The 288,358-nt window shown below is 45.3% G+C and overlaps 4 protein-coding genes and 1 non-coding gene across 11 annotated transcripts in view; all 5 read left to right on the forward strand.

The window, feature by feature from the left end:
- Nucleotides 1–47,364: 47,364 nt before the first annotated feature.
- Nucleotides 47,365–60,619, forward strand: LOC116988636 (C-reactive protein-like). Of its 3 annotated transcripts, none has more exons than XM_033045521.1 (4): nucleotides 47,365–47,458; nucleotides 47,578–47,653; nucleotides 49,454–49,846; nucleotides 60,340–60,619. In XM_033045521.1, the coding sequence occupies exons 2-4, from the start codon at nucleotides 47,590–47,592 to the stop codon at nucleotides 60,561–60,563; spliced, it is 681 nt and encodes a 226-aa protein (XP_032901412.1). In that variant the 5' UTR covers nucleotides 47,365–47,458; nucleotides 47,578–47,589; the 3' UTR covers nucleotides 60,564–60,619. The 3 variants fall into 3 exon arrangements, with proteins under 3 accessions (XP_032901412.1, XP_032901413.1, XP_032901411.1); XM_033045522.1 differs by having other exon boundaries at nucleotides 49,454–49,797; nucleotides 60,291–60,619; XM_033045520.1 differs by lacking the exon at nucleotides 60,340–60,619 and having other exon boundaries at nucleotides 49,454–50,877.
- A 27,433-nt stretch (nucleotides 60,620–88,052) lies between these two features.
- Nucleotides 88,053–212,786, forward strand: LOC116988637 (C-reactive protein-like). 2 transcript variants are annotated; one of them, XM_033045524.1, is made up of 3 exons: nucleotides 88,053–88,074; nucleotides 208,680–208,755; nucleotides 212,114–212,786. In XM_033045524.1, exons 2-3 carry the CDS (start codon nucleotides 208,692–208,694, stop codon nucleotides 212,728–212,730), a joined length of 681 nt encoding a protein of 226 aa, XP_032901415.1. In that variant the 5' UTR covers nucleotides 88,053–88,074; nucleotides 208,680–208,691; the 3' UTR covers nucleotides 212,731–212,786. The 2 variants fall into 2 exon arrangements, with proteins under 2 accessions (XP_032901415.1, XP_032901414.1); XM_033045523.1 differs by lacking the exon at nucleotides 88,053–88,074 and adding an exon at nucleotides 208,462–208,560.
- Nucleotides 212,787–218,107: 5,321 nt separating this feature from the next.
- LOC116988665 lies at nucleotides 218,108–218,304 on the forward strand. Its single transcript, XR_004416019.1, has one exon. It is a non-coding gene; the product is annotated as a U2 spliceosomal RNA (small nuclear RNA).
- A 10,140-nt stretch (nucleotides 218,305–228,444) lies between these two features.
- LOC116988635 (C-reactive protein-like) lies at nucleotides 228,445–243,443 on the forward strand. 3 transcript variants are annotated; one of them, XM_033045519.1, is made up of 4 exons: nucleotides 228,445–228,579; nucleotides 228,699–228,774; nucleotides 241,723–241,984; nucleotides 243,033–243,443. In XM_033045519.1, the coding sequence occupies exons 2-4, from the start codon at nucleotides 228,711–228,713 to the stop codon at nucleotides 243,265–243,267; spliced, it is 561 nt and encodes a 186-aa protein (XP_032901410.1). In that variant the 5' UTR covers nucleotides 228,445–228,579; nucleotides 228,699–228,710; the 3' UTR covers nucleotides 243,268–243,443. The 3 variants fall into 3 exon arrangements, with proteins under 3 accessions (XP_032901410.1, XP_032901409.1, XP_032901408.1); XM_033045518.1 differs by lacking the exon at nucleotides 241,723–241,984 and adding an exon at nucleotides 233,055–233,398 and having other exon boundaries at nucleotides 228,447–228,579; nucleotides 243,115–243,443; XM_033045517.1 differs by lacking the exons at nucleotides 241,723–241,984; nucleotides 243,033–243,443 and adding an exon at nucleotides 233,055–233,727 and having other exon boundaries at nucleotides 228,447–228,579.
- A 12,237-nt stretch (nucleotides 243,444–255,680) lies between these two features.
- The window catches only part of LOC116988639 (C-reactive protein-like), a 321,348-nt gene continuing 288,670 nt past the window's right edge, over nucleotides 255,681–288,358 (forward strand). Inside the window, exons 1-2 of one of the 2 annotated variants that reach the window (XM_033045525.1) lie at nucleotides 255,681–255,685; nucleotides 273,325–273,393. In XM_033045525.1, coding sequence (XP_032901416.1) covers nucleotides 273,330–273,393 — 64 coding nt within the window. In that variant the 5' untranslated portion in view covers nucleotides 255,681–255,685; nucleotides 273,325–273,329. Of the gene's footprint in view, nucleotides 255,686–273,188; nucleotides 273,202–273,317; nucleotides 273,394–288,358 lie in introns of those variants that run through there. The other variant, XM_033045526.1, reaches the window with a different exon arrangement.

The following is a 288,358-nucleotide window of genomic DNA, read 5'->3' on the forward strand; positions in this document are numbered from 1 at the left end:
TAACTGGTTTAGAGACATGTAGTCTATACTGGCAGCAAGCTTTGGCTCCAGATTTTGTCCAGTCTGTTCCGGCTGTATAAAATTGGCCACCATGTCCAGTAAGTTCTCTTTTTCCCGCACCCCATGCACACTTGTCTTTTCTTCTGCGGACCCCTCTTCCAGGTCAGCCCAGAACTGACCCGCAGTGCTCCCCCCCCGATGAGGTAGAAGCACTGTGCAGCCCTTGAAAAGGTACTGCTGTGGGTTTATCATAGGGCCCACAGTGAACCGACTCCATCTCCCGGAGTCTGTCACGTTGGAGCAAATGCTCCACACACCGCTCCATCCGGCTCCAGCGCTCTCGGTCGCTGGCCGCCCGCGGTGGTTCAAAGTCGGACTCCTCTGAGTCCTAGACCTTGTTCGTTTTGTGTCTAGCCTTGCTGCCCGGCCGCGTTGATTTGGCCGGTGCGGAGGCGACATCGGGCACAGCTGATCCCACTACGGATGATCCAAGTGCCGTCGGCTGCTGTTGCTGGCTGCCCGCTACTCCGCGGTCCTCCCTCACCAGCTTTGTCGCAGCCCTTGTCTTCTTTGTTTTCTCCATTTTCCTACCTGTAGTTGGAAATGGAAACAAAAAAGACCGCAGAGTAAACGCTTACCTGCAATTAGCGGCTTTTAAACTGCCGCCGCGGGGGAACGTCCTTCCACCGCGTCTGACGTTTCGTAATGCGTGTAGCGATATGACACGCATGCGTCCTGGCGGGGTTCTTCATGTAGTCACTCACGTGATTCCGAAGTAAAATTTTAAACGATAAAAACAAACCTGCCTTCACCATTTCCACTGGAAGCTCATTCCACACAGCTACCACAGTCATGGTCCAGGGGTAAGTAGGAGGAGGTGTCGAGAGTTGGCGTGTGGCCTCAGCTTTGTAGAGCTCGATGCGCCAGACTACCACGGCACCTCCCTTATCGGCGGGTTTGATACCCCAATCTAGGTTATCACATCGACTCACTCCGCAGCCTTCGCGACATCAACCGCTTCAACTTCTCCACTCCCCTGTCTCATAACTTCGCCACTCCCCCGAACGTACTGCCATCGACACACTCCGCAACAACCCAGATTAGGTTATCAACAAGGCGTAGCTATGGGCACACGCATGGCTCCCAGCTACGCCTGCCTCTTTGTCGGGTACGTCGAACAATCCTTGTTCGATACGTACCAGGGTCCCATCCCCGACCTCTACCTCCGCTACATCGATGACTGCTTTGGTGCCACATCCTGTACCCACACACAACTGACTGACTTCATCCACTTCACCACTAACTTCCATCCTGCACACAAATACACCTGGACCATTTCCGACACTTCCCTACCATTCCTTGACCTCACTATCTCCATCGCAGGTGATAGACTTCTGACCGACATCCACTATAAACCCACTAACTCCCATGGCTATCTGGATTACACTTCCTCCCACCCTGCTTCCTGTAAGGACTCCATCCCCTACTCCCAATTCATCTGGCTACGCCACATCTGATCCCAGGATGAGGCGTTCCACACCAGGGCATCTGAAATGTCCTCATTCTTCGGGGAATGGGGGTTCCCCTCTTCCACCATAGATGAGGCTCGCACCCGGGTCTCTTCCATACCCCGCAACACTGTTCTCTCTCCCCATCCCCCCACTCGCAACAAGGGCAGAGTCCACTTAGTCCTCACCTTTCACCCCACCAGCCGTCACATACAACAAGTAATCCTCCGTCAGTTTTGCCACCTCCAACGTGGCCCCACCACTCGCCACATCTTCCCATCTCCCCCCATGTCTGCCTTCCGCATAGACCTCTCCCTCCGTAACTCCCTTGTCAATTCTTCCCTTCCCTTCCCTCCCGTACCACCCCCACCCCGGGCACTTTCCCTTGCAATCGCAAGAGATGCAACACTTGTCCCTTTACCTCACCCCTCGACTCCATTCAAGGACCCAAGCAGTCTTTCCAGGTGCGACAAGGACCTGCATCTCCTCCAAACTCATCTATTGCATCTGCTGCTGTAGATGTCAGCTGATCTTCATCGGTGAGACATTGGCTATCGTTTCGCCGAACACCTCCGCTCGGTGCGCAATAACCAACCTGGTGGCTCAGCACTTCAACTCCCCCTCCCATTCCGTATCAGACCTCTCTGTTCAGGATCTCCTCCATGGCCAGAGCGAGCAGCACCGGAAATTGGAGGAACAGCACCTCATATTCCGCTTGGGGAGTCTGCATCCTGGGGGCATGAACATTGAATTCTCCCAATTTCGTTAGCCCTTGCTGTCTCCTCCCCTTCCTCAGCCCTTGGGCTGTCTCCTCCCATCCCTCAGCCCTCGGGCTCCTCCTCCTCCTTTTTCCTTTCTTCTCCCCCCACCCTCCCCATACCCCATCAGTCTGAAGAAGGGTTCGGCCCGAAACATTGTCTATTTCCTTCGCTCCATAGACGCTGCTGCACCCGCTGAGTTTCTCCAGCATTTTTGTGTACCTTTGATTTTCCAGCATCTGCAGTTCCTTCTTAAACACTTGGTTTTTTGAAGGTGGGCCTTATTATGAATTTATCCGGCCGACAAGTGACATTGACAGGGGAGACCACTTGGTTAGCGTCTGTTTGATCTGCTTTAACAAAATAATAAAATTCTCTTTGAAAAGATCCTTGTATTTACTCGTAACTGAAATGCCCAAGAATGAGAGCTTGTTTTTTTCAATTTTGAATGGTAAGTTGGTAAGATCCGAGGGTTGTACTTCACAGTTAATAGGAAACAGTTCACTTTTTCCAAGATTTATCTTATAACCTGAAAATTGACCAAAATTATTGAGGAGTGACATAGCAGAATGCAGAGAGGTGCCTGGGTTTGAGACAAAAAGCAAAAGGTCGTCAGCATATAGTGAGACCTTATGCTGTGTACTGCCCCTCCAAATACCGGCTATGTCCTCACAGCTGCGAAAGGCCATGGCAAGTGGTTCGATGGCCAAGTCAAAAAGCATGGGGCTCGGAGGACACCCCTGGCGGGTTCCACGATGCAAGTCGAATGGCTTGGACAACTGGGAATTAGTCCAAACTGAGGCTGTGGGATGAGAGTATTGTAACCTGATCCATGAAATAAAGTTTGTTCCAAAACCAAATTTGTGCAGAACAGCCCATAGATAGACCCAAAGATCTTATAGCAGAGCAAGATGGCCTACTCCTACGCAAAACATGTAGTATGGTCATGGGCAGATTCATGGGCGAATATGGGACCCAATTTAGCAACCAGCCTCCGCCATCTTGTTCCGCCATCTTGCTCCCCCATCTTGTCCCACCATCTTGCTTCCGGCCAAAGATCGGATCTTTGCTTCCGCCTCCTCTCCCATATCTTCACTTTGGTCTTTGACTTGGGTGGGGAGAGGGGGTGCGCGGCCCGGGGCAGCGGGGAGAAGGGGTCCGGGGCAGCCGGGAGAAGGGGTGCGCGGCCCGTGGTGAGGGGGTGTGCAGCCCGGGGCAGTGGGGAGCGGGAGGTGCACGGCCCGGGGCAGCGGGGAGAGAGGAGGGGAGTAGTGCAAGTCGGGTACTGGTGGCGCAGGAGGGTTGGGTAGGGCCGGAAGAGGGAGAGAGCAAAGATCTTATAGCGGTATGCTCCGGTTACAAAAATGGGCGCTGAAAAATTCCCAGGATCCCCTCCATAGCGTACTACACGTCAGCCCATTGCATTTCGTGGGAGTAGCCTATCTTGCTCCGCTATAGGATCTTTGGATAGACCCACTCAACGCGGTCAAATGCTTTTTCTGCGTCAATAAATACGACACACTCAGGGACATCCTCAGAAGCAGAGTAGACAATATCTAATAATCGACGTATGTTAAAGAATGAATGTCTGCTCTTAACAAAGCCAGTTTGGTCCTCAGTAGGGAGGACATTAAACGAGCTAGAACCTTAGCTAAAATTTTAGCATCCGTGTTTAGAAGGGAGACGGGTCTGTAGGAGGCGCATTTGGTTGGATCTTTACCTTTTTTGGCGATAAGAGTAGTATAGGCTTGGGCAAAAGATGGAGGGAGAGAACCTTGTCTGTAGGATTCAGATAGAATGGAACACAACTGTGGGGAGAGGAGTAGAGAGAACTTTTTAAAAGCTCTGCCGGGAAGCCGTCAGGGCCCAGACATTTGCCTGATTGCATTGAGGAAATGGCTGAAGCTATTTTTGCCTGTGATATGGGTTCATCCAATCTTTCCCTAAAATCTAATGAGAGTTTGGGAATATTTAGACTGCTCAGAAAGTTATGCATTACCTTATGATCCGGTTGAGATTCTGAAGTATAAAGCTGGGAATAAAAGTCTCTTAAAGCGTCATTAATTTGCAAGTGATCCGAAGTGAACTGGCCATTAAGCATGCAAATTTTAGAAATATTCTGTCTCGCTTTAGCACCTTTAAGTTGATTTGCAAGTAATTTTTCAGTTTTATCTCCATATGTATAAAACATGGCTTTATTTTTTTAAAGTATGTGTTCAATTGAGCGAGTAGTGAGTGAGTAGTGAGTGAGTAGTGAGTGAGTAGTGAGTGAGTAGTGAGCGAGTAGTGAGCGAGTAGTGAGTGAATAGTGAGCGAGTAGTGAGCGAGTAGTGAGTGAGTAGTGAGTGAGTAGTGAGCGAGTAGTGAGTGAGTAGTGAGCGAGTAGTGAGCGAGTAGTGAGTGAGTAGTGAGCGAGTAGTGAGCGAGTAGTGAGTGAGTAGTGAGTGAATAGTGAGCGAGTAGTGAGTGAATAGTGAGCGAGTAGTGAGCGAGTAGTGAGCGAGTAGTGAGTGAGTAGTGAGCGAGTAGTGAGCGAGTAGTGAGTGAGTAGTGAGCGAGTGAGTCGGTCACATTGGGTTTTCAGTTCCAATCGTCTTTTATAAAGAGTTGGATTTTGAGTTTGCGCATATTGCTTGTCAATTTCTCCAATTTGATGAGCCAGATCTAAACGCTCTTTATTGGATTTCCGCTTCATTTGAGCAGTGTAAGATATCATCTGCCCCCTAAGGTAAGCCTTAAGGGCATCCCATACGATCAGGCTAGAGATTTCAGGGGATATATTAGGGAAAGAAAAAAGGCTATCTCTCTTTCCATAAACTCTGCAAACTTATCATCTGAGAGCAAAGTTGAATTGAATCGCCACTGCCTGCTCTTTTGAGGGAGATCTGGAAGGGACAAGGCCAGAGCAATAGGGGCATGGTCAGAAATGACAATACTCTCACAGTCACAGGAATGAACCAGGGGTACAAGTTGGTTATCAAGAAAGAAATGGTCAATTCTAGAATACGTATGATGGACATGTGAGAAAAATTAGTATTCCTTATCTTGTGGATGTAAAGAGCACCACACATCACAGATACCATAATGGGAGAGAATGGCTTGGATGAAACAAGCTGATTTACTTACTGTACTGGGGTTAGTACAGGATCGGTCTAAAAGCGGATCTAACCAACAATTAAAATCACCACCGAGTATAAGGGAGTATGTGTTCAGATCTGGAAGTAATGAAAATAACCGCTCGAAAAAACCTACATCGTCTACATTAGGGGCATATACATTGACAAATACTAGCAGTGTATTGTATAATTTTCCAGTCACAATTACATACCGACCAAACTTGTCAGAGATCACATTATGTGGCTCAAAGGAAATGTTCTGACTGATCAGGATTGAAACTCCTCTGGCTTTAGCCTGAAAGGAAGAGAAAGGAAAAGGAACCCCTGCCCCACCCAACCTGACAAGAGACGGCCATTGTCTGAGCAACGGATATGAGTTTCTTGCAAGTAGGCTATTTATGTTTTCAGTTGTTTAAGATGCGAAAAAACCTTTCTTCTTTAACAGGATGGTTTAAACCTTTGACATTCCAGCTCACTAGCTTTATGTGTCTAGCCATGCATAATAAAGAAAAACGTTAAGTTGTAATGTAAATACAATGAACCAAATTGCAGGCTGAAAACGAGGCAACGGGTCAGTGCAGGTTGAAAATGACTAGTGTGTAATGATGTGTTTATATAAATCGCTAAAATGTTACCGGCAGTGACAGAACCCCCCTCCCCACCCAAGAAAGCTGCTATAGAAAGAAGCAGCAAGCTCTTCCAAACAAACATTTTACAAATCGAATCTTCCTATCTAACGCTAAACTATTTTCCCAGTATTATGTACTAGAAAATACATTTAAGCACCTCTATAATAACATTTTGGCTTATTCAAATAGCCCCCCCAAAAAAATATGGCTATGAAGACTGAATATCAACTTTGGAATAACTGAACAGTGCAAAAACTTAACTGTGTCAACAGTGAACTAAATGGTTATATGTAACCGAAAACTCACATGTGTGACAAAAATGCTGGAGAAACTCACCGGTGAGGCAGCATCTATGGAGCGAAGGAAATAGGCAACGTTTCGGGTCGAACCCCTTCTTCAGGGTTTTGTATACTTGTTTTGTATAAATACAGAAAAAATGTAGTACTTTCTGTCGTGTAGTGAAAATATTATTTAGCCTGCCCGATCTCTCCCTATAGCTCAGATAGTCGAGTCGTTGCCAGGACTCGACTATCTGAGCTCTCAAGTGCGAGAGATGGGGCAGGATAAATAACCTAATTTCTTTCAGCCTCTCACACAAATTCAGCTAAACATCTAGACCAAAGATCGTAGAAGGGACTATGATCTTTGATCTAGACTCAGATGCACTTGTGCAGCTCCCATATCCAAGGGAACAACAACATGCCACGAGGAGCACACATTAATGCCTAATTTCCTTCCTAATGTATGATGACTGTAACCAAAGACATATAACATATAACCTTATGCAATTCTAGTCTTATGATCCCAACAATGTATTATCTTATGTAACATCATTTTTTAATGTTTATATTAATACCTCTGCTTCCTATTTGCTTTATGAATTGTTCTGTCAACCTGCCGCATCTCCTACAAGGATTTATGCACCTGCTGTACATTTTTCGGTTTGTTCTTGTTGTAAGGCATGCATGCTAGTGTAAGAAGATTTTAATCTCTTCTACATTTAAAATGAATTGACATATTAGAGGAAAAATGCATCTTCAATATACATGTCTTTCCCCACCTCTGAAAACATTTTTTTGCATTTAATTGATATGTCATCCATTCTGCAGATATGTAGTTATAATCAAATTAGTTCTTATAAGTTAATCCTATGAGATATTCTTATGTTAATCCTATATGATATTTTCTGTAATTTCAGATGTCGACAGTGGGTCCAGAATACTCGTCGCCAAGATTTCCTACAGCGAAATACAGAGTACTTGTCAAAGAACTGCCGTCATTGGTTAGTTGATATTTGAAACACTGCAACCCTGTATATCTCGCACACAAAACAATGTCTACTATGTAAATCTTACCATGAATGACAGAAATAAAAAGTCAAAATGTGCCTATGTTCCTTCCACAGCACATGGGGAATCAGGCCTGGGTCAGCATGGCTGGGCCACCCAGGAGTAAAGTTACGGGGAGGGCAGGAGTGTTGAGAAGGTGGGGGTCGGGGGATCAGTGCAAAAATTGACAATTTTGGCAGTTTTTAACATATAAGAACGTACGTGTTTCATGTGTTATTACGCCGGAAGCTGCCTTGTACTCCCGAAGGACTAAGCTGCTCCGTGAGTCATGCCCTTTGACCTTACGACCTTACGTGCAACCTCCCTATTACACTTCCGTTTGTTTCTGGAGAAAATTATTTACTGATTTCTCTTATTTTGCATCAAGCTCTTGGAAACCTATCACCCGCTCTCAGGAATCCGGTCATCGTGCAGATGTGTAAAGTTATTTCTACATCCCTGTGGTGAAAGATTGTATATTGAGGGGTGACCACACTAAATACAGGTCTGACTGAGTTACAGCACATTACAAATGTCATTCACTGACTTATCTCAGGGAGCAGATCCCAGGGGTTTCTCCTCTGTGTTTCCCTGAATTGGATGATCTCTGTCTGCCGTTGCTGACAGCTTCTCACTATGATTCTAAGAGACTTGACCCACGTCCACCTATAACCATATAACAATTACAGCATGGAAACAGGCCATCTCGGCCCTTCTAGTCCGTGCTGAACACATACTCTCACCTAGTCCCATCTACCTGCACTCAGACAATAACCTTCCATTCCTTTTCTGTCCATATGCCTATCCGATTTATTTTTAAATGATAAAAATGAACCTGCCTTCACCACTTTCACTGGAAGCTCATCCCACACATTCTCTGAATAAAGAAGTTCCCCCTCATGTTGCCCCTAAAGTTTTGTCCCTTAATTCTCAAATCATGTCCTCTTGTTTGCATCTCTCAATGGAAAAAGCTTATCCACGTCTACTCTGTCTATCCCTCATAATTTTAAAGACCTCTATCAAGTCCCCCCCTTAACCTTCTGCGTTCCAAAGAATAAAGACTTATCTTGTTCAACCTTTCTCTGTTACGTAGTTGCTGAAACCCAGGCAACATTCCAGTAAATCTCCTCTGTACTCTCTCTATCTTGTTGACATCTTTCCTATAATTTGGCGACCAGAATTGTACACCATATTCCAGAATTGGCCTCACCAATGCCTTGTACAATTTTAACATTACATCCCAACTTCTATACTCAATGCTCTGATTTATAAAGTCCAGCACACCAAAAGCTTTCTTTGCCACCCTATCTACATGAGATTCCACCTTCAGGGAACTATGCACAGTTATTCCTAGATCCCTCTGTTCAACTGCATTCCTCAATTCGCTACTATTTACCATGTACGTCCTATTTTGATTTGTCCTGCCAAGATATAGCACTTCACACTTATCAGCATTAAACTCCATCTGCCATCTTTCAGTCCAAATGGCCTAAATCTCTCTGTAGACTTTGAAAATCTACTTCATTATCCACAACACCACCTATCTTAGTATCATCTTCATATTTGCTAATCCAATTTACCACACCTTCATCCAGATCATTGTTGTATATGACAAACAACAGTGGACCCGACACAGATCCCTGAGGCACCCCACTAGTCACCGGCCTCCAACCTTACAAACTGTTATCCACCATTACTCTCTGGTATCTCTCATTCAGCCACTGTTGAATCCATCTTGCTACTCCACCATTAATACCCAACAATTGAACCTTCTTAACCAACCTTCCATGTGGAACCTTGTCAAAGGCCTTACGGAAGTCCATATAGACAACATCCACTGCTTTTCCCTCATCAATTTCCCTAGTAACCTCTTCAAAAAATTCAAGATTAGTCAAACATGACCTTCCAGGCACAAATCCATGTTGACTGTTCCTAATCAGACCCTGTTTATCCAAATAATTATATATATTATCTCTAAGTATCCTTTCCATTAATTTTCTCACCACTGACGTCAAACTAACAGGTCTATAATTGCTAGGTTTACTCTTAGAACCCTTTTTAAACAATGAAACAACATGCGCAGTACGCCAATCCTCCGGTACCATTCTCGTTTCTAATGGGAATTGGAAAGCACTGGATTTCTATCACTGGACCTCGACTACGTTGAGGTGTGGGTTGGTGAGTGACCAGTAACATTGGCACCACAGAAGTGGGAGACAATGGGCAAGTTCAACAAGAGAGAGTCCAGACACACATGGTGCCATCACTGACATTACCGCTGTCGAGTCCTCCACCATCAATGACTCCACAGTCAGTGAGTCTGCCCACTTACACTGTGGCCACAGGTTCAGAGCAGCCCGCTCAATTGACAGGCTATCTGTAAACCTAAACATTAATTCGCTCCACCACAGACACACAGTGGCTGCAGTGTGTACCTCTGCACAACGCACTGCAGATGCTCACTCAGGCCAATGTGTCTGCACTTCCCAAACCCATGAACTCCACCACCAAATCACGGTGGCGCAGCGGTAGAGTTGCTGCCTTACAGCGAATGCAGCGCTGGAGACCCGGGTTCGAATCCCACGACAGAGTTTGTACGTTCTCCCCATGACCTCCTACACTCCAAAGTCCTACAGGTTTGTAGGTTAATTGGTTTGGTGTAAATGTAAAATTGTTCCTAGTGGGTGTAGGGTAATGTGCGGGGATTGCTGGTTGGCTGTATCTTTAAATTAAATTAAACCAAGGAGGACAAGAATATAGCAGGCACATGGGAACACCCACCATGCTCATCTGGAAATATATCACTGTGTCCGCTTGCAGCAAAACTGTGCCTCATCCCATCCTTCCATTTTCAACATTTTCAACCAGTTTCAATGCATTTGCAGTTTGCAATGTTCAGAGAAGGCCAAGTTTCCAGTGTCATTCCTCCAACAAATCTTCGCTCCTCCCTAGCCGTAAGACAGAGGGACCTGTAAATCATGAATATAAAGAAAAGTTGGATATAAGAAAATATGATCAGAGAGGCTACTCAGCCCCTCAAACCTGACCCACCACTCAATATGATCATGTATGATGTGCACCGGGACTCATCGCTCTGTACCCATCCCGTTATCCTCAATTCCCCGATCCCTCCTTTCCGACCTCCATTGATGCAGCCTTCACAACCCTCTGAGGCAGAGACTCCCAGAATTTCACTAGACCCTGAGTGAGCAAATTCCTGCACATCTTAGTTTTAAATGACTGTTCCCATATGTTGTGACTACGTCTCTCATTTAGACTCTCCCATTCATGGAAACATCTCAACATCTACCTCACGTTCCCATTGAATCCCCACAGGTCTCCCCTCATTCTTCTGACGTCCAGAGAATACGGATCAAAATACTCCAGCCACACCTGGTAGGACCAGTCTCCCTTCCCTACATTCATCCCAGTCAATCTCCTTTACCACTGTAACAATACTTCCCTTTTCCAAACTTCAATCCTTTTGTAATTAAGGCCAACAGGACAATTGCTTTCCCAGCACCTGCTGCTAATGCTGGATAACTTCTTGTGATTTGTGTTCAAGAACCCCAAGAATTGCTTGTGTTTCGGTCACCAGTGGTCTTTCTCCATTGAGAAAATAGTCCGCATTTAGTTTCCCCTGAACGATGTGCATGATCTTGCACTTGCTCACGTTTGTGGGTTATCAGAAAACATGGAGGCTTTACACTCTGCCCCACCCTCGCCAAGTCGTGGATAGAAATTGTGAGTAATTGAGGTTTAAGAACTGATCTGTGGGCCTCTACACGTTACATCCTTCTATCCTGAGAAAGACACATTTATCCACCTATTGCTGTTCCAGGTGCAATCACTCTTCTTTCCGTCCTAATTCACCTCCCGACACTGTGAGCTCTCACCTTGTGCACCGGCCAGTGATGTGACACCTTGACAGACACCACCTGACCATTCCTAACCCTGTGCACTCTGCTGGTTACCTCCTTGAACATCCCCTCAGGCAAAAGACACAAATGTTTGAAAGCACATTCCAGCATATTCAAGAACAGCTTCTTAGCCGCTGATATCAGACTGTTGATCGAACTTCTCACGTGCCAATCCTGATCTTCCTATCTACCTCGTAACACCCTTGTACTTTTTTTCTTTGCACTTTTTCTGTAACTGTAACACTATGTTCTACAACCCTGTTTCCGTATATCAGAAGGTCCTTAAAGAGGGTGAACTCTCAGAAAACATCCCAACCTAATGGTATAGTATTCTCAAAACCTGCATGGACCAACTAGCTGGAGTTTTTGCAGACCTCGTCAGCCTCTCATTATTGAGGTTTGAGGTTCCCACCTGCTTGAAAAGAGTATCAATAATACCAGTGCTCAAAAAGAGTAAAGGGTCTGTCCCACGGGCATGCGACCTGCATGCGGCAAGCGTGACCTAAAGGGCCGGTCCCACCAGCATGCGCCTGCATGCGGCAAGCGCGACCAAACCAGAAGCGGGAGTCGCGCGGAGGTCGAGTGAGTGACATGACGTCGAGGTGGCTGCGGGCCAGCAGGCCGTTGCCGTGCAGAATTTTTAAACACGGTCAGTTTTTTGGAGCCCCGCTCGATGTCGGGACCAGCTCCGCACAACTACATACGGCTCCGGCGATCGAAGTGGGACCGGCCCCGCGAGGCCGTATGGCTCAAGAGACCATGTTATGCTGGTGGGACAGGCCCTTAAGGTGTCATACCTTAATGACTATTGACCGCTGGCATCAATGATGAAATGTTTTGAAAGGTTGGTTGTGGCACATATCAAGTCCGATCTTGGCAAGAGCTTGGACCCACTACAACTTGCCTTCCGCCACAATAAATCAATGGTCCATGTGATTTTGCTGACTCTCCACCCTGCACCAAACTGCTTGGACAATAAAAAAACATAGGCCAGGCCATTGTTCATCGAATACAGCTCAGCGTTCAACAGCATAATCTGCTGCAAACCTGTCACCAACTGCAGGAAATGGGTTGCGTAGCGTTCCAATCCAACTGGATCCTCAACTTCCTCATCAAACAGAACACAAGCTGCAAGAATTGGCAGCAACATCAATAACTCTTTGATAACCATCAGCAAAGGAGCACCCCAAAGCTATGTTCTCAACCCTCTGATCTATTCACTCTATACCCATAACTGTGGAGCTGGAAGGTACATAAAAATGCTGGAGAAACTCAGCGGGTGCAGCACCATCTATGGAGCGAAGGAGATAAAGGAGATTACTGCTGCACCCGCTGAGTTTCTCCAGCATTTTTGTGTACCTTTGAATTTCCAGCATCTGCAGTTCCTTCTTAAACACTGTGTAGATGGACATAGTTCCAACTCCATCTTTAAATTCACCGGTGACACCACCATTGTTGGACGAATTACAGGTAATGATGAGTCAGAGTATAGGAGGGAGATCAATCGTCTGTTTGAATGGTGCCAGAACAACAACCTTGCCCTCAATGTCAGTAAGACCAAGGAGCTAATTGTTGTCTTCAGAAGAGGATGGCCAAGGCTCTACAAATCTGTCTTCATCAACGTGTCAGTGGTGGAGAGAGTCAACAACTTAATCTTTTTAGGCATGCATATCTCTGACGTTCTGTCCTTAACATATCACATTGATACAATCATATAGAAAGTCCATCAACATCTCTTCTTCCTTAGAAGATTGAGGAGATTCTGTACACTGACAAATTCTCTCTTGAAATTCTACTAGTATGCGGTAGAGAGCATATTTCCGTTGCATCACAGCCTGTGTCGTGGCAACTCGAACCAGGAATGAAGGAGATTACACAAAGTGGTGAACACTGCCTGGTGCATCACAGGTACTGACCTCCCCGTCATCGAAGGAATCTACAGGGGCCGCTGCTTTTAAAAGTCAGCCAACAACATCAAGGATCCCTGGCCATGCTCTCATTTCACTCCTGCCATCAGTAAGAAGGAGTCAGAAAATCATGACCTCCAAGTACAGGAACAGCTTCCTCCCAACAACCATCAGGCTATTGAATATCAAAAGCACCAACTAAATTTTGAACTGTGAACTGTCTTAGTTGCCCGAGGGACTTTGGGATTTTGTTTTGCACAAATATTGGGGTTTTTATTTCTTGAACTTCTTTCTTTGTTTATTATGTGATCTATTCAATACTGTGTGTGATGTCTGGGCGCGAAATGTAATTTATGTAATATAAATATATATGTAATCTAAAGTAGAAGCTTGTGAAACTTGTGCCTGATCCTCGTGATGGAGGCCAAATAATTAGATTGTGTAATCTAAAGTAGAAACTCGTGCCTGAGCCTCAAGACTGAGGCCAGGTGACCTTTAATTATAAAAAGCAGTGATTGCTGAATAAAGATGCTCTTTAACTCGGTGGTGGACGTGTCTTCTTGTGCTAGTCACAACAGAGCCTTGCCTCCGACAAAAACCTTCACACTGTGTTTACAGAAAAGTTATGCTGCTGCAAGTCAGAATTTTGTTGTTCCGTTTCAGTAATATGACAAGTAAACAATCTTGACTCTTGATGTCTTGATTATGTTCATGGGGAAGTTGTGTCCACTGAATGAGAGGGGATAAGCTCCCCATTAATGTCATTGTTCCCAGGACCACATGCAGAATGTCTGTAACAGGAGCTTTGTTTTTCAGCCGTGGCTGTGGGTATGTTAGGTTGGGTGGAGTACTGAGCTGTGTGTCACATCAGGGATGGGGTGGAACTTTATCACAAAACCGGCTCGTTGACATTCTCTGTTGCAACATTAACAAGGCAGGTAGTCAGTGTCACATCAATTAGTTCCATTAAGACAGAAATTATGTCTGAAGCCAGAGGAATGCTCACACACACAGAACCTGGAACTGCAGATGTGGTTTACACTGAAGAACAGTGACTGGCAGCATCTCTGACTGGAGTCTGAAAAAGGGTCTTGACGTGAAACATCATCCATTCCTTCTGTCCAGAGATGCTGCCTGTTCCATTGAGTTACTCTAGCATTTTGTGTCTCTTTTCATTGGAACAGTACAGCACAGGAATAGGCCCTGCAGCCCTTCAACTTCATCAATAATTTCCAACCTGCACTCACATTCACTTGGACCATCACCGACATCTCCATACCGTTTCTAGATCTCACCGCCTCCATCACAGGAAACAGACTATTGACCAACATCTACTACAAACCTACTGACTATCTTGACTACACTTGTTCCCACCCTGCTTCCTGTAAAGATTCTATCCCCTACTCCCAATTCCTCCGTTTACGCCTCATCTGCACCCAGGATGAAGTGTTCCATACTAAGGCATCGGATATGCCCTCGTTTTTTAGAGAAAGGGGGTTCCCTTCTTCCATTATGGATGAGACTCTCACTACGGTCTCCTCGATATCCCGCAGCTCTGCTCTTACTCCCCCTCCCCCCATTCATTACAAGAACAGAGTCCCCCCTTGTCCTCACCTTCTACCCCATCAGCCGTCGCATACAGCATATAATCCTCCAACATTTTCGCCACCTCCAACGGGATCCCACTACTGGCCACATCTTCACATCTCCACCTGTTTATGATTTCCACAGAGACCATTCCCTCCGAAACCCCCTAGTCATCTCGTACCTTCCCACCCAAACCACCCCCTCCCCATGTACTTTCCCCGCCCCATGTACTGTCCCTTTACTTCCAGGTATCACCTTCTCTACTTCGGCGAAACCAAGCGCAGGCTCGGCGATCATTTCACTGAACACCTCAGCTCAGTCTGTCTTAACCTTCCTGATCTCCCAATTGCCCAGCACTTCAACTCCCCCTCCCATTCCCAATCTGACTTTTCTGTCCTGGGCCTCCTCCATTGTCAGAGTGAGGCCCAGCGCAAATTGGAGAAACAGCACCTCATATTTCGCTTGGGTAGTTTACACCGCAGCCGTATGAAAATACCCTTTGCTTTCTCTCTCCATCCCCTTCCCCTTCCCAGTTCTCCCACTAGTCTTACTATCTCCGCCTACATTCTATATTTGTCCCGCCCCCTCGCCTGACATTAGTCTGAAGAAGGGTCTCGACCCGAAACATCGCCCATTCCTTTTCTCCAGAGATGTTGCCTCACCTGCTGAGTTACTCTAGCATGTTGTGCCTAGCTACAGGCCACAATGTCTTTGCCGACTATGCTGCCAAGATAAACTAATGGCATCTCCCATGATCCACATCTCTGCACCTCGTGCCACTTCACATCTAAATATCTTTTAAACATTGCTGTTGTATCTATTTCCACCAATTGCTTGGCTGCAAACCCCTCTGGGGTAAATGTTGAACTGGTGGCAATTTTTCTAGTATGAATTGTATTTTGTATCCACTAAAGCCATTGAGTATATACTGATCTCTTGTGATAGACTCCCGTGCTTCTTAAAACAGGTGTAATCTCCCCCCTGTTAGTATTAAGCCCCTATTTTCTATACGTTGGTAGGAACCAGACCCACCTACCTCCATGGTTATGGGTATTCTTCTGTTTCCTGCCGGTCCAACGAGTCTTGCACGTTGTCTGATGTGGCGGTGATGTTGCGGGGTGGCGCATTTTCCATGGGGCCTGCTCTGGGCCCTGGCCTGAAAGGCTTACGGGATTGGCATGCAGGCCCCGAGCTTTCACCAGTACCATGAGGTAGACCCTCCTGGTGGACGTGTTAGAGGTACTGCTGTCTGGTTTACGTGTGGTGCTCATTCCAGACCCTGCCCTCTTGCGCCGATATTTTGGACACTTCGTCCAGTTTTTTAGGCTTGATTTGATAACTTAGCCAGACAGCAGGATCTGTGGTTGTGAAGTCGGCGTTCTCACAGTCCTGTAAATTTTTTGAGTTGAGGGCAGGTTTTATAACTTCCTGAGAAGTTGCGGAGCACTGCGAACAGTAGGGTCAGGTGTTTTGCCATACTACCCTGACCCTCTGGAAAGAGCATGCGTAAATGATAACCGACGTCAGGGATATCAAATTCATTTTAAGATATTTGGGTTTTTAAAAGCGATGCTCAATGTACCCCCCAATAACGGTGGGCACTTTGAGTAAATGCTATTTAGGGGAGGCGTGATGAAATCTAACACCTCATGACTACCTGAAAAGAACAGCGTGGTGGAGCCACATAGCGGCCACACCCAGCAGCTCTTCCTGATCCTGTACCTCAAGCATACTCCCGATGTTGTTCAGCCAGTGACCCCTCTTCTTGACCAGCCCAGCTCTGGTTCCCATCAATCCCTCGACAAGGGAGATGGCCAGTGCTGTTAGGCACTGGAGTGGGAGTGTTAGCTCCCTTGGCGGACTTGCCCCTGCTCCTGAGGCAAGTCTCGCTGGAGTTTTTAAGCTCCATGACCTTCCTCTGGCTTGGAGAAACAGACACTCTTGTTTCTTGTTTGAAGTGCTGATCCCATCTTCCGTGTCTGTCTCCAGCCTGAGGTTGGTCCTGACCTCGCTGTTAGAGGCTGTCTGCCGTTTTCGGGCGGCATTTCAGCGGTTCTCGGGCGGCGAGTCTCCTTGTCGGGAGTCTGCAGGGGTGCCGGCCGGTTTTTGAATTTCCCTCCAGTCCGCTGCTGTTGGTCAGACAGCTGTTTAGCGGACTGGGCATCAGCGCAGCACCCGTGTCTGTGGACCACAGCGTGTGCGGTCCCGTTGCCGCCTCTCCCCCCTCCACTGTCAGCTCCTTCCCTGGAGTCGAACGGGGGCCGCTTCCCTCTGCTGCTTTGCTCCCCCTGGAGCAAAAACAAACGCAAAGATCGATTTTACTCTGAAGGTAAGTACTTACCTAACGTTCCTTTCCTTCAGGCTCATAGCGGGAGCGCCTGAATCCCGCCTGCGGCTGTTGCACTGCTGGCGTTAATGCCGCGCATGCATGCTGAGCGGGTTCTTCACGGAATCACTCACGTGAATCCAAAGTAAAATTGCGAGCACGAGGGCTCAGGACAAAGGAGTGTGAACTCCAAAAGAACAATGGAGATAAAACTAGCATCTTTAAATGTGTGAGGTGTGAAGAGCACTGTGCGATGTGACAATGCCTTGCAGTACATGGCCAAGGTCAAGGCAGACGTGACTTTTCTGCAGGAGTGTGGGCTGCCACACTCAGTGTCACAATGGTGGTCGCGATGGTGGCCTCACGGACTGTTGGCTTGGTCAGGGGGCAATGTCAGCTGCGATTCCGGCCTGGGGATCTTGCTGTGGGGAGGGAACTTTGCCATCACTGAAGTCAGGGAGGTGGTTGGGAGTCATCTGCTCATGGTGGATGTAATGTACCATAACTGTCCACTCTGGCTGTTCAATGTGTACACCCCTCGCCCGTGCATAGTGAGCAGCTGCCCGTTCTCCACCACCTCCCACCACTGCTGGTGATGTGCTGGATGGTCGGTGCATCAACTGCAGCAGCGATGCAGCAGGACATTCCAACAGTGCAGACAGCAGACTGGACAGCACCTCCAAACTCCTGATGGAGACTGTCAAAGATGCATAGGTATGTGGCGCTTTCAGCAACACTGCAGGCACATGTCAGCCACTGTTCACCCAGTCGAGACCAGACTGCTGAGCTCGGTCTTCGATAGACTTTCTCTTCATGACCCCAGAGAATATTGAGCAGCTAAAGAGGGACTATGCAGGTTGTGGAATCGTGAAGCCCCTTTATGAATCCCTGGCACACTGAAGAAACCAAGGAGAACTTTATTGAACTTTTTCTTTGTTTATTATGTGATCGATTCAATACTGTGTTTACAGAAAGATTAGACTGCAGCAAGTCACAAACTTGTTTTTCCATTTTGATACTTTTGATAAACACTGTTGACAGTTGAATCTTGACTTTTGATGTCTTGATTGGGCAATTGGGAAGGGTGTTGGGGCTTTACCGCAAAACCGGCTCTTTGACATTCTCCCTCTCTCGCAATGATGAAGGGAGGATCAGTATCTGTTGGTTCCAAAACATTGACATAGACACAGGACAGAAACATAGTTTGAGGTCAGAGGAACATCCACGCATAAAGATACAACCTGGAACAGAACAGCACAGGAAACATAGAAACATAGAAACATAGAAACATAGAAACATAGAAACATAGAAATGTAGAAATACAAACGTAGAAACATAGAAAGATAGAAACATAGAAAATAAGTGCAGGAGTAGGCCATTCAGCTCTTCAAGCCAGCACCACCATTCAACATGATGATGGCTGATCATCCAAAATCAGTACCATATTCCTGCTTTCTCCCCATATCCGTTGATTCTATTAGCCCCAAGAGCTGTATCTAACTTTCTCTTAAAAATATCCAGTGAATTGGCCTTCTGTGGACATTCTACAGAGTATTCTGGCCTTCATAGCAAGAGGATTTGAGTATAGGAGCAAGGAAGTCCTACTGCAGTTGTACAGGACCCTTGTGAGACCACACCTGGTGTATTGTGTGCAGTTTTGGTCATCCAATTTGAGGAAGGGAGTGCAGTGTAAGTTTACAAGGTTAATTCCTGGGATGGAGGGACTGTCATATGGTGAGAGATTCCCTCTTTAACCTGACAACATTCACTGCCAGTCCCGGGTCCAATGATATGGGCTCCACCACGGTTGGGCGTCTCTCCCTGCTGCAGCCTTCTACCACCTTCTCAGCCGCCGGTCAAACACCATCCTCGGCCTGTTCCACTGATGTCATCTTCTTGGGCCGCGCTTTGTCAGGGACCTCCCCCTCGACCTTCCTGCCATGAGGCCAGCTTACAGGATCTAAAGCACACGCATATATCTCCACTTCAAGGTGGCGACCCTCAGAGATGTCCCAGAATCACAAACAACTCAACACAATAAATAATGTAAAGCAGCCTGGGGCAAGATGGTTTGCCCATGATTTAAATTTTAAACGTCATCCCGTCACCCATTCCTTCTCTCCAGAGATGCTGCCTGCCCGCTGAGTGACCATACTGAGGGAATTCCCATGTATATGAAGCAGAGAGAAACGTGAGTTCCACACGGCTCTGCCCGACATTTGAGAATGGATTCGGTGGTTTGTACCCACTCACCCTCCCTGCTCACCCACCCACCCACCAAGCCAGCCAGCCGGACCCCTCCCTGTTACAGCGGTGGAAGCGACATTTCCGAGAGAATGGGGCAGAGAGCTGGGGCAGTGCTGGGATGGGAGCAGGGCAGAGGAGGCGCACCAAAGGAACAAACAAGCTGATGGCTGCAAGGGGCAGGCGGCAGAGGTCTTGTGCCCCAGCGAGTTAGACCGCTCTTCCCCCTTCAAATGCACACACAGAAAGAGAGAGATGAGAGCAGAGAATGATCCCAGCCTAGCTTTGGCACTGGACGGTGCGCATTTTCCCTTTGTAGGTCACTAGACCAAGTGCAGACCCGTTGGGTCTGTTTCCCCAACGGCGTTTGTGGGGGGGGGTGGGAGGCTGCGGCATCACACTCACATTAACCACCCCCCAAACACATCGGTGGGGGGAGAGGGGGTGAGAAGAAGGGAGGGAGGGGAGAGGAGGAGGAAACGGGACAGATTTGGGAGGGAAAGGAGAGCGGGGTAGGGGGTGAGAGAGGGGGATGGGGAGAGAGATATGGGGAGTGAGGGGAGGAGGGAGGGAGGGGGAGAGGGTGGGGGGGGGGAGAGGGGAAGGAGTGGGGAGGGAGAATGGAGGGGAAGGGGAGAGAGAAGAGGAAGAGTGGGGAGGGAGGAAGAGAGGGGTAGGGAGAGTGATGGAAGAGGGACAGAGGGGTAGGAGGGAGGGGGCGGGTTGAGAGAGGGAAGGGGGTGGGGTAGAGAGGGAAGGGGGGTGGGGGAGAGAGGGATGGGTGGGAGAGGGAGAGGGGTGATAAGAGGGAAACATAGAAACATATAAATTAAGTGCAGGAGTAGGCCATTCGGCCCTTCGAGCCTGCACCACCATTCAATATGATCATGGCTGATCATCCAACTCAGTATCCTGTACCTGCCTTCTCTCCATACACCCTGATCCCTTTAGCCACATCTAACTCCTTCTTAAATATAGCCAATGAACTGGCCTCAACTACCTTCTGTTGCAGAGAATTCCAGAGATTCACCACTCTCTGTGTGAAAAATGTTTTTCTCATCTCTGTTCTAAAGGATTTCCCCTTATCTTTAAACTGTGACCCCTTGTTCTGGACTTCCCCAACATCTGGAACAATATTTCTGCATCTAGCCTGACCAACCCGGAGGGAGGGGTAAGAGTGTGGAGGGAGGGGGAGAGAGGTGGGGGGAGAGGGGGGGAAGAGTGGGGAGGGATAGTGGGAGGGGGGGAGAGGTTGAAGAGTGGGGAGGGTCAGAGGGGTAGGGGGAAGGGGTGGGGGGAGAGAGGGGAGGGAGAGGGAAGGGAGGGGGAGAGAGAGGGGTGGGGGAGGGAAAGGGGTGGTGTGAGGGAGAGAAGTGGTAGAGTGGGGAGGGAGGGGTAGGGGGAGTGGTGGAAGAGGGACAGAGGGGTAGGGGGAAGGGGGCGGGGGGAGAGAGGGATGGGTGGGAGAGGGAGAGGGGTGATAAGAGGGAAACTTAGAAACATAGAAATTAGGTGCAGGAGTAGGCCATTCGGCCCTTCGAGCCTGCACCTCCAGTCAATATGATCATGGCTGATCATCCAACTCATTATCCTGTACCTGCCTTCTCTCCACACCCCCTGATCCCTTTAGTCACAAGGGCCACATCTAACTCCCTCTTAAATATAGCCAATGAACAGGCCTCAACTACCTTCTGTGGCAGTGAATTCCAGAGATTCACCACTCTCTGTGTGAAAAATGTTTTTCTCATCTCGGTCCTAAAAGATTTACCCCTTATCCTTAAACTGTGACCCCTTGTTCTGGACTTCCCCAACATCTGGAACAATCTTCCTGCATCTAGCCTGTCCAACCCCTTAAGAATTTTGTAAGTTTCTATAAGATACCCCCTCAATCTTCTAAAATCTAGCGAGTACAAGCCGAGTCTATCCAGTCTTTCTTCATATGAAAGTCCTGACATCCCAGGAATTAGTCTGGTGAACCTTCTCTGCACTCCCTCTATGGCAACAATGTCTTTGAGCATTGGGCATTGTGACATCACACAATGGATCGTTCACCAGGGGCTGGGGCTGGGGCTGGGGCTGATTCTATGGGTGAGAAGCCAGTATTTTTTGAAATATTGGGGGGGGGGGGGGGGGGGGCCTGCGGCATCACACTCACATTAACCACCCCCCAAACACACAGGTGGGGGAGAAGAGGGGAGGGAGGGGAGAGGAGGAGGTGGAAACGGGACAGATTTGGGAGAGAAAGGAGAGCGGGGTAGGGGGTGAAAGAGGGGGATGGAGAGAGAGATGTGGGGGAGGGGGGGATGGGGAGGGAGGGGAAGAGGGAGGGAGGGGGAGAGGGGTGGGGGGAGAGAGGGGAAAGAGTGGGGAGGGAGAGTGGAGAGGTTGGGGGGAGAGTAGTGGAAGAGGGGAGGGAGGAGGAGAAGGGTAGGGGGAGTGATGGAAGATGGACAGAGGGATAGGGGGAAGGGGACGGGTGGAGAGAGGGATGGGGGTGGGGGAGAGAGGGATGGGAGAGGGAGAGGGGTGAGGAGAGGGAGGGGGGAGGAGAGAAGGGGGAGAGAAGTGGAAGAGTGGGGAGGGAGGGGTAGAGGGGTAGCGGGAGTTGTGGAAGAGGGATGGGGGAGTGGTGGAAGAGGAACAGAGGGGTAAGAGGAAGGGGTGGGGGAGAGAGGGAAAGGGAGGGGAAGAGAGAGGGGTGGGGGAGGGAGAGGGGTGGGGTAAGGGGAGAGGTGGAAGTGTGGGGAGGGAGGGGTAGGGGTAGTGGTGGAAGTGGGACAGAGGGGTAGGGGAAGGGGCGGGGGAGAGAGGGAAGGGGGTGGGGTAGAGAGGGAAGGAGTGTGGGGGAGAGAGGGATGGGTGGGAGAGGGAGAGGGGTGAAGAGAGGGAAACATAGAAACATAGAAATTAAGTGCAGGAGTAGGCCATTCGGCCCTTTGAGCCTGCACCACCATTCAATATGATCATGGCTGATCATCCAACTCAGTATCCTGTACCTGCCTTCTCTCCATATCCCCTGATCCCTTTAGCCACAAGGGCCACATCTAACTCCCTCTTAAGTTCCGATTGGACATATGTGAACATTGGGCATTGTGACATCACACAATGGAACGTTCACCATTGGCTGGGGCTCCTGCAAAGGCATATGTAAATGGATCCATTCCGATTGGACATCTGTGAGCATTGGGCATTGTGACATCACACGATGGAACGTTCACCAGGGGCTGGTGCTGCTTCTATGGGTGAGAAGCCAGTTTATTTTTTAAATATTGGGGGGGGGAAGGATTTGATTAAAAACGTGTACTTAAATACGACGAAATGTAATGAGGAGCGGATACTTAGAAAGAAAAGTGAAATCTCTACCGAAATGGAAAAGATGTCGGCGATTCTGCGTCTGGTTTCGGAGTTGCAGTGAATCAAAGGAAGAAATGCAGCCGGCAGCCGTCCATGTAAATGGATCCATTCCGATTGGACATCTGCGAGCATTGGGCATTGTGATTGGACATCTACGAGCATTGGGCATTGTGACATCACACGATGGAAACGAATCAAAAGGCAGAAAGGCAGCCGGACGGACGGCATGCGACAGGCCCACAGTTTTATATAATAATAGAAGATAGATACCAATAGATGCAGCCGCGCTGTATTCTACCTTTAAAAAGCTGCAGGATGGAGCTGTCTTCTTTAACACTGTTGTTTTGCCGCCACCGCCTCCTTGTTGCACAATGGCAGCGAGTGCGGGGCCGAGATCCTGCCTAGTTTTTTTAAGTTCTGAAATTGAATAACATTCAATACTGAATCAGAATATACTTACTGTCTGAGATGCTGTCCAGCTCCTCTATTTGATACTTAAAACAGGCATTCATTCACGGTTAGCTCATGAGTAACTTGGGAGTGGAACTTGGTAACTCGGGAGGGGAACTTGGAACATCGCAGAAATGAGAAGTAAACGGCAAACTTAGACATACCCGTGGGAACTCGGTTAAACTCTTGATCATAAAGTTGAAGTCTCGTACACAACCACGAGTCTTTCACTCAGGGTCACTCGTGGGTCAACTCGCACCGTGAGACAGGGCTATTAGAAGGCTATGAAGTCTGGCATGTCCCCCATGACACTCATCAACATCTACAGATGCACCATAGAAAGGATTTTACCAGGATGCATCCTGATAACTAAGCTTGGAACTGGTTAATCCAAGACCGCAAGAAATTGCTGCGAATTTTGGACGCAGCCCAGACCATCACACAAACTAACCTCCCTTCTACAGTATTGACTGCATTTAAACCTCACGCCAAGTCCAGCAGCATAATCCAGGATGAGTCGCACCCTGCCCACTTCCTCTTCCCCCCTCTCCCATCAGGCAAAAGGTATGGAAGTGTGAAAATACACACCTCCAGATTCAGGGACAGTTTCTTCCCGGTTGTTATCAGGCAACTGAATCATCCTACCACAACTAGAGAGCAGTGCTGAACTACTATCTACCTCATTGGTGACCCTCGGACTTTCCATGATCGGACTTTGCTGACTTTCCCTTGCACTAAATGTTATTCCCTTATCGTGTATCTATAAACTGTAAATGGCTCGATTGTAATCATGTTTTGACATTTTGCTGACTGGTTAGTACGCAACAAAAGCTTTTCACTGTACCTTGTTACACATGTCAATAAACTAAACTAAACTAAAACTAAATCAAACAGAGGGAATTGTGCCAATGGACAGATTTACAGCTACTTCTTCTGCAGTTGAACGGGGTGCATATGAGCGGTGAACTCCGAGAGGTGAAGAACCGGCAAGTTTTTCCAAACGGTTCACAGCGGGAGGTCTGTGATGAACAACCTTCAGGAAGAGGATGGCTTGGTAACTCCCAGATGGACATATTGAGGATCTGCAGTTCCTTCTACGTTCTATATAACGGAAAGGCCACAGACAGCACAGCCTCCGTGTACCTCCTGTCCTCTATCACGGAGGTCTTATAGGACGGCAAGTGGGAGAGTCTGGGCCAATCACTCACACTCGGGGAGCTGACATGATCCATCCATTGCTTTGATTTGAATAAAACCCCTGGACGCAATGGCTTACCGTCTGAGAGTACTCGGCACTGTGGGACTGGTGGGCACAGTCCTGCTGAAAGTGAGCAATGCTTCCCTTCCACCGAGCAGCATGTCAGATTCCATGAAGGTGGGCAGCATCTCCCTCATCTACAAGCAGAAGGGGGGAAATGAATGATATTAGGAATTGTGCACCCATCTCATTGCTAAATACGGTTTATAAGATACACAAAAAAGCTGGAGAAACTCAGCGGGTGCATCAGCATCTATGGAGCGAAGGAAAAAGGCAACATTTCGGGCCGAAACGTTGCCTTTTTCCTTCGCTCCATAGATGCTGCTGCACCCGCTGAGTTTCTCCTGCTTTTTTGTGTACCTTCGATTTTCAAGCATCTGCAGTTCCTTCTTAAACAACATTGATTATAAGATGCTGTCCAAGGCCATCGTTAAACGTGTACTGTTCCTGGCAGGGAAATCTCAGGCAGCCTGGCGCTGCTCAGGGATGCCATTGCCTACATGCAGGTCAGAGGGACCTGAAGGCCTTCGACAGAATATCGTAGATGTACACGATCCATGTGGGCTTTGAGGAGAGAATCAGGAACTGGATCCAACTGTTCTACACTGTAATCTGTAGTGCTGTCCAAATCAACAGGTGGGAATCGGATAGCTTCCTCATCAGGTCTGGAGTCAGGCAGGGTTGCTCACTATTCCCTGCCGTGTTTGTGTGCTGCATGGAACCATTTGTCAAATCCATGAGGAAGGACGAGAGCCTAAGAGCATAAGAGGGGTGACATTGCCAGACATTGGGGGCACCCAGATCCTTGTATATGGACGATGTCTCCACCTTCTATTAGGACCCATGGTCGGGCTGCAGATTGATCAGCATTTGTGACCAGTTTGAGTCGTGTTGTGAGGCAAATTAACCTTCACACTACTCGTAATTTACTTAACTTTATTTAAGCTTTAAGCAACTTATTTCTTTAATACATAAACTCAGAAACGTCTGGCAAACATGGCTGATTCCGCCGGCCTTTCCCGCCCGAAATCTCTGCACATGTGCACACTCTGGAAAAGCCCCGCACATGCGCACATGCGGCCACTTCATTCACCCCTCCTATTTATAAGCTAAGATGGTCAGAAGGTTTAGTACATCTTGATGACCGTTGCAGCACTGGAGCTTCAGGAGATAATGATGTTTCAATAGCTGGTGGTACATATATTGCTTGGTCACCAACTTCACTCATATTGTTATTTAGATTTACAATTTTAGAATTTCTAATAGAAATTTCCATAGGAGGAAGTTCTCGATTAGTGTTATCAAGGAGTGACGGAGCTGATGGAGAAGTGGGACATGGTGCAAGGTCACGAAGTGAGACAGGTGACTGACGTCCATCCTGATACTTGATAATTGCATAAGAAGGGTTAACATCAGTCAGTTCAACTTCATCAACAAAAGGCTCATCCTTATTTGATCGGACATAACGATGAAGCAACACAGGCCCAAGGCTCGTTAACCATGATGGAAGTGAAGTACCACTAGAAGAACGCCGTTTGACGTTAAAGAACCGCTCATGTGGTGTAGTATTGGTAGCAATTGACAGTAGAGGTCTGATGGAATGTAATGCCTCTGGTAGAACACATTCCCACTGCTGGTATGTCATCTTCCTTCTTCAGGACGGAAGAACCTTGGTTTTAATTCAGCACAGATTCTACATGAAGCACACGTCATCTTCACAACTTCTGTAGAGAAAGGTAAGTTTTTGGAACGAACATAGTGTAACAAACGAGTGACTCCAGGATGACACAGCCCATTGTGAAGATCAGTGAGTGCAGAAGAATGAAGAGAGGCACAAAATGCTCGAGTTAATGTATCCGGAGCAACATTATCCTTACCAGGGCGGTACTCAATTGAATAACTATATGCAGATAATTCAATCCTCCATTCATGATTTTTACTGTTTTTAATCTTTGTTTGTTTCCGATTATCCAGCATAAAAGCTACTGAACACTGATCTGTTATCAATGTGAAGTGCTGGCGAGCAAGGAAATGACTCAATTTTCTCACTGCTTCAATAATTGCTGTAGCTTCCTTTTCGACGGGTGGGTAGTGCAATTCACTACCTTGGAGAGTACGAGACATGAACGCCACTGGTTGTCCTCCTTGGTTTAATGTTGCTGATACTGCTAAATCAGAGGCATCACATTCAACAACAAAGGGGAGATCCTCATCTATGGCGTGTAATGTCGCAGATTCTAATTGTTTCTTTAAAGAAGTAAAGGCACCAATTGCTGTAGAGTCAAGAGGGAAAGATTTTGCTCTAATCAAAGGTTGAATTTTGTCAGAAGAAATAGTAAGATTAAACGAGAACTTACCAGTTTGAAGTTTGATCTGTATTTTATGAGGAGTTACGATGAGGGATTACGTGAAGAACCCGTTCAGCACGCATGCGCGGCATACTTCAAAGCAGCTATTGAAGTAAACATAGTAAAGATAAGGAGACATCAGTTTATGAATTTGACCCATATTATTGAGGGTGGGAGCGGAGGATACGTAATCCCTCATCGTAACCAGTATATAGAGCATACTAACACATGGGAGTCTATCACGAGTGATCAGTATATACTCAATGGCATTAGTGAATACAATTCATACTAGAACAATTGCCACCAGGTCAACATTCACCCCAGAGGGTATTTTTCCTCTCACCGTTAAAGAAACAAGAGGGACAAGCTGAACTGGTGAGCATAATTACAAAGGGTGTTATGGGGAAACCTGAACCCTTTCAATTCGTATCAAATATATTCACTAAACCCTAAAAAGATGGTGGATGTCCCATCATCATTGACTTAACTTCACTAAATATGTTTGTTAAGTATATACATTTCAAAATGGAACCGGTTGTTACTGCCAAACAACTAAATTCCAAAAGATACTTCATGGCAAGCATTCATCTTTAAGATGTTTACCATTTAGTACCACTCACAAGGATCATCGCAGATACCTGAAATTTACCTGGATGGGGCAGCTATAGCATTTTAAAGCGTTACCCAATTGTCATGGCATATCTTGATGATATCCTAAATGGTAGGCAAGACCATGAATTTGACTATGTTAGCTGTTCAGCTACCAAACAGTTATTCGAAACCCTGGGGTTGTCTTACATCCAGATAAATCTAAGTGGAAGCCATCCTCTATCAGGACTACTTGGGCTTCACAATTAATTCAGTCTACGTGACTGTAACATTGCAAAGAGACAACATAGTTGAATTGGCACAATCGTACAACAATTTAATGGTCAGCAAACTACCAACTACTCGACAAGTAACAGAGTAATTGGGATAATGGTAGCAGCATTTCCAGCTACATAATTTGGACCTTTCTACCAAAAACGACATACAGGTCATTATGATCGTTTCATGAAGTTACCCACTGAAGTAATATCAGAACTACAGTGGTGGGCAAAAAACGTTTGACATAGTTTCAGCCTATTATCATCACTAACCCTACGTCAGTTATCCAAACAGTTGCCAGTGTTCAAGACTGGGGAGCAACTAACCTATTATCATAACTAACAAGCAGTAAATGGACTAACCCAGAATCATCTTTACCACTTACACTGGGCATTAATTATCTAGAAATGTTTGGGTGACTTTTCATGGTTTAACAGCATATGTATAAATATGCATCACTTGCATGTACGGTCATAAATAGATAATACTACGGTGGTGGCCTACATTAACCATATGGACGGCATAAAATTGGTATCATGCGACAAGTTGGTCAATACAATTTGGCAATGGTGTGTCCAAAGACATATTTGGCTATCAGTAACTTATCTGCCAGGTAAGCTAAATACTGTGGCAGACACCAGATCACCTAAATTTAATGACAACATCGAATGGATGTTAAAAACCCAAAAATATATTTTTCACAAAAGTTATCAAGCAATATGGCACGCCAGATATCGATTTATTTGCATCTAGACTAAATCACCAGGTACCTATGTATGTCGCTTGGGAACCAGACCCTGAGGCAGCAGCGGTAGATGCGTTCGCGCTGGATTGGGGAAATTTTTCTTCTATTCATTTCCTCCCTTCTGCCTCATCAGTCGGGGGCTACGCACAGTACAAATGGACTCTGCTTCAGGTATTTTGATAGTACCCGACTGGCCTACACAGCCATGGTTCCCAAATACCCCATGACATGGTTGTTGGAACTCCGATGGTATTCCCCAGTGACCCAGAGTTATTAACACCCAGTGTTGGGCACAAGCCACCCGTGCCATGAGAAAATCAAACTCCTGGGTTGCAGATGCTGCACAAACCACTTCTGGGACTGGGATTATCATAACAAACCGTCGACACCATGTCAGCATCCCTCTGAACATCCACTAAAAAACAGCACTTGTCCAGCATCAAAAAATGGGAGAATTACTGCTTGGATACAGGGACCATCAACTCAACCGCTACAGTTACCAACGTACTGGAATTCCTGGCGAACCTTCACCACGATGAAGGACTTCAGCTACAGAGCCATCAACACAGCTAGAATTGCCCTGCCTGTCTATTTAAAACCAGCTCCAAGACAACAGGCCATGGGCCCACCAGCTGGTGGTCAAACTACAACTCTAACCCCTAGACCAAGGTACACCCATATATGGGATGTCAGTGTGGTACTGACATACCTCAGGGGATGCCCACCAGCCAGATCCCTCAACCTGAAACCATCTATGCTCAAAACACTCATGTTGATGGCACTTGTAGCTGCACAGAGGGTCCAGTCACTACACCTATTGCGACTGGACACCATGCTCACAGCTCCAGACCAGATCTCTGTCGTTATCCAGGGAATGATCAAACGGAGCAGACCAGGAACACCTAATCCAGTCGTGGAATTCCGGGCTTACCAAGCAATATGGCACGCCAGATATTAACACCTACACTGACACTGTTACATCGTATATTCATTTCTGTGAGAGTGTATGCATTCCAACTAAAACTGTGACTGTTTATAATAACAACAAGCCCTGGTTTAATAATGATGTGAGGTTACTATGTAGGAAGAAGCATGATGCATTTAAACATGGAGACATGGTTCAATACAAACTGCTGAAATATGAATTTCAGCGAGCTGTGATCAAAGCTAAAGCTTCCTACAGAGTAAAGCTAGAAAACAAATTACAAGCTAATGACATCAAAGGGGTGTGGCAAGGTCTGCAGGCTATCACAGACTATAAAACCAAGCACCATGTTCTAGACAGCGACCCCTCCCTCCCTGAGAGGCTCAATGACTTTTACTGTCGTTTTGACAAGGGCAACCATCAGTCCCCCTCTTTAACCACAGAGCTGGGCGACACTACTCCTACTGTCTCAGAACATGACGTCAGAACCCTGCTCCGCAAGCTTAACACCAGGAAGGCAGCAGGGCCTGACGGTGTGGCGCCTGCTACATTAAGACACTGCTCTAATGAACTGACACCCGCCCTCACCTCCATTTTCAACTGGTCACTTCAACTCTCAATTGTGCCTGCTTGTTTCAAGTCAGCTGTGATCGTACCAGTCCCCAAGAAAAATAACATCACTTGTCTTAACGACTATAGGCCTGTTGCCTTAACTTCAGTCATCATGAAGGTTCTTGAGAGACTGGTATGCAAACATCTTTCCAGCATTAAACTTGATCCCTATCAATTCGCCTACAGAGCCAACAGAAGTGTAGACGATGCAGTGTCCCTCTGTATGCACTCCATCCTCCAACACCTGGAATCCAGATCCACATATGCTCGCATTCTTTTTGTGGATTTTAGCTCCGCATTCAATACCATCATTCCTGTAAAGTTGATACACACTTTACAGGAACTGGGGGTCAACTCATCTCTATGTAAATGGATCTATAGCTTTCTATGTGACAGAAAACAGATGGTAAAAATTGGTAACCATGTCTCACTGGCTAGGTTCCTGAACATCGGCGCCCCCCAAGGTTGCGTTTTATCACCTCTTCTGTACTCTGTATACACACATTTTTGCTGTTCACACTCTGACTCTGTCTTGTTATTTAAGTTTGCAGATGACACATCTGTGGCAGGTCTTATTACCAATAACATCGAAACCGTTTACCGTAGTGAAGTAGAGGAGCTAGTAAGGTGGTGTGAGAACAACAACCTCATACTTAACATCTCAAAAACTAAGGAGCTGGTTGTTGATTTCAGAAAGAAGGCCACCCCCCTTCTCCCTCTCTTCATCAATGGAGAGGTGGTTGAGAGGGTCACCTCCTTTAAGTTCCTCGGGACCACCATACATCAATCCCTATCATGGGAGCTCAACACCAGTCTCATAATCAGTAAGTGCCACCAGCGACTCTACTTCCTGCGGCAGCTCAAAAATTCAGGGTCAGTCGACCAGCCATGACCCACTTCTATAGGTCAACCATAGAAAGCATACTCACATTCTCCATGCTTGTCTGGTATGGTCACACAACCTCGCAGGATAAGATTCGGCTGGAGAGAATAGTGCGCCGAGCTTCTAAGATCATCGGTTGCAGCAGACTTCCCTCAGTGACATCACTTTACTCAACAAGACTCACCAGAAAGGCCAAAAAAATCATAGCAGACCACTTTCACCCGGCACATTACCTCTTTAATCTCCTCCCATCAGGAAGGAGATATAGAAGCATTAAAAATAAAACATCTCGCTTCAGAGACAGCACCTACCTCCAAGCCATCAGATATTTGAATTTGCATTAATCACTTTGCACTTTCTTTTGCACTTGCACTTACGCTTAACATGACGCTGCTGGGTACTGTCCTTCATGTATATATTGTCCTTCGTACGGTATTGTCTGTATTATTTATTGTGGTGTATGTGGTGGTTGTATTGTACTGTATTGTATCTGTCTGAGAGCGAACCAAGACACATTCCTATCAACTTGTTGACATGGCAATAAACTTCTTGAATCTTGAATCTTGAATCTTGAATCTTACCCGCCAGAAACACGGTTATGTGCCATGACCCTATTATCCTACATAGACACAACCAAAATATTCGAGGGAGATGAAAAGCCTTGTGGGTCAGTCATAAAAAACCTTATGGTCGGGTGACGAGCCATTTCGAGATGGCTCAAGCAGGTGCTAAAATCTGCTGGGATAAAAACTAACATGTACAAAGTTTATTCCACCAGGGCAGCATCCACGTCGACGGCTAAAATAATGGTCGTGCCTGTAAACCACATCCTGGCTACAGCAGGATGGTGGGGGGAAAGACCGTTCAGAAATTTTATAATAAACCGTTGGCAAAACCTGTTTTATTTGCAGGAAAGATTTTACAGACTGCAAATATTTAATTTAAGCCCAGGGGAACAATTTAATTTCTTTGTTGTTATTGTTAAAAAAAACCATTGTGTTTTTCTACAAACAGATTCATTGGTTGATTACGATAACACACTTCCTCCCTCAAAGACTTCGGCAGTGATGTAGTAATAACTGTTACATGGTTTGAAATCACAGAGCTTTGAAATCTTCACGGAATCACTCACGTGACTCCGAAGTAAAATAGTAAGATTAAACGAGAATTTACCAGTTTGAAGTTTGATCTGTATTTTATGAGGAGTTACGATGAGGGATCACGTCCCCTCCGCTCCCACCCTCAATAATATGGGTCAAATTCATAAACTGATGTCTCCTTATCTTTACTATGTTTACTTCAATAACTGTGTCTATCTGTGATTCCACACCGCTGCTTTGAAGTATGCCGCGCATGCGTGCTGAACGGGTTCTTCACGTAATCTCTCATCGTAACTCCTCATAAAATACAGATCAAACTTCAAACTGGTAAGTTCTCGTTTAATTTTACTATTTTATGCCGCCCATATGGTTAATGTAGGCCACCACCGTAGTATTATCTATTTATGACCGTACATGCAAGTGATGCATATTTATACATATGCTGTTAAACCATAAAAAATCACCCAAATATTTCTAGATAATTAATGCCCAGTGTAAGTGGTAACGATGATTCTGGGTTAGTCCATCTACGACTTGTGCTGGATATAGAGTTAGTTGCTCCCCAGTCTTGAGTTTGGATAACTGACGTAGGGTTAGTGATGATAATAGGCTGAAACTATGTCAAACGTTTTTTGCCCACCACTGTAGTTCTGATATTACTTCAGTGGGTAACTTCATGAAACGATCATGATGACCTGTATGTCGTTTTTGGTACAAAGGTTCGAATTATGTAACTGGAAATGCTGCTACCATTATCCCAATTACTCTGTTACTTGTCGAGTAGTTGATAGTTTGTTGACCATTAAATTGTTGTACGATTGTGCCAATTCAACTATGTTGTCTCTTGGCAATGTTACAGTCACATAGACTGAAGTAATTGTGAAGCCCAAGTAGTCCATGATAGAGGATGGCTTCAACTTAGATTTATCTGGATGTAAGACAACCCCAGGGTTTCGAATAACTGTTTGGTAGCTGAACAGCTTACATAGTCAAATTCATGGTCTTGCCTACCATTTAGGTTATCATCAAGATATGCCATGACAATATGTTTTTGTCTTCTGAATATTGCCAGAGCTGATTTTAGTGTCTGGGTGACACTCTTGGGCTGATGTGAGCCCATTGGGTAACGCTTTAAACTGCTATAGCTGCCCCATCCAGGTAAATTTCAGGTATCTGCGATGACCCTTGTGAGTGGTACTAAATGGTAAACATCTTTAAGATGAATGCTTGCCATGAAGTATCCTTTGGAATTTAGTTGTTTGGCAGTAACAACCGGTTCCATTTTGAAATGTATATACTTAACTATATACTTATACTAAACTTTTTTTTTTTTTTATGATTTAGTGAATATATTTGATACAAATTGCAAGGGTTCAGGTTTCCCCATGACACCCTTTGTAATTATTCTCACCAGTTCAGCTTGTCCCTCTTGTTTCTTTAACGGAGAGAGAAAACATACCCTCTGAGGTGAATGTTGACCTGGTGGCAATTTTTCTAGTATGAATTGTATTCACTAATGCCATTGAGTATATACTGATCACTCGTGATAGACTCCCATGTGTTAGTATGCTCTATATACTGGTAGGAACCAGACCCACTTACCTCCATGGTTATGGGTATTCTTCTGTTTCCTGCCGGTCCAACGAGTGTTGCACGTCGTCTGACGTGGTGGTGACGTTGGGGATGGCACATTTTCCATGGGGTCCGCTCTGGGCCCTGGTCTAAATAAGACTTTCGGTGATAGATGCGGACCCCGAGCTTTCATCAGTCCGATATGGTAGACGTTGACTGATGGATGCGATGGGGTGCTGCTGCGTAGGAATTACTGTTTTTGGTTACTCGTCCTGGCCCAGGCCTCATGAGCCGAAAGTTTTGTAAAACCTCTTGCATGTCCTTCATATGGTTTGTGAGGTTTTTGCCACAGAGCAGTGGGTCTGACTCAGTGGCTGGGGTCTTATGACTTGTTTACGAAGGTTGTGGTCATCTCCGTATTTGTCCATGGAACGAGGAAAAAACGATGTGATGGCTGTCGTCAGGCTTGACGGCCTCCTGCACGTGGGGTTCCACGTAGCTGTCCACCACACCTAGCAGCTCTTCCTGTTCCTGCACCCCTTGCATACTCCCGAGATCTTCAGCCATTGCCCCTGTTCTTGACCAGCCCAGTCCTGGTCACCAAAGCTATCCTCTGGAAAGGAGGAAGCAATGGGCAGTGCACAAGGCACTGTGCAGGGAGTGCCTGACCCCCCTCTGCGAGGGCGCCCCTCCTGGGGTGCACCTCGCTGGAGCTCCTGCTCCAAGAGCCGCTCCATGCGGCTCATGCGGCTGTCTTTCCCCCCACTGGTGGAGAGACTTCCCCGTCCGATAAGTCGGAGCCACCAGCCGGATGCCTCTTCCTTGGCTTTTACATCCAGCCCGCTGCTCAGGCGCTAGCGGGGCTGGGCTCGGTCGCGGTGTCGGGATAGCGGAGCGCCGGGTAAGCGATCCTACCGCCTTGTTGCTGCCCCCGCGATGGAAACGCTCCTCCGTGGAGTCGAGCGGGGACAGGTCTGTTCCGTTGCTGCCCCCCCGAAGGAAAGCTCCTCCGTGGAGTCAAGCGGGGGACAGGTCTGCTCCGTTGCTGCCCCCCCCTGAAGGAAGGCTCCTCCGTGGAGTCGAGCGGGGGACAGGTTTGTTGCAGAGCCTTTCTTCTCTGCCGGACAGCAGAAGGCTCCCTGTGAAGGAAACCGACGTCAGCTTACCTGACGGTCCGTTCTTTCACCTCCATAGCGGGAGAGCCCGACTCCCGCTGTGCCGCTGTTGCTCTGCTGGACGTAATGCCGCGCATGCGTGCTGAACGGCTTCTTCACGGAATCACTCACGTGACTCCGAAGTAAAATTGGTATCCATTTAGCATAATGTGCAAACGTCCCAAGAACCCTTCGTAGAGAGTTTAATATGGCTGGAGCAGGTATCTCTTTGAGTGGACGGAGTCTTTCTGGATCAGGTTTGATTTCCAACCCAATAACCAAGAATATTAATTGATGACACTGATATTATTGACTTAGTCTCATTTAATGTTAGATTTTTTCTAAAAACCGTTGTACATTTTCATCATGTTCAGCTTGGCCTTTTCCTGCAATAGTTATATTATCAAAATAAGGGAAAGTATCTTGAAGGTTTTTCTGTTCAACAAGTTTGTCCATCTCTCTCTGAAGAACAACCATGCCATTAGTTACACCAAAATGAACTCTGCAGTAGTGGTATAATTTCCCATTTGCTTCAAACTCAGTGTATTTCTTCTCTGATTCCTTCAAAGGAATTTAGCAGTAAGCACTTTTTAAGTCAAAAGTAGAGAAAATCTTATACTTAGCTAATGTATTGATAATCTCTTCTATACGAGGTAATGGATATGCATCAAGCTCCGTGAACTGGTTTATAGTTTGATAGCACAATAACTTGTGCCCTCCAAGGGGAAGAGCTGGGTTCTATGATACCTATTTGTAAAAGATTAGTTACTTCTGTGTTGATAAAGTTCCTATCATCTTTACTATAATGTCTTGATTTTGTAGCAATTGGCTTGCACTTAGAGGATAAATTAGTGAATAATGAAAGACATTCAACAGATGCAGCAGAAAAAACACACAATACTGGTGGCTTTGACAATACAAGATCAGGCATAGTCCCTTCATACATTATTTGAAGTAATCTGTGCAGTTTCTGAAAATCCTGACCTAGAATTATATCGCTGCACAAATTTTTCAAAATAGCATGACATACAGATTTATAGCTAGTTTTGTTCAGAATAAAGTCTACTATACAAGATCCAATAATTTGAGTATTGAGAGTTGTCAGAGCCATCGAGATTTCTCTATTTGAAGGAATTGTAGTTAGATTTAGTCAAGACATGAGACTCCTTCTTGCAGGCAAATCAGACCACTTCCAAAAGACATGGTCTGCATTTATTGACTTACTACAAGTATAAGGTGCAACAGTAATTTAAAAAATAAATGGTGCCAGGATCTGGTAATCGGGATGAAAAATATGAAGTTGGTATATCCCTTTTTGCGCGGTTTTTCACAATAGAGCAATTGTTTCTCTTTCTTTCTTTCTTTCTTTTCTAGGGTCTATTTCTTAACTTTCTTCCCTAACTCTTTCTTTAAGGGGCTTTTTTTTTCAACACTCTCTCGCACTATCATGACTCTCTCTCACTTTCTTTACTTTGTTTATTTCTATCTTTCTCAAAGCCCAAAAAATGAAGGGATACAACAAATGTAATAAGATATATGTGGCTTGTACTACTGTAATTTATTGTTCTTCTAATAAATAAAATAAACAAATAAATAAATAAAAAAGATCAAGCCACTTGCTCACTTATAAAACTTTCTGAACTGCCAGAATCAAGTAGTACATTAAGTGTATGGCCATTGATGGATACATTGTAGCTGAATGAGACAACTCTGAGGAAATGCAGCTGTAATTGCACATAAAGAAGGCTTACACATGGCAGCAGTCACAATTTTAGTAGTTGCTTTGGACTTGCATAATGCCCCTTCTTGCCACAACTATTACAAGTTGCCTCGAGCAGGGCATCTCTCTCTCTCTCTTATGAATATTACCCCTGCAAAAGTAACACTTCCTTTTTGAATAATTATATGCTGCAGCAAGGGCACCTTTATCAGTAGAAATTGTTTCAGCTTGCTCCATATTAGTACATGGGTGAGATTCTTTTGTAGTAGTTGCAGCAGAATACACATTAGATGAGCCATAAGCATCTGAATTTTTCTGAGCCAAGTCTAATGAGTAAGCTTGATTGTTAGCTGACTGTAAATCCAAGGTTTTGTTTTCTAATAGTCTCTGTCGCATTAAAGGCAATGCCAAACCATTGATATAAGAGTATCAAATAAGTTCCTGTCGATATTGATCAGCCGTAACTGCTTTGAAGGCAGTCTTTACTAAGTCTTTGAAGTTCTTGTAAAAACTCATCAAGTGACTCACCAGGTTTTGTTTCCGAGTAGCAAGGAGGTGTCGAGCGAATGTCAGGTTGGGTGTCTTAATGAGCTTAGTACATCAATAGCACAGTCATAATTTGTACATTCCTCTATGTAATCGTATACATTAGAAGAGACAGAGCTTATTAATGTCTTGAGTCTGTCTGATGCATCATTGCCACACTCATCAAATAAGTTATTTAGTATAGAAACCAGTGCTTCCAATTCTTTGCAGCAGCAGGCGAGTTGAGATCCAGATCCAAGCATTGTGGTTTCAATAGTTTCTGCATCCCAATGTCGGACGACTTGACCTCTTAAAATTAAGTCGCTTAAGTTGTGAGGCAAATGAAACTTTACACTACTCGTAATTTACTTAACTTTATTTAAGCTTTAAGCAACTTATTTCTTTAATATATAACACAGAAATGATTGGCAAACATGGCTGATTCTTTCCCGCCCGAAATCTCCGCACATGCGCATACTTTGGAAAAGCCCCGCACATGCACACACTCTAGAAGAGCCCCGCACATGCGCACATGCGCCCACTTCAAGTCGGCAACAGGATCCAAAGTTAACTGCAGGAAAAGCGAGGTCTTGTTCCTCGGCAACTGGCCTGACTGATCTACCATCTCCTTCACCATCAAGTCTTCCTTGTTGAAGGTGCCGAGGATGTGATTCTGGAGGGACCGAGGCATGTGACAAGAATTGGCTGGAGCTAATAGCTAAGATCTGAAAAAAATTGGGGCGGTGGAAGCAGCGTTCCCTCTCAATAACGGGAATGAATTTGGCCATCAAGCGTGTGTCGCTGTTGGGTCTTTTGTACTGGGCACAAGTGCAGCCCATTCCCTGCCCGTCTGCCTCAGCAATCACCCAGGCCACTGTCCAGTTCATCTGGGGTTCATAGATGGATTGAGTCTGACAATCGGAATCTTACTGCCAGTGCCGTTCGCAGAGTGTGGATTTGTGAAGAGAGTCTGGATAATGATGAAAGGGTCCTTGACATTGTTTATTCCGAACAGCTCTGTACTCAGTTTTACGTGCTGTTCCCAGTGACACATTCGGAGATGGACATCAAATGTTGCTGGAAGGTCATCAACTCGGTTAAAGACGCCCTTTGGTCTACCCTGAACTTGTTGACCTCCCAGTACAGCATGGTGTCTGTCTAGACTGCAGGAGAGACTCACTCAAGTTTGGTGCAGCCAACCATCTTGCGGAGAACCACGGTCCAGGATCCTTCCATTGCTGGTCATTGATACCCCTTAACCAAGGGAAGGGATATCACCCCAGGGGGACAGATGGGAGGCAAGGGTCCTTGATATAAGGATACTTTGTGAACAGAACCGAACATAACACTAACAAATTAATGTATAGACACTGAGAAGACTTTTTGCACAGCCCTTGGTGTGTATATATTCTTTATTATTCTGAATATTGTTTATTATTGGAAAAAAATATTTTAAATGCTATTGTAGTATCCGCATCAACTACAATGAATGAATGAATTAATACTTTATTGTCACCTGTGACAAGTCACCGTGAAATTCTTTGTTTTGCATTCTCAAGGTATGGGTATGTAAAATACATATTATCAGGTAATAGGTTAACGTGGATGTCAATTGATAGTCTGTCTCCCGAGACAGAAAGATCAAGATGGGATAGAGAAAACGGGGAATTATAGACCAGTTAGCCTGACATCGGTGGTGGGAAAGATGCTGGAGTCAATTATAAAAGATGAGATAGCCCCACATTTGGATAGCAGTAACAGGATCTGTCCGAGTCAGCATGGATTTACAAAGGGGAAATCATGCTTGACTAATCTTCTGCAATATTTTGAAGATGTAACTCAGAAAATGGACAAGGGAGAGCCAGTGGATGCAGTGTACCTGGACTTTCAGAAAGCATTTGATAAGGTCCCACATAGGAGATTAGTGAGCAAAGTTAGGGCACATGGTATTGGGGGTAGAGTGCTGACATGGATAGAGAAGTGGTTGGCAGGCAGGAAATAAAGAGTACGGAGTAACGGGTCCCTTTCAGAATGGCAGGCAGTGACTAGTGGGGTACCGCAAGGCTGGGTGCTGGGACCGCAGCTATTTACAAAATACATCAATGATTTGGATGAAGGAATTCAAAGTAACATTAGCAAATTTCAGATGACACAAAGCTGGGTGGAAGTGTGAACTGTGAGGAGGATGCTATGAGAATGCAGGGTGACTTGGACAGGTTGGGGGAGTGGGCAGATGCATGGCAGATGAAGTTTAATGCGGATAAATGTGAGGTTATCCACTTTGGTAGAAAAAACAGGAAGGCAGATTACTATCTAAATGACGCCCAGTTGGGAAAAGGGGAAGTACAACAGGATCTAGGGGTCCTTGTACACCAGTCTATGAAAGTAAGCATGCAGGTACAGCAGGCAGTGACGAAAGTGAATGGCATGTTGGCCTTTATAACAAGAGGAATCGAATATAGGAGCAAAGAGGTCCTTCTGCAGTTGTACAGAGCCCTAGTGAGACCACACCTGGAGTATTGTGTGCAATTTTGGTCCCCTAATTTGAGGAAGGACATTCTTGCTATTGAGGGAGTGCAGCGTAGGTTTACAAGGTTAATTCCCGGGATGGCGGGACTGTCATATGCTGAGAGAATGCAGCAGCTGGGCTTGTACACTCTGGAGTTTAGAAGGATGAGAGGTAATCTCATTGAAACATATAAGATTGTTAAGGGCTTGGACACACTAGTGGCAGGAAACATGTTCCCGATGTTGGGGGAGTCCAGAACCAGGGGCCACATTTTAAGAATAAGGAGCAAGCCATTTAGAACGGAGACGGGGTTTATACCTAAAAGATACTCATTTAATAATCTGAGACGTCTGTTTAATATAATGTACTCGCATAAAGTAGAGGAAGAAGATATATCAATTATTTCTTTGGATGCAGAGAAAGCATTTGATCAGATAGAGTGGCAATACTTATATAAAGTACTACAAAAATTTAACATGGGAGAGAATTTTATAACATGGGTAAAATTATTATATGATAAACCGATGGCAAGAATTTAAACTAATAACATGTTATCTCAAAAATTTCAACTATCAAGGGGTAATAGGCATGGATGTGCATTATCACCCCTGCTATTTGCCCTTATGATAGAACCCCTGGCTGAAAGTATAAGAACTCATCCGAATATTCAGGGCTATAATACCAGGGACTCAAAGAATAAAATCTCATTATATGCAGACGATATACTTTAATATATTACAAAGTCACAAACGAGCATACCAAATTTATAAAATTTAATAGAGGTATTTGGGTCTTTTTCTGGATATAGTATAAACTGGAATAAAAGTGAAATCATGACATTAAAACCTCAAGAACCTACACACTTATTGAAGTTCCCCTTTAAAATCGCAACAGAAAATTTTAAATATTTGGGTATTCCGATTACTAGAAAATATAAAGCATTATTCAACGCTAATTTCATACCTTTATTAAATAAACTTAATACGCTGATTACATTTTGGAAAACACTTCCCTTATCATTATTAGGTAGAATAAATGCAATAAAAATGATCTTCCTACCACAATTACTATACCTATTTCAGTCAATGCCGGTATATATACCAAAATATTAAAAAAAAAAATTATACTCTAATATTACTAATTATATTTGGGACTATAGATCACATAGAATAAAAAAAAAACACTTATGTAAACCAAAAGCGGTCGGGGGACTTTTACTTCCGAATTTTATGTATTATTACTGGGCAGTGCATATTAAGAATATGATTTATTGGTTGGATAGTTCTACCCAACAGACAGAATGGATAAAAATGGAGAAGGAGGATTGCCATCCTTGTAATATAGGAACGATCCTCTTCTCCCCAAAAAAACTGAATAACACAATATATAAGAATAACCCAATTATATATGGTACAATAAGAATTTGGAAACAAATAAAATTATCTTTAAAATGAAGAAATCTATCATTGTTAATGCCAATAGCGAATAACCCTTTATTTAAACCATCTCTTATTGATAAGACATATAACCAATGGGAAAGTCTCGGAATTAGAAGGATCGGGGATATGTACGAAATGGGAAACCTACTATCATTCCAACAATTACAATTTAAATTTAAATTGAAAAACAACCAATATTTTAAATATATTCAGATTTGCGATTTCATGAAAAAATATATACAAGGATATCAAAAAATAACCTCGGAAGTATTGGAAGAAGCAATGAATATTGAAGCTGACTCACAAAAATTAATATCATATTTATATAATAGTATTCTAAATATAGACCTACCATCAACAGAGGTACTTAGAGAAGAGTGGGAATGGGAACTAATGATAAAAATTACGAAGGTTACATGGGAAAAATACTTGATATATATTCACAAATGTTCAATTAATGTAAGACATAATCTAATTCAATTTTAAATTGTACAAAGATTATATTATTTATTTATCCAAATATATCCGCCACTTGTGATAAATGTCTAGCCCAAAATGCAACTATAACACACTCCTAAGTTTCCTGCATAAAACTTTATAGATTTTGGAATGATATTTTTGAAATATTTACAAAATTAATTCAAGACAAGAATGGAACCTAATACTGAAATGATTATATTTGGCGTAAAGGAAGATGGGAATAAATTGAACACATCTCAAAATCTATTCTTTAACTATGGTTTAATAATAGCAAAAAAATTAATACTTAAATTTTGGAAGGGTACATCAATACCAACGCTTAAAATGTGGATTGCAAGTATGTTGGACACCGCTCATCTTGAGGAAATGCGATTCCTCCTAATGGATAAATCAGACCAATTCATAACTCCATTCGTCGTTTTTTTGGAATCATATGGTGCAACACAATTGTAAAAAATAATTGTTTCAGGACTGGACGAGGGTTGGTCAAGATTATAAATAATGATCTCCTTTTTATATTTTCTTTTCTTTTCTCTATTTTCTCTTTCTCAACTTTCTTCATTTACTCGTTTTCTTTCTTCACACACTATATATTTCACATCTTTCTATCCTTTACTATCTAACTTCTTTTTCTTATTCAATGTAACAAAAAAAAAGAAGTTGTACATAAAATGTATTATGAAAATATATATTAGACACTTTGGTGCCATATGATTGTACTTACTTCTAATAAAATAAAAAATAATAAAAAAAAAAAAAAAGAACGGAGATGAAGAAACATTTTTTCTCACAGAGCGTGGTGAGTCTGTGGAATTCTCTGCCTCAGAGGGCGGTGGAGGCAGGTTCTCTGGATGCTTTCAAGAGAGAGCTAGATAGGGCTCTGAAAAATAGAGGAGTCAGGGGATATGGGGAGAAGGCAGGAATGGGGTACTGACTGGGGATGATCAGCCATGATCACATTGAATGGCGGTGCTGGCCCGAAGGACCAAATGGCCTGCTCCTGCACCTATTGCCTATTGTCTATTGTCTAAAGAGGAGAATGGTTTCAGAGATAGTCCAAGTGAATTTGAGGGCAGGGTGGAAGTTATTTGTCAATGTAGCGGAGAAAGAGTTGGGAATGGTGCCAGTGAATGATTGGAACAAGGACTGTTAAACGTAATCAACAAACAGGCAGGAATAAGCAGAGGCCCATGTGTGTGCCCATGGCTACACCTCTGATTTGAAGAAAGTGAGAGGAGTTGAACAAGAAGCTGAGGGTGAGGACAAATTACATCAGATGAAGAAGAGTGTTTGTAGATGGAAATTGATTGAGTCTCTGTTCTAGGAAGAACCGGAGGTCTCTGAGACCTTCCTGGTGGGGGATGGAGGTGTGAAAGGACTGCACTTCCATGGTGAAGGTGAGGCCATGCGGGTCTAGAAAGTTTATCTAGAGTTGAAGAGCATGTGAGGTAGGTCAGATGGGACTGGACAAGGGGGATAGGATGGAATCAACGTATTTGTAGATGAGTTCTATGAGGCAGGATTTGATAGAAACAATGGGTCTGCTAGGGCAATCCTGTTTATGGATATTGGGAAGTATTGAGCAGAGCAGGGCTGGTAAACAACGGGTTGGAGGCTATGGAGGGGAGATGAAGTCAGAAACAGTCTCGTGTTTGACTCTGGGGTAATGGTTAAGTGCAGGTATGATTAGGTGTCCAAGACCTGGTACCTGGCCTCAGCACAGTAAAGACACTACCTCTTCCTGAACTTCTTCTATCAACTTGTTCCATTAATCCACCACCATCTGAGTGAAAATGTTGGTCCTTTTATAATATTTAATAGGAACCTCCTCAAATATTCCCTCTCACATTTGACCTATATCATAGAGTCATAGAGTGATGCAGTGTGGAAACAGGTCCATCGGCCCAATTCGCCCACACCGGCCAACACGGTCCCAGCTACCCTAGTCCCACTGCCTGCACTGGGTCCATAACCCTCCAAACCAGTCCTATCCATGTACCTGTCCAAGTGTTTCTTAACGATGCTCTACAATAATATCCAGTGGACAACCATTTACTGTTTAGGCCCTGCCCTTGTTTGACATCCCAAAATGCAACAACTCACATTTCTCTGCATTAAATTCCATCAACCATTCCTCAGCCCACCTGGCCAATCGATCCAGATCTTGTTGCAATCGTTCACAACCATCTTTACTATCTGCAAAACCATTAACTTTTGTATCATCGGCAAACTTGCTAATCTTGCACTGTATGTTCTCATCCAAATCATTGATGTAGATGACAAACAGTAATGGGCCCAGCACCGAGCCTTGTGGCACACCACTAGTCACAGGCCTCCATTCTGAGAAGCAGCCTTCCACCATCACCCTCTGCTTCCTTTCATAGAGCCAATTAGCTATCCATTCAGCTATCTCTCCTTGGATCCCATGAGATCTCACCTTCCAGAACAGCCTACCATGCGGAACCTTGTTGAATGCCTTACTCGGGTCCATATCGTCTGGTTCTTGGTTCCCTTACCCTGAGTAAAAGATAGTGCATTCACCTGACCTATTCCACTCATGATCTTATACCATTCTAAAGATCACCCCTCAGCCTCAGGGAATAAAGTCCTAGCCTGTCGAACTTCCCCTATAGCTGAGGCCCTCATGGCCTGGCAATATCCTCAAGAATTTTCTGTGCATTATTTCCAGCCTAATGCCATTCTTCTATAGCAGGGTGATCAAAACAGAAAACAAAAAATGGCCTCACCAATGCCTTGTCCAACTCTGATATAACATTCCAACTTGCATACTCAATCCCCTGACTGAAGGCCAATGTACCAAAAGCCTTTTCTACCCTATCGGCCTATGATGCCACTTTAAGGGAACTTTGCACTGGCTCAACTCAAGGAAGGACATTATTGGACCTAGTATTGGGAAACAAGCCTGGTCCGGTGCTGGTGTTTCAGTGGAAGAACGTTTGGGGGGGATAGTGGTCACATCTCTACATGTTTTAACAAAGTTTATTAAAAAACCTCACTAAGTACTGGGGTGACTCAACGGGAAAGCCAGCATCTTTGGAGGACTGGTTCATAAGTTTTAAGATGGTTTTGAACAGGTGTAAGTCTGCACCTTGGAAGGAGGTACTAAATTCGATTAAGGTAAATGAATAAACAGGAGGTAGAATGAGTACATTGGGAGCAGTTGTCATTGGGTAAGTCCACATCTGACACGTGGGAGATGTTTAAAGGTTAATGATGAAAGTTGATTAAAGTTCAAGACCCAATGGGATCTATCCCAAGTTATAAAGAGAGGCAAGAGAAGAAGTTGTCATGACCTTGAGAAATATCTTCGCCACTTGTGTAGCCAGAGGTGAGGTCTGGGAGGACTGAAGAGTTGCCAATGTTGGTCCTTTATTTAAGAAGGGGAAGTAGAGGCAACCCAAGGAATTCTAGGGCAGTGAGCCTCACGTCGGTGGTCGTGATAGGATTTGCTTGCACTGGAATGAGAATAGGCTAAGTAGGGAAAGTCAGCATGACTTTCTTGGCAGCATGTCATATCTTGATATAGTTTTTTGTCAAAGGCAATTAATGAAGGTTGGACAGTGGAACTTGTTTACATGGAATTTGATGAGGCACATGATAAAGTTTCTCATTCATACGCTGCGGCAACACGGAGAACAGCCTGGGGACTCATTCCCTATATCAAGCCAACGATGCAAGAGTTACTTTTGCGTCAGTGGGGTACTGATTGGGGATGATCAGCCATGATTACATTGAATGGCAGTGCTGGCTCGAAGGGCTGAATGGCCTACTCCTGCACATATTGTCTATTGTCTAGTATCTAAAAGTCACCTGTCACAGGAGGGGTATGAGATTTGAGGATCTAATCAAAGTCCATGTGAGGGGATGAAGCAGATGGAAGGTCTCCTGGACTATCCTTGCTGATTAACCCTGGGAGTGATTCAGTGGGACTGAGGGCCAAACAAAGAGGGAAAAGCTGAGAACAGGAGTGGGCATCAACCATGGGATGGGTTCCAAGTCGGAGTGAGTGTAGCGGGGAAAATGCTCGTGATCAGAGTTGAACTTATTTATCTCCCATGGCTCACTCCACACTTTCACTCTCATTATCTGATGCTGACTGATGTCGACACACAGATCAATGACAGCTCCCTCTCTTTGGGAGAAGGGAGGTCGATTGACCGACCAATGGTGCCAACTTAACAACCTGGCTCTCAATGTCAGTAAGATCAAAGAACTGAATGTGGACTTTGGAAGAGGAAGGATGAGGATCCACAAACCTGCCTATGTCGACGGGACGATGGTGGAGTCAAAAGCTTCAAATTCCTGTGCGTGCATATTTCTGTAGATCTTTCCTGGACCCAAGATGGACGCAAAAAGCTGGAGTAACTCAGCGGGACAGGCAGCGTCTCTGGAGAGAAAGAATGGGTGATGTTTCGAGGTTAAGTCCACACTAATGTAATTATAAAGAAAACCCATCAATGCCTCTACTTCCTGAGGAGATTCGGGAGATTTGGTATGTCAGAGAGGATTCTCTTGAATTTCTACAGATTAGATTAGATTAGATTAGATTCCTTTATTTGTCATTCAGACCTTTTGGTCTGAACGAAATTTCGTTGCCTGCAGTCATACATATAATAATAAACAACAAAAAACACAATAAACACAAATTAACATCCACCACGGTGTGTTCACCAGGCACCTCCTCACTGTGATGGAGGCAAAAGTCTTAAAGTCACTGTCTCTTCCCCTCCTTATTCTCCCTTTGCGCTGAGGCGATCCAGGTCTCCTATGTTGTTACCCCACCGGGCGATGGTAAGTCAGTCCCGTGGCTCAACCGAGCTCCGCGGCCCGGGGTGGTTGAAGCTGCCGAGATGTCGCCCTCCAGTCCAGCGGACGTAGCTGTTGCTCCGGAAAAACAGGCACCAACCTGTGACCTGCGAGCTCCCGACGATGTCGTCCACTGGCCCGCGGCCGAGCCCCGGATTCAGGTCGCCGCCGCCGGAACGCCACCTCAGCCACCGGAGCACCGTCTCAGCCTCGAGTCGGGCCGCCCTCACCGGAGCACCGTCTCAGCCCCGAGTCGTGCCGCTGCCACCGGAACGCCGGAACGCCGCCACAGCCCCAAACTTGGCCAGCCTCACATTGTATGTCCTGGCTGGCTCTGCCTCTGGAGCCTCGACGTCGGTCGCAGTTGGAGGCCACCAGCTCCGACATTAGGCCTCAGCGCAGACGGAGGCAGAGAAGGGTGGATACGACAGAAAGAGAAGCATTCCCCCGAAGGGAGAGATAGAAAACCATGTTTCACCTCCCCCCCCCCCCCCCCGACACACATAACACAACCTAATAACTACAATTTGACTAAAACAAGACAAAAAAACAACAACAAAAAAAAGTAAAAACACAGACGGACTGCTGGCGAGCTGCAGCCGTACAACAGCGCCGCCACTCCCGGACAGGTGTACAGTAGAGAGCATCACGGCCTGGTTCGGCAATTTGAATGCCCAGGAACGTAGAAGACTGCAAAAAGTTGTGAACACTGCCCATTCTATCACATGTTCTGACCACCCCAACATCAAAAAGATTTACAGGTGTCGCTGCCTCAAAAAGGCAGCCAGCATCATCAGGGACCAACATCACTGTGGCCACACACTCATTTCATCCGGGAAGAAGATAAAGGAGCCTGAAAACTGTAACGTCCAAGTTCAGGAACAGTTCCATCAGGCTATTAAACAGTACAACCGCCATTAAGCTCTGAATTACAATTATTGAATTACTATCATTGTCAGTACTGCACTGCTGTTGTTTGTTTTTTATGTGTACATATGTGTGGTGTGTGAGTATATATATATATGTATGTATATACATTTGTGTGTATGTGTGAATAAGTGTATATATATATACACACTGAACTTGTCTTTCTCATTTATTATATTGCTTACAGTGCACTGTTGTTTACATATACTTTGTGCTGCTGCAAGTAAAAATGTCATTGATCTATCTGGGACATATGACAAGAAAACATTCTTGATAATCTCCTGCTCCAGAGTATTGGGCGGCAGTAGAGTTTGCTCCACCCCCTCAGTTTCTTCCTGCGATTGGCAGTGACTAGCTTCAGCAGGATATAAATTGCAGCAGCTTGTGCCCAGGGTATTGGACCCACCTGAGGTGAAACCGGCTTGTTGGAGACGGACACAGTGAGTACCAGAGGGGTTGTTTGTGTGTTGCTGACACACGGGACTGGCTGCTGGTTCTCAGTTTCAATGGATTGACACCAAATGAAATGAAATGAATGGGGGATTCTTTGTGTCAACAGGTCAGAGACAGGATGAAGCCCTTTGTTACAATTGTGCTTGTGCTGTGCATTTACGTGTCAGAATCGGACAGTGCAGGTTAGTACTTGTTCTGCTGTGAGGGGTTCCTGAGGGCAAACATCAGACATGGTGCATGTTAGGACAGGTACTGAATCATTCTAGCTTACTCTGGTCTGAAAATTGTACCTTTAGTAAATGGAGCATGTTCTGGTGAAGGTAGTGGAGGGATAGAACTTGGTACAGCACAGGAATGGGCCCTTCAGCCCACCATGCTGTGCTGACCATTATATTGGTCTGAACTAATCCCATCTCTCTGCACATGGTCTATACCCTTCTCTTCCTGCATGTTCGTGTGTCTGTGTAAATGCCTCTTCTACACTGCTAATGTAAAAGCTTCCACCACCAACCTGGCAGTGTGCTCCAGGCACCTGTAAGCAAACACTTGCCTTTCACATAATCATATACTTATTAAAACTCTGATCTTGTTACTGTTTACATGTGTGTGTATATGTGGTTATCTTTACATCTTCCCCAATACATTATGCGGTAATGATTACATTTTTACATATACCGGTTGACATTTTGCCCGTCGAGGCCGGGATCGCCTTATCTGAACAATTCATGCTTTATTTCTCGATTTATTCTCGACTCATTACTGATTAAAAGTCTAAAAATGTCAAAAATCTCTAAAATTAAAACCACCAGCTTCAAATGATGATGTCACAATCGCTCAGCTAGCAGAGACCTGCCTCACTGAAGATTTCATCGGATAGTTACACGTTATCCGCGATTAAACTTTAAAAATGCCAACTTTCACAAGATTGTTACGTATTCTGATTCACATTTTTCCTCTCGAGGCAGAGACCACTTTTACTAAACATTTTATGCTTTATTTCTTGACGTATTACTTATTAAAGTTTAATAAAATCAAAATACCTTAATCTCAAACCGAATAGCTTCAACTGATTACGTCACAATGGCCAGACTAGCAGGGGGAGGGCGAATTACTATTGCAACACACAGGGCAGGTGCAATTGCAATTTTGTTGATAGATCACTGTTGAGGAAGGCAAGAGGAGGGCTGGAATCTTACATTCGGGAACGGTTTGAGTTGGAGGACCACCCCTTCCGTGGGGGTTATGGGTAGGGAACGGGTGCGTTGGGAGAGTATGCACTTGGTCTAGTCTCCTTTAAACTTTCTCCGTCCCACTTTAAACCTGTGCCCTCTGGTACTTGTCATTTCCAAGTAAAGACATTCTACCCTAACTATGCTCCCCGTCATTTTGTGCTTCTATCAGTTTGTCACTTGACCTTCAATGCTCCAGTGAAAACAACCCCAGTTCGTCCAATTTCTCCTTGTACCTAACGCACAACATTGTGGCTAAAAGTCATTGAGGTTTTTACTGGTAGTGCTTGCAATGTGCATTTATCTGCACTGTAGGATACTGCATGGATAGTGGCCATTTAGCACATGATGTCCATACCTGCTCTCTCTGACCTTTCCCAGAATTTGCATTTCATTTCCTGAACTACTCTCCTCTGGGGGAGTAACAACAACCTCCATTTCTATGCAATGATCTGCATCCTGTTAACCCTTGGGATGCAGTAATCTCTGCTTCCAAGGTGTTCCGTGACTTGCTCTAACAGTTCTGGCTAATTTACCAGAACAATTTCAGCAATGCTGCCTTCCTTGTAAACTAGAAACGGGCTGAAGAGCAGGTTCTGCAGAATGCACTTCTGAAACTCCTGCCCTATCTCTCAGAATTCAAGAAAAAATCATTTTGCAGAAATCTGCTCTCTAGTTATCCTGTGCTCCATCGCCAATGACAAAGGTGCAATTTCAAACAGAGATTTAACATTCAAACTTCATATTTTACAGGATTGATGCAGAAATCAGTGATATTCCCAACCAAAACAGCCACCAGCTTCGTCAAGTTGAATGCAGCTGGTTTCTCTGATTTGACTGCCTTTACTGTCTGCCTCAGAGCAGCCTCTGAAGAGAACCGTAATTACACTTTGTTCTCCTACGCAGTAACCGGATCCAACAATGAGCTGCTGATTTGGCAAAAGACTAATGCACAACTTGACCTGTATTTAGGATCTGTTATAACGGGATTTTCCCTCCCAAAAATGGATGCCTGGTTGAGACACATCTGTGTGAGCTGGGAGTCTCAAAATGGTGAGATAACAGCCTGGGTCAATGGGAGACGTAGTCTAAGGAAGGTTAGTAGTAAGGGTGGAGTTGTGAAAAATGGTGGCCAGTTTTTTCTTGGTCAGGAGCAAGACTCAGTCGGTGGTAAATTTGACATCGAACAATCCTTTGTCGGAGAGATAACTGATGTTAATATGTGGGATCGTGTTCTAAAACCCAATGAGATTGAGTTGATCAGTCAGGGGTGTTACAGTGATAGAGGGAACATCATTGACTGGGGATCTACAACATTTACAACTGGAGGGAACGTCATAATTAAAGACAATAATGATTGTACACTTTAAATGTTTTGGATCCAAAAAGCGTTTAAATGTGTAGAGGGGAACACAATCTCCTCAAACTACACTAGCTGAATATGACCTTGCTTTGCGATCTTTCCTCTCTAAACCAGATTAATAGTAGAAGTAATGTTGAATCTAGAATAAAGGGATGTTTACGTCGGGGTAAGGGACAACTCACTGAGTCCTTCCAGTTTCTCATCCCCCTCACTGACAGGGTAATGGCTTCAAACTCAATACATAAGAGTCTCGGCCATTCTCCGTCACACATTGAGAGAGGGATGGGAGCGGGGAACCATGGTGATGTCTACAGGGATCAGCAGGGTATAAACCCCAGGGCACTGCCCCACACACTGACCATTGACTGAAGCCCAGGGACTGCTCAAAACAGACAAATCCGCACTCTTTAACCAGACTCCCCTCCTCGTCCATTCTGCTGGAGCCCTTCCGCAAATCCCACTGGGAATAGTTGGGCATCCCAGTTAAAAGATGCAGCAGTACAGAGCAGTGTCCAGGGCATTTGGTGCCATCTCTCTGACACACACATGTAGACAAGAAAGTGTCAGGGGCACGGGGTGGTGGTGATGGGCAGACACGGACTGTGGGAAAGTCCCTGTGGTGGAGGCTGATCCTGTCTTGATTTAGATTGTGCTGATTGGAATTATTACTGTCTCTCTCTGTATTTAACCTCTTGATTTCACATTGTTTGTTACACCAAGGTTTGGAAAGCTCACAATGTGTTCTGTGCTTCCAGTGATTGTGATTAAACTGTAACATTGCAGTTTCATCAGCTTAATAAACAAGCATCAAAACAAAAAGAATCTTGTGTGTGAATGACTGTGTTTGTGTATCCAGGTTCCATGTAATGTTCACTGCACTCAGTGTCCATTACTAAGTCTTAAAAACATCTCTAAATACACCTATCAAATTCTGCACCGTCTAAGCCTTTTGCACAATGTTCAGTAGAATCTTGATCAGCAAAGCAAGTAGGCAATGGAATGGTTAATGGAGTTGAATGCAGATAAGTGTGAGGTGTTGCATTTTTAGAAGTTGAACCAGGATAGCATCTTCACCATAAATGGAAGAGCCTTTGGGAGTGTTGTCGAGCAGAGGGATCTAGGAGTGCAGGTACATAATTCCCCTAAAGAGGCATAGTGTAACAGGTAGATGGGGTAGAGAATAAGACTTTTGGTACATTGGCATTCATCAATCTGTGTATCGAGTGTACAAGTTGGTATGTTATAGCAGGGTGGGACAAGGCATTAGTGAACCCACATTTGGATTTTTGTGTTCTGTTTTAGTCACCCTGCTACAGAAGAATGTCATTAAGCTGTAAACTGTGCAGAGAAGATTTACGAGGATGTTTCCGGGACATGTTTAATTTATTGTCACATGTATCAAGGTGCTTTGGCGCTATTCAGTCAGTGAAAAGACTATACATGTTTATACATGTTCACAATCAAGCTGCCCACACCTCGGGTGAATGCACACAGTCTTTACCCAGAGTAAGGGTATCAAGACCCATTGGGCTTAGGGCAAATGTGAGAGAGGGAATATCTAATAGGAACCAGAGGAGCAACTTTTTCACTCGGAGGGTGTTGGATGCACTGAACAAGCTGCCAGAGGAAGTGTCTCTATCATGCTGAGGACAGGCACCAGCTTTCAGACACCTCCTCATACCTACCCTTTGACCAGGACCCCACAGTTGAAGACTAGGCCATCACCTTCTCGACTGTTTCTGATTGCATCACCCTGGTTATCTCCCTTACACAGCCTCCAATCTTATTGATCCCCAGCCCTGCATTTCTATCTCTATCCCAATGTCCATAAACAGGACTGCCCTAGCAGACCCATTGTCTCTGCTTGCTCCTACCCCACAGAACTTTCTCCCAAATAACTTGATTCCATCCTATTCCCCCTTGTCCAGACTATCTGACCTACATCTGCGACAGCCCACATGCCTTTTAACTCATGACAAACTTTCAATTTCCAAGCCCCCTTTGCCTCATCTCTATCACAGATGCCCAGTCCCTTTACACCTCCATCCCTCACCAGGAAGGTGCCCACGCCCTCCGGTGCTTCCTTGAACAGAGGCGCAATCAATTTCCATCTACAAACACTCTTCTCCACCTGACGGAATTTGTTCTCACCCTCAATTTCTTGTTCAACTCCTTTCACTATCTCCACGTTAAAGATGTAGCCATGGGCACTCACATCGGCCCCAGCTATGCCTGCCTTTTTGTGGGTTACGTTGAATAGTCCTTGTTCAAACATGCCCTGGCACCATCCTCCAACTCTTTCTCCGCTACATTGGGGTTACCTCTTCCACCCATGTGGAATTTGTTGATTTCATTAAGTCACATCTCTATACGTTTTAACAAGTACTGGGGTGACTCAATGGGAAAGACAGCATCTTTGGAGAACTGGTTCATAAGTTTTAAGATGTTTTTGAGCAGGGGTAAGTCTGCACCTTGGAAGGAGGTACTAAATTAGATTAAGGTAAATGATTAAACAGGAGGTAGAATAAGCATTTAAGAAGGAACTGCAGATGCTGGAAAATCGAAGGTACACAAAAATGCTGGAGAAACTCAGCAGGTGCAGCAGCAACTATTGAGCAAAGGAAATAGGCAACGTTTCGGACCAAAACCCTTCTTCAGACTGAAGGGGAGAAGAAAGGAAAGGGGAGGAGGAGGAGCCCGAGGGCTGAGGGAGAGATAGGAAGGGGAGGGGATAGCAAGGGCTAACAAAATTTGGAGAATTCAATGTTCATGCCACCAGGATGCAGACTCCCCAAGCGGAATATGAGGTGCTGTTCCTCCAATTTCCGGTGGTGCTCGCTCTGGCCATGGAGGAGACCCAGGACAGAGAGGTCAGATACGGAATGGGAGGGGGAGTTGAAGGGCTGAGCCACCGGAAGGTCAGGTTGGTTAATGCGGACCGAGATGAGGTGTTGGTCTCACCGATGTAGATCAGCTGACATCTAGAGCAGCGGTTGCAATAGATGAGGTTGGAGGAGATGCAGGTGAACCTCTGTTGCACCTGGAACGACTGCTTGGGTCCTTGAATGGAGTCAAGGGGGGAGGTAAAGCGACAAGTGTAGCATCTCTTGCGGTTGCAAGGGAAAGTGCCCGGGGAGGGGGTGGTACGGGAGGGAAGGGAAGAATTGACAAGGGAGTTACAGAGGGAGCGGTCTTTGCGGAAAGCAGACATGGGGTGAGATGGGAAGATGTGGGGAGTGGTGGGGTCACGTTGGAGTTGGCGAAACTGACGGAGGTTTACTTGTTATATGTCGGCTAGTGGGGTGAAAGGTGAGGACTAGGGGGACTCTGCCTTTGTTGCGAGTGGGGGGATGGGGAGAGAGAGCAGTGTTACGGGGTATTGAAGAGACCCTGGTGTGAGACTCATCTATGGTGGACGAGGGGAACCCCCGTTCCCTGAAGAATGAGGACATTTCAGATGCCCTGGTGTGGAACGCATCATCCTGGGAGCAGATGCGGCGTAGATGGAGGAATTGGGAGTAGGGGGTGGAGTCTTTACTGGAAGCAGGGTGGGAAGAAGTGTAGTCCAGATAGTCATGGGAGTCAGTGGGTTTATAGTGGATGTCGGTTAGAGGTCTATCACCTGCGATGGAGATAGTGAGGTCAAGGAATGGTAGGGAAGTGTCGGAAATGGTCCAGGTGTATTTGAGTGCCGGATGGAAGTTGGTGGTGAAGCGGATGAAGTTAGTCAGTTGTGTGTGGGTGCCGGAGGTGGCACGAAAACAGTCATCGATGTAGCGGAGGTAGAGGTCGGAATGGGGCCCTGGTACGTCTCGAACAAGGATTGTTCGACGTACCCGACATAGAGGCAGGCATAGCTGGGGCCCATGCGCGTGCCCAAAGCTACGCCTTGTATTTGGAGGAAATGGGAGGAGTCAAATGAGAAGTTATTGAGGTTAAGGACCAACTCCGCTAGGCGGAGGAGAGTGTCGGTGGCCGGGTATAGGTTGCTTCTCCGGTCAAGGAAGGACCGGAGGGCTTTGAGACCATCCTGGTGGGGGATGGAGGTGTAGAGTGACTGGAAGTCCATGGTGAAGATGAGAGGATGAGGGTCTAGAGAATGGAATGCGCGGAGACTACGGAGAGTGTCTGAGGTGTCTTGAACATAGGTAGGGAGGAATTTAACCAAGGGGGATAGGATGGAGTCAAGGTATGTGGAAATGAGTTCGGTGGGGCACGAAAAGGCAGAGACAATGGGTCTACCGGGACAGCCAGGTGTGTGGATTTTGGGGAGAAGGTAAAATCGGGCCGTGCGGGGCTGTGGAACGATGAGGATGGAGGCTCGGGCGGGCAGGGCGTGAAAGTTGATGAAGTCGGTGATGGTGTTAGAGATGGTGGCCTGGTGCTCGTCAGTGGGGTCATGGTCCAGGGGTAAGTAGGAGGAGGTGTCCGAGAGCTGGCGCGTGGCCACAGCTTTGTAGAGATCGGCGCGCCAGACTACCACGGCACCTCCCTTGTCGGCGGGTTTGATAACCCAGTCTGGGTTGTTGCGGAGTGAGTCGATGGCAGTACATTCAGGGGGGGAGAGATTGGAGTGAGACAGGGGAGTGGAGAAGTTGAGGCAGTTGATGTCGCAACGGCAGTTTTGGATAAAAAGTTTTAAAGTCGGAAGGCCACGAGGGGGGGGTCCACGAGAAGGGCTTTGGGAGCAGTTGTCATTTGGTAAGTCCACATCTGACATGTGGGAGATGTTTAAAGGTTAAAGATGAAAGTTGATTAAAGTTCAGGACCTGATGGGATCTATCCCAAGTTATAAAGAGAAGAAGTTGTCAAAGCCTTGAGAAATATCTTTGCAACTTGTGTAGCCACAGGTGAGGTCTGGGAGGACTGGAGAGTACCCAATGTTGGTCCTTTATTTAAGAAAGGGAAGAGATAACCCTTTCAATCCAGACAATCAGATTATCTGATGCTGACTGATGTCGACACACAGATCAATGATAGCTTTCTATCTTTGGGAGAAGGGAGATCGAATGACTGACCAAATGGTGCCAGCGCAACAACCTGGCTCTCATTGTCAGTAAGATCAAGGAACTGATTGTGGGCTTTGGAAGAGGAAGTACGAGGATCTATGATGACGGAATTGTATTGTATTGTATTCAAATTTATTGTCATTGTCTCAGAGACAACAAAATGAATTTCCCTTACAGGCAGTATCATAAAAATAAATAAATAATAATAAATAATAAAACATATTAAAAATAAAATAGAATTTAAAAAAAAGCACAAACACTGAAAGTCCACAACACAACATAACACAGTGGCACCAAGGTGAGGAAGGCACCCTAGTCCAGCCAGCCTCCCCTCCGTTCTTCCCAGTTGTTCACTTGTGGTCGAGGCCTTCCCAGCACCCGCAGTCGCCGCCCCGGGTGGCCCGATGTTCAGGCCCTCACGCCGGGCTGGTGGAACGCCGACACCGATCCCCGACGGTGAACATCCTCCTCAGCGGCCCGGACCTCCAGATCAGCCGCCTTCCGCAGCCGGAGTCCGCAGCTCCGGAGTCCGCAGGCCGAGCTGGGCGGAGTCGCAGGACCCCGCATTGTCCATCAGCGCCGCCCGCGTTGGGAGCCCGCAAACCGCAGCTCCAGGATGTCAGTGCAGCAGGTCCTGCACTCCGGGCTCCAGACGGCGACCCCCGGTAAGGCATCGCCAGCCCCGCGATGATTCAGCGCTGTCCCGCCGCTGCTGGAGCTCTGGTCGATCCCGGCAGGAAAGGCCGCACCAATCCAGGTAGGCCGCTGGGGGGGGGTGGAGAGGACGTGACTCGAATAATAATCCAGGAAGCGACTGAAGGACGGTATCCCCCTTACCGTGCCCGCTTCCCCCACATAAAGACATTAAAAAAAACATCCAAAACACACTTTAACAAAAACAAAAAGAAAAAAAAAAAAAAAGATACCGGGCTACAGGTGGAGGCTCCTGGCACCAGTGCCACCGGAAGTACAATTATGGAACGATGGTGGAGAGAGTCAAAAGCTTCAAATTCCTGTGCATGCATATTTCTGAAGATCTTTTCTGGATCCAAGATAGACACAAAAAGCTGGAGTAACTCAGCGGGACAGGCAGCATCTCTGGAGAAAAGGAATGGGTGACGTTTCGAGTTGAGTCTACACTAATGCAATTATAAAGAAAACCCATCAATACCTCTACTTCCTGAGGTGATCAGGGAGATTTGGTATGTCAGAGAGGATTCTCTTGAAATTCTATAGGTGTACAGTAGAGAGCATCACGGCCTGGTTCGGCAATTTGAATTCCCAGGAACGTAGAAGACTGCAAAATGTTGTGAACACTGCCCATTCTATCACAGGTTCTGACCACCCCAACATCAAAAAGATTTACAGGTGTCGCTGCCTCAAAAAGGCAGCCAGCATCGTCAGAGACCAACACCACCCTGGCCACACACTCATTTCATCCATATCACAGGGAAGAAGATAAAATAGCCTGAATACTGTAACGTCCAAGTTCAGGAACAGATCCATCAGGCTAGTAAACATGACAATTGTACTATATAAATGGCGTCAAGTTGGGAAAAGGGGAAGTACAATGGGATCTAGGGGTCCTTGTACATCAGTCTATAAAAGTAAGCATGCAGGTACAGCGGGCAGTGAAGAAAGAGAATGGCATGTTGGACTTTATAATAAGAGGAATCAAATATAGGAGCAAATAGGTCCCTGTGCAGTTGTACAGAGCCCTAGTGAGACCACACCTGGAGTATTGTGTGCAGTTTTGGTCCCCTAATTTGAGGAAGGACATTCTTGCTATTGAGGGAGTGCAGCTTAGGTTTACAAGGTTATTTCCCGGGATGGCGGGACTGTCATATGCTGAGAGAATTGAGCAGCTGGGCTTGTACACTCTGGAGTTTAGAAGGATGAGAGGGTATCTCATTGAAACATATAAGATTGTTAAGGGTTTAGACACGCTAGAGGCAGGAAACATGTTCCTGATGTTGGGGGTGTCCAGAACCAGGGGCCGCAGTTTAAGAATAAGGAGTAAGCCATTTAGAACAGAGACGAGGAAACACTTTTTCTCACAGAGAGTGGTGAGTCTGTGGAATTCTCTGCCTCAGAGGGCAGTGGAAGCAGGTTCTCTGGATGCTTTCAAGAGAGAGCTAGATAGGGCTCTTAAAAGTCAGGGGATATGGGGGGAAGGCAGGAACGGGGTACTGATTGGGGATGATCAGCCATGATCACATTGAATGGCGGTGCTGGCTCGAAGGGCCAAATGGCCTACTCCTGCACCTATTGTCTATTGTCTATTGACAACCTCCATTAAGCTCTGAATTACATAGACTATCATTGTTAGTATTGCATTACTGTTGTTTGTTTTTTATGTGTACGTATGTGTGGTGTGAGTGTATATATATAATGTATATACATTTGTGTGTATGTGCGAATAAGTGTATATATACACACACTGAACTTGTCCTTCTCATTTATTATATTGCTTACAGTGCACTTCTTATATATTCTTTGTGCTGCTGCAAGTAAAAATGTCATTGATCTATCTGGGACATATGACAAGAAAACATTCTTGATAATTTCCTGCTCTAGACTATTGGGCGGCAGCAGAGTTTGCTCCATCCCCTTAGATTAAAAGTCAAAAAAAGTCAAAGGACTTTGAAATTAAAACGACCAGCTTCAAATGATGACGTCAGAATGTCTCAGCTAGTAGAGTCCTGCCTCAGTGAAGATATCGTCCTATATTTGACACATTATTCATGATTAAAGCTTTAAAAATGGCAACTTTCACAAGATTGTTACACATTCTGATTCACATTTTCCCCCTCGAGGCAGAGATCACTTTCACTAAACACGTTATGCTTTATTTCTTGACTTATTACTGATTAAAGTTTAATAAAATCAAAGTACCTTTAATTTCAAACCGAACAGCTTCAACTGATGACGTCACAATGGCCAGACTAGCAGGGGGAGGGCGAATTACTATTGCAACACACAGGGCAGGTGCAATTGGAATTTTGTTTAAAGATCACTGTTGAGGAAGGCAAGGGGAGGGCTGGAATCTTCCATTCGGGAACGGTTTGAGTTGGAGGACCACCCCACCCGTGGGGGTTATGGGTAGGGAACGGGTGCGTTGGGGGAGTCCGCACTTGATCTAGTCTCCTTTAAATTTTCTCCGTCCCACTTTAAACCTGTGCCCTCTGGTACTTGCCATTTCCAAGTAAAGACATTCTACCCTAACTATGCTCCCCGTCATTTTGTGCTTCTATCAGTTTGTCACTTGACCTTCAATGCTCCAGTGAAAACAACCCCAGTTAGTCCAATTTCTCCTTGTACCTAACGCTCAACATTGTGGCTAAAAGTCATTGAGGTTTTTACTGGTAGTGCTTGCAATGTGCATTTATCTGCACTGTAGGATACTACATGGATAGTGAGTGGCCATTTAGCCCATGATGTCCATACCTGCTCTCTCTGACCTTTCCCAGAATTTGCCTTTCATTTCCTGACCTACTCTCCTCTGGGGGAGTAGCAACAACGTCCATTTCTATGCACGGATCTGCATCCTGTAAACCCTTGGGATGCAGTAATCTCTGCTTCTAAGGTGGTACTCCAATGACATGCTCAACCAGTTGTGGCTAATTTACCAGAACAATTTCAGCAATGCTGTCTTCCTTGTAAACTAGAAACAGCTGAAGAGCAGGTTCTGCAGATGAACTTCTGATATTCCTACCCTGTCTCTCAGATTTCAAGAAAAAAATAATTTTGCAGAAATCTGCTCTCTAGGTATCCTGTGCTCCATCTCAGATGGTAAAGGTGCAATTTCAAACAGAGATTTAACATTCTAACTTCATATTTTACAGGATTGATGCAGAAATCAGTGATGTTCCCAACCAAAACAGACACCAGCTTCGTCAAGTTGAATGCAGCTGATTTCTCTGATTTGACTGTCTTTACTGTCTGCCTCAGAGCAGCGTCTGAAGAGAACCGTAATTACACTTTGTTCTCCTACGCAACAAGCAGATCCAACAATGAGCTGCTGATTTGGCAAAAGACTAATGCACAACTCGACCTGTATTTAGGACCTGTTGTAGGGAGATTTTACCTCTCAAAAATGGATGCCTGGTTTAGCAATGTTACAACATTTTGAGATTAAAAAAATCAAGTCTGCAATTTATCCCATCAGTTAAAGCATAAAAAGAAGTTTAAATTGACACCAATTTCACTTTCATATCTTCAGTATTAAAAAGGTTATGGCCATTTTCATACTCTAAAATTAGCATATTTTTCCCTATTGCTTTTCCATTGACTTAACTCAAAAGCTGTGATCGAGGACAGTAAAAAGCCCATAACTTACTTAAAAATTAAGAGAACTGATTGAAATTTTCAGTTATTATAGATTGAAGCATTCTGAAACAAATATGAAACAATCTTACTTGGATGACCTGAAATTAAAGCATATAATTAGTCAGTTACCTAATTGAAGCTAATTACAAAATTCAATTACTAGATCTAAACATCTATCCATTTCTTAAGAAAAGGTTAATCTTTTTAAATAGCCTAAGTGTCCAAATAACATTCACACAAGAACTCACAAATTAACATGATTTTAAAATCTCATTGTCATGAATTTAGAGGCCAAATGGAAGGAATTTAATGTTTAATTCCTGCAAATTAATGGCCATTTAAATCATCTTGGGAGTGAGATTTTGTGGAACGTGATCGTTTGGAACATTGCGGTTGCGGTGAATTTAAACCCCATATCGGCAGGAAAAACACTGCCGGTTCGTATGGGGCCTTAATCTCATTTTCGTCGATGAAATTTTGATTAAAGTAATCCGAAGAAGCAAGTTTATACGTAAAATACTCGACTTACCTTATGTTTTGCCCCCTACGTGAGATCCGTCCCGTAGTCGGCGTTAGAAGTAGATTTTTATTTTACTCCAACAATTCAATTGTCCCGCGGTTCAAATTTTTTTTTCCAGGAATAGCAGTCGGAACGATTTTTCAGCATCAGGTAGTAGCCCGAGAAAATATATCTCGGACAGGCAGGAGAAAATGGCATTTTAATCCCGCCCCCCCTCCCCCCCCCTCAAAGGCGCCAAAGTTGGGCGCACGGCCAGTGACAGAACTGCAGCGCCGCTGAAGATAAGTTTTGTAACATAACTACCTGGTTGAGACACATCTGAAAGGTGAGATAACAGTCTGGGTCAATGTGAGACGTAGTATGAGGAAGATTGGTGGATTGGGTGGAGTTGTGAAGAACAGTGGCCAGTTTTTTCATGGTCAGGAGCAAGACTCAGTCGGTGGAGGTTTTGACATCAAACAATCCTTTGTCGGAGAGATAACTGATGTTAATATGTGGGATCGTGTTCTAAAACCCAATGAGATTGAGTTGATCAGTCAGGGGTGTTACAGTGATGGAGGGAACATCATTGACTGGGGATCTACAACATTCGCACCAGGAGGGAACGTCATAATTAAACACAATAATGATTGTACACTTTAAATATTTTGGATCCAAAAAGCATTTAAATGTGCAGAGGGGAACACAATCTCCTCAAACTACTCTTTCTGAATATGACCTTGCTTTGCGATCTTTCCTCTCTAAATCAGTCAGTAGTAGAAGTACTGATGTTGATTCGAGAATAAAGGGGGTTTTACATCAGGGTAAGGAACAACTCACTGAGTCCTTCCAGTTTCTCATCACCCTCACTGACAGAGTAATGGCTTCAAACTCAGTACACTAGAGTGTCGGCCATTCTCCGTCACACATTGAGAGAGGGATGGGGAGCGGGGAACCATGGTGGATGTCTACATGGATCAGCAGGGTGTAAACCCCAGGGCACTGCCCCACACGCTGACCCTTGACTGAAGGCCAGGGACTGCCCACAACAGACAAGTCCGCCCTCTTTAACCAGACTCCCCTCCTCTGCTGGAGCCCTTCCTCAATACCCACCGGGAACAGTTGGGCATCCCAGTTAAAAGGTGCAGCAGTACAGAGCAGTGTCCAGGGCATTTGGTGCCATCTCCCTGACACACACATGTAGACAAGAAAGCGTCAGGGGCACGGGGGTGGTGGTGATGGGCAGACACGGACTGTGGGAAAGTCCCTGTGGTGGAGGCTGATCCTGTCTTGATTTAGATTGTACTGATTGGAATTATTACTGTCTCTCTCTGTATTACCCTCTTGATTTCACATTGTTTGTTACACCAAGGTTTGGAAAGCTCACAATGTGTTCTGTGCTTCCAGTGATTGTGATTGAACTGTAACATTGCAGTTTCATCAGCTTAATAAACGAGCATCAAAACCAAAAATATCTTGTCTAAGAAATTACTCTGTGTGTGTGCGCGCGTGCGTGTGTGTCTGGTCTGCAGTTAACACAGTGCATTCTCAGTGTCCATCAATAAATTGATTCCAGACAGCCCAGTATGGAGCTGATCTGTTGGCAATAAGATCACTTTAGGCTGAGAGACGATGAAACAAACAGGGTGAATGTGAATCCGTGGGGAACAGGGGAGAACTCCACTGGCTAGTATCAGTTGTTGCACCATGCTTGCCAATGGAGGCCATTATCACCCAGTAATTGCTGCCCCAAGACCCATTCTGACATCCTGTGGTACCACCATTGCCGAGATCTGCAAATCCACATCCCAGGGTCCACACTGACCAAAGCGCTATTGCAACTGGCTTCATAAATCAAGAGAGTGTCTCCTCCAGCAGCCACGTGTTGCAGTGGGCCCCTGCTTGGCTGATCACAACTTACAGATCGCACACAAAGATGGAGCTATCAGCAACTGCTCTGTTTCACCCTGTCCACCACATGGAACGTACACTCTGCACTCACAAAGGTCAGACCCATCCCACCTTGAAGGTTGTTGTCGAAAATTGCATCAAGATCTTGATCATTTCGCCAGGTGGGCTGAGGAATGGTTGATGGAATCTAATGCAAGAAATGTGAGCTGTTGCATTTTTGGACCAACACGGTGAAGGGTAGGGCTTGGGCGAGTGTTGTAGAACAGAGGAATCTAGGAGTGCAGGTACATACCTCCTTGAAAATGGCGTTTCAGGTAGATCGGTTGGTCAAAAAGGCTTTCGGCACTTTAGCCTTCATCAGAGAGGGTATTGAGTAAAGAAGTTGGGAAGTCATGTTGCAGTTATATAAGGTGTTGGTGAGGCCACATTTAGAGTATTGTGTTCAGTTCTGGGCACTGTGTAATAGGAAAGATGTTGTCAAGCTGGAAAGCGTGCAGAGAAGATTTACAAGGATGATGCCAGGAGTGGAGGGCCTGAGCTATGGGGAGCAGTAGAACAGGCTACGACTCTATACCTTGGAGCATATGAGAATGAGGGTGATCTTATAGAAGTGTCTAAAATCGTGAGAGGAATAGATTGAGTAGACGCACAGTCTCTTACCCAGAGTTGGGGAATCGGTAACCAGAAGACATAGGTTTAAGGTGAGTGGGGGGAAAGATCTAATGGAAACAGCGGGTAAATCTTTTACACAATGGGTGGTGGGTATATGGAATGAGCTGCTGGAGGATATAGTTAAAGCAAGTACTATCGCAACGTTTAAGAAACATTTAGACAGGCACATGGAGGGATATAGTGGCGGCGCGGCTCTGGCTGCAGCGGCTCTCCGGCAGTCCTGTTTGTTTTGTGTTTTTTGGGTTGTTTATTTTCGTTTTGGTTAGTCTAGTTTTGGTTTTTAGTTTCTGTTTTGGGGGGGGGGGGTTGAAACGGGGCTTGCTGTCTCTCCCCGCGGGGGAATGCGACTTTTTTGTCATATTCCCCTTCTCTGCCTCCGTCTGCGCTGAGGCCTAATGGCAGAGCTGGCGACCTCGAGGCTCAGGAGGCAGAGCCCGCCAGGACTCGCACTGAGCTCGCTCCCGTGAGGACGGCCCGGCTCGGGGCTGGAACAGGGCTTCCGTGAGGGGCTGTGACGCTCCCGTGAGGACGGCCGGCCCGAGGAAGGAACGGTGCTCCCGTCGGAGTGGCCGAGTTCGGGGATGTACGGCGTTCCCAGCCCGAGGGAGGAGCGGCGCCCAGTCGGGGCGGCCCAGCCCGAGGGAGGAGCGGCGCCCAGTCGGGGCGGCCCAGCCCGAGGGAGGAGCGGCGCCCAGTCGGGGCGGCCCAGCCCGAGGGAGAAGCGGTGCCCAGTCGGGGCGGTCCAGTCCGAGGGAGGAGCGGCGCCCAGTCGGGGCGGCCCAGCCCGAGGGAGAAGCGGTGCCCAGTCGGGGCGGCCCAGCCCGAGGGAGGAGCGGCGCCCAGTCGGGGCGGCCCAGCCCGAGGGAGGAGCGGTGCCTAGTCGGGGCGGCCCAGCCCGAGGGAGGCGCGATGCCCAGTCGGGGCGGCCCAGCCCGAGGGAGGAGCGGTGCCCATGTCGGGGCGGCCTGGCGCGAGGCTGAGACGGTAACGGCACTCACGTGAGGGCGATCTGGCTCGGGGCTGGAACGGTGCTCCGGTGGCTGGGACGGTGTTCTGGCGGCGGTGGCCTGAGTCCTGGGTTCGGCCGCGGGCCAGCGGCTGCGTCAGCAGGACCGGTGGGCGGCAGCTTCGACCACCCCGGGCCGCGGTGTTTGAGCCGCGGGACAGTTGTAACATCGCCCGGGGGGTATCGCCTCAGCGCAGAGGGAGAAGAGGAGGGAAGAGACTGGAGACCTAAGACTTTTGCCTCCATCACAGTGAGGAGATGCTGGGTGGACTCACTGTGGTGGATGTTAATATGTGTTTATTGTTGGTTTTTATTGTATTGTATTGTATGTATGACTGCTTCAATTTCGTTCAGACTTCGGTCTGAATGACAATAAAGGCTATCTAATCTAATCTAATCTAATCTAAATAGAGGGTTTAGAGGGATATGGGCCTAACACAGGAAGGTGGGACTAGTGTTGGTTGGTGTGGGCAAGTTGGGCCGAAGGGCCTGCTTCCACGCTGTATGTCTCTGTGAAACAGAAGTGGAATATTATTGGTGTGACTTCAGCTGGAGGTACATCAACAGGATTGGTGTCTCACCACGGTAGTGTCTGAAATATAATGATGCAGCCCCAGAGTTATCAGACTGAGGACAAACATGGGATGTGAAATAACGCACGCTATGTTATTGGCTCCAGTGTTGGGAACAGGACCAGCAAGGTTACACGGGGAAACAGCTCCCTCTAGTGTTGTAAAATGACAATGTTGTCTAAGTGAGCTGAGCGGCAACTTGAAAACAAGCTGATCAGCCAGATACTCGTGAAAGACCAACACGAGGAACTGCTTTAGATTCACAGTCACACAGCACTGAAATAGGCCCTTCAGCCCACCTTACCCATGTCAACCAAGATGGCACATCTATGCAAATCCCAGCTGGCCACATTTGGTCCATATTCCTTCGAAACCTTTCCTATCCATGTACATGTTCAAATTTCTTTTAAATCTATATATAACTAAAACTCTCATCTTGTTATCTTCCGGTTTGCGATGTTTTTACATTTTCGCAAAAACAGTACGCAAAACCATTAACATTAACAGCATTAATGTACAGAGGGGCCTGTTTCAAGGCAGGGATATACACGCCATGTTAACCATTGGGATGCAGTGATCTCTGTGCATTGCTGCATGACTTGCTCCACCATTTCTGGCCAATTTACCTGATCATTTGCTGCAATGCTGCCTTCCATGTTAACTAGAACAGGTTCTGCAGAGTGTGTTTCTGGAACTTCTCCCATTCTGTCTTTTGTGTTTAAATAAAACAGCCTTTCACAGAAACCTGTTCACACTAGCTGAAAGGTACAACTTTACACTGAGATCTAGCAATCTCACTCTTCACATTTTACAGGATTGGATGGGAAATCAGTGATATTCCCAACCAAAACAGACACCAGCTTTGTCAGGTTGGATGCATCTGATTTGACCGATTTGACCAACATTACTGTTGTCCTCTGAAGAGAACCGTAATTATACTTTGTTCTCCTACGCCACATGCAGATCCAATAATGAGCTGCTGATTTGGCAAAAGCATAATGCATAACTTGACCTGTATTTAAGAAATGTAGGGGGTGGGTTTACTCCCAAAATTGGATGCCTTGTTGAGATGCATCAGTGTGATCTGTACAGAGGGATTGTGGAGTCCAGGTGCATAACTTCCTGAAAGTGGCAATTCAAGATGATAAGAAGGTGTGCGGTATGCTTGCTTTCTTTGGTCAGGAAATTGTGCACAAGAGTCAGGAATCATGGAATGGAATACTTTATTGTCGCAGTGTGACACGGCACAGTGAAATTCTTTGCTTGCATACTCAAAGTATGTAAATAGTCATCATATAAATGCCGCTGACAAAGTTACTATGTGCCCCCTCTGTTACCTACACCCCCCCATGCCCCCCTCCGGCTGGTCCCCACACCGGGTCCTCTATTGTTCATTGTTCTCCCACCCTCAAGGATGCAGCTCAATAAGACCTTGGTTGGTTCACTTTTGAAGCATTGTGTGCAGATCTGGTACCACAATATGGGAAGAACGTTGAGGCTTTGGAGGGTACATAGAAACATAGAAACATAGAAAATAGGTGCAGGAGTAGGCCATTCGGCCCTTCGAGCCTGTACCGCCATTCAATATGATCATGGCTGATCATCCAACTCAGTATCCTTTACCTGCCTTCTCTCCATACCCCCTGATAACTTTAGCCACAAGGGCCACATCTAACTCCCTCTTAAATATAGCCAATGAACTGGCCTCAACTACCTTCTGTGGCAGAGAATTCCAGAGATTCACCACTCTGTGTGTGAAAAATGTTTTTCTTATCTCGGTCCTAAAAGATTTCCCCCTTATCCTTAAACTGTGACCCCTTGTTCTGGAAGAGACAAAAGAGGTTTACAAGCATCCTGCCTAGATTAAGGAGTATTAGCCACAAAGAGAGGTTGGACAAACTTGTGGATTGTTTTTTCTGGAACAACGGAGTTGTGAGGAGACCTAATAGATGCATATAAAATGGTGAGAGGCATAGATAGGGCAGACAGTCACAGAACCTTATTCCCAAACTGAAAATGTCAAAGACTAGAGGGCATAGCTTTAAGGTGAGAACACCAAAGTTTAAAGGAGATGTGTGAGACACGTTTTTTTACACAGACTAGGGTGCGTGCCAAGAATTCGCTGCCAGTGGTGGTGGAAGTAGATACAACCGTGGCGTTTATTCGGCTTTTAAATAAACACATGGATTTGACTGTCATATGTTGATTGAATGGAGTACTGGGCTTGGCCTTGGTCTTGGTTTCTTGATCCTCCAAAATATTCCAAATGGAATTTAAACTGGAGATGGGCTTGTATTTAGAAGGATGAGAGGATATCTTATTGAAACATACAAGATTATTAAGGGTTTGGACATGCTAGAGGCAGGAAATGTTCCCAATGTCCAGAACCAGGTGCCACAGTTTAAGAATAAGAGGTAAGCCATTTAGAACTGGGATGAGGAAACACTTTTGCACCCATAGAGTTGTGAATCTGTGGAATTCTCTGCCTCAGAAGGCAGTGGAGGCCAATTCTCTGGATGTTTCCAGGAGAGAGTTAGATAGAGCTCTTAAAGATGGCGGAGTCAGGGGATATGGCGAGAAGGCAGGAACTAGGTACTGATTGTGGATGATCAGCCACGATCACAGTGGCCTACTCCTTCACCTAATGTCTATTGTCAAGGAATGGAGTTATTTGGATCATACACAGGAGATGTTATTAGATTATGTTGAAATTATGTTGGCACAGAGATTGGGGCCAAAGGGCCTGATCCTGTGCTGTACTGATCCATGCTCTGTGTTGTATGTAATATAGTGACAGAAGCACATGCTTTTGAGTAAAGTTTTATTTCTTACTCGAGATGGTTCAGGAAGGGAACATAAAGGTTTTATGCTCTAATGAACCAGAAAACAGTGTGGCGTGGGGTCACTAACTGTTGTATCAAAATGTAGAGCTGGGGGTAAGATCAATGAGTGACGTACACTCTGGGCGTTCAATGAGTGGTTGTCGTATCCCAGACAGAGACTGGATGGGCTGTTTCTGAAGACTAATGATGTATCGATTACAGACCTATCAGGCCTTAACATGATGGTGGGAGACCACTGGGTGAATGTGTCGAGAGACAAGAATATTTTATTGAGAAACGTCCCGAAACAGAACAATGAAATGTTCATACTTACAGCAGCAAAAGGCCAATTCTTAGTCACGTGTGTGACCAGAAAAAAAAGAGAAGATTCTCTTCTAATTCTGAAAGCATTACAGGTATATTGTTTTGTACTGCATATATGATTCATATTTTTTTTCAAAGTTCATCAAGTGAAATATTTATGTTATGCTGACAATGTTTGTTTAGGGTCAGAGGTCAAATATGATTGGTCACGTGTGAGACATCACATGGAAGGATTTATTTCATAACTCTGTTTTATCTCACAAACTCTTGTGAATTTTGAAATCTAGAATGTTCTTATCTTTAGCAGGCATGCATTATAGTTATTTTGGTAGGAAAATAGCAATGAATAAGAATAATCTCTTACAATAATTTTTTTATGTAATACTTTATGTGATGCCATTTGGTAACGTGTGTGACATTTTGGTTCACTTTCCAAAGAATGGCCCAAAACATTATTTAGAGGATGTATAACAGTATCCAGCTATAAACTCAGCAGATATCATAATACACAACAAAAAGAAGTAGCATAAATTTGTAAAGAGGTTCAATAACGCACTGTTGTCTTTACTACTTTTATTAGTAACTCACAAACAATACTGCACTAGCTGTACGTGGTCCGTCACACGAGCTAGAGAGAGATCAAGGGGTGGGGAGGTTACATTTATACTTGTGATATAGGGAGTGGTTAGTAGTGGTGAGGTCACTATGTTAAAGGCACATCTACATCCTTTCCCTTGGAAACAAACAATACAGTAGTGACATAGCGACCACGTCTCATGCGCTACGAGCAGGTAGGCAAACAGTTAAACAAGCAGAGGAGCATACAGCTAAGCAAAATCACCATAACGGACAGGCGGCTTAACCAGTCGGCCGGACCGGGTCCGCAGCTCGCCATCTCCTCCCTCTGCAGGAAGAGCAGCAACCGGAGCGGTGGAAGGAGCCGGGGAACCCGGAGGAGAAAGAGGCAGAGGCGGGGACATAGTGGTGGAATCGGGTGGACGGGCAGGCGAGCCAGGGGAAGCAGGCGGCGAGTGAGGCTGAGAGAGCTTGGAAGGCAGGGAACGAGGCATTCGCGGGGCGGCAGGCAGAGTTTCGTTCAGGGGAGGGGAGAAAGGGACGGCAGGCGGCGGAGGAGGCTCGTTGACAGGCCGAAGATGTTGGCGGGTCCGCCGGTAAATGGTGCCGTCGTGGTTGACCAGGTAGGAGCGCGGCGATCCAGCATCACCGACAACGGTGGCAAGCTTAGAGGGACCTGAGGGGGACTGCATCCGGACGACTTGGCCGGGGAACAGACGCGGAAGGGGGCGGCAGGACTGGTCGTGGGAGCGCTTCTGCACTTCGTGCTTGTGAGCAATGCGCTCCTGGACAGCAGCAGGCTGGAGGGGAGAGGGCACGAGGGACCGCTGGGTCACAGGGAGTGGAGGTCTCGTAGTGCGAGACATCAGCCGCTGTGCTGGCGAGCCTAGGGCAGCGTCGCGGGAGATGTTACGGATATTAAGAAGGGCTAAGTAAAAATCGGATTCGGACAGTCTACAATGTTCCAGCAAGTCCTTGGCACTGCGGACAGCGCGCTCCGCCAGGCCGTTACTCTGCGGGTACTCTGGACTGCTGGTGAAATGACGAAAGTTCCAGCTGGCAGCGAATCCCCGGAACTCGGCACTGGTGAACTGGCTGCCGTTGTCAGATTGGAGGGTCGCCGGGGAGCCGAAGGTTGCGAAGTGGCGGCGCAGCTTGCCAATGACGGCCGAAGAGGAGAGGGAGTGCAGCTGATCAACTTCGAACCAGCTGGAATAAGAATCAACAAGGACCAGAAAGTGCTTGCCACGCCACTCGAAAATGTCAGTGGCGAGGGCCATCCATGGAAGTTCAGGGGCAGGCTGTTGCAGAAGTGGCTGGCGTTGCGGACGGGGAGCGAGGCTATTGCAGGTAGCGCAGGCGGAGACCTTGTCCCGGATGTATTCGGCCATGCCGGGCCAGTAGAATTGACTCTGGGCGTGTGACAGAGTGGCTTCGGCCCCAGGATGACCGCGGTGGGCGGATTCGAAATAGTGAGCGTGCAGCGCAGCGGGCACGACCACCTTGTGTCCCTTCACCACCACGCCGGCGTGCAGGACGAGCTCATCGCGGACCAGGAAGTACGGATCAGCACCGGCAGGTAGAGATGAACGACGGTCTGGCCAGCCCTGCCTGATGACGTCGGCAAGCTGCTGCAGGGCAGGATCCAGGGCAGTGTGCTTGACCAGGGATTGCATCTGCTGAGAAGGCACAATGTTAAGGTTAAGCACCATCAGGTCGGACGACTCGTACGGGTGTTGGGCAGTGGATAGCAGGGGTGCACGGGACAGCGTATCGGCCACAAACATGTCATTGCCTTTTCGGTACACAATTTGAAAGGTGAAGCGTTGAAGCTGCAGCATCATACGCTGCAGGCGGGATGAGGCGGCGTGTATCGGCTTGTTCAGGATGGTGACCAGCGGCTGGTGGTCAGTCTCGATAACGAAGTTGTTGCCTAGGATGTAATCCTTGAACTTCGAGCAGGCAAACACCACGGCAAGGAGCTCCTTCTCGATCTGAGCATAACGCTGCTCAGCAGAGGTCATGGTGCGGGAAGCATAGGAGACAGGTAGCTGCAGCTTGTCGTAGAGCTGCAGGCAGGCGGCACCGAGGCCGAACTTCAAGGCATCGCAAGTGAGGACGATGGGGCGCTTCAGGTCGAAAAATTTGAGAGTAGGTGCTCAGACCAACTGGGACTTCAGGGCTTCGAAAGCCGACTGATGGTGCGGGAACCAAACCCAGGCGACGTCCTTCTTGGGCAGTTCCCTCAAAGGCGCGCTCATTTCGCTGAGGTCGGGGATGAACTTCCCCAGGTAATTAACCATGCCCAGGAAACGCTGCAGGCTTGGCACGTCGGTGGGCGAAGACATACTGGAGACGGCAGCCGTTTTCTGCGGGTCGGGCTTCAGACCCGAGGCAGTGAAAACGTGCCCCACGTACGTGACCTCCGGGACGCGGAAACGGCACTTCTTGGGGTTGAGCTTGAGGTTTATATCGCGAGCCCGGTCGAGGACCTGGCGGAGGTGGAGGTCATGCTCGGCTACGTCCTTCCCGTAGACCAGGATGTCGTCCACGATTATGGCACACGGCAGACCGGCAAACAGCTGCTCCATGGTCCGCTGGAACACCTCGCTGGCAGAGTTGATCCCGAATGGCATGCGGAGGAAACGGAAACGTCCAAAAGGCGTGTTGAAGGTGGTCAGGTAGGAGGATCGCTCGTCCAGCGGTATCTGCCAGAACGAGCTCTTGGCGTCGAGGACAGAAAAGACAGTGGCCGGACCGACCTGTGCAGCGACGTCCTCTACAGTTCGCATAGGGTAGTGCGGTCGTTTGATCGCCAGGTTCAGGTCCTTGGGGTTGATACAAATGCGAATTTCACTTTGGTCCTTTTTCGCGGCAACGACCATGGTGGAGACCCACCGGGTGGGATCGCTCACCTCTTTGAGGATGCCCCAGGTGACCATGTCGCGCAGCGTTGATTCCACCTTGTCCTTCATGGCGAAGGAGACGCGGTGTGGCGGGCAGATCACAGGTTCGACTTCGGGGTCGACGACAATCTTGTAGCAGCTGGGCAGCTTGCCCAGCTTGTCGTCGAAACGGTCGGGGTATTCCCGCAGGGGGTCCATGAGGGTCCGCACCTGGCGGATGTCACGGTGGAAGGAGACCAGGCCGAGGTCTTGACACGCCTGGGCACCCAGCAAGGTAACGTTGTCAGAGTCTAGCAGATAGAAAGTGAGGGGCCGAGAGGCCTGCAGGATCTTGCAGTGCAGGGTTGCCTTTCCCACGGGAACGAGAACCCCTCCCCCGTAGGCATGTAGGCGGGAGTTGTCAACAGTAACTTTCTCATCGGTTCTTATCTTTTTGAAAAGGCTTGTTGACATTACATTTGTAACTGCCCCCGTGTCTAGTTTCGCAGTGAAGGTCGAGCCATTAACAGTAACTCTGACCGAAGGGTCTGCTATCAGGGCATGTGCATCTAAGAGCGAAAAGATGCCTGCCTCTCCCTGGGAGGAACTGGTATCAGACAAAGGGAGTTCTTCAGGCTGGTGCTGGGAACCAAACTCGCTATCAGCCTGTGCAATGATGTTTAACATTCTCCGTGGAGCGGGTACTGGCTTGCCCTTGGAGCGGCAAGCTGCAGAGAAATGGTTTAATTTCCTGCAAAAATTACATGTCTTTCCCAAAGCTGGGCACACATTAAACTGGTGGGAGGAAAAGTTGCAGTTGGGGCAACGCCGTGGGCTGCCGACGCCGGGTGCAGGGAAGACCTGTTGCCGTGGCGGGCCAGTGTACCGCCGGCGGGCAGCAGCACTGGCAAAGTTAATGTCCTGACCGGCAGGCGACGAAGCCGAGGCGACGAAGCCGAGGCGACAGCCTCAGCCATGCGTGCGGCGTGTAGAGCCTCGTCTAAGGACAGGTCGGGCTTCCGCAGAAGTTCAGCCCTAAGCTTATAGTCTAAAAGGCCATATACAAGAATATCCCTGGTCACTTGGTCTGGTGTGAGAGCGTCCAGGCGACAACGTCTGGCCATGTGTCGCAACGCGGCGATGTAGTTATCAACGGACTCGTCAATGATCTGACGCCGATTGAACAGTTTGAACCGCTCTAGAATACAGTTAGTGGGGATGTCGCACATCGCGGTGAACTTAGCCATAAGACATACCGGGTCTCGCGCATCTTCACCTGCAGCATAGACAAACGACTCGGATCGTTCCAGGGCAGCGGGGCCGGCTATGTTGAGGAGGAGAGACGCCCGCATCTCGGCGGTGGCTGCGGGATGGGCAATCGTCACGTAGTGCTGAAAGTCGCGTCTAAAGACATCCCAACGGTGGGCAATGTCCGAGTCGAAGACAAGAGGATCTGGTTTGCGGCACGAGGTAGCCATGGCACGGGAGATGGAAAAGGATAGGGAACTGGGTCAAATAAAAAAACAGGAAAACAGGAGGCGCAAAGCCACGATTGTGACACCATGTAAAGAGGTTCAATAACGCACTGTTGTCTTTACTACTTTTATTAGTAACTCACAAACAATACTGCACTAGCTGTACGTGGTCCGTCACACGAGCTAGAGAGAGATCAAGGGGTGGGGAGGTTACATTTATACTTGTGATATAGGGAGTGGTTAGTAGTGGTGAGGTCACTATGTTAAAGGCACATCTACAGAAAAAAAATAAAAAATATGAAGAGCAAAGCTATTCCTGGTGTTGCTCTTTCACGGGTATCTGACTGATCAACTTGTTCACCAGCTGCCAGGCAACACTGAGAGCGTTATCAGTTTACAACACCAGAGGGAGCTCTTTCCCCGTGTTACCTTGCTTGTCCTGTTCCATCCACTGGAGCCAAAAACATAGCGTGTGTTATTTCACATCCCATGTTTGTCCTCAGTCTGATAACTCTGGGGCTGCATCATTATATTTCAGACACTGCCATGGTGAGACACCAATCCTGTTGGTGTACCTCCACTTTGGTGGCAAGAACAGGAAGGCAGATTATTATCTGAATGGTGTCTGATTAGGAGAAGGGGAGGTGCAACGAGACCTGGGTCTGCTTGTACATCAGTCACTGAAAGTAAGCATGCAGGTACAGCAGGCAGTTAAGAAAGCTAATGGCATGTTAGCCTTCATTGCGAGAGGATTTGCGTTTAGGAGCAAGGAGGTCCTACTGCATTTGTACAGGGCCCTGGTGAGACCGCACCTCGAGTATGGTGTGCAATTTTGGTCTCCTAATTTCAGGAAGGACATTCTTGCTTTTGAGGGAGTTAATTTCCGGGATGGCGGGGCTGGCGTATGATGAAAGAATTGGTCGACTGGGCTTGTATAAGCTGGAATTTAGAAAGGAGAGGGAATCTTATAGAACCATATAAAATTCATAAGGGATTGGACAGGCTAGATGCATTAAAAAAGTTCCCCATGTTGGGGGGGAGTCCAGACAAGGGGTCACAGTTTAAGCATAAGAGGTAGGCCATTTAGGACTGAGATGAAGAAAAACATTGTCACCCAGAGAGTTGTGAATCTGTGGAATTCTCTGCCACAGATGGCAGTGGAAGCCACTTCTCTGGATGTTTTCAAGAGAGTTAGATTTAGGGAATCGAGGGATACGGGGGGAAATCTAAAACAGTCTACTGTTTTTGGATGATCAGCCATGATGATATTGAATGGTGGTGCTAGCTTGAAGGGCTAAATGGCCTATTCCTGCACCAGTTTTCTCTGTTTATATGTTTCTATATTTCCAGCTAAAGTCACACCAACAGTATTACACTTACGAAGATAGCACAAATTGCTGGAGTAACTCAGCGGGACAGGCAGCATCTTTAGAAAGAAGGAATCGGTGCTTTTTCTGGTGAAAAATGTTCTTGACCTGAAACGTCACCCATTCCTTCTCTCCAGACATGCTGCCTGTCCCATTCAGTTACACCAGCAATTTGTGTCTCCGTGGGAACTCCTGCGAACGGTGAACCCGGAAGCTGGACAGAGGGGACAGAAGGTGAGTAAAAATTATCTTCTGTGGGATTGAATTTAAAAAATAAATAAAAATAAAGATTTGCATCCGCATATGGACATCAACTTATTCATGAGTTATGTTAATGAGATTCAAGAAAATAACTATAATCTTTAAAAGGGACTTTAAAGGGGACTTTACTGAAAGGTTACGCGTTTTTATGGTCCGTGAGAAATTTTTCACATGTACTTCTTTGAGAGATACAGGTCGGAGTCCTCGCCGACTAGCGATCGATGCCTTTCCGAAGCAGGGTCCGGAACGCTACCAATCAATGTTGTACAGAGACCCGTGTAAGGAGTGAACTGCACATGCTGGTTTAAACCAAAGACAGACACAAAAAGCTGGAGTAACTCAGCGAGTCAAGCAGCATCTCTGGAGAAAAATAGCTGATGTTTCGGGACGAGACACATCTTCAGACTCAATTCCAATTAGGCTGTCTGAAGAAGGGTTCCGATTCGAATCGCCACCTATTCTTTTTCTCCAGAGATGCTGCCTGACCCGCTGACTTACTCCAGCTTTTTATGTTTTTCTTCCCAGATCTGACTTACCTGCTGAGTTACACCAACATTTTGTGTCCTTCTGTGCGTATTAACCAGCATTAACCAGCGTCTGCAGTTCCTTTAGGCATTACCTAACTTCAGATTTTAGAGATATAGCGCGTGGGAACTCCTGCGAACGGTAAACCCGGAAGCTGGACAGAGGGGACAGAAGGTGAGTAAAAAAGGTGGTCTCAATATCGACAAGGGAACATGTGTCCTTCGAGGACGTCCCACCTAATTGTCATTGTTGGATAATCTTTTTAACAGGAACACTTGCAGAGATGGCTCCCAGAAAATCTCAAAGAAAGGGGGTAAAGCGTGTCAGAGATGTTTTTGCCATGTTGCTCTATTCAGTTTCTATATTGTTTCAGTTTCTATATCTATATTGTTGCTCTATTCAGTTTCCCAGGGGGTCGGGACGGGACTGGAGTTGGGAGGGAAAGGTGGGGGAGTCGAGGGAGAGGAGGGGGAGACAGATGGGGGTGTCTTCATTTACTGGCGGCGGGTGTCTGTCACTGAAACAGGCAAGTGAGATTTCACATCCACCTTGCGTGTGCCTCTCTCTCTCTCTCTCCCTCCCTCTTACACAGGCTGAGAGACTCTGCCTCTGTGAGTGTACGTCTCTTTCTCCCCCTCTCCCACACACAGTAAGACCGAGGTACTGTGCTCAGTCCATCTGTGTCTCCCACATACACAGTAAAATATGTCTCCAAATGAGCCAATTCAACCAAGGGAGGATATTTGTAGTGTGTGAAAAAAAAAGTTACATCATTTGTGTCACGTGTAGTTCACGATGTTCATTCAAGATTTAACGCGAAAGCTCGGGAGACGGACAAGTCACTCGCACAAATAACAGAAATGCCGAGTACCGTGGGAACTCTTTATCTACCCCCCGTTATATCGTGCGAGACTCGTGCTGGACCACGACCACTTCACTCTGGTGACATCTTGCGTCAACTCGCCCCGTGAAAAAGCCCCATTAGATGATCTCTGCCTGCCGTTGCTGGCAGCTTCTCACTGTGATTCTAAGAGTCTTGACCCATGTCCACCTATCACTGTACCTCGACTACATTGAGGTGTGGGTTGGTGAGTGACCAGTAATGTTGGCACCACAGAAGTGGCAGACAATGGGCAAGTTCAACAAGAGAGAGTCCCGACACACATGGTGCCATCACTGACATTACCGCTGTCGAGTCCTTCACCATCAATGACTCCACAGCCAGTGGGTCTGCCCACTTCCACTGTGGCCACAGGGTCAGAGGATGCATGTCCTGTGGTGGGTCAAGAAGCTCAACACCACCAGTCAAAGCAAACCGCTCGATCGATAGGCTATCTGTAAACCTAAACATTAATTCCCTCCACCACCGCACACAGTGGCTGCAGTGTGTACCTCTACACAATACAAGGCAGATGCTCAGTCAGGCCAATATGACCGCACTTCCCAAACCCATGAACTCCACCACCAAGGAGATGTTCTTGAGCTCACTGATACCAGGAACCACAGACATCTTGCCCAGAGGACAATGTAGCAATAGTGAAAAGATACAGTATGCTAAATCTTCACATAGTCTTTGAGATTTAGCAGTCGGCACGTACACACAGAGACAGAAAGATTGGCTGCTTGCTCCATGTCATTTTAAAGATGCCGCCATCTTGCTATTTCCAGACCGCTTTCGATCTGGTGCCAGGTCTTCATTCAGTGCGTGGACCAGATGACCAGGGAGAAGGTGCATAGACTGGGTAGGAGATTATGCATGACATTACTTCCTACAAGGTGAAACCAAGTGGCAGTTCAAGCGACGGCATGGCATCACACCCAGATCAGCTCAATGTGTTCTACGCTTGGTTTGATAGGGGGAACACTGATGTGCCTTCTCAGACTCCCGTCACCTGTGCTGGTATTGATATCTCAGGTTGATGGTATCTCAGGTTGACGCCAGAAGATACTCTTAATGACTCCCGATCTAGGGCACTAATGTCCCTGGTGTCTAAGTGCTTTGAGAGGTTGGTTAGTTTGAAGGCAGCAGAACATCCACACACATAGAATGTTGTACAGTGCAGTGCAGGAACAGGCCCTTCCTACCTCAGCAAGAAGCTGGACCCACTACAATTTGCCTAGCGCCATGATAGATCAACACGAGATGCGATCTCTCTGACTTTCTACTCTACATTGGAACACTTGGGCAATAAAAACACATACATAACGTCACACTGTTGTTCATAGACTATAGCTCGGCATTCGACACCAGCATCCCCTCCAAACTGAGTCTCTGCGAATCCCTTTGCCACTGGATCCTCAACTTCCTCATCAACGGAACACAATCAGCACAAAGTGGCAACACCACTTCTTCGCTGATAGCCATCAATACTGGGGCACCTCAAGGCCACGTGCTCAGCTTTCCGCTCGATTCTTTTAGACTTCAGTGTTTAGCTTTCGATATACAGCTCTTCAGCCCACCGAGTCCGTGCTGACCTGCGATCAACCCGTGCATTAACACTATCGTACACACTAGGGACAATTAACAAATTACCAGGCAATTAACCTACAAACCTGCATGTCTTTGGAATGTGGAAGGAAATCAGAGCCACCAGAGAAAATCCTTGCGACCACATGTGAGAATGTACAAAAACCATAAAGACTCCGTACTCACTCTATGCTCATGATTGTGTAGCCATTGCAGTTTCTACACCATATTTCAATATCCTGACAACACCACCATTGTTGGACGCATTACAGGTAATGATGAGTTAGAGGAGGGAAGTCGATCATCTGACTGAATGATGCAAGAACAGCAACCTTGCTCCCAACATCAGTAAGACCAAGGAGCTGTTTGTTGACTTTAGAATAGGAAGGTCGAGGATCCACTAACCTGTCTTCATCAATGGGTTGGTGATGAGTCAACAACCTCAAATCCCTGGCCATGCATATCTCTGAAGATCTGAACTGGACCCAGCAAAATTGATACAATGATATAGAAAGCCCTTCAACGTTCCACTTCCTCAGAAGACTGAGAAGATTCAGTATGTCGACAAATACTCTCTTGAAATTCTACAGATGTAGAGAGTATATTGACTGGTTACATCACAGCCTGGTTCGGCAACTCACACTACCAGGAATGAAGGAGATTACACAAAGTGGTGAACACTGTCCGGTCCATCACAGGTACTGACCTCCCCACCAGTGAAGTAATCTACAGGGGGCGCTGCTTTAAATTGGCAGCAGCGTCTTCAAGGATCCCTGGCCACGCTCTCATTTCACTCCTGCCATCAGTAAGAAGGTGCAGGAGTCAGAAAACCATGACCTACAAGTTCAGGAACAGCTTCTTCCCAACAACCATCAGGCTATTCAATACTAAAAGCACCAACTAACCTTTGAACTGTGAACTGTCAGTTGCCCAAGGGACTTTGTACTTTTGTTTTGCACAAATATTGGGGTTTTTATTTATTGAACTTCCTACTTTGTTTATTATGTGATCTATTCAAATCTGTGTTTACATAAAAGTTATGCTGCTGAAAGTCAGAACTTTGTTGTTCCGTTTTGGTAATATGATGATTAAACACTCTTGACTGTTGAATCTTGACTCTTGATGTCTTGATCATGTTACTGGGGACGTTGTGTCCACTGAATGAGAGGGGATAAGCTCCCCATTAATGTCATTGTTCCCAGGACCAAATGCAGAATGTCTGTAACAGGAGCTGTGGGTATGTCAGGCTGGGTGAAGTACTGAGCTGTGTGACTCATCAGGGATGGGGCGGAACAAAGCCATCTTGTTGTCATTCTCTGTTGCAACAGGAACGAGGAAAGTATTCAGTGTCACATCAATTACTTCCAAAAACTTGACAAGACAGACATGATTGGGTCACACCAGGTCACAGTTTAAGGATAAGGGGGAAATCTTTTAGGACCGAGATGAGGAAAACTTTTTTCACACAGAGAGTGGTGAATCTGTGGAATTCTCTCCCGCAGAAGGTAGTTGAGGCCAGTTCATTGGCTATATTTAAGAGGGAGTTAGATGTGGCCCTTGTGGCTAAAGGGATCAGGGGGTATGGAGAGAAGGCAGGTACAGGATACTGAGTTGGATGATCAGCCATGATCATATTGAATGGCGGTGCAGGCTCAAAGGGCTGAATGGCCTACTCCTGCACCTATTTTCTATGTTTCTATGTTTCTATGATGTCTGGAACCAGAGAAATGCTCACACACACAGAATCTGGAACAGTACGGTGTGGAGAAAGAAACTGCATATGCTGGTTTACACTGAAGATGGACACAAAATGCCGGAGTAACTCAGTGGGACAGGCAGCATCTCTGACTGGAGTCTGAAGAAGGGTCTCGGCATGAAATGTCACCCATTCCCCCTATCCAGAGATGCTGCCTTTCGTGAGTTACTCCAATCATGATGCCAAGATAAACTAATGCCATCTCCCTGCACATGATCCACATCTCTGCATTTCTTGCCACTTCATGTCTAAATGTCTTTTAAACATTGCTGTTGTATCTGTTTCCACCAATTGCTTGCCTGCACATTCCATGTACCACCATATATTGTGTAAAATAACTTGCCCTACACATCTCCTTTAAAATTTTCCCTTCTCATCTTAAATCTTCGACTTCTGGTATTGGACATTTCCACTGTGGGAAAAATACTTTTTCTATCCTGGTTTTCCAAACAACTTAGAACTTTCCATCACTTCCAACTTGCATTTCAAAAGGTAGTACAGTATTAGGAGCAAGAGAAGTTGTAAATCATGGAATATTCCACATGGAAAACAATGTTGGTCTTGAAGTCAGCTCCACACCCAGCCCCCCTCCCCCCCCACCCCCGCACCCAAAGTCCATTCCAGGGATCCACCACTTTCTGTGAAGAACATGCCCTGCACATCTCCTTTAAACTGGTACCCTCTCAACTCAAAGCTTGGATCTCAAGACCTGTCTGTGCGCCAATGCTGTTAAGGGTCCTACCATTAATGGTATTCTTTCCCTTTACTTTACAACTAGGACCTGCAGAGCCTGCTTTACAAAAAAGACACAAATTTACTGGATATCCCCGAAGAACATTCAGATTCTGATTCAGATTCAGATTCAATCTTTATTGTCATTGTGCAGTGTACAGTACAGAGACAACGAAATGCAGTTAGCATCTCACCCAGAAGAGCTAACATAGAATAATGAGCAGTAAAATATATATATGTACAAACAGTAGGAGTGCAATTTTTCTGGGGGAAGGAGTGTCCGGGGGGTGAGGGGGTGACTGGCAATCACCAGGGTGCAGAGTTAAGTAGTGTAACAGCCGCAGGGAAGAAGCTGTTCCTGAACCTGTTAGTCCGCAAATGGAGGGACCTGTAGCGCCTCCCGGATGGGAGGAGGGTAAACAGTCTGTGGTTGGGGTGAGAGCAGTCCTTGACGATGCTGCGCGCCCTTCGCAGACATCGCTTGCTTTGGACAGACTCAATGGAGGGGAGTGAGGAACCGGTGATGCGTTGGACAGTTTTCACCACCCTCTGCAGTGCTTTCGGGTCGGAGACAGAGCAGTTGCCATACCATACTGTGATACAGTTGGTAAGGATGCTCTCGATGGTGCAGCGGTAGAAGTTCACCAGAATCTGAGGAGACAGATGGACCTTCTTTAGTCTCCTCAGGAAGATGAGACGCTGGTGAGCTTCTTGACCAGTGTTGAGGTATTGTGGGTCCAAGAGAGGTCATCGGAGATGTTGACCCCCAGAAACCTGAAGCTGGAAACACGTTCCACCTCCGTCCCGTTAATATGGATGGGGGTGTGCGTGCCGCCCCTAGACCTTCTGAAGTCCACAATGAGCTCCTTGGTCTTCTTGGAGTTAAGGGCCAGGTTGTTGTCAGCGCACCATGCTGTTAGGAGCTGGACCTCCTCCCTATAGGTCGACTCATCGTTGTTGCTGATGAGGCCAATCACCGTTGTATCATCTGCATACTTGATGATGGTGTTAGTACCATATACAGGTGTGCAATCGTAGGTGAAGAGGGTGAAGAGGGAGTAGAGGAGGGGGCTCAGCATGCAGCCCTGTGGAACGCCGGTGTTCAGGGTGAGGGTTGAAGAGGTGTGGTTGTCTGACCTAACAGACTGGGGTCTGTTAGTTAGTAAGTCCAGTATCCAGTTGCAGAGGGAAACATAGATATAAACATAGGTGACGTTTTCGATTGGGACCCCTTTTCAGCCTGGCTCCAGAATTAAACGCCATCTATCTATGTTCTCCAGTGATGCTGCCTGGCCTGCTGAGTTACTTCAACACTTTGAACACCTTTCCATAATATTTGACCTGTCAGATGCAACCCCTCACACTTGACAGGATTAAACTCCATCTGCCATTTCTCTGCTCATATATGTAACTGATCTATATCTGGAGGGTTCCTTCATCGAGGCAATATGGGTAGAATTTAAAAATAGGTGAGGTGCAATCAGTCTAATAGCATTGTATTGTAGGCTCCTAATAGGAAGTGGGAGATACGTAGATTACCAAAAGATACAAAAGTAACAGATTTGTCGTAGTGGGTGACTTTAACATCCCCAATAATGAATGGGACTTACTAAGTCAGACTTTCGTTCCCCTCCCCTCCCCAAAATCAGCTTGAAGGAGGGACCCGACCTAAAATGTCACTTACCCATGTTCACCAGGAATGCTGCCTGACCTGTGAGTGGCAGTTCCTTGCTTCTGCTTCCATCTTTCCTCACTGCTTTCCTTTCTTTATTCTTTCTTCCTTAATTCCTTCCTTCCATTTTTCATTCCTTCCTTTCAAACTTATTTGGTGAACAAAATGTGGAATGGCACATTTATTTTCTTTTGCATCTGAGAAGATTCAGGTATTTGGAGATGTGACAGAAGTATATAAAACTCTGAGAGGCCTGAGAGAGGTATACTAATAGGGACCTGAGGGGCAATGTTTTACACAGCAGGTGTATGATTAAATCACAACATTTAAAAGATATTTAGACAGGTACATGGACAGCAAAGACTTGGAGTGATACGGGCCAAACATGGGCAAATTACATACGTCAGTTGATGTGGTCAAGTTGGGTCACAGCATCTGCCTCCATGCTGTATGGTTCTGAGACCATTATTCCTCTAAACAACCCACCCCCAGCGTGTCTGCTGCTGAAAGTTGCCTTATTATCTCTTCCAGTTTTGATTGATGGACTTGAAGGTGCAGCTTGGAGTCTGCACCGACCAGCGATCACCTGTTGACACTGGTTCAATGTTATAATGCTTTCTCATCCATTCCCGATCCAGGTAATTTACTGAGGCCAATTAACCTTAAAACCCGCCTGTCTTTGTGATGTGGGACGAAACCGAACCCCCTGGAGGAAACCCACACGGTCACAGGGAGAACATGCAAACACCACACAGACAGCACCCACGGTCAGGATCGAACCCGGGTCTTTGCACCTCTCCCAGCTCGACCACTGCGCAGTTCTGAAACTTTAACTGTTTAACTTTCCACGTTTGCCACCTGACTTGTGACCGGTTTTATTTCAGATGCCCAGAATCTGCAGGTTTTATTGTTGATTTTATTTTCTCCATTTCTATAAACTCAGGGACAATGGCAGACTTTCCGGGTGAGATAAAGATTTACGTGCACCTCCCCTAAGCTCAACCCCTCTATCCGGTGTTCCCAGTGTGGCCTCCCTTACACCTGAGAGACCAAACATACTCTTTTACCCCATGGAACATTAAGCTGCTGATAGTCACAGACTGTGAGCCCAGAAGTTTAACAGTCAGCTCCAGTGATAGCTTCACTCTCCTTCATCTCCATTTTGACAGCTCTGTTGTCTGGACAATCAGCTTCTGTTGTCCCCTTCTTTACACCTCACTGCCAGATGTTGCTCATTTCATCGCCATGATGCATGTTAACGAGGGCTGCTGCCTGGAGCAGGAACAGACTGACCTCACCTGTGGTCAACTCGATTTGCCCACTTACTTGGAAGTTGCTGGTGTATGCAAATCCCAGATACTGGTGACATGGTCAACTGATTTGCCTTGTCAATTAGTTAAGCAGATTTCTAATATCCCTCCAACGACACCCCACCCCCTCGCACCCGCTGTGAATTTTCAAGGATCAAAACGTGGAGAAGGTAGAATCACTCAAGGATAAAGGAAGGAATATATGCTTGGGGTCAGAGGATGTAGGTGAGATGCTAAATGAGCACATTGCATCTGGGACCTCTGTTGGGAACCTATTTCCGCAGGGTGGCAATGTAAAAGATTAGAGGGGATAGCTTCAAAGCGAGTGGAACAAAGTTTAAAGGAGATGTGCAGAACAGGTTTTTACACAAAGAGTCATGGGTGTCTGGAATGCCCTGCTAGGAGTGTAGGTGGAGTCCGGTTCACAAGGAGCATGTATGAAGCTTTTAGATAAGCACATGGTTATGCAGGGAATGGAGGGACAGATCACGTACAGGCAGTTGAATTTAGATTAACTTGGCATCATGTTTGGCCACCTTAATTCCCCTACTAAAATAGAAGCAAGGTTATGGCCTTTGGCATTATTTGCGTTAATTTAGGAAATTACCAATATGATTTATTTGCAGACAGAAAAGATTAGTTTAACTTGGCATCATGCTCAGCACAGACATTGTGGGCCGAAGAGCCTTTTCCTATGCTGTACTGTTGTCCAAAGACCCCTCTTTTGTAATATGGATATGTTTCAAGATGTTCTTGTTCCTTAATTCCCTACCTTCATGACCTTCGCCACAGTAAATACTGATGAGGAATATTCATTTAACACCTTGCCCATCCACCAAGATCCAACACAGGGACAATGATGTTGATCCTTCAGGGCAACAATATCCTCTCCACAGCTACTCTTTTACTCCCTGTATACTTTTTGGAGTCCCTGATGGGCCTGTCCCACTTAGGCGACTTTTCAGCGGACTGCTGGCGACTGTCAAGTTGCCGGCAGTTGCCTGAAAAACTGGCAACTGGAATGGCAACTGTCAGAGTGGAACACACACAAACACGTCGCTTCCTTCACCAGCCCGTTATGCGGGTGGGGGACAGGGCAAGCGAGGGGAGTGCTGTCTAAAAAATTCACACGTTGCAAAGCCAAGGTGAAACAGACGCACACCGCGATGAACAGGAAGATTGACGCTCTAAAAAGATGACTAAAGCACAGTGCACGGTAAATCCTTTAAAAGAGAGGGGAGAGAGGGGGGGGAGAAGGGGAGAGAAGGAGTGGAGACAACTTTTAAGAAGCTAGAAATACACGGCTGTGAAGCTCGGCGGACATTTAACATTACTGGTTGGTTCTAAAAACTACTGCTTACCTTTTTCTTTCCCAATGAGCCAATGAAATTCACCGGTCAGCACCGGCTACAACCAACAAGAACCTCCGTGAACCTTCCAGAACCTTCAACCTCCTGGCAACCCATTAGGACCTCCTCGCGACCCACCTACGGCTTGAGAATTCTCGCTACTGTCCAAGGCGGCTTCATTCTAGTCCATTCTAGTCTAGTCCTTCATTCTAGTCTAAATTGGACCATAATGTCCCAATTTACTATTGTGTGGTGTCTTTTTAAATTGCTGTTTCTTTTTTTACCCCCCACAATTATGTAATTCTGATTCTGTTCCATTCTGTTTTGTAGTTTTTTGCACAATCCGCAAGCATTGCCACTTTTCATTTCACTGCACATCTCATATGCGTATGTGGTGAATAAACTTGACTTGACTTGACTTGACTTGACTAATGAGGCCAGGACTAGTTTCCAGAATGCGGGTGCTCATCATGACCGTGAAGGCGACTCCCTGGCAATCACCCGCGAACATGTGGCGACCATGTGGCATAGTCTCCTACAGTTGCCTAAAAAGTCACCTAAGTGGGACAGGCCCATTAGAATTCACATTTACCTTGTTGGCCAAAGATACTAAATGTCCTCTTTCAGCCTTCCTGATATTTACACACAGAGTAATCCACCATTGCTTATTCCACTCTAAGGTTTTGTTTGATCGCAGCTGCTTACACTTGATGCATGCCTCCTATTTTCTGACCAGTGCCTCATTATCCCTCATCTGCCAGGATTCCCCAATCAGAACATAAACCAACACAGCACAGGTAAAGGCCCTTCGGCCCATAATGTTCATCCTGAACACGGTGTTAGGATAAACTAATCTTATCTGCCTGCATGTAGTGCCTATCCCTCCATTTCCTACAGATCCATGTGCCTATCTAAAAGCCTGTTAAACAACACTATCTCATCTGCCTCCATCACCACCTCTGACAACACCAACAATCACCCTCCACTCACAGTGTAAAATACTTTCAACTTTGCCCCTCTCCTTAAAACTGATAGTATTAGTTCCCCCACTTACATATCAGTGACTTGCCCAGCACTTTTCCCACTGAGGTCCTGTGATGTCCTCTGATGAGTATGGCCATCTACATATTGGTTGAGAAAACATTCCTGGATGCAGTTAACTGGATTGGGGAACATAGGCCAATTAATGGTGATGTCTTGAGGACAGTCCGTACCAGGGTTGAGAAGTTGCTGGACGTCCTAAGGCATATGATGGTACATAAATCTCCCGATCTTAATTAGATATAGACAAGGACAATGTGGGAAGCAAGAGAAGAAATGGCAGGAAAACTTGATTGAGAGATATGAATCAACATTAGACATGGGTGAAGTGCCAGAAGCTGGAGGGGGAGGGGGGGGGGGGGGGTTGGGGGGGGGGGGGGGGGGGGGGGGGGGGGGGGGAGAGGGGGGGGGGGGGGGGGGGAGGGGGGGGGGGCTAATGTTTTCCTCTATTTAAGGGGCTGGAAAATCCTGAGAAATATAGATTAGTGAGCCTAACATCTGTGGAAAACAAGTTACTGGTGAGGATTCTGAGGGATTAGATACATATGGCTTTGGATAGACAAAGGTTGATTAGGGATAATCAGCATGGTTTTGTAGGTGGAAGAAAGTATCTTATGAATCCTTTTTGAAGAAGTTACCAAAAATGTTGACAAGGGCAAAGACATATACGTTGTCTATACGGACATCAGCAGGGCATTTGATAAGGTGACTCTGGAAGGTTAAATGTCAGGGGACCCAAGGTGAGCTAGTCAAATTGATTGAGAAAAAGCGAGTTCAGTATCTCGATAAACGCAAGGAATTATGGGATTTGTCAAAGGTCATCGAGATTTAAAAGAAGCGAATGCAGCGCTGTATAAACTGTGAGTACATTTTCGGTCTGTTTTGTTCTTCTTTGAATCTTATATTGGTTATGGCTGACCCAAATTACGATGATGTTTCACTGGATGATTTTCTGCAATGGAAAGTCGAAGCTTTGAAGCATTTTTTAGCAGACAGGCGGTTGAAAAATAACTTGCTTCTCTTGCTTACGCCGCATCGTACACGAAGAAGCCCGTGCTACCGACCGCTGACCTCCCACATCCATCGTCGAGCTGTCAAGTCATCTTGCCAGTTATGATGAGGCTAACCAGCCAGCCACTTCACTGAAGTCTCGCCTGCTTAGCGACTACAAAGAAGGCAAGGCCTATAGCCATTTTGATTCAAGATGGCTGAAAGAAATCTTCTTTCACAACTTTACCCACACATGTACATGCAGAACTCATTCAGAAGTCAACAAACAAGTCAACAATAAAAAATGGTTGTTATTCATCGACACAATCTCACTCACTTACCGAAGCATATAGCAATAAAACCACCAAAATCATTGTGGTTTTGTATAAATTAACCATAAATACTCCTAGTTAATAGTTTTGAAAGCAGTATTTTCTTACCTCGAAGAAGTAAAACTGGAAAATACATATGAAACGCAGGTCCATACAAACACAGTAGCTCCGTTGGCGAGAATGTTTATCCCGGATGACCCATGACCTGGGCATGTGCAGTTGTAATATCGAACTCGCTTTTTCACTTAGTTTAAGGAAGCAGAGGATGATGGAACAGTTTTGTTTCTCGGACTGAAGACCTGTGACTAGTAGTGTGCCTCAACGATTGGTGCTGAGCCCATAGCTGTATGTGGTTTACATCAACAATTTTCAATTGGATTGCGTAAAGTAAGTTTACAGGTGACACTAAAGTGGGTGGTATTATAGATAGTGAAGATGGTTATTAAAAATTACGCTTAAAATGTGGATTGCAAGTATGTTGGACACCGCTCATCTTGAGGAAATGCGATTCCTCCTAATGGATAAATCAGACCAATTCATAACGAGTTGGTCTCCATTCATCGTTTTTTTGGAATCATATGGTGCAACACAATTGTAAAAAATAACTGTTTCAGGACTGGACGAGGGTTGGTCAAGACTATAAATAATGATCTCCTCTTTTTTTCTTTTCTTTTCTTTTCTCTATTCTCTCTCTCAACTTTCTTCATTTACTCGTTTTCTTTTTTCACACACTATATATTTCACATCTTTCTATCCTTTACTATCTAACTTCTTTTTCTTATTCTAATCTTTTTTCAGTGTAACAAAAAAAAAAAAAGAAGTTGTACATAAAATGTATTATGAAAATATATATTAGGCACTTTGGTGCCATATGACTGTACTTACTTCTAATAAAATAAAATATTAAAAAAAAAAAAAAAAAAAAAAAAAAAATTACAGCAGGGTCGTGATCAGCTAAGTGGACTGAGGAATGTTTAGTGGAGTTCAACGTAGATAAGAGCAAGGTGTTGCTTTTTATGAAGTCAAATCAGGGCAGGACCTTGAAAGTGAATGGCAGGCCCAGGGAGTGTTGTTGAGCAGTGGGATTTAGGAGTGAAGGTACATAGTTCCCTGAAATTGTTATCACAGGTGTATAACATGGTCAAGAAGGCTTTCGGTACAACACCCTTCAGATGTACTACACATGTGTGAGGTCACATTTGGTGCATTGTCTTTGTCACCCAGTTATAGGAAGGTTGTCATTAAGCTTGGAAAAGTGCAGAGAAGATATGAGGAGGATGAGCAGGCCAGGACTTTATGCCTTGGTGTGCAGAATGCTGAGGGCTGATTTTATAAAAGTGTATAATGTCATGAATGGAATAGATAGGGCAAATGTACAGTCTTTTAGACACAGTAGGGTAATCAAGAACCAGGGGACATAGGTTTAAGGTGAGAGGGTAGGATGAAAAGAAACCTGAGGGGCAACGTATTCTCACTGAGGGTGGTGGGAATTTTGGATAGAAAGATGGATAGGGAAGATGGATATGGAAGGTATAATGGGATATGGGCCAAATGCAGGCAGGTGGGACTAGTGTAGACAGGGCATCTTGGTTAGCATTGACAAGTTGGACTGAAGGGTATGTTTCTGTGCTGTATGATGCGATGACTCATGACTCCAAGTTGTGCCCACTCATTCACTCATTGGACACTTTCCCATGGGATGAATCGAGGAAGTAACCAAACTTCTTTACATGTATTCCAGGAATCAGCTGTCAGCGGTCCTGACCACAACCTCATGGCAAGCATCCAATACATGTACGTGCACTTCTCCCTCTCAACATGAAGTTGTGTCACAGATCAGAGCCACAGTGGGGTAGGGAAGATAGCTCTGATCGGGCGGGGGAGGTGAACTTCATCACCTCCCCCGCTCACTCCACTCCCTCTCCCTCATCACCTGATGCTGACTGATGTCAGCACACAGATCAATGGCAGCTCTCTGAGTATTGGATGGCAGCAGAGTTTGCTCCACCCCCTCAGTTCCATCCTACGATTGGCAGTGACTGGGTTCAGCAGAATATAAATTGCAGCATCTTGTGCCCAGGGTATTGGACCCCCCCTGTGGTGAAACCGGCTTGTTGGAGACGGACACAGTGAGTACCAGAGGGACTGTTTGTGTGTTGCTGACACACGGACTGGCTGCTGGTTCTCAGTTTCAATGGATCGACAAGTGAAATGAAATGAATTGGGAATTCTTTGTTTTAACAGGTTGGAGACAGGATGAAGCCCTTCGCAACAATTGTGCTTGTGATGTGCATTTACCTGTCAGGATCGGACAGTGCAGGTTTGTATGAGATTTACGTGTAGGTTTGGAGAGTGTGTGTCTGTACTGACCATGATGTCAGTCTGAACTAATCCCATCTCCCAGCACAGTTTGAACTAATCCCATCTCCCATCTATTCCTCGATGTGCATGTGTCTGTCTAAATGCCCCTTAAACACTGCTATTGTATCTGTTTCTACCATCACCCCTGGCAGTGTGTTCCAGGCACCCACCACTGTGGAAACAGGAACTTGCCTTTCACATCTCCTTTTAACTTGATCCCTCTCACTATCAATCTGTGCCTTCTGCTACTTGTCATTTCCACCCTGGGGGATAAAACAGACTCTGACTATCTACACTAACTATGCTGCCTGTCATTTTGTACTTCTACAGTTTGCCCCTCAGCCTCCAACACTCCAGACAAAATAATCCATGTTTGTCCCACCTCTCCTTGTACCGAAGGTGCTCCAATCCAGGTAAACTCTTCAACACTCTCTCCAAACCTGCCAGTCTTCAGATGCCACTCTGTCTCTCACATTAAAATAAAACATCATTTTGCAAATCACTGCTCACTAGCGACCTTGTGTTCCATCTCAGATGGCAAAGTGAGATTTAAAATGTTTACTCTTCAATTTTACAGGATTGTATGGAAAATCAGTGAAATTCCAAACCGAGACAGACAACAGCTTCGTCAGGTTGAATGCACATGATTTCACCGGATTGACCGCCTTTACTGTCTGTTTCAGGGCAGGCACTGAAAATACTTACCAAAGTTTGTTCTCCTACGCTACAAGCTCTTCCGCCAACGAACTACTGATTTGGCAAGAAACTAAAACACAACTCTGGCTGTATTTAGGAAGTTATGAATATAAGTTTTACATCCCAGAAATGAATTATTTACCGAGACACATCTGTGTGACCTGGGAGTCTAAAGGGGGTGAGATAATAATCTGGGTCAATGGGAGATGCCATGTACGGGAGGTTCATGTAAAGGGTCAGGTTGTGAAAGGGTCTGGTGAATTTATTCTAGGTCAGGACCAAGACTCAGTTGGTGGAGGTTTTGACGCCAGTCAGTCATATGTCGGAGAGATAACTGATGTTAATATGTGGGATCGTGTTCTAAAACCCAATGAGATTACGTTGATCAGTCAGGTTTGTTTCAATGCTGGAGGGAACATCATTGATTGGGGATCAACAACATTTACAACAGGAGGGAACGTCATATTTAACACCAATAATAATTGTACACTTTAAATGTTTTGGCTCCAAAAGGCATTTAAATGTGCAGAGGAGAACACAATGTCCTCAAACTACTCTTGCTGAACATGACCTCGCTTTGCGATCTTTCCTCTCTAAACCAGATCAGTGGTAGAAGCACTGATGTTGATTCCTGATTAAAGAGCTGTTTATGTCGGGGTAAGGGACAACTCACTGTCCTTCCAGTTTCTCATCACCGACAGGGTAATGGCTTCCAACTCAGTACACAAGAGTCTCGGCCATTCTCCGTCACACATTGAGAGAGGGATGGGGAGTGGGGAACCATGGTGATGTCTACAGGGATCAGCAGGGTGTAAACCCCAGGGCACTGCCCCACACACTGACCCTTGACTGAAGTCCAGGGACTGCCCAGAACAGACAAGTCCATCCTCTTTAACCAGACTCCCCTCCTCGTCCATTCTGCTGGAGCCCTTCCTCAAATCCCACTGGGAACAAGAAAGCACCAGGGGCACGGGGGTGGTGGTGATGGGCAGACACGGACTGTGGGAAAGTCCCTGTGGTGGAGGCTGATCCTGCCTTGATTTAGATTGTGCTGATTGGAATTATTACTGTCTCTCTCTGTATTACCCTCTGGATTTCACATTGTTTGTTACACCAAGGGTTGGAAAGCTCACAATGTGTTCTGTGCTTCTAGTAATTATGATTGAACTGTAACATTACAGTTTCATCAGCTTAATAAACGAGCATCAAAACAACAAAGATCTTGTCTAAGAAATGACTCTGTGTGTGTGTGTGTGTGCGTGTGTGTGTGTGCGCGCGCGCGTGTGTGTGTCTGGTCTACAGTTAACACAGTGCATTCTCAGTGTCCATCACTAAATTGATTCAAGCCAGCCCAGTGTGGAGCTGATCTGTTGACAATAAAATCGCTTTAGGCTGAGGGACGATGAAACAAACAGGGTGAATGTGAATCCGTGGGGAACAGGGGAGAACTTCACTGGCTAGTATCAGTTGTTGCACCATGCTGGCTAACGGAGGCCATTATCGCCCAATAATTGCTGCCCCCAAGACATTCTGACATCCTGTGATACCACCATTGCCGAGATCTCCAAATCCACATCCCAGGGTCCACACTGACCAAAGCACTATTGCAACTGGCCTCATAAATCAAGAGAGTGTCTCCTCCAGCAGCCACGTGTTGCAGTGGGCCCTGGCTGGCTGATCACAACTTACAGATCATACACAAAGATGGAGCTATCAGCAACTGCTTGGTTTCACAATGTCCACCACATGCAACGTACACTCTGCACTCACAAAGGTCAAACCCATCCCACCTTGAAGAAGGTTGTCAAAAATTGCAGCAAGATCTTGATAATTTCGCCAGGTGGGCTGAGGAATGGTTGATGGAATCTAATGCAAGAAATGTGAGCTGTTGCATTTTTGGACCAACACTGTGAAGGGTAGGGCTTGGGCGAGTGTTGTAGAGCAGAGGGATCTAGGAGTGCAGGTACATACCTCCTTGAAAATGGCGTTTCAGGTAGATTGGTTGGTCAAAAAGGCTTTCGGCACTTCATCAGTGAGGGTATTGAGTATAGAAGTTGGGAAGTCATGTTGCAGTTATATAAGGTGTTGGTGAGGCCACATTTCTAGAGTATTGTGTTCAGTTCCGGGCACTGTGTAATAGGAAAGATGTTGTCAAGCTGGAAAGCGTGCAGAGAAGATTTACAAGGATGATGCCAGGAGTGGAGGGCCTGAGCTATAGGGAGCAATTGAACAGGCTACGACTCGATTCCTTTCAGCATGTGAGAATGAGGGTGATCTTATAGAAGTGTACAAAATTGTGTGTGGAATAGATTGGGTCCACTCACAGAGTCTCTTACCCAGAGGAGGGGAATCGATAACCAGAAGACATAGGTTGAAGGTGATTGGGGGGTTTGGCAGGGGGAAGATCTAATGGAAACTTGAGGGGTAACTCTTTTACACAATGGGTGGTGGGTATATGGAATGAGCTGCCGGAGGAGATAGTTAAAGCAAGTACTATCGCAACGTTTAAGAAACATTTAGACCGGCATATGGATAGGATAGGTTTAGAGGGATATGGGCCTAACACAGGTAGGTGGGACTAGTGTTGGTCGGTGTGGGCAAGTTGGGCCAAAGGGCCTGCTTCCATGCTATATTTCTCTGTGAAACAGAAGTGGAACATTATTGGTGTGACTTCAGCTGGAGGTACACCAACAGGATTGGTATCCCACCACGGCAGTGTCTGAAATATAATGATGCAGCCCCAGAGTTATCAGACTGAGGACATACATGGGATGTGAAATAACACACGCTATGTTTTTGGCTCCAGTGGTGGAAACAGGACCAGCAAGGTTACACGGGGAAACAGCTCCCTCTATTGTCATAAGATGACAATGTTCTCTAAGTGAGCTGAGCGGCAACTTGAAAACAAGCTGATCAGCCAGATACTCATGAAAGACCAACACGAGGAACTGCTTCAGATTCACAGTCACACAGCACTGAAACAGGCCATTCAGCCCACCTTACCCATGTCAACCAAGATGGCACATCTATGCAAATCCCAGCTGGCCACGTTTGACCCATATCCCTCTAAACCTTTCCTATCCATGTACATGTGCAAATGTCTTTTAATTCTACAATAAAACTCTCATCTTGTTATCTTCCGGTTTGAGATGTTTTTACATTTGCGCAAAAACAGTACGCAATACGCTACAATTTTTTGCCACCTTACTCACCGTTGTTCTGTGCTGCAAATGCACCAAGTTTTATTCCGATTGGTGGTATATTTTTAAAGTTATTATGCCACTTTCAGGAAATGATGTACCTGCACTCTGCTCCACACCATTCTCCAGGGTGTTCCCATTCACTGTGGAGTTTGTCAAAGTTCACAATGGGATATAGATCAGCCACAGAAATGGGAAGAATAATGGCACATGGAGTTTAATTTGACTAACTGTGAGAAGTTGTGTTTTGGGAGGTCAAATGTGATGAGAAAGTATACAGTTGATGACAAAACCCTTAGCAGCATTGATTTACAGAGGGTCTTGGGGTCCAAGTTCTTAACTCATTGAAAGTGGCAACACAAGTACATAGTGTGGTAAAGAAGGCAAATGGTATGCTTGCCTTCATTTGTTGGGGCATTGAGTAGAAGGCTCAATCGTATTCAATGCAATAGAATTTTATTTCTCACTTGGACCAAGGAACAGTGAAATTAATTTTTATATACAGTTCAATACAAGTATCACTACATGTAAGCTCTCAAATACATCTTAGATAATCATCTCAAATAAAGTACACGTATAGTAGTAATACACTGAGACAGTACACAGAGTTGCCAGATTTGGTCCCCATTTTCAAGTCCAGGTTGTTATAGATGTAGCTCAGGATGTAATGATGGAGCTGTAGGACTTTGTTTGCTGCATTGGGAGTAACCAAATCCATTTTACAAGAGGGTAACCAGGAAGAAGGTAGGATCGCTCAATGATAAAAGAGGAAATACGTGCTTGGATCAGAGGATGTTGGTGCTGAGAGGGTTTAAGGGATGGGAACTGTAAATAAGCAAACTGTACAATCTGGAGTTCAAGATCATCTTTAATCGGTACCCATAGTATAGCAGTACAGCAGGTTGTTAGTTCATCGTTACCGCTTCCAAGAATGACCAGTATAGGAAGTAGGTGTTAGTATGAATCATACAGTACGGTGGGGTTAGTGATGCTATTTCTACTATGATTGGTTCACATGCAATAACCAATCTACATCCTTCCCCGTAAAGAGCGAATATAGTTAAACACACATGCAGTTAGAATTCAAACATACTCTCCATATCTGTCTGGACGTCTACTAATACGGCCCAAACGCGTACGGACCAACCCCTCTCCCTCTTCGCCAGAAAAGTTAGAGGGAGGCGGTGAACCCAGAAGTGAGAAAGCAGCGGGGGACACGTGATGACGACAGGGAGAACAAGCGGGAGAGGTAGTTTTGTTGTTAGTCATAGCCACCAGACGTGGTGGAGTAAGGGACATGCTGGAACTAGTGGTGGCCGGGTGTATATCCCTGCCTTGAAACAGAACCCTCTGTAAATTAATCCTGTTAATAGTTTTGCTATTAAACATGTTTTTTTATATTTTCCCCTCACATTCAAGGTCAACCCGTGGAAAGCAGTTGGTCCCGACAACATCCCAGGACGGGTGCTCAAGGAATGTGCGGATGAGTTAGCAGATGTGCTAACAGACATCTTCAACATCTCACTTAGTCAAGCCATTGTCCCCACATGCCTCAAAACTTCCACAATAATCCCAATAGCAAAGAAATCAGTTGTGGCCTGCCTAAATGATTACCGCCCTGTCGCCCTGACCCCCATAGTAATGAAGTGCTTTGAACGCCTGGTTAAACCTCACATTACTGCCAGCCTCCCCTCATCGTTAGACCCCCTCCAGTTCGCCTATCGCCCCAAACGTTCTACAGAAGATGCCATCTCTACTACGCTGCACACAGTACTCACTCATCTGGAAAACAAAAACACCTACGCCAGAATCCTGTACATTGACTCCAGCTCAGCCTTTAACACCATCATCCCACAGAGACTTGTGGAGAAACTAACCCTGCTGGGCCTCAACACCACCCTGTGTCACTGGATCCTGGACTTTCTGACCGCAGAGAGACCATAGTCAGTCCGTGTTGGCAAGAACACCTCAGGCTCGATCACGCTGAGCACCGGCTCCCCTCATGGCTGTGTGCTCAGCCCGCTGTTGTTCACACTGCTCACACATGACTGTGCTGCTAGATTCAGGGACAACAGGATTATAAAATTCGCAGATGACACCACAGTGGTGGGACTCATCAGTGGAGAGGATGAAACAATGTACAGGGAGGAAGTGAAACAACTAGTGGACTGGTGCGGCAACAACAATTTAGAATTAAATGTAGACAAAACAAAGGAGATGATTGTCGACTTCAGGAGGTCGCAGCCCAAACACATACCCCTCAATATCAGTGGCACCACGGTGGAGAGAGTGGAGAGCATAAAGTTCCTCTGAGTGCAAATCACAGACAGTCTCACCTGGTCCAGGAACATCACTGGGATTGTCAAACGGGCCCATCAGCGACTGCACTACCTGAGGAAACTCAAACAGGTCTCACTTCCCACCAACATCCTCAGGACTTTTTACAGGGGCACGGTGGAGTCTGTACTCACGTACTGCATGAACACGTGGTACTCCAACTGTAACTGCTCAGACAGGAAGTCTCTGCAGAGGGTAGTGAGGGGAGCAGAGAGGATCATTGGTGTCTCGCTACCCTCGGTACAAGAACTGTTCCAGAGCCGCTGCCTGAAAAAAGCTCTGAGAATAGCTCAGGACAAACTGCACCCACTCCACACACATCTAGATCTCCTGCCATCAGGAAAGAGATACAGCAGCATCAAAGCCCGGACAACCAGACTGCTAAACAGCTTCCTTCCACACGCTGTGAGACTGCTAAACAGTCACTCCACCTGATTCTGCTACTTTTGCACTGACAATTTAATAACTGGCACTGAGTAATAACTCTGGCACTGGCTCAGGCCACTTAAATCAGCTGCCCTGGACATTTTATGACTGTTTTTTTATTTGTATTTTTTTACTTGTATTTTAATGTTGCTTTTTTTACCTGCACTTTTTAAAAAACTATTCGTACTGTTTTTATCAGGAACTGGATTGTTTTTTATTTATGCGTGAAATGTTTAAGTTTTTATGTGCGATGCTCCGGTATTCCCTGGGAAACGTCTTCTCATTTTGCACTGTACAATTGTTACTTTGCATGATGACAATAAAAGGATGATAATGATTAAAGTCCAACAGCTCACACTTGCTTAAATTAACCTTCATCTGCCATTTATCTCCCCTTTTCTGTAGTTGGTTTGTATACTGCTGTCTACTTCCTCACAGTATACCACTCCAACAATCTTGGTGTTGGCTGCAAACTTATTAACAAACTCATCCACAATTATGTCCATGTCATATACATCACATACAACACAGGATCCAACATAGTCTCTACAAACTTCAGTGGCCACAAACCACGCCAGATAACGCCCTTTCACCACAACGCTTTGACTTCTATGAGTGATTTAGTACTGAATCCATATGAGCAATTCATCGTGAATCATGTGTATCTTAATCTTCTGGATCAGTCAACCGGGCGATACTTTATTAAATGCCTTTCTGGTCCACGTTGACACCATGTACTGCACTACCCTCATTCATCACCTTTATGATTTTCTCAAAACGCTTGATCAAGTTACTAAGATATGACCTGCTGTGTACAAAGCCAGTGTACAAAGACTGTCCACAATTAGCCATTGCCTACGCTAAATTATGTCCAATAGCTTCCCTGCCACTGACATGAGGCTAACTCACCTATAATTCATCTGATTATCTCTACTTTATTTCTTAAACAAAGGTACAACATTGATAATGCCTCATTCATCCAGGACCTCACCTGTGATTAGAAAAGATGCAAAAACCTTCACCAAGGCCCCTGTAATCAGTTCATTTTAAAATCTCCATCTCCATCTTGATCACCAACAGCCCTTGTATATTAGCGTTGCCCACATTGATTTTACAATCCTTCATGTCCTTTCCCTCAGTGGATAAAGATGCAAAGTACTTGTTTATTACCTCGCTTACATCTGGCTCAGATACAAATGTCTTCCTTTATCCTTGAGTGGTTCTACCTTCTCCCTGGTAACTCTCTTATTTTAAGGCATGTATAAAAACCCCTTTGATTTTTATTAATCTGACTCGATGAAGAGATATTTCATGGTCCCTTCTGGCCCTTCTACCTCGATGGAGATGCGATTTTTCTTTGTGTCGCATCCCCGCGGCCTAACAACGGGAGTGGTGCAGCCTTTCCTGAAGACTGGCCAGGTGCTTCAAGCCGCAGGTGCGGCATGGACTTACCATCCTTTGCTGAGGATCACCAGGGAAAGTGCCCTGAACACGGGGCCTGTGGACTTTAACACTGTGAAGCAGCAGTCTCCAGTAAAAAGAGGCCGACTCAGGAGCTCCATGCCACCGAGTGTTCCGATCCATCCCGACGCTGGAGTTTCCATCATACCGACGCGAGGGCTTGAACATCGGACCGTCGACAACGGCAAGTGCTGAGCGATCAAAGGTCCTGACCACAGGTGAACAAAGGAGAAAGATGACTGAACTTTATTGCCTTCCATCACAGTGAGGAATGTTGATCTCACTGTGGTGGATGTTTATGTTAAATTTTATTTTATGTGACTGTGTGTATTGCTTTTCACTTAGTATGGCTGCATGGTAACTCAAATATCACTGGTGCATATAATTGATGCATGTGACAATAAACGCAAACTTGAACTTATAAACAGTTCTTTGAACTCTTTCCGCCTTGCTGTATATTCCTCGAAGACCTTGTCTGACTTCATTTAATTAATCCTGACATTTACTTCCTTTTTCTTTTTGATTAAATTTACAACCTATTTGGTCATCCAAGGTTCCCTTACCTTGCCATCTTTATCCCTCCTTTCTGGAACATGGCAGTTCTGAATTCTGATTAGTCGACTTCAAATGCCTCTCACATGTCAGATATGGACTTACCCAATAACAACTGTTCCCAATTTACTCTCCCCACCTTCAGCGTGATAACATCGTGATCTACCTTACACCAGTTTAGTGCCTTCCCACAAGATCCAGATTTGCTTCTATTCAAAGCAATCAGATGGAGTTGTGATCACTATCTCCAGCGCGCTACACCTGATACCAGCCAGTGGAGTTCTCCCCAGTTCCCGACGGATCCACATTTACCTGGGCTGTTTCATCATCTCTCATTCTAAAGTGATCTTACTGTCAGCAGATCAGCTCCACACTGGGCTGTGCCATAAATTGCTATTTTAATATAGCATACTATTTTACTTAGGAGTCACATGAGTGATTCCGTGAAGAACCCCGCCAGTCCGCATACGCGTCATTCGTCTGACGCATGGCGCAGCAACCAATGGGAGGTGCATCGCTCCTCCAGCGGTAAGTTTTAAAAGCCTCAGGTAAGTGTCAAATGTAGTCAGAGGTTGTATTCTGCGCTTGATAATTCTTGTGTTCAGGAGGCAAGTCCAAGCATGGAGAAATCGTTGAGAGCAAGGCGAGCCGTTGCGAAATTAGCTAAAGAACGCGAGAGTGCGGGTAGCTGCCTAGTTCATCTACTGAGTCGCTAACGGTAAGACCAACGACTGCAGACTTGGTGTCTGAGAGCACCATGACTGCCCCTGTGGGGCGCAAAGCCACTAGAAAGTCTGCACGGCCGATAGACTCGGACGAGTCGGGCCGGGAGGGTTCCCCTCTGGGAATGGATACCGTGTTTGGTCGGTTATCCAGGATGGAGCTCCTAATGGAGAGGATGCTCCACCATGATACACTCCAGCAGGAGGAGATGTGTCATCGCCACCTCTCCAAGAGCCCGCGCCAGCGGCACCTTCTACAGGGCTGCTTAATGTCTCCCTCTTGAAGGAGGAGAGCATAACGGGTCAGTATGATTCTGACGCCGAGTCTGTGGGTTCAGCAGTGGAGGCTACCCCAAGGGATGAAGGGCACCAGTCACAGGTACCATTCCTGGCAACAAGATTTGCCATCCCAACAGACTCAGGAGAGCCGCTGGGTGAAGAGTTGGCTGCGAGTATTAATTTCTTGGCCTCACACCACCTTCAGGAGCTGACCATGGATGAAACGGCCAAAAAGTATGACACCCCGGTTAATTGTATCCTGCTTAAAGTGCCGGCAGTAAACCACGCCATCTGGGGCCATATGGGCGTAGGCATCAGTACGCAGGAAATTAGGCTGCAAAGGGTGCTGAAGCTGCTCGCTTCCGGCATTACGTCGTTCGGCAGGTCGGTGGATGGTGGGCACCTGACTGATGTTCAGCAGGATGCCCTGGCTCTCATGTGCAATGCGCACTTTGAGATAAACTGCCTGAGAAAGAGCACCATCTGCCCAACCATCAACCCGAAGTTCGCTGCTCTGTGTAAGCCTAGCAACATCCAGCCACCAAATCTGCTGTTTGGGGAAGACCTCGCAAAACAGGTGAAGGAGTTGGATGACGAGGCAAAAACCATCGGGCTCATTAAGGAGCCAATGACCAGCAGAACCCTTCGGAGGCAGTACCCCTACAAGCGGTTTGCTGAAACCGGGTCCGGTCAAGGACTAAGCCGGCCATTCAATGTGCGCAGCTGACGCACTCGAGCAGGAGCACGGGCAAACATGCCTTTTCCCACCAGAACCAGAGGACAGAGAATTCCACCAGTAACCATGGAGGTAGGTGGGTCTGGTTCTTGTCGAAACATATTGAGTGAGATTCACCTACCAGTTGGGGGGAGATTACACTGGTTTCTGAAAGAATGGTATGGGATAACATCAGGTTTATTTATACTGCACAGTATACAAGGGTTTCGAATTGAATTATTTCCCAATTTGTGTCCACCCACACAGCATACATTGAGGCGGGCATTCATTTTCTCACAAAAAGAGAATTTGGAAGTTCAAGCTGAAATTGAAAAATTATATATAAAAGGGGTGATTGAGAGTTTATCAACCTCACCAATTTGTGTCAAATATTGTTCCTAGGCCAAAGAAGGGTGGTGGGAGTCGAATTATCCTGGACCTGACAAGCCTTAATCCTTTTGTGCAGTATAAACATTTAAAAATGGAAACATTTGCTAATGCCAAACAATTGGTTTCCAGAGGATGTCATATGGCATGTATAGATCTAAAGGATGCATATTACTCAGTGCCTGTTCATACGGATCATCGGAGGTATTTGAAATTTAGCTGGATGAGGCAATAATGGCAATTTAAAGCACTGCCTAATGGGTTAACCTCAGCTCCTAGATTATTTACAAAGCTGCTAAAACTAGTACTGGGGCTACTCCAGGTTCATGGTCATATTGTAATGGCTTATTTGGATGATATCTTAATAATTGGAAAGACCCGGGAGGCAGCTGAATTATCTGAATTATCTCATGGTTGAGAGATTGGGGTTTCTCATTCATCCAGCTAAATCAAAATTGATACCAGTTAAAGTTATTGATTATTTGGGATTCACTGTTAATTCAACTCACATGTCAGTGATTCTGCCCAAGGGCAAGAGATTAGATTTAAGTGAAGGCTGTAACAAGCTCATGAGGGAGCAACAACCTTCAATTAGACATGTGGCCAGCTTGATTGGCAAATTAGTGGCTGCCTTTCCAGCTGCACAGTATGGACCTTTGCATTACCAAAATTTAAAACGGGCAAAGGTACAGGCACTCAGGATACATGCAGGTCATTTCGACAGGCCATTGCCATTACCAGCTGAAGCTATTGCTGAAGTACAGTGGTGGATTAGGAACATTTCAAATTGCTCCAGCAAAATTCTGATTGAAGAACCTTCAGTTGTTTTACAGACTGATGTTAGTGCCCTAGGTTGGGGTGCTACTGATACCATCTCTAGCTGTGGAGGCAGATGGAATATGCATGAGGCATGTATTCTCCAATCACATGGAATTCATTATTTAGAGCTATTGGGAGCATTTTATGGACTTGAGGCTTATTGTACCACCATGCATCACTTACATGTTCAGCTTCAGATTGATAACACCACGGCAGTGGCGTATGTTAATCACATGGGTGGAATCAAGTCGGAATCTTGTGATAGATTGGCTAACCTTATTTGGCACTGGTGCATTCAAAGAAACATTTGGGTTTCAGCTGTCTACTTGCCAGGCAGATTCAAATTGGTGGCAGACACCAGGTCATGAAAATTCAATGACAACACGGAATGGATTTTGAAACATGATGTATTTAATGATATTGTTGTTCGGTAAGAGATGCCAGATATCGATTTGTTTGCATACAGACTCAATCACCAGTTACCGAAGTATGTTTCATGGGAACCAGACCCAGGGGCAGTAGCGGTTGATGCGTTCTTGCTACACTGGGGCAGAGTGTTTTTATATGCATTCCCCCCATCTGCCTGATCAGTCGGTGCTTGCTCAAGATCAAGCAGGACTCCGCCTCAGGAGTTTTGGTGGTACCCTCATTTCGGAGATAATAACACAGCCTATTATGGCGGTCCCAAAACGTAATGACCTATTAGTGCACCCTGTGACTGGGGATCAACACCCGTTGTATGATCGTATTAATCTGTTAATTTGCAGATTCTGAGTAGGCCATACCTGGGTCAGGCACTATCCAATCGTATCGTGGATGCCATCACATCGTCCTGGAGGGATAGTACCTAAAAGCAGTACATCTCTCATGTCAGGAAATGGGAGGAGTTTTGTTTACGTGGGAACATTAGATATCACACAGCATGCATCTCAGATGTGCTAGAATTTCTGTTCACGCTGTATTTTGATGAAGGGTTGAGCTATAGTGCCATCAATAGTGCCAGGAGTGCCCTGTCATCTAACTTATGGTTGTGGTCAGAACTACAGTCTGTAGGATCTCATCCGTTAATATCCCGGTTTATGAAGGGTGTTTTTAATTCCAATCCCCCCAGGCCCAGATACTCTGAAATCTGGGATGTGAGTGTGGTACTCACGCTGCTTCAACAGTGGGGTCCAGGACTTCCGGTGGCGCTATGGAGTAGGTGAGACTCGCGCCAGCTAGCTCCGTGAAAAAAAACGAAAAAACGGGGGGAAAAGACAGATCCTACATGCCGAGAACGGCACCGATTGTTTTGCAGTAGGCCCGTGACGTCATCAGGCGCCCGACACCGGCAGTATGTCGACTCAGCATACTCCCCCCAGGACAAAAACCGGCAAGACTAAAGAGGTAGGCCCAACTGAAGCCTCGGCCTCAGGTTTAACAGCATCCCGAGAAGACATCTCAAAGAAGAAGAAAAAGACTGAGATCGAAGAATTAAAAACGTTTCTTACGGAGGAACTTAAAAATCTTAGACAGAGCATTAAAGAAGAGCTGACATCTTTTAAAAAAGAAATTAAAGAACAAATTAAAGAAGATGTTACAGAGATTGTACACAAAGACCTTGAAGACTGGAAATTAGATATGGAAAGAAATATGACTCAAAATGTTGAAGAAGTAAATGAAAAACTGAATATGATGGAATCCAGATTTTATTCTAAACTTGAACCTATCTTCCAGACATTAAACCAACACCACAAGATTGTAAAAGAACTTGAGGAACTTGCTGAGACAAGCACCGCAACTACAAAACAACTCATCACTGAGAACCAACGCCTATCAAAGTTATTGCGTCAAATAACCGAAAAATGTACAGACTTGGAGGGACGACAGAGGCGTCAGAACTTAAGAATCGTGGGCATCCAGGAAGGCAGAGAGGGGACTCGTGACCCCCGTGAATTTGCTGCAGATGTACTGAAAACAATTTTGAACCTGGACCAGGCGCCATTACTTGCCCGAGCGCACAGAGTGCCGAGACGTCCCCCAAAGGTGGGCGACCCTCCAAGAATAATGATAGTAAAGGTCCAATATGACCATGTATTGGATGACATGATGAGGAAAATTGGCAAAAGCAGGAATCTTGTATATGAAGGAGACAAGATTAGCGTATTCAGAGATTATCCTGTGGAAGTTGCTAAGAAAAGAGCATTGTTCACAGAAACAAGAAGAATACTGAAGAACATAAAGAATCTGATATATGGACTGTTATACCCCGCAACACTAAGAGTTAGTTACGAGAAGAACGTACATGGTAAATTGTAGGGAATTGAAGAATGTAGGTGAACAGAGGGATCTGGGAATAACTGTGCACAGTTCCCTGAAAGTGGAATCTCATGTAGATAGGGTGGTAAAGAAAGCTTTTGGTGTGCTGGCCTTTATAAATCAGAGCATTGAGTATAGAAGTTGGGATGTAATGTTAAAATTGTACAAGGCATTGGTGAGGCCAATTCTGGAGTATGGTGTACAATTTTGGTCGCCTAAATATAGGAAGGATGTCAACAAAATAGAGAGAGTACAGAGGAGATTTACTAGAATGTTGCCTGGGTTTCAGCAACTAAGTTACAGAGAAAGGTTGAACAAGTTAGGGCTTTATTCTTTGGAGCGCAGAAGGTTAAGGGGGGACTTGATAGAGGTTTTTAAAATGATGAGAGGGATAGACAGAGTTGACGTGGAAAAGCTTTTCCCACTGAGAGTAGGGAAGATTCAAACAAGGGGACATGACTTGAGAATGAAGGGACTGAAGTTTAGGGGTAACATGAGGGGGAACTTCTTTACTCAGAGAGTGGTAGCTGTGTGGAATGAGCTTCCAGTGAAGGTGGTGGAGGCAGGTTCGTTTTTATCATTTAAAAATAAATTGGATAGTTATATGGATGGGAAAGGAATGGAGGGTTATGGTCTGAGCGCAGGTATATGGGACTAGGGGAGATTATGTGTTCGGCACGGACTAGAAGGGTCAAGATGGCCTGTTTCCGTGCTGTAATTGTTATATGGTTATATATGGTAAGAAGGAATACTTCTTCATCAAATACACGGAAGCATTTGAATTTGCCAAGAACATCGAGGACAAGATCGAAGTTTGAAAAATATTCAACACTTAACACCTACCTGGATACTGCTATCTCGCAGAGAAGATATGGAACTCTAAACTTTAAACTATTATATTTAAGAGTTGCCTAAAATTCGCAATAAGAATTGGGTAAATATCCTGCAACGGATATATAATACTTACATTTTAGTACTAACTTCTAACAACTATTAATAATCAAGAATACTAACTAACACTAACTATTGATAATAAGATTATTTAGATTATTTAAGAATTAACTAAAAGTATGAAATATAAGTAAAGTGTGATTCAGGTATTTTATAATGAAAAATGTATGATGGCTCTCTCTGTGATGTTTTTGTTTTTGATTATTCTTTGATAAATGTTTATATTATACAAAACTAAAATTTCAATTTGAGACTACTAATTATACCATTAATGGAATATAATCATTATTTCTTTCCCCCCCACAAATTGTTTGCATCGAATTGGAAACTTTCCTTTCAAGGAAAGTACGGAGCTAGTATTTTTATTAACCAATAGCTACGGAAGTCCATAGATGCTTAGCCACATTAGGGTGGCTATCACTAACTGCACTAATTGTAGTTGTAGTTGCTTTTCTTTTTTACTTTCCACACTTTACTAACCCAATTTGCTATCACTTTTTTAAATCTTATATCATATTATATTTTGTATTTGGAATGGAATTGCATATTTTATTTAAGGAGATATGTTCGGATGGAAAACAGACGTGACCTAAAATTCATCTACCTGATGTTCAAGTATAAGGTAGGGTTGAGTGTGCTGAATCAGCTGCTCGACCACTTAATCACAAGATGCAAGACATGAATATAAAAATTGGGGGTGAGGGAATTAAATTCTGTAGTTGGAATGTTAAGGGAATTAATGAACCTATCAAGAGAGGCAAAGTGTTAGCTCATTTAAAATCATTGAAAACAGATATAATATTTCTCCAGGAGACACATCTTAAAAAGGAAGCACAACACAGATTGAAAGCAAAATGGATTGCTAAAGCGTACCACTCTTCATTCTCACATAAATCTAGAGGTGTTGCAATATTAATTTGTAAAGGTATACCCTTTAAACATATATCAACGATAGAAGACATTGAAGGCAGATATATTGTAATAATAGGGGAGTTATACTTAAAAAAGGTGACTCTCCTCAATGTGTATGGACCAAATTTTGATAGCCCTCTGTTTTTTAAGAGAATTCTTAACAATATCCCAGAATGTACACAACAAAACTTAATAATCGCTGGAGATTTAAATTGTACATTGGATGCTTGTTTGGATAGATCATCAACTCAAAGAAAACTAAAATCTCGATCAAGTGAATTTTTAAATTCATACATTAATACTACTAATATTAAGGACGTTTGGAGAATTGAAAATCCATCGGGCCGAGAATATTCATTTTACTCACCAGTACATAAAACTTACTCAAGGATAGACTATTTTTTAGTAGATTCAAAACTTATCCCATTTACCTATAACTCGCAATATCATAACATCATAATCTCAGACCACGCTCCATTAACATTTATGATCAAACTAAACGGAATGGTGGAGACACAGTCACAATGGAGATTTAATCCCCAAATCTTAAAAGTTAAGTTATGTAATGAATACCTAGTAAAACAGATTTAAATGTTTTTTGAGGCTAACGATAGCCCTGAAATCTCTGCTTCCCTTCTTTGGGAAACATTTAAAGCATTTATACGAGGAGCATTAATTTCTTCCCAATCATTTTTTAATAAAGAGAATAGGGCCAAACAACAGAAACTGGAAATGGAAATAAAGCAATTAGACACAGAAAATGCAGCAGCACCATCCACGATAAAACACAATAAAATTGCAGTATTGAACTATAAATTAAACAAGATATATTCAGACCAAGTTTTAAAACTTTATCAACATACAAAACAATTAAATTTTGAATTTGGTGACAAACCACAAAAACTATTAGTGCGTCAACTTCGCAAATTGGATGGGGAAAAAACAATATACAAAATTAGAACAGACAAGGGAGAAACATTAACACTGCCTAAAGATATTAATGATAGATTTCTACAATACTACCAAAAATTGTATTCATCTAAAATAACAGAACAATCAACAGGAATGGAAACATTTTTACAGAATTGTAAGCTTGCCGGTCTAGATCAGAAAGAGAGAGAATTGCTAGGGGCTGAAATTACGATAAAAGACATCGAAGAGTCAATCAAATCTTTAAAAAACGGAAAGTCTGCAGGACCCGATGGTCTAAATTCTGAATTTTATAAAAAAAATTATGATTTGCTTTCCCCACGCCTACAGACAATGTACAAATACGCATATACTCAACAGAAACTCCCAGAAACTCTAAATGAATCTACAATCATACTCATACCAAAAATGGACAAGGATCTTGAAGACCCAGGTTCATACACAGCTATAGCCCTCTTAAATACTGATCAGAAAATATTAACTAAAATTCTATCTAATAGATTGAGCTTAGTGATCAGCAAATTAATACATCCCGACCAAACAGGGTTTATCCCCAAACGGTATTCATTTTATAATCTGAGAAGATTATTTAATATTATATATTCCAATAGAATCTCTAATGCAGATCTAGCAATTATCTCGTTAGATGCTGAAAAAGCTTTTGACCAGGTAGAATGACCATATTTATTTTCGGTGATGGAAAAATTTCAACTGGGAGAGAAGTACTGTACATGGGTTAAATTGTTATATTCTAATCCAACAGCTAGAATATTAACAAACAAAATGTTATCAACTAAATTTAATCTCTCTAGAGGCTGTAGACAAGGATGCTCACTATCCCCACTATTATTTGCTCTTGCAATCGAACCCCTAGCAGAAAACGTTAGAAACCATCCAGGAATATTTGGATACAATACTAGAGACACAAGGAATAAAATCTCCTTATATGCAGATGATGTACTAATATATATTACAAAGTTAGAAACTAGTATTCCAAACCTATTAAATCTAATAACTCAATTTGGTCAGTTTTCGGGATATAGAATTAATTGGAATAAAAGCGAAATCATGCCAATAACAAAATTCAATCTACATACATTACAACAATCCCCTTTTAAAATAGTTAAAGATAAATTTAAATACTTAGGAATCTATGTAACTAAGACATATACCTCTTTATTTAAACTAAATTTCCCACCCTTACTGAATAAACTACATAAGAATATTCAATACTGGAAAACACTCCCCATTTCTATGCTTGGGAGAATTAATGCTATAAAAATGATTTTTTTACCGCAACTGCTGTACCTACTTCAATTAATTCCGATATATATACCAAAAACTTTTTTCAAAAAAGTCGACTCCATTGTTACAAGTTTTGTCTGGGATTATAAGAATCATAGAATAAGTAAAAAACATTTATGTAAGTCAAAGATAAATGGAGGTTTGGCTTTGCCAAATTTCTTATTTTATTTTTGGGCAGTCCATATTAAAAACATGAATTTCTGGCTGGAAGAAATGGATCAACAACCAGATTGGTTAATGATGGAAAAGGAAGACTGTCTACCTTTTGAAATTGGACCGATCACATTTGCCCCCACAAAACTGCACAAAAAAACCTATAAAGAAAACCCCATAATACATAGTGGAATACGAATTTGGAAACAAATAAAAAAATATTTAAAATTGAATAATATACCACTCTGCCTTCCCATTGTAAATAATCCTTTATTCAAATCATCCTTTATGGACAAAGGTTTCACACAATGGAAAAATTATGGAATCAAAAATATAGGACATCTTTATGGGAAAGGTACTTTTCTTTCATTTCAAGCGTTACAACAGAATTATGGACTGCACTCAAATAATTTCTTCAGATATCTACAAATTAGAGATTATGTTAAATCTAATACACAAGTCTACAGGAATAGGGAATCAGAAATTCTTGATGAATGTTTGAACAAGCATCCTAATACTGAAAAACTAATAGCTTATATTTATAACACCCTACTAAACAACGAGGTACCACCGACCGAACCATATAGATACAAATGGGAAAATGAAATAGGTCACCCTATAACGAAAGATATGTGGGACGAAAGTTTACAACAAATACATCAATGTTCATTAAATGCCAGACACACTTTAATACAATTCAAGGTCTTACATAGACTACACTACTCTAAAATAAAACTAAATAGAATCTTCCCACAAATCTCTCCTATTTGTGATAAATGTCTACATCTAGAGGCTAATTTAACACATATGTTTGCAAACTGTATAAAACTTAAACATTTCTGGACTGATATTTTTGAAATAACTTCAGAAGTTATTAATACAAAACTGGACCCAGACACAAAATTAAATAATACTTGGAATATCAGAACAAAGCTTAACACTCACAACAAACCAAAGAAATTTCCTTGACTACAGTAAATAACCGGGAAAAAATTAATATTAAAATTTTGGAAAGACCCTACAACCCCCACAATTAAAATGTGGATTACGGAAATGTCGGAGACCCTATACTTAGAAAGAATTAGACTTGTCTTAATGGACAAACAAGATCTTTTCCATAAAATTTGGGCTCCATTCATTAACTATCTGAAGGGATAGATTGGCACAGCACGAGGACCCAACTGAAACTTGAACTCAGGACCAGATGAAAAGCTATACTTTATAACCTACGAACCTATCTCCATTGACGTATTACAGGTAATCCATTCCACCTCCCTTGTTTTTCTGTTGTTTTTTTTTTCTTTTTTATTTGTAACTTTCTACCCTCTCTTTCTCTCTCTTTCTATAAAAAATAAAAACACTAGAAGCAGAAGTAATTGATAATGGAAAATTTTAATAATGTATGACTGATATATATGAAAAGTTTTTTACTATAATATGTAACTATATTTTATAATATGTCTACTTCTAATAAAAATATTTTTTAAAAAAACAAAAAAAAACAACAAAAAAAAACAGTGGGGTCCAGCCACATCCCTGTCTTTGGTCAAAATTACCCATAAGTTTGTCATGCTCATGGTGCTGGTTTCAGCACAACGGGTTCAGACTTTGCAGAAGCTGCGACTGGACAGGATGGTGTCATCTGGGAATGACGTTATGATTTACATCTATGATTTAATTAAACAGAACAGACCAGGGGTGTCAGGATTCAAGCTTGTACTGTCAGCATATCCCATGGATTTACGACTGTGTGTAGTGGAGCACTTGCAATATTATATGGAGGTCACCAAGAGCCACAGAGGTTCGGAAGTAGCATTATTTATTAGTCACAAAAAGCCACATATGAAAGTGTCAATTCAGACCATTTCTAGATGGCTGAAACAAGTGTTGGTTTGTGCAGCAGTTAATACTGATAATTTTTAATCTCACTCCACCAGGGCGGTATCAACGTCAGCAGTGAGTGCAATGGACGTCCCTCTAGACCATTTCCTCGTGGCTGCAGGATGGTCAAATGAACTGACTTTTCAGAGGTTTTATAACAAACCACTTATCAAACCCGGGGTATTCACCCATCCCATTTAAAATTCTGTTTTATAGCTTCCACCTGGGAGAGAGGGGTCGCTATTGTGTTTTCTTTCTTTTTGTGAATTAAAAGCCCTGTCTCACGGTAGCTGACCCACGAGGTACCCCGAGTGAAAGACTCGTGGATGTGTACGAGATCCCAAGTGTATGATCAAGAGTTTAACCGAGTTCCCACGGGTATGACAAGTTTGCCGTTTACTTGTCATTTCTGCGATGTTCCAAGTTCGTCTCCCAAGTTACTCTTGAGCCAATCCTGATTGAAGGTCTAATAAGCAACAGTGTTAAAGAAGACATCTCCATCCTGCGGCTTTGATTTAAAGATAGAATTCAGCGCGGCTGCATCTATTGATGTGACCTACAAAGGGAAAAAGCGCACCGTCCAGTGCCAGAGCAGTTATACACAGGTTTGATATATTTTAATTAAATTTACTGCCATGTCTACACACTGCGGGGAGACGGGAGATGAAATCTTTGAATATGGACGGATGTGCACATCAGATTGTTGGGAGACGGAGCTCAGGGTTCGCCTCCTGAGCTGCTTTGGTGCCCAGGCGTGAGTTGAGGTGGAGAGAGGTTGGGGGGGGGGGGGGGGATGGGGGGGGGGAGGATGCGGGGGCGTCATTAATCTGTCTGGGGTGACATGGCTCTTGGGTTAGGCTGGGATCATTCGCCCCGGGGCAGGTGCTCGGCGGCTCTCTCCCAGACTGGCCCCAGACCGGGGGGTGGGGGTGGGAGTCAGCAGGCATGCCGGCTCTGCCACACCATGGGCCGCCGCCAACCAAGCCACCCATCCACGTCCACACGCTCGGTGGAACAGGAGCTGAGACTTGGAACTGTACCACCCTTGCCCCCTCCCTCTGCAACTGCAAACAACCCCACTCTCCTGCTCACCTAACCCACCCATCCCACCACCAGTCCCGTCCCGACCCCCGGGGAAACTGAAGGGAGCAACAAACAATGGGGGGGGGGGGGGTCAGGTTAAGCAGCTGTGCATGGAGCCTGCCACCAGAGTCGTGTATGACTGCCTGGGCAGCCTGAGGGTGGCAGATGCACCCTGCCTGTGGAGTGGCCGCAGAGAGACTGCGGGGGGAGTACCTCACTCTGACTGTGATAGGGAGAGACAGAGGCGAGCACGCACACACACACACACACACACACAGTGTGGAGTTCCTCTGACTGACTGACTGACTGACTGTCTGTGTGTGGGTGTGGGGAGTGGGACAGAGAGAGAGAGAGAGAGACACACACACACACAAACAGGCAGCGTGGAATACCTTTAACTGTGTGTGTGGGAGACAGAGGCAGACACACACACACAATGGGCAGTGTGTACCTCTGTAGGTGTGTGTGTGTAGGGGAGAGAGAGACACAGAGACAGTGTGGACCTCTGACTGTGTAGGAAGGAGAGAGGGGGAGAGAGACAGAGAGAGGCACAGAGGCAGTGTGATGTACTTCGGCGTGACTAGCGGAAGAGAAAGAGCGCACAGGACCTAGGTCTATCTGTGTGTGTGGGAGGGAAGAGAGACTAAGCAGAATACATCGGTCTTATTGTGTGTGGGGGGAGAAAGAGAGAGGTGGGGGGGAGAAAAAGAGAAATGGGGGGAGACGTATATACACACACAAAGCAGAGTTTTACTGTGTATGTGGGAGACACAGATGGACTGAGCACAGTACCTCAGTCTTACTGTGTGTGGGAGAGGGTGAGAAAGAGACGTGCACTCACAGAGGCAGAGTCTCAGCCTGTGTGAGAGGGAGGGAGAGAGAGAGAGACACGCACACACAAGGTGGATGTGAAATCTCACCTGCCTGTTTCAGTGACAGGCACCGGCCGACAGTGAATGAAGACACCCCCATCTGTCTCCCTCTCCTCTCCCTCGACTCTCCACCCCCCACCTTCCCTCCCAACTCCAGTCCTGTCCCGACCCTCTGGGAAACTGAAGGGAGTGACAATCAACTGCTGCCTGCCCGCTGAGTTAAAGAGTTCCCACGGTAGACTCACGATGCACTAAGGTAAACGCACGGGCCACTACGTTCTTACAACGAGTTAAAATGTTTCAATTCTTAACCACAAGAGTAAATTTGAATTGTGGAAAACTTTAAACATGTTGATTTTTTTCAAGAGTTGACAAGTTTCACGGGTACCTGCCATTAGCGCCACAAGTCTCTAAGTTGCGTCCACAAGTTCCGACGTTACAGTACGTTATTACCACGAGTTTTAACTTGGAGTACCTCGTGTGTCAACTCGCACCGTGAGACAGGGGTTTAAAGCATCAACATGTTAATCTGTATCATGTTTCAATGCATTGCTCATTATTCACTCATCCTGAGTCAACTGATGACGCCTGAATTCGTATCTACGGCATGAAATCACAGAGCTTTGAAATCTTTACGGAATCACTCACGTGAGTCTGAAGTAAAATAGTAAGATTAAACGAGAATTTACCAGTTTGAAGTTTGATCCTTATTTTATGAGGAGTTACGATGAGCGATTACGTGCCCACCGCTCCCGGCCCTCATATCATAAAGGTCATCTGGTATGTCTGGGTTATAATCTTACTATGTTACTTCAGTTACTGTTATCTGTGATTTCACACCGCTGCTTTGAAGATTGACGCGCATGCGGACTGGTGGGGTTCTACACGTATTCGCTCATCGTAAGCCGAATCGTCAGCCGAAAATTGTGCCCCTGTTTGGTCCAGGTCATCCCACACACACCATGTGAACACCCAATTGAACAAACAGGAACAATCCGCTCAACACCACTCCCCTGGCTCCCTGTCCTATCCAACATAGCCCCTCCACACATCCGGCGAGTAGTCCTCACTCAAAGGATGCTCCAAAATACCAAAAACTCCCCTCACCTGCCAATTCACATGGACATCTTCAACCCACCCACTGCTCGACTTCCATCTAGACGACCAATTTGGCAGAACCCACCACCAGCTGATTTCACCATCCAATCAGCTTGGAAAAAGGTATGGGTGTCCAAGGACGTCCCAAATAAACATCTGGTGTCAGACCCCACCCTACCGGTCCCTGGCACCAATCTCCCAAGGAAGCAGTGGACGACGCTGAATAGATTCAGGACTGGACATGGCCCCTGCTTGGCCAGCCTTCACAAATGGGGCAGCAGCCCAACCCCATGGTGTGCTTGTGGAGATCAGCAAACAATGCAACACATCATTGAAGCATGCCCTCTACAAAGACTCAAAGGAGGACTTGTCACCCTTCATACAGCAGATCAAGAGGCAACTGCTTGGCTAAAGGACTCTGCATTCGCTAAATAAAAATCTTACTATTTGCCTTGTTTACCACACTATGTACTTATGTTACCACTTTCACTGAGTTAAGAACTTGGACCCCAAGAACCCTCTGTAAATCAATGCTGCTAAGGGTTTTGTCATTAACTGTATACTTTCTCATCACATTTGACCTCCCAAAACACAACTTCGCACAGTTAGTCAAATTAAACTCCATGTGCCATTTCTCTGTGCATTTCTGTGGCTGATCTATATCCCATTGTGAACTTTGACAAACTCCACAGTGAATGGGAACACCCTGGAGAGTGGTGTGGAGCAGAGTGCAGGTACATCATTTCCTGAAAGTGGCATAATAACTTTTAAAATATACCACCAATCGGGATAAAACTTGGTGCATTTGCAGCACAGAACAACGGTGAGTAAGGTGGCAAAAAATTGTTGCGTATCGTGTACTGTTTTTGCGCAAATGTTAAAACGTCCCAAACCGGAAGATAACAAAATTAGAGTTTTAGTTATGTGTGGAATTAAAAGACATTTGGGCATGTACATGGATAGGAAAGGTTTAGAGGGATATGGGCCAAACGTGGCCAGTTGGGATTTGCATAGATGTGCCATCTTGGTTGACATGTGTAAGGTTGGCTGAAGGGCCGGTTTCAGTGCTGTGTGACTGTGAATCTAAAGCAGTTCCTCGTGTTGGTCTTTCACAAGTATCTGGCTGATCAGCTTGTTTTCAAGTTGCCGTTCAGCTCACTTAGAGAACATTGTCATCTTACGACACTAGAGGGAGCTTTTTCCCCTGTGTTACCTTGCTGGTCCTGTTCCCAACACTGGAGCCAAAAACATAGCATGTGTTATTTCACATCCCATGTTTGTCCTCAGTCTGATAACTCTGGGGCTGCATTATTATATTTCAGACACTGCCGTGGTGAGACACCAATCCTGTTGGTGTACCTCGAGCTGAAGTCACACCAATAATATTCCACTTCTGTTTCACAGAGAAATATAGCATGGAAGCAGACCCTTCGGCCCAACTTTCCCACACCGACCAACATTAGTCCCACCTACCTGTGTTAGGCCCATATCCCTCTAAACCTATCCTATCCATGTGCCTGTCTAAATGTTTCTTAGTACTTAATAGTACGATAGTACTTAAAGAACTTAAAGAAAGGTGACTTTGATGGTATGAGACGTGAATTGGTCAAGATAGACTGGCAATTGATTATTAAAGGGTTGACGGTGGATATGCAATGGAAGGCATTTAAAAACTGCATGGATGAACTACAACAATTGTTCATCCCAGTTTGGCAAAAGAATAAACCAGGGAAGGTAGTGCATCCGTGGATATCAAGGGAAATCAGGGATAGTATCAAAACAAAATATGAAGCGTACAAATTAGCCAGAAAAAGCAGCCTACCAGAGAACTGGGAGAAATTCAGTCCAGCAGAGGAGGACAAAAGGCTTAATTAGGAAAGGGAAAATAGATTATGAAAGAAAACTGGCAGGGAACATAAAAACTGACTGCAAAAGTTTTTATAGATATGTGAAGAGGAAAAGATTAGTTAAAACAAATGTAGGTTCCTTGCAGTCAGAAACAGGCGAATTGATCATGGGGAACAAGGACATGGCAGACCAATTGAATAACTACTTTGGTTCTGTCTTCACTAAGGAAGACATAAATAATCTGCCGGAAATAGCAAGGGACCGGGGGTTAAATGAGATGGAGGAACTGAGTGAAATCCAGGTTAGCCGGGAAGTGGTGTTAGGTAAATTGAATGGATTAAAGGCCGATAAATCCCCAGGGCCCGATAAGTTGCATCCCAGAGTACTTAAGGAAGTAGATGCAGAAATAGTGGATGCTGTAGCGGCAGATTTTTCAAATCTTTCAGGAAATTAACTCCCTAGCCACTAATTGGTTGAGACGGGATAAGGGGAATATCTTCGGTACGCATGCAAGCTGCCTCAGAGACCTTCAGAGCTTCTCCTTTCATAAAGCTTCAGCACACAGTCTTTTAATGAATATTTTCTTTATTGTAGATATAAAACAGTAAGATACATCCAAGGTTTCTCCGACTTGTTCCGGCAATCTTCTTCGAACTCCAGCTCATTACTTCAGATACTAGAAAACTCCTCGTGTCTCCATGCTTCACATGATCTTGACATGTGCCTCGACATGCTCAACATGTGGCTTGACATGGTCGAAGGATTAACCTTCTCCCTCTTCACTCCAAAACGAATCTAACCAACTAAACTACCACGCAAGCAGTTAAGCTGCATAAACACGCCCAAAGACACGTCATAAATCCCACCCACATTATAACGGGCAGTCTAAAATTTAAAGGAACATGCCATCCACAATGACATGCAAAACAGGCCAAATGGCCACTTCATACCGGCCCCTAATTGTTCCGAATACATAATGAGGCAATTACCAATAAACATCAAAAAAGTGGCCATAAAGGCTTAACATACATCAAAATCAAAATCAAAAGATCAGGGAATAGAACCCTGTAGCTCCTCGTCGGGAAATCAAACCGCGATCTCCCACGTGCTAGGCGTGGATACTAACCACTATACTAATGAGGAAAAAATAGCATGCACTATATATCTGCAATCGCAATTCTTTATCGACTCTTCCATCTTCGCTTTCGCCTTCTAGAAGCAAGCACAACTTAGTTATTGGTCTTATTAAAACATTGTTTTTTGTTTTCAGTCGCACCATACGCACCAAACCCTGAACATCAGGCATGATTTCTAGTATTCTTTCCATTAACCAAGAACCTCGAGATGCTGTAGAGTCAGCCACCAACACAATGTCGCCTGGAACAAAGTTCCTTTTAATCCTTAGCCATCGTTGTCGTTCTTGGATTAAAGGCAAATACTCTTGTATCCATCTCCTCCAAAAAAGATTTGCCATATATTGTACTTGCTTCCATCTACGTTTCATATACAAATCCTCTTTTACAAAAAGCCCAGGTGGAAGTGTTGGATTGGTTTTCAGCAGAAGAATATGATTTGGTGTGAGTACTTCCAGGTCATTAGGATCATCAGAACTTTTCGTAATGGGTCGATCGTTTAAAATCGCCTCAATTTCACAAAACAGAGTTTGTAACCCTTCATCATCCAAAATTTGTTGTCTAAGAACGGAGCGCAGCACATTTCGTACTATACGAATTAATCGTTCCCAAATTCCGCCATGTTGGGAACCCATTGGAGGATTAAAGTTCCATTTTATGCCTTGTTGAAGCATAGTATGTTGGATTGTATCCTGATTTAAGTCTTTGAGTGCCTTTTTTAGTTCCCTATCCGCTCCAACGAAATTTGAACCATTATCCGATCTTAACGAAGTAACTTGACCCCGTCGACAAATAAATCTCCTTAATGCTTGAATACATGAGTCCGTGTCGAGTGTAGATGCAACTTCAAGATGTACCGCTCTATTTGCCATACAAGTGAAGATCACACCATATCTTTTCACAAGGCTACGTCCTCTCTTAACCTCCATAGGACCAAAATAATCCACCCCCACATCCGTGAATGGAGGTTTGTCTGGAGTGATCCTCTCCACAGGCAAGTCTGCCATCTTCTGTATACCAAGTTTCCCACGCTCTCGCGTGCATATGATGCAATTTTTTATTATCTTTCTTGCTGCTGAATTAGCCTTGGTAACCCAATATTTTTTACGAAGTTGGGATAGCATGTAATTTCTTCCTCCATGCCCAATTTGTTCATGAATATGCCGTAATAATAATGTCGTTATGTAAAAGCCCTTAGCGAGAATGATAGGACGTTTCATTTCTTCAGGCATTGCCAATCTGTTTAGGCGCCCACCCATCCGCAGGAGATCTCCTTCCCAGATTGGGTCGAGCTTATACAATTGACTACTTCTTTTTACCCCCTCTCCTCCAGCTTGTAATGTTTTTTTTATTTTTTAAAAAAAATTATTTTTCTATTTTTTAATTTATTTATTAGAAGTAGACATATTATAAAATGTAGTTAGATATTATAGTAAAAAAATTTTTCATATACATCAGTCATACATTATTAAAATTTTCCATTATCAATTACTTCTGCTTCTAGTGTTTTTATTTTTTATAGAAAGAGGGAAAAAGAGAGGGTAGAAAGTTACAAATAAAAAAGAAAGCAAAAAAAAAAAAAAAAACACAACAGAAAAACAAGGGAGGTGGAATGGGTTACCTGTAATACGTCAATGGAGATAGGTTCATAGGTTATAAAGTATAGCTTTTCATCTGTTCCTGAGTTCAAGTTTCAGTTGGGTCCTTGTGCTGTGCCAATCTATCCCTTCAGATAGTTAATGAATGGAGCCCAAATTTTATGGAAAAGATCTTGTTTGTCCATTAAGACAAGTCTAATTCTTTCTAAGTATAGGGTCTCCGACATTTCCGTAATCCACATTTTAATTGTGGGGGTTGTAGGGCCTTTCCAAAATTTTAATATTAATTTTTTTCCGGTTATTATACTGTAGTTGAGGAAATTTCTTTGGTTTGTTGTGAGTGTTAAGCTTTGTTCTGATATTCCAAGTATTATTAATTTTGTGTCTGGGTCCAGTTTTGTATTAATAACTTCTGAAGTTATTTCAAAAATATCAGTCCAAAAATGTTTAAGTTTTATACAGTTTGCAAACGTATGTGTTAAATTAGCCTCTAGATGTAGACATTTATCACAAATTGGAGAGATTTGTGGGAAGATTCTATTTAGTTTTATTTTAGAGTAGTGTAGTCTATGTAAGACCTTGAATTGTATTAAAGTATGTCTGGCATTTAATGAACATTGATGTATTTGTTGTAAACTTTCGTCCCACATATCTTTCGTGATAGGATGACCTATTTCATTTTCCCATTTGTATCTATATGGTTCGGTCGGTGGTACCTCGTTGTTTAGTAGGGTGTTATAAATATAAGCTATTAGTTTTTCAGTATTAGGATGCTTGTTCAGACATTCATCAAGAATTTCTGATTCCCTATTCCTGTAGACTTGTGTATTAGATTTAACATAATCTCTAATTTGTAGATATCTGAAGAAATTATTTGAGTGCAGTCCATAATTCTGTTGTAACTCTTGAAATGAAAGAAAAGTACCTTTCCCATAAAGATGTCCTATATTTTTGATTCCATAATTTTTCCATTGTGTGAAACCTTTGTCCATAAAGGATGATTTGAATAAAGGATTATTTACAATGGGAAGGCAGAGTGGTATATTATTCAATTTTAAATCTTTTTTTATTTGTTTCCAAATTCGTAATCCACTATGTATTATGGGGTTTTCTTTATAGGTTTTTTTGTGCAGTTTTGTGGGGGCAAATATGATCGGTCCAATTTCAAAAGGTAGACAGTCTTCCTTTTCCATCATTAGCCAATCTGGTTGTTGATCCATTTCTTCCAGCCAGAAATTCATGTTTTTAATATGGACTGCCCAAAAATAAAATAAGAAATTTGGCAAAGCCAAACCTCCATTTATCTTTGATTTACTTAAATGTTTTTTACTTATTCTATGATTCTTATAATCCCAGACAAAACTTGTACCAATGGAATCGACTTTTTTGAAAAAAGTTTTTGGGATATATATCGGAATTAATTGAAGTAGGTACAGCAGTTGCGGTAAAAAAATCATTTTTATAGCATTAATTCTCCCAAGCATAGAAATGGGGAGTGTTTTCCAGTATTGAATATTCTTATGTAGTTTATTCAGTAAGGGTGGGAAATTTAGTTTAAATAAAGAGGTATATGTCTTAGTTACATAAATTCCTAAGTATTTAAATTTATCTTGAACTATTTTAAAAGGGGATTGTTGTATTGTATGTAAATTGAATTTTGTTATTGGCATGATTTCGCTTTTATTCCAATTAATTCTATATCCTGAAAACTGACCAAATTGAGTTATTAGATTTAATAGGTTTGGAATACTAGTTTCTAATTTTGTAATATATATTAGTATATCATCTGCATATAAGGAGATTTTATTCCTTGTGTCTCTAGTATTGTATCCAAATATTCCTGGATGGTTTCTAACGCTTTCTGCTATGGGTTCGATTGCAAGAGCAAATAATAGAGGGGATAGTGAGCATCCTTGTCTACAGCCTCTAGAGAGATTAAATTTAGTTGATAACATTTTGTTTGTTAATATTCTAGCTGTTGGATTAGAATATAACAATTTAACCCCTGTACAGTACTTCTCTCCTAGTTGAAATTTTTCCATCACCGAAAATAAATATGGCCATTCTACCTGGTCAAATGCGTTTTCAGCATCTAACGAGATAATTGCTAGCTCTGCGTTAGGGATTCTATTGGAGTATATAATATTAAATAATCTTCTCAGATTATAAAATGAATACCGTTTGGGGATAAACCCTGTTTGGTCGGGATGTATTAATTTGCTGATCACTAAGCTCAATCTATTAGATAGAATTTTAGTTAATATTTTCTGATCAGTATTTAAGAGGGCTATAGCTCTGTATGAACCTGGGTCTTCAAGATCCTTGTCCATTTTTGGTATGAGCATGATTGTAGATTCATTTAGAGTTTCTGGGAGTTTCTGTTGAGTATATGCGTATTTGTACATTGTCTGTAGGCGTGGGGAAAGCAAATCATAATTTCTTTTATAAAATTCAGAATTTAGACCATCGGGTCCTGCAGACTTTCGTTTTTTTAAGGATTTTATTGATTCTTCAATGTCTTTTATCGTAATTTCAGCCCCTAGCAATTCTCTCTCTTTCTGATCTAGACCCGCAAACTTACAATTCTGTAAAAATGTTTCCATTCCCGTTGATTGTTCTGTTAATTTAGATGAATACAATTTTTGGTAGTATTGTAGAAATCTATCATTAATATCTTTAGGCAGTGTTAATGTTTCTCCCTTGTCTGTTCTAATTTTGTATATAGTTTTTTCCCCATCCAATTTGCGAAGTTGACGCGCTAATAGTTTTTGTGGTTTGTCACCAAATTCAAAATTTAATTGTTTTGTATGTTGATAAAGTTTTATAACTTTGTCTGAATAAATCTTGTTTAATTTATATTTCAATTCTGCAATTTTATTGTGTTTTATCGTGGATGGTGCTGCTGCATTTTCTGTGTCTAATTGCTTTATTTCCATTTCCAGTTTCTGTTGTTTGGCCCTATTCTCTTTATTAAAAAATGATTGGGAAGAAATTAATGCTCCTCGTACAAATGCTTTAAATGTTTCCCAAAGAAGGGAAGCAGAGATTTCAGGGCTATCGTTAGCCTCAAAAAACATTTTAATCTGTTTTACTAGGTATTCATTACATGACTTATCTTTTAAGATTTGGGGATTAAATCTCCATTGTGACTGTGTCTCTGCCATTCCGTTTACTTTGATCATAAATGTTAATGGAGCGTGGTCTGAGATTATGATGTTATGATATTGCGAGTTATAGGTAAATGGGATAAGTTTTGAATCTACTAAAAAATAGTCTATCCTTGAGTAAGTTTTATGTACTGGTGAGTAAAATGAATATTCTCGGCCCGATGGATTTTCAATTCTCCAAACGTCCTTAATATTAGTAGTATTAATGTATGAATTTAAAAATTCACTTGATCGAGATTTTAGTTTTCTTTGAGTTGATGATCTATCCAAACAAGCATCCAAAGTGCAATTTAAATCTCCACCGATTATTAAGTTTTGTTGTGTACCTTCCGGGATATTGTTAAGAATTCTCTTAAAAAACAGAGGGCTATCAAAATTTGGTCCATACACATTGAGGAGAGTCACCTTTTTTAAGTATAACTCCCCTATTATTACAATATATCTGCCTTCAATGTCTTCTATCGTTGATATATGTTTAAAGGGTATACCTTTACGAATTAATATTGCAACACCTCTTGATTTATGTGAGAATGAAGAGTGGTACGCTTTAGCAATCCATTTTGCTTTCAATCTGTGTTGTGCTTCCTTTTTAAGATGTGTCTCCTGGAGAAATATTATATCTGTTTTCAATGATTTTAAATGAGCTAACACTTTGCCTCTCTTGATAGGTTCATTAATTCCCTTAACATTCCAACTACAGAATTTAATTCCCTCACCCCCAATTTTTATATTCATGTCTTGCATCTTGTGATTAAGTGGTAGAGCAGATGATTCAGCACACTCAACCCTACCTTGAACTTCAGGTAGATGAATTTTAGGTCACGTCTGTTTTCCATCCGAACGTATCTCCTTAAATAAAATATGCAATTCCATTCCAAATACAAAATATAATGTGATATAAGATAAAAAAGGTGATAGCTAATAGGGTTAGTAAAGTGTGGAAAGTAAAAAAGAAAACAACTACAACTACAATTAGTGCAGTTAGCGATAGCCACCCTAATGTGGCTAAGCATCTATGGACTTCCGTAGCTTTTGGTTTATAAAAATACTAGCTCCGTGCTTTCCTTGAAAGGAAAGTTTCCAATTCGATGCATACAATTTGTGGGGGGGAAAGAAATATTGATTATATTCCATTAATGGTATAATTAGTAATCTCAAATTGAAATGTTAGTTTTGTATAATATAAACATTTATCAAAGAATAATCAAAAACGAAAACATCAGAGAGAGAGCCACCAAACATTTCTCATTATAAAATACCTGAATCACACTTTACTTATATTTCATACTTTTAGTTAATTCTTAAATAATCTAAATAATCTTATTATCATTAGTTAGTGTTAGTTAATATTCTTGATTATTAATAGTTGTTAGAGGTTAGTACTAGAATGTTAGTATTATATATCCGTTGCAGGAAATATACCCAATTCTTATTGTGAATTTTAGGCAACTCTTAAATATAATAGTTTAAAGTTTAGAGTTCCATATCTTCTCTGTGAGATAGCAGTATCCAGGTAGGTGTTAAGAGTTGAATATTTTTCAATCTTCGACCTTGTCCTCGATGTTCTTGGCAAATTCAAATGCTTCCGTGTGCTTGATGAAGAAGTATTCCTTCTTCTCGTAACTGACTCTTAGTGTTGCGGGGTATAACAGTCCATATCTCAGATTCTTTATGTTCTTCAGTATTCTTCTTGTTTCTGTGAACAACGCTCTTTTCTTAGCAACTTCCACAGGGTAATCTCTGAATACGCTAATCTTGTCTCCTTCATATACAAGATTTCTGCTTTTGCCAATTTTCCTCATCATGTCATCCAATACATGGTCATATTGGACCTTTACTATCATTATTCTTGGTCGGTCGCCCACCTTTGGGGGACGTCTCGGCACTCTGTGCGCTCGGGCAAGTAATGGCGCCTGGTCCAGGTTCAAAATTGTTTTCAGTACTTCTGCAGCAAATTCACGGGGGTCACGAGTCCCCTCTCTGCCTTCCTGGATGCCCACGATTCTTAAGTTCTGACGCCTCTGTCGTCCCTCCAAGTCTGTACATTTTTCAGTTATTCGATGCAATAACTTTGATAGGCGTTGGTTCTCAGTAATGAGTTGTTTTGTAGTTGCGGTGCTTGTCTCAGCAAGTTCCTCAAGTTCTTTTACAATCTTGTGGTGTTGGTTTAATGTCAGGAGAATAGGTTCAAGTTTAGAATCAAATCTGGATTCCATCTTATTCAGTTTTTCATTTACTTCTTCAACATTTTGAGTCATATTTCTTTCCATATCTAATTTCCAGTCTTCAAGGACTTTGTGTACAATCTCTGCAACATCTTCTTTAATTTGTTCTTTAATTTCTTTTTTAAAAGATGTCAGCTCCTCTTTAACCTCTTGAAAGTTCTGTCTAAGATTTTTAAGTTCCTCCTTAAGGAACGTTTTTAATTCTTCCATCTCAGTCTTTTTCTTCATCTTTGAGATGTCTTCTCGGGATGCTGTTAAACCTGAGGCCGAGACTTCAGTTGGGCCTACCTCTTTAGTCTAGCCGTTTTTTGTCTTGCGGGGGGGAGTATGTTGAGTCGACATACAGCCGGTGTCGCTCGTCTGATGACGTCACGGGCTTACTGCAAAACAATCGGTGCCGTTTTCTGCAGGTAGGATCTGTCTTTTCCCCCCGTTTTTCCGTTTTTTTAACGGAGCTAGTTGGCGCGAGTCTCTCCTACTCCATAGCGCCACCGGAAGCTTGAAATGTTAATATCTCTTCTTTGTATTTCTGTCTTTGACAGAAAGAAATGATCGCATTTTCTGCTTTGATCTGCTCCGAAAAGATGTACTTTCATTCGGTAATCAACAAGGTCTTGTTGCACATCCCCTTCAGGCCACCATAAGAATCGCAGATAATCAATATGTTTACCAGTTACTTTCACTTGATGAAACATTGATCTGATACCAGCCATCAAAGCTATCGGTTCTTGCCTAAATTTGATGAGAACTCCAATGAGCGAGTTAGTAAGGTCTGGACCTTGCAGTAGTTCACTGTTAAGCGATGTCCCTTTAAAGACTGCCGCGCAGTCAAAGACCACCCTCAATGTCCCTTTCTTCGAGTGGTACACCCCATGGTGCGGAATATACCAGATCTCTCCATCATCTCGATATAGTTGATTCGTTGGTATCCTTTCGGCATAATCATTATTAATCATATTCTGTAAGAAGGATGTATATTCCTCTTGAAATTTTGTGTTCTTAACAAACTTATGTTTCAAACCTTGAATACGCTGTTCAGCCATATAACGATTATTCGGTAAATTAACACTTTCTTGCTTGAAAGGTAAAACCAAACAATAATGTCCATTTTTCATCTTAACTGAATGGTTCATAATATCTAAGAATTTTAATTCTTCTCTAGACATTTCTTCATGTTCCTGGCTGGTACTTTCATTGAAGTCATGGTTATATTGCTTCATTAACAGCTTTTCCAATTTACCTGTAGATATTTGGTTAACAGCAACAGCACGGCAATTCATTTTGCTGGTGCTTTCCTTATTCTTACACAAGGAGCCATAGATAACCCATCCTAGTAGGATCTTCATAGCATACGGTCCATCCCCTTGGCTCCTAATTATCTGTACAGGTTCTAATGCTCTCAGAGCATTCGTTCCAATAAGTAAGTCAATATCAGAATTTATCTTTGATATTTTGACATCTTTCAGGTAAGGCCATTGCTGCAAGTCTTCACATCTGGGTACATTTTGACGACCAACAGGCATTGTTTCATGTGTGAAAACCTCTGAAATTGGAATAAAATTAACTTCATCCAAACTGGATATCTCCATATTTGTTATATAATAACTATGGTAATCCTTTTCTTTATTCATGGTACGAATTTGAATTTTAACTTTCTCTCCAGTAATGTCCAACCTTCTCATCAAATTCTCTGTGCAAAAAGTAGCTGAACTTCCATGATCCAGGGGGGGGGGGGGATATATTGTTATAGATACTCACTACTGGGGAGGCAATCTCAAATCCACCTTGATCACCCTCTCCCTGCTCCAAGGAGCCCACAGGCAGTGGTATCTCTGGCATCTCCTCTTGCCTCTCCACCTGTCCCTCTTGCTGAGTTTCTTCCTCATTTACCTGCATGGCTAAAAACTTTCTGACTTTCTTTGACCTCTTTCTTTGCGCTTTTCTGAGAGGCATCTCTGCAAGTCTTTTTACTGTGAAAAAGATTCTCAAACAATGACAATTAGGTGGGACGTCCTCAATGGACACATGGTCCAATGGCGATATTGAGACTACCTTTTTTACTCACCATATGTCCCCCCTGTCAAGCTTCCGGGTTTACCATTCGCAGGAGTTCCCACGGTACCCACAAAAGTCATTACGGATATCGCACGGATATCGCACTGGCATCTGCGTTCATACAATGTTGCAACGCTGCTCAAGTCACTCTTGGAGAAATTCAAAAATGTTTGAATTTTCTCCCGACCTTACAAAGTTACACGACTACCTGCCGTTAGCGCCACGGAGGTCCTCGGTGGTCCACGAATGCCGTACTACTATCGCAGAAGGTTCCCACGATGTTAAACTCTTGTTAAGTCTTGCTTCAGGTCGCACCGTGAGAAAGCCCCATTACTGTGCTGAATCCCTCAAGAAATGAGTGGCCCATGGCAATCATCTCAAAGACTTTTCCAAGTCAGGATGGGAAGGTTCGGTGTGGAAATCTGAATCTTCAAGTATGGAGGCCAGAAGCTCTACGTCCGCCCAATCACTGAAGTGGTTCTCCTCCTGTCTCTCGAGGACTTTGGGGGTTAAATGGGAGATTTGCATGGGGTCTGGGAGACCACTTTCTGTTTACATGTATTAATGCCACCTGCTGGATATTCAGGTTCCTACAGCTTTGAGCTACCTTTCCTGTTAGGCAGTAAGTTATCATAAACCAGGAAGTCCAGCTCAGGGAGAGTACCGCATGGTGTAGACAGTGTAATTCCAGTGTGTAATCTACCGCCATCCTACCCCACCAGTTTGTTAGACGCAATGTCTGTGAGTAATTACGCTTGTTAACAGCATCTTTATATGTTATAAACGTTATTGTGCAGGATTGCTGTTATTAACAAAGAGTGTTTCATGTACCCTGGTTGGTTTCTCACATAATAGCACTGTATTTAGTGGTGGCATCATAGTTTATGTGCCTATACCAAGTGTATAACGTAACTAAATATGCTGTTTCCTTTTTCTGCTTGTATGTTACAGTTTCACAGTTGAATACAGTAAAAGATCAACGACATCTCGTGTATTCGGGCCTTTATTGGATTAATTGTTTAACTTGCTAGATAGCTGGATAGGGACATCCAGCGAGTCCAGTATAGCTATGAATTATGGCCATCTTAGAGTCCCCTCCGCTGTGCAGGGCAAGTGGATTTTTCCCATCCATAAAAAATAAAAGAGTAATTAGTGTTTAATAAATGTTGAGATTCTCTCTCCTGAAGGTCACGCCCCTTCCAGAGGGACTATAAAACCCAGAAGTGTTGAGTGCCTCAGTCGATCTCTGTGAGATGCGGGAGCGAGAGGGTCATGTCTCTCAGTCTGAGCTGTGAATAACACTGAACACATGTCTACTAAACTGTGGGTGTGGTTTTATTGACCTTGAGTGCCCTTAATGTGGTTTGAAAATGAAAATGTGGTTTGAAAATGAAAATGTGGTTTGTTTGAAGTGAATCACAGCAAATGGCTGTAGGTGGTGGTTGGTTTGAAGTGAAGCATTGCCAAATGCTGTTGGTGGTGGTTGGTCTAAAGTGAAGCACTGCAAATGCCCGGTGGTGGTGGTTGGTTTAAAGTGAAGCACACCAAATGGGTGTTGGTGGTGGAAACTTGAAAACTTCCTGTTTGCACTGTATATTGATTTTAGATAAAACGCTACCACTTACGGCTCTGATTTTTGGCCATCTTACTCAATCCTTCTCTGCTCATCAGGTGCAGAGGATTCTTCCCATCAATGAAAAATAAAAGTGTTATTAGTGTTAAAAAAATGTTGAGAATCTCTCTCCTGTCAATCATGCCATGAAGGCCACACCTCTTCTGGTGGGAGGGGAGGGATTATAAAACCCGGAAGTGTGGGTGTGGCTCAGTCTCTGCAAGATGTGGAAGGTTACGACCCCGTCTCAGCTGTGTATCAACTGAACGCTCTGAATGTCTACTGAACTGTGTGTGGTGTTTATGTGGTGTTTTGTGTGGTTTTATGGTGGTTTCACCCTGCTTGAAATGGCATGAAACTGCATTTGAATGTGGTGGCGTTGCACCCTGCTTGAAATAACATGAAATTGAACTTGAATTTGGTTGCCTTACACCCTGCTTGAAATGGGATGAAACTTCACTTGAATTTGGTGGCCTTGCACCCTGCTTGAAGTGCTATGAAACTGCACTTGAATTTGGTGGCCTTACACCCTGCCTGTGGTGGTATGAAACTGCACTTGAATTTGGTGGCCTTGCACCCTGCATGAAGTGGTATGAAACTGCACTTGAATTTGGTGGCCTTGCACCGTGCTTGTAGTGGTACTAAACTGCACTTGAATTTGATGGCCTTGGATCCTGCTTGATGTGGTACGAAACTTGACTTAAATTTGGTGGCCTTGCACCCTGCTTGAAATGGTCAGAAACTGCTCATGAATTTGGTGGCCTTGCACCCAGCTTGAAATGTTATGAAACTGCACTTGAATTTGGTTGTCTTGCACCCAGCTTGAAATGGCATGAAACTGCACTTGAATTTGGTGGCCTTGCACTCTGCTTGAAATGGCATGAAACTGCACTTGCATTTGGTGGCCTTGCACCCTGCTTGAAGTGGCATGACACTGCACTTGCATTTGGTGGCCCTGCACCCTGCTTGAAGTGGTAGGAAACTGCACTTGAATTCGGTGGCGTTGCACCATGCTTGAAGTGGTAGGAAACTGCACTTGAATTTGGTAGCCTTGCACCCTGCTTGAAATAACATGAAATTGCACTTGAATTTGGTTGCCTTGCACCCTGCTTGAAATGGAATGAAACTTCACTTGAATTTGGTGGCCTTGCACCCTGCTTGAAGTGGTATGAAACTGCACTTGAATTTGGTGGCCTTACATCCTGCCTGTGGTGGTATGAAACTGCACTTGAATTTGGTGGCCTTGCACCCTGCATGAAGTGGCATGAAACTGCACTTGAATTTGGTGGCCTTGCACCGTGCTTGTAGTGGTACTAAACTGCACTTGAACTTGATGGCCTTGCACCCTGCTTAATGTGGTACGAAACTTGACTTGAATTTGGTGGCCTTGCACCCTGCTTGAAATGGTCAGAAACTGCTCATGAATTTGGTGGCCTTGCACCCAGCTTGAAATGGTATGAAACTGCACTTGAATTTGGTGGTCTTGCACCCAGCTTGAAATGGCATGAAACTGCACTTGAATTTGGTGGCCTTGCACTCTGCTTGAAATGGCATGAAACTGCACTTGCATTTGGTGGCCTTGCACCCTGCTTGAAGTGGAACGAAACTGCACTTGCATATGGTGGCCCTGCACCCTGCTTGAAGTGGTAAGAAACTGCACTTGAATTCGGTGGCCTTGCACCCTGCTTGAAATGGTAGGAAACTGCATTAAAATTTGGTGGCCTTGCACCCTGCTTGAAATGGAATTTCAAGGAATAGCTGCGAGTCAACTGCCAGCCCACCAGCCACGAGTGAGCAGCCAGAACATCAGGCTTGAGTGACTGAGCTGCCACTCCAATAATCCATTTGGCCCACAATGTCCATACTAGCCCTCTGGAAACCAGTCCCTTCAGCCCACAACACCCATACTAGCGCTCCAGAAAGCCCCCCCACTGGCCACTAATATTGGAACTGGTGGAGAGGTGGAATATTGAGTAGGGGGAGCAGACCCCCATGTGAATATGGGTCCAACGGGTCCCACTTAGTCTATACCTGAGTAATCTGAGACACCCTTCCTCGATATACTGCACCACCAATTTTCATGTCATCCACTAGTTTACTAATCATAACCAATGCTGCTTGGATTTAAACGTGAGTGGCAGAGAGGTGGGAACCAGAGTAGTAAAACAGCAATTGGAAGGGCTGATCGGAAGTTGGAAGTTACGTTCAGTAATTCTTAAAATGAAGGACAGACAGAGAAAAGTTAAGGAATGTCACAAAATTGATGGGCTGAAGTTTTTTTCAATGCAAGGGGTAATGTGGCAAAAGCAATTGAACAGAGTCTGGATCTGTACTCAGGACTAAGAAGTTGTAGCCATCGGGAAACGTGATTGCAAGGGGAATGTTTCAGGTTGCGCAACGTTCCAGGGTTTCAATGTTTCAGATGTAATAGAGAGGGAGGGAAAAGAGGTGGAGCAGTTTCTTTATTAATCAGGGAGAATGTCATGGCAGCACGCAGAGACGACATACTGGAGTATTCGTCCGCTGAGGCGATATGGGTAGATCCTAAACAAAAGGAAGATGCAAACACTCTAATGGGATTGTGTTTGACCTACCCAATCTTTGGGGCCCCCAATAGCCAGCGGGAAGATAGAGATATGTAGATATGTAGTTAGATTACAAAATATGCAAGGCAACAAGCCTGCCTTAGTGGGTGACTTTCACTTCCCCAATATTGACTAGCACTTGTTCAGTGCCAAAAGCAGAGACGGGGCAGAATTTGTGAGGTTTATCTGAGAGGATTTCTTGAAAGAGTTTGTGGATATAGCAATCCGTGAAGGGACCTTGTGTTGGCAAACAAGCCTGGTCAGGTGACAGGTGGAAGAACATTTTGAAGACAGTGACTTGAACTCCATAGGTTTTAAGGTTAGTTTGAATAGGGATAAGTCTGAACATTGCAGAAAGGTATTAAATTGGAGTAAGGCAAATTACATTTTGGCAGGAACTCAGGAGCGTACATTAGGGTCAGTTATTGGGTACGATGTGGGAATTAGTTAAAAGCCAGTTGATCTAAGTTCAGGACTGGCATTTCCCAATAAGAAAGAAGGATATGAATGGTAAAGTAAGAGAACATTGGATGACCAAAGAGATTGGATATTTACCCAAACAAAAAAGTGGATGCAAAGTTTCAGAAGATAAAGTTAGATAGGGGCTTTGAGGAATATAAATCAAGGAAGAAAGAACTCAAGCAGGCGATTAGAAGAGAAAAGAAGAGCCATCCAATGGCTTTGGTGAGTCGGTTTAAAGTAAATTCCAAGACTTTTTTAATACATATATCAGAAACTGGAAAGTAATCAGGGATAAGGTAGGACCGTTCCTGGATAAAGGAAGGAAATTGTGCTTAGAGTACTTTTCATCTGTATTCACTAAAGAGAAGGATATGCAGGACAGTTAGACATGGAGGATAGTATGGAGAATACTAACAAGGGCAGTTTAAGATGAAGGAGGAGGTGTTGGGACTAAAGCGTGTGTTTAGCGAAATGGTTGTTGCGTCTACACTTGCTCCAGCCGATGTACAGCAGGCCAAATTGAGAACACATGCAGTAGATGAGGTTATAGAAGGCGCATGTGAACCTCTGTCACATCTGGAAGGACTGCTGAGGCCCGTGGATGGATATGAGTGAAGAGTTGTAGGGGAAAGTACCTGTGGAAGAGGTGTATTGGGTGGGGAGGAATGAGTGAACTGAAGAGTTGCTGAAGAAGGCGGAAATATGCTGGAGATGGGAAAATGTGACTGGTGGTGGGATCACGTTGGAGGTGACAGAAATGTTGGACAATGATGTGTTGGGTGTAGAGGGTGGTGGGCTGAAAAGAGTGGCCCAGGAAAACACTATCTTCATTCTATGTGGGAGAAGAAGAAGCAAGAGTAGATAAACAGCTCATGGAGGAGATGTAGGTGAGAGATCCATCTATGACAAGTGGTAAGAAACCTTGTTTACCAAACAAGAGGACAACTCAGGCAGTGCAGAGGCGCATCAGTAGAGATGCCACCTTAAACGCCAGAGACTCGGGTTCAATCCTGACTACTGGTGCTGTTTTTACAGAGTTTGTAATTGTAAGTTCTCCCTGGGACTGCATGTTACAACATTTTGAGATTTTAAAATTCAAGTCTGCAATTTATCCCATCAGATAAAGCATAAAAAGAAGTTTAATTTGACACCTAATTCACTTTCATATCTTCAGTATAAAAAAAGTTATGGCCATTTTCATACTCGGAAATTAGCATCTTGTTCCCTATTGATTTTCCATTGACTTAACACAAAAGCTGTGATCAAGAACAGTCAAAAGCCCATAACTTTATTAAAAATTAAGAGAACTGAAATAAATTTTCAGTTATTATAGATTAAAGCATTCTGAAACAAATATTAAACAATCTTACTTGGATGACCTGAAATTAAAGCATATAATTAGTTAGTTACCCAATTGTAGCTAATTCCAAAATTAAATTACTAGATCTAAACATCTATCCACTTCTTAAGAAAAGATTAACATTTTTTAATAGCCTAAGTGTCCAAAGAACATTCACACAGGAATTCACAATAAAACATGATTTTTAAATCTCATTGTCATTAATTTATAGGCCAAATGGAAGGAATTTAGTGTTCAATTGCTGTAAATTAATGGCCATTTAAATCAGCTTGCGAGTAGGTTTTTCTGGAACGCGATGGTTTGGAACGTTGCCATTGCGGTGGATTTGAAGCCCATATCCGGCATGAAAGATACTGTGGGTTTGAATGGGCCCCCAAGTCACGTACTCGCAACTTAAAAATTTGAATAAAGGGATCTTAAGAAGCATTTTTTAATGTAAAAATAAACAACCTACCTTGCATTGTCCCCTACATAAGATCCGTTCCATTGTCGGGGTTCGCGGCTTTAGAGGATGATTTTTAATCTACTATAACAATTAAATAACCCAATTTAGTTTAAAAATAGCTGCAGCAAACTAATGTCGCAGCGCTTTCTCATCAGCAACTAGGCAGGCTGAACAACCTCGATTTTAATAGCCTAGAGAAAATCGCGTTTTAAACCCGCCCCCCTCTCAAAGGCGCCAAAGTCACGCACATGGGCAGCGACAGAACTGCAGCGCTGCTGAAGGTAAGTTTTGCAACATACCTATTGTATGGGTTTATTCTGGGTGCTCTGGTTTCATCCGGCATTCCGAAGACGTACTGCTATGCAGATTAATTGGCTTTAATTAATTGTAAATTGTCCCTAGTGTGTAGGATAGTGCTAGAGTACGGGCTGATCGCTGGGGTCGGTGCGGTCTCGGTGGGCCAAAAGGCCTGATTCTGAGCTGTATCCCGAAAGTCTAAAATCTAAAGGTAATCCTGCATCAGCATTAGGTTGGGGCCAAGCAGCTTCTGATTCCATTTCCTATGTTTCAACTGTCTAGGTTGCTTCTTAGGTCCCTGTGCTTGCAAAGTGACTCTGCAATGGTAATGTCAGTGATGGCAATATGTGAGGGGCGAGGTATTGCTCATGGAGGAATGGCACTGGAAGCTTGGCCTTCTCTGAACATTGCAAACTGTAACAGCATTGAAACTGGTTGAAGAAAGGAGGAAGGTTGACAATGGAAGGAAGGGAGCGGTTTCATTTTGTTGCAAGTGAAGTGTTGATTTTTGCCTAGAGTTGCAGACATCTTGTTAACATTGAAACCATTGTGTAGCGAAGGAATTCTCATTCACCAATCACCTGGAACATATTCTTTAAAAAAAGTCTTTATTAATGTTTCAATCCCTGAGGATCAATGGCATAACCAGCATTTATTGCACATCACTCATTGCCCTTGGAGAGATGGTGGTGAACTGGCTGGAACCACTACAGTCCTTCTGGTGAAGTTATTAAATGTGCCTTAACTCATTCAGATCTGTATTTAGTGTAGTCACCCCTCAATATGCAACCTTTCACCTCAGGGCATGTAGAAATAAATGTACACATCTGCACGACGACTGGATTCCTAACAGCCTCTGAGAGGTTTCCAAAAGCGCGACAAAATAGGAGAAATCTAAAATTTGGCTTCTCCAGAAACAAAGGGAGGTGTAATATTTAGGAAGGAAGGAACTGCAGATGGTGGTTTAAACCGGAGACACAAAATGCTGGAGTAACTCAACGGGACAGGCAGCATCTCTGAAGAGAAGGAATGGGTGACGTTTCGGGTCCAAAGAAGGATCTCGACCCGAAACATCACCCGTTCTTTCTCTCCAGAGATGCTGCCTGTCCCGCTGAGTTACTCCAGCATGTTGTGTCTATCTTCGGAAGTGTAATACTGTTGGTGTGATTTCTGCTGGAGGTACACCAACAGGATTGGTGTCTCACCACGGCAGTGTCTGAAATATAATGATGCAGCCCCAGAGTTATCAGACTGAGGACATGTAAGGCACAACAGAGGATGCACTTCCTGCGGTAGCTGAGGATGCACAATCTGCCGCAGGCAATGATGGTCCAATTCTATATGGTCATCGTAGAGTCTGTCCTCACCTTCTCCATCATGGTCTGGTTTGGCTCAACCACCAAGCACGACATCTGGAGGCTGCAGTGAATCGTTCGATTAGCTGTGAAGGTTATTGGCTGCAACCTTCCCTCCATTGTCGAACTGTACACTGCAAGGGCCAGGAAGCGAGCCAGTAAGATCATCTCTGACCCCTCTCACCCTGGTCACAAACTCTTTGAATCACTTCCCTCTGGAAGGCGACTCTGGACGGTCAAAGCTGCCACAGCCAGACATAATTCAGCTTTTTTTCCACGAGTAGTAGCTCTACTGAATAACCAAATACCTGGAGCCTCCTTTTGCTCTGATATATTATTTAATTCACATGTTTAATCGATATTTTATTATTAGTGTTTTATGTGTCATTCCTAACTGTCATTATATGTCATGTTATCAGTTGCGGGCAGAGCACCAAGGCAAATTCCTTGTATGTGCATACTTGGCTAATTAACTCATTCAATCATTCATTCATTCATTCATTCATTCATTCATTCATTCATTCATTCATTCATTCATATGGAATAACACATGCAAAGTTTTTGGCTCAGGTGGTGGGAACAGGACAAGCAAGGTAACTGATTGGGGATGATCAGCCACGATCACATTAAATGGGAGTTTGTAAAGTGCCTCCGCAATAAAACTAAAAGAGAAGACGTATAACATTGCAAAGATGAGTGGGAAGCCAGAGGATTAGGAAACTTTTAAAGAATAACAGAAGGTAACTAAAAAGGCAATACAGGGAGAAAGGATGAATTACGAAGGTAAGCTAGCCAAGAGTATAATGGAGCTTGGTGTTTTTTGGTGGCTCAATGAATAGAACACAATCATAATAGAGTCCAACTTTATTACATCGAGTATACTTGAGTGTTATCAACAGTCAGTGTTGCATGCGTCTCGCTTACAACTAGTCCTGAGAGAGAGAGAGTGACTTGGTGTGATTACCGTAGTGCTCTTAAAAGGCGGTATCTAATATTGTAATGCATGTGAGAGCACATAAACTAAACAGGTCATGCACAGTTCAGGTGTAGCCAGTAAATTTCCCAATTAGCGGGTTTGGCTTGCAGACATGACCTGCACGTGTACGATAATAACCTCCGGCAGACACCTCCTTCTTCGCTGGGGAAGCAAGTTCCATGTCAGGGGAACGTAGAGGAGAAGACATCGGTGGAGTTTGGGACACCGGGGAAGCAGGGATGACGCTGCCACCGGCAGATGAATCGCTGGAGCAGCAGTCGCAGAGAGGGAGGGAAGACCGACAGACTGGTGTGTTCTTACCCCGCATCTGACACCATGTTTAGTGTTGGCTCAATGAATAAAACACAATCATAATAGAGTCCAACTTTATTACATCAAGTATACTTGAGCATTGTTAACAGTCAGTGTTGCATGCGTCTCGCTTATCAACTGGTCCTGAGAGAGAGGGAGAGAGAGTGTGTCTTTGTGTGATTACCGTAGTGGTCTTAAAAGGATGGCATGCACATTTGTGTAGTGAAGGTTATAAAGGGCATGGATTAATAAGGGTTAATCTACAGATGATAAAAGCTTCTTTAGGTATGTGAAAAGGAAAAGATTAGTTAAGAAAATGTGGGTCCCTTGAAGACAGGAACTGGTGAATTTATTATGGAGAACAAGGAAATTGCAGATGAGTTGAACAGGTACTTTGGTTCTGTCTTCATTGAAGAAAACACAAACACTCTCCCAGATGTAATAGGGGACAGAGGATCTAGGGTGACGGAGGAACTGAATGAATTTCGCATTATTCAGGAAATTATGTTGGGTAGACGCGTTCGGTGAGTCCGTTGGACTGTGGATGTTCTGGGGTGCTGGTGACATGTTGAAAGTTCCATCGTTTGGCAAAGACTTTGAACTTTTGGCTGGTGAATTGGGTCCCGTTATGAGTCTGGAGACGAGCTGGAATGCCATGTACAGAGAAGTGTTGTCGGAGCTTCTGAACGACCATCTCTGAGGAGGTGGTTGGCAGGAAGTCAATTTCAAACCAGTTCGAGTACGAGTCCACTAACACGAGATAGTGCTTCCCGTGCCAGTCGAAGATATCGGCAGCCACTGAAGACCATGGTAGAGAGGTTGAGACAGCAAAGGTTGAACATCTGTAGGAGCAGGGCTAGGATGCCAGCCAGCTTGTACAGATGTTCAACCTTTGTCGGCTTCAGGCATCCTGTGGTTTTCCTGCAGGCAGTGTTCAATGCAGAGTCCACCTTGCGTGCATGTTTAGAGCGGCTCCAGACGGGGCTTGAATATTCTGCCACTGAGAAACAGAGTATCAGGGTTGCAGTGCGGATTGTTGTTGGGTCACTTCCAAATGAGCTGTTTGCCAATGTTTCGATGACATTGTTCCGAGTGTTGACCTTTGCCTTGGTGTTCTCAACATGTTGGCGATACGATAACATGCGATCGAGGACCACACCTAGATACTTTGGGGATTGCAGTGTTCCAGTGGTGAGACGGTTGGACATGAACAACCCCACCCTCTCGGCCGCAGGAGCTGGATTCCATTGGCACATTAGTCGTTATGGCTGGAAACTCCCTTAGCTGCAGTGGATGGCCATGACCAAAGATCCTATAGCAGAGCAAAGATCGATCTTTGCTCCACAGTACGCTGCTGAGCCGCTTTCCTGGCCGTAGAAATGTCCAGCGGATTTCTTCCGTCAAATCTGCCGGAAGAGACTTTGCACCAGACTGAGCAAGTCCCTAAACTCACGGAGGGTTCGAAACTCGGCGGCTACCCTCGCCCGATTTAGCTCGCCAATTGAAGCAGTTTTCCATAGTGTATCACCTTACTGGGTGAACCAGTAGTGAAATGTTCCGCACACATGATGGATGATATCTCCTTCAGCAATGCCCGAGTTGAGGCAGCACCCCGAGCAGCAGCCACCTTACTCTCAGAAATAAAACAGTAACACCTGTGTCTACAAAATTGTAATTCCCAGGGCCCTCTATTAATGAAATAATAGAGATACACGCTGCTGGCGATGTTTCTGAGCACCAATTGTGGATCAATGCCAAATGGTTTTAATTACCTAATGATCATTAGGTCTCCTGTGACGGCCGGCCGCAGAGTTGCCCCTAATCAACTCCTACCCTGGTTGGCACATGTGTGTCATCACTTTACACATGCTGCAAAAGGAGGAATAGTATTAGTTTTGCTGCTTTTACTGATAAAGTTACTGCTAAGTGTATGACATATCAAAAGTATAACAAGAGAAAATCTCCCAATGTACAGCCTGCTTCACAACCCCATCCACGGGGACCTTTTGTATGCAAATTTATATGCAAATACATTTATACAAATGCCTGAATGTATGAGTTATAAGTATGTGTTGTTAAATGTAGATTTCCTTGTTTTCCAGATGCCTAAAAGCCTTTCCCACCCACCGCAGTGATGCCACAACAGTAGCCAAGGTGCTACTGAAAGAAGTAATACCGAGATTTGGCATTGCAGAGGTTATATCAAGTGACAATGGACCTACTTTACTGGTTTACTTGTAAAGGGACAAATGAAGGGACTCCAATGCAACAACATTTATTCTGCTTCATATCACCCACAATCATCAGGGGCAGTTGAAAGACAAAACGGAATACTCTAGACTAAATTATATCATGAGACAGGTTTAAAGTGGCCTGAAGCCTTGCCAATAACCCTAATGATAAGGAGATCCAGCCCTAATCGGTGTATACGGCTAGTGTCCACTCAACTAACCTGTCCATATCCATTTCCAGGCTCCTTGTGCCCTCCTCACAACTTGTTCATCCACGAGTCTTTGTTCACCATAAATCTGTCTACAGTTCACTCAGTCGCTTAATCCATCATTAATGTGAATGTAAACAGTTGAGGCCCAACATCCTCATGACTTTCCCACGAGTTAAGGGACTGATCCACATATGCGCGCATGGTGCGTGGTGACATAGGCAGTGACGCGGGGTCGTGGGCTGTGTCCCAGGATTTTGGGTTGTACAAAATCTTCGTGCGCCATCTGCGTGACGCGCAAATGACGCCCAAGTGGGACAGGCCCTTTACTGATTGACCCATCTATTGTTGCTCTGTTTCCTGTTAGTTACTCCACTCTCCGTGCCTGTGTGTCACTCCAACCCCGTCTGCCCTTTGTGCTTTTCATGTGGTCTGGTGGATTAGTTTAGGTAATTAACTCATCACAACCAATGCCCCACCAACGATGTTAGGCTCACTGGCCTGTAGTTCCCAGGCTTGTCTTTGCAGCCTTCTGAAGTAAAGTCACAAATTTATCCACCCCCCCAGTCTCTGCTCTGTCCCCTGTGGCTGAAGATGATCGTGTCTTTCTGCCGGGACCCCTGTAAAATCTCCCCTCACTTCCCACAATGTCCCACGATGCACTTGACCAGACGCCAGGGATTTACCCACCTTCCAAGAGGGTGACCAGGGATAAGTTAGGACTACTCAAGGATAAAGAAGGGAATTTGTGATTGGTCAGAGAATGTAGGCGAGATACTAAAGGTGTTCTTTGCATTTGGGACCTCTGTTGTTTGTGATGTATACAAATGACATGGACATAAAAGCAGATGCGTCGATAGTAAGTATGAAATTGGTGGAGTTGCGGACTGTGAGGCAGGCAGTCAGACTACACAGTGGGATATAAATCAGCTATAGAAATGGCCGGAGAAATGGCAGATGTTTTATAATCCCAACAAAGGTGAGGTGTTGTACTTAGTGAGGTTGGATGTAAGTGGAAACTATACAGTTAACAGAAAGACACTTAACAGCGTTGATCTACGGAGGGATCTTGAGAAACAAATCCATTGCTCCTGAAAGTGTCAAAACAAGCAAATAGAGTGGTAAAGAGGCGTATGGAATGCTTGCCTGCATTAGTCGGGGCATTAAGTATAACATTTGCAGCTTCTATCCATAGCTCACGTCTTTTTTCTTCCATCTTTGGCCTTTGACCAACCATCTGCCTAACAGAAACCTCCCCTCACCTGAATCCACCCATCACTCGCCAGAGTTTGTCCTGCATTAGAGACTGAAGGGTGATCTTATATAGGTGTATAAAATCAGGAGGGGAATGTGTAAGGAGAATGCACAGAGTCTTTTAGCCAGAGTAGGGTAATCAATCATGGGTTTTATTTGAGAGAGGAAGGATTTAAGAGAAGCTAATGGGCAACTCTTTCCACACAGCGTTGAGCGGGACTTTGGCCAGGAACATGGATAAGAAAGTTTCAGTGGGATATGTGCCAAATCATGTCAGCTGGGACTAATGTAGATGGGGCATTTTGGTCGGCATAGACAAGTTGAGTCTAAATGCCTGTTCCTGTGCTATATGGCTCCGAGTCTAAGTTGTACCCACTCATTCCCTGATCGGACACATTCCCAGGGGTGAATCCAGGCAGTACCCAAACGTTTAGCATGTATTCCAGGAATCAGCTGTCAGAGGTCCTGACCACAACCTCATGGCAAGAATCCAATACATGAATGTGTGCCTCTCCCTCTCCGACCATCACGGATTTGAGTATTGGATGGCAGCTAGTTTGCTCCACCTCCACAGTTCCTTCCTGCGATTGCCTGTGACTGGGTTCAGCAGAATATAAATTGCAGCAGCTTGTGCCCAGGGAAATGGACCCACCTGAGGTGAGGCCGGCTTGTTAGAGATTGACACAGTGAGTATTGAAGCTTGGTAGCCAACTGCAAGGCTCTGTGGGGGTGGACCACAGTCTAGGGTCCTACCGCTGCTGCTCATTTGGGGCAGGGTGTGGTGGAGACGCCCCTCAAATGTAGGAAAGGATATTTCCCCAGAAGGCCACATGAATGGCAAGGATGCTGGGTAAAATATTTGTGAAAACTACGATATTGCACAAATGAATGTATGTATAGACTGAGAATGTCAGAAGAACTTTAGCAAAGTTCTTGTTTTGTATGAATGTTTTATTCTGGATAAAGTTCAATTTGATTTAAAAAAAAGACTCAGTGCCTACCAGGGGGACTATTTATGTGGTATCTGTTCCTGCCACCACCTCTGGCAGGCCCCAACATAATGATGGAGCGACCACTGGGAGAAGGTGTCTCATCCTCAGAGTTGATGAAGAACAAAGCGGCTCCAGGTGTCGCTCTGACATAAGTATCTGACTGATCAGTTTGTCCTCAAGTTTCCGCACAGCTCACCGAGAGCGTTACCGGCTTACAACACCAGAGGGAGCTCTTTACCCTTGCTTATCCTGTTCCCACCACTGGCTGGATTATTATATTACCACTGCCGTGGTGAGACACCAATCCTGTTGGTGTACCTCCAACTGAATTCACACCCAAAGATTTTAGAGCGAAGCAAGATGGACCACTCCGTGAAAAAGCCGTAGTAGCGACATTCCCGTAACCAGCTTCTGTCGTGGCAGTGTCCACATCTCCGTACTGCTCCGCTATAATTTGCTCCACGCCAATGTAGCTGACCCGAGCTGTTTTCAGGTTCCCACGAAAAACGAAAGGTGAGAAACCATTTTTAAGAAGGAACTGCAGATGCTGGAAAATCGAAGGTAGACATAAATGCTGGAGAAACTCATCGGGTGAGGCAGCATCTATGGAGCGAAGTAAATAGGCAACGTTTCGGGTCGAAACCCTTCTTCAGGGTTTTGTATACATGTTTTGTTTAAATACAGAGAAAAAATTTAGTACTTTCTGTCGTGTAGTGAAAATATTATTTAGCCTGCCCGATCTCTCCCTATAGCTCAGATAGTCGAGTCGTTGCCAGAACACGACTATCTGAGCTATCAAGTGGGAGAGATGGGGCAGGATAAATAATCTAATTTCTTTCAGCCTCTCATACAAATTCAGCTGAATATCTAGACCAAAGATCGTAGAAGGGACTACGATCTTTGATCTAGACTCTGTTGCACTTGTGCAGCTCTCATATCCAAGGGAACAACAACATGCCACGAGGTGCGCACATTAATGCCTAATTTCCTTCCTAATATATGAGGACTGTAACCAAATACATATAACATATAACCTTATGCAATTCTAGTCTTATGATCCCAACAATGTATTATCATATAACATCATTTTTTAATTTTTATATTAATATCTCTGCATCCTATTTACTTTGTTAATTGGATCCTTTTTGATTTATGATTGTTCTGTCAACCTGCCGCATCTCCAACAAGGATTTATGCACCTGCTGTACATTTTTGGTTTGTTCCTGTTATAAGGCATGCATGCTAGTGTAAGAAGATTTTAATCTCTTCTACATTTAAGATGAATTGACATATTAGAGGAAAATGCGTCTTCAATATACATGTCGTTCCCCACCCCTGAAAACATTTTTTGCATTTAAGTGATATGTCATCCATTCTGCAGGTATGTAGTTATAATCAAATTAGTTCTTATAGGTTAATCCTATAAGATATTCTTATGTTAATCCTATATGATATTTTCTGTATTTTCAGATGTCGACAGTGGGTCCAGAATACTCGTCGACAAGATCTCCTACAGTGAAATACGGAGTACTTGTCAAAGAACTGCCGTCATTGGTTAGCTGATATTCGAAACACTGCAACCCTGTATATCTCGCACACAAAACAATGTCTACTATGTAAATCTTAATATGAATGACAGAAATAAAAAGTCAAAATGTGCCTATGTTCCTTCCACAGCACATGGGGAATCAGGCCCGGGTCAGCATGGCTGGGCCGCCAGGAGTTAAGTTACGGCGAGGGCAGGAGTGTTGAGAAGGAGGGGGTCGGGGGATCAGCGCAAAAATTGACAATTTTGGCAGTTTTTAACACATAAGAACGTACATGTTTCATGTGTTATTAGTGTAAGCCTGAAGCTGCCTTGTACTCCAGAAGGATTAAGCTACTCCGTGAGTCACACCCTTTGACCTTTCGACCTTACGTGCAACCTCCCTATTACCCTTCCGTTTGGTTCTGGAGAAAATGAATTACTGATTTCTCTTATTTTGCATCAAGCTCTTGGAAACGTATCAGATGCTCTCAGGAATCCGGTCGTCGTGCAGATGTGTAAATTTATTTCTACATGCCCTGTGGTGAAAGGTTGCATATTGAGGGGTGACCACACTAAATACAGACCTGACTGAGTTACAGCACATTACAACTGTCATTCACTGACTTATCTCAGGGAGCAGATCCCAGGGGCTTCTCCTCTGTGTTTCCCTGAATTGGATGATCTCAGTCTGCCGTAGCTGACAGCTTCTCACTGTGATTCTAAGAGACTTGACCCACGTCCACCTATAACCATATTACCATATAACAATTACAGCATGGAAACAGGCCATCTCGTCCGTGCCGAACACATACTCTCACCTAGTCCCATCTACCTGCACTCAGACCATAACCCTCCATTCCTTTCCCGTACATATACCTATCCAATTTATTTTTAAATTATAAAAATGAACCTACCTTCACCACTTCCACTGAAAGCTCATTCCACACAGCTACCACAGTCATGGTCCAGGGGTAAGTAAGAGGAGGTGTCGAGAGTTGGCGTGTGCCCTCAGCTTTGTAGAGATCAATGCGCCAGACTACCACGGCACCTCGCTTATCGGCGCGTTTGATAACTTCTCCACTCCCCTGTCTCACTCCAATCTCTCTCCCCCGAACGTACTGCCATCGACTTACTCCACAACAACCCAGACTGGGTTATCAAACCCGCCGACAAGGGAGGCGCCGTGGTAGTCTGATGCGTCGATCCCTACAAAGCTGAGGCCACGCGCCAACTCTCGGACACCTCCTCCTACTTACCCCTGGACCATGACCCCACTGACGAGCACCAGGCCACCATCTCTAGCACCATCACCGACTTCATCAACTCCCACGCCCTGCCCGCCCGAGCCTCCAACCTCATTGTTCCACAGCCCCGCACGGCCCGATTTTACCTTCTCCCCAAAATCCACACACCTGACTGTCCCGGTAGACCCATTGTCTCTGCCTGTTCTTGCCCTACCAAACTCATTTCCACATTCCTTGACTCCATCCTATCTCCCTTGGTTAAATCCCTCCCTACCTATGTTCAAGATGCCTCAGACATTCTCCGTCGTCTCCGCACATTCCATTCTCTAGGGCCTCACCCACTCATCTTCACCATGGACGTCCAGTCACTCTACACCTCCATCCCCCACCAGGATGGTCTCAAAGCCCTCTGGTTCTTCCTCGACCAGAGAAGTAACCTATACCCGGCCACTGACACTCTCCTCTGCCTAGCGGAGCTGGTCCTTACCCTCATTAACTTCTCGTTTGACGCCTCCCATTTCCTCCAAATACAATGCATAGCTATGGACACACGCATGGGCCCCAGCTACACCTGCCTCTTTGTCGGGTACGTCGAACAATCCTTGTTCAATACGTACCAGGGCCCCATCCCCGACCTCTACCTCCGCTACATCGATGACTGCTTTGGTGCCACATCCTGCACCCACACACAACTGACTGACTTCATCCACTTCACCACTAACTTCCATCCGGCACTCAAATACACATGGACCATTTCCGACACTTCCCTACCATTCCTTGACCTCACTATTTCCATCGCAGGCGATAGACTTCTGACCGACATCCACTATAAACCCACTGACTCCCATGGCTGTCTGGACTACGCTTCTTCCCACCCTGCTTCCAGTAAGGACTCCACCCCTTACTCCGAATTCATCCGTCTACGCCGCATCTGCTCCCAGGATGAGGCGTTCCACACCAGGGTATCTGAAATGTCCTCATTCTTCAGGGAACGGGGGTTCCCCTCCTCCACCATAGATGAGGCTCACATCAGGGTCTCTTCCATACCCCGCAACACTGCTCTCTCTCCCCATCCCTCCACTTGCAACGAGGGCAGAGTCCCCCTAGTCCTCACCTTTCACCCCACCAGCCGTCACATACAAGTAATCCTCCATCAGTTTCGCCACCTGCAACGTGACCCCACCACTCGCCACATCTTCCCATCTCTCCCCATGTCTGCCTTCCACAAAGACCGTTCCCTCCGTAATTCCCTTGTCAATTCTTCCCTTCCATCCCGTACCACCCCCTCCCTGGGAACTTTCCCTTGCAACCGCAAGAGATGCAACACTTGTCCCTTTACCTCCCCCCTCGACTCCGTTCAAGGACCCAAGCAGTCGTTCCATGTGCGACAGAGGTTTACCTGCATCTCCTCCAACCTCATCTATTGCATCTGCTGCTCTAGATGTCAGCTGATCTACATCGGTGAGACCAAGCGGAGGCTTGGCGATCGTTTCGCCGAACACCTCCGCTCGGTCCGCAATAACCAACCTGACCTCCCGGTGGCTCAGCACTTCAACTCCCCCTCCCATTCCGTATCAGACTTCTCTGTTCTGGATCTCCTCCATGGCCAGAGCGAGCAACACTGGAAATTGGAGGAACAGCACTTCATATTCCGCTTGGGGAGTCTGCATCCTGGGGCCATGAACATTGAATTCTCCCAATTTTGTTAGCCCTTGCTGTCTCCTCCCCTTCCTCAGCCCTTGGGCTGTCTCCTCCCATCCCTCAGCCCTTGGGCTCCTCCTCCTCCCTTTTACTTTCTTCTCCCCTCTCCCCCCCACCCCCCATCAGTCTGAAGAAGGGTTTCGGCCCCAAAAGTTGTCGATTTCCTTCGCTCCATAGACGCTGCTGCACCCGCTGAGTTTCTCCAGCATTTTTGTGTGCCTTCGATTTTCTAGCATCTGCAGTTCCTTCTTAAACACTTGGTTTTTTGAAGGTGGGCCTTATTAAGACGAGGCCACTTACCTCTCCATATATAGGAGGAAATAACTGAGTCAAGATGGTCAAAGAAGGACCTGGCGATAAAAACGGGTAAGGCCTGAAAAAGGTACAAATATTTTGGTAAATGGTCATTTTGATTGAATTTATCCGGCCGACAAGTGACATTGAAAGGAGTGACCACTGTGTTAGCGTCTGTTTGATCTGGTTTAACAGAATAATAAAATTCTCTTTGAAAAGATCCTTGTATTTACTCGTAACTGAAATGCCCAAGTATGAGAGCTTGTTTTTTTCAATTTTTAATGGTAAGTTGGTAAGATCCGAGGGTTGTACTTCACAGTTAATAGGAAACAGTTCGCTTTTTCCAAGGTTTATCATAACCTGAAAATTGACCAAAATTATTGAGCAGTGACATAGCAGAATGCAGAGAGGTGCCTGGGTTTGAGACAAAAAGCAAAAGGTCGGCAGCATATAGTGAGACCTTACGCTGTGTACTGCCCCTCCAAATACCGGCTATGTCCTCACAGCTGCGAAAGGTCATGGCAAGTGGTTCGATGGCCAAGTCAAAAAGCATGGGGCTCGGAGGACACCCCTGGCGGGTTCCACGATGCAAGTCGAACGGCTTGGACAACTGGGAATTAGTCCGAACTGAGGCTGTGGGATGAGAGTATAGTGACCTGTTCCATGAAATAAAGTTCGTTCCAAAACCAAATTTGCCCAGAACAGCCCATAGATAGACCCACTCAACACGGTCAAATGCTTTTTCTGCATCAATAGATACGACACACTCAGGGACATCCTCAGAAGCAGAGTAGACAATATCTAATAATCGACGTATGTTAAGGAAGGAATGTCTGCTCTTAACAAAGCCGGTTTGGTCTTCAGTAGGGAGGACATTCTCTAGTCTACGAGCTAGAACCTTAGCTAAAATTATAGCATCCGTGTTTAGAAGGGAGACGGGTCTGTAGGAGGTGCATTTGGTTGGATCGTAGTATAGGCTTCGGCAAAAGATGGAGGGAGAGAACCTTGTCTGTAGGATTCAGATAGAATGGAACACAACTGTGGGGAGGGGAGTAGAGAGAACTTTTTAAAAAACTCTGCCGGGAAGCCGTCAGGGCCCGGACATTTGCCTGATTGCATTGAGGAAATGGCTGAAGCTATTTCTGCCTGTGATATGGGTTCATCCAATCTTTCCCTAAAATCTAATGAGTGTTTGGGAATATTTAGACTGCTCAGAAAGTTATGCATTACCTTATGATCCGGTTGAGATTCTGAAGTATAAAGCTGGGAATAAAAGTCTCTTAAAGCGTCATTAATTTGCAAGTGATCCGAAGTGAACTGGCCATTAAGCATGCAAATTTTAGAAATATTCTGTCTCACTTTAGCACCTTTAAGTTGATTTGCAAGTAATTTTTCAGTTTTATCTCCATATGTATAAAACAAAACATGGCTTTATTTTTTAAAGTATGTGTTCAATTGAGCGAGTAGTGAGTGAGTAGTGAGCGAGTAGTGAGCGAGTAGTGAGCGAGTAGTGAGCGAGTAGTGAGCGAGTGAGTCGGTCACATTCGGTTTTCAGTTCCAATCGTCTTTTATAAATAGTTGGATTTTGAGTTTGCGCATATTGCTTGTCAATTTCTCCAATTTGATGAGCGAGATCTAACCGCTCTTTATTGGATTTCCGCTTCATTTGAGCAGTGTAAGATATGCCCCCTAAGGTAAGCCTTAAGGGCATCCCATATGATCAGGCTAGAGATTTCAGGGGATATATTTGTGGAAAGAAAAAAGGCTATCTCTCTTTCCATAAACTCTACAAACTTATCATTCGAGAGCAAAGTTGAATTGAATCGCCACTGCCTGCTCTTTTCAGGGAGATCTGGAAGGAACAAGGCCAGAGCAATAGGGGCATGGTCAGAAATGACAATACTCTCATAGTCACAGGAATGAACCAGGGGTACAAGTTGGTTATCAAGAATGAAATAGTTAATTCTAGAATAGGTATAATGGACATGTGAGAAAAATTAGTATTCCTTATCTTGTGGGTGTAAAGAGCACCACACATCGCAGACACCGTAATGGGAGAGAAAGGCTTGGATGAAACAAGCTGATTTACTTACTGTATTGGGGTTAGTAGAGGATCGGTCTAAAAGAGGATCTAATCAACAATTGAAATCACCACCGAGTACCTGTATAAGGGAGTATGTGTTCAGATCTGGAAGTAATGAAAATAACCGCTCGAAAAAACCTACATCGTCTACATTAGGGGCATACACATTGACAAATACTACCAGTGTATTGTATAATTTTCCAATCACAATTTCTTACCGACCAAACTTGTCAGAGATCACATTATGTGGCTCAAAGGAAATGTTCTGACTGATAAGGATTGAAACTCCTCTGGCTTTAGCCTGAAAGGAAGAGTGGAACCCGTGCCCCACCCAACCTGACAAGGGACGGTCATTGTCTGAGCAACGGATATGAGTTTCTTGCATGAAGGCTACTTCTGTTTTGAGTTGTTTAAGATGCGAAAAAAAGTTTCTTCTTCTAACAGGATGGTTTAAACCTTTGACATTCCAGCTCACTAGCTTTATGTGTCTATACATGAATAATAAAGAAAAACGTTAAGTTGTAATGTAAATACAATGAACCAAATTGCAGGCTGAAAACGAAGCAATGGGTCAGTGCAGGTTGAACATGACTAGTGTGTAATGATGTGTTTATATAAATTGCTAAAATGTTACTGGCAGTGACATAACCCCCCTCCCCACCCAAGAAAGCTGCTATAGAAAGAAGCAGCAAGCTCTTCCAAACAAACATTTTACAAATCGAATTTTCCTGTCTAACGCTAAACTATTTCTCCAGTATTATCTTCTAGAAAATACATTTAAGCACCTCTATAATAACATTTTGGCTTATCCAAATAGCCCCCCCAAAAAAATATGGCTATGAAGACTGATTATCAACTTTGGAATAACTGAACAGTGCAAACACCGAACTGTGTCAACAGTGAACTAAATGGTTATATGTAATCGAAAACTCACATGGGTGACAAAAATGCTGGAGAAACTCAGCGGGTGAGGCGGCATCTATGGAGCAAAGGAAATAGGCAACGTTTCGGGTCAAACCCCTTCTTCAGGGTTTTGTATACATGTTTTGTATAAATACAGAGAAAAAATTTAGTACTTTCTGTCGTGTAGTGAAAATATTATTTAGCCTGCCCGATCTCTCCCTATAGCTCAGATAGTTGAGTCGTTGCCAGGACTCGACTATCTGAGCTATCAAGTGGGAGAGATGGGGCAGGATAAATAATCTAATTTCTTTCAGCCTCTCATACAAATTCAGCTAAACATCTAGACCAAAGATCGTAGAAGGGACTATGATCTTTGATCTAGACTATGTTGCACTAGTGCAGCTCCCATATCCAAGGGAACAACAACATGCCACGAGGAGCACACATTAATGCCTTATTTCCTTCCTAATGTATGATGACTGTAACCATATACATATAACATATAACCTTTTGCAATTCTAGTCTTATGATCCCAACATGTATTACCTTATGTAACATCATTTTTTAATTTTCATCTTAATATCTCTGCATCCTATTTGCTTTATTAATTGCATCCTATTTGCTTTATGAATTGTTCTGTCAACCTGCCGCATCTCCTACAAGGATTTATGCACCTGCTGTACATTTTTGGTTTGTTCTTGTTGTAAGGCATGCATGCTAGATGAATTGACATATTAGAGGAAAAATGCGTCTTCAATATACATGTCTTTCCCCACCCCTGAAAGCATTTTTTGCGTTTATGTGATATAATAATAATAATAATAAATTTTATTTAATGGGCGCCTTTCATACATCTCAAGGACACCTTACATAGTAATAGGAATAAAAACATATAATCGGAATAAAACAAGTAATTAAAGACATCACAGTGACACAAATTAAAAACAGAATTCAATCCAAAAACAGAAAATCAAAAACACAGTGTGAAAAGAGAGCAGCGGCAGCCAAAGCGCGCCAGCGTCCACTCTCTCTTCACGGCAGCCATCTTGGACACAGACCTACAGGACTACAATTAGACAAAAAAAATCATCCCCCCACAGTGGATAGCACTGTGGAGGAAGGCACAATGTCCAGTCCCCACCCCATGATCACCCCAAAGTCAGGCCTATTGAGGCCACCGCAATTGCCTGTACGGAGGCCCGATGTCCCTGGCCGTTCTCACCGGGTGGTCTTGCCCCGGCGTCGGGAGAGTCCTTTCGGCGGCTGGGCCACTTGGAACGGCCGCTTCTTGGTTGGAGCCCGCGGCTGCCGAAGCCGACAAGGCCGCGCCGGTTTGGCGCTCCCAGGCTCCAGATGAAAAAGTCGGCGCCCGCTCTCCGCACTGCCGCCTTGCCGCCTCTCCGCATGCCGCCTCTCCGCTCCGCAAACCCGCAGCCCGGAGATGTTGCTCACGGCGGTCCAGCTCGCCAGAGCTCCAGCACGGCGACCCAGGCAAGGCATTGCCCGCTCCGCCCCGCTCCGCTCCGCTCCGCTCCAGCGCTCCAATGCTGTGCCGCCACCCAGGCCGAGGTGCTGGGTGGTTCCCGCCAAGAAACGGCGCTTCAAGCCCGCTGGTAGGCCACGAGGACGGGTCGACGGGCAGCCCGGAAAAAAGGCTGCCACACCGACCAGGTAGGGACCTATAAATAAAGTAACACCTACCCCCCCACATTAAAAGACCATATCCCCTACAAACAAAAAAACAGGACTCACTAAAAACTATTAAAAAAAACGAATTTAAGACGGACGGCTGCTGGCTAGCAGCCGTTCACCAAGATGGCTCCTCCTCCTCGATATGTCATCCATTGTCTAACTCAACAGTCTATTGGGACTACGGTCCGGTTAAGAACAATGGCTATGTATGCAAGTTAGCATAATGATATTAATAACTCATGTTTTTTTCTACCATTAATGGTTTATCTGTTTAAGTGTTTCACACACAGATTGTGTCACTGCATGAAACCACCGAGCTTTGAAGTCTTCATTTAGTCACTCACGTGACTTCGAAATAAAATAGAAAAATTAAACGAGAACCTACCGTTTGAAGTTTGATCTTTATTTTATGAGAAGTTAAAGTGAGGGATTACGTGCCCTCTACTCCCAACCCTACTTCTCACAAAGATCATTCGGTAGTTCTAAGATCGTTAATCTTCCTATAAGTTAGGTCAACAACTATTCTGTGGTTTTATACAGCTGCTTTGAAGATCGACACGCATGCGGGCTGGCAGGCTCTTATCGTAATCCCTCACTTTAGCTTCTCATAAAATGAAGATCAAACTTCAAATGGTAAGTTCTCGTTTAATCTTTCTATCATCTTATATACCATAATTTAATTGTTTTAATATTAATATCTCTGCATCTTATTTGCTTTATTAATTGCATCCTTTTTGCTTTATGAATTGTTCTGTCAACCTGCCGCACCTCCTACAAGGATTTATGCACCTGCTGTACATTTTTGGTTTGTTCTTCTTGTAAGGCATGCATGCGAGTGTAAGAAGATTTTAATCTCTTCTACATTTAAGATGAATAGACATATTAGAGGAAAAATGCGTCTTCAAGGGGGCGCTGTCTTGTGCACGGTTGCCCAGCCAGCAGTTGTCCTGTCCTTTCATCTTTTGTTCCTTATTTTTAGTTAGTTTAGTGTTTTGTTTTAGGAGTTCTAGCTTTTTTTATGTGTGGGGGAGGGGGGGGGGGGGGGGAAGGGGGAAACAAATTTTCAGGGTCGCTACCTGGTCGGAGATGCAGCTTTTCTCCGGGCTGCACTCTCGACCCGTCCTCGCGGCCTAACAGCGGGCCTGGAGCGGCGTTTCCTGAGGGGATCGCCCAGAACCTCGGCATCGGCATCGGCGGTGGCAGCATCGGCGGGACCGGCTCCGGCGGCGGCGGCATCGGCGGCACCGGCACCGGCGGCGGCGGCGGCATCGGCACCAGCGGCTGCGGCATCGGCGGCATCGGCACCGGCGGCGGCAGCATCGGCGGGACCGGCATCGGCATCGGCGGAGCTGCGGGTCTGAGGATGGCGGTGCTGCGCTGGAGCGCCATTGCGGGGCGGGCGGTGCCTTGCCTGGGTCGCTGAGCTGGAACTCCGGTGAGCTGGATCCGTTGTGGAGCTGCGGGGCTGTGGAGCGGCTGTGGGCGGCGGCGCTGAACTTTCCATCGGGAGCCTGGGATTTCCAGTTGAGCTCCATTCGGCGCGGCCTTGTCGGCTCCGGAAGCCACGGTCTCGAGTAAGGAGGCAGCCGTTTCCAGGGTTCCCAGGCCGCTGAGAGGACTCTCCCGACGCCGGAACAACATCACCCGGCAAGAACGGCCAGGAACATCGGGCCTCCGTAGAGGCAACTGTGGAGGCCTCAATAGGCCCGACTATGGGGGAACTGGGGTTGGGGACTGGACTTTGCGCCTTCCCTCATAAAGTTCTTTAGTATTGTCATGTTTGTATTCTTTTTTATGTGCTGCATTGGCATAACAAATTCCTCCAGCCTAGCTGTGTGGTCATTAAAATAATCAATCAATCAATCAATCAATCAATCAATCAATATACATGTCTTCCCCTACCCCGAAAACATTTTTTGCATTTAAGTGATATGTCATCCATTCTGCAGGTATGTAGTTATAATCAAATTAGTTCTTATGTCAATCCTATAAGTTATTCTTATGAGTTAATCTTATAATAAGATTGTTCTTATAAATTAATCCTATTTGATATTTTCTGTAATTTCAGATGTCGACAGTGGGTCCAGAATACTCGTTGACAAGATCTCCTACAGCGAAATACGGAGTACTTGTCAAAGAACTGCCGTCATTGGTTAGCTGATATTTGAAACACTGCAATCCTGTATATCTCGCACACAAAACAATGTCAACTATGTAAATCTTACCATGAATGACAGAAATAAAAAGCCAAAATGTGCCTATGTTCCTTCCACAGCACATGGAGAATCAGGCCCGGGTCAGCATGGCTGGGCGGCCAGGGGTAAAGTTCCGGGGAGGGCAGGAGTGTTGAGAAGGAGGGAGTCAGGGGAACAGCGCAAAAATTGACAATTTTGGTAGTTTTTTACACATAAGAACGTACGTGTTTCATGTGTTATCAGTGTAAGCCTGAAGCTGCCTTGTACTCCAGAAGGATTAAACTAATCCGTGAGTCATGCCCTTTGACCTTACAACCTTATGTGTAACCTCCCTATTACACTTCTGTTTGTTTCTGGAGAAAATGAATTACTGATTTTTCTTATTTTGCATCAAGCTCTTCGAAACCTATCAGACCCTCTCAGGAAACCGGTCGTCGTGCAGATGTGAAAATTTATTTCTACATGCCTTGTGGTGAAAGGTTGCATATTGAGGGGTGTCCACACTAAATACAGATCTGACTGAGTTACAGCACATTACAACTGTCATTCACTGACTTATCTCAGGGAGCAGATCCCAGGGGCTTCTCCTCTGTGTTTCCCTAAATTGGATGATCTCTGTCTGCCATTGCTGACAGCTTCTCACTTCTCACTTGACCCACGTCCACCTATAACCATATAACCATATAACAATTACAGCACGGAAACAGGCCATCTCAGCCCTTCTAGTCCGTGCCGAACACATACTCTCACCTAGTCCCATCTACCTGCACTCAGACCATAACCCTCCATTCCTTTCCCGTCCATATACCTATCCACTGTATTTTTAAATGATAAAAACAAACCTGCCTTCACCACTTCCACTGGAAGCTCATTCCACACAGCTACCACTCTCTGAGTAAAGAAGTTCCCCCTCATGTTGACCCTAAACTTTTGTCCCTTAATTCTCAAATCATGTCCTCTTGTTTGAATCTTCTCTACTCTCAATGGAAAAAGCTTATCCACGTCAACTCTGTCTATCCCTCTCATAATTTTAAAGACCTCTATCAAGTCCCCCCTTAACCTTCTGCGCTCCAAAGACCTATCTTGTTCAACCTTTCTCTGTAACGTAGGTGCTGAAACCCAGGCAACATTCTAATAAATCTCCTCTGTACACTTTGGCCTCCAGAATTGTACACCATATTCCAGAATTGGCCTCACCAATGCCTTGTACATTTTTTTTTTAATCAAAATCTTTTTAATTTAGTTTTCAGGACATAACAAAGTGCAAAGTTGTCTATTTGTTACAGAGTGTATGGAAGAATAAATAAAGAATAAATAAAAAAAAGAACTTATGCCAACGTATAACAAGACAACAACAATAAAAGAAAAACGAGATACCAAAAATAATCCCTCCCTAGTCACTGCCAGTGAGCATATGCAAATATCAGCCTGTCACAACAATAATCCACGATAAATGAATGGATAGACTGTTAAACTGTACTTGATGATCAAGCATTTACAAAGCCTGGAATACATTTAAAAAAGGTTCCCACGCTTTCTGAAACCTTCCATTTGAATGTTGAAGTGAGTAACTTATTTTCTCAAGCTTTAGGCAGGACATAATATCTGTCAGCCATTGTGTTTGAGTGGGCGGGGTAGGTTCCGTCCACCTGAGCAGGATTGTTCGCCGAGCCAGAAGAGAAGCACAAGATATAGTGCGGCGTTTATCTGCAGTTAATCCAACCTCCTCACCAGTGACCCCCAAAAAGAGCGATTAGAGGCTTTGGTTCCAATTTGATGTTTAACACCTGGGATAATGTATGAAATATCTCTAGCCAGAACCTGTTAAGGCTGGGGCATGTCCAATACATATGTGTAAGAGAGGCTTCAGAAATTTTACATTTAACACAGAATAGACTAACCTCAGGGTAAATTGTAGATAATTTGGCTTTTGAGATATGAGCCCTATGCACCACTTTGAATTGGATCAGGCAGTGATGAGCACATAGAGAGGTGGAATTAACCAGTTTAAGAATGGAACTCCATGTATCTTCCGAGAGAGAAAAGCCCAAGTCTTCCTCCCAGGCTGCCTTGAGCTTGTCTTAGATCCAACATCCTGCCATATAAAGCTGAGACAAGTCTATTCTGAGGGGTTTAAAGTAAGAACTGTATCAACAAGGGTTGTGTCTGTTGGTATAGAAGAGCTGGGCAGTTTATAGAACACATAATGTCTTGTTTGCAGGTATCGGAAAAAATCTGACTTTGGAAGATTGAATTTGTTGCTTAATTGTTCAAATGATGCTACAGTGTTACCCATAAACAGGTCCTTAAACGCACAATACCCTTCCTATGCCGTTTTTTAAAGACAGGTTCCTGAGTTGATGGTTTAAAAAGGTGGTTTGATGCAATAGGGCTCAGTAGAAAAAAGTTATGCAACCCAAAACATTTCCTGAATTGAACCCATATCCTCAAAGAATGTTTAACCACTGGATTTTTTACAGATTTAATTGAGGGGAGTGGAAGTGAGGAACCAAGTTGTGCAGGTATGGACATATTATCATCTGTGTGTAATTCTATGGCTACCCAGTCAGGGCATTTGGGCTGGCTGTGAAAGAAAGACCAAAATGCAAGGCAGCGCAGGTTAGCAGCCCAATAATAAAAGCAAACGTTTGGGAGAGTCAGGCCACCAGCTTCCTTGGTTTTTTGGAGGTGGGCCTTATTAAGACGAGGCCGCTTACCTCTCCATATATAGGAGGAAATAACTGAGTCAAGATGGTCAAAGAAGGACCAGGCGATAAAAACCGGTAAGGCCTGAAAAAGGTACAAACATTTTGGTTAAATGGTCATTTTGATTGAATTTATCCGGCCGACAAGTGACATTGACAGGAGTGACCACTGTGTTAGTGTCTGTTTGATCTGGTTTAACAGAATAATAAAATTCTCTTTGAAAAGATCCTTGTATTTACTCGTAACTGAAATGCACGTATGAGAGCTTGTTTTTTTCAATTTTGAATGGTAAGTTGGTAAGATTCGAGGGTTGTACTTTATAGGTAATAGGAAACAGTTCGCTTTTTTCCAAGATTTATTTTATAACCTGAAAATTGACCAAAATTATTGAGGAGTGACATAACAGAATGCAGAGAGGTGCCTGGGTTTGAGACAAAAAGCAAAAGGTCGTCAGCATGTAGTGAGACCTTACGCTGTGTACTGCCCCTCCAAATACCGGCTATATCCTCACAGCTGCGAAAGGCCATGGCAAGTGGTTCGATGGCCAAGTCAAAAAGCATGGGGCTCAGAGGACACTCCTGGCGGGTTCCACGATGCAAGTCGCATGGCTTGGACAACTGGGAATTAGTCCGAACTGAGGCTGTGGGATCATCATCATCATCATCATCATCATTCTTTATTGTCATCATGCAAAGCAACAAATTGTACAGTGCAAAATGAGAAAACGTTTCTCAGGGAATACCGGAGCATCGCACATAAAAACTTAAACATTTCACACATAAATAAAAACAATCCAGTTCCTGATAGAAACAGTACGAATAGTTTAAAAAAAGTGCAGGTAAAAAAGCAACATTAAAATACAATTTAAAAAAAAGTCGTAAAATGTCCAGGGCAGCTGATTTAAGTGACCTGAGCCAGTGCCAGAGTTATTACTCAGTGCCAGTTATTCAATTGTCAGTGCAAAAGCAGCAGAATCAGGTGGAATGACTGTTTAGCAGCCTCACAGCCTGTGGAAGGAAGCTGTTTAGCAGTCTGGTTGTCTGGGCTTTGAGGCTGCGGTATCTCTTTCCTGATGGCAGGAGATCTAGATGTGTGTGGAGGGGGTGCAATCTTTGCTATGCTCAGTGCTTTTTTCAGGCAGCGGCTTTGGAACAGTTCTTGTACCGAGGGTAGCGAGACACCAATGATCCTCTCTGCTCCCCTCACTACCCTCTGCAGAGACTTCCTGTCTGAGCAGTTACAGTTGGAGTACCACGTGTTCATGCAGTACGTGAGTACAGACTCCACCGTGCCCCTGTAAAAAGTCCTGAGGATGTTGGTGGGAAGTGAGACCTGTTTGAGTTTCCTCAGGTAGTGCAGTCGCTGATGGGCCCGTTTGACAATCCCAGTGATGTTCCTGGACCAGGTGACACTATCTGTTATTTGCAGTTGAGATGAGAATATAGTAACCTGTTCCATGAAATAAAGTTCTTCCAAACCCAAATTTGTCCAGAACAGCCCATAGATAGACCCACTCAACGCGGTCAAATGCTTTTTCTGCATCAATAGATATGACACATTCAGGGACATCCTCAGAAGCAGAGTAGACAATATCTAATAATCGACATATGTTAAGGAAGGAATGTCTGCTCTTAACAAAGCCGGTTTGGTCTTCAGTAGGGAGGACATTCTCTAGTCTACGAGCTAGAACCTTAGCTAACATTTTAGCATCCGTGTTTAGAAGGGAGATGGGTCTGTAGCAGGCGCATTTGGTTGGATCTTTACCTTTTTTGGTGATAAGAGTAATACAGGCTTCGACAAAAGATGGAGGGAGAGAACCTTGTCTGTAGGATTCAGATAGAATGGAACACAACTGTGGGGAGAGGAGTAGAGAGAACTTTAAAAACAACTCTGCCGGGAAGCCGTCAGGGCCCGGACATTTGCCTGATTGCATTGAGGAAATGGCTGAAGCTATTTCTGCCTGTGATATGGGTTCATCCAATCTTTCCCTAAAATCTAATGAGTGTTTGGGAATATTTAGACTGCTCAGAAAGTTATGCATTACCTTATGATCCGGTTGAGATTCTGAAGTATAAAGCTGGGAATAAAAGTCTCTTAAAGCGTCATTAATTTGCAAGTGATCCGAAGTGAACTGGCCATTAAGCATGCAAATTTTAGAAATATTCTGTCTCGCTTTAACACCTTTAAGTTGATTTGCAAGTAATTTTTTCAGTTTTATCTCCATATGTATAAAACATGGCTTTATTTTTTAAAAGTATGTGTTCAATTGAGCGAGTAGTGAGTGAGTAGTGAGCGAGTAGTGAGTGAGTAGTGAGTGAGTAGTGAGCGAGTAGTGAGTGAGTAGTGAGCGAGTAGTGAGTGAGTAGTGAGCGAGTAGTGAGTGAGTAGTGAGCGAGTAGTGAGCGAGTAGTGAGTGAGTAGTGAGCGAGTAGTGAGTGAGTAGTGAGCGAGTAGTGAGCGAGTAGTGAGCGAGTAGTGAGTGAGTAGTGAGCGAGTAGTGAGTGAGTAGTGAGTGAGTAGTGAGTGAGTAGTGAGTGAGTAGTGAGAGAGTAGTGAGCGAGTAGTGAGCGAGTAGTGAGCGAGTAGTGAGCGAGTAGTGAGCGAGTAGTGAGCGAGTAGTGAGCGAGTAGTGAGCGAGTGAGTCGGTCAAATTCGGTTTTCAGTTCCAATCGTCTTTTATAAAGAGTTGGATTTTGAGTTTGCGCATATTGCTTGTCAATTTCTCCAATTTGATGAGCCAGATCTAAACGCTCATTATTGGATTTCCGCTTCATTTGAGCAGTGTAAGATATGATCTGCCCCCTAAGGTAAGCCTTAAGGGCATCCCATACGATCAGGCTAGAGATTTCAGGGGATATATTAGTGGGAAGAAAAAAGGCTATCTCTCTTTCCATAAACTCTACAAACTTATCATCCGAGAGCAAGGTTGAATTGAATCGCCACTGCCTGCTCTTTTGAGCAAGATCTGGAAGGGACAAGGCCAGAGCAATAGGGGCATGGTCAGAAATGACAATACTCTAATAGTCACAGGAATGAACCAGGGGTACAAGTTGGTTATCAAGAATGAAATAGTCAATTCTATAGTCAAAAATTAGTATTCCTTATCTTGTGGATGTAAAGAGCACCACACATCACAGATACCATAATGGGAGAGAATGGCTTGGATGAAACAAGCTGATTTACTTACTGTACTGGGGTTAGTACAGGATCGGTCTAAAAGAGGATCTAACCAACAATTGAAATCACCACCAAGTATAAGAGAGTATGTGTTCAGAACTGGAAGTAATGAAAATAACCTCTCGAAAAAACCTACATCGTCTACATTAGGGGCATACACATTGACAAATACTACCAGTGTATTGTATAATAGTAAGATTAAACGAGAACTTACCAGTTTGAAGTTTGATCGTTATTTTATGAGGAGTAACGTTGAGGGAATACGTGAAGAACCCCGCCAGGACACATGCGTGTCATTCTTCAAAGCAGCGGTGTGAAATCACAGATAACTGTAATGACTAAACATAGTAAGATTAGAGAAGAGATACCAGTTGAGTATATGATCAAGGGTGGGAGCGGAGGGCACGTATTCCCTCAACGTTACTCCTCATAAAATAACGATCAAACTTCAAACTGGTAAGTTCTCGTTTAATCATACTATTTTACTTCGGAGTCACGTGAGTGACTACGTGAAGATTTTAAAGCTCTGTGATTTCATGCCGTGGAAACGAGTCCATGCATCACATCTGCCTTGATTGTGGGGAGAATAGAGTTAACATCATTAGACATCAATACGATATTGAAACCCAACGATAAATATATTAACACTAATTATTGCCCCTATTTATGGGGTAAATTATATTACAGAACTTAAATTTGTTTCTGCAAATGTTCCAGGTTCAATGACTGGTTTGTTATAAAGTCATTGGAAAGTTTCCTCCGTTGACCATCCTGCTGTCTTGAGGATTTGGTCCATAGGAACGTCCAACTTCATAGCTGCCGATGTAGCTGCAGCCCTGGTGGAGTGAGATTTAAAAATGCTAGTGTCTACTCCAGCCTTTATTAGGACCTGTTTTAGCCATCTAGATATGGTCTGGACTGTCACTGTTTTGAGTGGCTGTTTGTTGCTGATTAAAGTGACATTTCTTTCCCTCTGATGATCTTAGTATACTCCATATATAATAGTAAGTGTGTTACAATACAGAGACGACCATCTGTCGGGTAGGCCCTGAATTCTGTTTTTAGGCCTGCTGACCCCTGTCTGTTCTGTTTGACTAATTCATTGATGTGAAAAGTTAAATTTCCAGATGAAATAATCATGTTGTCCAGCTTTAGTTTCTGTAGTGACTGGACCCTTTGTGCCGTGACCAAGGCCATCAGCATGACTGTTTTCATAGTCAGTTTCTGTAGGGACAGAGCTGTAGCTGGAGACCAGTTTCTGAACATGGTCAGTACAATGCTCACATCCCATATTTGGGAGTACCTGGTTCTTGGGGGATTAACATTAAAATGCCCCTCATTAGTTTGGTTACCAGGGTGTGTCCCAACAGAATGCCGCTCTGTTCCTTGCCACAGGTATGTTGACAGAGCACTTCTGGCGCAGTTGATGGCACTATGACTGAGCCTCTCATCGTAATGGAGGCTTGCCAGGAATTCCAGAACAGACTGGATGTTCATAGATCTGTGGGTGATGTTTATTGGTGTGACAGTACTCTCATTTCTTGAAGACACTAAGTACTGTTTTTTGGTGGACTGTCTGTGGGCCGCTGAAATAATATCCACTGTTCGGTCCGTCAGTCCCAGGTTTAGTAGAGGTGCTTTCAACTCTATAAATTAATAGGTTTATATAATTATGACATGGGTAACTACCCCTTGTTGTGGGAAGAACCAGTAAATAAGGTCTATGATGGATGGTGATGCATGGTTCTAAAACCATGTCGTGTATCACCGGGACCCATGGTTGAGTAGGCCAATCAGGTACTATCAAAATACCAGATGCGGAGACTACTGTATATTCCTAAATACCCGACTGATGAGGCAGAAGGAGGGAATGCATAAATAAATAATCCCCCAATGCAGCGAAAATGCATCTGTAGCCACTGCCCCAGGTTCTGGTTCCCATGAACATAATTCGATAACTGGTGAGAGCATGGATGCGAATAGGTCGATATCTGGTGTTCCATATCGTGCTGTAATTTCAGCAATACATTTTTTATTTTTTTTTATCCAACATCCATTCAGTGTTTCCATAGAATTAGCGTGACCTGTTGTCTGCCACTAAATTCAGTTTACCTGGTAAGTAGGTAGCTGATATCCAAATATCTCTCTCTGGATACACTATTGCCAAATCGTGTTGGCCAGATTGTCACATGATGTCCATATGTTTCCACCCATATGGTTGATATATGCTACCACGGAGGTGTTGTCAATTTGTAGTCTAACATGCTGGTGATATAACCCAGAACAATATGCCTAAAGCCATGGAATGCACTCAACATTCCCAGGTAGTTTATGCCCAGTGTTTGTAATAATGATGCCTCCTGTGCATTCCATCTCCCCCACAACTGGAGATGGAATTGGTAGCATCCCATCCAAGTGCACTGGCATCAGTATGTAGTTCCATAGACGGGTAGCTGATAATGTTTGGATCGGAACAATGTCTAATGTTATGTTTCCACCATTTTAGTTCCATTGTGGCCTCTGTTGGTAGCTTCATTGATCTGTCAGAATGACCCCCATAATTTTTGAGTGCACGAATGTTTGCCCTCTGTAATTTTTGATAATGTAAAGGTCCGATTTGTGTGGCTGGAAACGCAGCCACGATAATGCCAATTATTCTTGCTACCAGTCTGATGGATGGTTTTGTTTTGCTGCAAGCCTCCATTAAGGTTGGATGGCACTTCTTCCTAATGCTGTTTACTCGTATTGGTAGTTGCAAAATAAAGCCAGTGCATCCTGGTGATCTTGTGTCATGTCTTTTTTGTTTATTGTGCGGGCGAAACCCGTAATTCCCGCTGTTAGGACTTTCAGAACTTTCTGTTGTTTCAAGTCCCTGGCCCTGCCATGTTTTCAAATACACTGGTTAATACTGGGAACATTCAGTGTTTTGCAGTTCCCTGATGGTAAGTGTCTTCCAATAGGTTTCTTGCACCCCATGTGCACAAGGGGTATGTTCTGCACCCCTCTTCAGGTTCAGCCCAGAATTGACCCCCTATACTCCCCTCAGATGAGGGAGAAACACTGTGCAGCCCTACAAGAGGTACTGCTGTAGGACTTACTAGCTGCCCCCTGTGACTAGTCTCCATCTCCCGGAGCCTGCCACTTACCTGCTCCAACAGCCGCTCCAGCTGGCTCCGATGCTCTCGGGCACCCAACCGGCTCCAATGCTCATGGTCACTGTCCATCGTGGCTGCTCCTGAAGCCGCTACTCCTGAAGCCGCTCCTGCTCCAGTTCCTGCAGCCGCTCCAACCGGCTCCAATGCTCACGGGCACTGGCCATCGCGGCTGCTCCTGAAGCCGCTCCTGCTCCAGCTCCTGCAGTCAGCCCAGGATTGACCCTCCGTGCTCCCCTCTGATGAGGGAGAAACACTGTGCAGCCCCACAAGAGGTACTGCTGTGGGGCTTACTAACTGCCCACTGTGGCTAGCCTCCATCTCCCGGAGTCTGCCACTTTGGAGCTCCTCCTGCAGCCACTCCAACCGGCTCCAATACTCATGGGCACTGGAAGTCGCGGCTGCTTTGTTCCCCGCTCCCAGCCGCTCCAACCGGCTCCAATGCGCACGGGCACTGGCCGCTCGCGGCTGCTCCTAAAGCCGCTCCAACCGGCCCCAATGCGCACGGGCACTGGCCGCTCGCGGCTATTCAGAGTTGGACTCATCGGAGTCAACGATTCTGTTAGTTTTTTGCTTCGCTCTACCGCCTATCCGTGGCCGGTGCGGGAGCGAAGTCGGGCACAGCTGTTCCCATTACGGGAGATTGGCGTGCCGTTGGCTGCTGCTGCCGGCTGCCCGCAACTCCGCGGTTCTCCCCCGCCAGCTTTTCCGCAGCCTTCGTGGATCTTGTCCATGTCTCCACCTGTAAGGTAAGTGGAAGGAACGCAGAGTCTCCTTACCTGCTGTTCCCGACTTTCAAATTCTGGAACGCAGAGACTCCTTACCTGCTGTTCCCGGCTTTCAATTTTTGCCGCTAAGGGGAACGTCGTTCCCCCTGCTGTGACTCGTTGCAATGCGTGTAGCGATATGACACGCATGCGTCCTGGCGGGGTTCTTCACGTAGTCACTCACGTGACTCCGAAGTAAAATTTTCCAGTCACAATTACATACCGACCAAACTTGTCAGAGATCACATTATGTGGCTCAAAGAAAATATTCTGACTAATAAGGATTGAAACTCCTCTGGCTTTAGCCTGAAAGGAAGAGTGGAACCCCTGCCCCACCCAACCTGACAAGGGACGGCCATTGTCTGAGCAACGGATATGAGTTTCTTGCATGAAGGCTATTTCTGTTTTGGGTTGTTTAAGATGCGAAAAAACCTTTCTTCTTTTAACAGGATGGTTTAAACCTTTGACATTCAAGCTCACTAGCTTTATGTGTCTATCCATGCATAATAAAGAAAAACATTAAGTTGTAATGTAAATACAATGAACCAAATTGCAGGCTGAAAACGAAGCAACGGGTCAGTGCAGGTTGAAAATGACTAGTGTGTAATGATGTGTTTATATAAATTGCTAAAATGTTACTGGCAGTGACATAACCCCCCTCCCCACCCAAGAAATATGCTATAGAAAGAAGCAGCAAGCTCTTCCAAACAAACATTTTACAAATCGAACCTTCCTGTCTAACGCTAAACTATTTTTCCAGTATTATGTACTAGAAAATACATTTAAGCACCTCTATAATAACATTTTGGCTTATTCAAATAGCCCCCTCAAAAAAATATGGCTATGAAGACTGAATATCTGAACAGTGCAAACACTGAACTGTGTCAACAGTGAACTAAATGGTTATATGTAACCGAAAACTCACATGGGTGACAAAAATGCTGGAGAAACTCAGCGGGTGAGGCAGCATCTATGGAGCGAAGGAAATATGCAACGTTTCAGGTTCAAACCCTTCTTCAGGGTTTTGTATACATGTTTTGTATAAACACAGAGAAAAAATTTAGTGCTTTCTGTCGTGTAGTGAAAATATTATTTAGCCTGCCCGATCTCTCCCTATAGCTCAGATAGTCGAGTCGTTGCCAGGACTCGACTATCTGAGCTCTCAAGTGGGAGAGATGGGGCAGGATAAATAATCTAATTTCTTTCAGGATCTCATACAAATTCAGCTAAACATCTAGACCAAAAATCGTAGGACTATGATCTTTGATCTAGACTCTGTTGCACTTATGCAGCTCCCATATCCAAGGGGACAACAACGTGCCATGAGGAGCACACATTAATGCCTAATTACCTTCCTAATGTATGATGACTGTAACCAAATACATATAACATATAACCTTATGCAATTCTAGTCTTATGATCCCAACAATGTATTGTCTTATGTAACATCATTTACATTTTTTTAATATTAATATCTTTGCATCCTATTTACTTTATTAATTGAATCCTATTTGCTTTATGATTGTTCTGTCAACCTGCCGCATCTCCAACACGGATTTATGCACCTGTTGTACATTTTTGGTTTGTGCTTGTTGTAAGGCATGCATGCTAGTGTAAGAAGATTTTAATCTCTTCTACATTTACGATGAATTGACATATTGGAGGAAAATTGCATCTTCAATATACATGTCTTTCCCCACCCCTGAAAACATTTTTTGCATTTAATTAATATGTCATCCATTCTGCAGGTATGTAGTAAAAAATTAATCCGATAAGATATTCTTATAAATTAATCCTATATGATATTTTCTGTAATTTCAGATGTCGACAGTGGGTCCAGAATACTCGTCGACAATATCTCGCACACAAAACAATGTCAACTATATAAATCTTACCATGAATGACAGAAATAAAAATCCAAAATGTGCCTATGTTCCTTCCACAGCACATTGGAAATCAGGCCCGGGTCAGCATGGCTGGGTTGCCAGGGGAGGGCAGGAGTGTGGAGAAGGAGGGGGTCGGGGGATCAGCGCAAAAATTGACAATTTTGGCAGTTTTTAACACATAAGAACGTACGTGTTTCATGTGTTATTAATGTAAGCCTGAAGCTGCCTTGTACTCCAGAAGGATTGAGCTACTCCGTGAGTCACGCCCTTTGACCTTACGACCTTACGTGCAACCTCCCTATTACACTTCCGTTTGTTTCTGGAGAAATTGAAATACCGAATTCTCTTATTTTGCATCAAGCTCTTGGAAACGTATCAGATGCTCTCAGGAATCCGGTCGTCGTGCAGATGTGTAAATGTATTTCTACATGCCCTGTGGTGAAAGGTTGCATATTGAGGGGTGACCACACTAAATACAGATCTGACTGAGTTACAGCACATTACAACTGTCATTCACTGACTTATCTCAGGGAGAAAATCCCAGGGGCTTCTCCTCTGTGTTTCCCTGAATTGGATGATCTCTGTCTGCCGTTGCTGACAGCTTCTCACTGTGATTCTAAGAGACTTGACCCACGTCCACCTATAACCATATAACCATATAACAATTACAGCATGGAAACAGGCCATCTCGTCCGTGCCGAACACATACTCTCACCTAGTCCCATCTACCTGCACTCAGACCATAACCCTCCATTCCTTTCCCGTACATATACCTATCCAATTTAATAGTAAGATTAAACGAGAATTTACCAGTTTGAAGTTTGATCTGTATTTCATGAGGAGTTACGATGAGGGATTATGTGAAGAACCCCGCCAGGACGCATGCGTGTCATTCTTCAAAGCAGCGGTGTGAAATCACAGACAACTGTAATGACTAAACATAGTAAGATTAGAGAAGAGATACCAGTTAAGTATATGATCAAGGGTGGGAGCGGAGGGCACGTAATCCCTCATCGTAACTCTTCATAAAATACAGATCAAACTTCAAACTGGTAAGTTCTCGTTTAATCTTACTATTTTACTTCGGAGTCACATGAGTGACTACGTGAAGATTTTAAAGCTCTGTGATTTCATGACGTGGAAACGAGTCCATGCATCACGTCTGCCTTGACTGTAGGAGGAATAGTGTTAACATAATTTGGACATGAATTCGACATTGAAATCATAAAATTTATGAACACAAATTATAACCCTTTTATGGGTTTGAATTAATTTACAGAACTTAAATTTTTTTCTGCAAATGTTCCAGATTTCATTACTGGTTTATTGTAAAATAATTGGAATGTTCTTTCCTCTGACCATTCTGCTGCTTCGAGGACTTGGTCCATGGGCACATCCAATTGTATTGCTGCCGATGTAGCTGCAGCCCTGGTGGAATGAGATTAAAAAATGTTAGTATCCACCCCAGCCTGTGTAAGCACCTGTTTCAGCCATCTCGAGATGGTCTGGACCATCACTCTTTTGTGAGGTTGCTTGTGGCTGATCAGAAGTCCCTTCTCATTGCCTCTTAGGATTTTTGTTTTCTCTATGTATAATGACAGGTGTCTAACTATACAGAGACGGTCATCTGTAGGGTATGACCTAAATAGTATATTGAGGCCTGCTGATCCCTGTCTGTTCTGCTTTACTAGCTCATAGATGTGGAACGTAATATTGTCAGGTGAGGAAGTCATGTTGTCCAGTCTAAGTTTATGCAGTGACTGTACCCTCTGTGCCGTGACCAATGCCATTAACATGACTGTTTTTAAAGTCAGTCTGTGTAGGGACAGAGCTGATGCTGGAGACCAGTTTCGGAGCGTCTTCAGGACAATGCTTACATCCCAAATTTGGGAGTACCTGTTTTTTTGGGGGATTAGTATTAAAAATTCCCCTCATGAGCTTTGTTACCAGTGGGTGAGTCCCTACAGAGTAACGCTCTGTCCCTTGCCATAGGTAAGTCGACAGGGCACTTCTGGCGCTGTTGATGGCACTGTAACTGAGCCCCTCATCATAGTGGAGGCCTGCCAGATATTCCAGAACAGACGGGATGTTCATGTTTCTGTTGGCGATGTTGTTTTTATGGCAGTACATTTCCCACTTCCTGATGTAGACCAGATACTGTTTTTTAGTCGATTGTCTTTGGGCCGCCGAGATCATGTTCGCTGTTCGGTCCGTTAGTCCCAGTTGTAGAAGTGGTGTTTTTAAACTCTACAATTTAATAGGTTCAAATATTTATGGGGCATGGGTGGCTATCCTCTGTTACGGGATGTAGCAATAAGTCTGGTTAATGTGGGATGGTAATACATGGTTCTAACACCATGTTTTGTACCACTGGGAACCATGGTTGTGTAGGCCAATCGGGTACTACCAAAATACCAGACGCAGAGTCTTGTTGTATTTTCCTTAATACCCGACTGCTGTGGCAGAAAGGAGGGAATGCGTAAATAAACAATTTTCCCCAATGCAGCGAAAATGCATCTGTCGCTGCTGCCCCAGGGTCTGGTTCCCATGAAACATAGTTTGGTATCTGGTTGTTTAGTCTGGATGCGAATAGATCGATATCTGGTGTTCCATATTTTGCTGTAATATCAGCAAATACTATTTTGTTCAACATCCATTCGGTGTTTTCATTAAATTTGCGTGACCTGGTGTCTGCCACTAAATTTAGTCTTCCTGGTAGGTAAGTGGCTGATATCCAAATATCTCTTTGGATGCACCATTGCCAAATTGAATTAGCCAGATTGTCACATGATATCGATTTGTTTCCACCCATGTAGTTAATGTATGCTACCACGGTGGTATTGTCTATTTGTAGTCTAACATGCTGGTGATATGACCCAGTACAATATGACTTTAGGCCATGGCATGCACCCAACATTTCCAAGTAGTTTATGCCCAGTGTGAGTAAGAAAGATGCCTCCTGTGCAGTCCATCTACCTCCACAGCTGGTGATGGTATTGGTGCCTCCCCACCCAAGTGCACTGGCATCAGTTTGTAGTACCATGGAAGGGTTACTGACAATGATTGGGTTTGAACAAAGCCAGATGTTGTCTATCCACCATATTAGTTCCGTTTCGGCTTGGATTGGTAGTCTCATAGGTCTGTCGAAGTGACCTGCATTAATTTTGAGCACTTGTATTTTTGCTCTCTGTAAGTTTTGGTAATGTAGAGGTCCAAATTGTGTGGCTGGGAAAGCAGCCACCATTTTACCAATTACTTTTGCTACCAATCTATGGATGGTTTTCTGATGTCAATGAGGTTATTGCAAGCCTCTATTAAATCTCTAGCCTTTCCCTTAGGTAGTGTCACCATCATGTGAACTGAGTCAATGGTGAACCCCAAATACAATACAATACAATACAATACAATACAATTCAATTTATTGTCATTTGGACCCCTTGAGGTCCAAACGAAATGTCGTTTCTGCAGCCACACATTACAAACAAATAGACACAAGACACAACATAATTTACATAAACATCCATCACATTGCTGTGATGGAAGGCCAAAAAAACTTATCTCTCCACTGCACTCTCCCCCCCCATGTCAGAGTCAAAGTCAAAGTCAAAGCCCCCGGCGGGCGATGGCGAATTGTCCCGCGGCCATTAAAGCCACGCCGGGTGATGCAAGGTCGCGCACCGGGTTCTTGATGTTAGAGCCCCCGGCGCGCGCTCGCAGAGACCCGCAGCCATTCCAAGCCGCGCGGGGCGGTGATGTAGGCCCCGCTCCAGGAGCTCTTCAACCCCGCTACTCGGGCGGGAGAAGTCGCCTTTGCGTGAGCCCTGAAAAGCGGTCTCCCTCCAGGGACCAGCGGGCTCCCGGTGCCGTCCGCCAAACCCGCAGTTGCAGCCTCCGAATCTCCGGGGGTCGGGTCGCAGCAGCGTCCACCACAGCTCCACCCGCTCTGGACTCGGCCAGCTCCGCGACGGTGAGGTGAGTAGTCGGCACCACAGCCCCCGGTCTTCCTGTTGGAGGCCGCTCCTCGTTGCAGCCCCAACGACAACGGAGACCCGACAAAGAAAAGGTCGGGTCTCCCATGCAGGGAGAGATTTAAAAGTTACCCCCACCCCCCCCACCCCCCCACACACATACCCCAACAAAAATAACAAAAACTACATAAAAACATAAGACATAAAATAATAAAAACGCAGACGGACTGCAGAGGCCGCTGCTGACGAAAGTCGCGCCGCCCACCGATGATAGTCCATAGTAGTGGACGGCGTTAGTTTAGATTTAACTGGATGGATGATAAATCCCAGTTTTTCAAATAGCTGTTTTGTGGCTGTTACAGTTTGTATGGCCAATTCCAAAGTTTTGCCCACAATGAGTATGTCATCTAAATATGCCATAACCATGTGTTTACGTTTCCGTAGAAATGCTAGGGCTGGTTTTAAAATTTTTGTGAACAGCCTGGGGGCTGATGATAGGCCATTTGGCAGTGCTTATACTGCCAGTGTTGTCCCATCCAGTTGAATTTTAAGTAACATCTGTGGTCACCTCGTATGGGCACTGTATAGTAAGCATCTTTTAAATCGATGCTGGCCATGAAGTAACCTTTGGAAATTAATTGTTTAGCAGTAACAAAGGTTTCCATTTTAAAGTGAATATATTGTACAAATGTATTCAATTTTGTCAGATCGATGATGATGCGACAACCACCATCTTTTTTGATTTTGGTAAAAATATTGGACACGAATTCTAATGGTTCGTGTTGAGTTATCTCAATTACACCTTTTATGTAAAGCCGCTACAGTTCAGCTTGTGCCTCTGATTTTCCTTTATCAGAGAGCTCGGACACTCGGTTCGGTATATGTTGAACTGGAGGGCTGTACTTGTGTATAAACTCTATTGTATATCCCTGGATACTGCTTAAGATGTAAGTATCGGTTGTTAACATGCTCCATGCATTCAAACACCAGTGTAGTCTCCCCCCAACCTCCATGCTCTCCATATTTTTTAGGGAACCAGACCCACCTACCTCCATTGTTACCAGTGGCAGGTTTACTTCTTTTTGTAGTTTTTCCGCTGTTGTTGTTGCGCTGGTGTCTGGTTTTTCGGTTTGGTTGGCATTGGGGTTCCCCGCATCTTCCAAGAAGGCCGGCCTGGGCCATGGCCTAAAAAAGCCTCATGTTTGAAATACCGTGCCTTCGAGCTTTCACCAGTTCTGCTGGTGGGTGCGTAAGGATGCTGTCTTTGGCTGTAGTGGGTTTTTGTTGGTGTTCCTTTTATTAATCCCAAGGTTTTGGCTTCCTCATCGAGCTCTTTTACCTGCTTCGATATGTTGCCTCCGAACAAGAGTATGGGTGGTTTCGTGGTCCCAGGTTTGCACAGTCCCGCGAATTTTGGGTTCAGTGTGGGTTGAATGGCACTTTTCCTGATGTTATTTATTTCATCCCCCCCACCCCCCATCAGTCTGAAGAAGGGTTTCGGCCCGAAACATTGTCTATTTCCTTCGCTCCATAGACGCTGCTGCACCTGCTGAGTTTCTCCAGCATTTTTGTGTATCTTTGATTTTCCAGCATCTGCAGTTCCTTCTTAAACACTTGGTTTTTTGAAGGTGGGCCTTATTAAGATGAGGCTGCTTACCTCTCCATATATAGGAGGAAATAACTGAGTCAAGATGGTCAAAGAAGGACCTGCGATAAAAACCGGTAAGGCCTGAAAAAGGTACAAAAACTTTGGTTAAATTATCATTTTGATTGAATTTTTCTGGCCGACAAGTGACATTGACAGGGGAGACCACTTAGTTAGTGTCTGTTTGATCTGGTTTAACAGAATAATAAAATTCTCTTTGAAAAGATCCTTGTATTTACTCGTAACTGAAATGCCCAAGTATGAGAGCTTGTTTTTTTCAATTTTGAATGGTAAGTTGGTAAGATCCGAGGGTTGTACTTCACAGTTAATAGGAAACAGTTCACTTTTTCCAAGATTTATCTTATAACCTGAAAATTGACCAAAATTATTGAGCCGTGACATAGCAGAATGCAGAGAGGTACCTGGGTTTGAGACAAAAAGCAAAAGGTCAGCAGCATATAGTGAGACCTTACGCTGTGTACTGCCCCTCCACATATCGGCTATGTCCTCACAACTGCGAAAGGCCATGGCAAGTGGTTCGTGGGCCAAGTCAAAAAGCATGGGGCTCAGAGGACACCCCTGGCGGGTTCCACGATGCAAGTCGAACGGCTTGGACAACTGGGAATTAGTCCGAACTGAGGCTGTGGGATGAGAGTATTGTAACCTGATCCATGAAATAAAGTTTGTTCCAAAACCAAATTTGTGCAGAACAGCCCATAGATAGACCCAAAGATCTTATAGCAGAGCAAGATGGCCTACTCCTACGCAAAACACGTAGTACGGTCATGGGCAGATTCATGGGCGAATATAGGACCCATTTTAGCAACCAGCCACCGCCATCTTGTTCCGCCATCTTGCTCCCCTATCTTGTCCCACCGTCTTGCTTCCGGCCAAAGATCGGATCTTTGCTTCCGCCTCCTCTCCCATATCTTCACTTTGGTCTTTGACTTGGGTGGGGAGAGGGGGTGTGCGGCCCGGGGCAGCGGGGAGAAGGGGTCCGGGGCAGCCGGGAGAAGGGGTGCGCGGCCCGTGGTGAGGGGGTGTGCAGCCCGGGGCAGTGGGGAGAGGGAGGTGCACGGCCCGGGGCAGCGGGGAGAGAGGAGGGGAGTAGTGCAAGTGGGGTAGTGGTGGCGCAGGAGGGTTGGGTAGGGCCGGAGGAGGGAGAGAGCAAAGATCTTATAGCGGAGCTCCGCTATAAGATCTTTGGGGGAGAGAGTTGGGGTAGGGGCTGGGGTGCAGAGAGCATGGGGAGAGATGTGGGGGTTGGGGGCTGGTGCGTTAAGGGAATACAGCATAGGAGGGGGGGAGACATTGTAGTGTGGGGGGAGTTGAGGGAGTGCCGGGGGGAGGGGGGGGGGGGGGTAGTGGGATAGGGCCTAGTGTGTGTGATGTTGCGGGGAGGTTTACAATGTTTATTATTTAATGTCCCTTGTCTAGTCTGAAATAAAGTTCATCATTGGATATAAAAATCAGAAGAAATATAATTGTGTGTGTTATATGATTATATACATCTATATCACATTCATGTATGTGTGTTCTTTCCAGCACAATCTAGTCAGTTGTATGCTCATGGAATAAAACCATCCTTAAGTTATACATCTTTTGTAAATCTTGCTCAAAACAAATTTAATTTTGTGAAATTCTTCAATTAGATAACCCCACAGGCAGATCTCATTCCACTCTCTGGCTATTGGGAAGACCAGACCCCTTTTTATTTGTGGAGAAACAAGTCCATAGAAAATAGAAAATAAGCACAAAAACATTAAGTAACATTCCAGGGCTAGAGCAACTGGAATCTTCATATTGCTATTATTTTCCCAAATACTGCAGATGTGAACAGTGTGATTACATTAATGTGATTAGATGAGTGAATTACAAAGTGCAAGTGTAATACAAAATCCTCAAACACAGCATATGATCCATTTAAAAAGAAATGATTTTAAAAATATTTAAAAATAAATTTACCAGAGGCAAAATTTATAAACATTATATTATTTAACAAGAATTAACAGAATTATGAACTAACAGAATTATGAATCTAACCCTATATCACACACAAAAACTGTTCCCCCGCAACGTTGATTACCCTTCGAGTCGGGTCGGGTCGGGTAGGTTCCGGTTAATACAAAATCAACTCAAACACAGCCTATGAACCATTTAAAAAGAAATGATTTAAAAAACTGTAAAAAAAGACAATTACCAGAGTTAAATTTTATTCTTGACAAGAATTAACACAAGTGTGAACTAACAGAATTACACCAAAGATCCTTTAGCTCTGCTATAAGCTCTTTGGATTACACTGCGAGTCGGGTCAGGTCGGGTATGCTCCGGTTACTAAAATGGGCGCTGAAAAATTCCCAGGATCCCCTCCATAGCGTACTACACGTCAGCCCATTGCATTTCGCGGGAGTAGCCTATCTTGCTCCGCTATAGGATCTTTGGATAGACCCACTCAACGCGGTCAAATGCTTTTTCTGCATCAATAATTACGACACCCTCAGGGACATCCGCAGAAGGAGAGTAGACAATATCTAATAATCGACGTATGTTAAAGAATGAATGTCTGATCTTAACAAAGCCGGTTTGGTCCTCAGTAGGGAGGACATTAAACGAGCTAGAGCCTTAGCTAAAATTTTAGCATCCGTGTTTAGAAGGGAGACGGGTCTGTAGGAGGCTCATTTGGGTGGATCTTTACCTTTTTTGGCGATAAGAGTAGTATAGGCTTCGGCAAAAGATGGAGGGAGAGAACCTTGTCTGTAGGATTCAAATAGAATGGAACACAACTGTGGGGAGAGCAGTAGAGAGAACTTTAAAAAAAACTCTGCCGGGAAGCCGTCAGGGCCCAGACATTTGCCTGATTGCATTGAGGAAATGGCTGAAGCTATTTCTGCCTGTGATATGGATTCATCCAATCTTTCCCTAAAATCTAATGAGAGTTTGGGAATATTTAGACTGCTTAGAAAGTTATGCATTACCTTATGATCCGGTTGAGATTCTGAAGTATAAAGCTGGGAATAAAAGTCTCTTAAAGCGTCATTAATTTGCAAGTGATCCGAAGTGAACTGGCCATTAAGCATGCAAATTTTAGAAATATTCTGTCTCGCTTTAGCACCTTTAAGTTGATTTGCAAGTAATTTTTCAGTTTTATCTCCATATGTATGAAACATGGCTTTATTTTTTAAAAGTATGTGTTCAATTGAGTGAGTAGTGAGTGAGTAGTGAGTGAGTAGTGAGCGAGTAGTGAGTGAGTAGTGAGTGAGTAGTGAGCGAGTAGTGAGCGAGTAGTGAGCGAGTAGTGAGTGAGTAGTGAGGGAGTAGTGAGAGAGTAGTGAGCGAGTAGTGAGCGAGTAGTGAGCGAGTAGTGAGGGAGTAGTGAGCGAGTAGTGAGCGAGTAGTGAGCGAGTAGTGAGCGAGTAGTGAGCGAGTAGTGAGCGAGTAGTGAGCGAGTAGTGAGCGAGTAGTGAGCGAGTAGCGAGCGAGTAGTGAGTGAGTAGTGAGTGAGTAGTGAGCGAGTAGTGATCGAGTGAGTCGGTCACATTTGGTTTTCAGTTTCAATCGTCTTTTATAAAGAGTTGGATTTTGAGTTTGCGCATATTGCTTGTCAATTTCTCCAATTTGATGAGCCAGATCTAAACGCTCTTTATTGGATTTCTGCTTCAATTGAGCAGTGTAAGATATGATCTGCCCCCTAAGGTAAGCCTTAAGGGCATCCCATATGATCAGGCTAGAGATTTCAGGGGATATATTAGGGAAAGAAAAAAGGCCATCTCTCTTTCCATAAACTCTACAAACTTATCATCTGAGAGCAAAGTTGAATTGAATCGCCACTGCCTGCTCTTTTCAGGGAGATCTGGAAGAGGCAAGGCCAGAGCAATAGGGGCATGGTCAGAAATGACAATACCCTCATAGTCACAGGAATGAACCAGGGGTACAAGTTGGTTATCAAGAAAGAAATAGTCAATTCTAGAATACGTATGATGGACATGTGAACAAATTAGTATTCCTTATCTTGTGGATGTAAAGAGCACCACACATCACAGATACCATAATGGGAGAGAATGGCTTGGATGAAACAAGCTGATTTACTTACTGTACTGGGGTTAGTACAGGATCGGTCTAAAAGAGGATCTAACCAACAATTGAAATCACCACCGAGTATAAGGAAGTATGTGTTCAGATCTGGAAGTAATGAAAATAACCACTCGAAAAAACCTACATCGTCTACATTAGGGGCATACACATTGACAAATACTACCAGTGTATTGTATAATTTTCCAGTCACAATTTCATACCGACCAAACTTGTCAGTGATCACATTATGTGGCTCAAAGGAAATGTTCTGACTGATAAGGATTGAAACTCCTCTGGCTTTAGCCTGAAAGGAAGAGAAAGGAAAAGGAACCCCTGCCCCACCCAACCTGACAAGAGACGGGCATTGTCTGAGCAACGGATATGAGTTTCTTGCAAGAAGGCTATTTATGTTTTGTGTTGTTTAAGTTGCGAAAAACCCTTTCTTCTTTTTTTTTTTTTTTTTTAATATTTTATTTTATTAGAAGTAAGTACAGTCATATGGCACCAAAGTGCCTAATATATATTTTCATAATACATTTTTTGTACAACTTCTTTTTTTTTTTTTTTTGTTACACTGAAAAAAGATTAGAATAAGAAAAAGAAGTTAGATAGTAAAGGATAGAAAGATGTGAAATATATAGTGTGTGAAAAAAGAAAACGAGTAAATGAAGAAAGTTGAGAGAGAGAATAGAGAGAAGAAAAGAAAAAAAGAGGAGATCATTATTTATAGTCTTGACCAACCCTCGTCCAGTCCTGAAACAGTTATTTTTTACAATTGTGTTGCACCATATGATTCCAAAAAAACGACGAATGGAGACCAACTCGTTATGAATTGGTCTGATTTATCCATTAGGAGGAATCGCATTTCCTCAAGATGTGCGGTGTCCAACATACTTGCAGTCCACATTTTAAGCGTTGGTATTGATGTACCCTTCCAAAATTTAAGAATTAATTTTTTTGCTATTATTAAACCATAGTTAAGGAATAGATTTTGAGATGTGTTCAATTTATTCCCATCTTCCATTACGCCAAATATAATCATTTCAGTATTAGGTTCCATTCTTGTCTTGAATAATTTTGTAAATATTTCAAAAATATCATTCCAAAATCTATAAAGTTTTATGCAGGAGACTAAGGAGTGTGTTATAGTTGCCTTTTGGGCTAGACATTTATCACAAGTGGCGGATATATTTGGATAAAATTTGTTCAATCTTGTTTTTGAGTAATATAATCTATGTACAATTTTAAATTGAATTAAATTATGTCTTACATTAATTGAACATTTGTGAATATATATCAGGTATTTTTCCCATTTAACCTTCGTAATTTTTATCATTAGTTCCCGTTCCCACTCTTCTCTAAGTACCTCTGTCGATGGTAGGTCTATATTTAGAATACTATTATATAAATATGATATTAATTTTTGTGAGTCAGCTTCAATATTCATTGCCTCTTCCAATAAGTCAGGAGTTACTTTTTGATATCCTTGTATATATTTTTTCACGAAATCGCAAATCTGAAGATATTTAAAATATTGGTTGTTTTTCAATTTAAATTTTAATTGTAATTGTTGGAATGATAGTAAGTTTCCCATTTCATACATATCCCCGATCCTTCTAATTCCGAGACTTTCCCATTGGTTATATGTCTTATCAATAAGAGATGGTTTAAATAAAGGGTTATTCGCTATTGGCATTAACAGTGATAGATTTCTTAATTTTAAAGATAATTTTATTTGTTTCCAAATTCTTATTGTACCATATATAATTGGGTTCTTCTTATATATTGTGTTATTCAGTTTTTTTGGGGAGAAGAGGATCTTCTTTTAACAGGATGGTTTAAGCCTTTGACATTCCAGCTCACTAGCTTTATGTGTCTAGCCATGCATAATAAAGAAAAACGTTAAGTTGTAATGTAAATACAATGAACCAAATTGCAGGCTGAAAACGAAGCAACGGGTCAGTGCAGGTTAAAAATGACTAGTGTGTAATGATGTGTTTATATAAATTGCTAAAATGTTACCGACAGTGACAGAACCCCCCTCCCCACCCAAGAAATCTACTATAGAAAGAAGCAGCAAGCTCTTCCAAACAAACATTTTACAATTCGAATCTTCCTGTCTAACGCTAAACTATTTCCCCAGTATTATGTACTAGAAAATAATAATAATAATAATAAATTTTATTTAATGGGCGCCTTTCAGACATCTCAAGGACACCTTACATAGTAATCGGAATAACATATAATCGGAATATAACAAGTAATAAAGACATCACAGAGACACAAATTAAAAACAGAATTCAATCCAAAAACAGAAAATCAAAAACACAGTGTGAAGAGAGAACAGCGGCAGCCAATGCGCGCCAGCGTCCACTCTCTCTTCACGGCAGCCATCTTGGACACAGACCTCCAGGACTACAATTAGACAAAAAAATCATCCCCCCACAGTGGATAGCACTGTGGAGGTAGGCACAATGTCCAGTCCCCACCCCATGTTCACCCCAAAGTCAGGCCTATTGCGGCCACCGCAATTGCCTCTACGGAGGCCCGATGTCCCTGGCCGTTCTCAACGGGTGGTCTTGCCCCGGCGTCGGGAGAGTCCTTTCGGCGGCTGGGCCACCTGGAACGGCCGCTTCCTGGTTGGATCCCGCAGCTGCCGAAGCCGACAATGCCGCGCCGGTTTGGAGCTCCCAGGCTCCCGATGAAAAGGTCGGCGCCGCCTCTGCGCACTGCCGCCTCTCCGCACGCCGCCTCTCCGCTCCGCAGACCCGCAGCCCGGAGATGTTGCTCTCAGCGGTCCAGCTCGCCAGAGCTCCAGCGCGTCGCTCCAGCGCGGCGACCCAGGCAAGGCAACGCCCGCTCCACTCCGCTCCGCTCCAGCGCTCCAATGCCGTGCAGCCGCCGAGGCCGAGGTGCTGGGCGGTCCCCGCCATGAAACGGCGCTCCAAGCCCGCAGGTAGGCCACGAGGACGGGTCGACGGGCAGCCCGGAGAAAAGGCTGCCACACCGACCAGGTAGGGACCGAGAAATAAAGTTTACACCTACCCCCCCACATTAAAAAGACCATATCCCCTACAAACAAAAACAGGACTCACTAAAAACTATTTAAAAAACGGATTTAAAACGGACGGCTGCTGGCTAGCAGCCGTTCACCAAGATGGCTCCTCCTCCTCATTTAAGCACCTCTATAATAACATTTTGGCTTATTCAAATAGCCCCCCCCCAAAATAATATGGCTATGAAGACTGAATATCAACTTTGGAATAACTGAACAGTGCAAACACTGAACTGTGTCAACAGTGAACTAAATGGTTATATGTAACCGAAAACTCACATGGGTGACAAAAATGCTGGAGAAACTCACCGTTGAGGCAGCATCTATGGAGCGAAGGAAATAGGCAACGTTTCGGGTCGAAACCCTTCTTCAGGGTTTTGTATACATGTTTTGTATAAATACAGAAAAAATTTAGTACTTTCTGTCGTGTAGTGAAAATATTATTTAGCCTGCCCGATCTCTCCCTATAGCTCAGATAGTCGAGTCATTGCCAGGACTCGACTATCTGAGCTCTCAAGTGCGAGAGATGGGGCAGGATAAATAATCTAATTTCTTTCAGCCTCTCATACAAATTCAGCTAAACATCTAGACCAAAGATCGTAGAAGGGACTATGATCTTTGATCTAGACTCAGATGCACTTGTGCAGCTCCCATATCCAAGGGAACAACAACATGCCATGAGGAGCACACATTAATGCCTAATTTCCTTCCTAATGTATGATGACTGTAACCAAAGACATATAACATATAACCTTATGCAATTCTAGTCTTATGATCCCAACAATGTATTATCTTATGTAACATCATTTTTTAATGTTTATATTAATACCTCTGCATCCTATTTGCTTTATTAATTGCATCCTATTTGCTTTATGAATTGTTCTGTCAACCTGCCGCATCTCCTACAAGGATTTATGCACCTGCTGTACATTTTTGGTTTGTTCTTGTTGTAAGGCATGCATGCTAGATGAATTGACATATTAGAGGAAAAATGCGTCTTCAATATACATGTCTTTCCCCACCCCTGTGATATGTCATCCATTGTCTAACTCAACAGTCTATTGGGACTACGGTCCGGTTAAGAACAATGGCCATTAGATTAGATTAGATTAGATAGCCTTTATTGTCATTCAGACCGAAGTCTGAACGAAATTGAAGCAGTCATACATACAATACAATACAATAAAATACAACAATAAACACATATTAACATCCACCACAGTGAGTCCACCCAACATCTCCTCACTGTGATGGAGGCAAAAGTCTTAGGTCTCCAGTCTCTTCCATCCTCTTCTCCTTCTGCGCTGAGGCGATACCCCCCGGGCGATGTTACAACTGTCCCACGGCTCAAACACCGCGGCCCGGGGTGGTCGAAGCTGCCGCTCACCAGTCCTGCTGACGCAGCCGCTGGCCCGCGGCCGAACCCCGGACTCAGGCCACCGCCGCCAGAACACCGTGCAAGCCACCGGAGCATCGTTCCAGCCCCGAGCCGGATCGCCCTCACGTGAGTGCCGTTACCGTCGCAGCCTCGGGCTGGGCCGCCCCGACCGGGCACCGCTCCTCCCTCGGGCTGGGCCGCCCCGACTGGGCGCCGCTCCTCCCTCGGGCTGGGCCGCCCCGACTGGGCGCCGCTCCTCCCTCGGGCTGGGCCGCCCCGACTGGGCGCCGCTCCTCCCTCGGGCTGGGCCGCCCCGACTGGGTGCCGCTCCTCCCTCGGGCTGGGCCGCCCCGACTGGGCGCCGCTCCTCCCTCGGGCTGGGCCGCCATGTATGCAAGTTAGCATAATGATATTAATAACTCATGTTTTTTTCTACCATTAATGGTTTATCTGTTTAAGTGTTTCACACACAGATTGTGTCACTGCATGAAACCACCGAGCTTTGAAGTCTTCATTTAGTCACTCACGTGACTTCGAAATAAAATAGGAAAATTAAACGATAATTTACCGTTTGAAGTTTGATCTTTATTTTATGAGAAGTTAAAGTGTGCGATTACGTGCCCTCTACTCCCAACCCAACTTCTCACAAAGATCATTCGGTAGTTCTAAGCTCGTTAATCTTCCTATAGGTTAGGTTAACAACTATTCTGTGGTTTTATACAGCTGCTTTGAAGATCGACACGCATGCGGGCTGGCGGGCTCTTATCGTAATCCCTCACTTTAGCTTCTCATAAAATGAAGAACAAACTTCAAATGGTAAGTTTTCATTTATTCTTTCTATTATCTTATATACCATAATTTAATTTTTTAAATATTAATATCTCTGCATCTTATTTGCTTTATTAATTGCATCCTTTTTGCTTTATGAATTGTTCTGTCAACCTGCCGCACCTCCTACAAGGATTTATGCACCTGCTGTACATTTTTGGTTTGTTCTTCTTGTAAGGCATGCATGCGAGTGTAAGAAGATTTTAATCTCTTCTACATTTAAGATGAATAGACATATTAGAGGAAAAATGCGTCTTCAATATACATGTCTTTCCCTACCCCGAAAACATTTTTTGCATTTAAGTGATATGTCATCCATTCTGCAGGTATGTAGTTATAATCAAATTAGTTCTTATGTCAATCCTATAAGATATTCTTATGAGTTAATCTTATAATAAGATTGTTCTTATAAACTAATCCTATATGATATTTTCTATAATTTCAGATGTCGACAGTGGGTCCAGAATACTCGTCGACAAGATCTCCTACAGTGAAATACGGAGTACTTGTCAAAGAACTGCCGTCATTGGTTAGCTGATATTCGAAACACTGTAATCCTGTATATCTCGCACACAAAACAATGTCAACTATGTAAATCTTACAATGAATGACAGAAATAAAAAGCCAAAATGTGCCTATGTTCCTTCCACAGCACATGGAGAATCAGGCCCGGGTCAGCATGGCTGGGCTGCCAGGGGTAAAGTTCCGGGGAGGGCAGGAGTGTTTAGAAGGAGGGGGTCGGTGGAACAGCGCAAAAATTGACAATTTTGTTTTTTTTTTACACATAAGAACGTACGTGTTTCATGTGTTATCAGTGTAAGCATGAAGCCGCCTTGTACTCCAGAAGGATTAAACTAATCCGTGAGTCACGCCCTTTGACCTTACAACCTTATGTGTAACCTCCCTATTACACTTCTGTTTGTTTCTGGAGAAAATTAATTACTGATTTTTCTTATTTGCATCAAGCTCTTCGAAACCTATCAGACGCTTTCAGGAATCCGGTCGTCGTGCAGATGTGAAAATTTATTTCTACATGCCTTGTGGTGAAAGGTTGCATATTGAGGGGTGACCACACTAAATACAGATCTGACTGAGTTACAGCACATTACAACTGTCATTCACTGACTTATCTCAGGGAGCAGATCCCAGGGGCTTCTCCTCTGTGTTTCCCTAAATTGGATGATCTCTGTCTGCCATTGCTGACAGCTTCTCACTTCTCACTTGACCCACGTCCACCTATAACCATATAACCATATAACAATTACAGCACGGAAACAGGCCATCTCAGCCCTTCTTGTCCGTGCCGAACACATACTCTCACCTAGTCCCATCTAAAGTAAAGTAAAGTAAAGTAAAGTAAAGTAGCCTTTATTGTCATTCAGACCTTGCGGTCTGAACGAAATTTTGTTGCCTTGCAGTCCAACATATAGTGAAAAATGGCAAAAACACACACAAAAAACACAAATTAACATCCACCACAGTGATACTCCTCACTGTGATGGAAGGCAAAAGTCTTCAGTCTACGTCTCTTCCCTTCTTATTCTCCCTCTGCGCCGAGGCAATCCAGGCTTCGGATGTTGTGACCCTGCCGGGCGATGGTAAGTAATGTCAGTCCCGCGGCTAAATCCAAGCACCGCGAACGGGCCGGTTCAGCTCCGCGGCCCGGGGTGGTCGATGCCGCCGAAGCTGCGGTCCTCCAGTCCAGAGGACACAGCTGTTGTCGCGGGAGCGCCGGTGAAAAGGTCACCAACCTGCGAGCTCCCGACGATGTCGTCCACTGGGCCCACGGCATTGAAATCATAAAATTTATGAACACAAATTATAACCCTTTTATGGGTTTGAATTAATTTACAGAACTTAAATTTTTTTCTGCAAATGTTACAGATTTCATTACTGGTTTATTGTAAAATAATTGGAATGTTCTTTTCCCTGACCGTCCTGCTGCTTCGGGGACTTGGTCCATGGGCACATCCAATTGTATTGCTGCCGATGTAGCTGTAGCCCTGGTGGAATGAGATTTAAAAATGTTAGTATCCACCCCAGCCTGTGTAAGCACCTGTTTCAGCCATCTCAAGATGGTCTGGACCATCACTCTTTTGTGAGGTTGCTAGTGGCTGATCAGAAGTCCCTTCTCATTGCCTCTTAGGATTTTTGTTTTTTCTATGTATAATGACAGGTGTCTAACTATACAGAGACGGTCATCTGTAGGGCATGACCTAAATAGTATATTGAGGCCTGCTGATCCCTGTCTGTTCTGCTTTACTAGCTCGTAGATGTGGAACGTAATATTGTCAGGTGAGGAAGTCATGTTGTCCAGTCTAAGTTTATGCAGTGACTGTACCCTCTGTGCCGTGACCAATGCCATTAACATGACTGTTTTTAAAGTCAGTCTGTGTAGGGACAGAGCTGATACTGGAGACCAGTTTCTGAGCGTCTTCAGGACAATGCTTACATCCCAAATTTGGGAGTACCTGGTTTTTTGGGGGATTAGTATTAAAAATTCCCCTCATGAGCTTTGTTACCAGTGGGTGAGTCCCTGCAGAGTAACGCTCTGTCCCTTGCCATAGGTAAGTCGACAGGGCACTTCTAGCGCTGTTGATGGCACTGTAACTGAGCCCCTCATCATAGTGGAGGCCTGCCAGATATTCCAGAACAGACGGGATGTTCATGTTTCTGTTGGTGATGTTGTTTTTATGGCAGTACATTTCCCACTTCCTGATGTAGACCAGATATTGTTTTTTAGTCGATTGTCTTTGGGCCGCCAAGATCATGTTAGCCGTTAGTCCCAGTTGTAGAAGTGGTGTTTTTAAACTCTACAAATTAATAGGTTCAAATATTTATGGCATGGGTGGCTATCCCCTGTTACGGGATGTAGCAATAAGTCTGGTTTATGTGGGATGGTAATACATGGTTCTAACACCATGTTTTGTACCACTGGGAACCATGGTTGTGTAGGCCAATCGGGTACTACCAAAATACCAGATGCAGAGTCTTGTTGTATTTTCCTTAATACCCGACTGATGAGGCAGAAAGGAGGGAAAGCGTAAATAAACAATTTCCCCCAATGCAGCGAAAATGCATCTGTCGCTGCTGCCCCAGGGTCTGGTTCCCATGAAACATAGTTTGGTATCTGGTTGTTTAGTCTGGATGCGAATAGATCGATATCTGGTGTTCCATATTTTGCTGTAATATCAGCAAATACTATTTTGTTCAACATCCATTCGGTGTTTTCATTAAATTTGCGTGACCTGGTGTCTGCCACTAAATTTAGTCTTCCTGGTAGGTAAGTGGCTGATATCCAAATATCTCTTTGGATGCACCATTGCCAAATTGAATTAGCCAGATTGTCACATGATATCGATTTGTTTCCACCCATGCAGTTAATGTATGCTACCACGGTGGTATTGTCTATTTGTAGTCTAACATGCTGGTGATATGACCCAGTACAATATGACTTTAGGCCATGGCATGCACCCAACATTTCCAAGTAGTTTATGCCCAGTGTGAGTAAGAAAGATGCCTCCTGTGCAGTCCACCTACCTCCACAGCTGGTGATGGTATTGGTGGCTCCCCACCCAAGTGTACTGGCATCAGTTTGTAGTACCATGGAAGGGTTACTGACAATGATTGCGTTTGAACAAAGCCAGATGTTGTCTATCCACCATATTAGTTCCGTTTTGGCTTGGATTGGTAGTCTCATAGGTCTGTCAAAGTGACCTGCATTAATTTTAAGCGCTTGTATTTTTGCTCTCTGTAAGTTTTGGTAATGTAGAGGTCCAAATTGTGTGGCTGGGAAAGCAGCCACCATTTTACCAATTACTTTTGCTACCAATCTGATGGATGGTTTTCTGATGTCAATGAGGTTATTGCAAGCCTCTATTAAATCTCTAGCCTTTCCCTTAGGTAGTGTCACCGTCATGTGAACTGAGTCAATGGTGAACCCCAAATAGTCCATAGTAGTGGACGGCGTTAGTTTAGATTTAACTGGATGGATGATAAATCCCAGTTTTTCAAATAGCTGTTTTGTGGCTGTTACAGTTTGTATGGCCAATTCCAAAGTTTTGCCCACAATGAGTATGTCATCTAAATATGCCATAACCATGTGTTTACATTTCCGTAGAAATGCTAGGGCTGGTTTAAACATTTTTGTGAACAGCCTAGGGGCTGATGATAGGCCATTTGGCAGTGCTTATGCTGCCAGTGTTGTCCCATCCAGTTGAATTTTAAGCAACATCTGTGGTCACCTCGTATAGGCACTGTATAGTAAGCATCTTTTAAATCGATGCTGGCCATGAAGTAACCTTTGGAAATTAATTGTTTAGCAGTAACAAAGGTTTCCATTTTAAAGTGAATATATTGTACAAATGTATTCAATTTTGTCAGATCGATGATGATGCGACAACCACCATCTTTTTTGATTTTGGTAAAAATATTGGACACGAATTCTAATGGTTCGTGTTGAGTTATCTCAATTACACCTTTTATGTAAAGCCGCTCCAGTTCAGCTTGTGCCTCTGATTTTCCTTTATCAGAGAGCACGAACACTCGGTTCGGTATATGTTGAACTGGAGGGCTGTACTTGTGTATAAACTCTATTGTATATCCCTGGATACTGCTTAAGATGTAAGTATCGGTTGTTAACATGCTCCATGCATTCAAAAACCAGTGTAGTCTCCCCCCAACCTCCATGCTCTCCATATTTTTTAGGGAACCAGACCCACCTACCTCCATTGTTACCAGTGGCAGGTTTACTTCTTTTTGTAGTTTTTCCGCTGTTGTTGTTGTGCTGGTGTCTGGTTTTTCGGTTTGGTTGGCATTGGGGTTCCCCGCATCTTCCAAGAAGGCCGGCCTGGGCCATGGCCTAAAAAAGACTCATGTTTGAAATACCGTGCCTTCGAGCTTTCACCAGTTCTGCTGGTGGGTGCGTAAGGATGCTGTCTTTGGCTGTAGTGGGTTTTTGTTGGTGTTCCTTTTATTAATCCCAAGGTTTTGGCTTCCTCATCGAGCTCTTTTACCTGCTTCGATAGGTTGCCTCCGAACAAGAGTATGGGTGGTTTTGTGGTCCCAGGTTTGCACAGTCCCGCGAATTTTGGGTTCAGTGTGGGTTGAATGGCACTTTTCCTGATGTTATTTATTTCATGCTGGGTGTTGCAGAATAGTGCCAGTGCATCTTGTTGGTCCTGGGACATGTCCCTATCGTCCACTGTACGGGCAAATGCTGTTATCCCTGCGGTCAGTAATTTCAGTGCTTTTTTGCAATTTTACATCCATACTCCTGACTCCTGTTCCAATGTGTTTCCATATACAGTTGTTAACTATTGGAACGTTCAGAGATATGCAATTGCCCGGTGCCAGGTGTCTTCCTGTGGTGTCCAGTACAGCCTGCCCTTGTAACTGGTTTAGAGACATGTAGTCTATACTGGCAGCAAGCTTTGGCTCCAGATTTTGTCCAGTCTGTTCCGGCTGTATAAAATTGGCCACCATGTCCAGTAAGTTCTCTTTTTCCCGCACCCCATGCACACTTGTCTTTCCTTCTGCGGACCCCTCTTCCAGGTCAGCCCAGAACTGACCCGCAGTGCTCCCCTCCGATGAGGTAGAAGCACTGTGCAGCCCTTGAAAAGGTACTGCTGTGGGTTTATCATAGGGCCCACAGTGACCCGACTCCATCTCCCGGAGTCTGTTACGTTGGAGCAAATGCTCCACACACCGCTCCATCCGGCTCCAGCGCTCTCGGTCCAGGGGTAAGTAGGAGGAGGTGTCGAGAGTTGGCGTGTGGCCTCAGCTTTGTAGAGCTCGACGCGCCAGACTACCACGGCACCTCCCTTATCGGCGGGTTTGATAACCCAATCTAGGTTATCACATCGACTCACTCCGCAGCCCTCGCGACATCAACCGCTTCAACTTCTCCACTCCCCTGTCTCATAACTTCTCCACTCCCCCGAACGTACTGCCATTGACACACTCCGCAACAACCCAGATTAGGTTATCAACAAGGCGTAGCTATGGGCACACGCATGGCTCCCAGCTACGCCTGCCTCTTTGTCGGGTACGTCGAACAATCCTTGTTCGATGCGTACCAGGGTCCCATCCCCGACCTCTACCTCCGTTACATCGATGACTGCTTTGGTGCCACATCCTGTACCCACACACAACTGACTGACTTCATCCACTTCACCACTAACTTCCATCCTGCACTCAAATACACCTGGACCATTTCCGACACTTCCCTACCATTCCTTGACCTCACTATCTCCATCGCAGGTGATAGACTTCTGACCGACATCCACTATAAACCCACTGACTCCCATGGCTATCTGGACTACACTTCCTCCCACCCTGCTTCCTGTAAGGACTCCATCCCCTACTCCCAATTCATCCGTCTACGCCGCATCTGCTCCCAGGATGAGGCGTTCCACACCAGGGCATCTGAAATGTCCTCATTCTTCAGGGAATGGGGGTTCCCCTCCTCCACCATAGATGAGGCTCGCACCCGGGTCTCTTCCATACCCCGCAACACTGTTCTCTCTCCCCATCCCCCCACTCGCAACAAGGGCAGAGTCCCCTTAGTCCTCACCTTTCACCCCACCAGCCGTCACATACAACAAGTAATCCTCCGTCAGTTTTGCCACCTCCAACGTGGCCCCACCACTCGCCACATCTTCCCATCTCCCCCCATGTCTGCCTTCCGCATAGACCTCTCCCTCCGTAACTCCCTTGTCAATTCTTCCCTTCCCTTCCCTCCCGTACCACCCCCTCCCCGGGCACTTTCCCTTGCAATCGCAAGAGATGCAACACTTGTCCCTTTACCTCACCCCTCGACTCCATTCAAGGACCGAAGCAGTCGTTCCAGGTGCGACAAGTACCTGCATCTCCTCCAAACTCATCTATTGCATCTGCTGCTGTAGATGTCAGCTGATCTTCATCGGTGAGACATTGGCTATCGTTTCGCCGAACACCTCCGCTCGGTGCGCAATAACCAACCTGGTGGCTCAGCACTTCAACTCCCCCTCCCATTCCGTATCAGACCTCTCTGTTCTGGATCTCCTCCATGGCCAGAGCGAGCAGCACCGGAAATTGGAGGAACAGCACCTCATATTCCGCTTGGGGAGTCTGTATCCTGGGGGCATGAACATTGAATTCTCCCAATTTTGTTAGCCCTTGCTGTCTCCTCCCCTTCCTCAGCCCTTGGGCTGTCTCCTCCCATCCCTCAGCCCTCGGGCTCCTCCTGCTCCTTTTTCCTTTCTTCTCCCCCCCCCCCACCGCCAACCCCCATCAATTTGAAGAAGGGTTTCGGCCCGAAACATTGTCTATTTCCTTCGCTCCATAGACGCTGCTGCACCCGCTGAGTTTCTCCAGCATTTTTGTGTACCTTTGATTTTCCAGCATCTGCAGTTCCTTCTTAAACACTTGGTTTTTGAAGGTGGGCCTTATTAAGACGACGCTGCTTACCTCTCCATATATAGGAGGAAATAACTGAGTCAAGATGGTCAAAGAAGGACCTGGCGATAAAAACCGGTAAGGCCTGAAAAAGGTACAAAAACCTTGGTTAAATGGTCATTTTGATTGAATTTTTCTGGCCGACAAGTGACATTGACAGGGGAGACCACTTAGTTAGCGTCTGTTTGATCTGGTTTAACAGAATAATAAAATTCTCTTTGAAAAGATCCTTGTATTTACTCGTAACTGAAATGCCCAAGTATGAGAGCTTGTTTTTTTCAATTTTGAATGGCAAGTTGGTAAGATCCGAGGGTTGTACTTCACAGTTAATAGGAAACAGTTCACTTTTTCCAAGATTTATCTTATAACCTGAAAATTGACCAAAATTATTGAGCAGTGACATAGCAGAATGCAGAGAGGTGCCTGGGTTTGAGACAAAAAGCAAAAGGTCGGCAGCATATAGTGAGACCTTACGCTGTGTACTGCCCCTCCACATATCGGCTATGTCCTCACAACTGCGAAAGGCCATGGCAAGTGGTTCGATGGCCAAGTCAAAAAGCATGGGGCTCAGAGGACACCCCTGGCGCGTTCCACGATGCAAGTCTAACGGCTTGGACAACTGGGAATTAGTCCGAACTGAGGCTGTGGGATGAGAGTATTGTAACCTGATCCATGAAATAAAGTGAGTGAGTAGTGAGTAGTGAGTGAGTAGTGAGCGAGTAGTGAGTGAGTAGTGAGCGAGTAGTGAGCGAGTAGTGAGTGAGTGAGTCGGTCACATTGGGTTTTCAGTTCCAATCGTCTTTTATAAAGAGTTGGATTTTGAGTTTGCGCATATTGCTTGTCAATTTCTCCAATTTGATGAGCCAGATCTAAACGCTCTTTATTGGATTTCTGCTTCATTTGAACAGTGTAAGATATGATCTGCCCCCTAAGGTAAGCCTTAAGGGCATCCCATATTATCATGCTAGAGATTTCAGGGGATATATTAGGGAAAGAAAAAAGGCTATCTCTCCTTCCATAAACTCTACAAACTTATCATCTGAGAGCAAAGTTGAATTGAATCGCCACTGCCTGCTCTTTTGAGGGAGATCTGGAAGGGACAAGGCCAGAGCAATAGGGGCATGGTCAGAAATGACAATACTCTAATAGTCACAGGAATGAACCAGGGGTACAAGTTGGTTATCAAGAAAGAAATAGTCAATTCTAGAATACGTATGATGGACATGTGAAAAAATTAGTATTCCTTATCTTGTGGATGTAAAGAGCACCACACATCACAGATACCATAATGGGAGAGAATGGCTTGGATGAAACAAGCTGATTTACTTACTGTACTGGGGTTAGTACAGGATCGGTCTAAAAGAGGATCTAACCAACAATTGAAATCACCACCGAGTATAAGGGAGTATGTGTTCAGATCTGGAAGTAATGAAAATAACCACTCAAAAAAACCTACATCGTCTACATTAGGGGCATACACATTGACAAATACTACCAGTGTATTGTATAATTTTCCAGTCACAATTTCATACCGACCAAACTTGTCAGAGATCACATTATGTGGCTCAAAGGAAATGTTCTGACTGATAAGGATTGAAACTCCTCTGGCTTTAGCCTGAAAGGAAGAGAAAGGAAAAGGAACCCCTGACCCACCCAACCTGACAAGAGACGGGCATTGTCTGAGCAACGGATATGAGTTTCTTGCAAGAAGGCTGTTTATGTTTTGTGTTGTTTAAGATGCGAAAAACCCTTTCTTCTTTTAACAGGATGGTTTAAACCTTTGACATTCCAGCTCACTAGCTTTATGTGTCTATCCATGCATAATAAAGAAAAACATTAAGTTGTAATGTAAATACAATGAACCAAATTGCAGGCTGAAAACGAAGCAACAGGTCAGTGCAGGTTGAAAATGACTAGTGTGTAATGATGTGTTTATATAAATTACTAAAATGTTACCGGCAGTGACAGAACCCCCCTCCCCACCCAAGAAATCTACTATAGAAAGAAGCAGCAAGCTCTTCCAAACAAACATTTTACAATTCGAATCTTCCTGTCTAACGCTAAACTATTTCCCCAGTATTATGTACTAGAAAATACATTTAAGCACCTCTATAATAACATTTTGGCTTATTCAAATAGCCCCCCCCCCAAAATAATATGGCTATGAAGACTGAATATCAACTTTGGAATAACTGAACAGTGCAAACACCGAACTGTGTCAACAGTGAACTAAATGGTTATATGTAACCGAAAACTCACATGGGTGACAAAAATGCTGGAGAAACTCACCGTTGAGGCAGCATCTATGGAGCGAAGGAAATAGGCAACGTTTCGGGTCGAAACCCTTCTTCAGGGTTTTGTATACATGTTTTGTATAAATACAGAAAAAATTTAGTACTTTCTGTCATGTAGTGAAAATATTATTTAGCCTGCCCGATCTCTCCCTATAGCTCAGATAGTCGAGTCGTTGCCAGGACTATCTCAAGTGCGAGAGATGGGGCAGGATAAATAATCTAATTTCTTTCAGCCTCTCATACAATTTCAGCTAAACATCTAGACCAAAGATCGTAGAAGGGACTATGATCTTTGATCTAGACTCAGATGCACTTGTGCAGCTCCCATATCCAAGGGAACAACAACATGCCATGTGGAGCACACATTAATGCCTAATTTCCTTCCTAATGTATGATGACTGTAACCAAAGACATATAACATATAACCTTATGCAATTCTAGTCTTATGATCCCAACAATGTATTATCTTATGTAACATCATGTTTTAATGTTTATATTAATACCTCTGCATCCTATTTACTTTATGAATTGCATCCTATTTGCTTTATGAATTGTTCTGTCAACCTGCCGCATCTCCTACAGGGATTTATGCACCTGCTGTACATTTTTCGGTTTGTTCTTGTTGTAAGGCATGCATGCTAGTGTAAGAAGATTTTAATCTCTTCTACATTTAAGATGAATTGACATATTAGAGGAAAAATTGCATCTTTCCCCACCCCTGAAAACATTTTTTGCATTTAATTAATATGTCATCCATTCTGCAGGTATGTGGTTATAATCAAATTAGTTCTTATAAGTTAATCCTATGATATATTCTTATGTTAATCCTATATGATATTTTCTGTAATTCAGATGTCGACAGTGGGTCCAGAATACTCGTCGCCAAGATTTCCTACAGCGAAATACAGAGTACTTGTCAAAGAACTGCCGTCATTGGTTAGCTGATATTCGAAACACTGCAACCCTGTATATCTCGCACACAAAACAATGTCTACTATGTAAATCTTACCATGAATGACAGAAATATAAAGTCAAAATGTGCCTATGTTCCTTCCACAGCACACGGGGAATCAGGCCTGGGTTAGCATGGCTGGGCCACCACGAGTAAAGTTATGGGGAGGGCAGGAGTGTTGAGAAGGTGGGGGTCGGGGGATCAGTGCAAAAATTGACAATTTTGTCAGTTTTTAACATATAAGAACGTACGTGTTTCATGTGTTATTAAGCCGGTAGCTGCCTTGTACTCCTGAAGGACTAAGCTGCTCCGTGAGTCATGCCCTTTGACCTTACGACCTTACATGCAACCTCCCTATTACACTTCCGTTTGTTTCTGGAAAAAATTATTTACTGATTTCTCTTATTTTGCATCAAGCTCTTGGAAACCTATCACCCGCTCTCAGGGATCCGGTCATCGCGCAGATGTGTAAAGTTATTTCTACATCCCTGTGGTGAAAGATTGTATATTGAGGGGTGACCACACTAAATACAGATCTGACTGAGTTACAGCACATTACAACTGTCATTCACTGACTTATCTCAGGGAGCAGATCCCAGGGGTTTCTCCTCTGTGTTTCCCTGAATTGGATGATCTCTCTGCCTTTGCTGACAGCTTCTCACTGTGATTCTAAGAGACTTGACCCACGTCCACCTATAACCATATAACAATTACAGCATGGAAACAGGCCATCTCGGCCCTTCTAGTCCGTGCCGAACACATACTCTCACCTAGTCCCATCTACCTGCACTCAGACAATAACCTTCCATTCCTTTTCTGTCCATATGCCTATCCGATTTATTTTTAAATGATAAAAACGAACCTGCCTTCACCACTTTCACTGGAAGCTCATTCCACACATTCTCTGAATAAAGAAGTTCCCCCTCATGTTGCCCCTAAACTTTTGTCCCTTAATTCTCAAATCATGTCCTCTTGTTTGCATCTTACCTACTCTCAATGGAAAAAGCTTATCCACGTCAACTCTGTCTATCCCTCATAATTTTAAAGACCTCTATCAAGTCCCCCCCTTAACCATATAATAACCATATAACAATTACAGCACGGAAACAGGCCATCTCGACCCCTCTAGTCCGTGCCGAACACATAATCTCCCCTAGTCCCATATACCTGCGCTCAGACCATAACCCTCCATTCCTTTCCCATCCATATAACTATCCAATTTATTTTTAAATGATAAAAACGAACCTGCCTCCACCACCTTCACTGGAAGCTCATTCCACACAGCTACCACTCTCTGAGTAAAGAAGTTCCCCCTCATGTTACCCCTAAACTTCAGTCCCTTAATTCTCAAGTCATGTCCCCTTGTTTGAATCTTCCCTACTCTCAGTGGGAAAAGCTTTTCCACGTCAACTCTGTCTATCCCTCTCATCATTTTAAAAACCTCTATCAAGTCCCCCCTTAACCTTCTGCGCTCCAAAGAATAAAGCCCTAACTTGTTCAACCTTTCTCTGTAACTTAGTTGCTGAAACCCAGGCAACATTCTAGTAAATCTCCTCTGTACTCTCTCTATTTTGTTGACATCCTTCCTATAATTAGGCGACCAAAATTGTACACCATACTCCAGAATTGGCCTCACCAATGCCTTGTACAATTTTAACATTACATCCCAACTTCTATACTCAATTTCTGCAAATTGAGGGTTATGGTCTGAGCGCAGGTGCATGGTAACCTTCTGCATTCAAAAGAATAAAGACCTATCTTGTTCAACCTTTCTCTGTAACTTAGTTGCTGAAACCCAGGCAACATTCCAGTAAATCTCCTCTGTACTCTCTCTATCTTGTTGACATCTTTCCTATAATTTGGAGACCAGAATTGTACACCATATTCCAGAATTGGCCTCACCAATGCCTTGTACAATTTTAACATTACATCCCAACTTCTATACTCAATGCTCTGATTTATAAAGTCCAGCACACCAAAAGCTTTCTTTGCCACCCTATCTACATGAGATTCCACCTTCAGGGAATTATGCACAGTTATTCCTAGATCCCTCTGTTCAACTGCATTCCTCAATTCGCTACCATTTACCATGTACGTCCTATTTTGATTTGTCCTGCCAAGATATAGCACCTCACACTTATCAGCATTACACTACATCTGCCATCTTTCAGTCCAAATGGCCTAAATCTCTCTGTAGACTTTGAAAATCTACTTCATTATCCACAACACCACCTATCTTAGTATCATCTGCATATTTACTAATCCAATTTACCACACCTTCATCCAGATCATTGTTGTATATGACAAACAACAGTGGACCCAACACAGATCCCTGAGGCACCCCACTAGTCACCGGCCTCCAACCTGACAAACTGTTATCCACCATTACTCTCTGGTATCTCCCATTCAGCCACTGTTGAATCCATCTTGTTACTCCACCATTAATACCCAACAATTGAACCTTCTTAACCAACCTTCAATGTGGAACCTTGTCAAAGGCCTTACTGAAGTCGATATAGACAACATCCACCACTTTACCCTCATCAATTTCCCTAGTAACCTCTTCAAAAAATTCAAGAAGATTAGTCAAACATGACCTTCCAGGCACAAATCCATGTTGACTGTTCCTAATCAGACCCTGTTCATCCAAATAATTATATATATTATCTCTAAGTATCCTTTCCATTAATTTTCCCACCACTGATGTCAAACTAACAGGTCTATAATTGCTAGGTTTACTCTTAGAACCCTTTTTAAACAATGAAACAACATGCGCAGTACGCCAATCCTCCGGCACCATTCTCGTTTCTAATGGGAATCGGAAATCACTGGATTTCTATCACTGGACCTCGACTACGTTGAGGTGTGGGTTGGTGAGTGACCAGTAACATTGGCATCACAGAAGTGGGAGACAATGGGCAAGTTCAACAAGAGAGAGTCCAGACACACATGGTGCCATCACTGACATTACCGCTGTCGAGTCCTCCACCATCAATGACTCCACAGTCAGTGAGTCTGCCCACTTACACTGTGGCCACAGGGTCAGAGCAGCCCGCTCGATTGACAGGCTATCTGCAAACCTAAACATGAATTCGCTCCACCACAGACACACAGTGGCTGCAGTGTGTACCTCTGCACAACGCACTGCAAATGCTCACTCAGGCCAATGTTTCTGCACTTCCCAAACCCATGAACTCCACTACCAAGTCACGGTGGCGCAGCGGTAGAGTTGCTGCCTTACAGCGAATGCAGCGCCGGAGACTCGGGTTCGATTCCCATGACAGAGTTTGTACGTTCTCCCCATGACCTCCCACACTCAAACGTCCTACAGGTTTGTAGGTTAATTGGTTTGGTGTATATGTAAAATTGTTCCTAGTGGGTGTAGGGTAATGTGCGGGGATTGCTGGTTGGCTGTATCTCTAAATTAAATTAAACCAAGGAGGACAAGAATATAGCAGGTGCATGGGAACACCCACCATGCTCATCTGGAAATATATCACTGTGTCCGTTTGCAGCAAAACTGTGCCTCATCCCATCCTTCCATTTTCAACATTTTCAACCAGTTTCAATGCATTTGCAGTTTGCAATGTTCAGAGAAGGCCAAGTTTCCAGTGTCATTCCTCCAACAAATCTTCTCTCCTCCCTAGACGTAAGACAGAGGGACCTGTAAATCATGAATATAAAGAAAAGTTGGATATAAGAAAATATGATCAGAGAGGAGGCTACTTAGCCCCTCAAACCTGACCCACCACTCAATATGATCATGTATGATGTGCACCGGGACTCATCGCTCTGTACCCATCCCGTTATCCTCAATTCCCCGATCCCTCCTTTCCGACCTCCATTGATGCAGCCTTCACAACCCTCTGAGGCAGAGACTCCCAGAATTTCACTAGACCCTGAGTGAGCAAATTCCTGCACATCTTAGTTTTAAATTACTGTTCCCATATGTTGTGACTACGTCTCTCATTTAGACTCTCCCATTCATGGAAACATCTCAACATCTACCTCACGTTCCCATTGAATCCCCACAGGTCTCCCCTCATTCTTCTGACGTCCACAGAATACGGATCAAAATACTCCATCCACACCTGGTAGGACCAGTCTCCCTTCCCTACATTCATCCCAGTCAATCTCCTTTACCACTGTAACAATACTTGCCTTTTCCAAACTTCAATCCTTTTGTAATTAAGGCCAACAGGACAATTGCTTTCCCAGCACCTGCTGCTAATGCTGGATAACTTCTTGTGATTTGTGTTCAAGAACCCCAAGAATTGCTTGTGTTTCGGTCACCAGTGGTCTTTCTCCATTGAGAAAATAGTCCGCATTTAGTTTCCCCTGAACGATGTGCATGATCTTGCACTTGCTCACGTTTGTGGGTTATCAGAAAACATGGAGGCTTTACACTCTGCCCCACCCTCTCCAAGTCGTGGATAGAAATTGTGACTAATTGAGGTTTAAGAACTGATCTGTGGGCCTCTACACGTTACTTCCTTCTATCCTGAGAAAGACACATTTATCCACCTATTGCTGCTCCAGGTGCAACCACTCTTCTTTCCGTCCTAATTCACCTCCCGACACTGTGAGCTCTCACCTTGTGCACCTTGTGCCAGTGATGTGGCACATTGACAGACAGCACCTGACCATTCCTAACCCTGTGCACTCTGCTGGTTACCTCCTTGAACATCCCCTCAGGCAAAAGACACAAATGCTTGAAAGCACATTCCAGCATATTCAAGAACAGCTTCTTAGCCGCTGATATCAGACTGTTGATCGAACTTCTCACGTGCCAATCCTGATCTTCCTATCTACCTCGCAACACCCTTGTACTTTTTTCCTCTGCACTTTTTCTGTAACTGTAACACTATGTTCTACAACCCTGTTTCCTTTCTCTTTTGCACTGTTGACCTGTTGTACTCATGTTTGGGATGATTTGCCTGGATCACGCACTAAACAAAGTTTCCCATTCAATTTCATGAGATGGAACAAGGCGTATATCAGAAGGTCCTTAAAGAGGGTGAACTCTCAGAAAACATCCCAACCTAATGGTATAGTATTCTCAAAACCTGCATGGACCAACTAGCTGGAGTTTTTGCAGACCTCGTCAGCCTCTCATTATTGAGGTTTGAGGTTCCCACCTGCTTGAAAAGAGTATCAATAATACCAGTGCTCAAAAAGAGTAAAGGGTCTGTCCCACGGGCATGCGACCTGCATGCGGCAAGCGCGGCCTAAAGGGCCGGTCCCACCAGCATGCGCCTGCATGCGGCAAGCACGACCAAACCAGAAGCGGGAGTCGCGCGGAGGTCAAGTGAGTGACACGACGTCGAGGCGGCTGTGGGCCGGCAGGCCGATGCCACGCAGAATTTTTAAACACGGTCAGTTTTTCAGAGCCCCGCGCGATGTCGGGACCAGCTCCGCACAACTCTATATCGCTCCGGCGATCGAAGTGGGACCGGCCCCGCGAGGCCGTACGGCTCAAGAGACCATGTTATGCTGGTGGGACAGCCCTTGAATGAATGAATGAATGAATACGTTTATTGTCATTGCACAATACTGTGCAACGAAATTCCATTACATCTCCTCCGGTTAAAAACAATACAAACACGACAACCATTGACACATATGTACACTTATTAGTAAAAATAAATAGGTGTTTTAAAAGAATTTAAAAGAATTTAAAAGAATTTGGCGGCATTTCTTAGAATTACATTTTGCTTCCCCAGCATTCTCTGTTGGAATTTAGCTCTTTTATCGCACATGGGTAGAAACTATTCTTTAGTCTACCGGTGCGAGCCTTCAGAGTCCTGAATCGCCTCCCATAGGGTAGCAGAGTAAAAAGGTGGTTGGCAGGGTGGGATGTGTCCTGCTTGATATTTGTGGCCCGGCGCAAGCATCGGGCCCTATATATGTCATCCAAGGAGGGCAGTTGGACGTTTGTAATGTTCTGCGCAGTTTTTATAATTCCCTGCAACGCCCTCCTCTCAGCCACAGTACAGCTAGCAAACCACACCAGGATTCCATAGGAGAGGATACTCTCCACGGCGCATCGGTAGAAGGACAACAGCAGCGGCTGTGAGACGTTTGCTCTCCGCAGAGACCTCAGGAAATACAGCCGCTGATGTGACTTCTTCACGAGAGTGACGGTGTTCATTTGCCATTTAAGGTCCTGGGAGATGTTTATTCCCAGGAACTTAAAGCCAGTGACTCTCTCCACCATGTCTCCTTTGATGTATAAAGGAGCAGGTTATAGGGTTGCGAGTTGACACAAGAGGTAACCCGAGTTAAAACTCGTGGTAATAACGTACGATTAACGTACGGAACTCGTGGACGCAACTTAGAGATTCGTGGCGCTAATGGCAGGTACTCGTGTAACTTGTCGACTCTTGCAATAAATCAAGCATGTTTGAAATTTTCCACGAGTCAATTTTACTCTTGTGGTTAAGAATTGAAGCATTTTAACTCGTTGTAATAACGTAGTGGCCCGTGCATTTACCTTAGTGTATCGTGAGTCTACCGTGGAAACTCTTTAACTCAGCGGGCAGGCAGCACAAGATTGTGGATCCCTTCAGTTTCCCAGCGACAATCACCTGCCATAACGCGAGAGAAATCATTCACTGTTGTAGGTCTCCTTTGCACGTCGGTGTTTCTGTTTTTCTCCACTCATTGTTGGCCCTATCTGTCACCACCCCCACCTACACCCCTCTGCTTCCCGGCCATGTGTGTGACCCTTCCCTCCCCTCTCCAGCTCCCAGCCCATTGCACCGGCGCGGGGGCTTTGCACTGTCTTCACGTCGGCGATGCCAACAGGTCGATGCCAGTCGCCCCTGGGAAGTCGCTCCCTTCAGTTTCCCAGGGGGTTGGGACGGGGCTGGAGTTGGGAGGGAAAGGTGGTGGTGGTGGGTGGGGGGGGGGGGCGTGGGTGGGTTAGGTGAGCAGGAGAGTGGGGTTGTTGCAGTTGCAGAGGGAGGGGGCAAGGGCGGTATAGTTCCCAGTCTCAGCTCCTGTCCAGGGGGGTGGCCGGAGACGACAGGACCAACGGGACACCGACCCCCAGGCTCCCCGTAGGGGCAGAAGCTGATGGTGTGCAAGGTAGTCTTGTTCTTGGGGTGGCGGATGAGGGGGCGCAGCTCGGGCTGTGGGTGAACTGCCACTTGTCGCCGTAGCGGCCCATCGTGGAGCGGATTCCTCTGGAGTTGGAGCGGGGCTGGGCTGGAGTTGTTGTTGGCTGTTGGCCTCTGGGTTCTCCGTGCTTGCAGTGGGCCTGGTGGGCCTGGGGGTCGGTGTCCCGTTGGTCCTGACGTCTCTGGACACCCCCCTGGACAGGAGCTCAGACTGGGAACTGAACCGCCCTTGCCCCCTCCCTCTGCAACTGCAAACAACCCCACTTTCCTGCTCACCTAACCCACCCATCCCCCCCCCCCCCACCCCCCACCTTTCCCTCCCAACTCCAGTCCCGTCCCGACCCCCTGGGAAACTGAAGGGAGCGACTGCCCCGGTGCGACTGGCACTGACCTGCTGGCATCGTCGACGTGAAGACAGTGCAAAGCCCCCGCGCCGGTGCAATGGGCGGGGAGCTGGAGAGGGGAGGGAAGGGGTCACACACATGGCCGGGAAGCAGAGGTGTGTAGGTGGGGGTGGAGATAGATAGGGCCAACAATGAGTGGAGAAAGACAGAAACACCGACGTGCAAAGGAGACCTACAACAGTGCATGATATCTCCCGCGTAATGGCAGGTGATTGTCGCCTGCCCGCTGTTTCTGATGCTAAAGCCTTGAGATCGTTGCCCTTCGTGTTGGCGAGGAGGGGGAGGTGGAGGGTGGAGGGGGATTGTGCTGTTTGATCGCCCCCCTACTATCCCAGGGACAGGGAGACACAGCGGCTTTTGAGACTGGTGGGCAATCACTTCCAAAGTTCTGCCCACACAGTCAGTACACCTATCCTACACTTGTCTCCCGCACTAAGATTACCCCGCAGAGAATGATCCCAGCCTAACCCAAGAGCCATGTCACCCCAGACAGATTAATAACGCACCCCTACCCCCAACCTCTCTCCATCTCAACTAACGCCTGGGCACCGAAGCAATTCAGGAGGCGAACCCTGAGCTCCGTCTCACAACAATCTGATGTGCACATCCATCCATATTCAAAGATTTAATCTCCCGTCTCCCCGCAGTGTGTAGACATGGCAGTAAATTCAATTAAAACATATCAAACCTGTGTGTTTCAAACAAATCATAAGTATAACTGCTCTGGCACTGGATGGTGCGCATTTTCCCTTTGTAGGTCACATCAATAGATGCGGCCGCTCTGAATTATATCTTTTTAAAAAAGCCACAGGATGGAGAGGTCTTCTTTAACACTGTTGCTTATTAAAACATAACACTGTTGCTTATTAAAACAAACCTTCAATCAGGATTGGCTCAAGAGTAACTCGGGAGACGAACTTGGAACATCGCAGAAATGATAAGTAAACGGCAAACTTGTCATACCCGTGGGAACTCAGTTAAACTCTTGATCATACACTTGCAATCTCGTACAAAACCACAAGTCTTTCACTCGGGGTACCTCTTGTCTCAACTCGCAATGTGAGAACCAGCCTTTAAGGTGTCATACCTTAATGACTATTGACCGCTGGCACCAAATATGAAATGATTTGAAAGGTTGGTTATGGCACATATCAAGTCTGATCTTGGCAAGAGCTTGGACCCACTACAACTTGCCTTCCGCCACAATAAATCAAATAAATTTTTAACAGAGCAATGGCTCTATATGATCCAGGTTCTTCTATATTTTTATCTTTTTTAAGTATTAGTGTGATCGTTGATTCTGCTAATGTTTCAGGTAATCTTTGCTCTTTAAAAGCATATGTATACATTTTCTGTAGGCGTGGAGTAACTATGTCGTAAAAGGATTTATAGAATTCGTTACTGAATCCGTCTGGTCCTGGTGTTTTTCCATTCTTAAGTGTGTTTATTGTGTCTTCTATCTCCTTAGAAGTAATTTGTGCTCCCAGTTCCTCTTGTTCCCTCAGTTCTAATTGAGGGAGATTACAATTATCCAGAAATTCTGAGACTTTATTATTGTCTATTGACGTTTTAGATGTATATAGATTCTGGTAAAATTGAGCAAATCTTTTATTGATATCCTTGGGTAGTGTTAATAATTCCCCTCTCTCTGATTTAATCTTTAGTTTGTCCCCGAATTCAAAATGTTTTTGTTTAGTAATTTGAAATAGTATTATAACTTTCTCTGACAACAATTTGTTTAGCTTGAATTTCAATAGTAGAATTTTATTATGTTTATCCATAGTTGGATCTTTCGCGATGCCAAGCTGACTGTAAATCCAAGGTTTTGTTTTCTAATAGTCTCTGTCGCATTAAAGGCGATGCCAAACCATTGATAAAAGAGTCTCAAATAAGTTCCTGTCGATATTGATCAGCCATAACTGCTTTGAAGGCACAGTCTTTACTCAGTCTTTGAAGTTCTTGTAAAAACTCATCAAGTGACTCACCAGGTTTTTGTTTCCGAGTAGCAAGGAGGTGTCGAGCGAATGTCAGGTTGGGTGTCTTAATGAGCTTAGTACATCAATAGCAGAGTCAGAAGTTGTACATTCCTCTATGTAATCGTATACATTAGAAGAGACAGAGCTTATTAATGTCTTGAGTCTGTCTGGTGCATCATTGCCACACTCATCAAAGAAGTTATTTAGTATAGAAACCAGTGCTTCCAATTCTTTGCAGCAGCAGGCGAGTTGAGATCCAGATCCAAGCGTTGTAGTTTCAATAGTTTCTGCATCCCGATGTCGGACGGCTTGACTTCTTAAAATTAAGTCGCTTAAGTTGTGAGGCAAATGTAACTTTACACTACTCGTAATTTACTTAACTTTATTTAAGCTTTAAGCAACCTATTTCTTTAATATATAACACAGAAACGTCTGGCAAACATGGCTGATTCTTTCCCGCCCGAAATCTCCCCACATGCGCACACTTTGGAAAAGCCCCGCACATGCGCACACTCTAGAAGAGCCCCGCACATGCGCACATGTGCCCACTTCAAGTCGGCAACAGGATCCAAAGTTAACCGCAGGAAAAGCGAGGTCTTGCTCCTGACTGGCCTGACTGATCTACCATCTCCTTCACCATCAAGACTTCCTTGTTGAAGGTGCCGAGGATATGATTCTGGAGGGACCGAGGCATGTGACAAGAATTGGCTGGAGCTAATAGCTAAGGTCGGAAAAAAATTGGGGCGGTGGAAGCAGCGTTCCCTCTCAAACACGGGAATGAATTTCGTCATCAAGCGTGTGTCGCTGTTGGGGCTTTTGTACTGGGCACAAGTGCAGCCCATTCCCTGCCCGTCTGCCTCAGCAATCACCCAGGCCACTGTCCAGTTCATCTGGGGTTCATAGATGGATTGAGTCTGACAATCGGAATCTTACTGCCAGTGCCGTTCGCAGAGTGTGGATTTGTGAAGAGAGTCTGGATAATGATGAAAGGGTCCTTGACATTGTTTATTCCGAACAGCTCCGTACTCAGTTTTACGTGCTGTTCCCAGTGACACATTTCGGAGATGGACATCAAATGTTGCTGGAAGGTCATCAACTCGGTTAAAGACGCCCTTTGGTCTACCCTGAACTTGTTGACGTCCCAGTACAGCATGATGTCCGTCATGGAATGTTGCCAACTAGCCCATTCCAGACTGCAGGAGAGACTCACTCAAGTTTGGTGCAGCCAACCATCTTGCGGAGAACCACGGTCCAGGTCCTTCCATTGCTGGTCATTGATACCCCTTAACCAAGGGAAGGGATATCACCCCAGGGGGACAGATGGGAGGCAAGGGTCCTTGATATAAGGATATTTTGTGAACACAACCGAACATAACGCTAACAAATTAATGTATAGACGCTGAGAAGACTTTTTACACAGCCCTTGGTGTGTATATATTCTTTATTATTCTGAATAATGTTTATTATTGGAAAAAAATATTTTAAATGCTATTGTAGTACCCGCATCAACTACAATGAATGAATGAATTAATAGTTTATTGTCACTTGTGACAAGTCACAGTGAGATTCTTTGTTTTGCATTCTCAAGGTATGGGTATGTAAAATACATATTATCAGGTAATAGGTTAACGTGGATGTCAATTGATAGTCTGTCCCCCGAGACAGAAAGATCAAGGCGGGATAGAGAAAACGGGGAATTATAGACCAGTTAGCCTGACATCGGTGGTGGGAAAGATGCTGGACTCAACTATAAAAGATGAGATAGCCCCACATTTGGATAGCAGTAACAGGATATGTCCGAGTCAGCATGGATTTACAAAGGGAAAATCATGCTTGACTAATCTTCTGCAATATTTTGAAGATGTAACTCGGAAAATGGACAAGGGAGAGCCAGTGGGTGCAGTGTACCTGGACTTTCAGAAAGCATTTGATAAGGTCCCACATAGGAGATTAGTGAGCAATGTTAGGGCACATGGTATTGGGGGTAGAGTGCTGACATGGATAGAGAAGTGGTTGGCAGGCAGGAAATAAAGAGTAGGGAGTAACGGGTTCCTTTCAGAATGGCAGGCAGTGACTAGTGGGGTACCGCAAGGCTGAGTGCTGGGACCGCAGCTATTTACAAAATACATCAATGATTTGGATGAAGGAATTCAAAGTAACATTAGCAAATTTCAGATGACACAAAGCTGGGTGGAAGTGTGAACTGTGAGGAGGATGCTATGAGAATGCAGGGTGACTTGGACAGGTTGGGGGAGTGGGCAGATGCATGGCAGATGAAGTTTAATGCGGATAAATGTGAGGTTATCCACTTTGGTAGAAAAAAACAGGAAGGCAGATTACTATCTAAATGACGTCCAGTTGGGAAAAGGGGAAGTACAACGGGATCTGGGGGTCCTTGTACATCAGTCTATGAAAGTAAGCATGCAGGTACAGCAGGCAGTGAAGAAAGTGAATGGCATGTTGGCCTTTATAACAAGAGGAATCGAATATAGGAGCAAAGAGGTCCTTCTGCAGTTGTACAGAGCCCTAGTGAGACCACACCTGGGGTATTGTAAGCAGTTTTGGTCCCCTAATTTGAGGAAGGACATTCTTGCTATTGAGGGAGTGCGGCGTAGGTTTACAAGGTTAATTCCCGGGATGGCGGGACTGTCATATGCTGAGAGAATGCAGCAGCTGGGCTTGTACACTCTGGAGTTTAGAAGGGTGAGAGGTAATCTCATTGAAACATATAAGATTGTTAAGGGCTTGGACACACTAGTGGCAGGAAACATGTCCCCAATGTTGGGGGGTCCAGAACCAGGGGCCACAGTTTAAGAATAAGGAGTAAGCCGTTTAGAACAGAGACAAGGAAACACTTTTTCTCACAGAGTGGTGAGTCTGTGGAATTCTCTGCCTCAGAGGGCGGTGGAAGCAGGTTCTCTGGATGCTTTCAAGAGAGAGCTAGATAGGGCTCTGAAAAATAGAGGAGTCAGGGGATATGGGGAGAAGGCAGGAAAGGGGTACTGACTGGGGTTGATCAGCAATGATCACATTGAATGGCGGTGCTGGCTCGAAGGGCCAAATGGCCTGCTCCTGCACCTATTGTCTAGTGTCTATTGTCTAAAGAGGAGAATGGTTTCAGAGATAGTCCAAGTGAATTTGAGGGCAGGGAGAAAGTTATTAAAATCAACAAGTTCAGCATGGGTGCAAGAAGTAGTCCCAATGCATTTGTCAATGTAGCGGAGAAAGAGTTGTGGATGGTGCCAGTGAATGATTGGAACAAGGACTGTTAAACGTAATCAACAAAAAGGCAGGAATAAGCAGAAGCACATGTGTGTGCCCATGGCTACACCTCTGATTTGAAGAAAGTGAGAGGAGTTGAACAAGAAGTTGAGGGTGAGGACAAATTAAATCAGATGAAGAAGAGTGTTTGTAGATGGAAATTGATTGAGTCTCTGTTCTAGGAAGAACCGGAAGTCTCTGAGACCTTCCTGGTGGGGGATGGAGGTGTGAAAGGACTGGACTTCCATGGTGCAGATGAGGCCATGCGGGTCTAGAATGTTTATCTAGAGTTGAAGAGCATGTGAGGTAGGTCAGAAGGGACTGGACAAGGGGGATACGATGGAATCAACGTATTTGTAGATGAGTTCTGTGAGGCAGGATTTGACAGAAACAATGGGTCTGCCAGGGCAATCCTGTTTATGGATATTGGGAAGTATTGAGCAGAGCAGGGCTGGTAAATGATGGGTTGGAGGCTATGGAGGGGAGATGAAGTCAGAAACAGCCTCGTGTTTGACTCTGGGGTAATGGTTAAGTGCAGGTATGATTAGGTGTCCAAGACCTGGTACCTGGCCTCAGCACAGTAAAGACACAACCTCTTCTTGAACTTCTTCTATCATCTTGTTCCATTAATCCACCACCATCTGAGTGAAAATGTTGCTCCTTTTATAATATTTAATAGGAACCTCCTCAAATATTCCCTCTCACATTTGACCTATATCATAGAGTCATAGAGTGATGCAGTGTGGAAACAGGTCCATCGGCCCAATTCGCCCACACCGGCCAACACGGTCCCAGCTACCCTAGTCCCACTTGCCTGCACTGGGTCCAAAACCCTCCAAACCAGCCCTATCCATGTACCTGTCCAAGTGTTTCTTAAACGATGCTCTACAATAATATCCAGTGGACTACCATTTACTGTTTAGGTCCTGCCCTTGTTCGACATCCCAAAATGCAACAACTCACACTTCACTGTATTAAATTCCATCAGCCATTCCTCAGCCCATCTGGACGATCGATCCAGATCCTGTTGCAATCGTTCACAACCATCTTCACTATCTGCAAAACCATTAACTTTTGTATCATCGGCAAACTTGCTAATCTTGCACTGTATGTTCTCATCCAAATCATTGATGTAGATGACAAACAGTAACGGGCCCAGCACCGAGCCCTGTGGCACACCACTAGTCATAGACCTCCATTCTGAGAAGCAGCCTTCCACCATCACCCTCTGCTTCCTTCCATAGAGCCAATTTGCTATCCATTCAGCTATCTCTCCTTGGATCCCATGAGATCTCACCTTCCAGAGCAGCCTACCATGCGGAACCTTGTTGAATGCCTTACTCAGGTCCATATTGTCTGGTTCTTGGTTCCCTTACCCTGAGTAAAAGATAGTTTATTCACCTTACTTATTCCACTCATGATCTTATGCCATTCTAAAAATCACCCCTCAGCCTCAGGGAATAAAGTCCTAACCTGTCGAACTTTCCCTATAGCTGAGGCCCTCATGTCCTGGCAATATCCTCATGAATCTTCTGTGCATTGTTTCCATCCTAATGCCATTCTTCCATTGCAGGGTGATCAAAACAGAAAACAAAAATATGGCCTCATCAATGCCTTGTCCAACTCAGATATAACATTCCAACTTGCATACTCAATATCCTGACTGAAGGCCAATGTACCAAAAGCCTTTTCTACCCTATCTGCCTATGATGCCACTTTAAGGGGACTATGCACTAGCACTCCTAGATCCTACTGCTTTATAATACTCTCCAGGGCCCTATCATTCATGGTGAAGACCCTGCCCTGGTTTAGCTGCTAAGAACACAACCTCAAACTCTTATTTATTCTAAATTCCATTAGCCATTCCTCAGCCTATTTTGGCAGCTGATCAAGATTATGCTGAACTTTGTGCAAGAGGCTTAGGCCTGGCAGAATTTGTTAGGTGTATTCAAAATGTTTCCTAAAATAGTATGTCCAACTCAATACTATTGGACCTAGTATTGGGAAACAAGCCTGGTCCGGTGCTGGTGTTTCAGTTTGGGGGGATAGTGGTCACATCTCTATATGTTTTAACAAAGTTTACAAATAAACCCCACTAAATACTGGGGTGACTCAACGGGAAAGACAGCATCTTTGGAGAACTGGTTCATAGGTTTTAAGATGGTTTTGAACAGGGGTCTGCACCTTGGAAGGCGGTACTGTAGATCAGTGCATGCTCCTTTAACATAGTGACCTCACCACTACTAACCACTCCCCATTGTCTCTTGTATAATTGTAGCTTCCCCACCTCCAGCTCGCTCTCTAGCTCCAGTGATGACAATGGACAGCTAGTGCATAGTGTGTGTAGTGCTTATAATAAAGTTATCTAGTAAAAGACTTTGTGTGACAAGCAAGAAATTTTACATGGTGTCAGAGTGGTAGACTCGCTTCTCCTGTTCATCGGCTTTATTTTTATTATTTGCTTTCTCCCAGTTGTGTCCCCATCCCCCCATTTTTTATTATGTCCAACTCGTGTCGTCGTCCCGACACGCTCGTTTTTGACACGGACATCGTCCACCGCTGGACTGTCTTCCAGCGCGACTATGAACACTATATTGCAATCGCTCACCCTGATGCCACTCCTGCTGTACAGGCTCACCTGCTCCTCAACCTGGCTGGTCCGGAGGCCATGGAACACTATGCCTCGTTCGAGTTCGCCCCTGCTGATGACCGTCGCGACCCGGTATGTCTCATGGCTAAATTCACTGCCCTCTGCGATATCCCTACCAATAACATTATCGAGCGCTTTAAGTTCTTCCAAAGGCGTCAGATTCCCGGTGAGCATATTGACGCTTTCATTGCCTCTTTGCGTCATGTGGCTCGGCGGTGGCGCCTTGAAACGATAACACCGGACGAAATGATCAGGGACGTCCTGGTCAACGGTCTCCTGAACTCTAAGCTGCGTGACGAGCTCCTGATGAAGCCTGATCTAACGCTAAGGGAAACTATGCATGCCGCTCGCATGGCTCGTTGGCTCCGTATCTCCCAGGACATCAACTTTACCGGTGCTGCTGGCCGCCGGTGGATCAATGGCCCGCAACGCCAGGGCACCGCCGCTGCGCCCGCTAAGGTCACCCCTCGTCGCTACCCAAATTGCAATTTCTCTTCCCACCAATTCAACGTTTGCCCAGCGCAGGGTAAAACTTGTAATTCCTGCGGGAAGCTGAACCACTTTTCTGCGGCATGTCGATCCCGTGGGAAACCTGTCCCTGCTCCAAGAAGGAGTCTAAACAACCTTGTGGACTCTGATAGCGCGCCTGGTTCCCAGTACCAGCCGGATGAACTCCCTGACTCTGATACGAGCTCCTCCCATGGTGATTCAACTGTGTTTTCGCTTTTGGGTGCACCTGCATTGATAACAGATCCATCTGTACATGTCACTGTGAATGGCCACTCCTTCCCTGCGAAGGTCGATACTGGTGCTTTTGCCAATGTTATGTCTGTTAGCCTCTTCAAGCAGATAAGATCTGGGGAGAGGGTTACTCCCGATGACTCCCGCCTTCATGCCTATGGGGGAGGTGTTCTGGTCCCTGTGGGGAAGGCCACGTTTATCTGTACAGTTCTTGAGACCTCTCGGCCCCTCATTTTTCTCCTGCTGGATTCTGAAAACGTCACCCTGCTGGGCGCCCGTGCATGCCAGGACTTTGGCTTGGTCTCTTTCCACCGCGACATCCACCTGGTGCAGGCCCCCATGGACCCCCCGAGCGAGTACCCCAACCGTTTTGATGACGTTCTGGGCAAATTGCCCTGTGCTTACAAAACCGTTGTTGACCCGGGGGTCAACCCGGTGATTAGACCGGCCCACCGCATTTCTTTTGCCATGAAGGGCCGCGTGGAGTCCACATTATGTGACATGGTAGCCATGGGCATCCTCAAGGAGGTGAGTGCTCCCACCCGGTGGGTCTCCACCATGGTCGTCACTGCCAAGAAGGACAAGAGCGAGATCAGGATCTGCATCAACCCGAAAGACCTGAACCTTGCCATCAAACGCCCGCACTACCCCATGCGGGCAGTGGAGGACGTCGCTGCACGGGTCGGTCCGGCCACAGTCTTCTCGGTCCGAGATGCCAAGAGCTCCTTCTGGCAGATCCCTCTGGATGAACGTTCCTCCTTCCTGACCACCTTTATCACACCCTTCGGCAGGTTCCGTTTTCTCCGCATGCCTTTTGGGATCAACTCAGCAAGCGAGGTTTTCCAGCGCACCATGGAACAGCTGTTTGCCGGGTTGCCGTGCGCTATCATCGTGGATGACATCCTGGTGTACGGGAGGGACGTCGCTGAGCACGACCTGCACCTCCGCCAATTCCTGGAGAGGGCTCGTGAGATCAATCTCACACTCAACCCGAAGAAGTGTCGGTTCCGCGTTCCCGAAGTCAGTTACGTAGGCCACGTTTTCACGGCCAGGGGTCTAAAGCCAGACCCCCAGAAGACGGCAACGGTCACCGAAATGCCCGCTCCCATGCCCGCTCCCACCGACGTGCCAGGCCTGCAGCGCTTTCTGGGTATGGTCAACTATCTGGGGAAGTTCATACCCGACCTCAGCGAACTGAGTGCTCCCCTGAGGGAGCTGATCAAGAAGGACAATGCCTGGGTCTGGCTCCCGCATCACCAGTCGGCATTCGTGGCCCTGAAGTCCAAGCTCGCACGCACCCCGACTCTCAAGTTCTTCGATCTAAACAGGCCAATTGTTCTCACTTGCGATGCATCTCAGTTCGGCCTCGGTGCTGCCTGCCTGCAGCTCCATGACGTCCAGCAGCTGCCTGTTTCCTATGCTTCGCGCACCATGACCCCTGCTGAGCAGCGCTACGCTCAGATCGAGAAGGAGCTCCTTGCCGTGGTGTTCGCATGCTCCAAATTCAAGGACTACATTCTGGGCAACACCTTCACCATTGAAGCTGACCACCAGCCGCTGGTCTCTATCTTGAACAAGCCCATCCATGTTGCCTCTTCCCGTTTGCAGCGGATGATGCTGCAGCTCCAGCGTTTCACGTTCCAAATTGTGTACCGCAAGGGCAAGGATATGTTCGTGGCCGACACATTGTCCCGTGAATTGGTGCTGCACAACGGCGTGGTGGTGAAGGGTCACAAGGTCGTGGTGCCGGCCGCGCTGCGGGATCATTACTTTCAAACCGCCCACAACGGCCACCCCGGGGTTGAGGCCACTTGTCCCAGGCCCAAAGCCAGTTTTACTGGCCGGGCATGGCTCAGGACATCCGGGACAGGGTCTCCGCCTGTGCTGCCTGCAACAGTCTCCTGCCTCATCAACAGCGCCAACCTCTCATGCAGCAGCCGGCTCCCGAGTTGCCGTGGATGGCTGTCGCCACTGACATATTCGAATGGCATGGCAAACACTTCCTGGTCCTGGTGGACTCCTACTCCAGCTGGTTCGAGGTGGACCAGCTGCCTTCCCTCACGTCTGCTGCCGTCATCGGGAAGCTTCGCCGCCACTTTTCAACCTTTGGGTCCCCGGTGACTCTCCAATCCGACAACGGCAGCCAGTTTTCCAGTGCAGAGTTCCATGCCTTCGCCGCCCGTTGGAACATTCGCCACATCACCAGCAGCCCCGAGTACCCGCAAAGCAATGGCCTTGCGGAGCGCGCTGTCCGCAGCGCCAAGTAGCTGCTGGAACATTGTCGGCTTTCTCATTCTGACTTCTACCTTGCCCTCCTCAACCTCCGCAACATTTCCCGGGACCCCGCACTCGGTTCGCCTGCCCAGCGCCTCATGTCCCGCACCACTCGCCCTCCTCTCCCGGTCTCTCAGCAATCCCTAAAGCCCACGGTCCGGAGCCCTGCCGCTGTCAAGGAGCGCATCGTCGAGAAGCAGGCCATCCAGAAGTGCTCCTTTGACAAGTCGTCCCGTCTCCTTCCCCGTCTGTTCCCGGGCCAGGTTGTCCGGATGCAGTCCCCCTCCGGTCACCACCGGCTGGCCGTTGTCGTTGGCAATGCTGACTCTCCCCGGTCATACCTGGTTGACTACGAGGGCACCGTGTACCGTCGGACACGCCAGCACCTGCTGCTTGTCAACGAGCCTGCTCCGCCTCCCGCAGACCCGTTTTCACCACCTGTCCCTTCCCCCCTGCCCGAAACTCTTCCTGCCCCTGTCACTCCTCGCATGCCCCGGAAACTGCCCTTTCAGCTCTCTGTGCCCCGCTCACGCCAGCCTCCTTCTCCTGCCTCGCCTGCGAGTGTACCTGTTTCGCCTCCCCGTTCTCCTCCTTCCCCTGGGCGCTCTTCACCCGGATCTCCCGTCTCTGTCCCTGCCCCCGTCCCTGTAGCTCCTGCGGTTGAGGGGGAAGGCGGGTTGCGCACCCGCTCTGGGCGGTTGGTCAAGCCGCCTGTCCGTTACGGGGTGTTTGAGTAGCCTGTATCATGATATGTTTTAACTGTTCCCTGCGCGGTTTCTGATTCTAGCGTATGAGCCGTGGTCGCTCTGTGCAAATGCAATGCTTTTGTTTCCAAGAGGAAGGATGTAGATCAGTGCATGCTCCTTTAACATAGTGACCTCACCACTACTAACCACTCCCCATTGTCTCTTGTATAATTGTAGCTTCCCCACCTCCAGCTCGCTCTCTATCTCCAGTGATGACCACGGACAGCTAGTGCATAGTGTGTGTAGTGCTTATAATAAAGTTATCTAGTAAAAGACTTTGTGTGACAAGCAAGTCATTTTACAGGTACTAAATTGGATTAAGGTAAATGATTAAACAGGAGGTAGAATGAGTACATTGGGAGCAGTTGTCATTGGGTAAGTCCACATCTGACATGTGGGAGATGTTTAAAGGTTAATGATGAAAGTTTATTAAAGTTCAGGACCCGATGGGATCTATCCTAAGTTATAAAGAGAGGCAAGAGAAGAAGCTGTCATGACCTTGAGAAATATCTTTGCAACTTGTGTAGCCATAGATGAGGTCTGGGAGGACTGAAGAGTTGCCAATGTTGGTCCTTTATTTAAGAAAGAGAAGTAGAGACAACCCAAGGAATTCTAGGCCAGTGAGCCTCATGTCAGAGGTCGGGATAGGATTTGCTTGCATTTGAATGAGAATAGGCTAAGTAGGGAAAGTCAGCATGACTTTCTTGGCAGTATGTCATGTCTTGATATAGTTTTTTTGTCAAAGGCAATTAATGAGGGTTGGGCAGTGGATCTTGTTTACATGGAATTTGATAAGGCACATGATAAAGTTTCTCATTCATACGCTGCGGCAACACAGAGAACAGCCTGGGGACTCGCTCCCTATATCAAGCCAATGGTGCAAGAGTCACTTTGGTGTCGGTGGGGTATTGATAGGGGATGATCAGCCATGATCGCATTCAATGGCAGTGCTGGCTCAAAGGGCTGAATGGCCTCCTCCTGCACATATTGTCTATTGTCTAGTATCTTTTTTTTTTTTTTTTTTTTTTTTTTTTTTTTTTTTTTTATTTTTATTAGAAGTACGGTAAATTGCAATAATACACAACACATATATCTTAATACATTTTTTGTACCGCTTCATTTTTTTTTTTTTTAAAGCTTTAAGAAAAAGATAGAAGTAAGGAAAGTAAAGAAGGTGCGCAAGAGTTGTGAAGTGCAGAAGAGTGTTGGGAAAAGAAAGCCCCTTAGAAAAGAAGTTAGAGAAGGAAGTAAAGTAAGAAAGTAGACCCTAGAAAAGAAAGAAAAAGAAAGTAAGGACAATCGCTCTATTATAACATTAAACTCCGCAGAAAGACTACCAACCAAGTCTGTTTTTGTTGTTTTATCACCCAATGCCAGGTCCTGATACCATTTATTTATTTATTTATTTATTTAAAATTACTATTGCACCTCATGCTTGTAATAGGTCCATAAACGTAGACCACGTCTTTTGGAATTGGTTTGCTTTATCTGCTAAGAGGAATCTCATCTCTTCCAGATGTAATGTTTCAAACATATTTGATATCCACATTTTTATTGTTGGTGTGGGCGCATTTTTCCAGAATTTAAGTATGAGCTTTTTTCCCATTATTAGCCCGTAATTGAGTAAATTCTTCTGATATTGTCTAGTATCTAACAGTCACCTGTCACCCGAGGAGTATGAGATTTGAGGATCTGATCAAAGTCCATGAGACAGGGGATGAAGCAGATGGATGGTCTCCTGGACTATCCTTGCTGATTAACCCTGGGAGTGATTCAGTGGGACTGGGGGCCAAACGTAGAGGGAAAGGCTGAGATTAGGAGAGGGCATCAACCATGGGATGGGTTCCCAGTCGGAGTGGGTGTAGCGGGGAAAATGCTCGTGATCAGGTGGGAGAGTTGAACTCATTCATCTCCAATGGCTCGCTCCACACCTTCACTCTCATTATCTGATGCTGATTGATGTCGACACACAGATCAATGACAGCGGGACAGGCAGCATCTCTGGAGAGAAAGAATGGGTGATGTTTCGAGGTTAAGTCCACACTAATGTAATTATAAAGAAACCCCATCAATGCCTCTACTTCCTGAGGAGATTAGGGAGATTTGGTATGTCAGAGAGGATTCTCTTGAATTTCTACAGATTAGAATAGATTAGATTAGATTAGATTCCTTTATTTGTCATTCAGACCTTTCGGTCTGAACGAAATTTCGTGACCTGCAGTCATACATATAATGATAAACAACAAAACACAAAAAGTTGTGAACACTGCCCATTCTATCACATGTTCTGACCACCCCAACATCAAAAAGATTTACAGGTGTCGCTGCCTCAAAAAGGCAGCCAGCATCGTCAGAGACCAACACCACCCTGGCCACACACTCATTTCATCCGGGAAGAAGATAAAGGAGCCTGAAAACTGTAACGTCCAAGTTAAGGAACAGTTCCATCAGGCTATTAAACAGTACAACCGCCATTAAGCTCTGAATTACAATTATTGAATTACTATCATTGTTAGTACTGCACTGCTGTTGTTTGTTTTTTATGTGTACATATGTGTGGTGTGTGAGTATATATATATATATATATATGTATGTATATACATTTGTGTGTATGTGTGAATAAGTGTATATATATATACACACTGAACTTGTCTTTCTCATTTATTATATTGCTTACAGTGCACTGTTGTTTACATATACTTTGTGCTGCTGCAAGTAAAAATGTAATTCATCTATCTGGGACATATGACAAGAAAACATTCTTGATAATCTCCTGCTCCAGAGTATTGGGCGGCAGCGGAGGTTGCTCCACCCCCTCAGTTCCTTCCTGCGATTGGCAGTGACTAGCTTCAGCAGGATATAAATTGCAGCAGTTTGTGCCCAGGGTATTGGACCCACCTGAGGTGAAACTGGCTTGTTGGAGACGGACACAGTGAGCACCAGAGGGGTTGTTTGTGTGTTGCTGACACACGGGACTGGCTGCTGGTTCTCAGTTTCAATGGATTGACACCAAATGAAATGAAATGAATGGGGGATTCTTTGTTTCAACAGGTCAGAGACAGGATGAAGCCCTTTGTTACAATTGTGCTTGTGCTGTGCATTTACCTGTCAGGATCAGACAGTGCAGGTTAGCACTTGTTCTGGTGTGAGGGGTTCCGGAGGGAAAACATCAGACATGGTGCATGTTAGGACAGGTACTGAATAATTCTAGCTTACCCTGGTCGGCAAATTATACCTTCAGTAAATGGAGCATGTTCTGGTGAAGGTAGTGGAGGGATAGAACATGGTACAGCACAGGAATGGGCCCTTCAGCCCACCATGCTGTGCTGACCATGATATTGGTCTGAACTAATCCCATCTCTCTGCACATGGTCTGTACCCTTCTCTTCCTGCATGTTCATGTGTCTGTGTAAATGCCTCTTCTACACTGCTAATGTAAAAGCTTCCACCACCAACATGGCAGTGTGCTCCAGGCACCTGTAAGCAAACACTTGCCTTTCACATAATCATATCTATATTACTAAATCTCTGTTCTTGACCGCTTTTGGCCGTCTGTGCTGCGATTTCCGAGAGAACGCCGCCACATACCACCGTCATTTTTGGCCACCTTGCTCAGAGCCTCCATCCGCCGCATGTGTGCTGAGGATTTTTCCTGTCGATGAAAAATGACAGATATTAATGTTTTTACAAAATTCCCCATTCTCTCTGCTGCCCCTGCTGGAGAGAGGGGGTGGGACTATAAAACCAGGAAGTGGTGTGCCTCAATCAGTCTCTCATCAAGATGGAGGTCACTCTGAATGACACTGAACAAATGCCTACACAGCTGTGAGTACCCTTAATGTGGTTTGAAAATGAAAAGATGGTTAGTTTGAAGTAAAAAAGCACTGCCTGCAAATTATTGTTTGGGGGGTTTGGGTTGAAGTAAAAAGTCACTCTCTTTCTCTCTCCACTCCTCTCTCTCACCACCTCTCTCCCTATCCCTCTCTCTTTCTCCCCCACCCCCCCGTCTCTCCCTTTCTATCTCTCACTCTCTCCCCACCATCCCTCCCCTAAACCCCCCACCTCTCCACACACCCCTACCCCCTTCCCTCCACCCTGCCTCCCCCTCCCTGCTCCCCACCTCTCCCCCTCCCCTCACCTCACCCCCCTCTCAGCACGCTCTCTCTCCCCCTCTCCTCCCCCTCTCTCCTCCCCCTCTCTCCTCCCCCTCTCTCCTCCCCCTCTCTCCTGCCCCCCTCTCTCCTCCCCATCCCTCTCTCCTCCCCCTCCCTCTCTCCTCCCCCTCTCTCCTCCCCCTCTCTCTCTCTCCCCTCCCCATCCCCTCCCCCCCCCTCCTCAACCCCCCTCTCCTCTCCCTCCTCCCCTCTCCCCTCTCCTCTCCCCCCTCTCCTCTCTCCCGCTCTCCTCTCCCCTCTCCCCCCTCCCCCTCTCACCTCCCCCTCTCTCCTTCCGCCTTCCCCCCTCTCTCCCTCTTTCTCTCTCTCCCCTCCATCCCCTCCCCCTCTCATCCCCCCCTCTCCTCCCCCCTCTCCTCTCCCCCCTCTCCTCTCCCCCCTCTCCTCTCTCTCCCCCCTCCTCTCTCCTCTCCCCCCTCTCCTCTCTCCCCCTCTCCTCTCTCCCCCATCTCCTCTCCCGCCCTCCTCTGCCTCCCCTCTCCTCTGCCCCACCTCTCCTCTCCCCCCTCTCTCTCTCTCTCCCCTCTTTTTCTCCCCCTCCTCCCCTCCACCCCCACCCCCACCGTCCATCCCCTAAACCCCCTCCCCTCCACACACCCCTACCCCCTTCCCTCCACCCTCCCTCCCTCCCTCCCCTTCCCTGCTCCCCACCTCTCTCCCTCACATCACACCCCTCTCAGCACGCTCTCTCTCTCTCTGGGGTATAAACGTCAGTAGATAGGGTGGTTATGGGATAAAAGGAGCAAATTAATAATAATCAAGGGGTGTAATTAGCGTGAGTGCAGGTGGGGGGGGGGAGGGGGTGGGGGGGATAGTTAGTGTGTGTGATGCTGCATGCCACCTCCCCCCCCACAACCGTAAGTTGGGGGAACAGACCCAACGGGTCTGCACTTGGTCTAGTACTTATTAAAACTCTGATCTTGTTACTGTTTATATGTGTGTGTATATGTGGTTATCTTTACATCTTCCCCAATACATTATGCAGTAATGATTACATTTTTACATATACCGGTTGACATTTTGCCCGTCGAGCCTGGGATCGCCTTATCTGAACAATTCATGCTTTATTTCTCGATTTATTCTCGACTCCTTACTGATTAAAATTCTGAAAATGTCAAAAGTCTTTAAAATTAAAACCACCAGCTTCAAATGATGATGTCACAATCGCTCAGCTAGCAGAGACCTGCCTCACCTCATCGGATATTTGACACGTTATCCGCGATTAAACTTTAAAAATGACAACTTTCACAAGATTGTTACGTATTCTGATTCACATTTTTCCCCTTGAGGCAGAGATCACTTTTACTAAACATTTTATGCTTTATTTCTTGACGTATTACTTATTAAAGTTTAATAAAATCAAAATACCTTTAATCTCAAACCGAATAGCTTCAACTGATGACGTCACAATGGCCAGACTAGCAGGGGGATGGCGAATTACTATTGCAACACACAGGGCAGGTGCAATTGCAATTTTGTTGAAAGATCACTGTTGAGGAAGGCAAGGGGAGGGCTGGAATCTTACATTCGGGAACGGTTTGAGTTGGAGGACCACCCCTCCCGTGGGGGTTATGGGTAGGGAACGGGTGCGTTGGGGGAGTCTGCACTTGGTCTAGTCTTCTTTAAACTTTCTCCGTCCCACTTTAAACCTGTGCCCTCTGGTACTTGTCATTTCCAAGTAAAGACATTCTACCCTAACTATGCTCCCCGTCATTTTGTGCTTCTATCAGTTTGTCACTTGACCTTCAATGCTCCAGTGAAAACAACCCCAGTTCGTCCAATCTCTCCTTGTACCTAACGCACAACATTGTGGCTAAAAGTCCTTGAGGTTTCTACTAGTAGTGCTTGCAATGTGCATTTATCTGCACTGTAGGATACTGCATGGATAGTGGCCATTTAGCACATGATGTCCATACCTGCTCTCTCTGACCATTCCAGAATTTGCCTTTCATTTCCTGACCTACTCTCCTCTGGGGGAGTAACAACAACCTCCATTTCTATGCAATGATCTGCATCCTGTTAACCTTTGGGATGCAGTAATCTCTGCTTCCAAGGTGTTCCAAGACTTGCTCTAACAGTTCTGGCTAATTTACCAGAACAATTTCAGCAATGCTGCCTTCCTTGTAAACTAGAAACGGGCTGAAGGGAAGGTTCTGCAGAATGCACTTCTGAAACTCCTGCCCTGTCTCTCAGAATTCAAGAAAAAATCATTTTGCAGAAATCTGCTCTCTAGTTATCCTGTGCTCCATCGCCGATGACAAAGGTACAATTTCAAACAGAGATTTAACATTCAAACTTCATATTTTACAGGATTGATGCAGAAATCAGTGATATTCCCAACCAAAACAGCCACCAGCTTCGTCAAGTTGAATGCAGCTGATTTCTCTGATTTGACTGCCTTTACTGTCTGCCTCAGAGCAGCCTCTGAAGAGAACCATGATTACACTTTGTTCTCCTACGCAACAAAGAAATCCCACAATGAGCTGCTGATTTGCCAAAAGAGTAATGCACAACTTGACCTGTATTTAGGATCTGTTATAACGGGATTTTCCCTCCCAAAAATGGATGCCTGGTTGAGACACATCTGTGTGAGCTGGGAGTCTCAAAATGGTGAGATAACAGTCTGGGTCAATGGGAGACGTAGTCTAACGAAGGTTAGTAGTAAGGGTGGATTTGTGAAAAATGGTGGCCAGTTTATTCTTGGTCAGGAGCAAGACACAGTCGGTGGTAAATTTGACATCGAACAATCCTTAGTCGGAGAGATAACTGATGTTAATATGTGGGATCGTGCTCTAAAACCCTATGAGATTGAGTTGATCAGTCAGGGGTGTTACAATATTGGAGGGAACCTCATTGACTGGGGATCAACAACATTTACAACAGGAGGGAATGTCAAAATTAAAGACAATAATGATTGTACACTTTAAATGTTTTGGCTCCAAAAAGCATTTAAATGTGCAGAGGGGAACACAATCTCCTCAAACTACTGTAGCTGAATATGAACTTGCTTTCCGATCTTTCCTCTCTAAACCAGATCGGTAGTAAAAGTAATGTTGATTCCAGAATAAAGGGCCGTTTACTTCGGGGTAAGGGACAACTCACTGTCCTTCCAGTTTCTCATCCCCCTCACTGACAGGGTAATGGCTTCAAACTCAATACACAAGAGTCTCGGCCATTCTCCGTCACACATTGAGAGAGGGATGGGGAGCGGGGAACCATGGTGATGTCTACAGGGATCGGCAGGGTGTAAACCCCAGGGCGCTGCCCCACACACTGACCCTTGACTGAAGCCCAGGGACTGCTCAGAACAGACAAATCCGCCCTCTTTAACCAGACTCCCCTCCTCGTCCATTCTGCTGGAGCCCTTCCTCAAATCCCACTGGGAATAGTTGGGCATCCCAGTTAAAAGATGCAGCAGTACAGAGCAGTGTCCAGGGCATTTGGTGCCATCTCTCTGACACACACATGTAGACAAGAAAGTGTCAGGGGCACGGGGGTGGTGGTGATGGGCAGACACGGACTGTGGGAAAGTCCCTGTGGTGGAGGCTGATCCTGTCTTGATTTAGATTGTGCTGATTGGAATTATTACTGTCTCTCTCTGTATTTAACCTCTTGATTTCACATTGTTTGTTACACCAAGGTTTGGAAAGCTCACAATGTGTTCTGTGCTTCCAGTGATTGTGATTAAACTGTAACATTGCAGTTTCATCAGCTTAATAAACAAGCATCAAAACAAAAATAATCTTGTGTGTGAATGACTGTGTTTGTGTATCCGGGTTCCATGTAATGTTCACTGCACTCAGTGTCCATTACTAAGTCTTAAAAACATCTCTAAATACACCCATCAAATTCTGCACCGTCTAAGCCTTTTGCACAAAGTTCAGTAGAATCTTGATCAGCAAAGCAAGTAGGCAATGGAATGGTTAATGGAGTTGAATGCAGATAAGTGTGAGGTGTTGCATTTTTAGAAGTTGAACCAGGATAGCATCTTCATCATAAATGGAAGAGCCTTTGGGAGTGTTGTCGAGCAGAGGGATCTAGGAGTGCAGGTACATAGTTCCCCTAAAGAGGCATAGTGTAACAGGTAGATGGGGTAGAGAATAAGACTTTTGGTACATTGGCATTCATCAATCTGTGTATCGAGTGTACAAGTTGGTATGTTATAGCAGGGTGGGACAAGGCATTAGTGAACCCACATTTGGATTTTTGTGTTCTGTTTTAGTCACCCTGCTACAGAAGAATGTCATTAAGCTGTAAACTGTGCAGAGAAGATTTACGAGGATGTTTCCGGGACATGTTTAATATATTGTCACATGTATCAAGGTGCTTTGGCGCTATTCAGTCAGTGAAAAGACTATACATGTTTATACATGTTCACAATCAAGCTGCCCACATCTCGGGTGAATGCACACAGTCTTTACCCAGAGTAAGGGTATCAAGACCCATTGGGGATAGGGCAAATGTGAGAGAGGGAATATCTAATACGAACCAGAGGAGCAACTTTTTCACCCGGAGGGTGTTGGATGCACAGAAAAAGCTGTCAGAGGAAGTGTCTCTATCATGCTGAGGACTGGCACCAGCTCTCAGACACCTCCTCATACCTACCCTTTGACCAGGACCCCACAGTTGAAGACTAGGCCATCATCTTCTCGACTGTTTCTGATTGCATCACCCTGGTTATCTCCCTTACACAGCCTCCAATCTTATTGATCCCCAGCCCTGCATTTCTATCTCTATCCCAATGTCCATAAACTGGACTGCCCTAGCAGACCCATTGTCTCTGCTTGCTCCTACCCCACAGAACTTTCTCCCAAATAACTTGATTCCATCCTATTCCCCCTTGTCCAGACCCTCTGACCTACATCTGAGACAGCCCACATGCCTTTTAACTCATGATAAACTTTCAATTTCCAAGCCCCCTTTGCCTCATCTCTATCACAGATGCCCAGTCCCTTTACACCTCCATCCCTCACCAGGAAGGTGCCCACGCCCTCCGGTGCTTCCTTGAACAGAGGCGCAATCAATTTCCATCTACAAACACTCTTCTCCACCTGACGGAATTTGTTCTCACCCTCAATTTCTTGTTCAACTCCTTTCACTATCTCCACGTTAAAGATGTAGCCATGGGCACTCACATCGGCCCCAGCTATGCCTGCCTTTTTGTGGGTTACGTTGAATAGTCCTTGTTCAAACATGCCCTGGCACCATCCTCCAACTCTTTCTCCGCTACATTGGGGTTACCTCTTCCACCCATGTGGAATTTGTTGATTTCATTAAGTCACATCTCTATACGTTTTAACAAGTACCGGGGTGACTCAATGGGAAAGACAGCATCTTTGGAGAACTGGTTCATAAGTTTTAAGATGTTTTTGAACAGGGGTTAGTCTGCACCTTGGAAGGAGGTACTAAATTAGATTAAGGGAAATGATTAAACAGGAGGTAGAATAAGTATTTAAGAAGGAACTGCAGATGCTGGAAAATCGAAGGTACACAAAAATGCTGGAGAAACCAGGCAGGTGCAGCAGCATCTATTGAGCGAAGGAAATAGGCAACGTTTCGGACCGAAACCCTTCTTCAGACTGAAGGGGAGAGGAAAGGAAAGGGGAGGAGAAGGAGCCCGAGGGCTGAGGGAGAGATAGGAAGGGGAGGGGATAGCAAGGGCTAACAAAATTTGGAGAATTCAATGTTCATGCCACCAGGATGCAGATTCCCCAAGCGGAATATGAGGTGCTGTTCCTCCAATTTCCGGTGGTGCTCGCTCTGGCCATGGAGGAGACCCAGGACAGAGAGGTCGGATACGGAATGGGAGGGGGAGTTGAAGGGCTGAGCCACCGGAAGGTCAGGTTGGTTAATGCGGACCGAGATGAGGTGTTGGTCTCACCGATATAGATCAGCTGACATCTAGAGCAGCGGATGCAATAGATGAGGTTGGAGGAGATGCAGGTGAACCTCTGTTGCACCTGGAATGACTGCTTGGGTCCTTGAATGGAGTCAAGGGGGGAGGTAAAGCGACAAGTGTAGCATCTCTTGCGGTTGCAAGGGAAAGTGCCCGGGGAGGGGGTGGTACGGGAGGGAAGGTAAGAATTGACAAGGGAGTTACAGAGGGAGCGGTCTTTGCGGAAAGCAGACATGGGGTGAGATGGGAAGATGTGGGGAGTGGTGGGGTCACGTTGGAGTTGGCGAAACTGACGGAGGTTTACCTGTTGTAGGTCGGCTAGTGGGGTGAAAGGTGAGGACTAGGGGGACTCTGCCTTTGTTGCGAGTGGGGGGATGGGGAGAGAGAGCAGTGTTACGGAGTATTGAAGAGACCCTGGTGTGAGACTCGTCTATGGTGGAGGAGGGGAACCCCCGTTCCCTGAAGAATGAGGACATTTCAGATGCCCTGGTGTGGAACGCATCATCCTGGGAGCAGATGTGGCGTAGATGGAGGAATTGGGAGTAGGGGGTGGAGTCTTTACTGGAAGCAGGGTGGGAAGAAGTGTAGTCCAGATAGTCATGGGAGTCAGTGGGTTTATAGTGGATGTCGGTCAGAGGTCTATCACCTGCGATGGAGATAGTGAGGTCAAGGAATGGTAGGGAAGTGTCGGAAATGGTCCAGGTGTATTTGAGTGCCGGATGGAAGTTGGTGGTGAAGCGGATGAAGTCAGTCAGTTGTGTGTGGGTGCTGGAGGTGGCACGAAAACAGTCATCGATGTAGCGGAGGTAGAGGTCGGAATGGGGCCCTGGTACGTCTCGAACAAGGATTGTTCGACGTACCCGACAAAGAGGCAGGCGTAGCTGGGGCCCATGCACGTGCCCAAAGCTACGCCTTGTATTTGGAAGAAATGGGAGGAGTCAAATTAGAAGTTATTGAGGGTAAGGACCAACTCCGCTAGGCGGAGGAGAGTGTCGGTGGCCGGGTATAGGTTGCTTCTCCGGTCAAGGAAGGACGGAGGGCTTTGAGACCATCCTGGTGGGGGATGGAGGTGTAGAGTGACTGGACGTCCATGGTGAAGATGAGAGGATGAGGGTCTAGAGAATGGAATGCGCGGAGACGACGGAGAGTGTCTGAGGTGTCTTGAACATAGGTAGGGAGGAATTTAACCAAGGGGGATAGGATGGAGTCAAGATATGTGGAAATGAGTTAGGTAGGGCACGAACAGGCAGAGACAATGGGTCTACCGGGACAGCCAGGTTTGTGGATTTTGGGGAGAAGGTAAAATCGGGCCGTGAGGGGCTGTGGAACGATGAGGTTGGAGGCTCGGGCGGGCAGGGCGTGGAAGTTGATGAAGTCGTAGATGGTGTTAGAGATGGTGGCCTGGTGCTCGTCAGTGGGGTCATGGTCCAGGGGTAAGTAGGAGGAGGTGTCCGAGAGCTGGCGCGTGGCCTCAGCTTTGTAGAGATCGGCGCGCCAGACTACCACGGCACCTCCCTTGTCGGCGAGTTTGATAACCCAGTCTGGGTTGTTGCGGAGTGAGTCGATGGCAGTACATTCAGGGGGGGAGAGATTGGAGTGAGACAGGGGAGTGGAGAAGTTGAGGCAGTTGATGTCGCAACGGCAGTTTTGGATAAAAAGTTCTAAAGTCGGAAGGCCACGAGGGGGGGGTCCACGAGAAGGGCTTTGGGAGCAGTTGTCATTTGGTAAGTCCACATCTGACATGTGGGAGATGTTTAAAGGTTAAAGATGAAAGTTGATTAAAGTTCAGGACCTGATGGGATCTATCCCAAGTTATAAAGAGAAGAAGTTGTCAAGGCCTTGTGAAATATCTTTGCAACTTGTGTAGCGACAGGTGAGGTCTGGGAGGACTGGAGAGTACCCAATGTTGGTCCTTTATTTAAGAAAGGGAAGAGATAACCCTTTCAATCCAGACAATCAGATTATCTGATGCTGACTGATGTCGACACACAGATCAATGATAGCTTTCTATCTTTGGGAGAAGGGAGATCAATTGACTGACCAAATGGTGCCAGCGCAACAACCTGGCTCTCATTGTCAGTAAGATCAAGGAACTGATTGTGGACTTTGGAAGAGGAAGGACGAGGTTCTATGACGACGGAATTGTAATTGTATTGTATTCAAATTTATTGTAATTGTCTCAGTTAGAGACAACACAATGAATTTCCCTTACTGGCAGTATCATAAAAATAAATAAATAATAATAAATAATAAAACATATTAAAAATAAAATAGAATTTAAAAAAAAGCACAATCATTGAAAGTCCACGACATAACATAACACAGTGGCACCAAGGTGAGGAAGGCACCCTAATCCAGCTAGCTTCCCCTCCTTTCTTCCCAGTTGTTCACTCGTGGTCGAGGCCTTCCTAGCACTCGCGGCCTTTTGGCTAAGATCAAGTGTAGTATCTGTTCTTATCAGTCAGTAAAAGAGCTAAATAAAGAGCGTCTGTTCTTATTAGAACAGGGAAAGAGATCTGTTCTTATTAGAACAGTCCTGGCGGTCCTTTAAGGACAGGAGCTGCAGATTACGATTTAAAAAATCGTAGCAATGGCAGCTGCAATGGGAACTAGAGGACAGGGTATCCGCAATACCCTGAGGATTAGTGTCAAGGATCTCAGTGAGGGGATGCCCTTCAGTCGGGACACCTTTGTAAAAAAGGTATTGCTGGAAACCTGCAAGTTCGAGCCCAGGGATATCTACTGCCTCCAGGACTTCCCAGGTAACGGCTATTTCGATGTTACATTTGTGCTTCCGACAGGATGGCAAAAACTGCTAAAGGATTTCAAGGAGAAGGGGAATGAAGCTCCGCTGTCGTTGCTGAAGGTGCAGCCACTCTTCACCCTCCCAAACCAAAAGGAAAGGACGATCACGGTCCATATGTTTAACCCACATGTGCCCGTAGTGGATGTCCTCACCTTCCTTGCTCGCTACGTCGACGGAGCAGTGAACAGCGTGGACGTGAAGGATCTGCATGGGATTTGGACGAGCAAGCGGCAGGTCAAGGTGAAACTGAGGGTGGACAAGGAAGGAACTCTCCTCCACCCTCCATCGGTGTTCGCAATTGGAGGAAACCGAGGATATTTAATTTACGTGGGGCAGCCCAGAGTTTGCAGAAAGTGTAATAAGCCTGGACATGTGATGGCCCAATGCAATGCAGTGGTCTGCAAAAACTGCAAAATGGAGGGCCACGAGACAAAGGACTGTCAAGCCAGCAAGAACTGTAACCTGTGTGGGGAGGGAGGCCACCTTTACAGGGCCTGCCCAAAAAGAGCATGCACATATGCACAGGCAACAAGAGGGGCGGCTTCCAGCACCCCCAGGGTAGGTGAGACACCCACTACCACTGCCAAGTCCCCAGCAGAAAGGGGAAACAGGGATGAGGACAGCCCAACCACCTCAGCCACCTCAACCACCTCGAGCCCCCAAGTGCCAGGAGAACTCCAGCACCAAGCCCAGGAGGGAGAGTCGATGGAGGAGGGGGGAGAGCAAATTTGGACTACTGTAAAATCCAAAAAACACCAGAAGGGTCAGCACACGGAGCAGAGGCCAGAAAGGGATGGCAAGCCCAAAAAAACCACCAAAAAACGGTCTCTCTCCCTGACAGAAGGGAGAAACCTCTCCTCGTCGGAGGATGAGGCGAACGGGAAACCCCACAAGAAGAAAATCGGGGCGGAAAGGAGAAGGTGCAGGACGATTGTACACCTGCACCAGGAGACCGAGAGCAGTGCAGCGGTCGAGGGGCTCCAGCCCCAGGACATCGGGAGCAGTGCAGCGATCGAGGGGCTCCGGCCCCAGGACAACGGGAGCAGTGCAGCGGTCGAGGGGCTCCGGCCCCAGGACAACGGGAGCAGTGCAGCGATCGAGGAGCTCCAGCCCCAGGGCATCGGGAGCAGTGCAGCGGTCGAGGGGCTCCAGCCCCAGGGCATCGGGAGCAGTGCAGCGGTCGAGGGGCTCCAGCCCCAGGGCATCGGGAGCAGTGCAGTGGCCATTGGGCCCCAGCTCCGGGCAACCGGGAGCTTTGTAGCGGCCGATGGGCCCCAGCTCCGGGCAACCGGGAGTATCGTAGAGGCCGATGGGCCCCAGCTCCGGGCAACCGGGAGCAGTGCAGCGGCCATTGGGCCTCAGCTCCGAGTTTCCGGGAGCAGTAAGCCTGTCACTGAGCCCCAGCCACGAGAGACGGGGGAAGCGGCGCACCCAGAAGGGGGTAAAACGAGCAGCCCCCCCCCCAACGACACCTCGGGTTACCACAGGGGAAACCCAACCCGTTGAGGAGGCCGGGTATCTGAGCCCAGGAAAGGTGAGGCAATTCACCGAAGCGGTGGGCATGAGGGAGCAGGAAAACGGACTCTAAAGGACAATGGAGCTCAAACTGGCATCCTTAAACGTGCGCAGTGTGAAGAGCACTGCGCGATGTGTTAATGCCTTGCAGTACCTGGCCAAGGTCAAGGCAGATGTGACTTTTCTACAGGAGTGCGGGTTGCCACACCTCCGCTGTTATCGGAGGTGGTCGCGATGGTGGCCCCACGGACTGTCTGTGTGGTCGGGGGGCAATGATTGTCGTGCTTCTGGCCTGGGGATCTTGCTGCGGGGAGGGAACTTCGCCATCACTGAGGTCAGGGAGGTGGTTGCGGGGCGTCTCCTCGTGGTGGATGTAATGTACCGTGGTTCTCCGCTCCGGCTGATTAATGTGTATGCCCCACCCGTGCGGAGCGAGCGGCAGGCCGTTCTCCAGCAGCTCCCAGTGCTGTTGGCCACGTCCCGGCAGCTCGTTCTGGCCGGTGACTTCAACTGCATCATTGATGCGGCTGGACGATCCGGCAGTGCCGACAACAGACTGGACAGCACGTCCAAGTTCCTGATGGAAACGGTAAAAGACGCAAAGCTGCACGACGCCTTCAGCGACCCTGCAGGCGGGCCCCAGCCGCGGTTCACCTGGTCGAGATCGGACGGTTTGGCCCGATCCCGGATAGACTTCGTCTTCACCACGAAGGCCGTCACGGTGAGACACACCGACCTCACGCCGGTGTTCTTCTCTGACCACTGCCTCCTTCAGGCTTCCTGTCACCTACAGGAGGACCGGAAGGCAGGCAGAGGGACGTGGAAGTTAAATGTGAAGCTGTTGACCCCAGAGAACGTTGAGGAGCTAAAGAGGGACTACGCACGTTGGAGAACGGTGAGGCCCCTCTTTGACTCCCCGACACTCTGGTGGGAAGCAACAAAGGAGAACATTAAGAGGTTCTTCATAGCCAAAGGGGTTCAGAGAGCAAGACAGAGTCAGAGGAAATTGTGCCAACTCCAGACAGAATTGCAACAACTGCTCCTTCTGCAGTCGAGGGGGGTGGATGTGAGGGAGGAACTTAGAGAGGTGAAGGACCGGCAAGCTCGGCTCTTTACCTCTGAATCCTCCAAGATCATCTTCCGATCCAGGGTCCGCCATGTGGAGCAGGATGAGACGTGCTCACGTTTCTTCTTCCATAAGGTTCACAGGGGGAGCTCTGTGATCAACAGCCTTAGGGAGGAGGACGGCTCGGTAGCATCCTCGCAGACAGACATGATGAGGGTCTGCAAATCCTTTTACTCGGAATTGTATGACCAAAAGGCCACAGACAGCACCGCCTCCCAGAACTTCCTGTCCTCTATCACGGAGGTCTTGGAGGACAGCAAGCAGGAGAGTCTGGACCAACCACTGACCCTAGAGGAGCTGACTGGCTCCATCCGCTCCTTTGACTCGAGTAAAACTCCCGGAAGCGATGGCTTACCGGCCGAGTTGTATTCGGCTCTGTGGGACTGGGTGGGCCCGGACCTGCTGGAAGTGTACAACGACATGCTTCTAGCCGGCAGCATGTCAGACTCCATGAGGAAGGGCAGCATCACCCTAATCTACAAGCAGAAGGGGGAGATGAAAGATATAAAGAATTGGAGACCCATAACATTGTTGAATGTAGACTACAAGATCCTGTCTAAGGCCATCGCCAACCGGGTCAAGTCTGCTCTGGGACGGGTGATCCACCCGGACCAAACCTGTGCTGTACCTGGCAGGAAAATCTCAGACAGCCTAGCGCTGCTGAGAGATACCATCGCCTACGTGCAGGACAGACGGGTGGATGCCTGCCTAGTCAGCTTGGACCAGGAGAAGGCCTTCGACAGGATATCGCACACGTACATGAGGGACGTGCTCTCCAAAATGGGTTTTGGGGAGGGAATCCGAAATTGGATCAAACTGCTCTACACCGACATCCGTAGTGCAGTCCAAATCAATGGGTGGGAATCAGACAGTTTCCCTGTAAGGTCTGGAGTCAGGCAGGGTTGCCCTCTCTCTCCTGTCTTGTTTGTCTGCTGTATTGAACCTTTTGCCGAGTCCATCAGGAAGGATGCGAGCATAAGAGGAGTGACATTGCCAGGCAGTGGGGGCATTCAGGTCAAGACCTCCCTGTACATGGACGATGTCGCCGTCTTCTGCTCGGATCCAAGGTCGGTCCGCAGATTGATCAGCATCTGTGACCAGTTTGAGTCGGCCACGGGAGCCAGGGTGAACCGCAGGAAGAGCGAGGCCATGCTCTTTGGCAACTGGCCCGACCGATCTTCCATCCCCTTCACCATCAAGCCTGACTTCTTGAAGGTGCTGGGAATCTGGTTCGGGGGGGCTGAGTCGAGTAACAAGAATTGGCTGGAGCGGATAGCCAAGGTGGGGAGGAAGCTGGAGCTGTGGAAGCAACGCTCCCTCTCCATAACCGGAAAAAATTTGGTCATCAGGTGTGAGGTGCTCTCGGGTCTGCTGTACTTGGCACAGGTGTGGCCTGTCCCTCCCTCCTACGCCACGGGGATCACCCGGGCCGTCTTCCAGTTCATCTGGGGGTCGAGGATGGACCGGGTACGACGGGTCACCATGTACAAGTCGGCAGACAACGGGGGCAAAAGCGTGCCCAACGTCGCCCTCATCCTGATGGCCACCTTTGTGTGTGGCTGCATCAGGCGGAGTGTAGAGCCAAGGCACGTGGGCACTAAGTGCCACTACCTGCTGAGGTTCTACCTGTCCCCGGTGTTGCGAAGGATGGGCCTGGCGCAGATGCCACGCAATGTACCAGTCAGCTGGACATTGCCGCCCCATCTGACGTCTGTTGACAGGTTCTTCCGGACCAACACCTTTGACCACAAGTCCATCGGGCAGTGGTCAGCACGTAATGTCCTGCAGGCACTGCAGGGAAAGGACTCGATGGATCCGGTGGCGTGGTTCCCAGAGCAGACTGCCCAGCTTGTCTGGCAAAATGCCTCATCGCCAGAACTGACCAACAAGCACCAAGACCTGGCTTGGCTGGCGGTGAGGGGAGCCCTCTCAGTTAGATCCTTCCTGCACCGTCGGAACCTCACTACCAGCGCACGCTGCCCCCGGGACGGTTGCTATGGAGAGGAGACGGTTGCCCACCTCTTTGCAGAGTGTGGATTTGCAAAACGAGTCTGGAGAGGTATGAAAGGGTCCCTGGAACGATTTATCCCGAACAGCTCCGTCACAGAGGACTCTGTGATTTACGGACTGTTCCCAGGGACACATTCAGAGACTGACATCGAGTGCTGCTGGAGGGTCATCAACTCGGTGAAAGACGCTCTTTGGTCTGCCCGAGCGTTGCTCACCACCCAGCAGAGCGAGATGTCCGTCGGGGAATGTTGCCGACTGGCCCACTGCAGACTGCAGGAGTACGTGCTAAGGGACTCGCTGAAGCTTGGTGCAGCCAACGCCAAGGCTCGGTGGGGGAGGGCCACAGTCTAGGGTCCTTCCGCTGCTGGACATGGGGGGCACAGTATGGTGGAGACGCCCCTCAAATTAAATTAAGGGAAGGTATCCCACACCAGGGGGCCACATGAGTGGCACAGGTGGGGGACATCTTTTGTGGAACTTGAAATGTCAGATGGAAATTTTCGCACTGTGTACACATTGTATATATTTATTACTTGAACAGGGGCCACAGAGTGGCACTGGTGGGGGACTGTTTGGTGAAATTTGACAAATGTAAAAAATTGTACTGGAAAAAGTTTGTATAGTCTCCGAAAATGTCGGATGAATTTTGTTGGAATGGTTCAGAAATTGTATATATTTTCCAATTGAATAAAGTATATTTTGAAATTAAAAAAAAAAAAAAAAAAAAAAACTCGCAGTCGCCGCCCCAGGTGGCCCGATGTTCAGGCCCTCACGCCGGGCTGGTGGAACGCCGACGCCGATCCCCGACGGTGAACATCCTCCTCAGCGGCCCGGACCTCCAGATCAGCCACCTCCCGCAGCCGGAGTCCGCAGCTCCCGAGTCCGCAGGCCGAGCCGGGCGGAGTCGCAGGACCCCGCGTTGTCCATCAGCGCCGCCCACGTTGGGAGCCCGCAAACCACAGCTCCAGGATGTCAGTGCAGCAGGTCCTGCACTCCGGGCTCCAGACGGCGACCCCCGGTAAGGCATCGCCAGCCCTGCGATGTTTCAGCGCTGTCCCGCAGCTGCTGGAGCTCTGGTCGATCCCGGCAGGAAAGGCCGCACCAATCCAGGTAGGCCGCTGGGGTGGGGGGGGGGGGAGCGAGGACATGACTCGAATAATAGTCGCGTCCTCTCCAGGAAGCGACTGAAGGACGGTATCCCCCTTACCGTGCCCGCTTCCCCCACATAAAGACATTAAAAAAAACATCAAAAACACACTTTAACAAAAACAAAAAAACAAAAAAACAAAAAGATACCGGGCTGCAGGTGGAGGCTGCTGGCACCAGCGCCACCGGAAGTACAATTATGGAACGATGGTGGAGAGAGTCAAAAGCTTCAAATTCCTGTGCATGCATTTTTCTGAAGATCTTTTCTGGATCCAAGATAGACACAAAAAGCTGGAGTAACTCAGCGGGGCAGGCAGCATCTCTGGAGAAAAGGAATGGGTGACGTTTCGAGTTGAGTCTACACTAATGCAATTATAAAGAAAACCCATCAATACCTCTACTTCCTGAGGTGATCAGGGAGATTTGGTATGTCAGAGAGGATTCTCTTGAAATTCTATAGGTGTACAGTAGAGTGCATCACGGCCTGGTTCGGCAATTTGAATTCCCAGGAACGTAGAAGACTGCAAAATGTTGTGAACACTGCCCATTCTATCATAGGTTCTGACCACCCCAACATCAAAAAGATTTACAGGTGTCGCTTTGGAGGACTGATTCATAGGTTTTAAGATGGTTTTAAACAGGGGTCTGCACCTTGGAAGGAGGTACTAAATTGGATTAAGTTAAATGATTAAACAGGAGGTAGAATGAGTACATTGGGAGCAGTTGTCATTGGGTAAGTCCACATCTGACATGTGGGAGATGTTTAAAGGTTAATGATGAAAGTTGATTAAAGTTCAGGACCCGATGGGATCTATCCTAAGTTATAAAGAGAGGCAAGAGAAGAAGTTGTCATGACCTTGAGAAATATCTTTGCAACTTGTGTAGCCACAGATGAGGTCTGGGAGGACTGAAGAGTTAATAATAATAATAATAAACTTTATTTATAAAGCGCTTTAAACAACTGCAGTTGCCACAAAGTGCAGTACATGAGAACTCATGGACAAAAAGTTATTACAAACCATTAAAAACCGTAAAACGAAGAAATAAAAACAGTAAAAATTAAAAGACATTAAAAGCACTAAGAACAGGAGCAATGTCTCAGCCAGTGTCGAAAGCCAGAGAATAAAAATGAGTTTTTAGGGAGGATTTGAAGATGGACAGTGAGGGGGCCTGTCTGATGTGCAACGGCAAGGTGTTCCAAAGTGCCGGAGCAGCAACAGAAAAGGCTCTATCCCCTCTGAGCTTCCGCTTAGACCGTGGTACCTCAAGGGGCAGCTGATCAGCTGACCTGAGGCACCGGGCAGGGGCATATAGGTGGAGCAGCTCAGAGAGGTAAGGCGGGGCGAGCCCATTCAACGATTTGAAAACAAATAAAATAATTTTAAAATGAACTCGAAAGTGCACTGGGAGCCAGTGAAGGGAGGCCAAAATTGGCGTAATGTGCTCCCTCTTTCGAGTTCCGGTCAAAAGGCGAGCCAATGTTGCCAATGTTGGTCCTTTATTTAAGAAAGAGAAGTAGAGACAACCCAAGGAATTCTAGGCCAGTGAGCCTCATGTCAGAGGTCGGGATAGGATTTGCTTGCATTTGAATGAGAATAGGCTAAGTAGGGAAAGTCAGCATGACTTTCTTGGCAGTATGTCATGTCTTGATATAGTTTTTTTGTCAAAGGCAATTAATGAGGGTTGGGCAGTGGATCTTGTTTACATGGAATTTGATAAGGCACATGATAAAGTTTCTCATTCATACGCTGCGGCAACACAGAGAACAGCCTGGGGACTCGCTCCCTATATCAAGCCAATGGTGCAAGAGTCACTTTGGTGTCGGTGGGGTACTGATAGGGGATGATCAGCCATGATCGCATTCAATGGCAGTGCTGGATCAAAGGGCTGAATGGCCTCCTCCTGCACATATTGTCTATTATCTAGTATCTAACAGTCACCTGTCACCCGAGGAGTATGAGATTTGAGGATCTGATCAAAGTCCATGAGACAGGGGATGAAGCAGATGGATGGTCTCCTGGACTATCCTTGCTGATTAACCCTGGGAGTGATTCAGTGGGACTGGGGGCCAAACGTAGATGGAAAGGCTGAGATCAGGAGAGGGCATCAACCATGGGATGGGTTCCCAGTCGGAGTGGGTGTAGCGGGGAAAATGCTCGTGATCAGGTGGGAGAGTTGAACTCATTCATCTCCCATGGCTCGCTCCACACTTTCACTCTCATTATCTGATGCTGATTGATGTCGACACACAGATCAATGACAGCTCTCTCTCTTTGGGAGAAGGGAGGTCGATTGACCGACCAATGGTGCCAGCTTAACAACCTTGCTCTCAATGTCAGTAAGATCAAAGAACTGAATGTGGACTTTGGAAGAGGAAGGATGAGGATCCACAAACCTGTCTATGTCGACGGGGCGATGGTGGAGTCAAAAGCTTCAAATTCCTGTGCGTGCATATTTCTGTAGATCTTTCCTGGACCCAAGATGGACACAAAAAGCTGGAGTAACTCAGCGGGACTGGCAGCATCTCTGGAGAGAAAGAATGGGTGATGTTTCGAGGTTAAGTCCACGCTAATGTAATTATAAAGAAAACCCATCAATGCCTCTACTTCCTGAGGAGATTAGGGAGATTTGGTATGTCAGAGAGGATTCTCTTGAACTTCTACAGATTAGAATAGATTAGATTAGATTAGATTCCTTTATTTGTCATTCAGACCATTCGGTCTGAACGAAATTTCGTTGCCTGCAGTCATACATATAATAATAAACAACAAAACACACAATAAACACAAATTAACATCCTCCACAGTGAGTTCACCAGGCACCTCCTCACTGTGATGGAGGCAAAAGTCTTAAAGTCACTGTCTCTTCCCCTCCTTATTCTCCCTCTGCGCTGAGGCGATCCAGGTCTCCGATGTTGTTGCCCCACCGGGCGATGGTAAGTCAGTCCCGCGGCTCAACCGAGCTCCGCGGCCCGGGGTGGTCGAAGCTGCCGAGATGTCGCCCTCCAGTCCAGCGGACGCAGCTGTTGCTCCGGAAAAACAGGCACCAACCTGTGACCTGCGAGCCCCGGATTCAGGTCGCCACCGACGGAATGCCGCCTCAGCCACCGGAGCACCGTCACAGCCTCGAGTCGGGCCGCCCTCACCGGAGCACCGTCTCAGCCCTGAGTCGTGCCGCTGCCACCGGAATGCCGGAACGCCGCCACAGCCCCGAACTCGGCCAGCCTCACATTGTAAGTCCTGGCTGGCTCTGCCTCCGGAGCCTCGACGTCGGGGCAGTTGGAGGCCACCAGCTCCGCCATGAGGCCTCAGCGCAGACGGAGGCAGAGAAGGGGGGTTACGACAGAAAGAGAAGCTTTCCCCCTAAGGGAGAGACGGAAAACCATGTTTCACCTCCCCCCCCCCCCGACACACACACATATCACAACCTAATAACTAAAATTTGACTAAAACAAGACAAACAAAACAACAACAACAAAAACAGAGACGGACTGCAGGCGAGCCGCAGCCATTCAACAGCGCCGCCACTCCCGGTCAGGTGTACAGTAGAGAGCATCACGGCCTGGTTCGGCAATTTGAATGCCCAAGAACGTAGAAGACTGCAAAAAGTTGTGAACACTGCCCATTCTATCACATGTTCTGACCACCCCAACATCAAAAAGATTTACAGGTGTCGCTGCCTCAAAAAGGCAGCCAGCATCATCAGAGACCAACACCACCCTGGCCACACACTCATTTCATCCGGGAAGAAGATAAAGGAGCCTGAAAACTGTAACGTCCAAGTTCAGGAACAGTTCCATCAGGCTATTAAACAGTACAACCGCCATTAAGCTCTGAATTACAATTATTGAATTACTATCATTGTCAGTACTGCACTGCTGTTGTTTGTTTTTCATGTGTACATATTTGTGGTGTGTGAGTATATATATATATATGTATGTATATACATTTGTGTGTATGTGTGAATAAGTGTATATATATATACACACTGAACTTGTCTTTCTCATTTATTATATTGCTTACAGTGCACTGTTGTTTACATATACTTTGTGCTGCTGCAAGTAAAAATGGCATTGATCTATCGGGGACATATGACAAGAAAACATTCTTGATAATCTCCTGCTCCAGAGTATTGGGCGGCAGCAGAGGTTGCTCCACCCCCTCAGTTCCTTCCTGCGATTGGCAGTGACTAGCTTCAGCAGGATATAAATTGCAGCAGCTTGTGCCCAGGGTATTGGACCCACCTGAGGTGAAACTGGCTTGTTGGAGAAAGACACAGTGAGTACCAGAGGGGTTGTTTGTGTGTTGCTGACACACGGAACTGGCTGCTGGTTCTCAGTTTCAATGGATTGACACCAAATGAAATGAAATGAATGGGGGATTCCTTGTTTCAACAGGTCAGAGACAGGATGAAGCCCTTTGTTACAATTGTGCTTGTGCTGTGCATTTACCTGTCAGGATCAGACAGTGCAGGTTAGTACTTTTTCTGGTGTGAGGGGCTCCTGACGGCAAACATCAGACATGGTGCATGTTAGGACAGGTACTGAATCATTCTAGCTTACCCTGGTCTGAAAATTATACCTTTAGTAAATGGAGCATGTTCTGGTGAAGGTAGTGGAGGGATAGAACATGGTACAGCACAGGAATGGGCCCTTCAGCCCACCATGCCGTGCTGACCATGATATTGGTCTGAACTAATCCCATCTCTCTGCACATGGTCTATACCCTTCTCTTCCTGCATGTTCATGTGTCTGTGTAAATGCCTTTTCTACACTGCTAATGTAAAAGCTTCCACCACCAACCTGGCAGTGTGCTCCAGGCACCTGTAAGCAAACAGTTGCCTTTCACATAATCATAATAATAATAATAATGGATGGGATTTATATAGCGCCTTTCTAATACTCAAGGCGCTTTACATCGCATTATTCATTCACTCCTCAGTCACACTCGGTGGTGGTAAGCTACTTCTGTAGCCACAGCTGCCCTGGGGCAGACTGACGGAAGCGTGCCTGCCATTCTGCCCCTACGGCCCCTCGGACCACCACCAATCACTCACACACATTCACACACATTCACACACAGGCAAAGGTGGGTGAAGTGTCTTGCCCAAGGACACAACGACAGTATGCACTCCAAGCGGGATTCGAACCGGCCACCTTCCGGTCGCCAGCCGAACACTTAGCCCATTGTGCCATCTGTCATCCCTATATCATATACTTATTAAAATTCTGATCATGTTACTGTTTGTATGTGTGTGTATATGTGGTTATCTTTACATCTTCCCCAATACATTATGCAGTAATGATTACATTTTTACATCTACCGGTTGACATTTTGCCCGTCGAGCCCGGGATCGCCTTATCTGAACAATTCATGCTTTATTTCTCGATTTATTCTCGACTCATTACTGATTAAAATTCTAAAAATGTCAAAAGTCTTTAAAATTAAAACCACCAGCTTCAAATGATGATGTCACAATCGCTCAGCTAGCAGAGACCTGCCTCACTGAAGATTTCATCGGATAATTGACACGTTATCCGCGATTAAACTTTAAAAATGACAACTTTCACAAGATTGTTACGTATTCTGATTCACATTTTTCCCCTTGAGGCTGTTCCACCGCTGCTGGAGCTCAGGTCGATCCCGGCAGGAAAGGCCGCGCCAATCCAGGTAGGCCGCTGGGGGGGGGGGGGGGAGAGGACGTGACTCGAATAATAATCCAGGAAGCGACTGAAGGACGGTATCCCCCTTACCGTGCCCGCTTCCGCCACATAAAGACATTAAAAAACCCATCAAAAACACACTTTAACAAAAACAAAAAAACAAACAAACAAAAAGATACCAGGCTACAGGTGGAGGCTCCTGGCACCAGCGCCACCGGAAGTACAATTATGAAACGATGGTGGAGAGAGTCAAAAGCTTCAAATTCCTGTGCATGCATATTTCTGAAGATCTTTTCTGGATCCAAGATAGACACAAAAAGCTGGAGTAACTCAGCGGGACAGGCAGCATCTCTGGAGAAAAGGAATGGGTGACGTTTCGAGTTGAGTCTACACTAATGCAATTATAAAGAAAACCCATCAATACCTCTACTTCCTGAGGTGATCAGGGAGATTTGGTATGTCAGAGAGGATTCTCTTGAAATTCTATAGGTGTACAGTAGAGAGCATCACGGCCTGGTTCGGCAATTTGAATTCCCAGGAACGTAGAAGACTGCAAAATGTTGTGAACACTGCCCATTCTATCACAGGTTCTGACCACCCCAACATCAAAAAGATTTACAGGTGTCGCTGCCTCAAAAAGGCAGCCAGCATCGTCAGAGACCAACACCACCCTGGCCACACACTCATTTCATCCATATCACAGGGAAGAAGATAAAATAGCCTGAATACTGTCACGTCCAAGTTCAGGAACAGATCCATCAGGCTAGTAAACACGACAATTGTACTATATAAATGGCGTCAAGTTGGGAAAAGGGGAAGTACAACGGGATCTAGGGGTCCTTGTACATCAGTCTATAAAAGTAAGCATGCAGGTACAGCGGGCAGTGAAGACAGAGAATGGCATGTTGGACTTTATAATAAGAGGAATCGAATATAGGAGCAAATAGGTCCCTGTGCAGTTGTACAGAGCCCTAGTGAGACCACACCTGGAGTATTGTGTGCAGTTTTGGTCCCCTAATTTGAGGAAGGACATTCTTGCTATTGAGGGAGTGCAGCTTAGGTTTACAAGGTTATTTCCCGGGATGGCGGGACTGTCATATGCTGAGAGAATTGAGCAGCTGGGCTTGTACACTCTGGAGTTTAGAAGGATGAGAGGGTATCTCATTGAAACATATAAGATTGTTAAGGGTTTAGACACGCTAGAGGCAGGAAACATGTTCCTGATGTTGGGGGTGTCCAGAATCAGGGGCCGCAGTTTAAGAATAAGGAGTAAGCCATTTAGAACAGAGAAGAGGAAACACTTTTTCTCACAGAGAGTGGTGAGCCTGTGGAATTCTCTGCCTCAGAGGGCAGTGGAAGCAGGTTCTTTGGATGCTTTCAAGAGAGAGCTAGATAGTGCTCTTAAAAGTCAGGGGATATGTGGGGAAGGCAGGAACGGGGTACTGATTGGGGATGATCAGCCATGATCACATTGAATGGCGGTGCTGGCTCGAAGGGCCAAATGGCCTACTCCTGCACCTATTGTCTATTGTCTATTGACAACCTCCATTAAGCTCTGAATTACATAGACTATCATTGTTAGTATTGCATTACTGTTGTTTGTTTTTTATGTGTACGTATGTGTGGTGTGAGTGTATATATATAATGTATATACATTTGTGTGCATGTGCGTATAAGTGTATATGTACACACACTGAACTTGTCCTTCTCATTTATTATATTGCTTAAAGTGCACTTCTTATATATTCTTTGTGCTGCTGCAAGTAAAAATGTCATTGATCTATCTGGGACATATGACAATAAAACATTTTTGATAATTTCCTGCTCTAGACTATTGGGCGGCAGCAGAGTTTGCTCCATCCCCTTAGATTAAAAGTCAAAAAAAGTCAAAGGACTTTGAAATTAAAACCACCAGCTTCAAATGATGACGTCAGAATGTCTCAGCTAGTAGAGTCCTGCCTCAGTGAAGATATCGTCCTATATTTGACACATTATTCGTGATTAAAGCTTTAAAAATGGCAACTTTCACAAGATTGTTACATATTCTGATTCACATTTTTCCCCTCGAGGCAGAGATCACTTTCACTAAACATGTTACGCTTTATTTCTTGACTTATTACTGATTAAAGTTTAATAAAATCAAAGTACCTTTAATTTCAAACCGAACAGCTTCAACTGATGACGTCACAATGGCCAGACTAGCAGGGGGAGGGCGAATTACTATTGCAACACACAGGGCAGGTGCAATTGGAATTTTGTTTAAAGATCACTGTTGAGGAAGGCAAGGGGAGTGCTGGAATCTTCCATTCGGGAACGGTTTGAGTTGGAGGACCACCCCTCCCGTGGGGGTTACAGGTAAGGAATGGGTGCGTTGGGGGAGTCCGCACTTGGTCTAGTCTCCTTTAAACTTTCTCCGTCCCACTTTAAACCTGTGCCCTCTGGTACTTGCCATTTCCAAGTAAAGACATTCTACCCTAACTATGCTCCCCGTCATTTTGTGCTTCTATCAGTTTGTCACTTGACCTTCAATGCTCCAGTGAAAACAACCCCAGTTCGTCCAATCTCTCCTTGTACCTAACGCACAACATTGTGGCTAAAAGTCATTGAGGTTTTTACTGGTAGTGCTTGCAATGTGCATTTATCTGCACTGTAGGATACTGCATGGATAGTGGCCATTTAGCACATGATGTCCATACCTGCTCTCTCTGACCATTCCAGAATTTGCCTTTTATTTCCTGACCTATTCTCCTCTGGGGGAGTAGCAACAACCTCCATTTCTATGCAATGATCTGCATCCTGTTAACCCTTGGGATGCAGTAATCTCTGCTTCCAAGGTGTTCCATGACTTGCTCTACCAGTTCTGGCTAATTTACCAGAACAATTTCAGCAATGCTGCCTTCCTTGTAAACTAGAAACGGGCTGAAGGGAAGGTTCTGCAGAATGCACTTCTGAAACTCCTGCCCTGTCTCTCAGAATTCAAGAAAAAATCATTTTGCAGAAATCTGCTCTCTAGTTATCCTGTGCTCCATCGCCATTGACAAAGGTACAATTTCAAACAGAGATTTAACATTCAAACTTCATATTTTACAGGATTGATGCAGAAATCAGTGATATTCCCAACCAAAACAGCCACCAGCTTCGTCAAGTTGAATGCAGCTGATTTCTCTGATTTGACTGCCTTTACTGTCTGCCTCAGAGCAGCCTCTGAAGAGAACCATGATTACACTTTGTTCTCCTACGCAACAAAGAAATCCCACAATGAGCTGCTGATTTGGCAAAAAAGTAATGCACAACTTGACCTGTATTTAGGATCTGTTATAACGGGATTTTCCCTCCCAAAAATGGATGCCTGGTTGAGACACATCTGTGTGAGCTGGGAGTCTCAAAATGGTGAGATAACAATCTGGGTCAATGGGAGACGTAGTCTAAGGAAGGTTAGTAGTAAGGGTGGATTTGTGAAAAATGGTGGCCAGTTTTTCCTTGGTCAGGAGCAAGACACAGTCGGTGGTAAATTTGACATCAAACAATCCTTTGTCGGAGAGATAACTGATGTTAATATGTGGGATCGTGCTCTTAAACCCTATGAGATTAAGTTGATCAGTCAGGGGTGTTACAATATTGGAGGGAACCTCATTGACTGGGGATCAACAACATTTACAACAGAAGGGAATGTCAAAATTAAAGACAATAATGATTGTACACATTAAATGTTTTGGCTCCAAAAAGCATTTAAATGTGCAGAGGGGAACACAATCTCCTCAAACTACTGCAGCTGAATATGACCTTGCTTTGCGATCTTTCCTCTCTAAACCAGATTGGTAGTAAAAGTAATGTTGATTCCAGAATAAAGGGCTTTTTACGTTGGGGTAAGGGACAACTCACTGTCCTTCCAGTTTCTCATCCCCCTCACTGACAGGATAATGGCTTCAAACTCAATACACAAGAGTCTCGGCCATTCTCCTTCACACATTGAGAGAGGGATGGGGAGCAGGGAACCATGGTGATGTCTACAGGGATCGGCAGGGTGTAAACCCCAGGGCACTGCCCCACACACTGACCCTTGACTGAAGCCCAGGGACTGCTCAGAACAGACAAGTCCGCCCTCTTTAACCAGACTCCCCTCCTCGTCCATTCTGCTAGAGCCCTTCCTCAAATCCCACTGGGAATACTTGGGCATCCCAGTTAAAAGATGGAGCAGTACAGAGCAGTGTCCAGGGCATTTGGTGCCATCTTTCTGACACACACATGTAGACAAGAAAGTGTCAGAGGCATGGGGGTGGTGGTGATGGGCAGACACGGACTGTGGGAAAGTCCCTGTGGTGGAGGCTGATCCTGTCTTGATTTAGATTGTGCTGATTGGAATTATTACTGTCTCTCTCTGTATTTAACCTCTTGATTTCACATTGTTTGTTACACCAAGGTTTGGAAAGCTCACAATGTGTTCTGTGCTTCCAGTGATTGTGATTAAACTGTAACATTGCAGTTTCATCAGCTTAATAAACAAGCATCAAAACAAAAATAATCTTGTGTGTGAATGACTGTGTTTGTGTATCCAGGTTCCATGTAATGTTCACTGCACTCAGTGTCCATTACTAAGTCTTAAAAACTTCTCTTAATACACCCATCAAATTCTGCACCGTCTAAGCCTTTTGCACAAAGTTCAGTAGAATCTTGATCAGCAAGGCAAGTAGGCAATGGAATGGTTAATGGAGTTGAATGCAGATAAGTGTGAGGTGTTGCATTTTTGGAAATTGAACCAGGATAGCATCTTCACCATAAATGGAAGAGCCTTTGGGAGTGTTGTCGAGCAGAGGGATCTAGGAGTGCAGGTACATAGTTCCCCTAAAGAGGCATAGTGTAACAGGTAGATGGGGTAGAGAATAAGACTTTTGGTACATTGGCCTTCATCAATCTGTGTACCGAGTGTACAAGTTGGTATGTTATAGCAGGGTGGGACAAGGCATTAGTGAGGCCACATTTGGATTTTTGTGTTCTGTTTTAGTCACCCTGCTACAGAAGAATGTCATTAAGCTGTAAACTGTGCAGAGAAGATTTACGAGGATGTTTCCGGGACATGTTTAATTTATTGTCACATGTATCAAGGTGCTTTGGCGCTATTCAGTCAGTGAAAAGACTGTACATGTTTATACATGTTCACAATCAAGCTGCCCACACCTCGGGTGAATGCACACAGTCTTAACCCAGAGTAAGGGTATCAAGACCCATTGGGCTTAGGGCAAATGTGAGAGAGGGAATATCTAATAGGAACCAGAGGAGCAACTTTTTCACTCGGAGGGTGTTGGATGCACTGAACAAGCTGCCAGAGGAAGTGTCTCTATCATGCTGAGGACTGGCACCAGCTCTCAGACACCTCCTCATACCTACCCTTTGACCAGGACCCCACAGTTGAAGACTAGGCCATCATCTTCTCGACTGTTTCTGATTGCATCACCCTGGTTATCTCCCTTGCACAGCCTCCAATCTTATTGATCCCCAGCCCTGCATTTCTATCTCTATCCCAATGTCCATAAACAGGACTGCCCTAGCAGACCCATTGTCTCTGCATGCTCCTACCCCACAGAACGTTCTCCCAAATAACTTGATTCCATCCTATTCCCCCTTGTCCAGGCCCTCTGACCTACATCTGAGACAGCCCACATGCCTTTTAATGCATGACAAACTTTCAATTTCCAAGCCCCCTTTGCCTCATCTCTATCACAGATGCCCAGTCCCTTTACACCTCCATCCCTCACCAGGAAGGTGCCCACGCCCTCCGGTGCTTCCTTGAACAGAGGCGCAATCAATTTCCATCTACAAACACTCTTCTCCACCTGACGGAATTTGTTCTCACCCTCAATTTCTTGTTCAACTCCTTTCACTATCTCCATGTTAAAGATGTAGCCATGGGCACTCACATCGGCCCCAGCTATGCCTGCCTTTTTGTGGGTTACGTTGAATAGTCCTTGTTCAAACATGCCCTGGCACCATCCTCCAACTCTTTCTCCACTACATCGGGGTTACCTCTTCCACCCATGTGGAATTTGTTGATTTCATTAAGTCACATCTCTATACGTTTTAACAAGTACTGGGGTGCCTCAATGGGAAAGACAGCATCTTTGGAGAATTGGTTCATAAGTTTTAAGATGTTTTTGAACAGGGGTAAGTCTGCACCTTGGAAGGAGGTACTAAATTAGATTAAGGGAAATGATTAAACAGGAGGTAGAATAAGTATTTAAGAAGGAACTGCAGATGCTGGAAAATCGAAGGTACACAAAAATGTACCCTGGAGAAACTCAGCAGGTGCAGCAGCATCTATTGAGCAAAGGAAATAGGCAATGTTTCGGACCGAAATCCTTCTTCAGACTGAAGGGGAGAAGAAAGGAAAGAGGAGGAGGAGGAGTCCGAGGGTTGAGGGAGGGATAGGAATGGGAGGGGACAGCAAGGACTAACAAAATTTGGAGAATTCAATGTTCATGCCACCAGGATGCAGACTCCCCAAGCGGAATATGAGGTGCTGTTCCTCCAATTTCCGGTGGTGCTCGCTCTGGCCATGGAGGAGACCCAGGACAGAGAGGTTGGATATGGAATGGGAGGGGGAGTTGAAGTGCTGAGCCACCGGAAGGTCAGGTTGGTTAATGCGGACCGAGATGAGGTGTTGGTCTCACCGATATAAATCAGCTGACATCTAGAGCAGCGGATGCAATAGATGAGGTTGGAGGAGATGCAGGTGAACCTCTGTTGCACCTGGAACGACTGCTTGGGTCCTTGAATGGAGTCAAGGGGGGAGGTAAAGCGACAAGTGTAGCATCTCTTGCGGTTGCAAGGGAAAGTTCCCGGGGAGGGGGAGGGGGAGGTACGGGAGGGAAGGGAAGAATTGACAAGGGAGTTACAGAGGGAGCGGTCTTTGCGGAAAGCAGACATGGGGGGAGATGGGAAGATGTGGGGAGTGGTGGGGTCACGTTGGAGTTGGCGAAACTGACGGAGGTTTACTTGTTGTATGTCGGCTAGTGGGGTGAAAGGTGAGGACTAGGGGGACTTTGCCTTTGTTGCGAGTGGGGGGATGGGGAGAGAGAGCAGTGTTACGGGGCATTGAAGAGACCCTGGTGTGAGATTCATCTATGGTGGAGGAGGGGAACCCCCGTTCCCTGAAGAATGAGGACATTTCAGATGCCCTGGTGTGGAACGCATCATCCTGGGAGCAGATGTGGCGTAGATGGAGGAATTGGGAGTAGGGAGTGGAGTCTTTACTGGAAGCAGGGTGGGAAGAAGTGTAGTCCAGATAGTCATGGGAGTCAGTGGGTTTATAGTGGATGTCGGTCAGAGGTCTATCACCTGCGATGGAGATAGTGAGGTCAAGGAATGGTAGGGAAGTGTCGGAAATGGTCCAGGTGTATTTGAGTGCAGGATGGAAGTTGGTGGTGAAGCGGAGGTAGAGGTCGGAATGGGGCCCTGGTACGTCTCGAACAAGGATTGTTCGACGTACCCGACAAAGAGGCAGGCGTAGCTGGGGCCCATGCGCGTGCCCATAGCTACGCCTTGTATTTGGAGGAAATGGGAGGAGTCAAATGAGAAGTTATTGAGTGTAAGGACCAACTCCGCTAGGCGGAGGAGAGTGTCGGTGGCCGGGTGTAGGTCGTTTCTCCGGTCAAGGAAGGACCGGAGGGCTTTGAGACCATCCTTGTGGGGGATGGAGGTGTAGAGTGACTGGACGTCCATGGTGAAGATGAGAGGATGAGGGTCTAGAGAATGGAATGCGCGGAGACGACGGAGAGTGTCTGAGGTGTCTTGAACATAGGTAGGGAGGGATTTAACCAAGGGGTATAGGATGGAGTCAATGTATGTGGAAATGAGTTAGGTAGGGCACGAACAGGCAGAGACAATGGGTCTACCGGGACAGCCAGGTTTGTGGATTTTGGGGAGAAGGTAAAAACGGGCCGTGCGGGGCTGTGGAACGATGAGGTTGGAGGCTCGGGCGGGCAGGGCGTGGGAGTTGATGAAGTCGGTGATGGTGCTAGAGATGGTGGCCTGGTGCTCGTCAGTGGGGTCATGGTCCAGGGGTAAGTAGGAGGAGGTGTCCGAGAGCTGGCGCTTGGCCTCAGCTTTGTAGAGATTGACGCGCCAGACTACCACGGCACCTCCCTTGTCTGGGTTGTTGCGGAGTGAGTCGATGGCAGTACATTCAGGGGGGGAGAGATTGGAGTGAGACAGGGGAGTGGAGAAGTTGAGGCAGTTGATTTCGCAACGGCAGTTTTGGATAAAAAGTTCTTAAGTCGGATGGCCACGAGGGGGGGTCCACGAGAAGGGCTTTGGGAGCAGTTGTCATTTGGTAAGTCCACATCTGACATGTGGGAGATGTTTAAAGGTTAAAGATGAAAGTTGATTAAAGTTCAGTACCTGATGGGATCTATCCCAAGTTATAAAGAGAGGCAAGAGAAGAAGTTGTCAAGGCCTTGAGAAATATCTTTGCAACGTGTAGCCACAGGTGAGGTCTGGGAGGACTGGAGAGTATCCAATGTTGGTCCTTTATTTAAGAAAGGGAAGAGACAACCCTTTCAATCCAGACAATTAGATTATCAGATGCTGGTCCCGGTCGACACACAGATCAATGATAGCTTTCTATCTTTGGGAGAAGGGAGATCGATTGACTGACCAAATGGTGCCAGCGCAACAACCTGGCTCTCATTGTCAGTAAGATCAAGGAACTGATTGTGGACTTTGGAAGAGGAAGGACGAGGATCTATGTCGACGGAACGATGGTGGAGAGAGTCAAAAGCTTCAAATTCCTGTGCATGCATATTTCTGAAGATCTGTTCTGGATCCAAGATAGACACAAAAAGCTGGACTAACTAAGCGGGACAGGCAGCATCTCTGGAGAGAAGGAATGGGTGACGTTTCAGGTTGAGTCTACACTAATGCAATTATAAAGTAAACCCATCAATACCTCTACTTCCTGAGGTGATCAGGGAGATTTGGTATGTCAGAGAGGATTCTCTTGAACTTCTACAGGTGTACAATAGAGAGCATCACGGCCTGGTTCGGCAATTTGAATGCCCAGGAACGTAGAAGACTGCAAAATGTTGTGAACACTGCCCATTCTATCACAGGTTCTGACCACCCCAACATCAAAAAGATTTACAGGTGTCGCTGCCTCAAAAAGGCAGCCAGCATCGTCAGAGACCAACACCACCCTGGCCACACACTCATTTCATCCATATCACAGGGAAGAAGACAAAGGACCCTGAATACTGTAACGTCCAAGTTCAGGAACAGATCCATCAGGCTAGTAAACACGACAATTGTACTATCTAAATGGCGTCAAGTTGGGAAAAGGGGAAGACAACGGGATCTGGGTGTCCTTGTTCATCAGTCTATAAAAGTAAGCATGCAGGTACAGCGGGCAGTGAAGAAAGAGAATGGCATGTTGGACTTTATAATAAGAGAATCAAATATAGGAGCAAATAGGTCCCTGTGCAGTTGTACAGAGCCCTAGTGAGACCACACCTGGAGTATTGTGTGCAGTTTTGGTCCCCTAATTTGAGGAAGGATGTTCTTGCTATTGAGGGAATGCAGCTTAGGTTTACAAGTTTATTTCCCGGGATGGCGGGACTGTCATATGCTGAGAGAATTGAGCAGCTGGGCTTGTACACTCTGGGTTTAGAAGGATGAGAGGGCATCTAAATGAAACATATAAGATTGTTAAGGGTTTAGACACGCTAGAGGCAGGAAACATGTTCCTGATGTTGGGGGTGTCCAGAACCAGGGGCCGCAGTTTAAGAATAAGGAGTAAGCCATTTAGAACAGAGAAGAGGAAACACTTTTTCTCACAGAGAGTGGTGAGCCTGTGGAATTCTCTGGATGCTTTCAAGAGAGAGCTGGATAGGGCTCTTAAAAGTCAGGGGATATGGGGGGAAGGCAGGAACGGGGTACTGATTGGGGATGATCAGCCATGATCACATTGAATGGCGGTGCTGGCTCGAAGGGCCAAATGGCCTACTCCTGCACCTATTGTCTATTGTCTATTGACAACCTCCATTAAGCTCTGAATTACATAGACTATGTTAGTATTGCATTACTGTTGTTTATTTTTTATGTGTACGTATGTGTGGTGTGAGAGGATATATATATATGTATTAATTGTGCATCTGTGCATTAATTGCCTCATACTGTGTTTTGTATTGAATTATGTCTTTACTTTGTGTACTAGTCATGTCTCTACTATTTATTTCATTCCCCTTACATGTTTTTCCTCTACCTGCTAAATTTTTGTAAGGTGTCCTTGAGACTCTTGAAAGGCACCCATAAATAAAATGTATTATTATTTATTATTATTACATTTGTGTGCATGTGCGAATAAGTGTATATATACACACACTGAACTTGTCCTTCTCATTTATTATATTACTTACAGTGCACTTCTTACATATTCTTTGTGCTGCTGCAAGTAAAAATGTCATTGATCTATCTGGGACATATGACAAGAAAACATTCTTGACTATTGGGCGGCAGCAGAGTTTCCTTCATCCCCTTAGATTAAAAGTCAAAAAAAGTCAAAAGACTTTGAAATTAAAACCACCAGCTTCAAATGATGACGTCACAATGTCTCAGCTAGTAGAGTCCTGCCTCAGTGAAGATATCGTCCGATATTTGACACATTATTCATGATCAAAGCTTTAAAAATGCCAACTTTCACAAGATTGTTACATATTCTGATTCACATTTTCCCCCTCGAGGCAGAGGACACTTTCATTAAACATTTTATGCTTTATTTCTTGACTTATTACGGATTAAAGTTTAATAAAATCAAAGTACCTTTAATTTCAAACCGAACAGCTTCAACTGATGACATCACAATGGCCAGACTAGCAGGGGGAGGGCGAATTACTATTGCAACACACAGGGCAGGTGCAATTGGAATTTTGTTTAAAAATCACTGTTGAGGAAGGCAAGGGGAGGGCTGGAATCTTCCATTCGGGAACGGTTTGAGTTGGAGGACCACCCCTCCCGTGGGGGTTACAGGTAGGGAATGGGTGCGTTGGGGGAGTCCACACTTGGTCTAGTCTCCTTTAAACTTTCTCCGTCCCACTTTAAACCTGTGCCCTGTGGTACTTGCCATTTCCAAGTAAAGACATTCTACCCTAACTATGCTCCCCGTCATTTTGTGCTTCTATCAGTTTGTCACTTGACCTTCAATGCTCCAGTGAAAACAACCCCAGTTCGTCCAATCTCTCCTCGTACCTAACGCTCAACATTGTGGCTAAAAGTCATTGAGGTTTTTACTGGTAGTGCTTGCAATGTGCATTTATCTGCACTGTCGGATACTACATGGATAGTGAGTGGCCATTTAGCCCATGATGTCCATACCTGCTCTCTCTGACCTTTCCCAGAATTTGCCTTTCATTTCCTGACCTACTCTCCTCTGGGGGAGTAGCAACAACGTCCATTTCTATGCACGGATCTGCATCCTGTAAACCCTTGGGATGCAGTAATCTCTGCTTCCAAGGTGGTACTCCAAGACATGCTCAACCAGTCGTGGCTAATTTACCAGAACAATTTCAGCAATGCTGTCTTCCTTGTAAACTAGAAACAGCTGAAGAGCAGGTTCTGCAGATGAACTTCTGATATTCCTGCCCTGTCTCTCAGATTTCAAGAAAAAATTCATTTTGCAGAAATCTGCTCTCTAGTTATCCTGTGCTCCATCTCAGATGGTAAAGGTGCAATTTCAAACAGAGATTTAACATTCTAACTTCATATTTTACAGGATTGATGCAGAAATCAGTGATATTCCCAACCAAAACAGACACCAGCTTCGTCAAGTTGAATGCAGCTGATTTCTCTGATTTGACTGTCTTTACTGTCTGCCTCAGAGCAGCGTCTGAAGAGAACCGTAATTACACTTTGTTCTCCTACGCAACAAGCAGATCCAACAATGAGCTGCTGATTTGGCAAAAGACTAATGCACAACTAGACCTGTATTTAGGACCTGTTGTAGGGAGATTTTACCTCCCAAAAATGGATGCCTGGTTTAGCAATGTTACAACATTTTGAGATTTAAAAAATCAAGTCTGCAATTTATCCCATCAGATAAAGCATAAAAAGAAGTTTAAGTTGACACCAATTTCACTTTCATATCTTCAGTATTGAAAAGGTTATGGCCATTTTCATACTCTAAAATTAGCATATTTTTCCCTATTGCTTTTCCATTGACTTAACTCAAAAGCTGTGATCGAGGACAGTAAAAAGCCCATAACTTACTTAAAAATTAAGAAAACTGAATGAAATTTTCATTTATTATAGATTGAAGCATCCTGACACAAATATGAAACAATCTTACTTGGATGACCTGAAATTAAAGCATATAATTAGTCAGTTACCTAATTGTAGCTAATTACAAAATTCAATTACTAGATCTAAACATCTATCCATTTCTTAAGAAAAGGTTAACCATTTTAAATAGCCTAAGTGTCCAAATAACATTCACACAAGAACTCACAAATTAACATGATTATTAAATCTCATTGTCATGAATTTATAGGCCAAATGGAAGGAATTTAGTGTTTAATTCCCGTAAATTAATGGCCATTTAAATCATCTTGGGAGTGAGATTTTGTGGAACGTGATCGTTTGGAACATTGCGGTTGCGGTGAATTTAAACCCCATATCGGCAGGAAAAACACTTCCGGTTCGTATGGGGCCTTAATCTCATTTTCGTCGATGAAATTTTGATTAAAGTAATCCGAAGAAGCAAGTTTATACGTAAAATACTCGACTTACCTTATGTTTTGCCCCCTACGTGAGATCCGTCCCGTAGTCGGCGTTAGAAGTAGATTTTTATTTTACTCCAGCAATTAAATTGTCCCGCGGTTTAAATTTTTTTTCCCAGGAATAGCAGTCGGAACGATTTATCAGCATCAGGTAGTAGCCCGAGAAAATATATCTCGGACAGGCAGGAGAAAATGGCATTTTAATCCCGCCCCCCCTCCCCCCCCCTCAAAGGCGCCAAAGTTGGGCGCACGGCCAGTGACAGAACTGCAGCGCCGCTGAAGATAAGTTTTGTAACATAACTACCTGGTTGAGACACATCTGTGTGAGCTGGGAGTCTCGAAAAGGTGAGATAACAGTCTGGGTCAATGTGAGACGTAGTATGAGGAAGATTGGTGGATTGGGTGGAGTTGTGAAGAACAGTGGCCAGTTTTTTCATGGTCAGGAGCAAGACTCAGTCGGTGGAGTTTTTGACATCAAACAATCCTTTGCCGGAGAGATAACTGATGTTAATATGTGGGATCGTGTTCTAAAACCCAATTAAATTGAGTTGATCAGTCAGGGGTGTTACAGTGATGGAGGGAACATCATTGACTGGGGATCTACAACATTTGCACCAGGAGGGAACGTCATAATTAAACACAATAATGATTGTACACTTTAAATATTTTGGATCCAAAAAGCATTTAAATGTGCAGAGGGGAACACAATCTCCTCAAACTACTCTTGCTGAATATGACCTTGCTTTGCGATCTTTCCTCTCTAAATCAGTCAGTAGTAGAATTACTGATGTTGATTCGAGAATAAAGGGGTTTTTACATCAGGGTAAGGAACAACTCACTGAGTCCTTCCAGTTTCTCATCACGCTCACTGACAGGGTAATGGCTTCAAACTCAGTACACTAGAGTGTCGGCCATTCTCCGTCACACATTGAGAAAGGGATGGGGAGCGGGGAACCATGGTGGATGTCTACAGGGATCAGCAGGGTGTAAAGCCCAGGGCACTGCCCCACACACTGACCCTTGACTGAAGGCCAGGAACTGCCCACAACAGACAAGTCCGCCCTCTTTAACCAGACTCCCCTCCTCGTCCATTCTGCTGGAGTCCTTCCTCAATTCCCACCGGGAATAGGTGGGCATCCCAGTTCAAAGGTGCAGCAGTACAGAGCAGTGTCCAGGGCATTTGGTGCCATCTCTCTGACACACACATGTAGACAAGAATGCGTCAGGGGCACGGGGGTGGTGGTGATGGGCAGGCACGGACTGTGGGAAAGTCCCTGTGTGGAGACTGATTGGAATTATTACTGTCTCTCTCTGTATTACCCTCTTGATTTCACATTGTTTGTTACACAAAGGTTTGGAAAGCTCACAATGTGTTCTGTGCTTCCAGTGATTGTGATTGAACTGTAACATTGCAGTTTCATCAGCTTAATAAACGAGCATCAAAACCAAAAAGATCTTGTCTAAGAAATGACTCTGTGCGTGTGTGTGTGTGTGTGTGTGTGTGTGTGTGTGTGTGTGTGTGTGTGTGTGTGTGTGTGTGTGTGTGTGTGTGTGTGTGTGTGTGTGTGTGTGTGTGTGTGTGTGTGTGTGTATGTGTGTGTGTGTGTGTGTGTGTGCGTGTGCGTGTGTCTGGTCTGCAGTTAACACAGTGCATTCTCAGTGTCCATCACTAAATTGATTCATGACAGCCCAGTGTGGAGCTGATCTGTTGACAATAAAATCGCTTTAGGCTGAGAGACGATGAAACAAACAGGGTGAATGTGAATCCGTGGGGAACAGGGGAGAACTTCACTGGCTAGTATCAGTTGTTGTACCATGCTGGCCAATGGAGGCCATTATCGCCCAGTAATTGCTGCCCCAAGACCCATTCTGACATCCTGTGGTACCACCATTGCTGAGATCTGCAAATCCACATCCCAGGGTCTCTTACCCAGAGTTGGGGAATCGGTAACCAGAAGACATAGGTTTAAGGTGAGTGGGGGGAAAGATCTAATGGAAACAGGGGGTAAATCTTTTACACAATGGGTGGTGGGTATGTGGAATGAGCTACTGGAGGATGTAGTTAAAGCAAGTACTATCGCAACGTTTAAGAAATATTTGGACAGGCACATGGAGGGATATAGAGGGTTTAGAGGGATATGGGCCTAACACAGGTAGGTGGGACTAGTGTTGTGCGGTGTGGGCAAGTTGGGCGAAGGGCCTGCTTCCACGCTGTATGCCTCTGTGAAAAAGAAGTGGAATATTATTGGTGTGACTTCAGCTGGAGGTACATCAACAGGATTGGTGTCTCACCACGGTAGTGTCTGAAATATAATGATGCAGCCCCAGAGTTATCAGACTGAGGACAAACATGGGATGTGAAATAACACACGCTATGTTTTTGGCTCCAGTGGTGGAAACAGGAACAGCAAGGTTACACGGGGAAACAGCTCCCTCTAGTGTTATAAGATGACAATGTTGTCTAAGTGAACTGAGCGGTAACTTGAAAACAAGCTGATCAGCCAGATACTCGTGAAAGACCAACACGAGGAACTGCTTTAGATTCACAGTCACACAGCACTGAAATAGGCCCTTCAGCCCACCTTACCCATGTCAACCAAGATGGCACATCTATGCAATTCCCAGCTGGCCACATTTGGTCCATATTCCTTCGAAACCTTTCCTATCCATGTACATGTTCAAATGTCTTTTAAATCTATCTATCTTCTATCTATCTTCTAAAACTCTGGTGCCATCGGTCCGGCTGCCGTCCGGCTCCCTTTCTGCCTTTTGATTCGTGCCCGATACTCGCAGAAGTCCAATCTGAATGGCCGATGCTCGCAGATGTCCAATCGGAATGGAACCATTTGCATGTACGACTGCCGGCTGCAGTTCTTCCTTTGATTCATTGCCACGCCCAATCCAGACGCTCAATCTTCGAGATCTTTTCCATTTCGGTAGAGATTTCGCTTTTCTTTCTAAGTATCTGCTCCTCATTACATTTCGTTGTGTTGAAGTACATGTTTTTAATATACCTTGTTCTCCTACGCCACTACGTCAATATGATTATGGCTGATCATCCAACTCAGTATCCTTTACCTGCCTTCTCTCCATACCCCCTGATACCACAAGGGCCACATCTAACTCCCTCTTGAATATAGCCAATGAACTGGCCTCAACTACCTTCTGTGGCAGAGAATTCCAGAGATTCACCACTCTCTGTGTGAAAAATGTTTTTCTTATCTCGGTCCTAAAAGATTTCCCCCTTATCCTTAAACTGTGACCCCTTGTTCTGGAAGAGACAAAAGAGGTTTACAAGCATCCTGCCTAGATTTTACTTCGGAGTCACGTGAGTGACTACGTGAAGAACCCCGCTAGGACGCATGCGTGTCATATCGCTTTCACGCTTGCGAAACGACAGGCGGGGTGGAACGTTCCCCCGCAGCGGTAAGTTTGAAACCGCGACCTGCAGGTAAGAAATTTACTCTGCGGTAGTTTTGTTCCCCGCGCTGTTTTTTCACAGGGGGGAAGCTGGACAAAATAGTGTCCACAAGTGCTGCGAGTAAAGCTGACTGGGGAGGACGCGAAGTTGCGGGAGCCAACAGCAGCTGAAGGCATAAGCCCGTAAGTGGGATCAGATGTGCCGATGTTTGGTCCCGCGCCGGCCAGAACACCACGGCCGGGCGGGAGACTATTCAGAATGGGGCCGTCGACTTTTGACAAGTCGAAAACGGCAGGAGGCGGGGTGGAACGACGTTCCCGTGTAGCGACTATTTAAACCAGGACCTGCAGGTAAAAGTACTCTGCGGTTTTTTTGTGTTTTCCCATGCTGATTACAGGAGCATGGAAAAGTCAAAGAAACCAACGAGGGCTGCGACAAAGCTGGTGGGACAGCAGCGGCCAGCGGCACTTGAATCACCTATAATGGGATCAGCTGTGTCCGTTGTCGCCTCCGCACCGGCCAGATCCACTCCACAGCCGGGCGGTAAGGCAAAACAAAAACCATCAAAGTCATGGACTTAGAGGAGTCCGACTTTAAGCAGCCACGGGCGGCCAGCGACCGTGAGCGCTGGAGCCGGATGGAGCGGTGTGCGGAGCATTTGCTCCAACGTGACAGGCTCTGGGAGATGGAGTCGAGTCACTGTGGGCTCTATGTAAAACCCACAGCAGTACCTCTTGTAGGGCTGCACAGTGCTTCTTCCTCGTCAGAGGGGAGTACTGGGGGTCAGTTCTGGGCTGATCCTGAAGAGGGGTTTGCAGAACAGATATCAAGTGTGCGGGGGGTGCAGGAACGTGAAAATCTACTGGCCATGGTGTCCAACTTCATACAGCCAGACCAGACTGGCCAAAACCTGGAGGACACCTGACACCGGGTAACTGTATATCCCTGAATGTTCCTGTAGTAAATAATTGTATTTGGAAACATATTGGAGTAGGAGTTAGAGGCATGAATATCAAACTCCAAAAGGTATCAAAACTCCTAACAGCGGGGATAACAGCATTTACCCGCACAGTGGATGAGAAGGACATGTCGCAGGCCCAACAGGATGCACTGGACACACGGCCATAGACAGCACACTTATGCACCCACCAGTAGAACAAGACCAACTGGTGAAAGCTCGAAGGTCCGGGAAACCAAACATGAGTCTTTTAGGCCATGGCCCAGGCCGGCCTTCTTGGAAGATACGCGAACCTCCAACATCAACCAAACCACAAACCCAGACACCGACGCCTCATATCAACGAAGGATTTACAAAAAGAAGTAAACCTGCCACTGGTAACTATGGAGGTAGGTGGGTCTGGTTCCCTATAAATTGCAGGGAGCATGGAGGTTGGGGGGAGATCACACTCCTTTCTGGGTGCATGGAGTATGTTAACTACCGATACTTATATTTTAAGCAGTATCCAGGGATATACAATAGAATTTATACACACGTACAGCCCTCCAGTTCAACATATACCGAACCGAATGTTCATACTTTCCGGTAAAGAAATCAGAAGCGCATGCTGAACTGGAGCGGCATTACGCAAAAGGGGTAACTGGAAAATCCCAACACGAACCGCTAGAATTCGTGTCCAATATCTTTACTAAAAACAAAAAAGATGATGGTTGTCGCATCATCATAGATCTGACCAAATTGAATACATTTGTACAATATATTCATTTAAAAATGGAAACCTTTGTTACTGCTAAACAATTGATTTCCAAAGGTTACTTCATGGCTAGCATCGATTAAAAAAAAAATGCTTACTATTCAGTGCCTATACGAGGTGACCTCAGATGTTACTTAAAATTCAACTGGATGGGACAGCTCTGGCAGTATAGAGCGCTGCCAAATGGGTTAACATCAGACCCAGGCTGTTCACCAAAATTTTGAAACCAGCCCTAGCGTTTCTACGGAAACGAAAACACAAACTTATTGTGGGTAAACTTTGGAATTGGCCAAACAAACTGTAACAGCCACAAAACAGTTATTTGAAAAACTGGGGTTTATTATCCATCCAGTTAAGCCTAAATTAACGCCTTCCACTACCATGGACTATTTGGGGTTCACCATTGACAGTTCACATGTCGGTGACTTTGCCAAAGGGAAAGGCTATAGACTTAATAGAGGCTTGCAATAACCTCATTGACATCAGTAACCGTCCATCAGATTGGTAGCAAAGTAATTGGATGGTGGCTGCTTTTCCAGCCACACAATTTGGACCTTTACATTACCAAAAAATTTACAGAGAGCAAAAATACAAGCACTCAAAATCAATACTGGCCATTTTGACAGACCAATGAAGCTACCAATCAAAGCTATAATGGAACTAAAATGGTGGATAAATAACATTTGGCTTTTCAATCCAATCATTATCAGCAACCCTTCTATGGTGCTACAAACTGATGCCAGTGCACTTGGTTGGGGTGCCACCAAATCCATCTCTAGCTGTGGAGGTAGATGGACTGCTCAGGAGGCATCATTATTACTAACGCTGGGCATAAACTAACTGGAAATGTTGGGTGCATTCTATGGCCTTAAGTCATATTGTACTGGGTCATATCACCAGCATGTTAGACTACAGATTGGCAATACCACCATGGTAGCATATATCAACCACATGAGTGGAAACAAATCGACATCATGTGACAATCTGGCTAATACAACCTCCCGCATGGCTGAGGCTGTCGCCTCGGTGGTGTCGTCTGCTGATCATGACATTAACTTTACCAGTGTTGCTGGCCGGCGGCGGCACGCTGGCCCGCAATGGCAACGGGGTTCCCCTGCACCCGGGAGTAGCAGCCCACAACGTTGCCCCAACTGCAACTTTGCCTCCCATCAGTTTAATGTGTGCCCTGCACTGGGCAAAACGTGTAACTTTTGCAGGAAATTAAACCATTTCTCTGCCGCTTGCCGCTCCCGTGGGAAGCCAGTTCCTGTTCCACGGTGAATGTTAAACAACCTTGCTCAAGCTGATAGCGCGCTTGGTTCCCAGTACCAGCCTGACGAACTCCCTTTGTCTGATACAAGTTCCTCCCAGGGGGAGACCAGCATATTTTCACTGTTGGATGCACCTGCTCCTGCTCCTGTTCTTCCTGCAGAGGGCGGAGATGGCGAGCTGCGTACCCAGTCCGGGCGGGTGGTCAAGCCGCCTGTCCGTTATGGTGCTTTTGCTTAACTGTTTGCTTACCTGCTCGTAGCGTATGAGACGTGGTCGCCCTGTCACTACTGTATTGCTTTTCATTTCCAAGGGGAAGGATGTAGATGACATGTGCATGTATCTTTAACATAGTGACCTCACCACTACTAACCACTCCCCACATCACAAGTATAATTACAACCTTCCCACCCATTGATCTCTCTCTCTAGTTCCGGTGACAGACCACGAACAGCTAGGGCAGCAACGTATGTGTATCATGAATAAACAGTAGTAAAGACACAGTGTGTTATGACACATCTTTACAGTATGGAACACCAGATATCGATCTATTCGCATCCAGGCTTAATCACCAGTTATCAAACTATGTTTCGTGGGAACCAGACCTGGGGCAGCGGCGACAGATGCATTTTGCTGCATTGGGGGGGGGGGGGGGGGGGGGGGGGGGGATTGTTTATTCATGCATTCCCTCCTTTCTGCCTCATCAGTCGGGTATTAAGGAAAATACAGCAAGACTCTGCGTCTGGTATTTTGGTTGTACCTGATTGGCCTACTCAACCATGGTTCCCAGTGATACTGAACATGGCATTAGAACCATGTATCACCATCCCGAATAGACCAGACTTATTGTTTCATCCCGTAACAAGGGATAGCCACACATGCCATAACTATTTGAATTTATTAATTTGTAGAGTTTAAAAATACCACTACTACAGCTAGGACTGACGAACCGAACAGTGAACATGATTTCGGCGGGCCACAGACAGTCCGCCAAGAGACAGTATCTGGTCTATATCAGGAAGTGGGAGATGTATCGTCACAAAAACAGCATCACCTACAGAGATATGAACATCCCATCTGTTCTGGAATACCTGGCAGTCCTCCATTATGATGAGGGGCTCAGTTATAGTGCCATCAACTGCGCCAGAAGTGCCCTATCAACATCAATGGCAAGGAACAGAGCGTCACTCTGTTGGGACTCACCCACTGGTAACAAAACTTATGAGGGGAATTTTTAATACCAATCCCCCAAGAACCAGGTACTCCCAAATATGGGATGTGAGTATTGTCCTGAAGATGCTCAGGAATTGGTCTCCAGCAACAGCTCTGTCCCTACATAGACTGACATTAATAAAAGTCATGCTAATGGCTTTGGTCACGGCACAAAGGGTACAGTCATTTCATAAATTAAGACTGGACAACATGACTTCTTCATCTGGAAATATTACGTTTCATAATTATGAATTAGTCAAGCAGAACAGACAGGGATCAGCAGGCCTCAATATAGAATTTAGGTCTTACCCAACAGATGATCGTCTCTGTATAGTAAGACATTTGTTGTTATACATGGAGAACACAAAAATCATCAGAGGCTATGAGAAGGCACTTTTAGTCCACCATAAGCAACCACACAAAAGAGGGACGGTCCAGACCATCTCAAGATGGATGAAACAGGTGCTAATACAGGCTGGGGTGGATACTAATATTTTAAAATCTCATTCCACCAGGGCTGCAGCTACATCGGGAGCTATGCAGTTGGATGTACCAATGGACCAAATCCTCAAGACAGCAGGATGGTCAGGGGGGAAAAACATTCCAACTATTTTTGTTTTTTCATAAACCAGTCATTAAACCTGAGTCTGAAGAAGGGTTTCGGCCCGAAACGTCGCCTATTTCCTTCGCTCCATAGATGCTGCTGCACCCGCTGAGTTTCCCCAGCAATTTTGTGTACCTTCATTAAACCTGAAACGTTTGCAGAAACAATTTTAAGTTCTGTAATTTAATTTACCCCATAAATAGGGGCTATAATTTTGTGTTAATCAAATTCATGGATTTCAATGTCGGATTCATGTCTAAATTATGTTGACACAATTCCTCCTACAGTCACTAAGGCAGATGTGATGCATGGACTCGTTTCCACGGCATGAAATCACAGAGCTTTGAAATCTTCTCGTAGTCACTCACGTGACTCCGAAGTAAAATAGTAAGATTAAACGAGAACTTACCAGTTCGAAGTTTGATCATTATTTTATGAGGAGTACGTTGAGGGAATACGTGCCCTCCGCTCCCACCCATGATCATATACTCAACTGGTATTTCTTCTCTAATCTTACTATGTTTAGTCATTACAGTTATCTGTGATTTCACACTGCTGCTTTGAAGAATGACACGCATGCGTCCTAGCGGGGTTCTTCACGTATTCCCTCAACGTACTCCTCATAAAATAATGATTAAACTTCGAACTGGTAAGTTCTCGTTTAATCTTACTATTAAGGAGTATTAGCCACAAAGAGAGGTTGGACAAACTTGGATTGTTTTTTCTGGAACAACGGAGTTGTGGGGAGACCTAATAGATGCATATAAAATGGTGAGAGGCATAGATAGGGCAGACAGTCACAGAACCTTATTCCCAAACTGAAAATGTCAAAGACTAGAGGGCATAGCTTTAAGGTGAGAACACCAAAGTTTAAAGGAGATGTGTGAGACAAGTTTTTTTACACAGAGTAGGGTGTGTGCCAAGAACTCGCTGCAAGTGGTGGTGTAAGTAGATACAACCGTGGCGTTTATTCGGCTTTTAAATAAAAACATGGATTTGACTGTCATATGTTGATTGAATGGAATGGCTGGGCTTGGTCTTGGTCTTGGTTTCTTGATTCTCCAAAATATTCCAAATGGAATTTAAACTGGAGATGGGCTTGTATTTAGAAGGTTGATATGGGATCTTATTGAAACATACAAGATTATTAAGGGTTTGGACATGCTAGAGGGAAACGTTCCCAATGTTGGGGGAGTCCAGAACCAGGTGCCACAGTTTAAGAATAAGAGATAAGCCATTTAGAGCTGAGATGAGGATACACTTTTTCACCCATAGAGTTGTGAATCTGTGGAATTCAGAAGGCAGTGGAGGCCAATTCTCTGGATGTTTCCAGGAGAGAGTTAGATAGAGCTCTTAAAGATAGCGGAGTCAGGGGATATGACGAGAAGACAGGAACTGGGTACTGATTGTGGATGATCAGCCACGATCACAGTGGCCTACTCCTGCACCTAATGTCTATTGTCAAGGAATGGAGTTATTTGGATCATACACAGGAGATGTTATTAGATTATGTTGAAATTATGTTGGCACAGAGATTGGGGCCAAAGGACCTGATCATGTGCTGTACTGATCCATGCTCTGTGTTGTATGTAATATAGTGACAGAAGCACATGCTTTTGAGTAAAGTTTTATTTCTTACTCGAGATAGTTCAGGAAGGGAACATAAAGGTTTTATGCTCTGATGAACCAGAAAACAGTGTGGCGTGGGGTCACTAACTGTTGTATCAAAATGTAGAGCTGGGGGTAAGATCAATGAGTGACGTACACTCTGGGCGTTCAATGAGTGGTTGTCGTATCCCAGATAGAGACTGGATGGGCTGTTTCTGAAGACTGATGATGTATCGATTACAGACCTATCAGGCCTTAACATGATGGTGGGAGACCACTGGGTGAATGTGTCGAGAGACAAGAATATTTTATTGAGAAACGTCCCGAAACAGAACAATGAAATGTTCATACTTACAGCAGCAAAAGGCCCATTCTTAGTCACGTGTGTGACCAGAAAAAAAGAGAAGATTCTCTTCTAATTCTGAAAGCATTACAAGTATATTGTTTTGTACTGCATATATGATTCTTTTTTTTTTTCAAAGTTTATCAAGTGAAATATTTATGTTATGCTGAAAATGTTTGTTTAGGGTCAGAGGTCAAATATGATTGGTCACGTGTGTGACATCACATGGAAGGATTTATTTCATAACTCTGTTTTATCTCACAAACCCTTGTGAATTTTGAAATCTAGAATGTTCTTATCTTTAGCAGGCATGCTGTATAGTTATTTTGATAGGAAAACAGCAATGAATAAAAATAATCTCTTACAATAATTTTTTAATGTATTACTTTATGTGATGCCATTTGGTAACGTGTGTGACATTTTGGTTCACTTTCCAAAGAATGGCCCAAAATATTATTTAGAGGATGTATAACAGTATCCAGCTATAAACTCAGCAGATATCATAATAAACAACAAAAATAAATAGCATAAATTCATAAAGAAAAAAAGAAAAAAACATGAAGAGCAAAGCTATTCCTGGTGTTGCTCTTTCACGGGTATCTGACTGATCAACTTGTTCACCAGCTGCCAGGCAACACTGAGAGCGTTATCAGTTTACAACACCAGAGGGAGCTCCTTCCCCGTGTTACCTTGATTGTCCTGTTCCCACCACTGGAACCAAAAACATAGCGTGTGTTATTTCCCATCCCATGTTTGTCCTCAGTCTGATAACTCTGGGGCTGCATCATTATATTTCAGACACAGCCGTGGTGAGACACCAATCCTGTTGGTGAACCTCCACTTTGGCGGCAAGAACAGGAAGGCAGGTTATTATCTGAATGGTGTCTGATTAGGAGAAGGGGAGGTGCAACGAGACCTGGGTCTGCTTGTACATCAGTCACTGAAAGTAAGCATGCAGGTACAGCAGGCAGTGAAGAAAGCTAATGGCATGTTGGCCTTCATTGCGAGAGGATTTGCGCTTAGGAGCAAGGAGGTCCTACTGCATTTGTACAGGGCCTTGGTGAGACCGCACCTCGAGTATGGTGTGCAATTTTGGTCTCCTAATTTCAGGAAGGACATTCTTGCTTTTGAGGGAGTTAATTTCCGGGATGGCGGGGCTGACGTATGATTAAAGAATTGGTCGACTGGGCTTGTATAAGCTGGAATTTAGAAAGACGAGAGGGAATCTTATAGAACCATATAAAATTCATAAGGGATTGGACAGGCTAGATGCATTAAAAAAGTGTTGGGGGGGGAGTCCAGAACCAGGGGTCACAGTTTAAGCATAAGGGGTAGGCCATTTAGGACTGAGATGAAGAAAAACTTTTTCACCCAGAGAGTTGTGAATCTGTGGAATTCTCTGCCACAGATGGCAGTGGAAGCCACTTCTCTGGATGTTTTCAAGAGAGTTAGATTTAAGGAATCGAGGGATACGGGGGAAAATCTAAAACAGTGTACTGTTTTTGGATGATCAGCCATGATCATATTGAATGGCGGTGCTGGCTTGAAGGGCTAAATGGCCTACTCCTGCACCAGTTTTCGCTGTTTATATGTTTCTATATTTCCAGCTGAAGTCACACCGACAGTATTACACTTCCGAAGATAGCACAAATTGCTGGAGTAACTCAGCGGGACAGGCAGCATCTTTAGAGAGAAGGAATCGGTGCTTTTTCTGGTGAAGAATGTTCTTGACCTGAAACGTCACCCATTCCTTCTCTCCAGACATGCTGCCTGTCCCATTCAGTGTAAACCAGCATCTGCAGTTCCTTACTACCTAAATATTACACTTCCGTTTGTTTCTGGAGAAGATGAATTATTGATTTCTCCTATTTTGCATCGGGGTTTTGGAAAGCTGTCAGATGCTCTCAGGAATCCGGTCGTCATGCAGATGTGTAAATTGATTTCTTCATGGCCTGTGGTGAAAGGTTGCATATTGAGGGGTGACCACAGTAAATACAGATCTGACTGAGTTACAGCACATTACAACTGTCATTCACTGACTTATCTCAGGGAGCAGATCCCAAGGGCTTCTCCTCTGCGTCGCCCAGAATTAGATGATCTCTGCCTGCCGTTGCTGGCAGCTTCTCACTGTGATTCTAAGAGACTTGACCCATGTCCACCTATCACTGGACCTCGACTACATTGAGGTGTGGGTTGGTGAGTGACCAGTAATGTTGGCACCACAGAAGTGGCAGACAATGGGCAAGTTCAACAAGAGAGAGTCCAGACACACATGGTGCCATCACTGACATTACCGCTGTCGAGTCCTTCACCATCAATGACTCCACAGCCAGTGGGTCTGCCCACTTACACTGTGGCCACAGGGTCAGAGGATGCATGTCCTGTGGTGGGTCAAGAAGCTCAACACCACCAGTCAAAGCAAACTGCTCGATCGATAGGCTATCTGTAATCCTAAACATTAATTCCCTCCACCACCGCACACAGTGGCTGCAGTGTGTACCTCTACACAATACAATGCAGATGCTCAGTCAGGCCAATATGACAGCACTTCCCAAACCCATGAACTCCACCACCAAGGAGATGTTCTTGAGCTCACTGATACCAGGAACCACAGACATCTTGCCCAGAGGACAATGTAGCAATAGTGAAAAGATACAGTATGCTAAATCTTCACATAGTCTTTGCGATTTAGCAGTCTGCACGTACACCCAGAGACAGAAAGATTGGCTGCTTGCTCCATGTCATTTTAAAGATGCCGCCATCTTGCTATTTCCAGGCCGCTTTCGATCTGGTGCCAGGTCTTCATTCAGTGCATGGACCAGATGACCAGGGAGAAGGTGCATAGACTGGGTAGGAGATTATGCATGACATTACTTCCTACAAGGTGAAACTATGTGGCAGTTCAAGCGACGGCATGGCATCACACCCAGATCAGCTCAATGTGTTCTACGCTTGGTTTGATAGGGGGACCACTGATGTGCCTTCTCAGACTCCCGTCACCTGTGCTGGTATTGATATCTCAGGTTGATGGTATCTCAGGTTGACGCCAGAAGATACTCTTAATGACTCCCGATCTAGGGCACTAATGTCCCTGGTGTCTAAGTGCTTTGAGAGGTTGGTTAGTTTGAAGGCACCAGAACATCCACACACATAGAATGTTGTACACTACAGTGCAGGAACAGGCCCTTCCTACCTCAGCAAGAAGCTGGACCCACTACAATTTGCCTAGCGCCATGATAGATCAACACGAGATGCGATCTCTCTGACTCTCTACTCTACATTGGAACACTTGGGCAATAAAAACACATACAGTACGTCACACTGTTGTCCATAGACTATAGCTCAGCATTCGACACCAGCATCCCTTCCAAACTGAGTCTCTGCGAATCCCTTTGCCACTGGATCCTCAACTTCCTCATCAACGGAACACAATCAGCACAAATTGGCAACACCACTTCTTCGCTGATAGCCATCAATACTGGGGCACCTCAAGGCCACGTGCTCAGCTTTCCGCTCAATTCTTTTAGACTTCAGTGTTTAGCTTTCGATATACAGCTCTTCAGCCCACCGAGTCCGTGCTGACCTGCGATCAACCCGTGCATTAACACTATCGTACACACTAGGGACAATTTACAAATTACCAGGCAATTAACCTACAAACCTGCATGTATTTGGAATGTGGAAGGAAATCAGAGCCACCAGAGAAAATCCTTGCGACCACATGTGAGAATGTACAAAAACCATAAAGACTCCGTACTCACTCTATGCTCATGATTGTGTAGCCATTGCAGTTTCTACACCATATTTCAATATCCTGACAACACCACCATTGTTGGACGCATTACAGGTAATGATGAGTTAGAGGAGGGAAGTCGATCATCTGACTGAATGATGCAAGAACAGCAACCTTGCTCCCAACGTCAGTAAGACCAAGGAGCTGTTTGTTGACTTTGGAATAGGAAGGTCGAGGATCCACAAACCTGTCTTCATCAATGGGTTGGTGATGAGTCAACAACCTCAAATCCCTGGCCATGCATATGTCTGAAGATTTGAACTGGACCCAGCAAAATTGATACAATGATATAGAAAGCCCTTCAACGTTCCACTTCCTCAGAAGACTGAGAAGATTCAGTATGTCGACAAATACTCTCTTAAAATTCTACAGATGTAGAGAGTATATTGACTGGTTACATCACAGCCTGGTTCGGCAACTCACACTACCAGGAATGAAGGAGATTACACAAAGTGGTGAACACTGTCCGGTCCATCACAGGTACTGACCTCCCCACCAGTGAAGTAATCTACAGGGGGCGCTGCTTTAAATTGGCAGCAGCGTCTTCAAGGATCCCTGGCCACGCTCTCATTTCACTCCTGCCATCAGTAAGAAGGTGCAGGAGTCAGAAAACCATGACTTACAAGTTCAGGAACAGCTTCTTCCCAACAACCATCAGGCTATTCAATACTAAAAGCACCAACTAACCTTTGAACTGTGAACTGTCTTAGTTGCCCGAGGGACTTTGTACTTTTGTTTTGCACAAATATTGTGGGTTTTATTTATTGAACTTCCTTCTTTGTTTATTATGTGATCTATTCAAATCTGTGTTTACAGAAAAGTTATGCAAGTCAGAACTTTGTTGTTCCGTTTTGGTAATATGACAAGTAAACACTCTTGACTGTTGAATCTTGACTCTTGATGTCTTGATCATGTTACTGGGGAAGTTGTGTCCACTGAATGAGAGGGAATTAGCTCCCCATTAATGTCATTGTTCCCAGGACCACATGCAGAATGTCCGTAACAGGAGCTGTGTTTTTCAGCCGTGGCTGTGGGTATGTTAGGCTGGGTGAAGTACTGAGATTTGTGTCACATCAGGGATGGGGTGGAGCAAAGCCATCTTGTTGTCATTCTCTGTTGCAACAGGAACGAGGAAAGTATTCAGTGTCACAATAATGACTTCCAAAAACTTGACACCGGATCAAGACAGACATGATGTCTGCAGCCAGAGAAATGCTCACACACACAGAATCTGGAACAGTACGGTGTGGAGAAAGAAACTGCAGATGCTGGTTTACACTGAAGATGGACACAAAATGCCGGAGTAACTCAGTGGGACAGGCAGCATCTCTGACTGGAGTCTGAAGAAGGGTCTCGGCATGAAATGTCACCCATTCCCCCTATCCAGAGATGCTGCCTGTTTCGTGAGTTACTCCAATCATGATGCCAAGATAAACTAATGCCATCTCCCTGCACATGATCCACATCTCTGCATTTCCTGCCACTTCATGTCTAAATGTCTTTTAAATATTGCTGTTGTATCTGTTTCCACCAATTGCTTGACTGCACATTCCATGTACCACCATACATTGTGTAAAATAACTTGCCCTACACATCTCCTTTAAACTTTTCCCTTCTCATCTTAAATCTTCGACTTCTGGTATTGGACATTTCCACTGTGGGAAAAATACTTTCTCTAACCTGGTTTTCCAAACAACTTAGAACATCCCATCACTTCCAACTTGCATTTCAAAAGGTAGTACAGTATTAGGAGCAAGAGAAGATGTAAATCATGGAATATTCCACATGGAAAACAATGTTGGTCTTGAAGTCAGCTCCACACCCAGCCCCCCTCCCCCCCACCCCCGCACCTAAAGTCCATTCCAGGGATCCACCACTTTCTGTGAAGAACATGTCCTGCACATCTCCTCTAAACTGGTACCCTCTCAACTCAAAGCTTGGATCTCAAGATCTGTCTGTGCGCCAATGCTGTTAAGGGTCCTACCATTAATGGTATTCTTTCCCTTTACTTTACAACTAGGACCTGCAGAGCCTGCTTTACAAAAAAGACACAAATTTACTGGATATCCCCGAAGAACATTCAGATTCAAATTCAGATTCAGATTCAGATTCAATCTTTATTGTCATTGTGCAGTGTACAGTACAGAGACAACGAAATGCAGTTAGCATCTCACCCAGAAGAGCTAACATAGAATAATGAGCAGTAAAATATATATAAGTACAAACAGTAGGAGTGCAATTTTTCTGGGGGAAGGAGTGTCCGGGGGATGACTGGCAATCACCAAGGTGCAGAGTTAAGTAGTGTAACAGCCGCAGGGAAGAAGCTGTTCCTGAACCTGCTGGTCAGGCAACGGAGGGACCTGTAGCGCCTCCCGGATGGGAGGAGGGTAAACAGTCTGTGGTTGGAATGAGAGCAGTCCTTGACGATGCTGCGCGCCCTTCGCAGACATTGCTTGCTTTGGACAGACTCAATGGAGGGGAGTGAGGAACCGGTGATGCGTTGGACAGTTTTCACCACCCTCTGCAGTGCTTTCGGGTCGGAGACAGAGCAGTTGCAATACCATACTGTGATACAGTTGGTAAGGATGCTCTCGATGGTGCAGCGGTAGAGGTTCACCAGAATCTGAGGAGACAGATGGACCTTCTTTAGTCTCCTCAGGAAGAAGAGACGCTGGTGAGCTTCTTGACCAGTGTTGAGGTATTGTGGGTCCAAGAGAGGTCATCGGAGATGTTGACCCCCAGAAACCTGAAGCTGGAAACACGTTCCACCTCCGTCCCGTTAATATGGATGGGGGTGTGCCTGCCGCCCCTAGACCTTCTGAAGTCCACAATGAGCTCCTTGGTCTTCTTGGAGTTAAGGGCCAGGTTGTTGTCAGCGCACCATGCTGTTAGGAGCTGGACCTCTTCCCTATAGGTCGACTCATCATTGTTGCTGATGAGGCCAATCACCGTTGTATCATCTGCATACTTGATGATGGTGTTAGTACCATATACAGGTGTGCAGTCGTAGGTGAAGAGGGTGAAGAGGGAGTAGAGGAGGGGGCTCAGCATGCAGCCCTGTGGAACGCCGGTGTTCAGGGTGAGGGTTGAAGAGGTGTGGTTGTCTGACCTAACAGACTGGGGTCTGTTAGTTAGTAAGTCCAGTATCCAGCAGAGGGAGACATAAACATAGGTGACATTTTGGATTGGGACCCTTTTTCAGCCTGGCTCCAGAATTAAACGCCATCTATCTATGTTCTCCAGTGATGCTGCCTGGCCTGCTGAGTTACTTCAACACTTTGAACACCTTTCCATAATATTTGACCTGTCAGATGCAACCCCTCACACTTGACTGGATTAAACTCCATCTGCCATTTCTCTGCTCATTTATGTAACTGATCTATATCTGGAGGGTTCCTTCATCGAGGCAATATGGGGAGAATTTAAAAATAGGTGAGGTGCAATCAGTCTAATAGCATTGTATTGTAGGCTCCTAATAGGAAGTGGGAGATACGTAGATTACCAAAAGATACAAAAGTAACAGATTTGTCGTAGTGGGTGACTTTAACATCCCCAATAATGAATGGGACTTACTAAGTCAGGCTTTCATTCCCCTCCCCTCCCCAAAATCAGCTTGAAGGAGGGACCCGACCTAAAATGTCACTTACCCATGTTCACCAGGAATGCTGCCTGACCTGTGAGTGGCAGTTCCTTGCTTCTGCTTCCATCTTTCCTCACTGCTTTCCTTTCTTTATTCTTTCTTCCTTAATTCCTTCCTTACATCTTTCATTCCTTCCTTTCAAACTTATTTGGTGAACAAAATGTGGAATGGCACATTTATTTTCTTTTGCATCTGAGAAGATTCAGGTATTTGGAGATGTGACAGAAGTATATAAAACTCTGAGAGGCCTGAGAGAGGTATACTAATAGGGACCTGAGGGGCAATGTTTTACACAGCAGGTGTATAATTAAATCACAACATTTAAAAGATATTTAGACAGGTACATGGACAGCAAAGACTTGGAGTGATACGGGCCAAACATGGGCAAATTACATACGTCAGTTGATGTGGGCAAGTTGGGTCACAGCGTCTGCCTCCATGCTGTATGGTTCTGAGACCATTTTCCTCTAAACAACCCACTCCCAGCGTGTCTGCTGCTGAAAGTTGCCTTATTATCTCTTCCAGTTTTGATTGATGGACTTGAAGGTGCAGCATGGAGTCTGCACCGACCAACGATCACCTGTTGACACTGGTTCAATGTTATAATGCTTTCTCATCCACTCCCGATCCAAGTAATTTACTGAGGCCAATTAACCTTAAAACCCGCCTGTCTTTGTGATGTGGGACGAAACCGAACCCCCTGGAGGAAACCCACACGGTCACAGGGAGAACATGCAATCACCACACAGACAGCACCCACGGACAGGATCGAACCCGGGTCTTTGCACCTCTCCCAGCTCGACCACTGCGCAGTTCTGAAACTTTAATTGTTTATCGTTCCACGTTTGCCACCTGACTTGTGACCGGCTTTATTTCAGATGCCCAGAATCTGCAGGTTTTATTGTTGATTTTATTTTCTCCATTTCTATAAACTCAGGGACAATGGCAGACTTTCCGGGTGAGATAAAGATTTACGTGCACCTCCCCTAAGCTCAACCCCTGTATCCGGTGTTCCCAGTGTGGCCTCCCTTACACCTGAGAGACCAAACATAGACTCTTTTACCCCATGGAACATTAAGCTGCTGATAGTCACAGACTGTGAGCCCAGAGGGTTAACAGTCAGCTCCAGTGATAGCTTCACTCTCCTTCACCTCCATTTTGATAGCTCTGTTGTCTGGACAATCAGCTTCTGTTGTCCCCTTCTTAATAATAATACAATTTGTTGTCATTTGAGCCTCAGTGAGGCTCAAACGAAATTCTGTTTCCACAGCCATACAAACAAAGACAATTCCTAGACATACACACAATTTAGTTCACACAAACATCCATCACAGTGGGAAAGGCAAAGTCTTTTCTCTCCCCTGTTCTCCATGTCTCTCCCGATGTCGAAGCCGCAGGCGGGCGATGATAAGTCCCACGGCCATTTTAGGCCGTGCCAGGCGATTTATGGCCCCGCTCCCGGTCTAAAAGTCACAAAGTTGGAGCCCCCGGCGGGCGCTGGAATGTCCCACGGTCATGAAGCCGTGCCGGGCGATGTATGACCCCGCTCCAGGTCATTCCAACCCCGCGACACGGGCTGGAGAAGTCGCGTTGCGGGAGCTCCGGGAAGCGGTCTCTCTCTCCCCCCGGACCCGTGAGCTCCCGATGTCCCAGTCCACCGGACCTGCGGCTGCGTTGCTGGAGCCTCCGAGCCCCAGGAGTCGAGTCGCAGCAGCGAGTCACCACCGCTCCCCACGCTTCGAGGCCGGCCAGCCCCACGATGGTGAGTAGTCCGCAGCTCCGCAGCTCCGCAGTCTTCCGAGCCCCCGGGTTGTTCAGGTTGGAGGCCGCTCCACGGTGCTAGGCCCCAACGACAACGGAGACCCGACAGGGAAAAGGTCGGGTCTCCCAGACAGGGAAGAGATTTTAAACAGTTTCCCCCTGCCCCCCCCCCCCCCAGCCCCCCACATATACACATTTAAAACCAGTATTAAAAAACACCAAACACTACATTTAACTAGACAAAAAAAAGACAGACAGACAGACAGGCTGTAGGGGGCGCTGCAACGGGTGAGTCGCGCCGCCAACACCTCACTTCTTTACATCTCACTGCCAGTTGTTGTTCATTTCATCGCCATGATGCATGTTAACGAGGGTTGCTGCCTGGAGCAGGAACAGACTGACCTCACCTGTGGTCAACTCGATTTGCCTAATTACTTGGAAGTTGCTGGTGTATGCAAATCCCAGATACTGGTGACATGGTCAACTGATTTGCCTTGTCAATTAGTTAAGCAGATTTCTAATCTCCCTCCAACGACACCCCACCCCCTCGCACCGCATCAGTAAGAAGGTGCAGGAGTCAGAAAACCATGACTTACAAGTTCAGGAACAGCTACTTCCCAACAACCATCAGGCTATTCAATACTAAAAGCACCAACTAACCTTTGAACTGTGAACTGTCTTAGTTGCCCGAGGGACTTTGTACTTTTGTTTTGCACAAATATTGTGGGTTTTATTTATTGAACTTCCTTCTTTGTTTATTATGTGATCTATTCAAATCTGTGTTTACAGAAAAGTTATGCAAGTCAGAACTTTGTTGTTCCGTTTTGGTAATATGACAAGTAAACACTCTTGACTGTTGAATCTTGACTCTTGATGTCTTGATCATGTTACTGGGGAAGTTGTGTCCACTGAATGAGAGGGGATTAGCTCCCCATTAATGTCATTGTTCCCAGGACCACATGCAGAATGTCCGTAACAGGAGCTGTGTTTTTCAGCCGTGGCTGTGGGTATGTTAGGCTGGGTGAAGTACTGAGATTTGTGTCACATCAGGGATGGGGTGGAGCAAAGCCATCTTGTTGTCATTCTCTGTTGCAACAGGAACGAGGAAAGTATTCAGTGTCACAATAATGACTTCCAAAAACTTGACACCGGATCAAGACAGACATGATGTCTGCAGCCAGAGAAATGCTCACACACACAGAATCTGGAACAGTACGGTGTGGAGAAAGAAACTGCAGATGCTGGTTTACACTGAAGATGGACACAAAATGCCGGAGTAACTCAGTGGGACAGGCAGCATCTCTGACTGGAGTCTGAAGAAGGGTCTCGGCATGAAATGTCACCCATTCCCCCTATCCAGAGATGCTGCCTGTTTCGTGAGTTACTCCAATCATGATGCCAAGATAAACTAATGCCATCTCCCTGCACATGATCCACATCTCTGCATTTCCTGCCACTTCATGTCTAAATGTCTTTTAAACATTGCTGTTGTATCTGTTTCCACCAATTGCTTGACTGCACATTCCATGTACCACCATACATTGTGTAAAATAACTTGCCCTACACATCTCCTTTAAACTTTTCCCTTCTCATCTTAAATCTTCGACTTCTGGTATTGGACATTTCCACTGTGGGAAAAATACTTTCTCTAACCTGGTTTTCCAAACAACTTAGAACATCCCATCACTTCCAACTTGCATTTCAAAAGGTAGTACAGTATTAGGAGCAAGAGAAGATGTAAATCATGGAATATTCCACATGGAAAACAATGTTGGTCTTGAAGTCAGCTCCACACCCAGCCCCCCTCCCCCCCACGCCCGCACCCAAAGTCCATTCCAGGGATGCACCACTTTCTGTGAAGGACATGTCCTGCACATCTCCTCTAAACTGGTACCCTCTCAACTCAAAGCTTGCATCTCAAGATCTGTCTGTGCGCCAATGCTGTTAAGGGTCCTACCATTAATGGTATTCTTTCCCTTTACTTTACAACTAGGACCTGCAGAGCCTGCTTTACAAAAAAGACACAAATTTACTGGATATCCCCGAAGAACATTCAGATTCAGATTCAGATTCAGATTCAGATTCAATCTTTATTGTCATTGTGCAGTGTACAGTACAGAGACAATGAAATGCAGTTAGCATCTCACCCAGAAGAGCTAACATAGAATAATGAGCAGTAAAGTATATATATGTACAAACAGTAGGAGTGCAATTTTTCTGGGGGAAGGAGTGTCCGGGGGATGACTGGCAATCATCAAGGTGCAGAGTTAAGTAGTGTAACAGCCGCAGGGAAGAAGCTGTTCCTGAACCTGCTGGTCAGGCAACGGAGGGACCTGTAACGCCTCCCGGATGGGAGGAGGGTAAACAGTCTGTGGTTGGAATGAGAGCAGTCCTTGACGATGCTGCGCGCCCTTCGCAGACATCGCTTGCTTTGGACAGACTCAATGGAGGGGAGTGAGGAACCGGTGATGCGTTGGACAGTTTTCACCACCCTCTGCAGTGCTTTCGGGTCGGAGACAGAGCAGTTGCCATACCATACTGTGATACAGTTGGTAAGGATGCTCTCGATGGTGCAGCGGTAGAGGTTCACCAGAATCTGAGGAGACAGATGGACCTTCTTTAGTCTCCTCAGGAAGAAGAGACGCTGGTGAGCTTCTTGACCAGTGTTGAGGTATTGTGGGTCCAAGAGAGGTCATCGGAGATGTTGACCCCCAGAAACCTGAAGCTGGAAACACGTTCCACCTCCGTCCCGTTAATATGGATGGGGGTGTGCCGCCCCTAGACCTTCTGAAGTCCACAATGAGCTCCTTGGTCTTCTTGGAGTTAAGGGCCAGGTTGTTGTCAGCGCACCATGCTGTTAGGAGCTGGACCTCTTCCCTATAGGTCGACTCATCATTGTTGCTGATGAGGCCAATCACCGTTGTATCATCTGCATACTTGATGATGGTGTTAGTACCATATACAGGTGTGCAGTCGTAGGTGAAGAGGGTGAAGAGGGAGTAGAGGAGGGGGCTCAGCATGCAGCCCTGTGGAACGCCGGTGTTCAGGGTGAGGGTTGAAGAGGTGTGGTTGTCTGACCTAACAGACCGGGGTCTGTTAGTTAGTAAGTCCAGTATCCAGTTGCAGAGGGAAACATAGACATAAACATAGGTGACATTTTGGATTGGGACCCTTTTTCAGCCTGGCTCCAGAATTAAACGCCATCTATCTATGTTCTCCAGTGATGCTGCCTGGCCTGCTGAGTTACTTCAACACTTTGAACACCTTTCCATAATATTTGACCTGTCAGATGCAACCCCTCACACTTGACAGGATTAAACTCCATCTGCCATTTCTCTGCTCATATATGTAACTGATCGATATCTGGAGGGTTCCTTCATCGAGGCAATATGGGGAGAATTTAAAAATAGGTGAGGTGCAATCAGTCTAATAGCATTGTATTGTAGGCTCCTAATAGGAAGTGGGAGATACGTAGATTACCAAAAGATACAAAAGTAACAGATTTGTCGTAGTGGGTGACTTTAACATCCCCAATAATGAATGGGACTTACTAAGTCAGACTTTCGTTCCCCTCCCCTCCCCAAAATCAGCTTGAAGGAGGGACCCGACCTAAAATGTCACTTACCCATGTTCACCAGGAATGCTGCCTGACCTGTGAGTGGCAGTTCCTTGCTTCTGCTTCCATCTTTCCTCACTGCTTTCCTTTCTTTATTCTTTCTTCCTTAATTCCTTCCTTACATCTTTCATTCCTTCCTTTCAAACTTATTTGGTGAACAAAATGTGGAATGGCACATTTATTTTCTTTTGCATCTGAGAAGATTCAGGTATTTGGAGATGTGACAGAAGTATATAAAACTCTGAGAGGCCTGAGAGAGGTATACTAATAGGGACCTGAGGGGCAATGTTTTACACATCAGGTGTATGATTAAATCACAACATTTAAAAGATATTTAGACAGGTACATGGACAGCAAAGACTTGGAGTGATACGGGCCAAACATGGGCAAATTACATACGTCAGTTGATGTGGGCAAGTTGGGTCACAGCGTCTGCCTCCATGCTGTATGGTTCTGAGACCATTATTCCTCTAAACAACCCACTCCCAGCGTGTCTGCTGCTGAAAGTTGCCTTATTATCTCTTCCAGTTTTGATTGATGGACTTGAAGGAGCAGCATGGAGTCTGCACCGACCAACGATCACCTGTTGACACTGGTTCAATGTTATAATGCTTTCTCATCCACTCCCGATCCAAGTAATTTACTGAGGCCAATTAACCTTAAAACCCGCCTGTCTTTGTGATGTGGGACGAAACCGAACCCCCTGGAGGAAACCCACACGGTCACAGGGAGAACATGCAATCACCACACAGACAGCACCCACGGACAGGATCGAACCCGGGTCTTTGCACCTCTCCCAGCTCGACCACTGCGCAGTTCTGAAACTTTAACTGTTTATCGTTCCACGTTTGCCACCTGACTTGTGACCGGCTTTATTTCAGATGCCCAGAATCTGCAGGTTTTATTGTTGATTTTATTTTCTCCATTTCTATAAACTCAGGGACAATGGCAGACTTTCCGGGTGAGATAAAGATTTACGTGCACCTCCCCTAAGCTCAACCCCTGTATCCGGTGTTCCCAGTGTGGCCTCCCTTACACCTGAGAGACCAAACATAGACTCTTTTACCCCATGGAACATTAAGCTGCTGATAGTCACAGACTGTGAGCCCAGAGGTTTAACAGTCAGCTCCAGTGATAGCTTCACTCTCCTTCACCTCCATTTTGATAGCTCTGTTGTCTGGACAATCAGCTTCTGTTGTCCCCTTCTTAATAATAATACAATTTGTTGTCATTTGAGCCTCAGTGAGGCTCAAACGAAATTCTGTTTCCACAGCCATACAAACAAAGACAATTCCTAGACATACACACAATTTAGTTCACACAAACATCCATCACAGTGGGAAAGGCAAAGTCTTTTCTCTCCCCTGTTCTCCATGTCTCTCCCGATGTCGAAGCCGCAGGCGGGCGATGATAAGTCCCACGGCCATTTTAGGCCGTGCCAGGCGATTTATGGCCCCGCTCCCGGTCTAAAAGTCACAAAGTTGGAGCCCCCGGCGGGCGCTGGAATGTCCCACGGTCATGAAGCCGTGCCGGGCGATGTATGACCCCGCTCCAGGTCATTCCAACCCCGCGACACGGGCTGGAGAAGTCGCGTTGCGGGAGCTCCGGGAAGCGGTCTCTCTCTCCCCCCGGACCCGTGAGCTCCCGATGTCCCAGTCCACCGGACCTGCGGCTGCGTTGCTGGAGCCTCCGAGCCCCAGGAGTCGAGTCGCAGCAGCGAGTCACCACCGCTCCCCACGCTTCGAGGCCGGCCAGCCCCACGATGGTGAGTAGTCCGCAGCTCCGCAGCTCCGCAGTCTTCCGAGCCCCCGGGTTGTTCAGGTTGGAGGCCGCTCCACGGTGCTAGGCCCCAACGACAACGGAGACCCGACAGGGAAAAGGTCGGGTCTCCCAGACAGGGAAGAGATTTTAAACAGTTTCCCCCTGCCCCCCCCCCCCCCAGCCCCCCACCCCAGCCCCCCACATATACACATTTAAAACCAGTATTAAAAAACACCAAACACTACATTTAACTAGACAAAAAAAAAAAAAAAGACAGACAGACAGACAGGCTGTAGGGGGTGCTGCAACGGGTGAGTCGCTCCGCCTACACCTCACTTCTTTACATCTCACTGCCAGTTGTTGTTCATTTCATCGCCATGATGCATGTTAACGAGGGTTGCTGCCTGGAGCAGGAACAGACTGACCTCACCTGTGGTCAACTCGATTTGCCTAATTACTTGGAAGTTGCTGGTGTATGCAAATCCCAGATACTGGTGACATGGTCAACTGATTTGCCTTGTCAATTAGTTAAGCAGATTTCTAATCTCCCTCCAATGACACCCCACCCCCTCGCACCCGCTGTGAATTTTCAAGGATCAAAACGTGGAGAAGGTAGAATCACTCAAGGATAAAGGAAGGAATTTGTGCTTGGGGTCAGAGGATGTAGGTGAGATGCTAAATGAGCACATTGCATCTGGGACCTCTGTTGGGAACCTATTTCCGCAGGATGGCAATGTCAAAGATTAGAGGGGATAGCTTCAAAGCGAGTGGAACAAAGTTTAAAGGAGACGTGCAGAACAGGTTTTTACACAAAGAGTCATGGGTGTCTGGAATGCCCTGCTAGGAGTGTAGGTGGAGTCCGGTTCACAAGGAGCATGTAAGAAGCTTTTAGATAAGCACATGGTTATGCAGGGAATGGAGGGACAGATCACGTACAGGCAGTTGAATTTAGATTAACTTGGCATCATGTTTGGCCACCTTAATTCCCCTACTAAAGTAGAAGCAAGGTTATGGCCTTTGACATTATTTGTGTTAATTTAGGAAATGACCAATATGAGTTATTTGCAGACAGAGAAGATTAGTTTAACTTGGCATCATGCTCAGCACAGACATTGTGGCCCGAAGAGCCTTTTCCTATGCTGTACTGTTGTCCAAAGACCCCTCTTTTGTAATATGGATATGTTTCAAGATGTTCTTGTTCCTTAATTCCCTACCTTCATGACCTTCGCCACAGTAAATACTGATGAGGAATATTAATTTAACACCTTGCCCATCCATCAAGATCCAACACAGGGACAATGATGTTGATCCTTCAGGGCAACAATATCCTCTCCACAGCTACTCTTTTACTCCCTGTATACTTTTTGGAGTCTCTGATGGGCCTGTCCCACTTAGGCGACTTTTCAGCGGACTGCTGGCGACTGTCAAGTTGCCGGCAGTTGCCTGAAAAACTGGCAACTGGAATGGCAACTGTCAGAGTGGAACACACACAAACACATCGCTTCCTTCACCAGCCCGTTATGCGGGTGGGGGACAGGGCAAGCGAGGGGAGTGCTGTCTAAAAAATTCACACGTTGCAAAGCCAAGGTGAAACAGATGCACACCGCGATGAACAGGGAGATTGACGCTGTAAAAAGATGACTAAAGCACAGTGCACGGTAAGTCCTTTAAAAGAGAGGGGAGAGAGGGGGGGGGAGAAGGGGAGAGAAGGAGTGGAGACAACTTTTAAGAAGCTAGAAATACACGGCTGTGAACCTCGGCGGACATTTAACATTACTGGTTGGTTCTAAAAACTACTGCTTACCTTTTTCTTTCCCAATGAGCCAATTAAATTCACCGGTCAGCACCGGCTACAACCAACAAGAACCTCCGTGAACCTTCCAGAACCTTCAACCTCCTGGCAACCCATTAGGACCTCCTCGCGACCCACCTACGGCTTGAGAATTCTCGCTAATGTCCAAGGCGGCTTCATTCTAGTCCATTCTAGTCTAGTCCTTCATTCTAGTCTAAATTGGACCATAATGTACCAATTTACTGTTGTGTGGTGTCTTTTTAAATTGCTGTTTCTTTTTTTACCCCCCACAATTATGTAATTCTGATTCTGTTCCATTCTGTTTTGTAGTTTTTTGCACAATCCGCAAGCATTGCCACTTTTCATTTCACTGCACATCTCATATGCGTATGTGGCGAATAAACTTGACTTGACTTGACTTGACTTGACTTGACTAATGAGGCCAGGACTAGTTTCCAGAATGCGGGTGCTCATCATGACCGTGAAGGCGACTCCCTGGCAATCACCCGCGAACATGTGGCGACCATGTGGCATAGTCTCCTACAGTCGCCTAAAAAGTCACCTAAGTGGGACAGGCCCATTAGAATTCACATTTACCTTGTTGGCCAAAGATACTAAATGTCCTCTTTCAGCCTTCCTGATATTCACACACAGAGTAATCCACCATTGCTTATTCCACTGTAAGGTTTTGTTTGATCGCAGCTGCTTACACTTGATGCATGCCTCCTATTTTCTGACCAGTGCCTCATTATCCCTCATCTGCCAGGATTCCCCAATCAGAACATAAACCAACACAGCACAGGTAAAGGCCCTTCAGCCTATAATGTTCATCCTGAACATGGTGTTAAGATAAACTAATCTTCTCTGCCTGCATGTAGTGCCTATCCCTCCATTTCCTACAGATCCATGTGCCTATCTAAAAGCCTCTTAAACAACACTATCTCATCTGCCTCCATCACCACCTCTGACAACACCAACAATCACCCTCCACTCACAGTGTAAAATACTTTCAACGTTGCCCCTCTCCTTAAAACTGATAGTATTAGTTCCCCCACTTACATATCAGTGACTTGCCCAGCACTTTTCCCACTGAGGTCCTGTGATGTCCTCTGATGAGTAGGGCCATCTACATATTGGTTGAGAAAAAATTCCTGGATGCAGTTAACTGGATTGGGGAACATAGGCCAATTAATGGTGATGTCTTGAGGACAGTCCGTACCAGGGTTGAGAAGATGCTGGACGTCCTAAGGCATATGATGGTACATAAATCTCCCGAGCCTAATTAGATATAGACAAGGACAATGTGGGAAGCAAGAGAAGAAATGGCAGGAAAACTTGATTGAGAGATAAGAATCATCATTAGACATGGGTAAGGTACCAGAAGACTGGAGGGGTGCTAATGTTTTCCTCTATTTAAGGGGCTGGAAAATCCTGAGAAATATAGGTTAGTGAGCCTAACATCTGTGGAAAACAAGTTACTGGTGAGGATTCTGAGGGATTAGATACATATGGCTTTGGATAGACAAAGGTTGATTAGGGATAATCAGCATGGTTTTGTAGGTGGAAGAAAGTATCTTATGAATCCTTTTTGAAGAAGTAACCAAAAATGTTGACAAGGGCAAAGACATATACGTTGTCTATACAGACATCAGCAGGGCATTTGATAAGGGTCCGCTTTGCAGGTGACTCTGGAAGGTTAAATGTCAGGGGACCCAAGGTGAGCTAGTCAAATTGATTGAGAAAAAGCGAGTTCAGTATCTCGATAAACGCAAGGAATTATGGGATTTGCCAAAGGTCATCGAGATTTAAAAGAAGCGAATGCAGCGCTGTATAAACTGTGAGTACATTTTCGGTCTGTTTTGTTCTTCTTTGAATCTTATATTGGTTATGGCTGACCCAAATTACGATGATGTTTCACTGGATGATTTTCTGCAATGGAAAGTCGAAGCTTTGAAGCATTTTTTAGCAGACAGGCGGTTGAAAAATAACTTGCTTCTCTTGCTTACGCCGCATCGTACAGGAAGAAGCCCGTGCTACCGACCGCTGACCTCCCACATCCATCGTCGAGCTGTCAAGTCATCTTGCCAGTTATGATGAGGCTAACCAGCCAGCCACTTCACTGAAGTCTCGCCTGCTTAGCGACTACAAAGAAGGCAAGGCCTATAGCCATTTTGATTCAAGATGGCTGAAAGAAGTCTTCTTTCACAACTTTACCCACACATGTACATGCAGAACTCATTCAGAAGTCAACAAACAAGTCAACAATAAAAAATGGTTGTTATTCATCGACACAATCTCACTCACTTACCGAAGCATATAGCAATAAAACCACCAAAATCATTGTGGTTTTGTATAAATGAACCATAAATACTCCTAGTTAATAGTTTTGAAAGCAGTATTTTCTTACCTCGAAGAAGTAAAACTGGAAAATACGTATGAAACGCAGGTCCATACAAACACAGTAGCTCCGTTGGCGAGAATGTTTATCCCGGATGACCCATGACCTGGGCATGTGCAGTTGTAATATCGAACTCGCTTTTTCGCTTAGTTTAAGGAAGCAGAGGATGATGGAACAGTTTTGTTTCTCGGACTGAAGGCCTGTGACTAGTAGTGTGCCTCAACGATTGGTGCTGAGCCCATAGCTGTATGTGGTTTACATCAACAATTTTCAATTGGATTGCGTAAGGTAAGTTTACAGGTGACACTAAAGTGGGTGGTATTATAGATAGTGAAGATGGTTATTAAAAATTACAGCAGGGTCGTGATCAGCTAAGTGGGCTGAGGAATGTTTAGTGGAGTTTAACATAGATAAGAGCAAGGTGTTGCTTTTTATGAAGTCAAATCAGGGCAGGACCTTGAAAGTGAATGGCAGGCCCAGGGAGTGTTGTTGAGCAGTGGGATTTAGGAGTGAATGTACATAGTTCCCTGAAATTGTTATCACAGGTGTATAACATGGTCAAGAAGGCTTTCAGTACAACACCCTTCAGATGTACTACACATGTGTGAGGTCACATTTGGTGCATTGTCTTTGTCACCCAGTTATAGGAAGGTTGTCATTAAGCTTGGAAAAGTGCAGAGAAGATATGAGGAGGATGAGCAGGCCAGGACTTTATGCCTTGGTGTGCAGAATGCTGAGGGCTGATTTTATAAAAGTGTATAATGTCATGAATGGAATAGATAGGGCAAATGTACAGTCTTTTAGACACAGTAGGGTAATCAAGAACCAGGGGACATAGGTTTAAGGTGAGAGGGTAGGATGAAAAGAAACCTGAGGGGCAACGTATTCTCACTGAGGGTGGTGGGAATTTTGGATAGAAAGATGGATAGGGAAGATGGATATGGAAGGTATAATGGGATATGGGCCAAATGCAGGCAGGTGGGACTAGTGTAGACAGGGCATCTTGGTTAGCATTGACAAGTTGGACTGAAGGGTATGTTTCTGTGCTGTATGATGCGATAACTCATGACTCCAAGTTGTGCCCACTCATTCACTCATTGGACACTTTCCCATGGGATGAATCGAGGCAGTAACCAAACTTCTTTACATGTATTCCAGGAATCAGCTGTCAGCGGTCCTGACCACAACCTCATGGCAAGCATCCAATACATGTACGTGCACTTCTCCCTCTCAACATGAAGTTGTGTCACAGATCAGAGCCACAGTGGGGTAGGGAAGATAGCTCTGATCGGGCGGGGGAGGTGAACTTCATCACCTCCCCCGCTCACTCCACTCCCTCTCCCTCATCACCTGATGCTGACTGATGTCAGCACACAGATCAATGGCAGCTCTCTGAGTATTGGATGGCAGCAGAGTTTGCTCCACCCCCTCAGTTCCATCCTGCGATTGGCAGTGAATGGGTTCAGCAGAATATAAATTGCAGCATCTTGTGCCCAGGGTATTGGACCCCCCCTGAGGTGAAACCAGCTTGTTGGAGACGGACACAGTGAGTACCAGAGGGACTGTTTGTGTGTTGCTGACACACGGGACTGGCTGCTGGTTCTCTGTTTCAATGGATCGACAAGTGAAATGAAATGAATTGGGAATTCTTTGTTTTAACAGGTTGGAGTCAGGATGAAGCCCTTCGCAACAATTGTGCTTGTGATGTGCATTTACCTGTCAGGATCGGACAGTGCAGGTTTGTATGAGATTTACATGTAGGTTTGGAGAGTGTGTGTCTGTACTGACCATGATGTCAGTCTGAACTAATCCCATCTCCCTGCACATGGTCTGTATCCCTCTATTCCTCGATGTGCATGTGTCTGTCTAAATGCCCCTTAAACACTGCTATTGTATCTGTTTCTACCACCACCCCTGGCAGTGTGTTCCAGGCACCCACCACTGTGGAAACAGGAACTTGCCTTTCACATCTCCTTTTAACTTGATCCCTCTCACTATCAATCTGTGCCTTCTGCTACTTGTCATTTCCACCCTGGGGGATAAAACAGACTCTGACTATCTACACTAACTATGCTGCCTGTCATTTTGTACTTCTACAGTTTGCCCCTCAACCTCCAACACTCCAGACAAAATAATCCATGTTTGTCCCACCTCTCCTTGTACCTAAGGTGCTCCAATCCAGGTAAACTCTTCAACACTCTCTCCAAACCTGCCAGTCTTCAGATGCCATTCTGTCTCTCACATTTAAAAAAAAACATCCTTTTGCAAATCACTGCTCACTAGCGACCTTGTGTTCCATCTCAGATGGGAAAGTGAGATTTAAAATGTTTACTCTTCAATTTTACAGGATTGTATGGAAAATCAGTGAAATTCCAAACCGAGACAGACAACAGCTTCGTCAGGTTGAATGCACATGATTTCACCGGATTGACCGCCTTTACTGTCTGTTTCAGGGCAGGCACTGAAAATACTTACCAAAGTTTGTTCTCCTACGCTACAAGCTCTTCCGCCAACGAACTACTGATTTGGCAAGAAACTAAAACACAACTCTGGCTGTATTTAGGAAGTTATGAATATAAGTTTTACATCCCAGAAATGAATTCTTTACCGAGACACATCTGTGTGACCTGGGAGTCTAAAGGGGGTGAGATAATAATCTGGGTCAATGGGAGATGCCATGTACGGGAGGTTCATGTAAAGGGTCAGGTTGTGAAAGGGTCTGGTGAATTTATTCTAGGTCAGGACCAAGACTCAGTTGGTGGAGGTTTTGACGCCAGTCAGTCATATGTCGGAGAGATAACTGATGTTAATATGTGGGATCGTGTTCTAAAACCCAATGAGATTACATTGATCAGTCAGGTTTGTTTCAATGCTGGAGGGAACATCATTGATTGGGGATCAACAACATTTACAACAGGAGGGAACGTCATATTTAACACCAATAATAATTGTACACTTTAAATGTTTTGGCTCCAAAAGGCATTTAAATGTGCAGAGGAGAACACAATGTCCTCAAACTACTCTTGCTGAACATGACCTCGCTTTGCGATCTTTCCTCTCTAAACCAGATCAGTAGTAGAAGCACTGATGTTGATTCCTGATTAAAGAGCTGTTTATGTCGGGGTAAGGGACAACTCACTGTCCTTCCAGTTTCTCATCACCGACAGGGTAATGGCTTCCAACTCAGTACACAAGAGTCTCGGCCATTCTCCGTCACACATTGAGAGAGGGATGGGGAGTGGGGAACCATGGTGATGTCTACAGGGATCAGCAGGGTGTAAACCCCAGGGCACTGCCCCACACACTGACCCTTGACTGAAGTCCAGGGACTGCCCAGAACAGACAAGTCCACCCTCTTTAACCAGACTCCCCTCCTCGTCCATTCTGCTGGAGCCCTTCCTCAAATCCCACTGGGAACAAGAAAGCACCAGGGGCACGGGGGTAGTGGTGATGGGCAGACACGGACTGTGGGAAAGTCCCTGTGGTGGAGGCTGATCCTGTCTTGATTTAGATTGTGCTGATTGGAATTATTACTTTCTCTCTCTGTATTACCCTCTTGATTTCACATTGTTTGTTACACCAAGGTTTGGAAAGCTCACAATGTGTTCTGTGCTTCTAGTGATTGTGATTGAACTGTAACATTGCAGTTTCATCAGCTTAATAAACGAGCATCAAAACAACAAAGATCTTGTCTAACAAATAACTCTGTGTGTGTGCGCGCGCGCGTGTGTGTGTCTGGTCTACAGTTAATACAGTGCATTCTCAGTGTCCATCACTAAATTGATTCAAGCCAGCCCAGTGTGGAGCTGATCTGTTGACAATAAAATCGCTTTAGGCTGAGGGACGATGAAACAAACAGGGTGAATGTGAATCCGTGAGGAACAGGGGAGAACTCCACTGGCTAGTATCAGTTGTTGCACCATGCTGGCTAACGGAGGCCATTATCGCCCAATAATTGCTGCCCCCAAGACACATTCTGACATCCTGTGGTACCACCATTGCCGAGATCTCCAAATCCACATCCCAGGGTCCACACTGACCAAAGCGCTATTGCAACTGGCCTCATAAATCAAGAGAGTGTCTCCTCCAGCAGCCACATGTTGCAGTGGGCCCTGGCTGGCTGATCACAACTTACAGATCACACACAAAGATAGATAGATAGATAGATAGATAGATAGATAGATAGATAGATAGATATAATTTAATTGCCACACAACCAAGGTCGGTAAGGCAACTGCTCAGCAACTGGAGCTATCAGCAACTGCTCGGTTTCACAATGTCCACCACATGCAACGTACACTCTGCACTCACAAAGGTCAGACCCATCCCACCTTGAAGAAGGTTGTCAAAAATTGCAGCAAGATCTTGATAATTTCGCCAGGTGGGCTGAGGAATGGTTGATGGAATCTAATGCAAGAAATGTGAGCTGTTGCATTTTTGGACCAACACTGTGAAGGGTAGGGCTTGGGCGAGTGTTGTAGAGCAGAGGGATCTAGGAGTGCAGGTACATACCTCCTTGAAAATGGCGTTTCAGGTAGATTGGTTGGTCAAAAAGGCTTTCGGCACTTCATCAGTGAGGGTATTGAGTATAGAAGTTGGGAAGTCATGTTGCAGTTATATAAGGTGTTGGTGAGGCCGCATTTCTAGAGTATTGTGTTCAGTTCCGGGCACTGTGTAATAGGAAAGATGTTGTCAAGCTGCAAAGCGTGCAGAGAAGATTTACAAGGATGATGCCAGGAGTGGAGGGCCTGAGCTATAGGGAGCAATTGAACAGGCTACGACTCGATTCCTTTCAGCATGTGAGAATGAGGGTGATCTTATAGAAGTGTACAAAATCGTGTATGGAATAGATTGGGTCCACTCACAGAGTCTCTTACCCAGAGGAGGGGAATCGATAACCAGATGACATAGGTTGAAGGTGATTGGGGGGTTTGGCAGGGGGAAGATCTAATGGAAACTTGAGGGGTAACTCTTTTACACAATGGGTGGTGGGTATATGGAATGAGCTGCCGGAGGAGATAGTTAAAGCAAGTACTATCGCAACGTTTAAGAAACATTTAGACCGGCATATGGATAGGATAGGTTTAGAGGGATATGGGCCTAACACAGGTAGGTGGGACTAGTGTTGGTCGGTGTGGGCAAGTTGGGCCAAAGGGCCTGCTTCCATGCTATATTTCTCTGTGAAACAGAAGTGGAATATTATTGGTGTGACTTCAGCTGGAGGTACACCAACAGGATTGGTATCCCACCATGGCAGTGTCTGAACTATAATGATGCAGTCCCAGATTTATCAGACTGAGGACATACATGGGATGTGAAATAACACACGCTATGTTTTTGGCTCCAGTGGTGGAAACAGGACCAGCAAGGTTACACGGGGAAAGAGCTCCCTCTATTGTCATAAGATGACAATGTTCTCTAAGTGAGCTGAGCGGCAACTTGAAAACAAGCTGATCAGCCAGATACTCATGAAAGACCAACACGAGGAACTGCTTCAGATTCACAATCACACAGCACTGAAACAGGCCATTCAACCCACCTTACCAATGTCAACGAAGATGGCACATCTATGCAAATCCCAGCTGGCCACGTTTGACCCATATCCCTCTAAACCTTTCCTATCCATGTACGTGTGCAAATGTCTTTTAATTCTACACTAAAACTCTCATATTGTTATCTTCCGGTTTGCGATGTTTTTACATTTGCGCAAAAACAGTACGCAATGTGCTACAATTTTTTGCCATCTTACTCACCGTTGTTCTGTGCTGCAAATGCACCAAGTTTTATTCCGATTGGTGGTATATTTTTAAAGTTATTATGCCACTTTTAGGAAATGATGTACCTGCACTCTGCTCCACACCATTCTCCAGGGTGTTCCCATTCACTGTGGAGTTTGTCAAAGTTCACAATGGGATATAGATCAGCCACAGAAATGGGAAGAATGATGGCACATGGAGTTTAATTTGACTAACTGTGAGAAGTTGTGTTTTGGGAGGTCAAATGTGATGAGAAAGTATACAGTTAATGACAAAACCCTTAGCAGCATTGATTTACAGAGGGTTCTTGGGGTCCAAGTTCTTAACTCATTGAAAGTGGCAACACAAGTACATAGTGTGGTAAAGAAGGCAAATGGTATGCTTGCCTTCATTTGTTGGGGCATTGAGTAGAAGGCTCAATCGTATTCAATGCAATGGAATTTTATTTGTCACTTGGACCAAGGAACAGTGAAATTAATGTTTATATACAGTTCAATACAAGTATCACTACATGTAAGCTCTCAAATACATCTTAGATAATCATCTCAAATAAAGTACATGTATAGTAGTAATACACTGAGACAGTACACAGAGTTGCCAGATTTGGTCCCCATTTTCAAGTCCAGGTTGTTATAGATGTAGCTCAGGATGTAATGATGGAGCTGTAGGACTTTGTTTGCTGCATTGGGAGTAACCAAATCCATTTTACAAGAGGGTAACCAGGAAGAAGGTAGGATCGCTCAATGATAAAAGAGGAAATACGTGCTTGGATCAGAGGATGCTGGTGCTGAGAGGGTTTAAGGGATGGGAACTGTAAATAAGCAAACTGTACAATCTGGAGTTCAAGATCATCTTTAATCGGTACCCATAGTATAGCAGTACAGCAGGTTGTTAGTTCATCGTTACCGCTTCCAAGAATGACCAGTATAGGAAGTAGGTGTTAGTATGAATCATACAGTATGGTGGGGTTAGTGATGCTATTTCTACTATGATTGGTTCACATGCAATAACCAATCTACATCCTTCCCCGTAAAGAGCGAATATAGTTAAACACGCATGCAGTTAGAATTCAAACATACTCTTCATATCTGTCTGGACGTCTACTAATACGGCCCAAACGCGTACGGACCAACCCCTCTCCCTCTTCGCTAGAAAAGTTAGAGGGAGGCGGTGAACCCAGAAGTGAGAAAGCAGCGGGGGACACGTGATGACGACAGGGAGAACAAGCGGGAGAGGTAGTTTTGTTGTTAGTCATAGCCACCAGACGTGGTGGAGTAAGGGACATGCTGGAACTAGTGGTGGCTGGGTGTATATCCCTGCCTTGAAACAGAACCCTCTGTAAATTAATGCTGTTAATGGTTTTGCTATTAAACATGTTTTTTTATATTTTCCCCTCACATTCAAGGTCAACCCGTGGAAAGCAGTTGGTCCCGACAACATCCCAGGACGGGTGCTCAAGGAATGTGCGGATGAGTTAGCAGATGTGCTAACAGACATCTTCAACATCTCACTTAGTCAAGCCATTGTCCCCACATGCCTCAAAACTTCCACAATAATCCCAATAACAAAGAATTCAGTTGTGGCCTGCCTAAATGATTACCGCCCTGTCGCCCTGACCCCCATAGTAATGAAGTGCTTTGAACGCCTGGTTAAACCTCACATTACTGCCAGCCTCCCCTCATCGTTAGACCCCCTCCAGTTCGCCTATCGCCCCAAACGTTCTACAGAAGATGCCATCTCTACTACGCTGCACACAGTACTCATTCATCTGGAAAACAAAAACACCTACGCCAGAATCCTGTACATTGACTCCAGCTCAGCCTTTAACACCATCATCCCACAGAGACTTGTGGAGAAACTAACCCTGCTGGGCCTCAACACCACCCTGTGTCACTGGATCATGGACTTTCTGACCGCAGAGAGACCGTAGTCAGTCCGTGTTGGCAAGAACACCTCAGGCTCGATCACGCTGAGCACCGGCTCCCCTCATGGCTGTGTGCTCAGCCCGCTGTTGTTCACACTGCTCACACATGACTGTGCTGCTAGATTCAGGGACAACAGGATTATAAAATTCGCAGATGACACCACAGTGGTGGGACTCATCAGTGGAGAGGATGAAACAATGTACAGGGAGGAAGTGAAACAACTAGTGGACTGGTGCGGCAACAACAATTTAGAATTAAATGTAGACAAAACAAAGGAGATGATTGTCGACTTCAGGAGGTCGCAGCCCAAACACATACCCCTCAATATCAGTGGCACCACGGTGGAGAGAGTGGAGAGCATAAAGTTCCTCTGAGTGCAAATCACAGACAGTCTCACCTGGTCCAGGAACATCACTGGGATTGTCAAACGGGCCCATCAGCGACTGCACTACCTGAGGAAACTCAAACAGGTCTCACTTCCCACCAACATTCTCAGGACATTTTACAGGGGCACGGTGGAGTCTGTACTCACGTACTGCATGAACACGTGGTACTCCAACTGTAACTGCTCAGACAGGAAGTCTCTGCAGAGGGTAGTGAGGGGAGCAGAGAGGATCATTGGTGTCTCGCTACCCTCGGTACAAGAACTGTTCCAGAGCCGCTGCCTGAAAAAAGCTCTGAGAATAGCTCAGGACAAACTGCACCCACTCCACACACATCTAGATCTCCTGCCATCAGGAAAGAGATACAGCAGCATCAAAGCCCGGACAACCAGACTGCTAAACAGCTTCCTTCCACACGCTGTGAGACTGCTAAACAGTCACTCCACCTGATTCTGCTACTTTTGCACTGACAATTTAATAACTGGCACTGAGTAATAACTCTGGCACTGGCTCAGGCCACTTAAATCAGCTGCCCTGGACATTTTATGACTGTTTTTTTATTTTTATTTTTTTACTTGTATTTTAATGTTGCTTTTTTTACCTGCACTTTTTAAAAACTATTCGTACTGTTTTTATCAGGAACTGGATTGTTTTTTATTTATGCGTGAAATGTTTAAGTTTTTATGTGCGATGCTCCGGTATTCCCTGGGAAACGTCTTCTCATTTTGCACTGTACAATTGTTACTTTGCATGATGACAATAAAAGGATGATAATGATTAAAGTCCAACAGCTCACACTTGCTTAAATTAACCTTCATCTGCCATTTATCTCCCCTTTTCTGTAGTTGGTTTGTATACTGCTGTCTACTTCCTCACAGTATACCACTCCAACAATCTTGGTGTTGGCTGCAAACTTATTAACAAACTCATCTACAATTATGTCCATGTCATATACATCACAAACAACACAGGATCCAACATAGTCTCTACAAACTTCAGTGGCCACAAACCACGCCAGATAACGCCCTTTCACCACAACGCTTTGACTTCTATGAGTGATTTAGTACTGAATCCATATGAGCAATTCATCGTGAATCATGTGTATCTTAATCTTCTGGATCAGTCAACCGGGCGATACTTTATTAAATGCCTTTCTGGTCCACGTTGACACCATGTACTGCACTACCCTCATTCATCACCTTTATGATTTTCTCAAAACGCTTGATCAAGTTACTAAGACATGACCTGCTGTGTACAAAGCCAGTGTACAAAGACTGTCCACAATTAGCCATTGCCTACGCTAAATTATGTCCAATAGCTTCCCTGCCACTGACATGAGGCTAACTCACCTATAATTCATCTGATTATCTCTACTTTATTTCTTAAACAAAGGTACAACATTGATAATGCCTCATTCATCCAGGACCTCACCTGTGATTAGAAAAGATGCAAAAACCTTCACCAAGGCCCCTGTAATCAGTTCATTTTAAAATCTCCATCTCCATCTTGATCACCAACAGCCCTTGTATATTAGCGTTGCCCACATTGATTTTACAATCCTTCATGTCCTTTCCCTCAGTGGATAAAGATGCAAAGTACTTGTTTATTACCTCGCTTACATCTGGCTCAGATACAAATGTCTTCCTTTATCCTTGAGTGGTTCTACCTTCTCCCTGGTAACTCTCTTATTTTAAGGCATGTATAAAAACCCCTTCGATTTTTATTAATCTGACTCGATGAAGAGATATTTCATGGTCCCTTCTGGCCCTTCTACCTCGATGGAGATGCGATTTTTCTTCGTGTCGCATCCCCGCGGCCTAACAACGGGAGTGGTGCAGCCTTTCCTGAAGACTGGCCAGGTGCTTCAAGCCGCAGGTGCGGCATGGACTTACCATCCTTTGCTGAGGATCACCAGGGAAAGTGCCCTGAACACGGGGCCTGTGGACTTTAACACCGTGAAGCAGCAGTCTCCAGTAACAAGAGGCCGACTCGGGAGCTCCATGCCACCGAGTGTTCCGATCCATCCCGACGCCGGAGTTTCCATCATACCGACGCGAGGGCTTGAACATCGGACCGTCGACAACGGCAAGTGCTGAGCGATCAAAGGTCCTGACCACAGGTGAACAAAGGAGAAAGATGACTGAACTTTATTGCCTTCCATCACAGTGAGGAATGTTGATCTCACTGTGGTGGATGTTTATGTTAAATTTTATTTTATGTGACTGTGTGTATTGCTTTTCACTTAGTATGGCTGCATGGTAACTCAAATATCACTGGTGCATATAATTGATGCATGTGACAATAAACGCAAACTTGAACTTCTAAACAGTTCTTTGAACTCTTTCCGCCTTGCTGTATATTCCTCAAAGACCTTGTCTGACTTCATTTAATTAATCCTGACATTTACTTCCTTTTTCTTTTTGATTAAATTTACAACCTATTTGGTCATCCAAGGTTCCCTTTCCTTGCCATCTTTATCCCTCCTTTCTGGAACATGGCAGTTCTGAATTCTGATTAGTCGACTTCAAATGCCTCTCACATGTCAGATATGGACTTACCCAATAACAACTGTTCCCAATTTACTCTCCCCACCTTCAGCCTGATAACATCGTGATCTACCTTACACCAGTTTAGTGCCTTCCCACAAGATCCAGATTTGCTTCTATTCAAAGCAATCAGATGGAGTTGTGATCACTATCTCCAGCGCGCTACACCTGATACCAGCCAGTGGAGTTCTCCCCAGTTCCCGACGGATCCACATTTACCTGGGCTGTTTCATCATCTCTCATTCTAAAGTGATCTTACTGTCAGCAGATCAGCTCCACACTGGGCTGTGCCACAAATTGCTATTTTAATATAGCATACTATTTTACTTAGGAGTCACATGAGTGATTCCGTGAAGAACCCCGCCAGTCCGCATACGCTTCATTACGTCTGACGCATGGCGCAGCAACCAATGGGAGGTGCATCGCTCCTCCAGCGGTAAGTTTTAAAAGCCTCAGGTAAGTGTCAAATGTAGTCAGAGGTTGTATTCTGCGCTTGATAATTCTTGTGTTCAGGAGGCAAGTCCAAGCATGGAGAAATCGTTGAGAGCAAGGCGAGCCGTTGCGAAAGTAGCTAAAGAACGCGAGAGTGCGGGTAGCCGCCTAGTTCATCTACTGAGTCGCTAACGGTAAGACCAACGACTGCAGACTTGGTGTCTGAGAGCACCATGACTGCCCCTGTGGGGCGCAAAGCCACTAGAAAGTCTGCACGGCCGATAGACTCGGACGAGTCGGGCCGGGAGGGTTCCCCTCTGGGAATGGATACCGTGTTTGGTCGGTTATCCAGGATGGAGCTCCTAATGGAGAGGATGCTCCACCAAGATACACTCCAGCAGGAGGAGATGTGTCATCGCCACCTCTCCAAGAGCCCGCGCCAGCGGCACCTACTACAGGGCTGCTTAATGTCTCCCTCTTGAAGGAGGAGAGCATAACGGGTCAGTATGATTCTGACGCCGAGTCTGTGGGTTCAGCAGTGGAGGCTACCCCAAGGGATGAAGGGCACGAGTCACAGGTACCATTCCTGGCAGCAAGATTTGCCATCCCAACAGACTCAGGAGAGCCGCTGGGTGAAGAGTTGGCTGCGAGTATTAATTTCTTGGCCTCACACCACCTTCAGGAGCTGACCATGGATGAAACGGCCAAAAAGTATGAAACCCCGGTTAATTGTATCCTGCTTAAAGTGCCGGCAGTAAACCACGCCATCTGGGGCCATATGGGCGTAGGCATCAGTACGCAGGAAATGAGGCTGCAAAGGGTGCTGAAGCTGCTCGCTTCCGGCATTACGTCGTTCGGCAGGTCGGTGGATGGTGGGCACCTGACTGATGTTCAGCAGGATGCCCTGGCTCTCATGTGCAATGCGCACTTTGAGATAAACTGCCTGAGAAAGAGCACCATCTGCCCAACCATCAACCCGAAGTTCGCTGCTCTGTGTAAGCCTAGCAACATCCAGCCACCAAATCTGCTGTTTGGGGAAGACCTCGCAAAACAGGTGAAGGAGTTGGATGACGAGGCAAAAACCATCGGGCTCATTAAGGCGCCAATGACCAGCAGAACCCTTCGGAGGCAGTACCCCTACAAGCGGTTTGCTGAAACCGGGTCCGGTCAAGGACTAAGCCGGCCATTCAATGTGCGCAGCTGACGCACTCGAGCAGGAGCACGGGCAAACATGCCTTTTCCCACCAGAACCAGAGGACAGAGAATTCCACCAGTAACCATGGAGGTAGGTGGGTCTGGTTCTTGTCGAAACATATTGAGTGAGAATCACCTACCAGTTGGGGGGAGATTACACTGGTTTCTGAAAGAATGGTATGGGATAACATCAGATTTATTTATACTGCACAGTATACAAGGGTTTCGAATTGAATTATTTCCCAATTTGTGTCCACCCACACAGTATACATTGAGGCGGGCATTCATTTTCTCACAAAAAGAGAATTTGGAAGTTCAAGCTGAAATTGAAAAATTATATATAAAAGGGGTGATTGAGAGTTTATCAACCTCACCAATTTGTGTCAAATATTGTTCCTAGGCCAAAGAAGGGTGGTGGGAGTCGAATTATCCTGGACCTGACAAGCCTTAATCCTTTTGTGCAGTATAAACATTTAAAAATGGAAACATTTGCTAATGCCAAACAATTGGTTTCCAGAGGATGTCATATGGCATGTATAGATCTAACGGATGCATATTACTCAGTGCCTGTTCATACGGATCATCGGAGGTATTTGAAATTTAGCTGGATGAGGCAATAATGGCAATTTAAAGCACTGCCTAATGGGTTAACCTCAGCTCCTAGATTATTTACAAAGCTGCTAAAACTAGTACTGGGGCTACTCCAGGTTCATGGTCATATTGTAATGGCTTATTTGGATGATATCTTAATAATTGGAAAGACCCGGGAGGCAGCTGAATTATCTGAATTATCTCATGGTTGAGAGATTGGGGTTTCTCATTCTTCCAGCTAAATCAAAATTGATACCAGTTAAAGTTATTGATTATTTGGGATTCACTGTTAATTCAACTCACATGTCAGTGATTCTGCCCAAGGGCAAGAGATTAGATTTAAGTGAAGGCTGTAACAAGCTCATGAGGGAGCAACAACCTTCAATTAGACATGTGGCCAGCTTGATTGGCAAATTAGTGGCTGCCTTTCCAGCTGCACAGTATGGACCTTTGCATTACCAAAATTTAAAACGGGCAAAGGTACAGGCACTCAGGATACATGCAGGTCATTTCGACAGGCCATTGCCATTACCAGCTGAAGCTATTGCTGAAGTACAGTGGTGGATTAGGAACATTTCAAATTGCTCCAGCAAAATTCTGATTGAAGAACCTTCAGTTGTTTTACAGACTGATGTTAGTGCCCTAGGTTGGGGTGCTACTGATACCATCTCTAGCTGTGGAGGCAGATGGAATATGCATGAGGCATGTATTCTCCAATCACATGGAATTCATTATTTAGAGCTATTGGGAGCATTTTATGGACTTGAGGCTTATTGTACCACCATGCATCACTTACATGTTCAGCTTCAGATTGATAACACCACGGCAGTGGCGTATGTTAATCACATGGGTGGAATCAAGTCGGAATCTTGTGATAGATTGGCTAACCTTATTTGGCACTGGTGCATTCAAAGAAACATTTGGGTTTCAGCTGTCTACTTGCCAGGCAGATTCAAATTGGTGGCAGACACCAGGTCATGAAAATTCAATGACAACACGGAATGGATTTTGAAACATGATGTATTTAATGATATTGTTGTTCGGTAAGAGATGCCAGATATCGATTTGTTTGCATACAGACTCAATCACCAGTTACCGAAGTATGTTTCATGGGAACCAGACCCAGGGGCAGTAGCGGTAGATGCGTTCTCGCTACACTGGGGCAGAGTGTTTTTATATGCATTCCCCCCATCTGCCTGATCAGTCGGTGCTTGCTCAAGATCAAGCAGGACTCCGCCTCAGGAGTTTTGGTGGTACCCTCATTTCGGAGATAATAACACAGCCTATTATGGTGGTCCCAAAACGTAATGACCTATTAGTGCACCCTGTGACTGGGGATCAACACCCGTTGTATGATCGTATTAATCTGTTAATTTGCAGATTCTGAGGAGGCCATACCTGGGTCAGGGACTATCCAATCGTACCGTGGATGCCATCACATCGTCCTGGAGGGATAGTACCAAAAAGCAGTACATCTCTCATGTCAGGAAATGGAGGAGTTTTGTTTACGTGGGAACATTAGATATCACACAGCATGCATCTCAGATGTGCTAGAATTTCTGTTCACGCTGTATTTTGATGAAGGGTTGAGCTATAGTGCCATCAATAGTGCCAGGAGTGCCCTGTCATCTAACTTATGGTTGTGGTCAGAACTACAGTCTGTAGGATCTCATCCGTTAATATCCCGGTTTATGAAGGGTGTTTTTAATTCCAATCCCCCCAGGCCCAGATACTCTGAAATCTGGGATGTGAGTGTGGTACTCACGCTGCTTCAACAGTGGGGTCCAGGACTTCCGGTGGCGCTATGGAGTAGGTGAGACTCGCGCCAACTAGCTCCGTGAAAAAAAACGAAAAAACGGGGGGAAAAGACAGATCCTACCTGCCGAGAACGGCACCGATTGTTTTGCAGTAGGCCCGTGACGTCATCAGGCGCCCGACACCGGCAGTATGTCGACTCAGCATACTCCCCCCAGGACAAAAACCGGCAAGACTAAAGAGGTAGGCCCAACTGAAGCCTCGGCCTCAGGTTTAACAGCATCCCAAGAAGACATCTCAAAGAAGAAGAAAAAGACTGAGATCGAAGAATTAAAAACGTTTCTTACGGAGGAACTTAAAAATCTTAGACAGAGCATTAAAGAAGAGCTGACATCTTTTAAAAAAGAAATTAAAGAACAAATTAAAGAAGATGTTACAGAGATTGTACACAAAGTCCTTGAAGACTGGAAATTAGATATGGAAAGAAATATGACTCAAAATGTTGAAGAAGTAAATGAAAAACTGAATATGATGGAATCCAGATTTGATTCTAAACTTGAACCTATCTTCCAGACATTAAACCAACACCACAAGATTGTAAAAGAACTTGAGGAACTTGCTGAGACAAGCACCGCAACTACAAAACAACTCATCACTGAGAACCAACGCCTATCAAAGTTATTGCGTCAAATAACCGAAAAATGTACAGACTTGGAGGGACGACAGAGGCGTCAGAACTTAAGAATCGTGGGCATCCAGGAAGGCAGAGAGGGGACTCGTGACCCCCGTGAATTTGCTGCAGATGTACTGAAAACAATTTTGAACCTGGACCAGGCGCCATTACTTGCCCGAGCGCACAGAGTGCCGAGACGTCCCCCAAAGGTGGGCGACCCTCCAAGAATAATGATAGTAAAGGTCCAATATGACCATGTATTGGATGACATGATGAGGAAAATTGGCAAAAGCAGGAATCTTGTATATGAAGGAGACAAGATTAGCGTATTCAGAGATTATCCTGTGGAAGTTGCTAAGAAAAGAGCATTGTTCACAGAAACAAGAAGAATACTGAAGAACATAAATAATCTGATATATGGACTGTTATACCCCGCAACATAAGAGTTAGTTACGAGAAGAACGTACATGGTAAATTGTAGGGAATTGAAGAATGTAGGTGAACAGAGGGATCTGGGAATAACTGTGCACAGTTCCCTGAAAGTGGAATCTCATGTAGATAGGGTGGTAAAGAAAGCTTTTGGTGTGCTGGCCTTTATAAATCAGAGCATTGAGTATAGAAGTTGGGATGTAATGTTAAAATTGTACAAGGCATTGGTGAGGCCAATTCTGGAGTATGGTGTACAATTTTGGTCGCCTAAATATAGGAAGGATGTCAACAAAATAGAGAGAGTACAGAGGAGATTTACTAGAATGTTGCCTGGGTTTCAGCAACTAAGTTACAGAGAAAGGTTGAACAAGTTAGGGCTTTATTCTTTGGAGCGCAGAAGGTTAAGGGGGGACTTGATAGAGGTTTTTTAAATGATGAGAGGGATAGACAGAGTTGACGTGGAAAAGCTTTTCCCACTGAGAGTAGGGAAGATTCAAACAAGGGGACATGACTTGAGAATTAAGGGACTGAAGTTTAGGGGTAACATGAGGGGGAACTTCTTTACTCAGAGAGTGGTAGCTGTGTGGAATGAGCTTCCAGTGAAGGTGGTGGAGGCAGGTTCGTTTTTATCATTTAAAAATAAATTGGATAGTTATATGGATGGGAAAGGAATGGAGGGTTATGGTCTGAGCGCAGGTATATGGGACTAGGGGAGATTATGTGTTTGGCACGGACTAGAAGGGTCAAGATGGCCTGTTTCCGTGCTGTAATTGTTATATGGTTATATATGGTAAGAAGGAATACTTCTTCATCAAATACACGGAAGCATTTGAATTTGCCAAGAACATCGAGGACAAGATCGAAGTTTGAAAAATATTCAACACTTAACACCTACCTGGATACTGCTATCTCGCAGAGAAGATATGGAACTCTAAACTTTAAACTATTATATTTAAGAGTTGCCTAAAATTCGCAATAAGAATTGGGTAAATATCCTGCAACGGATATATAATACTTAC

Source organism: Amblyraja radiata, chromosome 27 (assembly GCF_010909765.2).
Source record: "Amblyraja radiata isolate CabotCenter1 chromosome 27, sAmbRad1.1.pri, whole genome shotgun sequence".
Classification (NCBI taxonomy): domain Eukaryota; kingdom Metazoa; phylum Chordata; class Chondrichthyes; order Rajiformes; family Rajidae; genus Amblyraja; species Amblyraja radiata.

Coding starts and splice junctions, on each gene's coding strand:
- LOC116988637 (XM_033045524.1), top strand. CDS start 208,692: ATGAAGCCCTTTGTTACAATTGTGCTTGTGCTGTGCATTTACCTGTCA. Junction 208,756..212,113: donor GTCAGGATCAGACAGTGCAG/GTTAGCACTTGT, acceptor CATATTTTACAG/GATTGATGCAGAAATCAGTG.
- LOC116988636 (XM_033045521.1), top strand. CDS start 47,590: ATGAAGCCCTTTGTTACAATTGTGCTTGTGCTGTGCATTTACGTGTCA. Junction 47,654..49,453: donor GTCAGAATCGGACAGTGCAG/GTTAGTACTTGT, acceptor CATATTTTACAG/GATTGATGCAGAAATCAGTG. Junction 49,847..60,339: donor TGGTGGCCAGTTTTTTCTTG/GTCAGGAGCAAG, acceptor AGTTTTTTCATG/GTCAGGAGCAAGACTCAGTC.
- LOC116988635 (XM_033045517.1), top strand. CDS start 228,711: ATGAAGCCCTTTGTTACAATTGTGCTTGTGCTGTGCATTTACCTGTCA. Junction 228,775..233,054: donor GTCAGGATCAGACAGTGCAG/GTTAGTACTTTT, acceptor CATATTTTACAG/GATTGATGCAGAAATCAGTG.